Source organism: Pelodiscus sinensis, chromosome 9, assembly GCF_052426305.1.
Source record: "Pelodiscus sinensis isolate ZL-2025 chromosome 9, ASM5242630v1, whole genome shotgun sequence".
Taxonomy (NCBI): domain Eukaryota; kingdom Metazoa; phylum Chordata; order Testudines; family Trionychidae; genus Pelodiscus; species Pelodiscus sinensis.
In genome coordinates, this window is record NC_143060.1 from 3,295,799 (window position 1) to 3,579,628 (window position 283,830).

General features: G+C 54.3%; 4 protein-coding genes across 7 annotated transcripts in view; 1 reads left to right on the top strand and 3 right to left on the bottom strand.

Annotated features, from left to right (window-relative positions):
* Positions 1–902: 902 nt before the first annotated feature.
* On the bottom strand, positions 903–124,580 carry EIF2B3 (eukaryotic translation initiation factor 2B subunit gamma). Of its 3 annotated transcripts, XM_075935853.2 has the most exons (12): positions 124,424–124,580; positions 122,451–122,608; positions 116,420–116,559; positions 99,429–99,588; positions 95,301–95,412; positions 57,770–57,859; positions 33,693–33,820; positions 31,562–31,752; positions 27,226–27,306; positions 24,128–24,276; positions 9,094–9,197; positions 903–1,074 (listed from the first exon to the last, which is right to left on the bottom strand). In XM_075935853.2, the coding sequence occupies exons 2-12, from the start codon at positions 122,596–122,598 to the stop codon at positions 1,022–1,024; spliced, it is 1,356 nt and encodes a 451-aa protein (XP_075791968.2). In that variant the 5' UTR covers positions 122,599–122,608; positions 124,424–124,580; the 3' UTR covers positions 903–1,021. The 3 variants fall into 3 exon arrangements, with proteins under 3 accessions (XP_075791968.2, XP_075791969.2, XP_075791971.1); XM_075935854.2 differs by lacking the exon at positions 57,770–57,859; XM_075935856.2 differs by lacking the exons at positions 122,451–122,608; positions 124,424–124,580 and adding an exon at positions 103,798–104,012 and having other exon boundaries at positions 116,420–116,542.
* A 9,941-nt stretch (positions 124,581–134,521) lies between these two features.
* On the bottom strand, positions 134,522–147,950 carry HECTD3 (HECT domain E3 ubiquitin protein ligase 3). 2 transcript variants are annotated; one of them, XM_075935849.2, is made up of 21 exons: positions 147,636–147,950; positions 145,893–146,053; positions 145,095–145,187; positions 144,457–144,592; positions 143,923–144,038; positions 143,610–143,723; positions 142,231–142,313; positions 141,566–141,731; positions 140,183–140,264; positions 139,597–139,779; positions 138,941–138,993; positions 138,637–138,701; positions 138,238–138,341; positions 137,643–137,762; positions 137,022–137,111; positions 136,248–136,454; positions 135,849–135,978; positions 135,530–135,604; positions 135,122–135,203; positions 134,965–135,036; positions 134,522–134,702 (listed from the first exon to the last, which is right to left on the bottom strand). In XM_075935849.2, the coding sequence occupies exons 1-21, from the start codon at positions 147,948–147,950 to the stop codon at positions 134,618–134,620; spliced, it is 2,532 nt and encodes an 843-aa protein (XP_075791964.2). In that variant the 3' UTR covers positions 134,522–134,617. The 2 variants fall into 2 exon arrangements, with proteins under 2 accessions (XP_075791964.2, XP_075791963.2); XM_075935848.2 differs by having other exon boundaries at positions 141,566–141,734.
* Positions 147,853–159,975, top strand: UROD (uroporphyrinogen decarboxylase). The gene is made up of 10 exons (XM_075935852.2): positions 147,853–148,013; positions 154,545–154,657; positions 154,875–154,954; positions 156,622–156,684; positions 156,771–156,968; positions 157,359–157,520; positions 157,785–157,922; positions 158,761–158,861; positions 159,156–159,222; positions 159,697–159,975. Exons 2-10 carry the CDS (start codon positions 154,630–154,632, stop codon positions 159,859–159,861), a joined length of 1,002 nt encoding a protein of 333 aa, XP_075791967.1. The 5' UTR covers positions 147,853–148,013; positions 154,545–154,629; the 3' UTR covers positions 159,862–159,975.
* Positions 159,976–160,761: 786 nt separating this feature from the next.
* ZSWIM5 (zinc finger SWIM-type containing 5) overlaps positions 160,762–283,830 on the bottom strand; it is a 159,097-nt gene continuing 36,028 nt past the window's right edge. The window contains exons 2-14 of the mRNA XM_075935847.2: positions 205,299–205,655; positions 190,637–190,785; positions 189,273–189,423; positions 184,089–184,268; positions 180,011–180,187; positions 175,528–175,674; positions 174,640–174,777; positions 172,780–173,040; positions 172,030–172,165; positions 170,984–171,141; positions 165,055–165,218; positions 164,372–164,453; positions 160,762–163,053 (exon numbers count right to left, since the gene is read on the bottom strand). Coding sequence (XP_075791962.2) covers positions 162,191–163,053; positions 164,372–164,453; positions 165,055–165,218; positions 170,984–171,141; positions 172,030–172,165; positions 172,780–173,040; positions 174,640–174,777; positions 175,528–175,674; positions 180,011–180,187; positions 184,089–184,268; positions 189,273–189,423; positions 190,637–190,785; positions 205,299–205,655 — 2,963 coding nt within the window. The 3' untranslated portion in view covers positions 160,762–162,190. The remainder of the gene's footprint in view (positions 163,054–164,371; positions 164,454–165,054; positions 165,219–170,983; positions 171,142–172,029; positions 172,166–172,779; positions 173,041–174,639; positions 174,778–175,527; positions 175,675–180,010; positions 180,188–184,088; positions 184,269–189,272; positions 189,424–190,636; positions 190,786–205,298; positions 205,656–283,830) is intronic.

Consider the following 283,830-nt stretch of genomic DNA (forward strand, 5'->3'; position numbering starts at 1 on the left):
TTTGTGCCATGTCTGAAAGGCAGGGCAGGGCTGGATTCCTTCTCCCACCCGGGGTGGCCAGGAAGCTGTGAGGGTGTGTCTGTGCCCACGGGACATGCCTTTGAATTGATCTCGGAGTTAATGAAATATTGTGTCTCCCAGCCCGTAGCTGGAAGTGCCTCCCCACGTCCAAGCGCCCTGCTGACACGGGCCAGACTCCAGCGAGAGCTGTGCGGCAGGGACCCCAGTGCAACTGGCAAAGCTGCAAGAACAGCGTGCAATGCCTCCATCGCATCCAGGTGCTTTCAGCCCCACAAGCCCGGATTTCCCATGCCAGCTTGTTCCTCATGGCCTGGTGAGTCAGCCCCATGCAGCGTAAGCGCGCGGACAGGGAGCTCGCGTCTGGCTCTCCAGCAGCGGGGCTGAGCGCACGGCTCGTGACAGAACGGGTAATTCCGTTCAGGTTCCCTCCTTCCCGCCTCCCCACACGCGGGCTTGGGCTCCGTTTCAAAGCACCAGGCCAAATCCAGAGGGGACGTGTGGGAACGCCTTTGGCACGCCCGCCTCCATCGCAGACTAGACTAAAACCAGCTGCGGCGACTCAGCGTGTCTGCCCCAGTGCAGGAGCGGGGGCGGGAGAGCTGCAGGAACGGCGAGGAGGCAACGCGGCTTTGCTGCCGGGCTCGCCCAGCCCTCCACGCACAAAGCTGCTCCTGGCTTCCCCGGGGCACAGGGAGTGCGGTGCAAGCCCCCAGCGCCGCAGTTTGGGTCTGGCCGAGAGGGGCCCCGCCGGTCTGCGTGTGGCCCCGCCGGCAGCGCTGCTGAAAAGCCTGGTGCATTCGCGCCGCGGGCAGGAGCCGATCTGACCCTGCACAAAGCAGCGGGCAGATCTGCAAGGCGGGGGGCGGAGAGAGACAGACCACTGGGGAAACGCTTCTTTATTAAGACACAAACCCAGGGCTGGCCGGGAAAGGAGGGATGACAGCGCACGCTCTGCCAGGCCTGCTCCAGACGAGCCATCTCGCGACGGTGGGGGCCCTGGCTAGATTTCCATCAGCTGCTCGCTGCCCACGATGACCTCGTTCAGGTGTTTGGCTGGAAGAGGAAGAGAGAAAAGGCAGGGTTGGAGGGCGGCACTTTTCAAAGCGGCAGCTTTGGAGAAAATGGGAAAAGCAGGTTCCAGTAAACGCCAGCTTGTCTGGGTGGTGTCCCCCCCCGGGTGTCTCGGTCCCAGTCCCACCCACCTGGCCACGGCCCACCCACCTGGCCAAACACCAGGGGGGCGATGGAAGGAGATTGCACACACGGCCGTGTCACTGGCTCTACGGGGCACAGCTGCTGCCCACAGGTGTCTGGCGAGGCACCGGCACCGAGGTGTCAAACCCAGGGGGAGACAGTGACAGGAGCTTTCATCCAAGCAGAGCTTTCAGAGGGCCGAGTACCCGCAATTCCACTGAGGTCAGCAGGGGCTGGGCATGCTCAGGACCCTGCCGGACTGACAGCCAGCACCACAGTGACTTGTGAAGAGATCACCAGCCCAGCGATCCCAGATCAAGCCGGCTCTTTCGCAAGTCCCCGGCAGTTTGCCTTTGCTGGTGCTGAACAGAGCCAGGGAGGCAGCGGAGAGCAATGGGCAAAGCCCGGCTCACACTCCCACCCCCTGCCGCTGGGGGTAATGGTACCGGCTGATGGGACTCGCCCGCCCAGCCAGCAGGGGCCAGTCTGACAAGGTCACATCTCCAGTTACCCCCCCCCAGCTTTGCATCAGCTCAGTGAATATTCAGGAGCCAAGGCACCATTATCCCCTCCTCTGCCTCAGGCTTCCTGTGTGACCCTGGGCATGTCACTTAGCCAGCAGGGCCCCGCTGTCCAATGGGATCAGCGCCTGGTGGGCGTGAGGACAAAGGCGTTCAAGGCCAGGAGGCGCTCAGACACTGCGGTGAGGGGGCCAGGCCAGGGCCCCGCCACACAGGGAGTCGAGCCGGACGCTGGCCGCGCAACGAGGGCAAAGTCTCCTGCTGTGTGACTTGCCCATCTCCAGTTGCTCCCGGGTGGGGAGGAGGTTGCAAGGCTGCTGGAAAGCAGACTAAGCAGCCTTCGACTGACCCAGCCCTCAGCAATCCCAGGGCACCCCCGTCCAGGTGCTCTCCCTGCGCGCCAGGTTCGCCGCTGCCCAAGAACCCCCGGGGCCCTGCGATCACAGCGATCCTCGGTTCAGGGAGTCCTGGCCCTGCGACAGGATTCTGTCCAGTTCTCACCTCCCCAGCCACACTCTGGGGACCCTTCGTCCCTCCCGCACGGGGCTGAGGCACCCTCTCTGCATGGGCCCGCCGGCACATGCCAGCCTAGGGAGAACAACTCGAGTCTCCTCTCCTCTGGCTTCGGTGCCAGCCAGTCCCACCCCGCTCCTGGCAGCCGGCAGTGACCTGTGGGAACTGGCCTCCCAGCCCGGATTCCTGGCTTCGAAAGCCAGCCCCTCGCCCCGCCCCGTTGCTTGGTGTCCGTCAGACTCCTTGGTGACACTCAAGGGAAGGCCCGTTGCTCTCGACAACGGAGGCCCAGCTGTCGGTGCCATGACCGAGTGTGACGGAAGCACCACGCAAGCACCAGACATGAGTGCCAGCCGGCAGCCCCCCCTTCCAGTCCAGGACCCCCCAACTTTGCCAACGCCCCTCGAACCAGCCCTGCAGCATGTCTTGCTAACCCACTGCTCACCCCCCAGCACCTCCGACCGGCCCCATGGCTCTGCCATCTCTGAGCCTCTTCCAAGCCGACTTCCAGTCGCGCTGATCTGTGTGATGTGATAAGACCTCGGCTAAATTCCAGAGGGACTTGTCACATTACAGCTTGCGGGTGAAACGGGACTTTGTCGGAGTTTGTAAAGACCCGTGTCCAGTTCGGATTCTGAGGTACGTCTGTGGCACTACTCTAGTCTAAGAAACACCTCTCGTTTCATTTCAGCCAGCGTCCCTCACTCCCTGTTCTAGACTTGTGGAGTTTTGCTGTAGCGCGTTACCCCCTTGCCATTCCTGGGGTACTTTGCACGTCTACAGCTCACAATTATTTGCACTAGCAGACATTTTTAGCATCGCATGACAGCAAAGTGCTTTGTAACCCTGGGCGAATACCGCCAGGACCATTTCACAGACCACAAAACGGAAGTGTGGAGAGTTTAAGTGACTTGCCCAAGGGCACGAAGTCTGTCAGTGGCAGTGCAGAGAAAGCACCCACCTTCCTAGACTGCTAGTCCCTTTGCTGGGTCTGCTCTATGACACTGCCTGTCGGTGTCACCAAGGAGAGCCAGACGGTCCCAGCAGGGGATGCTCAGCCTTAGCATAAGTGGACCAGAGGCTCTGAAAGCTGGAGCCTGTCTCCCCGGGGCCTTGCTGCTGTATCACAGATGAAGCGAAACCACCAGACATGCCTTCAGCTGTCGGGGGGTGAACCATATGTCGGTGTCCTGGTCTTTAAGGCTGAGTGGAATAGTTTGGCTAGGCACTGAAAGCAGAGCCGCTACCTCGCAAGGAAGAACACCACGAGTTTATGCCCACTGCCCGCCTTCTGCCTGGCCTCTGGAAAGCCCGAGGTACTGCTGACTCCCTGGCATGCTCTGAGCAGAGCCGGGTTTCCTTACCAGACCTGGCTGCTGCCCGCCAGTGGCTAAACCTCATCTCCACACACTCTAGAAATGCCAAACGCCTGGGCTGCCCGCTCTGCGCGTTCCCTACCAGGCCGCCTTTCCGGTGCCAGTGGCAGGGCAGTAGCTGCACTCAGCCTGCCCAGAAAGAGGGAGCAGAGAAGGGACTTGCTAAAAGCGCGAGCACTGGACGCTGCAAAGGTGAATCGCATCGGGTGAGACCCGCTCCATGCGGGATCAGCGGGCGAGACCCGCTCCGTGGGGGATCAGCGGGCGAGACCCGCTCCGTGGGGGATCAGCGGGCGAGACCCGCTCCGTGCGGGATCAGCGGGCGAGACCCGCTCCGTGCGGCAGTAAGACTATCCGGCGAGACCCGCTCCGTGGGGGATCAGCGGGCGAGACCCGCTCCGTGGGGGATCAGCGGGCGAGACCCGCTCCGTGGGGGATCAGCGGGCGAGACCCGCTCCGTGGGGGATCAGCGGGCGAGACCCGCTCCGTGGGGGATCAGCGGGCGAGACCCGCTCCGTGGGGGATCAGCGGGCGAGACCCGCTCCGTGCGGCAGTAAGACTATCCGGCGAGACCCGCTCCGTGGGGGATCAGCGGGCGAGACCCGCTCCGTGGGGGATCAGCGGGCGAGACCCGCTCCGTGCGGCAGTAAGACTATCCGGCGAGACCCGCTCCGTGGGGGATCAGCGGGCGAGACCCGCTCCGTGGGGGATCAGCGGGCGAGACCCGCTCCGTGCGGCAGTAAGACTATCCGGCGAGACCCGCTCCGTGGGGGATCAGTGGGCGAGACCCGCTCCGTGCGGGATCAGCGGGCGAGACCCGCTCCGTGCGGGATCAGTGGGCGAGACCCGCTCCTTGTGGCAGTAAGACTATCCGGCGAGACCCGCTCCGTGCGGGATCAGTGGGCGAGACCCGCTCCTTGTGGCAGTAAGACTATCCGGCGAGACCTGCTCTATGAGGGAGGAAGGCGTGCGATGCGACTGCAGAGCGGAGTGACGCACTCGAACGCCTGGCTCGTGCGTTGCTACTGTGGCCCAGGTGCTCCTGCTGAAGCCCTGCAGATTCCGCTGGGGGCAAATCAAAAATCTGCCCCTGGGTCCCGAGGTGATTCTGCTGCGCCCGGTGTTTGTTTACAGGGACTGGGCGCCAAGGGGAGCCTCCGCAGCTGGAGGCAAAACAAACGGCAATGCAAACACACAAGGGGCAGGAATGACTCTGACTCCCAGCACAAAGCCAACCATAATCCCGGGTGCTAATGACCCAGCGCCTTCCTCTCCAGCTCAGACCCTGCTTTCCGGCAGGCTCCCCCAGGGTGGGGGTGGGGGCAGGAGACGGTCCAGCACCCTGGGACGAGCACTGTGAAAGCATCTCCTTGTTGTTCGCTCAGTTAGCCCCCAGACACGCGGCTGCTGCTGGTGGCAGGACTCCCTTGGAGGGGCGGAGGCCCAGGACCACCCCGAAGCCCTCGGGGGCTCCAGAAACGTTCCTTTACTCACTCAGTTACATACGCTGCTTCATAAACCTGTTAAAAGCCAATCGAAACCAGCCCCTGGCACAGAATTACTGCTCCATTATACAGCAGGGAGGAAAGCCACCGCTGAGCGCTGGCTCGCTTTAAAGCAGGCGGGGGAGGGGAGGCCGCAGAACCGCGCGGGAAAGCAGGCTGGGGGGCTCCCAGCAGCGCCGTCGGGAGACGCACACTGAGCGGCTCACTGGGGGTGGCACTGGGAGGCTGGGGGGCAAGTGGTGACAGAGACCCAAGGGGCAGCAGGGACGGGGCAGTGGGGGCTTGCCAAGGCCTGCTGCACCCCCCCACTTGAGACACTCAGCACGTAACCGGGCTGCCCAAACGGGCGGCTCCCAGGGCTCTGCGGAGGGCGGCTTGCTCAGCCGGCTGACCCCAAGGAGGGACTGCAGACGGGCTGTCTGGAGCCAGGCGGCCTGGCCCTGCCGCCCCAGAACGGAGATGCTTGGCCAGGAGATGGGGGCTGTGGCCGCAGGCAGATGGGCGTGGCCCGGCAGGCCAGGAACGAGCACCAGCCAGGCCCGGAGAAAAGCAGAGACCAAGCGGCTAACCGATCCAAAGGAAGCAGCAGCCCCATTGCTCTGCGGCGACCCAGAGGGTCACATGACAGGAAGCCGGGGGTGCCCAGGAGTAAAACGAGACCTCCGGGACGGCGGCCGAGCGGCAGGGTCGCTACGCCGGGCAGGAGCCGCCGTGCACACGGGTGTGCCGCTCTGCGCCGGCCTACCTGCCGGGCTCTGCTCAGTCCGTCACCCTCCCTGGAAGGCTGGGCTGCACGTGTGGGGCAGGCAGATGCCCCGGGGGCTCGGATCAGGGTTTCCGGCGCGGGGAGGGAAGGCGGGCGCGCGGCAGGTCTGCGCCAGGGTTCTCAGTAGGCAGGCGGGCAAAGGTGATAGAAGAGGGAGCCCAAGGGCGGGTGGGTGGGACGGACGATGGGGTAGGCGTGGGGGCCAGCCCTACATGCCTGGCTACCAGGGAAGCCCGGGGCCGTGGCACAGCGGTCAGGCTCCCCCAGCTGCCGGGAGGGGGGAGGGGAGGACTGCAGCACAGCAACCCGCGGAAGGATTGGGCGGAGCTTGACTTCAGGGGCGGAGCCTCAGGAGGAAGGGGCGGAGCTGGGGCTTGCCCATGGGGGTGGGTCTTTCTCCAGTGGCCTAGTGGAGAGAGTACAAGGAGGGGCATTCGCTCAGGGCCGATTCACTCACGTTCTGAGGCTGAGCTCAGGTGCTCTCAGGGCACCCGCGATAAGCGGGAAAGACGTGGAAGCGGATGGTGCAACGTTCGCTGAGTGGCAGGCTCGGAGAGCGCCACCAGCCCCGCGACTGGGAAGGCGGCTCAGAGGTTTGGCAAGCGCGGCAGCAGGCTGACGGTGCCGTGAGCCCAGCGCACGCTGCTCCGCACGCGAGAGAGGCCGCGGCCGACGCGCCGGTTGGAACGGCAGCGGCGGAGGAGACTAAGGTGCCAGGAGACAAACAGAAGCTAAAAGATCATCTGAGCCACGACAAAGCGTCTCAAAATGGCACCACTGCCGCACGGAACGAAAAGCCATGGGGGGCGAGGGGGCGAGACAGATCCCCGCAAGCCGGGCAGGGAGCAGGTCTCGGCACCTTCCCTCACTCGGGAACGACGCTCTTCCGACCGGACACCTGCGCTCGAGTCCTCCCAAAGCCTGTTTGAGTGGCAGGGGTCCTTCCGGAGCGTCACGCCTGGAGCCGAGTGTGCGGGGACAAGACTCCGCCCGCCGGCCAAGGGAGACATGGCGCACGGCTGCCGGCGGGGGACTTCGCATGTCGCTTGTGTGCAAGGTGAGGCCGGCTGGGCTGTGGCTCACAGGGTGAGGTTCCCACACGGCTCCTGTTAACTCCCAGCAAAGATACCCCAGCCAGCCAGGGGCTGTGAAACGTCCCTGGAAGGGCTCTGTCCCTCGCCGCAGCCGGGCACTGGAGGAGCCTGTGCCCACAAGAGCTCGCTGATCCCTGCACGGGCACTCGGGCGTGGGGGTGTGCGTGCGTGCTCCTGGCTCTTACATGCAGCTGCCTCCTAGGAGTGCACAAGGGGCTCTTTGCTCTGGATGGAGCGTGTGAAACTATTTTCACAAGGTTATGAACTGAGGCCTTCCGGGCAGACGCTTCACAATCAACAGGCAGAGCGTGTGGCAGGTCACTTAACCCCTTCACGCTGCGAGCCTGAATCTCCCCAGCTGGGAATGGCGGGTGGCCCCGAGAGGGTGAAGTGCTAGCCAGCGGGTGGCCTGGGAAACGACAGACCAGCCCTCGTACACCAGCGTTACCCAGACTGGGAAAACAGGACCAGTCTTCTGAAGAGCTGCCTGATTCCACTGGCTCTCCCAGGAACACGCCTTCTGACAAGGGCTGTGCGCCAGTCTGACACCCTCTCCAGCGGGCACTGGCGCACAGTGGTGGCTGCACCGGGAACCCGGGGGAACTGAGCCAAGCCTCCCAGCACAGCAGCAGCCAGCTCCCTGGGGAGGCGTGAGCCCCACCTTGCTAACTGCTCTCCACGCCCATTGCTATCCCGAGGGGCGCTCGGCACCACGCAGGGTCAGGCCCTACAAGCCATGGTGCTATTCCACCACCGAGAGGCACTGGTGGCATCCACCAAGTTCCCTGCAGAGCCCTGGTCAGCGCCTGCCCGCCCCAGGGTGCCAGTGGCAGGGAGTGGCTGGCGGGATATTCCTGTCTGGCTGGACACCGGTCCCCCTGCAACGCTGGCCCCGAGCCAGGGCTGTGGGTAGAGCCGTGCACAATCCGCAGAATGAGGACGGGCGATCCGGTGGCTTGTCCTTACAGACGACACGTTCCCAGCTGTTCTGCTGGGGAGCTACAGACCCGACTCTGCAAGAGAGAACGGCCCTGGGGTCAGGGCCCTTTGCCGCCCCGCTGGAGAACCGCCCTCATCTGGCCATGTTGTGAGCTGCCAAACGTCTCAGTTCGGCCGCTACGTTCTCCGAAGAGCCTGGCAGGCGCCCCACCCGGGTGGCAGGTGCTGAACTGGAAGCTCCCGGCCTTTGCTGCTCCCAGGCGCCACGACACCGGCACCGGCACAAGGGCCGAGCAGGGACCCGGGCCTGCCTTGCGCTCGATGCTCCAGCATAGAGGAAGAAGTGGCCTGCCTCAAAGGCGGGAGCACGGGAGCCGGAGTCGGGCGGGGGGTGGCAGAGCGAGCAGACGGGCGAGCGGCTCGGAGCGGGGGCACAGAAGAGCCGCTAGGGTACATGGGGCCCTGCAGAAAGGCTTCCGGGCTGCCTGAAGTGCAGATCTTTCTGCGGGGCCCCCCCAGTCCAGGGCGGGCTGGGGGACGTGGTTCCACTCTGCTGCTCCCCTGCGCTCCCGGGCTGGAGCTGCTAGAGGCAGGACACTCCAGCCAGCTTTCAGGCTCCACCCCCCAGCTCCCATTGGTCGGGAATTGAGGCCAATAGAAGCTGTGGGGGGCGGTGCCTGCAGGCAAATGCAGGGCAGCGCACAGAGCCACCTGCCCCCTCCCTGGGCCTGGCCCACCAAAGGGGAGCTGCACCCCCACCCCTCCTCTCCCTCCCTCCTAACTTCTGCTCAGATGCCTGAACCCTGCCCTGCGCCCCTTCCCACACTCCAAACCCCTTGGCCCCAGCCTGCAGCCCCCTCCTGAACTCCAAATTCAGCATCCCCAGGCCCACCCCAGAGCCTGCATCCCCCACTGGGAGCCCTCACCCCCTCCCACACCCAACCCCCTGCCTCAACCCACGGCCCCTGCCGCCCTCTGAACTCCGCATTTTTGGTCCCACCCCAAAGCCACACACAGTTCAGGAAGGAGGCCACCAGCCTAACGGGACAAGGTCCCCTGCAGCAGCCAGGTGGAACCAAGGATAAAACCGAGGGGCGGCAGCCCAGGGAACGCCCAGCTCCTCAAGGAACTCTACACCCATCACCCAAGCAGCTCCCTGCTCACCTTTGGGTTCCAGACGCTGGCCGCTTCCGATCAAACAGTCCCTGAGGTCGGCTCCTTTCTCTATCACGGCGTTATGGCAGATCAGGCAGTTCTGGAGGCTGCACCTGGAAGAGAAAACCGAGGACGTCGGATACAGAACGTAACTAGAGTCCAACAGCGCAATCTGATGAGCCTAGTGTGGGGGGCATTGCTCCTGCTCTGGGCAGGGGGCTGGACGTGATGACCTCCTGAGGTCTCTTCCAGCTCTATGATTCTATGACTCAGGAGGCAGGCCGGGCTTTGGTGCTGCCCCGTCTCGGCTGGATTTCCCCCACACGCCACGTTCTCTGACCCTTGTGCTCAGAGGCTCTGACAGAAGAACGGGAGCAGCAGAAACTACCGAAAGGCTGTCTCCCTGAGAGGAGTTTTGCATTTAGCTGAGTGGTCCTGGGGAGACACAGAACTCGCCAAGGTCCATCTAGCCTAGAATTCTGTCTCCAACAGAAACCAGAACCAGATGCTGCAAAGAAAAGTGTAAGAGCCCCACAGCAGGCAGACGTGGGGAAAGCTGCCTCCCAAATTAGGTCAATGTCCCCGCCACAAATCTATTCTTAGCATTAATTATGACAACTTTGGATATTCTTCTTATCCACATAAATGTCCAATCCCTTTATGACTCTTAAGTTCTTGCTGCAGTGATTTCCAGTAGCATGGAGTTCCACAGTTTCACACCCCTGCCACTTTGATCTTTGCTCATGAGCCTTGTCCTTTGGTCAGCAGAACACCACATCCGTTAACTTCCCGGTGGTCGATGGACAGGCTCTATGGTGTAACTAGGCCCACGATGGCTTTGAATAGCAGGACAGAGCTCTTGAACTGGGCCTCGTATGTGGCGAGGAACCACACGGCTGCGGCAACCTGACTTGAGACAGGCTTTCCCGCCACCTGCCAGTCCTACGAAGTCTCCTGCTCCTCGGTGACATGGATTCTGCCGTCCAAACGGAGATGGCAGTTCCCTTGCTGCTGGACGAGCCGCAGTGACCCTGCAGGGTCAGAGGAGCGAGACGGCGCAACCCCTTTCAGTCAGCAGATGCTGTAGCTCAGGCCCAGGATCACATAACAGGAGCAGGCCTGCGGTGTAAGAAGGGGTCGCCGCAAAGAGGTGCGCCGGCTCCAATCCTGCGTGAGCCGGTTCCGTCCCCCCAGGAAAGGCTGGAGGGATTCACGCTGGAGCTGTCTGGCTCAGGTTGCCTTGCCAGGGTTCTGATCCTCAACGGGGACATTACGGCACCGCCGGTCTTTGCTTTCTGTTACTGCAGCCTGGCCCAGCTGCTGCCTTCCCCCCGCTCGACGCAGCTCAGAGCCCGAAAATTTTGGGAGGGGTCTAGAAGGAACGTTCATCAGACTAAGGCAGGGCTACTCAACTCTGGAAGCCTGGGGGGCCACAACGATCCTCTCAGCACATGCCGACGGCTGCAAATTAAGTGTGGTTTCATATACATGCAAATCGCTTCTTTCACACTGACGGGCAAGACTACACAACACACAGGCCTGATTTAAGTCAGCTCTGTGGATATTACTACAATGCGATATTTACCCGATCGCCACCCCTACGACAGCACTTGGAACGAGCAAGGACAGTCCAGGAATGTGACGACTAAAACACATCTCAACAGAAGACCGTTCTAGGGACTCCTTTTTTGTTTTGGCTCCCACCCGCGGGCCGTGTGTTGAGCCCCGCGTAAACCCAAACCACACCGCAAACAAACGGGCCGCGGGCTGAGTAGCCCTGGGCTAAGGAACGACTCCGTTTAGCACAGACCGCAGGGTGCTGTTCTGAGTTTGCCCGGCGAGGACGGAGCTACCCCCCGCACTAGCATAACCTACCCAAAGCGCCCCCGCCCCCAATCCGCTACACTCACAGAGTCCTGTTCATGTGTTAGCTCCACCTGGGCCGAGTCTAGAGTCTCTCTCCCCAGCCTCATGTGGGGCCCCATCCTGGGGGGTTCCAGCACCCCAATCTACCCCCCCAAAAGGAATGGCAAGTGCCCAGCGCTCTCCAGGGCCCTGCAGTGGTTTATAAGCCATCCCGCTACCTGCTAGTGTGTGTGTCTGCAGAGAAGGGGCCTGGCTGTGCGTGGGCGGGGAAGGAAGGTGGCTCAGGAGAACACGATCTGAGCATGGAGAATATCTCGGAGGTGGCTCGAGGAGGAGAAACTGCGGCTACAACCAAGAAACTGCTCCCACCGTCATTATCTTTGCACTGGCATCAACACTCAGCAAGTTAACTCCTGCAAACCGCCTGTGTGGTTGGGGGAGGCGCTGCTGACGCCCGGGAACCACAGGCAGCTTGTTGATGTGTGCCAGGTGCTAGCGAACCCAGGGAACCCAGCCGGCGGGAGGGGGGAGACAAATCACCACCTCCACAGCTTATAAAAACCACTCCAGCGCACCGAACTTGAAAATCATTCACAACACCCGCCTCCCACTCACATCAAACAGCAGCGGATCCCCTTTTTATTGTGCGGGTGGAGCAAAACTCCAACAGATATAAACACATTTTGTGGGTGTTCCTCGCAATGGCTGACAGATGGAACGCAGCCATTTTGAAACCACTCGCAAAGGCCTTTGCAGAAAGCCCAGGCTGCCAAGACGTGTACTCGGGGTGTTTATTTTATCTTGATTTATTTTTTTAAATGTAAAGAGCAAGGAAGAAACTTTCATTCTCTTGCAAGAGCCATGTCACATTTCAAGGCAGTCTATTGTGCTTTCTTTAACCACTGCTCTTCCTGGCTGTTTCCAATATTCAATACTATTTTATCCGGGCCGCTTTGATAGCACTGAGTTTGATGAACATTGCTGCGTGTGGTGCACACGGTTGATTTACTGCATTCTAATGGGAACCATATTTGTCTGCCTAAAACATAGTATATTTTTCAACTTTTCAGCACTGTGAAAGCGGATCTCTCCTGACCTTAAACCCGAGGCCGACATTCAAACCCACAAGAACAACTAATTTGGGTCGTTTGATTTACAGCTGAAGTTCCAATCAGAATTAGATTGAAGGGCAATTGCACCGCTCGGAGCCTGGCAGCTGGGAACGCTGCGCTGAAAGTAAATGCAAACACGCCGCGGCTGGCTGCATTCTGGAGCGCGCTTTGCAAGCCGGGGCCTGCAGCGGTAACAGCTGGGGATGTGGGCTGGCTACCATTCGTTAGTCGCGCAGGTACAAGGGGCATGCCTGCCTCCGACAGGCAGAGAGACCCACCTGGTTTTCCGAACCGGGGAGGGGACAAGAGGAAGAAGAGGAATGGCCCAGGAGGGGACTTAGGGGGGGAATGACAAAGATTTAGGGCTCTCTGTTGCAGACCTCCTAACGAGATCACTCTGCAGGGCCCTAATTTCAGTGAGGCCACAGATGACCCCTCCACCTCCTCCCCACATTGTAAACAACTAATCCCAGCAGAAAACAACAGAGCGCAACATGTACACGCACTGGGCCACATTCCAGGCCCTTCTCTATCTTCTATTTATTTTTCTAAAAGGTCAGAGATTGCAAGGGGGGGGAGGGGAGAGAAGAAAGCCAAATACGCGTCCATCTCTTGTGTGGGCCGAGCCAGCGTCCAAACACACACAACACGGAGCTTTTATTGCAGAGCAGTCCTGGGACTTGGCATGCGTCTCTCCCCGCCCCGCCCCCCAATTGTGGCAAAGTCTCCCATAGCTTTAAACCAGAGGCCAGGGTGGTCGACTGCATGTGGGAGAAATGCCGAGAACTGGGAAAGAATTCCATCTCCCGTCCAATTATAAATAAGGAAATATTAGTCCCAGAGAGCGACTGATTTCCTCAGCCCTGGGACTGCTCTCAGGCCGGCTATCGGTCTATCAATCAAACTCTTCAATCGAATCTGTCACTTGCAGTTGCAACATGCTACTTAAGAAAAGCAAAGCCTCTACCACCGAGGCAGAGCGCTCTCCCTGGCACTGTGGTGCTACATTCTTCTAAACCTTTGAAAATGGAAATCTGAGATCAAACAAACTTTTGGGGAGGGGAGGGGATCAAAATATGCACTGCTCAGCACACAAGGAACAATCTGCAGGAATCCAACACACAACCCATAATTACAGGCTACCCACTAATTATTTAGGACTCCGTGATTAAAGCGATGAACGTTCCTGGAAGAAAGGGGCTTAAATAACGCAGGTCAAGACCTCCAGGGGAGCGCTAGCCCTAGACGTCCAATCTTAGGACGGCACAGCTGTCACAGGTTTGCCTTACAGCAAATCGGCCGAAATGGAGATGGAAAACGTCCCTGGCCGCTACCTTGCTGTGCATCCAAAGGACCTCACCTCTGACGGGCAGGAAGGGAAGGCAAGCCAGGTGGGCAGACCTCTTGCTGATGGGCTCGAAAGGGGGAGGGGGACCTCTGGATATGTAGAGGAGGGAAGACACTGCTGAGCCTAAGGGCCGATGCTGGGGGCAGCCTCGTGGAGATGCTCGGTGCCGCCATGAAGGAGGTGCAGCTAATCCAGAAAGATGGCAGCTGCCAGGAGGGGCAGATGAAAAGCAAGGAACACAGAGTAACTCTTGGTGCTCTAGCAGCAACCAACACCTTCCAAAGGAGTCCCGCTTCCTCTCCGAGCCGGAGGTGTGGGGGCTATGACACAGTCAAAGCGGTAAGACACTGCCATCGTGGGAAAAAACGGAGCGCTCTCAAGCCCATTGTCAGGAACCTAGAGAAGCCTGAAATTTCACTTTCATGAAAAAACATTTTCCACATGTCAATAGCAAGCGCCTCCGTTCATGCACTACAGGAGATGGCAGCTGAACATTTCAGAGCCACTTTTCAAAGAAACCAGTTTATTAAAAATATGGGCTTTGAGGTCTCTCCCTGGGGTAACATAAAACTCCTACCAGCCCCCTATGTCCGTAAGCAATTTGCACGATCTCTGAGGGTGTGTTTGCCGAGGAACTTTCTACCCAGGTGTACGTACTGCTCTCATTACCACGGGACAACAGCTCTGCTCCTGCCCCACAGCCTAAATATTGCACTTTGCACCAGATGGACTAGCCAGCAGCCAAGCTTTCCAGTTACAGGTTCGGGCTCCTGCAGACAGCTGGCCCACAACTGCCTCGGAGCTGCCGTCACTGGTCTCCGAAGGTGAGAGGCAGGGTTCAAGGCCAGGCAAATGGGGAGGTGGTTTCTCGCCTCCGACACTTCAGTTTAGCGATCTCTTGCTGGCCTCAGGGCAAGTTCATCCATGACCCTTCATTTAGCGAGAAGTCCAGTTGTAATACGTGGCGGGTCTGCTGTAACCAATGTAGGATCCACAGTGCGTGACAAGCTGTTCCTCGGGATTCATTCGTTTACAGGCCTTATGGCCGGAGGGCTGTGTCTCCTGTGATCATTTAGCGCACTGCAGCATCTATTTGTTCCTCATTTCAAAGGCTAGCCACAGAACAAGTACTCCTCGATTCCCACCCCTGAGCTAAGCCGCAGGGTTCACGCTGACCCACCCCAGGCGGAGGCTGGGATATTCAGAGCACACCCCAGGAGGGCACTTTGGTTGGGTTTTTTCCGAGCGCGGGTCTTCTCCAAAATGGACTTTGCGGCGTGCCCCGTTTAGGGCATCCCAGTAGCCTCCATGCAAAGCGAGCCCATTGGAGAAATTTGCTCTAACCGCCTGCCCTGCCAGCAAAGCCTGGGACATGACAGTCAAGCCAGGTTCTTCATTCTCTCACGCAAGCCACAAAGCAAATTCTACAGCCTGGTTCTGCTTCAGGCTCCATCTGTTCACCCCTCACGGCCTTCAAAGGACTCTCCCCTCCTGTTCCGTCAGCAACCCCGCAGGGACTGTGTTAACAATGGTGTTGACGATACAGAAGTTCACCTGGGGGAGACTGTCAAAGATACCTAGGGGCAGGATTCCCATTGCAAGTCAGGGGGGTCAGGCGCTCAGCTGCCAGTTTCGCCTTTGAAAGCCTCCTCTCTTGGTTCCACACGGCCAGCAGGAGCAGATGGTTACTAGCGTCCCTAAAACCACCCAACTCGGAGCAGAACCGCTGTGATGGAAATGGTCATTTGACACAGCCCCTCCTCCGTGGAGCAATGCTTGACGCTTAACCTCTGATGTAATTTTATCTGAACCAAATGTTTGGAAAACGGGCAAGAGTTCCTTGTGCTATCAGGGAAACATCTGCATCCATGTTAAAAAAAAAGCGGTCATATATGTAATGCAGCTTGATGTCAAACAACGTGAGCCAAAAGTGATCTCTTTTGGGGGATGAGGGAGAAAAGCAGCTCACACATCCACAAGATGTAGGTATATTATGAGGAATGACCTCAATGTACACGAAGTGGACTTCAACAGAGTTGAAAAACAGCCCGCTCAGTGGCTCAAAGTTACTCCTTTCCAGAGGTTTTCCAGAACGACTCATCTCTTCCATTTCGTTGGAGACAATACGCTCTTTGGGGCAAGGACTGTCCTTTGTCCAGGGCACGAAGCCTGTGTCTGCTGGTTAACAAATAACACGCCCAAAACAACCACAAGCGCTCAAACGTGCAGACAACACTGACGTCGGAGGTGCAACAGGCAGAGACAGCGAGGGCAGGACCCAACCGCAGGGCTACCCGGGGAGATGAGAACTTGGAGTGGAGTGTCGGTAATTGGAAAGCCCTACATTCAGGGAGGAGAACGAACCAGCCCAGAACCAGCTGCATAATCCAGCAGCCACGCAACTCCCATTTAAGACATTCAGGCCTCAGTTTGGCAGAGCACTAACAAACCTACTTACCTTTAAGCACGTCTAGAAAGTCCATCGCTATTAAGCAAAGCAGTTGAGCGCACGCTTAAGTGTTTCTCCGTAACTGCCCTAATTTTACTGCTTTCACAGTGGCCCCGGGGAACATGTGTGGACAAGGCCCCGGAGGAGAAAACTGTCATCTTAACAAGTGGTGCAAAATATAAAATACTGAAGGGTCACGGCACGAGCACAACTTGATTTGCAGCTTTGTAAGCTACAGAGTTCGAAACGCCGTCTCCTCATTCCTTCTCAGGAGGGGACGTGCTGCAAAATGTACTTTACAATGCCCCACAAATGGTGCCTTGGCAGTGGGAGCTCTCCTGTATACTGGTATTATCCCATGGGGGAAAAGGCCGCTTCTGGGCTGAACCCCTATTAAAGTCTCCACTCCATCCTGGTTTTAATTAGACCTTTCTTCCAATTGGTCCCAGTTTCATACATCAGGTGCTGATTTAGCACTATCAAGGAAACAACCAATAAACTTCACAATCAATCTGCAGCTAGTAGTCAAACCCGCTTGCCTCGCTTGTTGTTTTCTCCCTTTGTACATGTTCTCCTAGAAAGTAGCATTAAATTGGAGCCACGTGGTAAACTCGACCAGCATTTAACTAGACACATGTGGTCCCTCTTACGCCCGCTTACGGGGTAACAACTACAGCAAGCACTGTGCTCTCTGCTTCAAGACAAGGAGCTGGAACTTGTTTAACAAAATCCAACATGTAGCTTCTACACCTGCCAGCTTCTCTCACATCCGTTCCTGTTGTTACCCTTGGCTCCTTACACATGGGCCAGCTTCCCTGAAGGTAGACATACATCCTCCAGAGCACTCGGGAACAGGCACACACATATTCTGTACATAACAGATTGTATTCCTCTCCCCCTCAATATGTCCCTTGGCTACTTGAGTCAATTGTCAACGGGGCAGGCACTGTGTCTTCAGATGCTTTTGCACAGTTCTTTAGCACAACAGGGTCCCCATTCTAATTGTGTAGTATTGAAGAATCCCCCTAACGCAAGAAGAGGAGGAAGAAATATAACTAAGGATTTTGTAATAAGTCAGCTCTTTAAAACTCTTTCCTATTCTTACCAGTGCTCTTCTGGGTCACAAAAGCAGATATAGCAATAATGGCATTTCCTTTGTGAGAAGTATGAAGACTGAGAATGGGAAGAGACTGCTTTACACCAGCGGTTTTCAACCTGTGTGCCACGGAGGCCTGGGAGTCCATAGACTAGATCTAAGATTTCAAAGGGGTCTGCATCTCCGTTTGAAATGCTTTAGGGGTCTGTAAATGGAAAAACAAAGTTGAAACCCCCTGCTTTACACAGATGGGTATGGTCAGCCGGCAATACAGGCGAGAATGTCTTGTTACAATAATTAGATGTCTGAACCCCAAATTAAAGTGATTTCCAGCCACTGGTAGTGTGTGGTAAGCATCCATTGATTTTAGAGACCTTCCCTTAAAGAGATATTATCAAGGATATAAATACGCCCCATAGCTGGAAATCGTCATCATCCCCGCCCCCTTTACTGCACACGGCATCAGTCTTCGACCCAACGGGACAAATTCCCTGCTGGCATAATGGAGGTTGGTGGAGAGGCATCTGCTTACACCAGTGCAAATTTGACCTAAAGCATATCAGTTTTTTAAGCATTAATCCAGCAGCGGCTGCAAACTACCAGTCTAGGGCCACTTGGCCATGCAGCACTTGGTTGCAAAAGACAAACTTTGATGTACGGACACACCGAGTCTATTCCTTAATTCTGAGTGGATCTACCCAAAGTTTGAAAAGGTTCATTCTATGCTTGCTGGACACTGATACAACTATTGTCCTCAACTAATTTCGCCCCCTCCCCAGGAAATTATCGACTCTGCTTGCATTTTGATTTCATGACACACTGAAGAAAGGAGATCCACCTCCTCCGCTACAGGAGAAATTGGTAAGGAAAAGTTGACCTTAGAGAGCCTGCAAGATCGCCATCTTTGATTCTTGTCAAACGTGACAGTGCTCCTTTAAAGCTATCGCATACACGTATGTACAATATAAAAATAAAGCTGGCGAATAGGCAGAGACCACCCAAAGTCGGAACCTTGCCGTACAATGTCACTCAATGTCACTGCCACCGGGGAGGCTTTCCACTACCAAGGAAATGCTCCTAAAGCCATCAGGCAGGCACCTGGCTCTGACTTGCCCGGTACAGCGAGAGTAAGAATCCCACGGAAATCCTGCATCTCTCGGCCGGTGCACGTGTCCCACTCTGACACGCAAGAACTGAACTACATGTAGGCTATGACCTTGCCACTGAAAAATAAACGTCCTGCCACCATGCCATGAGGCACTGTGGTGAGTCACAATAGACTCCCAAGAGCCAAAGCTTAACCAGCACACGTACGGTCTGAGTCACTTACGCTCCACGCCTCAAACGTCCTCTCCGAGGTTTTCCCTGCCAGTAATGACAATCTGTTTAAAATCTTTACTCTGTTTCGCTCTTTCTTTCAACACCTAGTGACCTCTGGGCTGCTGCACTTAAGCAAGCCAGGCTAGAAAGCAGTCAAGCGCTTTAAACTTGGCCGGAACCACCGTCTGCAGTTCCAGGCCTGCACCGCTCCTGACCCAAGATGGCCCATTGTATCAGCACGGCTGGTGGATGATCCCTATTACTCCTGCCCGAAAGGAGCCTTCTCCTGCCCAGTCCTTGGGGGCTTTGTGCCATTCAGCTTGAGGAATTAGGAGCATTTTTCAGTTAGGGAATCTAGTGACACATCAGGTTCAAATACCTCCAAGCAACAGAGGCTGGGAAAACACTTTTTTACAGCCACGGGCGAAAGCTTACAGAACTGCAAGCAAAGCATTATGGTGGAGCGACCCCATGACAGGGCTAAGCACCCAAGACGTGAAGGGCGATATCGCCCCTCCCTGAGGATCGTCCAGGGTGAGACCTTCCTGGGGCAACTGCAGCCATGCAGGTGAGTCCCTGTGCCCACCGGGAGCAGGCTGACTTCAGGAGGCAAACGCCTCAGGACAGGGGTTGTATCATGGGACCAGAGCCTTCTGGGGCCCATTTTTAACAGACATGGAACAAGCTGCCAGGAGGAGCGGGGTGGATTCTGACTCACCTGAAGTCACTAGATCATGACGGGACGTCTCTTCTGAAGGACACGCTCCAGCTCAAGCAAGAACTATGGCCTGGATGCAACGAGAACAGTGACATTCTCTAGCCTGTGGTTTGTAGGCCAGATGCAAAGATCATAATGGTCCCTTTTGGCCTTCCCAACACAGCATACACGGCTGATGTGGAACCTCTTACTTGCCTGCTGCTTCGCTAAAGGTTTTCGTTATGGGTGCAGCAAAATAAGTATCTCTGGTTCACCAATCTACCCTGCGGTTACTACGGCCCTGGCCTCCACCACTCAGCCGGAGAGTTCGAAAATCGTGTCTACTTATGAAGCTGGGCATGGACCTTGGAGCTGCTTTGAGCTCCGCTGTCTTGTGCCCTCAACTAAGCTTCAAGCTCCACAAGGACCAAGAGCGTCTGTGACGTTCCCATCTCTCAGACTTCTCCCGGTCACACTGTTGGATTCTGTGTCCGAAGAGCAGAGATGCAACATGGTGCACAGGGCACTGCAGTAATTATACCACGGAGAGTGCACTTTACACCCCCCTCAAAGGGCCTCACACAACTCTCCCAGCTCCAGTTCCAGGTGCGCATGAAACCGTTAGACTGAAGCACTCTGGGCTGCAGGGCCACCAAAACGTTGACACCGCTTAACTATCTCTTGTATTTCCAAGGCAACCATCAGTGTAATCTCTAGGGAACATTCTAGAAAACCGTCCAGTCAGATTCCCATGGGGCAGCTCCTCGGCTTTCCCCATTCCTGGCCAAGATGTGAACCAGAGAAAGCAAACTAGCTGAGGTTCAATCCAGACAAGCGAGTAGCGAATACTGGTTGGCAAGGAGAAGCAAGAAAAGGCCTTGCCAAAGGCAGGGACGTGTGTCCCTAAGGTACCACCACGCCCTGACAGATAGGCTCACAATGCCGGGCTACTTTTGAGCACCCATCAGCTCTTGGATTCCCAACGAGCAACAGTGGCTCACTTGCTTTTCACACCTGTGGGTTAGCTACGTGTTTCCCTCCTTTCCTCGATACAAACTGCAACAGCCCACCTGTGTTCTACAAACAGCACCGCCTTCCATCTGCTTCAAAGTGCAATTCAAAGGTGTCACGTCTAACAGCTAAAAACTGACCTAGTGACGCATCTGGCTTGCCTCAGGGCTGCCTCTCTCCCTATGCAACGCCACCAAGGCTCACTAAAAATCATGATCACACCCTTGGAGGACTGGAGGCAGAGCCCTGCCACTGGTTGGGGCCAACTTTCAGAGAAAATCATTCCCCCTGGTGGCATGGAAGAGCCAGAATTGACTGATTTGCCGACCACTGGGCAAGATATCATGTCATCAAGTGCTTTCTGGACTGATTGCTGGTTTACTTATAGATATTGAAGCAGGAGACATAGGGAACTTGTTTGTGGAAGGGAGCTGTCTAGTGGGTGTAGTCTGAAACATTATCAACAAGGTTAATCTGTGCGCTGTTTTTTGGACGCAACAGCCCCATGGACACATCACACACACAAAAATCCACCAGCTGTGATTAAGGATTTGAAAGAAATGAAGGAGAAAATAGCAGCAGTAATTCCCCCTGCCCAGTATGTTAAGAGTAAGGATTCTCAGCTTCCAGACACAGTTCCAAATCTTACTAAATGGTCACCGAGGGTTCCCGTGCCAGCAAACCCAAGAGATGTACATAGCGTGAGACAGGAATAAGGTACCAGCACAATTTATTTACACAAACTTATCACGTGTAATATGAATTCCGCACAGAGAAAAGTCAAGTCACTGAGGGTACGTCCACACTACAGCATTAATTCGTGTTAACTTAATTCGAAATAATAAAGCTAATGTGGCCAGGGTCTACCCCTTTAATGGCTCTGGGGCTGGGGGAGAGAAGAGTAAGTTTTTCTGGTTGTGCCCAGAGTGGCCACCAGGGCTCCCTGGAAGGGCTGGAGGCCCCCTATTTCAAATTAAGAGTCTACACAGCACTTAATTCGAAATAGCTATTTCAAATTTGGCATCACTCCTCGTAGAATGAAGTTTACCAAATTCAAATTAAGCGCTCCGCTATTTCAAATTAATTTCGAAACAGCGGTTTGCAGGTATAGACGCTATTAAAGTTAATTCGAAATAAGGGCTGTTATTTCCAATTAACTTTGCAGTGTAGACATACCCTGACTCTCTTCTGGTTGGACTTTTGCGCTATGAAGGCTGTCGCTATGTTTTGGAGCATGACTGACTGCTAAGAGCTTTGTTACAATAATGCCCGGGAGGTGGTGGTTAGTCAGAAAACAAAACCCATCTGCCCACCCTGGCATTTTCCTGTTCAAACCAATAGTTGAGCAGACTGAAAGGAACACTGAATAAAGGCTATTAAGATAACAATCCCTGGGTCTATTTCGGGGTCCGAACAGAACACTGCTGTACACTCAGTGCAGAAGAACACGCACTGACTTTGCTCGCTGTGAGGAAGGGCCCTGTTTATACATCTGGCCGCCTTGGGGCACGTCTACACTAGGAAACTATTCTGAAATAACTAAAATCGATTTAATAACTCCCCAAAATAACAAAATCGAACAAGTGTGTCCTCACTACAGGGAAGCCTCAAAATTAGTCCGAGGCAGGCTCCATTTATGTAGACGTGCTCCTTGACTTACAGTCCCAGGAAGCGCTGGGGAGTAATTAGTCTGAATGGCTCTGGGGAGGAGTTATTTCAAAATAGCAGCTCCGGAGCATCCACCCCACCGCTATTTCGAAAGAACGATTTCAAAATGAGTGTTATTCCTCGAGGAAAGCAAGAGTGCCGATTTTGAAATAAGCGGCCCCTTATTTTGAAATAACGGGCTTGGTCGTGTGGATGCTGCACCTATAAATTCAACCGAAGGGGGGTTATTTCGAAATAATTCTCTTATGTAGACCAGGGCTTTGTGATTTAATCATAGAGTAGCTTACCTTGTATGCAAAACCCTGCCAGAATGCCTAGGGCACTAAGCCATTAATCACGACAACAGCGTGCTTCAGTGTCAAATCAGACGATTTCCTGGTAGCTTCAGAGGGGTAGCCAAGTTAGTCTGTACAGGATAAATTTAAAAAACAACAACTAGTCTGGTAGTACTTTAAAGACGAACAAAACATGGAGATGGGATCATGAGCTTTCCTGGGCACAGTGGGTCATCTGAAGAAGTGGGCTGTGCCCACGAAAGCTCATGATCCCATCTCCATGTTTCGTTAGTCTTTAAAGTGCTACCAGACTAGTTGTTGTTGTTTAAGTTATTTCCTGGTACTTAGAGGACAGCGAATTCTGTGATATTGCCATACTGGATCCATTTACGAGAACTGGAGACCAACGATTATCTATACACCAAGGAATCCTGATTTATGACGTGCTCGAAATGACTGTGGATTTCTATTAAAGACTAACTCCTTGGCAGTGATGTGCCACACTTACTTACCTGTAATTTAGCTCTGTAACAGTAGTATTCTCCACAGACCCGACCGACCGCCTTTGGTTTCATGTTTTCAAGCATGTGACTGTGAGAGCCAGCTTGGCATTTTTTAAGGGTTTGACCTCTCCCACAAGGACCCTCAGCAAACCTCACGGCATGAAGGAGCAGGGAATGAATGAGAGACCTTTACTGACACTAATGAGCAGTTTCTGTTCCACTGACACCCACAGGAAGCCAGCTTGTTAGAGGAAGTGGGAGCTTTCAGACAGCAACGGGTTGGTCGTTTTCCCCCTCCCTGAGGAATCAAGGGATGTTTCAGTAGCACAACACAAACAAGCGGGAGCGGAGTGAGCTCTTTTGCGAACACATAATGCACATAATCCAGAACAATGGTCACGTGCGCCTAACTCGCTTCTCAAATACACTCACGAGAGAACAGGAGCCACGGAACGTGTGTGCATCGGGGCAAAGGGAATCTATGGAAGATAAATCTGGAAATCATCTGATGACTGAGCCGACTCTTCTTCTAACCTGCAAACCAGATCCCCTCGTGAAGAGGATGCTGAAAGGAAGTAATGACTAACTTTCCAGGCTGGGGAAGCACAGAGGCAGGAGGAAAGATCAACTAGTTTCAAAACTGTTCATTATTATTGGTTTCATCTTTTACAGTTTGCAAGTCCCTCCCGCCTGCCAGGCTAACACATTCATGAGTTGCAAGGGAGGTTTAGGTTGGACATTAGGAAAAAGTTCCTAACTGTCAGGGTGGTCAAACACTGGAATAAATTGTTCAGGGAGGTTGTGGAATCCCCATCTGTGGAGATAGTTAAGAGTAGGTTGGATAAATGTCTATCAGGGCTGCCTAGACAGTATTTGGTCCTGCCATGAGAGCAGGGGACTGGACTTGATGACCTCTCGAGGTCCCTTCCAGTCCTAGTATTCTATGATTCTAGGAGTCCGCAGCTGTCCTGCCATAGGGCCATCTAGAATTTTCACGGCAGCAAGCCAGAAGAGGTCTCATTTTTAAGCATCCAAGTATTTCAACAGCAGTGACTGTGTGGATACCCATTCATTAGCTAGGGTCTCACACAAGGAACAGCTACCGGATGGCAGATTTCCTTTTGGGAAAGCTTATTTCTTTGCTCTGTTTTCTAGCAACTGTAGTGCCGACAAAGATTCAAGATGCCAATAAAAAGCCCTAAGAGAACGCCCTGTCAGTGGAGGCTCTCAAAAAACCACGGCAGTAGGAAGATTTTTACTGGTAAATATGACATTTTAAAAATCAGCAACATTATAGGCATCTGCAGGTGTTTATACCAAAATCTTCATGCCTAAGACATTAAAATGAGCCTTCAGTGATGGAAGGATGCGACCCAACCTCACACAGACCAGTGTATCCGTTCCAGCTGACTGACTGACAGAACAAACTGAAGAGGACAGGCTCTCTAGAATGATGGGCTGGGATGGAATTAAACTTCCGCATCTGGACCCCTCTCGTTAACCCTCTCCCTTGTCATTGGGACCCTAGACAATGCTTATTTCTGATTCAATCTTACATCCCACAGGAGATGAGAAACAAACTTCTTCCTGAGACCAGCTGCCCTGGGCAGGAATCTCTCACAGGACAGCCAGTACCCCCAGCCTTTCTAGTGAGGAAAACAAGCAGCTTAGGGCAGGGGACAAGAAGAGGTAACATACCCGTCCTCAATTGTGACCGAGTTCATGATGATGCAGTTAGTTATTTTAACTCTGTCTTTTATCGTGCACGTGGTGCCAATGACAGAGTGTTTAATGGATGTCTTCTCTCCAACCTGCGTGGACGGACCAATGATGCTGTCAGATCCAACCTAGAGAGGAACAGAGTGGGAACTGTGTCAAACCACTACGGCTGCCTCCCAAAAATTAATGTTCTTCCTAGAGGATCTCTATAAAAAACCAAGATTACCCTCCATACACTTACATATCATGAATCATACAAGCAATGTGTCAACGACAGGCCTTGTCTTCCTGTGCCCACTCAAGACACTTGGGGTATGTCTACATTGCAAAGTTAATTCGAAATAACAGCCGTTAGTTCGAATTAACTTTAAATCGCATCTATACATGCCAACCACTATTTCGAAATTAATTCGAGCGCTTAATTCGAATTTGGTAAACCTCATTTTACGAGGAGTAACGTCATATTTGAAATAGCTATTTCGAATTAAGTGCTGTGTAGACACTTAATTTGAAATAGGGGGCCTCCAGCCCTTCCCCAGGGAGCCCTGGTGGCCACTCTGGGCACAACCAGGAAAACTTACTCTCCTCTCCCCCAGCCCCGGAGCCATTAAAGGGGTAGACCCTGGCCACAGTGCCGTGCCAGCTCCAAGCCTGCCAGCTCAGAGCCAGCAGTGGCCACCGGGGCCCCTGACCCAGTGGCCCCAAAACATGAGCCAGCAAGCCACTGGCGGCCAGCCCTCCACCGCTCCTCAGGAGCAGTCTGCCAGCTCCCAGGAGCCTGACAGGGGCTGGAGAAGGCAGGCACCTTCCTGGTCCAGGGTGGAGATCATGGACCTTATTCAGGTTTGGGGGATAGCTGCCAGCCTGGCCACCAAAGGCCACATGCGAACCCAGGAGCAGGTTTGCATGACAATCAAGTTGGTCTGGCGAGCCTCCCAACCCTGAGCTTCCCCTCCCCGTTTTTCCTCTTGCTTCCCTCTTCTAGCTCCCTTCTCCCAGGTTTGCCCCTCCCCTCTCTCACCCTCTCTCTTTCCCTCTCCCACCTCCTTTTCCCAGTCTCTCCAGAGGTTCATCCCCCCTAGTTTTGTTCAATAAACCCAGTTTCTATTTTTGAACATACGTGTCTTTTATTTGTCATCAGGAAGGGAGGCTAGGGAGGGGTAAGTGGAAGGACGTGAGGAAGGAATGGGGCATGAGCCCCTTGTGGGGAGGACCAGGGTGGCTCTGAGGGCTCCATGGGGTGGACACTCTCCCGCAGGGCCTCCTGGATCCTGACAGCCCATCAATGGATCCTCCGAATGGCACCCTGCAGCAAGTGCAGCCGGGCTGATGACAATGACTCCATAAGACGCACTGGCATGCCCAGGGGCAGTTCTGGCTCCATATGGCTGAGTGCTGTGGTGTCCCCAGTGCGGGCACTCAGGGCACTCCAACACAGGACTTGCTTTGCAGTCTCTCATCGAGGTAGACAAGCAAGCGGGGAACCCTGAGAACTGTCTGTCCCTCGGTTCAGGGTCCACTCAGTGTGGCTGCGCTATTTCGAAATAGCAAAACACTATTTCAAAATAGTTTGTGTGTGTAGATGCGTTAATTCGAATTAGCTTAATTTGAATTAACTATTTCAAATTAAGTTAATTCAAAATTGCGCTGTAGTGTAGACATACCTTCCCATAGTTACTGGCTTCACCACATTTTGCATCTTCGACAGAACTTGGCAAACATCAAATCCATCTACCCAAAGGCCCGGATTGTCTTCTCAGTCGAGAGCACATTGACGGGTTAGAAATTATTTGTTATCATATTAAGTAAAGCAAAGATCTCACCACAGCACATCTGTACAGTGCTTCTCGGACAGACCTCTCGCATAACCAGGAGTGAGGACGAGGATTACTCACAGATGAGAGCAATACTTACAAGCGATCCTTCATAGGTTAACAATCTCACTCCTGATTAAAGAGCTTTGCCCCCAGTTTGGAGTTTTGGAAGCACAGCGTACACCCCAAAAAAGGGAATATGTGTGGGAGAGGCACAGGGGACATGCCTAAAGCATGCTGTACAGCTGGAGGGTGCACATTTAAAAGAATAATCTACGCGCTTGTCATCAGGAACCCTTTGTTTGCTGGAGGCGCTCACACACGAAGTGGCTGCGTGGACCCTGTCCTGCGCTTTGATCTAGCCCCCTTGAAACAGGATGAGATCACAGCATAGCAGGGAACTGTTAGTGCGCGCCAACCGGGTTCACATGGATACTTAGTAAGTGACAGGCCAGCGTGGGGAAATTCACACCCCAGCTTGCTGCAAGCTAAATGTTCATGCTGAAACCGGCAGTCTTGTAGCAATACAGCATCAAAAAAAGAACGGAATTCAGACGTGGCAGAGGGTGAGCTATGACCCAAATGGACCTTGAAGATCTGAAGTCTTGGGGAACACCTAAGACCCCAGTATAGTCAAAGGTTCGGATAAATGGAGGTGGCCAGACTGAGCAGCCCGGAGACCGTTTCCTGAACAGACAGCTTGGCCTCCCAGCTCAGGGAGACTTCGGCACACGGGGCCCAGCTGTGTAACTCTTCCGCATGAAGGCCAGGCCATATGTGACTAGTTCTGCTTAGGTTGTGGGGGGAGAGTTTGTGTGAACTCACCACAGTGGGGCCAATCAGAGGGGCTGAGGGCTGAGACTCAGCTAAAACACTTTTCTTAAGAGCCAGCACTAAAATGCTAAACCCCAGTAAGCTTGCTGGCCTTTGGGAAGCCAACTGATTGTGTATCATCGGCTGCCAAACCTCACATCAGCCAGCTGGGCACCAGGCGCTGCAGCGGTTTGGGGTAACACGTTGAGAGGCTCACGTAGAACATGTTTTCAGTGACTAAAGACTGAAGGGCAGCCCGGCTGGCTCAGGACAGATGGGTGCTTGGGTTGTTTTCCATTCCTCTGTTCCACTCAGTGCAACCAGGACCGTCCGTCGTAGCTCGGCTACGGTTCAGGGACAGACACTGAATGACAAGAGGCAGCTGTGGAAATGAAGGCCAAGCAGAGAGCTCCACTGCCTCTCACGCATTCGGCTGCAACGGTCACTCACCAGGGTTCTGTCAGCGACTTGAGCAGACGCATGGACCAACGGCTCCTCTGGACACAGAAGAGCAGGCAGCAGCTTAGGAACCTGGAGGAGGAGACACCAAGTTACAGGTGAACAAGCCACCTCAGTACGTCATGTGGACAAATCCAAGCAGGCTTTTGTTTCCTGGCACTTCTGGGTCGACCGTAAACACACTCGCTTACAGGCGACCTGGTTTTACCAGCTGTAGCACGAGATGCATGCTAAGTACCCCCTCCCCCCACAACACTGGAGCCACTAGCAGATTCTGCACCATGACAGGCCTTTGGCAGGGCTCCTCTGCGCACAGCTTGCTGCTTAGGTGGCTCTAATCGGAAAGCAGCAGCCGATTTGGGTTTGTACAGAATGTAACGCCGCATGCTTTAACGCAGCACAGCAGCAGGACAGACACCACACACACAGAGCACTTGGCCACTGTAAGGCGACTATACTGAAGCGGTTAGTCAGAAGGGAGCTAGTTGAAGCACAGATAAGGGGGGCTGAGGGGGTCACACAGAGGTAACGAGGCGTCTGTTCCAGAGAGCAGAAGCTGCAGAGGAAAAGGCTCCCAAATGGACAAACCAGAAGTGGGTGCAGACCCACCAACGGGGTGGGGGTGGGGGGCAGCTGCCCCAGGGCTCAGCAATCCAAAGGGGCCCTGAGTTCCTGGCCGTTGCTACTATAGGCGGGGGGAGGGACACATGCCGCAGTCCAAACAGTGCTGAGGGTTGGGTACCCTGGCCCCACCCCTTCCACCTGAAGCCCCGCCCCCTCCAGGGGCACAGAGCTGCCCCCCATCTTGCCCCGGGGCCTGGGCTGGCTGTTGGCCCTGCTAAATGGGTGCCAGATAAGCAGGCATAGCAGAAGGATAAGAGAGAGAGAAAAGGGCCATGAAGTAGCCAGGGACAAATCCCTGAAGAGCAATTTTGAACTGGCTCCCGAAATGAATGGGGAGCTAGTGTTCTAGGCAGGCTGGGTGCAGGAAGCAAAGCAGGGCGGGGTGGGGCGGGCAGCCGCTGGAACAGGGCACAGAGCAAGTCAGAGGAGAGGACAGAGGGGCGGCACAGCACACAGCAAGGCCGACAGACATGCAAGAACCAGGAGGAGAACAGGCCGGGGCAGGAACGAGGCCAGGGTCAGACACCGAAAGGGCCGGGGTGAGGAGAGACAGGATGGGGCCGTGTGTCAGGACCCTAGAGCTGCTACGCCAGCTTTTCTATGCTGGAAGGGTTTGGAACTGAGCCCGCACTGCGACGAGTGGCTAAGTTCACCCTCTCGGAGAGCAACCGTTTCAGGCTCCCAGCAAGCCCCGGCAGACACTGCTGCATCTGTCACCGCACATCTTGCAGGCTGTCTCCGCCCCCACCCGGCGAGAGCTGGAGCTCTCTAAAGAATGAGACGCGAGATCCTGACACGTAGGATGCAGCCACAACAGCTCCCTGAGCCAGCCCAGCGAGGCCAGCGGTATCCCAACGGTTAGTCCTCTGCACAGGGATGCTGTCCTCGCTCGACCCACAGTGGTGCGGCCACGTCAGGAGGGATCCAGAATGAAACCCACAGCTATGACGTAGGGATGTAAGCGACTAGTCGAGTGACTACTCGAGTACTCGCTTCCCCCTGCTCCTGCTGCCTCTGACAGAGCAAGGGGGGAAGGCAGGGAGAGTCGGTGCTGTGGGGAGACGGCTTAAAAACCGGTTCCCCCCAGCACTGTCTCCGTGGTACAAGAGGGGGGAGCAGGGGCGGCAGAGCCGCAGTGGTCCTGGAGCCGGCATGAGCTGGGACTGTTCAGTCCTGGCTCGCACTGGCCCCGGGAGCTAACCCCACGTTAAATGTGATAAGAGCCCAGCATTTAAAACGCAGAGCTGCAGCGGAGGTAGTGAGCGCCCCCCCTACCGACTAAGAGTAGTTGGTGGAAATTCCATCGGCTACTCGATTGGTTAATTAACTGCTATTTAACATCCCTGCTAGGAAGTAGCATGGAATGGCCCAGGGACGTGAAGGACTAGTCGACTAGCCGATAAGCAAATGCTTATTGCATAGTCCGCAGGCTTGTCGACTAGTCGCCCCCCCCTTTGCTGCCTCTATCAGAAAGAGGCAGCGGGGGAGGAGGGGGGAGAGGAGGGGTGCTTCAAAGTGGCAGCGCCGCTCGAAGCCTGAGGCCAGACCCCGGGCTCCACGTGGCGCTGCTGCTTTGAAACAGTGTGTGCAGGCTGGGGTGGCTAGGGTGTCCCCAGGCTGCACACGGTGTTTCAAAGTGGCAGCGCCACATGGAGCTCAGGATCAGCTCCACGCGGTGCTTTCGCCTTTGAAGTGTAACAACAGCCCTTCGCTTCAACAGCCCTAGCAACAGCCCTACCCTTCAACAGCCCTAGCAACAGCCCTACCCTTCAACAGCCCTAGCAACAGCCCTACCCTTCAACAGCCCTAGCAACAGCCCTACCCTTCAACAGCCCTTCGCTTCAAAGGCGGAGGCGCCCTATCGACTAATCGAATAGTCAATGGAAAATGCATCAACTATTTGATTACTCAATTAGTTGATATTTAACACCCTTAGAACGGCCCATAGTGCCAAAGGCTATTCGGAGTCTGGGAGAGGAGGGGAGAGACGCAGCCTCGATCAGCAGCAAGGAGGGGGTACAGCCATGAAGAACGCTTGCTCAGCTGTGGCCAGGGCAAAGCCCCGAGTGACACCGCTCGAGCAGAGCACAGCGCTGGGGCGACCAGTGAGACTAGAGAAGGCTACAAACTCAGCATTTTTGCTGTGAAAGGGAAGGTTAGCGAGGGGGCGGGAGTCAGAGGGAGTGTCTGGGTCAAAGGAAAGTTTCATGTTTTGCTTTTAATTCCTCTTCGAAGAAAACGATTTCCTGCTAGTGAAGCAACTCCCCCTTGGACCCGCTGCCCACACAAGGCTCTGGGCCTCCAGAAACCCAGATGGGCAACAGAGCCTCCTCCCCGAGGGGCCATCCGTTGGAAGGCTGCTCCTCCTCTCCGGCTCTGCACTGCCCTGCTAAGGCCAGGCTGCGTCCAACCTCCCCCTCGCTTGGAGCTGCCCAAAGCAGCCTTCGAGAGACGGGATCGGAACTGTCCGAACTCCTGGAGGAGGGGAACGGAGACTCAAAGGGTCCTCGGTGAAGCTGGGGGGAGACTTACCAGCCCTGGGAAGAGGCACAAAATGCAGCCGGACTGAGAACAAGCGCTCCCTTTGCAGGGCTCCTCAATCAGTTCTGGTCTATGATTCACCCCCTGCAGCTTCCTCAGGAACCCTCCCATGCGGGAAAGTTAAACGCAGGAAAATCTCCCTGCAGGTCCCCCAGTGACTCCGAGGCACTAGCCCTTTACCACCCAGGAGCAAACGCGTTTCCAGCCCTCACCAAAAGGCAGAATATTTAGGTTAAAAAACCCAACGACCCAAGCCCCGTGCAGCCTGACCGGCTCAGCTCAACTTTTCACCCAAGCCGCTGCTGCCAAACGCCCATGCTAATCCGGCTAGCAAGTGGGGCTCCCCTAAACCCTCTGGCCCCCTTGCCCTCCTAGAACTCGCTTGCTGCCCTCGCTCAGCAGCCTTGCCTGCCCTTCTCCCCTCTCCGTGCTCCATCACCGGCCCCAAACAGCTCCTCCCCGCCCAGCACACAGAGCACTTATGCCCACACCTCCGGGGGTTCTGCCCTGCCCCCTGCTCTGATCTGCATCCACTCACCCCATCCGTCCCAAGCAGATCCCACAAACAGACAGGAATCTCAGGCCAGCCCCTTCATCTCCCCTCTGCCTCGCACAGGATCCCTCCAGCCCTTGCCAGGCTCCCCAACCTCCCGAGTCCTGCCGGAACGCCCCGGAGCGAGAAGGGAGAAGCATGTGGCAGCAGCCAGGGTGGTAAAAAGCAGGTGTCCTGAGGTCACAAGCTCTCTCTAGCCCTTCCCTTTGATCCTGGACTTAACAGCCTTTTGTCAGCATCAACGGGGACTGGAATTGTGACTGACCCGTGACTGTCTTTGCTAGCCAGGGTGCCTGCAACACTACTACTGGTTTATAAAGCGCTCTCCCTCTGCAGGTGGCAGGGTGGGCAGTGAGATGCAGAAGGGCCACAGGACTTGCCCAAGTGAGTCAGAGCTACAATGGGGGGTAAGCCCCAAGTCGCACACTCTGCAGCTGACCGTGCTGCTAAACAGGGGTGGGAGTGGAGGGGTGTGCTCAGCCAACCACTGGGTGCCTGCTCCTTGGGCAGCCCTCCCCCCAGGAGGGGGGCAGCTGATGGCGCTCTCCCTGTGCGTACCACCTCAGACGCAGATGCTTGAGTCCCACAGACAATCTGTGTTTTTCTTACCTGTCTGTTGGCTTCAATGTACAACCCAAGAGTGTTCACGCGGTAACAGAGCCCCTCTGTCATGATGTGGACATAGCAACGCACTCTGCCGCCATGGAATGCCTCACTCATATCCCCTCGGAGATTGTTCCAGCAGGATTTATCCGGGGCCAATTCCAGCAAGCTATCCCCCTTCACGAAGCTGTAGATGTCTGCAGAGCACACACGGGCGCAGTGAGTCAGGCTTCAAAGAGGAAGCAACACACTTTGCACAAGGGCTCTAGATACAGAGTTTTTAAAATATCCCTGGAAAGGGGGAGCCGCCCCGGCCCTCACCCCCCACAGCATATGAGCTTTACAAGCACAAAGGGTTTTCTCCCATGTGTAGGGAAGCATGACCATCCCCATGATACAGACGAGGAACTGGGGCCCAAGGCAGGTTAAGTGACTTGCCCGTGGTCACGCAGGCAGTCTGTGGCTGAGCCGGAACAGAACCCAAGCTCAAGTCCCATCCCAGCACCCTACCCGTATTTTCACAAGCACATTGATTTGCACTGCGGCGCAGGAGGAAATCCACAGAGCCACAAGCTGGTTGAGTGACTGATTATAAGACAGTTACTCCTGATTTACAGCATCGGAAGGGAGATCAGTGTAAACCCCCTAATGCATGCTCCTGTCCCGGAGGGAGGAGGGAGGAGAGAGGAAGCCTGCATCTCAGAAACAGCCCTGCGATGCCCAAAGAAGCTTGGCTCTCAGATACCTGAAAAAGGGGGATGTCCAAAAAGCACACGAGGACTCCTGGGGCTAGAGGGCTTTGAAAGAGCAGGCAAACAAAACATGGAATCGTTTTTGCTGGTGCTTAAAATGTCGTTAGCCAGCCATAGCACGTTGGCCTTTGCAATGACGGGTTAGGGGAGCTCCTTAGGCCAGTGTTTCTCAACCAGTGGTACGAGCGCCCTTAGGGGTACCTGTGAGAAGTTTGGAAGGGGGCGGGGGGGGGGGGGGGGTATGTCAGTAACTGAAATTTGGAGAAACCTGAATTTTTGTTTTAAGTTTTACAGCATTTTATGATTTTTGTACTTTTTACACCCAAAAATTTCATCGCCCACATGGCTACGATTAAGTTGTTTAAACAAATGTGTGGCAATGGTAGAAAAAAGTGTGTGTCTGAAAATTACAGGTACTGGGGGTACTTATAATTTTTTTTAAAGGGTTACTTTATTAAACAAAGGTTGAGAAACACTGGTCTAGACCATCCCACTACAAGCTACCCTGACTGATGGCCGGGAGCGTTTGCCTTCGCTTGCTCTCGCCCAGGAAAACCAACTAAGCAGGCAAATCACCTGGCTGTGCCACCACCAAACATTTCTGGTGCCCGCGCAGACAGCCAAGAAGCGCGGGACTTAGGGCCTGACCCCACGAGTGCTGTGCAGGAAAACCCGCTGGCGTCAGTGGGAACTCCTGCCTTTATTCGAAATCCCGGGAGTCCGACTGCCCAACCCGCTGCCTGCGTTGGTGCCTCGGCTCACCTGGGAGGAGCCAGCTAGATGCAGTTCAGAGCCGCTTAGTTCGGGGGGGGGGGGGAGGTGGTAATGAGAAAGCACTGCCTCCCGCCCCATCCCGAGTACAACATTTGGGGAGGGGACTTACAGGGCAGCATTTGGGCCCAGTCCTCTCCGGAAACATACAAAGTAAGACGGCTACTACAATCTTTACTGGCATGTGGGCTTGGGGACAAACCCACAGAGACGAGCCAGCCAGAGCCCCCGGCTCGGAGGGGCGGAAGCAGCCAAACTGGGGCCCTTTGGCCATTCAGAGAATTTTCTATCGCTTTCACTGGACTGTCTTTGCCTGTGCCAATTGGCTACTTTTGCCAACTCTCCCACTCCACCACCTTCTGCTTCAGTCACATCTGCCCCTCAACCTCTTCTCGTGGGCCCCTGGCCTTCCCTTTGCTTTCCATTTAGCTTCTCCCTCTTGTGTAGCCCCCCAATCCCTTGCCCTACGCGAGTGGAACTAAGGGTACGTCTAAACTACATGGCTCCGTTGACGGACCAGAGAAAAGGACCCGCCGATGTAGGCAAACGGGAGTCCCTCGACTAGCTCTAAAGGCTTCAAGATCTTCCTTCAACCTGCTGATTCTCGTACTCACCTAATGACTTTTCATCCTTCTTTTGATCCTGCTCTTTGCTGTCCCGTCCTTGTCGGACGCATGCCGCGGAGGAGAACTGCTTCCTAACTAGATACGGAATCAGCTCGCTTCGGAGAGACGTTAATGACCTACGGGAAAACAGTGCCCACAAATGAAGTCCAGGAACACGAAGGGCTGACATCCACCTCATTTGCTCACAGAAGATCTACCGGGCTCCAGGGTAACTGGCACCGAGCCAGCCTCCAGATTGAGTGGCTCTGGAGGGGACTTCACTCAACCTCCTTTGAAGCAAGGAATCAACCTGAATCAAGGCAATGTTCCAATCTTCCTCCCCAACTCCCTGTTTCTCTAACTTAAACCCCTCAGGCTTGCAAAGGGAGCGTAAAACGACGCTGAGTCACGAGGGTGATGCTTGGAGCCCACTGTGCGTGGCTGCAAATGACAATAGGGCCAGGAAAATGAGAGAATCCAGCGACTGCTGCAACACCCTTCTTGGGAAAAACCAATACAAAACCTGCTTGTTGCACAGGGAAACATTCAAGAGCAGCTGACAAACTCCATCTTTAACTGCAAATGACTCGCAAGCCATAACGATGCCCTGTTCCACTGCGAGTCTGGAAAGCCAACCGACATCGACAGACCCTTAACACGCATCTGAACAAGTGCTGGAATGAAGTGTCTAAAGGCCTCAATCCGACAGCCAGGGAAGTCAATGGATGGAAGGGCTCCCACTGACTTTCCTGTGCACTGGCTCTTTCTGTCTTACGTACTTCTCTGGACCAGTATCGAAGAAATGCAGCATCTCAGTCTCTTTTTGTATTTACCCTCAACACCCAGGAGGCTGTTATTCCCCTTAGATAGGCGGGGACGGAGGCAGAGGGATGAAGCGACTTGCCCAAAGGGGCGCATGCAACAAGTGGCAGAGCAGATCACAGCCAGGTCTCCAAAGTCCTAGGCTAGCGCCCTGCACTGGGCTACTCCTATGTTTTAACACGGCGACAAATAAAGCCGGCTTCTTTCCCACAGCTCAGGAAGGCCAATGCCGGGTCTAGTGCGCGTGAGCTGGGAAGGCAGCACTTTACTGGAGAGTCAACTTATTTCCACAATATAAGAACTAGAGGTCACCAAATGAAATGAATAGGCAGGATGTTTAAAACAAACCAAAGGAAGTTTTTCTTCACTCAGCGCACAGTCAACCTGTGGAACTCCTTGCCAAAGGATACAGTGAAGGCTAGAACTTTTAACAGGGTTCAAAAAAGAGCTAGATGGATTCATGGAGGTTAGGTATGTCAATGACTATTAGCCAGGATGGGTAGGAATGGTGTCCCGTCCCTAGCCTCTGTTTCTCTGGAAGTGGGTGACAGGGGAGGAATCATGTGAGGATTACCTGTTGTGATCCCTTCTTCTTGGGCTCCTGGTATTGGCCACTGTCAGCAGACAGGATGCTGGGCTGGGTGGACCTTTGGTCTGACCCAGTCTGGCCGTTCTTATGTTCTTAACTTTGGAAACCCATTTGAGTTTACAATAAAAAGTGTTTGAAAATCACACACTTGTCATCACTGATGTACGATGTGAGGAGAAGCCGCTTGTGGCCTATAAACTTCCTTACATTGGGTCTGAAACCAGTTTTATTGTTATTGCTTCGTTACTTTAACGATATGCATGTTGCTGCTGGCCTGTTCATTATTTAAAAGCTGGAAAAACCATTCAGCAAACTAATCCAAGTTGGCCTGTACAAAGGGGCGTGCATAACTTCCCGTAACGCACGAGGAAAGGTTAAAAGAAATAAATAGTTATAGGGAAAGAGAGGGCGGTGCACAGGGCAGAACTAACTATGGATTCAATCAAAGGAGGAAATACTTAGGCTGAATATTAGGAAAATGCTTTCGGAGCAGCGAGCTCCATTAGACGTCAGAACAGACTCCTACGTACTGCAAGTCCGGAAAAATATGCAACTCAGAACAATCCTGCACCAGTGCCCTCGGAGATGCATGATGTTGGAATGGACTTAGGAACCAAAAAGGACTTTTCCATCTCTAGTTTCCCTGCGCAGGTTCAAATTCGATCATCAGACCAACCACACAGACCAGCACGGAGCCCTCTCCTGGCATTCTGACAACAGAGGTTTGTGTTCTACAGTCTACTCCGTAATTTCTTGGGCTTTACATAGGGCACCAGCTGAAGCATCCCATCTCGAAGCCTATGATCTTTCTCACTTTTGTCCTGCGAGAGCACCCGTGTGTTCTATCCGGCAAGCTGGCCTTCGTCTCCAAAGCAACGTAATTACATGGCATCTTGAGGTAGCCAGATTTCAAGAACTAATGAAGCAAAACTCTTCATTCTTTAATCACAAAATCCTACACCACTAACCATTTACAGACTCTCTGTGCCCTGGTCTCCTAGCCCTGCATTCTGACATACGTGTGGGTATGCAGATGGGCAGTTTACTAGCTTAAAATGTTTGCCTGCAGCTGTGCCATTCAGCAATGATTTCCTGCTTGGGGTTTTATACTTTGTCCAAAACCGACACTGGTGTTTTTCCCTCAGAGGCTAGCCAGGGCATTTATGGGATCCATTACCTATAAAATATCTGAGCACTTGGCACAGTCTTGAACAGTCTGAAGCAGAGAACACCACAACCGAGTAGGAAATGAAAGAGGTGGAAATGGGGAAAGGCAAAGTTTTGCCGTCCTTTGGATGTTTTACTCTTTCCTGGCCATACGTTTTCGGCCGTCCCAAAATTCTCTGAAATGCTATCCATATTCCTCACTAACAAGGTGGGCCCAACTTCAGTCACCTACAGACTCTCCCCCCCTCCACACACACACACAAAGGAACAAATGTGGATGTTTACCTTTGCTTGTTGTTTATGCAGGATTTCATGGAACTGTTAAAAGGAATTTGCTTTTGGAAGGTCTTTGAATATTAGCAGTGAGGCATTTGGTAATCCAGACTTGGGGCTCTCTCTTGTTCTGTTTTGCAAATGTGGCCACTCGAAGTAGTCATGTAAGAACTTTTTTTTGAGAGTCTGTAAAGTGGCAAACAAACATCTGGCAGGAGCAAGAATGAAGGCAAGAAATGAGAAAGAGAAGAATTAGGTCTGAAAAAACCTTACTCAGAAAAAAAAATTAACAAGAATTTGGGAAGAGGCCAACTAGTCTGCATGTAGATTCAGGAAAATCAAAGAAGGATTTCTGGCCTAGCACTATAAAAATAGTCTTATAGTAATAAAATCCTGAACAGCAGCTACAAGGGCGTAGGTAAAGAGTCAGGGAAGAAAGGATAAGCTTGTTAAATGTGGGAAAAGGAATCTTTCCTGTTCTATCACCATGGTGTCTGAATTAGTACCTCCCTGACTCAAGCATCAAGGAAGGGTGAAACACACAAGAAAATGACCTAAGGAAACCTCTACTATTTCCAGAGAGAAGAAGGGAGGGGTAAAGCCAAGTGAAAGCAAAAAGTCTGTCAAGACCCTGGCCTGAATGGCTAGGTTGACACCCAAACAGAAAAATATGGGGGTAAGGAGATGTATCTGCTTTTAAGAAACATCTGCTAAAACAAACGGACTTTCATCAATTGTAATCAAAGCAACAAGGCGTTGTCATGTGCGATTCCCTATCTTTTTATTTTTAAACATTCATATCTGTCTGCTTTCATCTCAGCAAAGTAGGCTTTCAATACAGCTGCCCAAATGCTAGAACTGCTCCCACGCTATGAACTGTAGAGGAAGAGAGAACAAAATATTTGAATACTTATACATGTGCAGTGCCACTGCGAACAATGGGAGATGGTGGCACATTTGAAAAGGTTCCAGTTCATAATGACTCAATTTCAATTATGAAAAATAACAGGCAAAAAATGACCATGAATCCCAAATACCTTCGAAAGGTATTCCATCGGTAGGCGAGGAGGCAGGAAGAAACCAGGGTATATTCATGTGAATTTGTAGGGTGATGTAGAGAAGAGAGAAAGGAAGTTGGGATGAACAGGAAAAGGGAACTGGTGTGGACAGGGGAACATAAGAAGGTGCAAGAGGCAGGAATTTGGAATGGTTTGTGCACAAAATCTTTTAAAAAATCTCCACTCAAAAACTACATTAAAATGGAATTAAAGTTGAAAGTGATACCAGAAATGTAGGTAAACTATAGTACCAGAATGTTGTAATCATCCCAAACCCAAGGCATTCTAAACCTAAGAAATGAACAAGTAAAGTTAAACTTTAAAAATCCAAACACATTAAGGTACGGAGCAGCGTGACACTACAGGGCAGGGGGAGAGAATCCAATGTGCCTTTACAAATCAGTTGAATGTAATCAAGGTCCCGCACACTAGACTGCCTTCATCATAAACATATGATTTTTGCATGGGATCACTATAGGGCAGAGTTTAGGTTTCTGCAAGAGGAGAAACTTTAATTTATGAACAACAGTAAGGAGAAAAAAATGCCATTAATTCCCCCAAAATATTACTCAAATGCAGCCTTTGAACAACATCTCCATGATTTTTAACTGTATAAAAAGTTGGAGGAGTCCATGACAGAGCAGAGTTAAGGTTGTTTGAGTTCCCAGATTGCGCTTTGCATCTGTATATTCTCTCTCTCTCTCTCACACACACACACACGTACATTTATACACACACAGATACACACAATGAATGCACACAGATTCACAAACTGATCTTTTCAAACCACCAAATGCAGCCACCTCTGAGATGGAATACAGCAGCTATTACAGCTTGTAGAAACATGACATAACAAGAAGTGGAAAACCATGGAGCTACTTGAAACAGAAGGTGAATGTACGGAGGCAGAATATGAGCAGCTAAATTGGAATTTAGTCCTAGTAACCCTATTGCTATAAAACGTGTGATGTGATTTTCATTCATCCAAACTGGTTGGAACCTTGATTTCCTATGTCACAATACCCCTTAGCATAGTTAACAAAAAACCCACAAACCACATTGCCTGTTTAAACGCATCATTTGATGCATCCTTCCCTCCGCCTCCCCCCAAAAAGGCATTACATCTAGATGCCTGGATGGGGCCCTCAGCTTGTTGCACACCATGGATTGAAGCGCAGCAGCCTTTTTTCCCCTGGGCTATTTTTCACTCGCTGGAGAAGTCTGTAACAGAAGTGTCAGGCCCATTTGCTGGCTGTTGTTCATTTTATTTTCTCTGTTTAACATTAAACACCATAACATTGTATGAATGAGAATTTGCATGTTAATACAGCCCCCCCTTTATTAATCTGTTGGAGAAGCGTGAAATCTACTATTGTTGCCAGGATCCACCTGTGAACTCTGCCATCCTTCTCCACCGGTGAGTTACAGGAGGCTCTCCCTTAGAACGAGCTGCTTTCATAGCGGCGAGGAGTCCTGTGGCACCTTATAGACTAACTGAAGTGTAGGAGCATAAGCTTTCGTGGGCAAAGACCCACTTCGTCAGATGCATGTAGTGGAAATTTCCAGAGGCAGGTATAAATATGCAGGCCAGGATCAGGCTGGAGATGACGAGGTGGATCCAATCAAGGAGGATGAGGCCCACTTCTAGCAGCTGATCTGGAGGTGTGAGTTCCAAGAGAGGAGAAGACACTTTGCTTTCATAGTCTCTGACAGTGCTTATGTTTCAAAACCACAAAGCACCAACTTGTCTGCGTTTCCCTTATCTAGCGATGTCCCTTTCTTTTTTGGCAGTATAACTCTAGGCTTTGGAGCGCTGTGTAACACGGTGGGCCAGATTCAGATCTCATTACCAGAGTGATTCCATTGACTTTGCTGGAGATATTACAGGCCAAAAGCCAAAGTGGAATATAGCACAGTATTTCCAGTGAAAACTTTTGGTGCACGTTAGGAATGTACACGCACACACAGACACACACACAGACACACACTACAGAATATAACAGCAACGCTCAAAACGAGCTTTGCATGTTCACAAAAGATAATCAAGATCTAAGAAAAAGGGAAGGAGGGGAAAGAGAGAGGTGGAGGAAGAAAGAGAAAAGTTAATTATGAAGCTTGTAGGTAACGTAGTTCATGGTTCTCATCGTTTAAGGGATAAAGCCAAATAACGTTTAAAAATTCCATGTAAGCTGGGAGCTCTCTTGTTGAAGCTCAATGTTATTTTCTCCTGATCCTTTGATGGAGATTAAAAATTTCCATGTGAATACAAAGAAAGAAACAACAGTTACTCTGAGATTTTCCTCCCAGCTTTGAATTTTCTAAACCAGAGCAGCCGCCACCATTCCCATCTCGTCTTCCCCCCACCACTCTCCCTTAAAGAAAAACGTCAACTCACTTTGAAGACGACGACAAAACCTGGCCAGAGCACGAAGGATTAGGGAAATGATATTTATATCATGGACCAAATTAAAATGTCAATGCAGGAGGCAGGCAAACAGCCCTGGCCATATATACACGCCGGGCATGTTTCCTCGAGGAAATAGGAAAGAGATTTGAAAAGAGTTAATGCAGCCCTGAGTTAATACCACCTGCCTCAGACTCAACACCACTTCAAAGACAGTGTTTGGGTCCATTTCCCACAATGTGGTTTTAACGAGCACAATGGAAGAAGCAATTACAAGCCCCTTCCCCCGTCAGGGCAAAACACGCTGGCATTTCTGAGACACGCTAAGAATGTGAGGCTGGCAGATGTGGCAATGTGCAAAAGAAAAAAGGTAGCACAACAAATTAAACCCAATTGGGGAGGTTTTTTTGGTGCTTCGGTCTGCTGGAAGACATTTTGTTCCACCTCTCTCAACAACCTCTCTCCCGTCTTCATTTTCTTCTAACCCCAGATTAATTTAAACCCACAAAAGAACAACTCCAAAGACACCAGGTGGGCCAATAAACTCTTCGTCAGTTCCTTGTGTCTCACCTAATAACCCACAGCATTAATCAGGGCGCTGAACAAACATGACTGCTGCTTTCGGTTTTGTCTCTGTTTCACTACCAACATTTTTGATGCAAAGGCGGTAAATCTTTTTTTTTTTAATTTCATGTTAATTAGGACATGCGTTAGCATCTTTTGTAGTATGGGAGCTAAAAATCAACAAACAAGGCTTGGAAACTTTGAGAGACTTTATAATGAAAGACAAGTCCACTTGCTTGCCTGCTGCCGTACTTATCCCAGATTTTCAATTACCAAATGGCTATCTATCTTCCCCAACTCGTATATCAGGCGCTGTCGGACCTGCGTCCTCTCTGGTCCTTCTTACCAGCAACTGCAGCTGCGGGGTCAAGGGTGGGTAATGGAGTGGACCCAAGTAACAGCGTGCAGAACAGTTACGAGAGACAGGTAAGTGGTTTTTCTTCTTCAAGTGCTTACTCAGGTTGCTTCCATTTTAGGGGATTTAACAAGCAGTATCCATGGAGGCAGGCTTGGAGTTCATAGCCTCATGGCTCGCAGTATCTCCCTGCCAAACCCAGCAACAGCCCAGGCCTGCTGGGTCAGCACATAGTTGGATGTAAAGGTATGGAGAGACGATCTGGTACCTGCTGGGAAGGCCTGCGCCCTGGTAGAACAGGCGCTGACGATCGCTGGAGGTGGCACCGTCGCTAGATCATAGCAGACGCAAATGCAGGCCGTGATCCAGGAAGAAATTCTTTGAGTGGATACAGGGCAACCTTGCATCCTGCTGGCCACAGCGACGAATAACTGCGTTGACTTGCGGAACAACCCGATCCTATCAATGTTGAAGGCCAGCGCCCTCCGGATTTCCAAGGGACACAGCCCACACTCCTCCTCCGACGTATGTGGTTTTGAGAAGAAGCCAGTAAGTCAATGTCTTTACTCAGATGAAGCTGAAACACAACCTCAGGGAGAAATGCCGAGTGCGGTCTGAGCTGGACTTTGTCCTCACAGAAGACCATGCACGGCACTTCCAAGGTGAGCACCTGAAACTCAGCCACTCGGCAGATCGAGGTCACTGCACACAGGAATGCAACCTTCCAGGAAAGCCGGTGGAGAGAGCACAAGGCCAGAGGCGCAGAAGTGCAACCCAGGACAGCACCAGTTTTCAGTCCCACAGCAGGACAGGGTCCCTGACAGGCGGGTGGAGACACAACATTCTGCAGGAATCTGGCCACGACATCCCGAGCAAACACCGACCTGCTCTTGAACGGGCCCTGGATTGATGAGAGGGATGAGCTCTGGAGCTTGAAATGCAGGAGGTAGCAAGAATTAGCCTGCTCAGGACAGACACCTTTGTCCGCCGTCCAGCAGGTGAACCGTTTTCACTTTGCCAAATAAGTTGCCCTGATGGAGGGCATCCTACTTCCCAGCAGGACATGCTGAACCTCAGCCAAGCCCTGCTGCTCCTGTGCCTCAGCCCTGCAGTCGCCAGGCCATCAGATGTAGCGCCGCCAGGCTGGGGTGCGAGGGATGGCTGTGGTTCTGGGATGACGAGTCTATCCGAGCGGCAGCCACTGAGAGGGACAACAGAGCGCTGGAGCAGCACCGGCCCAGCCACGCCGGCACGAGGAGGAGGATCCTCACCCTGTGATGTTTGATCTTTGTGAGGCCCCTGGGTAGCCACAGAAGCGGAGGGAAGGTGTTTGGCAGGGCCCCCCAACCAGGGGCACAGACAGGGATCCTCTGTCCAGGCCCCCAATTGAGCAGAAGACATGGCCTTTCCTGTGCTGCCCGGACACAGACAGGCCCACCGGGGAGTTTCCTCGCCTGCAGAAGAGGGACCAGCTCCAGGTTGTGTGACAAGAACATCCTGCTACTGGGACAGCCGCATCTCAGCCCCAGATCCAGCTCCGGCACCCGGGGCAGCCACCACCACACAGCCTGCCTCATGAGCAGCTGGGCAGCCAGCCCACAGCCTTGGCCCCCACTCTCCCACCAAGCCCACTGCCAGCTTCCTCTCCATCAGCAGGAAAGTGAGCGCTGCTGCGTGTCTCTGCTAAGGAAGTGGGCGGGATTCTAATTCTTTCCTTGCACCTGTGCAGGTTCGTGTCCTATGGTTGGGGTCTGGGAACGCAGGGGGAGGCGTTTACCTGTCTCCCAGGCACCGCCCCCCCCCCCCCGCTGCTCCCATTGGGCATGATTCCAGCCAATGGGAGCAGTGGGAAAAGTCTCCAGGTGAGCGGCTTCCTGCACGGCCATTCCCCTAGCCAGGGGGAGCAGCAGGATGCTGGGCTGCTTCCTTCCCTCACAAGCCAGATCCGGACCGCCAGGCTCTCCCTCCCCCCACCACAGCGGGCAGCTGGTGCTGGCACTCAAACGTCATGCGGGGGCCTGTGGGGCTGGAGTTCCAGCACAGGCTCCCCACTGCAGGGGGAGAGGATTGAACCCCAAGCCTGCAGCCCGCCTGAGCGACGGTCATGGACCACGTCTTGAAAACCACTGCCATCTGTGCCAGTATTTACAGAAATCAAAGGGGAACAATTTCACTTTCAAGCATTTGTCACAGAAGGGCCTGCATGCTCAGCCAGTGAGGGAACGGAAACAACATCATGTGACTTTGGACCAATCATCACCAACCAGAACAGCTCCAATTTCAAATTCGGTATATTGAACTCTCCCACCAAAAGGCACCTCTGATCAATCCACGGAATTAAACTGACTCCATCGAAGCAAACTCACAGACACCAAGGTCTGGGTATGGACATTCCCCACAAAAACACAAGCTGCATTCATCAGATACATAATTCATTGAGAATTATTTGCTCAGATTTAGTTTGAACATTTAAGTTTCAAGCAAGGAATTCTGCCTCAACAAGTGAATAGATATCAGGGAAAGATGATGCTCTGGCACGTTTGGAGTCTTGCTATGCCTGGTCCAGGACAACGTCTGAGGTGAAAGGAAAACGGAGACGATAGAAGATGAAATGTGAGTTTAATTCTTTAGGTGTGCAAAGCAGGTTGGATAGTTGAGGTTTTTTTCTTATTTGAGGCGCTGTTTGCTCGGTCTCCATACAGTACGCTCCCTGCAGGAGCTGTTTGTTTATTTACCCCTGCTAATCACAAGGAAAGTATTCATTATCAGCCCCCTCCTGAAAGCGAAGAAGAAAACATTCCAGCCCCACGGCTGACAAACGTTAACTTGCAGGTATTCACAGAGCAGGTTCTGTTTTCAAGGCCGCACAAAGACCACCAAGCCAGGAGTTTAGCTCTGCCAGACCTCCCCCAGCCAGCCGCTCATGCCAGGAAACACAGGTGACAGTCTGAATGATAAAAAGGCATTTACAGGGGAAAAGGGAAAAACGCACTGGTTTAGTCTGCAGCATCTCAACGTAAACTTGCAAGGGGCCTCTGAACAGCCCACCACATGGCCATTCAAGCGGGAGCCTTCATACAAATCTCCCCCTTGCGCCAGTTTTAAAAGGTGCATGTCGTCTCTGTGCTGTCCTCTCTTTTTTCCGCGGGGGAAGGGTTCATTCCTATTTATCTTGGCAGTGCAAAAGGCAGCAGTTAGCCCCATTAAAAGCGAGCCAGCAGATTGGGCTGGACTTTCATGACACGGTTTGTGGCAAAGGAGATTAGCCCTCAAGAAGGAACAGCTCACGACTGGTCGCCCTGCCTGTTAGGTCCTCAGTCTTGAGGAAAACTGGAGAAGAACAGAGCCTTTTCCCTGAGCTCCAAATCAGCACCCTCTGCGGGCAAAGGCCTCAACAGGGAGCAAGGGAGACAGTAAGGTGGTGAGTGACAAGTTAACTGCATCGGGGGAATTGAGGCTCTCGGGCCTACTGTTCCCCAGTCAGACCTTCCAAAAGAATCACACTATCGCTCTTCGCTAGATTTGCCCTTCACTTCCTTCTAACTTGTCTTGCTAGGACCTCTCACGAACAAAACTGTCCCGTGTCTGTAAAGCAAAGCGATAGATTACACTGCACTGAGCAATTAAAGCTAGCTAGGGTCAAAGCGCAAATCTGCGCACAGGTACATAAAAGATGATCCCAGGCTTTGAGAAGGAAGGGCATCATGGGACCAGATGTGCTTCAATATCTAAGAAGTGCATTTGGTGGTAACCAGGATTGTTTCTTGTATACTCATGCTTAAGTATCTGGTTTTCAGGAAACTGAAGCCAAAGGTCCACCTGCATTTGCAAATGCGACTACCACAACTGTGCACATACAGGCTGTCTAGACTACACCTCTCTGTTGACAGAGAGATGTAGATTAGGCACATCGAAATTGCTAATGAAGCAGGGATGTAAATATCCCACGCTTCATTAGCATAAACATGGCTGCCGCTATTTTCCGAAACGGAGTTTTTTCGAAAAAAAGGCAGTCTAGACGCAGATCTATCGAAAACAAACCCTTTTTCGACAGATCCTGTAAACCTCATTTTTTGAGGAATACAGGATCTGTTGAAAAAGGGTTTATTTTCGACAGATCCGCCTCTAGACTGCCGTTTTTTTCGAAAAAGCTCAGTTTCAAAAAAAGCGGCAGCCATGTTTATGCTAATGAAGCGTGGGATATTTAAATCCCTGCTTCATTAGCAATTTGATTTGCGTCCCTCTATTGACAGAGGAATGCAGTCTAGTAGCCACACTGTGCAAGAGTCACACGCACAAGTAAGATAAATTGCACATGGCCAAATGTAACTGGGTATCTGCGATCTCAAACCTTAGGCCTTCTATTGTCATAAGCTTTTGTGGGTAAAACCCACTTCCTTCTGATGAGATGATCTTGAGATCATCCTGTCTGAGGAAGTGGGTTTTGCTCACGAAAGCTCATGATCCTATATATGTATTTTTGTTTGTCTTTAAGATGCCACAGGACTACTCGTTTTTTAAAAAGTTGTTTTTAAAGTTACAGACTAACATGGCTATCCCCTCCGAGACTTTCAACTGTCATGTATATTTATTACAGGCACGTGGTACCACCCATAGTTAGGGCCCTATGTGGATACAAAATTTGCAAGCTAGATCCGTGGCTGTGGATACCTGTGGATATAGAGCAGATACCTGCAGATTTGTAGGGCTCTACCCATAGTTAACTTCCCGTTAGAAGACCTTGCTCTCACTTGCTTATAAGCTTGTCCATATTTTCACCATTTCAGCTGAAATTATCCATAGAAGCGGTTTGCTGCAGGCTGTTTTTTTTTTAAATTTAATTTAATTGTTTTGTGTGTGGAAAGTTTCAGTAAAAATAGTCCAGTCATTTCCAAGAATGAGCTGCAGGGGAAATACGTTGTTTTGTCCATGTGAAAAACAAACGATGCTCCCACCACCTTTTTACAAAGGCCCATTTACAGGAGACGCTGGAGCACACCTCCAAGCTCTGGTGTAGAAACTGGAAAAGTGGCACAAACTCACCTCTGTGCCCGGGAGGTGCCATTTGCCTTCCCCATGAAAAAAACACCCATGTTTGGCCACGTTATGAAAGCACAACCAAAAAGGCCCCGTTCACACATGCTCAGAAGAGTCTTTGTTTTGCAGCTAAAATCTACCAAGCAGCTACCTGCACTGGGCATGCTCCATCCACTCACAACGCCCCCATGATGAATAGCCTGTGCTATCCCAGACTGACTGAGCATGCTCCGGCCCAGGGGGAGGCATAACTTTCCCTGCAATTGCTCTTCCAAGCTGACAGAGACCATGGTGGTGCTGGGGACCACAACAGAAAGGAAGGCGACTCCCTCTCATGTTCTCAGTGCTTCTCCTGCAGGAGGACGGAAGGAAGGAAGGACAGGGACACTGGGCACTGCAACAATCAGCAGACAGACTGGAATTTGATGAGCAAGAAGACTGAGACTAGGACTAGGAGCCCGCAGGAAGAGAGGCTGGGAACTTAGTTTTTCACATTACCTTCCCCACCCTTAACAGGACTCTGACGTAATTGAGTGCATTGGCAGGGCCTGGCCTGCAATCAGAGTGGCGTAGCGAGGGAGACTGTTGTCTGTAGGACCCCGGCCCTATGTGTTGCAGACATTGGAAAACGTGTTGAGGGCTGCAAGAAGACAGAGGCCGGTCTCACGGCTAAGGCAGATGAATGGTGCCCTGGAGAACTGTATTTTATTCCCCAGTTTTGCCAGAGAGATCCCTCTGAGACACCAGGCATGTCACTTAAATCACAATTTTCACTGACAGCCACTTTCCTGCACATTCCTCGTTTGAGACCAGTTTGTGGGGGGTTGCAAACGCTTTGGAGGACAGGCTTAGAATTCAATATGCCCCGGACAAATTGGAGAATTAGTCTGAAATCGACAGGATGGAACATAGTAAAGGCAGGTGCAAAGTACAGGCAATCTCTGACTTACGAACGAGTTACGTTCCGAACACCTGGTCGTAACTTGATTTAGTTGTAAGTTGGAAATACCCTTAAATGCGCTGCCTGTGCTGTTCGAAAAACTTGACTTACAACCAACCTCCATTAACCCCATTATAATATTTTCAAGTTGAGAACCATGTAAGTCGGTATATTCATAAGTCAGGGAGCGGCTGTACTTCACTTAGGAAAGAAAACTCAAATGCACAGCCATAAAAGGAGGGACAGTGGGCCGGGGGTAGAGCTGCTGAAAACGACCCGAGGGTTCAAGTGGATCAAACGGAACAGGAGCCAATACTGAAAGGGGGCGATATTCTGGAGTGGATTATCAGCACTGAGAGCTACGGGAGGTCACCGCCCCATTCTACACGGCGTTGGCGAGGCCCCAGCTGGAGTAGTGTCGTTCTGGGCACCGCCCTTTAGGAAAGATATGGACAAATTGGAGTGGGTCCATGGAAGAGCAACAGGAGTACTTGTTAAAAGGTTCAGAAAACATGCCCCATGAGGAAAGGTTAAAAACCTGGCGTGCTTGGTTTTGAGACGCAGACTGAGAGACCTGATAGCAGTTTTCAAGTATGTTCCAGAAGGGTACTGAGAGAGAGAGGATCAACTGTTCTCCATGTCCACTGAAGGTCGGACAAGGAGTCACGGGCTTAATCTGTAGTAAGGGAGATTTAGGTTAGACATCAGGAAAACTTTCCGTCAGGTTCGTTACACTCTGGAGCAGACTTCCCTGGGAGGCTGTGGAATCTCCATCAGCGGAGGTGTTGGACAAACACCTGCTTGGGATGTTCTAGATTACTTGGTCCTGCCGCAGCACTTGACTTCTCAAGGACCCTGCCCGCCTGACGTGTCTATGATTTTATCAGTGCCCAATTGGAGACCCTCCTGTAGCAGAGCACTCACAGCTACAACTGAGGTTGACGGGAGCTGCGCTTTGACCATATAAAGTGCTCTACAGTGCTAAGTCCTCTCAAAAACTGGGCACCCAACGTTAGCGGATCTTTTACACCTTGATCTCCGTGCCTTCAGTTCCCATTCAAGCCAATGCTGGGACCGGACAAGGGATGGATCACTGGGATTACTGCCTTGTGCTGTCCATTCCTTTTGAAGCATCTATCAGAAAACAGGGTGCCGGGCTAGAGAGACCTGGTCTGACTCAGTCTGGCTGTTCTTATGTTCTTCTGTAAAACGGACAGCACTCTCTCTGGGTGCTGTCGAAACACATTCATGGATCGTCAGGTACTCTAACGATGAGCACCATGGAAAAGCCCATGAGAAAATGAATAATTCAGTCCTCTGCGTGGTGTTTGAACATGGTGCAGTTAATAAGGCCTCAGGCCACACATTGCAGACAGGATAAAACTCAGCATTGGAAAGTGGCTTGGTCAGCAAGCACCATCCATCGTGTGCACTGAACGAGGCAGGGTCCCGTGGAAAGAGCACCTGTGATGTCATAACTAAAGACAGAAACAGAAGGTATCACACATGAGGAGCAAATTAAGGAAAATTACATTTCCAAGAGCTTGACTCTGCAACCCTAACAGTCTATAATCGGGTTCGGTGAGGATTTCAGCTGTAAGAGAACCGCTGTTTTCCTTACAGTAACTGTGGCTCTCGGAGATGTTGTAGGCAGCATGGTGTAGATGTGCCCCAGCAGGCAAGCCTCAAATCTTCTGTCTTGTAGTGTCCATCACTAGGGCCATGCAAGTGCTCTGAGCTTCTTTGTGCTCCGAGGAGAGGGCATACGGGCAAAGTAGTACCATCTCCTTGCAATTCAAAACCAGCATTGGCAGTGGGGCTGGCGGGCCGGCCACGAGAGCCACGTTGACTACATCAACTCAGAGAACGAGTTCTCCGGTGGGAGAAACTTTTCTTTCTTCTTTGAGCATGTGTCCGTGGAGAGTCTGCTGCCGGTGCTATGGTGGGCAGGACTGCAAGTATCGGCTGCTTGAGTCAAACACTGATTGGGGCACAGCCGTTCCCAACGTGGCATCCACACTGGCAGCTGTGTCCAGTGGCTGCTCCCCTTGGCTGCATGGCAGCTGTCTGACACGAGGTTATGGAAGCACTGAAGGATGCCCTCTGAGCTTCGAGAGGCAGTGGGAGGCGTGTGTCAGCCATCTGGTAGCGATATGCAGTCTGTTCCTGTTTGGGGTGACCTGGCTGGGCTTTTGGACTGGCTAGCTATAGCCACAGCCAGGCCCTGGAACTGTCAAAGATTTTGGCCTGTCCCCAGGATATCAGAGGGCTCTAGACAGGCCAAAGTCGTGGAGCTTCTCCCCTTGCACACATGTATCTTTGGAGAGAACACAGCTGGGATGCTCGAGTAAAATGGAATTCTGAAATCACCCGGGGGGGAAAAGGCCCTTGGCTTGAGGTCTCAGGGCCCCTTTCTCCCTGTGAAACAAGGTGCGTGGAGGATCTCCAGGGAGCATTCGTAGCTCACTGCCCCTTCCAGCTGCAGAGATAAAACAGGAGTCCTGGTTGCTGAGGTCAAGATGATGGACAGAGCTCCCTGTGAGCAGCTCAAAGTCTAGGCAGGATGGCACTGAAGTCCTATGCTGGAACAGGGTTCTTGATTACGAGGTAAGTATTCGAAAGCCCTGCAGGAAAATGGATCCCATTGCTGAGAGAAAGTCAAGCGTGCTGATTAGAAGATTGCTTGCTGACTGTGTTATCAAATGGCCAAAAGAGAATCCAGAGAGTTTTCATTGCAGCAAGTATAGAGGATTCCCAGAATTGTTGGCAAGGGGACCTGTCTTGGGTTCAGGTCACACATACTGAGAACCTTTTTCCCTTGGTAGAACAGATTTTCCTTGTGAACAATTTCCTGCTCTGAGCTAAGCTGCGTGTGAGAAGAGACTCAGTCTCCACGGTGCTTAGCCAGCCCACACCCGGTGGAAGCAATTTGGGGTTTTGGCAGAGGACTTGGCCTCCAGCTCATGACCACAGAAGGGGGCAGTCTGTGAATCTGCTTGGCAACGCTACAGAAATCTGCACTGAGGTCTGACAGGCAGAACTGTCCCGGCCATCGGGGGCGTGGTCTCGTGTTGCTTGGCGATGGCTTTGGGCATCGGTGGGAACAGCAGGGCGGTGCATAAAACACCTCAATTCCATTGGAGGAGGAGGGCAACTTGCAAAGCTCTGGGGTTCCTGCCTCCCCTGGAGAAATGCTGAGCGGGGGATCGGATGCAGCAGTGACCTCTTGCAGTTGGCAGTGTGAACCCGCTCATGGGAAGGGTCCCTTCGGAGGGGTGGAGTGTGGGGGGGTAGGAAAGTAAACTGACTGGTGGAGCTGTGGTGACAATGTCCAGTTCGATATGTCAGCCCATAACGTCCAACCCGCCCTTGCGGAAAGGGGCAAGGCAGTCCCCAATGCCAGCTCCGCGGCGGTGGGGCGGCTAGGGCTAGCTCAGCAACCCTGCTGCCTCGGGAAGGGAGGCTGGTGCAGGACAGAGGCAAGCGAGCAGCACTGCGGTGGTCGCTAAGCGGCGATCTGGGCGGAGGGAAAGGATGGCATTCTGGACTGCTGTGGCTGGCCCTGGCCGGACAGGCTTGTGGTCCGGAGCGGGGATGCCCGGGGACCAGCGCTCCCCTGGAATCACCGAGGGAAAGCAGTGCCGCCTCTGCTCTTGCACTACATAGGTCCGCTCCCTTGGAGGGCGATTCTCAGGTGTGGCTGGGCTCACTCCGGTATCCCGTGTGCCTGAGGATCACAAGGTGACTGGCACGGCCGTCGAGCGGCCAGCTGTATCGGATTAATCCACTGCCACTCTCCAGCCTTTTGGCTGCAATTTAAGCCTTTTGGAAGCATCCCCCAGCTCCTTCCTGCCGTTCCGGGGGCAGGGCAGTCCACTCCACGCCCTCTGCCGCATCAAAAGGCTGCATTTCACAAGCAGCGCTCGAGAGCTCGTACCGGGTCAGTCCGACGGATGCGGAGGCGTTTGCCTTATCGGGGTCCCTGCTGGTCAGATTTTCTCTGTGACTGGAAAAGTTAACGAGCAACTCTGGCACTGGGTTGGTGGAGAAAGGTGTGTAGCCTCTGAGCGGGACCTGATACCAGTTAACCTGCCTTGAGCCCGGGGGAGCGAGGCCAGAGCATGCCACAGACCTTTCGTCAGGCCTAGACCAAAGACAACTCTTATGGGCACCCAGAGGCTGAGCACATCGAATGACGTGTGGGTGTTTTCTTGGCTCGCCAGCGTTTTGATGTCCAATATCCCCACGTGCCTCAAGAGCAGCTAGTGAAATGCCCTGAAACCGCGGACAGCCTGTTTCGGGACATGGGAGCAACCCTTTGATGGGCAGGGCAGCTGGGGCGTTTCCCCTGTGGCTTGTGTTATTTCCTCGGTGGGCTCCGCTGGTGCTTGGGAAGGCGCTCGCTAGCGACGGAGACCTGGGAAGGGCCCCGCTCGGAGACCTGAAAGGGGGTGCTCCATATGGCCAAGCTGGCCAGCGACATTGGTACTGACCAGCCACAGATGGCCCACACTTTGCCAGCCCTGCATCAAGACAGGATACTGCGTATTGGGCTACCATGCTTGTGGGGATGGTTTCCTTCTAGAGCCAGGAGAGGAGTGTCCCAGCGGTGGGGGAGAGAAGGGCATGGGGGTGGGACCGGTTCTGACGACTATGCCAGGCACATGGCCAATTGCAGGGCTGAGAGAAGCGGCGAGGGAGGCTTGAAAGCCTCTCTCGGCACCATGAAAGGTTCCGGCGGCAGCATGGAGTTGGCACAACTGGTCCAGAGGCTCTTAGCATTCTGGTGCTGCCCTCTGCCAATGCCAAGGCCTTCTCCCTCCACCTGGGGCCCTCCCTGCAGAGTGGACGTGCTGCCCACTTGGAGCTGTTTATGCCTGCTGCCGGAGCGCCCTCCCCGTTCAGAGAGCACAGCAGCAGCACCGCGGGGAGCCGGGGTCCTCTGGGACCGCCCCGCTAGCCCCGGGCTCCACGTAGCGCTGCCGCTTTGAAACGCTGCGGAGAGCCCGACGCCGGCACAAAGCACCCCACCCCAGAGCACCCTCTGTTCGAACTCTCGCTCCTTGGGCAGGGAGGGCACACAAGAAAAATTTAGAAGGGAAAAAAGGAATCAATGAAGGCGTTTCTTTACTGAAAGCAAGAACTGGGTCAGGTACAGTCCACGTCCCATCTCGTTGCTGTGCGTGGTAAGAGGCAACAGCGCGGGGGGGCTGGTGGCTCCACAGAGCTGGTGCTGGGGGGAGCCAACTTTTAAGGCGGCACCCCTCCCCCTCCAGCACCAGCTCCTGCCTGCCCCCCGACTCTCCACACTGCCTCTGTGGGAGGCAGCAAGGTAGAGAGGCAGGTCCACAGAGCCGGCACATGCAGGGAGCTGGATTAGAAGCCAACTTCCTGCGCGTATCAGCTCCCACCTGCCCCCCTTACCCTCCGCTCTGCTGCCTTTCTATTAGAGGCAGCAGCGCGGGCGGGGGGGCGGGGGGGAGAGGCAGATCCAGTGCTCGTGAGGAGTCAGCTCCTGCCTCCCCCCACTTGCTGCCTCCGGGCAACAAGGTGGGGGGAATGCATGTAATCAACAGGATTAACCGATAAAGCCAGGCTTGTCAGTTAATCGTGTAGTCATCTACATGTTGCCATGCCTACTTTAAACCCTCTTCTGGGAGTAGGTGGTGACACAGGGCACATGGGTGGCCCAGAGAGATCCTGGCAGGCAAAAGATGCATGTGCAGCTCCAGAGGGAGCCACCCGGACACATATTCAAAGGAGAACGTGTATTTTATAGGTTCTAACTTTACACCAAATCTGCGGTAGGATGAAGTTCAGCAGACATGATCTTGGCCAGGAATCACATTTTTTCCATATATTCTATCTGCAAGACAAATGATTTTTGGAGGGGGAATTACAAGCAGGGCTGTATTTTTTTAAAGAGGCCTCAACTTGTCCTCTAATTTTCTGCCCACCATCAATTGAGGGTGAAAACGAGAGCCTGATGATGAAGCCTCATTTGTGGGGACAATCGAGTAGTCAGTCATCTACCATAAATGCTATCCTTTGTGCCTATAACGGACTGTGGGCATGATATTATTGGTACATCCTGCGTGCTACACACACACCCACCCAGACGGACTACACAGACACCCATTCACCACTCTTCCAGGACGGAGCTGCAAAAGGAGTTTTGGGGTGTCGGTGATAAGCTCTGTAAAGCATAAATGTTGCTGTATTATTTGTTTAAACAGACATTCTGCCAGGGGAGAGCTCTGGGCAGATTTCTGGCAAAGGAACAAATGAAAACCGACGATGTTATTTCACGTAGATCACAATGTTTCCACTAAAGGTTTCCCAGAGACTGTCAGCAAGCCAACTCCGGGCACGTACTGCATCGCTATTAACACCTGCCTACCCAGCATGCGTAGATCCTCCCCCTGCTACCAACTGTGCTCAGGGAAAAGGGAGTGAGGACCGTTTTCCATTGCCCCAGCAAGTAGCAGCCAGGCAGGGTTCCAAGCTAGCACTCAAGAGAGCCTGCCAGAAAAGGGGACTGGCTACCGTGCTAGCCAGCACCACAGGGCCCCAAGGGTGTGAGGGCTGCCAGCTGGGGGGGGGGGGGGTGACCATGCCCCCAGCCAGCTCCAGTCTCTCCAGCTGCCTGCAGCTTGCTGGCCTGGGCTGCGGGCTGATCCCTGTCTCCACGAGGTGCAGGTGTTCCCCAGAGCCAGCCAGCCCCATGCGGGCAGGATGGCTCCTGCGTGAACTATGGCCACACACAGAGGGTCTCCCAGCACTACCAATTTGCCCCTCATGGTATCCTTCGCCCGATAAAGGAAGCTTTTAAAAAAAAAAAAAAAAAAAAAAAGGAATCCCCTTCTGGCTGGTGCACATCCAGGACCCTGCATAGAGAAGCCAGGGCTGCTCTGGAGTCCCATGGCTACCAGGAGCTAGGGATCCTGCTTGGGATGTAGGGCTAGTCTTTTGGCTCACCTGGCACCAATACCCAGGCAGTCCCGTTAGCTCAGGCCTCTCCGAGGCAGAGGGCCCAGAGGGCCCAGCAAGGAAAATCCCTCGGAACAGCCACGTCCAGGATACATTTTAGACCAAAATGTTTTTTGTTGCTTAGGTTTACAGGTAGCCCCCCCAGGAATTCAGCACGTTTGGCCTCCAAGTGTCGCGTGTGTGCCCTGCATCGGGGCAGGGTCGGACTGTTAAATGCTGACAGACGGACTGGGATAGTGTTTGAGAGATGTGTGGGACGGGGGGAGGGGGCACGGATGGACGTTAACTGCCAAGAATATATGATCTGTGTGGGAGAAAGCAGTTTTCCTTCTGTGAAGAAACAAACCCTGAGAACGCCTGCCCGGGTTTCCCCAGCAAGGGAGCGTGCCCTCCGGAAGGACAAGTATTGCAGCACCAGGAGATTCACCTGCCCCTTGCTCGGCCCTTAACTCAACATTGCTTTTCTTCATTTCAGTCATTGCTGGGGCGGGGCTGGGGAGGAGGGGTCGGCGCGGAGGCTGTCCCGTGGACAGAGGACGGCCCCAGCCCTCTCACCGCAGAAGCGCCTCTCTGCGACCACTGCAACTCCAGCGGGCACAGCCAGGGGAGGGGCGCATGTCCCCCCGCTGGGGCAGGGCCAGGTTCTAACTGATTTACGTGCCCCCCACAGCTGCCCCACAGTTTAAAACTCACACCTTGAACTGAGCGGCTGCGGCTGTGTGCGCGGATCAGGCCTTTTTGCTGTCTGGAGGGGCAGGCGGATCCCTCAACCTGCCAGTCATTCTCTTCCCTTAGCACCATTTTGCCTACACACTGTTCAGCCTGGTGAGCATGGTCTATCACTGGTTAGCTGAAACAGCTGACTAACGTTTGCCCTTTCCAACACATTCCAAATGAAGCCATGGCCTCCTTAAAGTCTATGGAAGCTTTCCGCTGACTTCAATGGCGCCATGATTTCATAGTTCATATTCAAATTCAGAATGTAAACATTTCTGGCCCATCGGCGTTCTGCCACTCCCCACGCACCCTGGCTCCTGCCTGCTGCTTCCCTCCCTGCGCGGCTGCGTCTGCATCAGAGGAAGGGGGCTTCACATAACCGTTAAGATTAATCGCTGAACCCAGACTCGTTGGTTCATGTAAATGGGTACACATTCACTTCCCTAAAAAGGAGGGCATGAACTCTTTGGGAGATCAAATAAGCCATCAAGACAGATTCAGACCCAGAGAGCCTGGGTGATTTTTTTTTTTGAGGGGAGAAGACTGACATGTCAGTTATTCTGATATGACACTGTTGCATAGACATAGCCTTCAAGTCCTGGGCTCACAACATCCTCAGGCAAGGAGGATTTCTTTAGCTCAGGAATAATAAATGTCAGTCTGTGCTCATCATATTTTGTTTAGTGCTTCTGTGACAGGCTGAGCCACAGCGAGCCCCGGGAGCCAAGGGGTTAACTGCCCAGCAAGCTGTTTTCTGCTCTGGCCTGTAAATACACACTGGAAACAAATGCGGGGCCCGCAGCGACGAAAAGGGACAAGTGATTCCTGCCGTCACACCGCCAGGTTCAAACGCGACCCAGCATAAATACGGCCCTCCCAAGGAAGTGACGGTCTCAGCGCTTCCCGGCATGGTACAACAGCCTCCCTGTTCGCTTCGGGCCCGCCTGTTAGTTTTCACCTCGCTCAGACTCAAACGCACTGTCTGAGCTTCTCCAGCCCCAGCACGGAATGACAGACGCAAAATCTTCACACACGTTTTCTCCAGACCGGAAAACAGCGTTTTTTAAAGCCCCATCATCTCGCCATCAACCCTTCCAGGGCGGAAGTACTCCACCGGGTCTTTCAAAAGGCCGGGAGAACCACTCTGTGAGCATGCACTGTCCGTCCCTTCCCCCCGGAAAGACAAACAGGCCGAGAATGCCCACCGGGGCCGGAAGCCTGAAAACCAGCGTTATTCATTATGGCAGGAATCCCATTTTCCAAGCATGGCAATGCTGCGCCGTGACTGGCTCCCTCGCGGTTGGCTTTCGCTTGAATAATAAACATGTAGCTGAATACACAGAAACGAGCAGCCACCTGTGACCGGCCATCGGAGCGGCGCCATCGAGCCCTGAACACGTTCGCTCAGCGGCAAGAGACACGAACCCAAGAGGTCAATTATAACGTACAGGGCTTGGACCTAATTTAAGAGATGTGGGCACTACAGGGCAACAGCCTCCGCGGGCCCCTGGGCAATGTGGGGAGGGGCCAGCTCCACTCCCCCAGAAGGGGCAGGGCCAAAGGCAGGTGACCGTCCATGCTGTCTGCAGCGTGGTGTGCCCTCCGTCCCCCTGCCCGGAGCACGGCGCGCCCTCCGTCCCCCTGCCCGGAGCACGGCGCGCCCTCCGTCCCCCTGCCCGGAGCACGGCGCGCCCTCCGTCCCCCTGCCCGGAGCACGGCGCGCCCTCCGTCCCCCCTGCCCGGAGCACGGCGCGCCCTCCGTCCCCCCTGCCCGGAGCACGGCGCGCCCTCCGTCCCCCCTGCCCGGAGCACGGCGCGCCCTCCGTCCCCCCTGCCCGGAGCACGGCGCGCCCTCCGTCCCCCCTGCCCGGAGCACGGCGCGCCCTCCGTCCCCCCTGCCCGGAGCACGGCGCGCCCTCCGTCCCCCCTGCCCGGAGCACGGCGCGCCCTCCGTCCCCCCTGCCCGGAGCACGGCGCGCCCTCCATCCCCCTGCCCGGAGCACGGCGCGCCCTCCATCCCTCTGCCCGGAGCACGGCGCGCCCTCCATCCCCCTGCCCGGAGCACGGCGCGCCCTCCATCCCCCCTGCCCGGAGCACGGCGCGCCCTCCATCCCTCTGCCCGGAGCACGGCGCGCCCTCCATCCCTCTGCCCGGAGCACGGCGCGCCCTCCATCCCTCCCACAACCACGGTGAGGAAGTCCCCTGGGGATTGGTCACTGATTTCCCATTTTGATACCACCCTGATCCTGCCCACTGCCCACATGCAGAGCCTACAACCAAATGCCCAAGGGGTGTGTGTGTGTGGGTGTGTGTGTGTGTATGTGTGTGTGTGTGCGCGCGCACGCACGCGCATCTTGAGAGCCTGTATTTGTGCCTTCCTTTGCTCTCAAGGCCACTAGAAATTCCTTCCTTCCTTCCCCACTGTTCTCTCTCCTGGCCGTTTCTCTGCTAAGAAATATGGCTGTGAAATCACCTACTAGCCATGACCTTTAGCCTCCATCTCACCTCAAAGGGGGAAAATAGATTGGAGAACTCAGTGAACATTCCCTCTCTGTAGTGGCCCGGCAAGTGCCCCCAATCTAACATCCCCAGGCCGGACTACGCGCCGTGCTTGGCTTAAGGTAAACACGGTGATTTTTTTCCTGTTTCATGAAATGTTCTAGCAGGATCCCACTCCTCTTCCATAAATGGATGTTTTTCTTACCCTTGGTGGGTGGTCTGGGAGTATCCACATGGGAACAACACAAACGAAGCACATAGGATGCTACAGAGACTGCCCGCCTAGAGGGAATGGGTGGGGAGGGGGAGAGAAAGGTGAGTGCTGAGTGTGTGCTGGGGAAAAAGAAATAGGCGTGAAATGTACTCACATCTCTACCCAGTGGGGGAACCCTGGAAGAAACCAATTGCCCAGCAATGTAGGTAGAAGCAAGCGACAAGGTAAGATGATCAGAACTAAGGCAAATGGCTCTGCTTTTCCATTTGGCTGATGCAGGCTTTAAACCAATGGCTGGAGTCAGAAATCAGAGATTTGTGAACACCACTAAGTGGGCAGACGAGTTGCTTGGTTTTAGAAATAGACGCAAGAGGGGGGTCTAAGAAAACCCTGCAGATAGTGAGCTACGGATCACATTCAACATCTGGCCTCACCGCCGCCCTCTCCCCGCTCTTACCGATTTTCTGCAAGGAAGTCCACCACGTATTTCTTCAGGCAGTAGAGATGGGCGTCCACCAGCCCTGTCCTGAGGTGCACTCGAGGGTGTCTGGAAGGGAAGAGAAAACAGGGAACTCTCACCACCGCGTTCGAAAGCCGCTGGAAAGAGCTCGACCTTGCAGTTCAAAGCAATGGATGGCAGACGATTACAAGGGGAAAATGTTACGCCAGCCCACCTACTGCAGGCTTAACAAAGAGGTGAACAGTGGTGGCTGCCCCCACTGGAATGGGTCTATAAACGTACACCTGCTGGCTCTGCCCAGGGAAACACCTCCCCCAGAAGTCATTCTGCCCGCTACATTTCCTCTGGAAGCCCAGATTGCACGTGCCTGGGCAGAGAGCCAAGACAGCAGGCCCTGCGAGCTACACGTTACAGGACCCTGACATTACCCAGTGGAATGTAAGGACTATCTGTGGGTACTGCAGCTCCGGCCCCCGTTAGAGTGCAGCTGCGGAGGCTCCTCTGACGAACACAACTCACTCCACGGTGGCCACACCATTATCACGTGTCTTCCAACACCACGAGGGAGACCCTGAGAGAAGGGAGCTGCTCCCCTTCCCCGCGGAGCGCCGCACGAGGCTACCGCTCAAGTACCGAGCGCGTGGCTGTGTGATGCATTCGCACGGAAAAGCCCATTCGAACACACATCACTGGGCCCCGCTCCCCAGCTGGGAAAGCCGAGGTCCCACCTATAGCCGCTGGCAGCGTAAGTATTCCTGGTAACGCTCAATAGTCTGTCCACTCAAATCTGGGCGAAGGACAAAGGAGGTTCACATCCTAGAGCAGCCAGGCCCATTCATTCTTCCTCTCTGCCCCTCCTCTTCCCTTAAGGGGGGCCCGGAGCCTCGTACGGCAACGTGCACCAAAAACTCCAGGGGGGCCCGGAGCCTCGTACGGCAACGTGCACCAAAAACTCCAGGGGGGCCCGGAGCCTCGTACGGCAACGTGCACCAAAAACTCCAGCAGTTCTCACCGACTGTGCTTTCCCGGCCATACAAGACTGAAGGGTTCTGGCACAAGGAGATGAGAATCATCCGATCACCCTTCCTAGAGCCTGTGCTGAGCTCGTCAGTGGCACTAAAACACTAGCAAGTTGTGGGAGATCTCTGGAGCGGGACTCAAAGCAGGCAGGGTAGTAAGGGGAGGAACTCCCACCCACCCCTGCACCTGGCTTTAATTTTAGCTCTTTCCCCTTTTCTGTCTAAATTCATGCAGGAAGCTTGAACCTACACGTCCTGCCAGTGTGTTCTCCCCCTCGTGTTCTGCTTTCACCCCGACGAAGTAACAGACCGTGGCTCAAGAGCCAGAAGGTTCAGCTGCACCAGGAAAGGGCTCGCTGACAGCTCTGGGCTGCTTTTCATTGGATGAGGTGGGAAGAGACGTTCTCTATACAGAGCATGACAGAAACCCACAAGACCAGCACGCAGGGAACACTTACTTACTCCTGACTTTGATGAAGACCAGAGTGTGTTAGTGAAATATTGTGTGTGTGTGTGTGTGTGTGTGTGTGTACGTGCGCGCGCGCGCTTCTCATTTATTGGATTGGCACATAAGTGGGGGCAAATCTACTTTAATTTAAGTGCACTTCCCAACTGCGTCATGCAGCTCAAGCAAACAGTATGCTAAACTATATCCAATGTCTTGAATCCCACGGGGAAAGGGCAGATCGTCCAGTAACAGAGAAACACTTTCCCATAAAGTATGTCATGCTAACAAGTGCTCGATGAGTGTGGAGGGCATTACCTCGCTAGCCCAAACATGAGCTCTCCCAGCCGTGCTCCGGCACGGACGTTACGAAGGACCAGATGTGGCTATGGAAGGAAGCCCTATTAGCAACGTGCTCTGTACAAAGAAGAGAGGGAACCCCCCTAGTTTGTGAGAGTGCTGAGGTCTTGCATTTGAGGGCTCCCTCCTGCACTGCCTTCTGGGAAAGGTGTCCTCCTTTCTATGTATGGTGGAGGATCCTGATAGGCTCTCTCACTACAACACATTTTTCAAAGGTCAGGACCACCCCCTCCCCCCAAAGCCCCCCTACGGTGACAGAGGAAGGAAAGGGAGCAAGCAGAAAAGTAAGAAAAAAGGAAGGCAGCAAACCAAGCAGGGAAACATGACGCAAGCCTGTTCCTAGCTTTAGGGTTTAACGGCAATGCTGGGTTTCCCCTTCCTGAGGGCACATGCATGACAATCCCCCTTACGCAAAGGTGAAGAGTGCAGGCTGCATGGACTACAAAGGCCTAGCAAATACTAGCAGGGTGGCTTGCCCTGGGGGCTGGAAGGCATGGGGCCAGCCAACCCTAATTACTGTGGCCCCACACCTGGGAGAGATTAGGTGATTGCCCTCCAAAGAGCAGCAGGAAAGCACTGGGAAAGGCAGGAAAGCAAGCGCATGAAACGGCACAGAGAGACCGCTGCCCTCAGGGGCCTCTGGAGGCCCGTGCCAGGCGAGCAGGAGGCTCCTCTCCAGAGGGAACCCAGACGGGGCTTGGGCCGGGTTCCGGTTGTGGAAGACAATGCCAGAGCTAGGTTTGAGCTTTCAGGGGGTGGGGATGGATTTGGGGCCCTGAGGACCGTTTGAACAGTCCCTGGTATTACACCAGCCCCAGCAAGTAGCCAGTGCGCCGTTCACAAGCAACCCGAGAGAGGGAAACAGAGGCAGAGTGCCCTCCGGCCGGGAGGGGGCCGACCAAGATACATGGCTCACAAAGACCAGTGGAAACCAGGAACTCCTCAGTTAACACCGGCTTTGTCACTAGCTTCATGTGTGGCCCAGGGTCAGTCACAGCCTCTGGGCGTGTTCTTCCCCGGGGGGCTGCAAGCCTTTCCACGCGGATCTCTGGGCCACATCTGAGACAGACAGTTAAGGCCGAGGACCATTTTTCCAGCATCCCTGCCCTGCACTCTGCCCAGCCAGGGGCAAAAGGGTCTCCTGCTCACAACGCCCTGAAATAACACCGGCTCCATCAACAAGGCAGCCTGAGGGCGTGTCTCCGGGCTAGCCAACGTTTGGCACAAATGGCCACTAATGGAACTTGAGGCTGGCTCACGCAGGGAGAAGGCTTGACACGGACTTGCTTGCTCCAGGGACCACCTAAGCGATTTGCACCGGCACGGAGCCATCGATTACATTATGGTCACAGCTTCAAACGTGAGCAGCTGACGCTCTGGTGAGCGCCGTGAGCGTGCGGGGAGGACAGCCACGCCACACTGGCCTGATGATACGACTCCTTCATAACAGGCCTGTAAGGAAGAATCGCGTTTTGATGTATTAGCGGTCAAGCCAAGGTTATCTTCCAGTGAAAGTACAAAAAGAGGCAAGTAATCTAATAGATTCCCAGGGCAGCGAACTCCAGCACCAGTTCAAACGAGCATCTGGTCTCGAAGATCAAAAGCAGGACGGCCTCCCGCTACAATCTTTACAAGAGCATGAGAAATGGGTCAGCCACCAGGAGCAGCTGATAAGGAAAGAAACAAATGCCGACTAACCCAGGTCTTGAACCCTGACAGGCCGAGGTTTCTCAGCCTGAAACGACCAGGCGGTGGGCCTTTCATGAGATCAGCAGTCGCAGAGCATTTGCAAGGAGGAGCTGGTTGCAGTTGGGTAAGCGTTAAATAATGAACGCTGGTTTGTTTGTTTGCCAGACATTTTGCTGGGCGGCGCATGCCACGGGCAGTGATGAGAACTCTGTCATGGCACCCAGGAAATCTTCCTATGAATCCTATCAAGCTAGCGAGCAGCAGCCTACAGAGCTTACCCCCGGGCATATGTCGGCGGATGTCAATGGGGGTCCTCCCAGTCGTAAGTGCCTTGCAGGGCAGCTGAAGGATCAAGTCCTAATGCCCAGGTCTGAGGGGCTCACGGGAGGGAAATGGACACTGGTGAAGCTCTGGGAAGTCGGGGAAGAGGGGGGTTGAAAAGAAGCGGCTTGCAAGGAATGAAAAAAGGAATTTCATTTGTCCAAGGAGTGCTCTGTGGCCGGCAGCTCTATCAAATCCCGTGTTGGGATGCGTCTGCACAAGCCCCCAGGAGCCGGCAGAAAAGCCAGAGCATGCAGTTCCTCACACACCGCTCCGAAACGGGGAGCAGTGCTATCAGCATTCATGCAGGCATCTCCCCTCCTCATCTGAAAATGGAGCTCGAAGCTTTGTCTTCCTGATAACTCCTCTCTCTCAGGATTTCTGCCCTCTGGGTAATCAACCACTGATAGCGGAGACGCCCCTTGGTCCAAAAAAAAAAAAAAAAAAAAAAAAAAAAAAAAAAAAAGGACACTTGTTTGAACTGAAAACTAATGAAGAGAGGTGCCCACTAAGTTCAAACCAGCTTTGCCCCCCCGCTGACAGTGAGGTAATGCCAGTCGGGGTCAAAACCATAAATCGACAGGGAGCACAGGGAATGTTTAAAGCCGGAGTCTCTCTGCTGAGCACGGGGCTTCGGCACAGTAACCCCACCGCCTCACAAATAAACCAACTGAGCACGCACAATCCATGGCCTCTCCCCTTCACTTTGTGCAGCTGTGGATGGAGCAGAAATAGCTTTGAGGAAGCCCGAGGACTTGAAGTCGGCCATCTTTTAATCCTCATGTGAGCGCTGTCCTAAGGAAAAAGCACTCCCGCCCGCAATGATTAGTCCGACCGCTGATCTTTGAACTAATTAAAAACATAAGAACAGCCACACTGGGTCAGACCAACAGTCCCTCTAGCTCAGCATCCTGCCTGCCAACAGCGGTCAATGCCAGATGCCCCAGAGGGAGGGAACGCAACAGGTAATCCTCACGTGATCCCTCCCGTCACCCAATCGACATGTGATCTACGGGGATCCTGTGGCCATGGGAGGTCAGGGCGGGGTGTTCCTTTTTAAACAAAACACATACTAAGGGCATGTCATGGGCCACATTGCTCATTCCATCTTCTTCACAACTCGTGGACATACAGCACAGCACTCTACTCCACCCGCTGTAAGAGGTCTTTCATACCTCCTGCACTCTGAGCTGGATTCTTGCACACTCTCCGGGCAGCAGGTGTTCCAAATGTACCCCACCGTGCCCGGGCTGTTTACACAGAGGTGCTGTTCTCACGTAAAGCTGTGGATGTGAAAGCAACATACAGCTCAGTGCTACCAGAAATCTTACAGCCAAAGTCGCAAGCCAACTTTTAAATATCTCAGGCACTCCCCTTTGAAAGAAGAAAAGTCCATCTAAGAAGTACGGCTCGTTTCCAGTGCAGCTTTTGGCTGTGAAAACTACCAGTGGAAAGAAGACCACTGTTACTTCGGCTCTTCAGAACACAGCCACTGTCTGACCTCCATTTGGTACAGTGCCTTTACTCCAAAGAGATCCCAAAGCACTTGATGAAGTGACAGGAGCTTCCTGTAACTAAGGAGTACTTTGCCCACCAGTGAAATGCTGCCACCTCTAGGCCAAAACGCAGCAGCTGTTACTAGTCACAGCTCACGGACAGCCTTGCAAAATTCTACTCACCCACACCCCCGCCCCACACCAGAAATTATTCTGAATGGGTGAGTAAAGCATCAATAGCAGATTTCATGCCAGGACTGAGAACGTCCCATGGCAAGCCTGGAAGGCTGGATTACAACTAGCAGTGAATACGCTCCCCAAAGGAAGCGGTGGCAGGAATACAAACTGGCAGCTGGAATCCTCAAGAATTCCACGTCAGGAATATTCTTTTTGCACACAGCTATTTAATGCTCTACTGCGTCCAAAGAGACACTGCATTTGTCCAGCACTGGCACTGGCAAGGGGGCTTTATTTACCATAACCGGCTGTTTTTGTCAGAGAGAAAGGTCTCGGGGTGTGAGGGTTCGGAATCTTTCTGTCCCAACTCCTAGGCACAAAGCAAGTGATGACACAACAGATAAGGCCATTGTGGTAGCTTTCTTTCCCCTGAAACAATACTTATCACCGGTTGGACCTCAGGACTGGAGCTCTCAGTCCAGGGAGTCTGCTGGACTAGGGGAGGTCAGTGCTCCCTTGCTGGCTCTCCTGCTCTTGGGCTCCCCTCTCTGGGGTTCCCTGGCCCGCCACAGCCCCCCACCTTGCTGCCCCAGGGTCTCCTAGGGACCGCTTGGCTGCTGCCGGTCCCGTTACTACAGGGTGTTCTCTAGGGATCCTGGCTGGGGCCACCCAACCACCGCCAGCCCTACTGCAGCCGGGGGTTCCCTGGTGGAGGCTGCCCTGTCATCCCAGCCCCCCTACCCCACCTGGGGCCAGGACTCCCCAGCCATGTGGCCCGCTAATGCTGGGGGTTCCCCGGCCTGAGCCGGAGTTCCCCAGCCACCACTTGGCCCCTCTGACGCCAGGGGTTCCTGGCCGAAGCTGGGGCTCCCTGGTCAATGCCTGGCCCCATTGATGCTGGGGGTCCCGGGCCAACGCGAGGGCTCCCCAGCCCCTGTGTTGCTCTAGGGCTCTTTGGTCTAGCAGCATGCCTGACCCTACTGGATCATGGGTTTTGCTGGACCAGAGAGTCCTGGATTTGGGGGGTTCAACCTGTATTAAGAATCCCATACAACAATGGTCATTACAGCCATGAAACTGATAACAATGCCTCTCAAAAGAGCACCTCTTACGTCTCACCCAGGAGACCGAACGCTAATGACAAACATTTCTACCCAGGCGGCCGGCAGAGCAAAGGGGCAATCTAGCTTCAGGCCAAAGGAGCTAGTCCGACCTTCTGCAGAATGTGGGTCAGAGAATTTCACCCAGTGGCTCCTGCATCCACCTCTGCGCTGGGAACTGCGGCCGATTCATTGTCGGACTCTGTCCGAGCCGCCGACTCTGCCTCCCTCTGTAAAACGGGACTGGCAGGACTAGCCACGCAGCCAATTCCCAGGGACGCTGCAAGTTCCACTGCCCCCGGTTGCTTGTGTCGCTCAGTGCCCACGATCCCCGCGGGAGCACCCTGCTCCCAGCCACAAGCCTGATGCTGCAGACAGCATTTCCCTCCACTTGGCTCTGCGGTTCCTCCTGGCTACTCCAGGGCTAGCGGCTGCACAGAGGCGGGGTGCTGGCCCGGGGTACTGCTGGCCCATGTATTCATTCCAATTGGCACTGTGAAGCTGTGCATGAAAAACGGCTGTATTGGGCATGCCTCTATGGACCCATTAGCGCTCTGGGGGCTGGAGCAGGAGAGGAAGCTCATGCCAGGAGAGGCAAGGTCACAAAAGCTGGGTAAGTGTAATGAGCATCGGCGTGGCAGGCTGTGCCAGTACACATGACTGACGTGGAAAAAGTGAGTAAGGAAAAGATATTCATTTATTCCCACAATATAAGAACTAGGGGTCACCCAATTAAATGAATAGGCAGCAGGGTTAAAACAAACAAAAGGAAGTTTTTCTTCACTCAGCGCACAATCAACTTGTGGAACTCCTTGCCAGAGGATGTGGTGAAGACCAGGACTTTAACAGGGTTCAAAAAAGAGCTAGATAGATTCATGGAGGTTACGTCCATCAATGGCTATTAGCCAAGATGGGCAGAGATGCTGTCCCTAGCCTCTGTCTGGAGATGGATGACAAGAGAGGGATCAGGTGAGGATTACTGTTGGGTTCCCTCCCATTGGAGCACCTGGCGTTGGCCACTGTGGGCAGACAGGATACTGGGCTGGATGGACCTTTCGTCTGACCCAGTCTGGCCAGTCTTATGTTCTAAGAGACTTGCACAGTAAACGCCAACCTTGGGGAGCAGAGTGTTGAGTGCCTGGGGTGCCTTGCACAGTGCTGACCTGGGGCAGGCGGAGGGGACTAGAGCACACTGGCTGAAGAGCCCCGGTTCCAAGAAGCTGAAGCAGAGTCAGTGCCCTGGAGAGACGTCAAGGAGACACCAGGGCTATAGTCTGTGGAGTCTCTAGAGCATAGCTCAGCCCTGGGGATTCCCCTCCCGGGAGTCACTGGGGTAGGAGTGTGTCCCCCCCCCCCAGGCAGACACAGAGAAAGGGATGGAGAGCTGCCGCGGAAGAGGGAGTGGAAAGATGCGCCTTGCGCCTGCCCTGGGTATTCTGCACCAGGGTAGCTGCACTGATGCAATCTCCGAGAGCGGACCCATTCTGCTCTGAAACTGGGGAAGCGCAAGGGAGAGCGCATGTGCCAGAGAGGCACGAAGCAGGGGTGAGATGAGCACTGAGGAGGGGTCAGCGGGTGGGTGAATGAAGTGGGACTAGAGAAACGGCACCGGAAAAGGGGGAGGGAATGGGCCCGGGACAGACAGCTGTCCCAGATTTTAAACTTGAACTCTGACTCTTTTCCCATTGGGTATGAACTGCCAATCACTCCTCCCGCCTAGCGTTCCTTCTCCCGCGTGCCAGCACCAGGAGCGTGGAAAGCCCCGCCCACAGGCGGCAAACGCTGGCAGTCGCTACATCCCGGAGAGCGTCCGAAACGAACCTCCAATCGGGCCAGAGAAGAGCCCTCTACTGCCTCCTCCAAGGGATTCAATCTAACTGGAATGAACGTGGGTCAGTCGGTCTGAACCAGATCCAGTCTCTGAGCTCATCTGTCTTGTGCTGGGCTAGAAAATGAAGCAAGGGGGCTAGTCAGGTTGGGGGAGGCTGTCGGTTTTATTGCGGCAGGAGGAATGACCGCAGTTCTGCAACGGAACCGCTTACAGCCTTTGGCTCCTTGTATCCCTCCCGCCACACGAGCGGGAATGGAAAGTCACCTGGGCAAAGAATCATCCCATGAAATCAACAGGACTGAAAGCATCACAAGCCATAAGGGGAACAAGCTCTACACAAATCCCAGACGTCAAAGGGTTGCAGGGCCCCCGGAAGAACAGCAGCTCCACTTGCTCCCTCCTAGGCCAGTTCCCAAAGGGCCAAGCAATAGATTCTTAAATCAACTAATGACAGTGAACGCAGGGGAGACGGCGAGCCTGGACCTCCAGCCCGGTCCTCTCCCTGCAGGAACCGCACGGAGCGTGCCAGGCATGTGCTCAGTCGTGCATTCCTTCGTGTCACCATCACGAGGAGGGAGCTTTAACTAGGGACTAGCTCAAAGGAAATCTACAGTCTAGTCTGCAAAATCTGAAGCAGTCGCTGGGCCCCACGCCGTCTCCATCCCCGACCTGCAGCTGGAATAGCCACAATGCAACTAAACACTTCGCTGGGGAGAGAAAAGACAGGGTGAAAATGAATGCACAGCAGCAGGGTAGCACAGTGGGTTACGGCTGCCATTGGGCCCTGATCAAAGCCATCCCCTTCTCCACAGCTAATTCATTACAGGCAGATTTAACCCTCCCTCCCACCACGCAGCGCTGCCACACACAGCCCCCCACGCGGGCACAGGGGCGCTGAGAGCCCCATTCGGAAAGCCCGGGCTCCCCACACAGAACGTGTGGAGCTTAAAAGAGCCTCTTAAAATAGTCTTTGGAGCTACAGGTGACACGTTTGCACGCAGCCAGCTCAGACTGCGTCCCTCCCGTGCTGCTTTCACCACGCTGACAGCCAGCCAAACCCTGCCGATTTAACGGTGCACTCATGGGGGCTGCTCCGTGCCGGGGGCCGCCACACCTGTAGGGTGCCAGGCAGGCACCACGTGTCCCGCGACTCGGGCAAGCACTGCAGCTGCTTCGGCGGCGAGGCCTTCTAGGCCCCCACCTCGGCAGGTCACCGGACCCACTCAGATGCAGAGGGCTAGGGGGAGGGGTATCTCACTGGGGCAGGCAGGAAAGGAAAAGGTGGCACATGCCCTGGGGTCAGAGGCTCAGCAGTTACAATTCAAAGGGGACAGCAGCAGTTGTTCCGGGTCCCTTGGGATGAGCAGGTCAGTCAAAGCTTTGCGAGGATAATGCCCGGGGTGCCCCCTCCCTGCCTGCCAACGCCCCTGCACTGGCTTTCTGCCCAACCACTGCTGCTCCCCAGCAATTCTCCCCCAGGCCTGCCCCCCGCTGCCCCGTCCAGCAGTCCCAGCGGCTGTGGCTCTCCCCGTGCAGGTCTAAGCTTTCTGCTCTGAATTCGGCTGCTCTCCAGATCCCCACTTGCCCCCTGGCTGCTACTTCAGCTTCCCTTGCAGCTCCAGAGAGGCCAGCCAGCCTTGCTCCAGCTCCTTTCCGCTCCCTGGCCAGGGTGGCGCAATGGGAAGCAGGCGGATGGGAGCTGGAGCTCCTTGCCTGGCAAAACCATCACAACAGTCACCTCATCCTGCCAGCCTGCAAAGCCTGGCTGCAGAAGAGAGACGAGGAGGCTTTTTCTTGACTTTTTTTTATACTTTTTTTTTTATGCTCTTGTTCTTTAGCGCTGTGGGCCTGGCGCTGCACCGCACTTGGGGAAGACTGTCTCTGGGCCCACCAAGAGCCAACAGTGCAGGAGGGGCAGAGGGGGACAGGACGCACATAAAAACCCAAGGAAGGTGTGACAAGGGGGACAAGGCCCCCCTGCTGGGGGCCATGTGGCCCTACAACACCGCACCCCAGAAAAGGGCCGAGGTGCCCTTCGAGGGGCCCAGCCGTGTGGGAAGCAGCCCCGCAAGGCAGGATAAGAAGAGCTGTGGAGGAGGAGCCAGAGCAGGTTCTTGCGAGAGCTGGAGGAGGGCAGATGGTGCTCCAGCTGGCTGCGGGGCCGGCACCAGGACAAGGCCCTGGAGGGAGGGGAAGAATGCACTGGGGCCTCGGGGAAGCGGCCCAGGGAATTATAGTAACAACGCAGTGAACAGGACATTGCAGACAGATGCGATCTACAGGATCCCTGGGTGGAGAACCGGGGCAGAGGGTGGTCCGGGTCCCCCTTAGCCACTGGGAGAAGTGGTGTGGAGTGAAGCACCGGGGGGGGGGGAGGAATGATCTATTGTGACCCAGCTGAAGAGCCAGGACCAGAAAGGCCTGGGGAGGGCGGTTCCAGAGTGGGGACGGAGAGACACATTGCAGAGGCCACTGCACGGGCCACTGGCACCCTGGCAGGGGTTCGCTTTGTTTGACTCTCCATGCAGACCGCATGTGCCTCGGCCAGAGGGCTGTCAGCAGAAAGCGAGGGCAGGCACACGCCCTCGGCCAGGGGGCGCTCGTGAGAGGACACCCTGCTACAGCCAGGAAAACAAGTGCTCTTATCTTCTCTCTTTGGAACGGGGTCTCTGCCTGAGCCCATGTGGACTTCTGCTGCGGTAACTCCAGGAGCACTTGCACCTGGCTCCGGGGCAGTTCGCGCTGCCGCTGAATTCGCGTTCTCCACGGCACTTGCCGTCAGCTCCCCCACAGGCCCCGTGCGACTGCCTCACTTTTGATACGCGACAAGAATTTAACACTAAGAGGCCCATTAGAGTTGCACGGCAGAGCCACAGAACTGCTGCCCCCCTTGCTCCTTAACAGACTGCACTCAGCATGGATGAGCAGAAAGAGACAGAGGGCAATCAGCAGAACTGCTCCAGCCTAGCCAGCAAAGAATGAGCATTACTTTGGGGAGATCGTCACTGCTCAGGGAGCCCGGGCGTGCCTACCCAGGGTGGCACATCCCTACAGGAGAGCCCCACCGGGCTAGAGGGCAACACGTCGTGGAGGGCCTTGGACAAAAACCAGCCCCCAGGTTTGATTAGTCTGCATCCTCATTGCAAAACAGGTGGGTTGCCAGCCTTGGTGACAGCCCAGTCCTCGGCCATGCATGTTAACCTGGACTAACAAGCCCCAGTGAGAGGTGCGTGGACAGCAAAGGCCAACAGGAGCAACGCCCGAAGTAGAGCCCTGAAGTGAAGGGCTACCGACGACACACACTAGGGCTTTGTCTATACAGGCAGTCCCCGGGTTACATGGATCCGACTTACATCGGATCCCTACTTACAAACGGGGTGAGGCAACCCCGCACTAGCTGCTTCCCCCCAGCAGATCAGGAAGACGCAAAGCTAGCGCCCTCCCCAGCAGATCAGGGAGACACGGAGCGGCTTTTCTCAGCAGACACCTCAGCTTGAGAATAAAGGACTGAGGGAAGTGAGGTGTGGGAGAATAAAACTGAGCTCTGGAGAAATGTTTGGCTAGAGTTTCCCCTACAATATGTACCAGTTCCGACTTACATACAAATTCAACTTAAGAACAAACCTACAGTCCCTATCTTGTACGTAACCCGGGGACAGCCTGTACTTAAAGCGTGGCCACAGCAGGAGTACTGAGAGCTCTCCCAGCGCTCTGTGTAAACCACCTGATGAGAGGAGTAGCCCCCGGCTCTAGCTCACTTCACACGCGGGCTTTACAGCGCTGTAACTTGCTGCACTCGGAGGGTGTCTTTTCACACCACTCAGCCAGAAAGTTCCAGCGCTGTAAAGTGCCAGTATAGACTTGGCTTAGGATACTTAAATAACCTTTTTCTCAACAGCTGTGAATTACAGAGGGCACATCTGTGTCTTGTCTAATGATATTCCAAAGGTCTAAAACAAGAAGTTAATGAAAACTAAATGAGTAATTAGAAAAGACAGAATTCTAGTACGACTACCATCTCTAACCAGACTGAAAAGCAGAGTTGGAATTTAATTAAAACCAAATAACAGCTCTCTCCAATCATCACTCAATTCAGACAGAACACTTTCCATATAAACATTTTAATAATTAGTTTATTAAAAATGTCCTCAGAAAAACCATGGGACTTTGGATGCAAGTGTGAGAGAGGGGGAAAAAAAAAGCACACTCAGGAAAAATCTATCATTATTGCAAAGAGTAAGATGTTCACCAAGAGTTCAAATTAACATTTTTAAACACACAATTACAGTGGTTGGAACAACACCGGCTTATTTTCTGTTTAGAATAGATTGCTCATGATTTAAAATGTCCAGATCTTTTAATGGCAATAACAGAGTCACTGCATCATATTACTTACCAGGAAGAAATGAGCTTACACCTCAAATACTTTTGGGAGGATGTTAAAGTTGGAACCCTACATCCTTAAAACCCAACTGAATTGAAACATACCATATACACCGCACACAGAGACCAGGGCTGGGTATTTCTACAGTCTCTCTCATCTTTCACACACTTACCAGGCCCTGCATAACTGCTCAAGGCTGAGAGCTGGTAATTTTGTTCCTTTTCCAAAGTGACCAAACTACAGGCAAAATACCACAGTGGATAGAGGAAAACTAGAGCAGGAATCTTGGCTAGCTAATGGATTAAAGCACAAATGAGGAACCTAAGACCCGGGGGCCATATGTGGCCCCTGGCTTGCCTGGATCTGGGCTCTGAGACTGGGGCTCCCCCCAGCACTGGGGACCCCACATTGGTGCTCCAGTGCCCACCCACCTCCCTGTGGGGCTGGAACACACAAAATCTACTAGCGTGGGCCCCCCAGGCTCTGATATGCAAGGGGAATGGTGGGAGTGTCTTTCTCCTTCTCAGTCGGGGTCACATCAGCAAAGGTTTGGGGGTTTTTTTTAAGCTCTCACTGGTGTGTGGCCCCCAACTGATTTTTCTGTGGGTCAGCAACCCCCCGACCCAAAAGAGGTTCCTCACCCCGGGATTAAAGTCTCAGAGGTGTGGCCATGTTAGTCTGAATCTTCAAGAACAATGAGGAGTCCTGCGGCACCTTAGAGACCACCAGGTTTATTAGGGCATCAGCTTTTGTGGGTAAAAGCCACTTCATCAGATGAATTGGAGTGGAAGTTACAGAAGCAGGGCTACATCCAAGGAAGAAGTTGCGTATGTTAACGAAGCTAATCAGGTCAGTGCGGGAGAGGCTCCTTCACAGCCTCTGGTGTGGAGCTGTGACTATCCAGAATAGGGATGTTAAATTAACGAATCGAATACTTGAGGGGATTTCCATCGACTATTCAATTAGTTGATAAGGGAACCTCTGTCTTTGAACTATAGCAAGAGCCTGCTGGCCCCGCTCTCCCTGCAGCACCCGAGTCTCTGAAACGTACAAGAGGCCCAGCAGGCCTCTTGTACATTTTAAAAGCAGCTTTTAAAAGCCAGCTCCCAGCACCAGCTCCTGCGCTCCCCTTTGCTGCTCTCTGAGGCCGTGTCTAGGCTACACCTCTCTGTCGCCAGAGCAATGTAGATTAGGCACGTCGAAATTGCTAATGAAGCAGGGATTTAAATATCCCGCACTTCATTAGCATAAATATGGCCACCACTTTTTTCAAAAGGGAGCTTTTTCGAAAAACGGCAGTCTGGACGTGGATCTGTCGAAAATAAACCCTTTTTCAACAGATTCTGTAAACTTCATTTTCTGTCGAAAAAGAGGGCTTACGGGATCTGTCGAAAAAGGGTTTATTTTCGACAGATCCACGTCTAGACTGCTGGGTTTTTTCCTTCAAAAAAGCTCCATTTAGAAAAAAGCAGCAGCCATGTTTATGCTAATGAAGCACAGGATATTTAAATCCCTGCTTCATTAGCAATTTCGACGTGCCTAATCTACATCTCTCTGTCGACAGAGTTGTAGTCTATACACACTCTGACAGAGGTGGGGGGGGGAAGTGACTAGTCGACTATCTGATAAGCTTGTGTTTATTGGACAGTCGACTAGTCGCTTACATCCCTAACCCAGAGAGGGGAAAGTGCATTAATCATCTGAGATCCTTATTCAATCCTAAATTGATAGTGTAAAATTTGCAAACGAACTCCCAACTCAACTCTCGCTCTCCCTTTGTAATTGGGATTGGAAATTCGTTTGTAGGAGCATGGCTACTTTCAGATCCATTACTGAATGTCCAGGCAGGTTAAAATGTTCCCCTACTGGTTTATGTGCGTTATCATTACTGATGTCTGATTTGTGTCCATTAATCCTTTGGCATCGAGTCTGGCCAATATCCATGGCAGAGGGGCATTGTTGGCCCTTGATGGCATAGATCACCTTAGTGGACATGCAGGTGAATGAGCCACTGATGTTGTAGCTCAGAGGTGGACAATAAAAAAACAGCAGCCCAGCAGGGTTACTCCCTAGGAGGCTGCCGCTGCTATGTTTACCTGCGCCTCTGCAGGTATTGGACAACTGTAGCTCTCGTTGGCCGTGGATTGCCGTTCCCGATGGGAAGGGGCACTGACCGGGACACCGAGAATGGCAATTTGCAGCCGAGAGCTGCAATCATCCGATACTTGCAGAGGCACAGGTACACACAGATGAAAAGACTAGAGGAAAGACTGTTGTGACGCCTAGTTCTTGTGTAACAGGAAGGAGTGACTAACTCTTCTTTATTCACTTTCTCCACACCAGTCATGATTTTCCATCATAGCCTCCCTTAGTCGTCTCTTTTCCTACCTGAAAAGTCCCAGTCCTTTTCATCTCCCCTCAGATGGCATTTCATACTCCTAAGCACTTTTATTGCCCTTTTCTGAGCTTTTCCCGATGCCAGGAATACTCCTGTAGTTAATTAACTTAGTCCGAGTTTATAAGATAATCTAGTTAACGTATTTCTAATTCGGGCCAGTACAATGTACGTTCTTTCCCCCACATTGAGGGAGGAGGCAAATTTCATGGATCTTCAGGTTTGTACTTGTGATGGTACGTTGGGGTTTTCCCGTCTCCTGCACCCCCGTAATGGCACGAACAGACTCCACCGGCCAGTAGAATAGAGGGAGTTTATTGCTTCTCCAGGATACAGCACAGCACAGATGTAATCTGGATACATGGCAGGCCTAGGATGCCTCAGCCCCCCTTGATATGGGGGAGTCTGGGCTCCTAAATCCCAGCCTGTTGCCTAGGCTGCTTCCTCCATGATACCAGACAGAGACTCACTAACTCTCTTCCAGCCCTGCCCCCCAGCCAGGGACAGCATTCCACCTTCCTCTGTTTCTCTCCCTGGGGGATAGCTGGTCAGACAGGTTGAGACACCCTCTTTGCATAATGACTCATCCCCTGCCCTGCTGGGCCGCGCTACAGCCAGGAGGGGTAACTCACAACCCACTGCCCAGCATAGCAACCAGCAAGGTACCCCCCCACTACGTCACAGTACTCCAAGGGGGCTGGACTATCTGGGTGCAGTGGTAAGTCCCTTAAGATGGGCTTTCCCAGAGTGGACCTCAGTGTCCGTATCGTTCTGCAGCTGGATGGGTCCCTGCTTGTATGCTTGGATGGAAGAGGCTGGTGAGCCTAGTTCAGAGAGATCAGACAAAGGGGACCCAGTCTGGCAGAGAAGGCAGGCTCAGTGGTATCTTCAGCACATCGGGTGCCATCCCAGGGGGTCCAACCCATCTCAGGTGGGGGAACTGCTTTCACAACAAATACAAGAGATTTTTGTGGCGGAATCGTAGCCTTATTGGTCCCAGGGTATAAGACAGATAAGGTGGGTACGACAATTTATCTTCTGTTGGACCAATTTTTCTATTGGTGGAAGAGGCAAGCTTTTTGAGCTTCGCAGAACAGAGATTTTCTGTTTAAAGAACTTTTTTTTTTTTTTTTTAAGAAAAGCAGCTATCATGAAACCCATCCAGATGGTGCCCATCCCTGTTTTTAAAGTGTAAAAACTGGTGTCATTTTCTTTGCTTTATGTGCTTGCAATTGCAAAGTCTGGTTTCTGGTCATAGCTAACAAGAGCTTTATGGTTTTCCAGTGGGCGTATTGGCACAGTGATTGTCTGGAGATATGCTATGGCTGTTATGCTTAAATACACAGAAGAGATGTTACTAATCCAGTTCCTGAATATTACTGTGGTGGCACAAAATGGCCTTTCCCACACAGGACACATCATGGGAGTGAGACACAAAAAGAAACATCAACTGATGCTATCACTGTTCAGCTTGCCCATTTGCATCATCAACCTAACGGTTCACGGCGAGCGGAAATGTACTAGCAGGGTCCGGCTGTGAACTCAAATGCCTCTGTAATTTGATCTTGAAAAAAATCTCCGTGCAAGGACCAGAGCGCAAATCACTCAGATCCTTGTACTTTAACGAGGATAAAGCCTTGTAGGACAATTCCCCCATCTGATGCCAGATCGCATTACAACTGGCAAAAAGGAGCCTGGGGGATTGATGACCTGCGGGTTAGCAAGTACAGTTTTTCCTGACAATCTCAAATATTGCTCACAACAAAACAACTCCCATTTCCCTTTGAGCCTAGAAGAGACCGGTCCCATTCCCCAGATATGCCTCCATATTCTCAGACAGCCCCAGCAAGACTAATGTCAGCAACAGGCTTCTAATTGCTTGAGGCGTATAGGAACGAAAGAAGGAAGAATTACATCTGAAACGCTGCTTGTTTACTAGCACTAATTAAATATGCCAGATTTCTGGGAAAGCTTCTTAGCCTCTGGCTACTAAGTTACTGGCTTGTAAACAGTCAACAATTAGACAAGTGCAAAGTGAAAGTACAACAACAGAGTGCTTCAATCCAGTCCTACCCTCAGCTTGTAACAACAGAAACGTACTCAAAACCATGTGACGTGATAAAGGCCTAGGCCCGGACTGTACTACACAAATGAAATAAAGGGCTGACTACTGTGGTCCCTTGTGAGGAGTGAAGAATCAAGCAGAAGGGGCTGAGAACCAGTGGCCAGCACAGCACGTGATCCCTATAAATCCAGTGGCGTGCTTACTCCTAATACAGGGCGCAGCAGGAGTTTTTCCATTTACTTCCCCAGAAGCAGGGCGGATCCGGTATCTGAACTGGGGCATTAGTTTGTTTCCCCCCCCCAGTTGGGATTTTGAAGTTATATCCAACCAAAGGCCACAACCTATTTGCATAACCCACTGTGACTGTAAATTCTTTGGTACGGGCAGGCTGCTTGTGGTCTGTGTTTGTACATCACCTAGCACAGCGGGTTCCTGGCCCATAACGAGGGCTGCGAGGCACTATGTCAGCACAGATCACTAAAAAAGCCGGGGGAGACTGAAGTCAACATCAGTTTTAACGGGGCTGCTGAAGACTGCTCATCTCAATGTACCAGGGAGATGAAATGGAATCATGCATGCTGGGACCAGGAACGTCCACATGCATTAAAAGGTGAAGTACAGCTGAGAGCGGGTAAGAAACAGACAAATTCCATGGGCCACAAGCTGCACTTTTTATACTCCCGGACTATAGGAACAAGCTTCCCAATTACTTTCACAGACCGTAATGGAAGGTTTTGCAAAGAGCGGCAGAAACGCTTAGGAGATTAAGAAACACTTAGAAATGTGATCCTGCAGCTCTAATGTCCTCCAAAATCGCGCAAGATGTTACGGTGAAGGTGAAATTCACACACAACACCACCGTCCAGTAGTTGTGCTCTTTAATGATGCCTTGAGTTATGCTGCAAAAAATATTCTGCTATGAAAACAAGGGCACAAACGCGTAACACTCAAATTCCCAGAGTCATGTTCACAAGGCAGAGAGAAACTATACAAAAATTCAGTCTGTGTTTAAATCTGAGATTTACAAGAGCAATTCCAGAAACTACAAGTTCTTCCATGGAGGCATTTATTTAATTAGCCTGCATAGCGTCCTGGGTTTGTACTAAGGCCTCCAATGTATACTTTAAAAAAAAGGCGGTGGTATTTAGAAGCATGACTGCTTGCTTGCTGAACTACTTTAAAACTGACCACATGCAGATAAGAAATCTCTCAAACATACTTTCAGATGAGCCGCTGACAAGCAAATACTATACATTTTACATGTATTCAGACTAGATGCTTTAAATTAAAGATGTGACTGGATCAGTGAGACAATATAACCTTGCAAACTTGCCAACAATCAAACGCAAATTCAATGAAGGAATTTCTGGAGATACTAACCATGCTGTGCCGCAGTTCCGTTCCTGGCAAAGAGGAGGGCTTTCCTTTTCCAAATGAAGCAGCATGACAGTATAAAAGAATATCACACTTGGGTACTGGGGAGAGCGTGCACCGTCCCACCCTTCACTCCCAGCTTCTTGTAGGCGAGGTTTGGGGAAACTCGAAGCCCAGGGCTGCCTTTCTGACCACCTTGGCCAAGAGCCACTCAAGCACCTTTCTTCCATAATCTTATCTAATTACCTTTGAACCCATTTATACTTTTGGCCTCCCCTGGCAATGAGTTCTACAGGTTGACTGTGCGTGGTGTGAAAGACTACTGTTTATGGTTGTTTTAAACTTGCTGTCTAGTAATTCAATTGGGTGACCCCTGGTTCTTGGGTTACGTGAAGATATAAATACCATATATACTGGAACATAAGCCCATTTGTTCATAAACTGACCCCCCAACTTTCACAAAAAAAAGTTAAGTCAATGACCCGTTTATGAGTCGACTCTGTATCAGCACCGTGCAAACTTCTGGGCTGAGGGACGTGCTGGCCACAGGCACGGAGCCTTTCAGCTCCCATTGGCTGTTCCGTGCCTGCAGCCAGCACGTCCCTCAGCCCGCGCTGCTTCCCGCAGCTCCCTTTGGCTGCTGTTCTCAGCCAATGGGAGCCCTGGGAAGCAGCACGGGCTGAGGGACATGCTGGCGGCAGGCACGGAGCCCCATAACTCCCAGTCGTTGCCATTCACTGCTCCTGATCAATGAGCGCAGCAGGAAGTGGCGTCCGGCACGTCTCTGGGCCTGTGCTGCTTCCCGCAGCTCCCATTGGCTGGAGCCCTTCCAAAAAAAAATCAGCATTACGTTCGCTATCCTCCAGCCATCTGATACAGTGACTGGTCTAAGAGCAAAACTAACTGTGGTGCGTAACCTAGTAATGTGTACCCGAGTTCCTTCAGGACTCTAGGGTGAGCACCTGCTGGTCACGATGACTTGCACTGTTTAATTTATCCATTTGTTACAAAGCCTCCTCTACTGACATCTGTCTTGGGGCAGTTCCTCAGATGTTCCCCTTGTTAAGAATGGGTCAGATTTGGGACTCTCCCTCCCATCCTCTGCAAAGAGCAATGCAAAGTGCTTTTTGCTTCCCCACAACCGCTGTGCCACCCTGAGCAGTGTTCCCTGGTTTTATCTCCATGTGCCGAATGACTTGTGTTATGCACCAATGGGGAGGTTGTGTGTCACTTAATAAAAGTGATTCCACACAGGACAGTGTGCACCGGGGTGGGGCTGGGGGGTTAGGGTGTGTGTGGGGGCTCAGGGTTGGGGCAAAGGATTGGGTACAGGAGCTTGACGGCTCTGGATGAAGGTGAAGGCTCTGGGGTGGGGCTCACAGCAGGGGCAGAGGGTTAGGGTGCAAGACGAAGGCTCTGGCTGAGGGCGAGGCCTCTGGGGTGGGGGATGAAAGGTTTGGGGTGCTAGCTGCCCTGGGGAGGGATGACTCCCCCCCCCCCCCCCCAGCCCTTTCATGGCAGCAGCTCAGGGGCAGGGGAGAGATGCCTCTTAGCTTCTGCATCAGCTCCAGCGGGCACAGCTGGGGGAGGGGAACCCAGCAGGGGCAGGTCCAGGCTGAGTGGGGGGGCCAGGGAAGGGACGCCTCTCCTCCGCCGTGGCAGCTCTGACTTCGGGCTGATGAGGGAGTGGATTTGGTTTTTGAAGAGCTGGCCTCCTACCTTTCAACTCTCAGTCTTTAAATGAAGACTGGATGCTGTTCTAACATGGACACTAGCTGAGCCTCGAGTTCTTGGTCTTGCCCCAGAAGTCCCTGGCTGAAGTTTATGGCCGGTGCTATGCAGAAGATGAGATGAAGACTAAGGGGTCTCTTCTGGCTTTAGAATCTAAGGGGAAAAAAGCCACCCGTGTGGAACCTCCTTCCATCGTGTTACTCTCGATTCTCCCCCAGCTTGGGTGTTTCTTCCATCTGTGGCTTCCTTCCCCTACACGGTTATAGCTTCACTTGTGAAACTGATCTTTTGTGCCTCTAGCCTGGCCCTTCATAATCATCATATTCATTCATAAGACAAGCAAGAAGCCCAAACGACCAGGGAAAAGAGAATACAACACAGGGCCCGGTATGGGGAACTAGTGGCAGGGTTTACCCAACACAGGTTAGAAGAAGCAGCCACGAGCAGGATTGGTGCTGGTGAAACCAGTCTCTGGATAACTCGTTTCATACAGAAAGTGAACGAGTCCAAAAGGGCTCCAGGACCACTTGGGTTTGAAGCTTTATTTTAATTCCAAAGGAGAAACAGAGAAGGGTTATTGTTTCACATCTGTAGCGCAGCAGCGGCCGGAGGCCCAATCTAAGGCTGTATACACCTGTATAACGAAGAGGCAGACCCCACCCCAAGGAGAATGGGACCCCTTAAAAAAAATCACCATTGGCTGAACCTGTCTCGGAGTCAATGGCAGGAAAATAAACACTGGGATTAACACGGGTTGGGCAAAGCCAATGGCTTTGCCAGGAATTGTATTTTGTTTTTCATTCCACACATTTGGAAAATAAAAAACCTCATCTGAGCGGAAATTAAATGCAATGTAGCAACTGTGTCAGCGGCAGAATGGAACACTAGGCCATGTAACGGATGTCAGAGCTCTCATGGCACTTACAAGCCCAGAGCAATCAAGCCAAAGCTGAAAAACCAGGTTTCAATATGACCCTGAATGCGTCACGTATAGAAGTGTGAAACCTCCGCGCAGCACCTGCTGTTGGGTATGCGCGAACACGGATTATATGGATTCTAACAAGCAGCCAGCCCCCCTCACCAGTAATGAAATTTGTCCATCCACCTGCCCCCCTCCCATCACTGCACACTTCCTCAACAGCACAGCTTGGGCTGAGCGCAGAGCTAGGGCTAGAGAGGGAATGAAGCAGGGGTGAGAATTGTGGCTGGCAGCGGAGCAGGAGGCAGAGCGGAGCTGGGGGGGGAGACAAGTGGAGCTGGGGGTGCTTCCTCTCCCTACGAACGTTCCTCTTCACCCCCGCAAGTGGACACACCCCACAGTTTGAGGACCACTGTCTCACAGAATTTTGCATGTAAGAAGTTCATAAATATGAACTAAGCCTTGGCACTCTGACGAGGCAGGCAAATATCTGTATTTTAATGATGGGGAAACCAAGGCAAACAGCTGTTAAGTGACACTCTCCAAGTCTCACAAAGGAAGTCAGAGACCCTAGCGTTCGCTGCTCAGAATGCCACAGTGGGGCCACAAGTCCAACCTTCCTAATAGAGAGGGTGGGGATGCAACATCTTTCCACCTCTGGCACCCTAGCACATGCCCAGAAGGGAATCTCTGGGGAAACCGAAAAGAGAAGCTTCCGTCCCAGTGCTTGTCTATCATAAATCAACAGATTGACTTCCCAGTGGCTCTGAAGTCGATGTTGGGCGGTAACATCAGACAACCCTCCTGCAATATCAGAGGTAAGCAAAAGATTAAGAGATCAGATATGTTCCCCAGCACGGCTAGGCTTCAGGCTGGCTGTATGCTAGCGCTGTTTGCTTTTCTTGGGCCTGCCTTCTACTTCTTCAGCAAGATCAAGTCTAATGCTGCCGGGAGACTTGTCAGAGCCCCAACTTCTCAGGTCTCTGCTGCCACACAGTAAAGCGGGTTTTAAACTGCATTTTGCAGCTACGTTATTAGGACTTATGCATTTATGTCTGAAAAAACCAATGCAAAAAGATACAGTCGTTAGACTTTGGATATATGATTGTTTGAAGTGGAAGGATACCAAAAACATACCAGAAAGAAGTAGTTGGGTTCATGGAGCTATGCCCTCAATAAACAGATGGAGCTGGTATTTGTTGTTACGTGTGTGCTGATCTACAAGGAATCTAAACCCCATAAACCAGTCACTCAAGGAGGTTTTATGTCTGGAAAGGGGAAAGTAGGAAGAAAACAGAACGCAGGCAGGGAAATGCAGTTATGAAACAACAGTGGCCCCACAGCTCTGGCAGAGCGGGTATGAGGAACAGAGCCAACTGTGGGATTATCCATTATTCTTTCAATAGCGTCTGAGTGCTGCTAACTATGGGCTCGCATAGGGTGCATCTACACAGCAGGGCTTAACTTGAAATAAGCGACGCAGATTGAGCTATGTCAACTGTGTATCTTATTTTGAAATTAGGAGTGTCTACACAGCACTGATTTCGAAATCGAGGACTCTTTGTCCGACTTCTTACTCCTCGTACAATGAGGATTACAGAAGCTGGAGTAAGAAGTCCTTCAGCTTGACAGTGGTTCGACATTATTTTGAAATAACTGCCCGCTGTGTAGACGCTAAGTTATTTCAAAATAACGTTGCTGTGTAAACATACCCATAGTGTCCTACTTGAAAAGCTTAAATCTAGAGCAGCTGTTTGCTCTGGAAAAGCAGCTCTCCTTCAGATGCTAAAACAGGCCTCTAGGAAGGAGACCAACCCCCGGAACAATATTTTCCAAGTGCTCTTACAAGCAAAGATGGACAGAGAAAGAGGAGAAGCGTCATTCAGATGGGGGTTTATCCATTCTGCCTGATGCCTGCCCCTCAGGTGCTGGTCTCAGCACATGTCCCTCACACATTCTATTGCAAGAATGGAAATAGGGCCCCTTTGAAAATAATCACACTTGCTGAAAGACCTACCCTGCATCCGCAGCTTTACGAACAGAACAAACAGAAATCAGCAGTTTTCCCTCTAGTCTGGTTGAAATGTACAGCCCTCCTGGCCTGGGTTCTGTTATTCCTGCTCTTCCTGGCTGAGACTCAACATCACAACCCTGGGAAGCTCAGCTATATTTACAGCAACGCTACAGTTCATGCCACAAACGGGAACATCCAGAGCTACAAATGCAGCATTAATGCAGCAGGAAGGACGAAGGCGTAGAACAGAAATCCAATCCTGCATACGCAGGGCTGGCAGGGACATTACGAGGTCGACAGTCCAGGCCAGGACCAAGTAAACCTCAATCATCCTGGCAGGTGTTTGTCTAACCTGGCATTAAAAGCCTCCACCGATGGGGGTTTCACAACGTCCTGCGAAAGCCTATTCCAGAGCTTAATTATCCCATCTCTGACCCTTTTCCCGCTCCACTCTGGTCTTTTGGAGATGAGGCAGCCAGAATTGGTCGCACAGTAGTCCTGGTGTGGGTGCAGAGGGAACTGACATAGTGCCATGATGCTAATTCTGCTTCTACCTATCCTTCTCCTAATAGTTCTTAGGCCACTTTGAGCCTGACCACAGCTGGGCACCGAGCAGACGTTTTCGGTGAACTATCCCCAGCGACTCCATCTCTTTCTTGGACGGTCACAGCTAATTCGGAAGCCAGCACACTCTCTCTTTCATGGGCGTGGTTTTTCCAGTGTGCATTACTTTGTATGCATCAACCCTGAATTCATTGTACGGCCCCGTCATTAGCTCGGTGAGATCTGTTTGTGCAGTCGTCTTTGCACTTACCCAGAATAATCTTCACACTTTGCTATTTCACCATTCAACCCTCTCCCAGACCATGACTGAACAGGTCTAGTTTACTCCATTTATTCCTACCACCACCAGCTATTTAACCCCATAATTTATACCAACTAAGTCATCATTTAGCCTGGGTTTTAACAACTCCAGCACTTCCTGTCTACTCCCCAGGCTCATTGCATTTGGGTACAGACATCTAAGAAGCCAAACATTGTCCTCCGATTTTCCCTCTTTGTTTGCTCCTATTGCGCTATTCCATGCCCCCCGCCCCACAATATTGAGCCCTCTGGTAAAGTTCACCTTTTTTCTAATGCCTTCCACTAAGCTTTTGTCGCCTGACTCCTTTGAACCTTGTTTAACGCTGCCTCACTAGGTTGATGAGTTATCAAAAGATGCTCTTCCTTTTCTTGGTCAGGTGGGCCGAGTCGTTGTCCTTCCCAGGGTCAGGGAACCAAAGCCCTCGCACTGACACCACCTGTGCTGCCATGCATTGATCGCCAGGGTCACCACTTGGGCCCTTGTCCTCAACTGTGCCCCCATTTCCTTCCCCCTTAGGTCCCAGAGCTGCACTGTCACTACTGATGGGGGGGGGGGAGAAAGAGAAATTAAGAACATGTAATGCAAATATCTCATGCTGTGAATTGGAGCAAACAAGTCAAGGAAATTCAAAGAGAAGTCTGAAGGACAGGGTCACGCCTTTGTAAAGTACCAGCTGCTCAGAGTTACATGCAGGAAGCAAGAGGATGAGTTCAACTGGAAGGTGACTCGCTCTTGCTTATTACGGGTTTGGATCCAAATGTTGGAATCCATTAAGGTCTAGCAGCCAAAGCTTTATATGCAAGAGCCTTAAGTTAGGCTCCAAAATGCTTATTTAAGCAACTAAGTGGCCAGATTTTCAGAAGTGCCAACCACCCACACGCTCCCACTCATCTCAATTTAGGGAGCTGGGTTTTTTCCCAGATGAAAGGATTTCAAGAGGACGAGTCAGCAAAGTACCACTCAGAAACCTTAGGCAATAATACTAGGTATGTAAATTAGGTTTCAAATGCAGTTGTGGATGGCACATTGCCCTGCACTGGCGCTTAGGAGATCCAGTTTAGGAGATCTCCTGAATCCCAGGTGGGGAAGGGCACAAATGCAACACAATAAAGTACTTCAGACTCAGCCACTGGGGAAGGAGGGCTTTATTTTATCTAAGAGAGGCCTCTTGGATCATTTGAGAAGGGCCTTTGTTACCTAAAAACGAACCTCTATCTAAGCTTCCTAGAGTCATCACAATGAAATAAAGAGGCGACGTATCTAAAGCCAGGGAACACATGGAGAATTTTCTGGATGAGACAGAACGTAGAGGACATATTGTCTTTAGAAAAAGATCTGTGCTATTCACTCCAGCCACTGGAAGAACTCGTGGGAAGCACATCTTGGTAAGAGAAGGGAAAATCTGTTTTGCTCTTCATTTCCTGTGTATTGCTAGAAATTGACAGCAGAGTTGGTTTTTGGGGAATCACACAATGGCTATTCGACAGGGAACTGAGCATTTTAGCCCGAATGGATGAATTACTTGAAAAGCTATATCACTACTGTAAATGAAAGAGAATGCGCACTTTGTGAGCATCTCAGGCACGTTTATCTATCTTTACACAAGCTAACTGTGAATTCTGGTCCTTGCCATTATGGATGTTTATAATCTAAGTTTAGCACTGCAAAGAACAAGCCATTCACAATCCAGAGCCCCAGTAGACAATGTAATAGGTGTAGCAAACTGACATTTGAAGGATTATGTAACACTGTTCTTTACCCCTGAATTAGTGAATCTGAGGACTGAATGCCTATGTCTCAGAAAAAGTTCTTTAAAAGGTCAACATATCTTAGTGAGAGAAAGATGAATGGTGCTTTTCAGGAATTCCGTAGGTATTTCCCTCCTGCCGGCTGAAAACCTTCTGTTAGGCATGAAATAAGATTTCTTTTTTAAAGTACAGACTAGTAAGACGGCGACAAGCGTGAGCTCTGGCTGAAGCTGGGACTCAGCATCTCAGCTTCAAAAAGAATTGGACATTTTAATTTTGACAGAGTCGTATATGCCTCTTTTCACCTCTGTTTTGCTTGAAACTGGGTGATTTTTTTCTCCCTTGCATTCCTATCTGCTTTGCGTCATGGAGTTCCATAATTTACTGATGAGTAACACATGTCTACCATGTGGTAGAGGAGAATCTGACAGCCTTCAAACAGGCATAGATAACACCTCTTACCTTTGGCTCCTCACTGTGTACCATCCCAACAGCACAACAATACCAGTGTGCTTCTATTACTTACTGGTTATTTCGGGAACGTAGTCCACAAACTGAGATCCCCAGATTTCAGCAGGCTGCTCTGTTCCACAACATCAAATATACTCTGTGCCCAAAGAGAAAACGTTTAATATTTCTGTGTCTTTTCTCAAAGTGTTCATAGAAACAGCTGAGTTGATTAGAGTTTAACTATACCATAAAAACAACCAACAAAGATGAGCATCCTACTTAACCACGAAAGGCCACGGACATGGTGCTAATTATTTTAGTCTCTCAAAAGCTCTCTAAAATAAACAAAATACTGACCGAGTTTCCAAGATCCCGGCCTCTGATAGGCTAATGAAGAGAATCAGTGCAAGTATTTATTGGAATAAGCTCACGCAAAATATTTTATCACTGGGCATGTGCCTTGTAAGATGTCTAAGCCAGCGGTTCCCAACCACTGGGGTCAGCGAACTGCTGCCAGAGCTGAAGCCAGCTGTTCGTGGTGGCTCAGCTCCGGCAGCCATAGTGGTTGATTTTGCCCGCCAGCAGCACTGGGGCTGAGGTGGCGGCAGGAAGAGGTGGAACAGGAGATGCCTTCCTGCCTCCTCCCACCCAGGTAAGATCGTGGCCCAGCTGGGACTTTGCGCTCCCCTGCTTCTACCGATGGGGGCACAAGATGCGCTTCAGGAGACACTAAGGAGGAGGGAGCACACTTGCCATCAACGGCCGCTCCCCCTCTCTGCGCAGCAGTAATGGCCATGCTCCCTAGAGGGGGCAGCCTGGCTCTGGGAAGTTCGAGGGTAGGTGGAGTCAAAAGGAAAAGGATGTTGGGTGAGGACATGGCGGGTTCATGGGGCAAGAGGGTGTTGGCATGGGCTGTAGGAGTCAGAGGTTAAAGGGTCAAAGGGCACAGGGCGTGGCAGTGGGGGTCAAAGGGTGTTGGCACTGGGGAACAAAAGGCTGGGTTGGGGCTAGGCGGACAGGCAACATTTTATTTACATATTTGAATATTCACGGTTTGCATAATGAACATGCAAATATGCAAATAAACATTGCCAGACCACCAAAAGTTTGTGAATGTGTTTGCCAGTCTGCAGTATAAAAAAAGATTGGGAACCACTGGTCTAAGCCACACAATTTCTCTCTTCTAGAAACTCTGAATAATAAACAGACTCAGGACAAGCGCTAGCTGAAGGACAAGCGATAATCTGCATTACCAGCAGCCAGTTCAGCATACACACAGTAACAATTAGAAACCAAGCACCAAATCTCTCCTCTCCTTTTTCAGTCTTGTGCTTTTTATAATACTAGTTAGAATCCTAGAATGACATGGAATTCATCTCCACACTTTTTTCCAGCTACATTCAAGAAATGGTTTTGCATATTTCCAGATTCCTTTCCTGCATCCCAGAACACTATTTTTATCTGGCTCAATTCAACTACCTGGCAGCAGGCACGCTCCTTCGCTCAGAAATAAAGGAAAGGCGTGTTCCATATTCCTCGCCATCTCCCCTCCATGAGCGGCTGGTGAAGGCAGGTCTGGGGGAGACAGGCACCCAGCTCTGCTTCAGCCTCGCCCCTTCTGCTGAGGCCCTCCCCGTTTTCTGCCCCCGCAGGGAGGCGGGGCAGCATGCTGCACACATGCTCCCCCTTCCAGCCAAGGGCTGGAGAATGGGAGAGGGCCACTCGCTCCTGTCCCAGGGGAGGGCATGGCTGCGTGGCCCGGCCCAGCCCAGCCCAGCCTAGCCTCTCCAGCCCCGGAGCACGTGGGAAGCATGCCACACAGCTCAGCCCAACCTGTCCAGCCCTGGCTGCAATTCCCTGGAGCACCAGGCAAGGGAGGAGAATGCACCATGTGGCCCGGCCCAGCCTCTCCAGCACCAAGAGGGCAGGCACGGGGGACAGCAACACTCCACCCCCAGAATGCCATCTGCAGGCACTCTGGGGACGCAGCGTGGGCAGGGCCAGGCTGGCGGTTTGGGAAGGCAGAGCCTTCCCCTGCCTTCCACACCGGACACCTATGCCTCCTCCCTTCTCCCCCGCATGCCTGAATAGCAAAACGCACCAACATCTGTACAAATCCATAACAAAGGTATTCTCCAAAACACAACTCTCAACATTCAGTGAACGGCTTTTGGAATGAGTGTGTACAGGCACAAAATAAAAGAACACAGCACTGAAGAGGAAAAAATGCTCTTTTTCTCCATTATTTTTATTTGGCTCCTGTATCTAAGAATCATTAAAAATTAATTCAAAAATATGTCAGTCTGAAGTGGGAGACTATCTACATCCCCGATATAGTTTCAGCGAAACGCAAACTAAAGTTAATCAAGTTTACAAGCATAATAAAAATGCAGACTTCTTGAAAAAAAAAATGAATGTCTTCTAGCTCATAGCAGTTACATTTAATGAACTGAGAAGCTTCTGAACAGGCAAGCACAGCTACAAAGAGTACCTTGAGAACGTCGATTCCCTACTGGTGTAGGATCAAGCAGCTAACCTGCCAATAATCTGTTGAACTATTCAGCCAGATATTCATTTGTAAAGCAATGTGATTAAAGCCATACCATGGTTTTAAGTGTCGTTTTACTCTGAAATGTTAGCATGTAAAAAATGGCAGCTCTTTCTTCAGTAGCCCTGGTCTCCTGGTTTAATTCAGAGTCAGTTCTGCTTACTTTCCTGGCAAAAATGTCACTACACTAACTGCTGTTAGCACCACAGAGCAAATGTAGCTCTGAGAAATGGAGCAGGATTCTTTTGTCCTCATGTTTCAACAACAGGATCATTAATAACGGAATTCAAATCAGAAAGCGTCCCTTCTCGGTGGTGCATGAGCAGAAAGAACGCAGCTCGACTTTCTGACATAAGTTAGACAATATTCTTACCTACAAACTGCACAAATCTAGCGTTCCTAAAAAGACAAATATCGACTTGCCCATTTTTCTTAAAAGTAACGCTTTAGAGCAGAACCACAACGTTAAACCTCTTTCCGTGGTGGCTTCCAATCCCTCCCACCCCTGCTTGCAAATAGAAAACAGACTTTTTAAAAGAAAATTTCAATGCTGAAGCCTTCCAATTTTACCAACATGTGAGAACAAACAGTGACAAACTAGGGTAACACATTTTAGACAAACGCAGTGACTCCTGTTAGGTATGTCACCTCCCGGTCTCATGGAGTTAACTTTGAGGATAAAATGCAGGTGAGTAACACTAAGGCTACATCTACACTGCACAGTTATTCCGGAATAGCTTATTTCAAAATAGAATGTCTACACTGCAGGGAAGGCTCAAAATCAGGCTGAGGCAGGCTTCCCTAATGTAGACACTCAATCTCAATTTAGAGCCCCAAGAGGAATAACTGAGAATGGTCCTGGTGAGGGGCTATTTTGAAATAGCAGAAGCGGAGCATCTATACACTCCTTATTTTGAAACAGCTATTTTGGAATAGGCGTTATTCTTCGTAGAATTAGGTTTACAGAAGTTGCAATAAGCCATCCATTATTTTGAAATAACAGAATTGCTGTGTAGACGCTCACATAGTTATTTCGGAAGAACGGCAATTATTCCGAAATAACTTTGCTGTATAGACACACCCTAAGCATCAAGGAATGTTTCAGAAAGATAACTTCCTGACAGGAGCACGCTGCACAGACCAGAAACAGTCTGACTAACAGTGAGTCTATAAGCCCCCTTATTTAAAACCAATTAGGAGCAGAAAAAGAATGGGATCTTACGGCAATACAACAGAAATGATATGCACCCGTGCTCTTCCTGAACTCCCATTAGGCATCAGGCACAATGTGGACTTTTTCCTATTAGCAGATCTTTAAAGTGATGCTACTACATCACTCATTTGTATCCTCAGTGTGGGGGGAAGGGAAGATTCCACACACACCGCTGCCTTTTTTGTATTATAAAAAGATCTTAAAAGCAAGCCTGCGCTGTTACGGCAGAGTTCGTCCCATAATGACAACAGACATTTATAAATGAGGTATTTTGTCTGAAGCACATGAGGTACTGAGAGGCTGAGGCTGTCTGGATGATTTATTAGCATATCCTCTAGGAGAAGCACAGCACCTGGGTTTGCACAGATGGAACACCCACGAAGAGGGACGGTTTATTAGGGACGACTCACCCGGAAAGAAAAGGAAATGCTCCAAATTTAGACCTTCTCCAACAGGTGTCTTTTACTATCTTACTTTGTGTGACCATAAAGTCCGCGGTGGAGCAAACAATTCCCTGTCTCACGTAATCACTTGGAAAAGAAATGTTTCAGCCTCCCCGTTTGCAGGGGGGAAAAGCCCATGGAATTCTCATTATTTTCTCAGTCTTGAGGTCTGCCAAGCCCCAAGTCAGAGAGATGTAACTGGTGAATTCAGGCTGCAGGGATGCTGAGCACACTGCCTTCATTTCTCTCTAAAGGACCCAGCTTGGCTCAGAAGTTCCCCTACGGCATTTCCTTCGTTCTTTGGGCCTCATTTCTCAGCTATGTACCACAATTCACCTAATAAAGGGCTCACATAGTTTATGCATAACTTTTCTGTAAGCCCTTATTACCCAAGCAAGAAATCTCTTCCTTGAAAATTCCTTCCATAACTGCATCGCTCCCTTTTCCGTGCTCTCAACAAATGTGCTTACCTGTCCTAGTTGATGTTTTATAAACACATCTACAAATCAGAGATGTTGAAGTGTGACTGTACACAGTCAACCGATGTCCCTGGGCTTTCAGCAGTTACACGCTTACTTGAAAAAACGCATTTTAACATCCCTACCACAAATGGGGCAGAACATGGATATCTGACCCTGCCACGTGTTTGCTGACGAGAAACCTTGATCAAGAGATTAGGTATATCGGAAACAGGCAAACATGATTCTTTGTCAAAATGTGGCTTCTACAATCAAAGAAGCCGCATCCAAAATCGATTCTGATACGTAAGGCGGAGCATCTTAACTTTGATAACCACAATGACTACCCACAGCTAGCAGAAAGCGAACCCTGCTCCAAAGAAATCCTATGCCAAACTGAACATTATGGAGAAAACCAGATTGCTCAGTAAACGTTTGCTTCTCCTCAAAATATTTCATTCTGCAGCAATGTAGTTACTGCTGAGCCCTTCTTGGTTAAGAGCAAATGAACATTTAATAAACAGGGACTCACAAGGGTCTGCATGTTCCCCTTTCCCATTCCCTTTTACAGCAACTAACAGCTTGAAATCGAGTGGTAGGGAAAGTCACAACAAAAGATTTTCCAGGATATTTTGATTTGTTTTGTTTTAAATTCCGCAGCTTTGGCTCTTTTGTCGACTGAGCTTCCCGCCTGTGACAGGTGGAAGCAAAGGTCCTTTGACCAGTTCTTGCATACGATCTACAATTTTGCCATGGGTGGTAAACAAGGAAGTCAAGGAGGTTCTGACAATTTCTCCTGGTGTAAAAGAAAATTCATCCTTTTTTCCCCTCCCAAAGACAAACCAAAATGAAAAGCAAACCAAGTATCTTCTAGAGCATTCTTCTGCAGGGTTTTTTTTCTTCTTTTGGAGTACAACAATCATGTAACAAGGCCACCATGACTTTTCAAAGTACTGATAGAAAGAACTCCATTTCACTTTCTAGAGGAATAAAATGTACGTGGAAATTCCCTCGACATGAAAACGGGCTATAATCCCATGAATCAAGGAAAGCCCAAAAAACAAGGCACGATCAACACAACAGAGACTAGCTGAGGACGGTGATCTACAACAGGATTTAAGATTGGACACACACCCTTTTCTTACTTTGCAATGATGTGGAAGAGAGGTTTCAAAGGTTAGCTAATGTAAATGTTGTGCTTGTTTCTCACCTGAGAAATGCAGGCCTTGAACAAGTTAGTTTCAGAACAGGTCTAGACCACACAGTGATCGGCATGTCATTAGCTGACAGCATTTAGTCTCAAAGAGATCTTCCCATAGTTACCCCTGTGGATTTGCACCATTGGGAAATTTAAAGAAAGGGCTTTTTGTACACCCCACTGTGACTGAAAATGTCCCCAAGCTGGAATCACTGGGGTACACAAAGCACTGGCAGCCACTGTGAGTAACAGCAGCGGTGCTGGTAATTCAATATGCAATGATGTCCCCTCCAAGTCAGTATGGAACCTTAGCTCCAGCATGGTGCTCCAGAACGCCATGTGGCAGGAAGTACCCCCTACAGAGTGGGGCGTGGGACCAAGGTGTTGGCCACTTGTGCCTTCCAAAGAGCACATTTTACATTCGCTCCCAACGACCCTAAGGGAGTGTTGTGAAGTTTAAAACATGGGTTTCTTCAAAATATGTCTAAAAAGTCTTTTCTTAACAGATCGTCTCCCTGCACACGTGCAGAGTCACACAGGCTGACCAGAGTAACAAAAGTAAGTTTTCACTCTTTTTTGCAGCCTGCACAACACAGGCAAGACAGAGAGATAGGCAGAGTCCATCCCAGCTTGCACATCATCAGTATTACTATTAAGTTCCAATCAGCTGCACTTGTGAAAATCTGCTGAAGGCATGGGCTTCAACGGCTGTCCCTGAGGTCTGCAAGATGAATACTGAATAATTCTCATGCTAGAAGTTAAAATTAAGTGAGCTAGCAGGAGTGAAAAATCCACTGGTGAGATACATCTGTAAAATCAATCATAGGTCAACTAAAGTCACATATGTTGCCGCAACTGCTAAGCTGTCATCTCAAAGCCACCTGTAAATGCAATGACAAAAACACCTAGAAAAGCCTTCAATAACAGTTGCAATATTCTTTACTACCCTATTAGTGAACTACTAGTGTTGGATCACAAATAATCGCAGTTCCGGAACACAATTCTAATAGTATGCACGATAATCGAGAGCCAGCTGCAATAATTCTGTGGCCGCCTTGGATATTAGACAATTTTTTCATTTACATCGGTGGATCTCTCACAAACATCAACTATTTAATTTAAGTTGCATCTAAATTTAGCCACATTGGTTTTTCTTAAAGAACACATTTGTCCCTTTCTCATTCCCTGCTCTTATTATTTTACTAAACAAGGACACCAGCCAGCTGTAAGTACAAAACAGCAAAGTGATTGAGAGTCTCTGGGTTAGTTTAAAAATGGTAAATAAATAAATAAAAAGGTGATGTCATGCTAGGGGTCTACTACAGATCACCTACCCAGGCAGCAGAGGTGGATGAGACTTTTTTTTTTTTTTAAACAACTAACAAAATCATCCGAAGTGCATGATTTGGTGGTGATGGGGGACTTCAACTATCCAGACATATGTTGGGAAATTAACACATCAGGATACAGATTATCCAATAATTTCTTGGACTGAATTGGAGAAAATGTTTTATTTCAGAAGGTTGAGAAAGCTACTGGGGGAAGCTGTTCTAGATTTGATTTTAATAAATAGGGAGGAACTGGTTGAAAATTTGAAAGTGGAAGGCAGCTTGGGTGAAAGTGATCATGAAATCACAGAGTTCATGATTCTAAGGAATGGAAGAAGGGAGAACAGAAAAAGAGAGACAATGGATTTCAGGAAGGCAGATTTTAGCAAACTCAGAGAGCTGGTAAGTTAGGTACCATGTGACCAAGATTAAGAAGAAAAACTGAAGAGAGTTGGCAGTTTTTCAAAGGGACGTTGCTTTTGGGCCTTTAACAAACTATTCCATTGCACAGAAAAAGTATGGCAGGAGACCACCTTGGCTTAACCCGGAGATCTTACATGATATAAAAATCAAAAAGCATTTGTATAAAAAGTGAAAACTATGTCAAATTACAAAGGATGGTTATAAGCAAACAATGCAAGAATGCAGGGGCAAGATTAAAAAGGCAAAGGCACAAAATGAGCTCAATCTAGCTAGAGACATGTAAACAGTAACAAGAAATTCTACAAATATATTAGAAGCAAGAGGAAGACCAAGGACAGGGCTGGCCCATTACTCAATGAAGAGGGGGGAACAAAAACAGGAAACTTGGAAATGGCAGAGATGCTTACCTTCTGTGTTTCGGTTTTTGTAAGCCCAGTGGTGATGGGATGCCTAACATAGTAAATGCTAGTGGAATTGGGTAGGCTTAGTAGTTACATTTTTTAAAAAAGAACAAGTTCAAAATTACTTAGAAAAGTTAGATGTCTGCAAGTCACCAAGACCTGATGAAATGCTCCTAGAATACTCAAGGAGCTGATAGAGGAGGTATCTGAGCCTTTAGGTATCATCTTTGAAAAGTCATGGAAGACAGAAGAGATTCCAGAAGACTGGGGAGGGGAAATCTAGTGCCCATCTATAAAAAGGGAAATAACAATCCAGGAAACTACAGACCAGTCAGTTTAGCTTCTGTACCAGGGATGATAAGGTGATTACAAATCCATGCTGGCTGGTTCCTTAAGAACAAATCGTGTCAAACCAATCTGATAGCTTCTTTTGATAGGATAACAAGCCTTGTGGATAAGGGAGAAGCAGTGGATGTGGTATACCTAGACTTTAGTAAGACATTTGATACAGTCTTGCATGATCTTCTCAATAAACTAAGGAAATACAACCTCAACGGGGCTACTATACAGCGGGTGCATAACTGGCTGGATAACTGTTCTCAGAAAGTAGTTATTAACAGTTCACAATCCTGCTGGACGGGCATAACAAGTGAGGTTCCGCAGGGGTCTGTTTTGGGACTGGTTCTGTTCAATACCTTCATCAATGAGTTAGATGATGGCATAGAGAGGACACTTATTACGTTTGCAGATGATACCAACCTGGGAGGGGTTGCAAGTGCTTTGGAGCATAGGATCATAATTCAAAATGATCTGGATAAACTAGAGAAATGCTCTGAGGCAAATAGGATGAAGTTTAATAAGCATGGAACAATCCGTGTCACACATACAGAATGGGACGCAATTGCCTAGGAAGGAGTGCTGCAGAAAGGGATTTAGGAGTCATAGTGGACCACAAGCTAAATAAAAGTAAAAAGTGTGACACAGTTGCATACAAATACACACAAAAAAAGCAAACGTGATTCTGGGATGCATTAACAGGAGTGTTGTGAGCAAGATACAAGAAGTCATTCTTCCAAGAACATAAGATCAGCCATAATGAGTCAGACCAAAGGCCCATCTAGCCCAGGATCCTGTCTGCCGACAGTGGCCAACACCAGTTGCCCCAGGGGAAGGGGACACAACAGGTAATCCCCATGTGATCCCTCTCCTATCATCCATTTCCAGACAAACAGAGGATAGGGACACCATTCCTACCCATCCTGGCTAATAAGCATTGGCAGACCTAACCTTCATGAATCTATCTAGCTCTTTTTTGAACCCTGTTAAAGTCCTAGCCTTCGCCACATCCTCTGGCAAGGAGTTCCACAGGTTGATTGTGCGCTGAGTGAAGAAAAACTTCCTTTAGTTTGTTCTAAACCTGCTGCCTATTACTTTCATTTGGTGACTCCTAGTTCTTATACTGTGGGAATAAGTAAATAACTTTTCCTAATTCACTTTTTCCATACCAGTCATGATTTTATAGACCTCCATCATATCCCCCATTAGTCTCCTCTTTTCTAAGAGGAAAAGTATAAGTCTTTTTAATCTCTTTCCTTGTGGGACCCATTCCAAACCCCTAATCATTTTTGCTGCCCTTTTCTGAACCTTTTCCAATGCCAAGATATCTTTTTTGAGACCACATGTGTACGCGGTATTCCAGATGTGGGTGTACCATAGTTTTATATAGAGGCAATAAGCTAGTCTCGGTCTTATTCTCTATCCCTTTTTTAGTGATTTCTGACACTTGCTTTTTTGACTGCCACTGCCCACTGAGTGGATGTTTTCAGAGAACTATCCACAATAACTCCAAGATTTTTCTCGAGTAGTTGTAGCTAAATTAGCGTCCATAATATTGTATGTTTAGTTGGGATTATTTTTTCCAATGTGCATTACTTTACATTTATCAACATTAAATTTCATTTGACATTTTGTTGCCCAGTCACTTAGTTCCGCTCTGCTCTATGCTGATTAGGCCTCAGTTGGGCTGTGTCTATACTGGGCCACTTATTCCGGAAAATCAGCCGCTTTTCCAGAATAAGCTGCGAGCTGTCTACACTGGCCCTTGAATTTCCGGAAAAGCAACGATGCTCTACTGTACAAAATCAGCCACTTTTCCGGAAAAACTATTCTGCTCCCACTCGGGCATAAGTCCTTATTCCGGAACACTGTTCCGGAAAAGGGCCAGTGTAGACAGCCCAGTAGTCTTTTCCGGAAAAAAGCCCCGATCGCAAAAATGGCGATCGGGGCTCTTTTCCGGAAAAGCACATCTACATTGGCCACAGACGCTTTTCCGGAAAAAGGGCTTTTCCGGAAAAGCAGCCTGCCAAGGTAGACGCTCTTTTTCCGGAAAAACTGAAAACGGAATAGTATTCCGTTTTAAGCATTTCCGGAAATTCATGCCAGTGTAGACACAGCCATGGAGTATTGTGTCCAGCTCTGAGCACCACATTTCAAGAAAGATGTGGAGAAATTGGAGAAGGTCCAGAGAAAAGCAACAAAAATGATAAACAGTCTAGAAAACATGAGCTATGAAGGAAGACTGACAGAACTGGGCTTGTTTAGTTAAGAAAAGACAGAGAGGGGACAAGACAGCAGTTTTCAAGGATCTAAAAGGGTGTTACAAGGAGTGAGAAAAATTGTTCTCCTTGGCCTCTGAGGATAGAACAAGAAGCAACGGGCTAAAGTTGGAGCAAGGAAGGTTTAGGTTGGACATTAGGAAAAACTTCCTAATTGTCAGGGTGGTTAAATCCTACATTAAATTGCCAAGGGAGGTTGTGGAATCTCCATCACTGGAGATATTTAAGAGCAGGTTGGATGGACACCTGTCACCAATGATCTAGATGGTACTTGACCCTGCCACGAGGGCAGGGAACTGGAGCCAATGACCTCTCGAGGTCCCTTCCAGTTCTAGTATTCTATGATTCTTCCTGACCCCTGCTTTCACTGCCATTTGTGGGAGTCAGCTATCACGCATCAAGAAAAGTTCCTTTCCTGCTCCTCTCCTTAACTCAGTTCATCTCTCTCTATCAGTCCAATTCCCAATGCTTTCCCCTCTCCAAGCTAAATGTGCATTAAAAGTACCCAGAGGGCTTACTTCTGAAGCAGGGATCTCTTAATGACAAGTTCTTCATCCAAGTCAGCTTCATTAGCCATGAAGAGTAACCGCTTTCCTGTGTCATCCACTCCAATGAAGTCACGCTGCTCCACTGAAGTAGAAAATCAAACATAGCCATTTTACAATGCCGTCTTAATGGAATCCAGGACAAGAGGGACTGGTTAAATTGCCCCCGCGCTTTGAAATATATAAACATAAGCAGAGATTAAGCCAACAAGCCTAAGAACCTGAATTAATGCACTACAACACACTTACTTCAGCCTTTCAATCTGAGTAGCCAAAATGCAGCTCATGTTCTAAAATGTGGCCCCTGAAACTACCCACATCTCTAACACGAAGATGCCAACTGTGGAGACAGCATGTCCCAGCAGGCAATGCTCCATCTTGATTGAGCTTTTTCTACTTTGTACTTTTCTTCCCTCTTTATTACAACTTCAGTTTGCACTAAAAAGAATCCATTATAATTAATAGCTCATGGGAGTCAGCTCCTCCTTTTTCACCATAAATCACTCTGCTTTTCTCATATCACAATTAGCCGATGAGGAGAGGACTTCAAATAAGACTTTGCAACTAGTATCCTTTTCTGTATACACATTGTTAGTAATAAACCTCTAAGCTACGCATCCCACAGCCCCCAACTTCTAATACTTGGATGCCCCAGGACATGTATTGGCTTAAAAGGACACACACCCAAATGAACACTTAACATTCACGTCTATTATGTCAATTCTTCACTAGCGTAACGCTGTTGAAATCAGTCACAATTCACCAGGGGAGACTTTGGCCTAAGGGGTCTAGAGGACTTTACTTTTAAACAGTCTGTCCCAAACACTACATACACTGACAGCAAAACTTTAGCCTCACAAATCTCTGTGGATGGGGGTCAAACCATCTCTACAGAGTTCAGGATAGCAGTGGTAAAGCCAGTTGGAACGTGATTTCACACTGCAATGAATTTGGAAGGCAACACAACTCTGGCAGTACCCACAAGCTGTTCCCTTAGCCTGAAGCTGAAAGCACAGGAATATCTGCAAGGCGCGATTCTGGCACAAAGTCTTATTTTTCTTCCCATCAATGGTATTTTTGGCCAAATACTGGCAAAACGCTTACCACGTCCAGTTCCTACCACTCAAAATCTTGTGTGAGAAATGAATGCCTGGAGAAAAATAATTTACTTTGTCATTTTTTTTCCAGCCAAATTTACCTTTTAACCCCACTTTTCCCTCCCTTCACTTTCTTCCTATCTGCATCTGAATAGCTGCCATAGTAACAGACGCCACCAAAATAAGGTCAAAACTATGCAGCTGTTGAAAGCGCCCCTCCTGGAAGCCTTTGCTTCAAGGGATCAAATTAGCTCCCCTCAGAAGCTTCCCCTCACAAATTAACTATAAAGCTAAGGCTCCCCAAAATAGCGCTGAACACATAACTGATGTAAAAAATTAAGCACAACTAGAATCAAGCTCACCAGCTCACAACATTCTTGAGAGCAGTGGCTCTGTTCATTCTAGGCAGCAAATTAAGCTGTAAGCCATGGTCCAAATTCTCAGCAGAGATAAGCAAATCCCTGCTGAACCTAACCCTTTGAAGCCCCTTGCCTGTGTGTATATACACAAGAATAATGATAGGTTTCTTAATAAAGGCATCATGTGTCTTAAATTACAGCCAGATCTTAAGCCATCGTCTAGTCCAGTGTATTTTTATGTCTGCACAGCAAGGAGCCTCCTATGTAACCGAGATTAAAGCAGGATTGTGCGACATGGCTGTGACCAAATGGGTTCTGCTCTTCCCTGTGTGGACGGGGAAAAGGCACAATCATGGAAGTGAACTATGTTTTATCCCTAGGAGAAAACTAGATAAAAATGTGGTTTTCCATGCATAGGCAAGAGACATGGCTAGTTCTGTACCACAGACCAGGCAAAATGTATCAAACCTATAGAGAAACATTTTTTTGAATAGGGGTGTAATAGTATAGTCAGTTAATAGATAAGCAAAAGCGTATAGGTTAACACTACAGATTACATTCATTCCCCAATCCTGACCGCCAGTAAAATCATGTAAACTAGATCAGTGTTTCTCAACTTTTTTTTTATATAAAGTACCCCTTTTAAAAAAAATTCTAAGTACCCCCAGTACTTGCAGTTTTCAGACACACAACATTTTTTTCTACCATTGCAACACATTTGTATAAACAACTTAATTGTAGCAGGGCGGGCGATTAAATTTTTGGGTGTAAAAGTACAAAAATAATAAAGCGCTGTAAACCTTAAAACAAAAATTCTGTTTTCTCCAAATTTCAGTTGTGTTGATGTACCCCCCAGACTTCTCACAAGTACCCCTTAGAGTACTCGTACCGCTGGTCGAGAAACACTGAACTACATAAATTCATGGAGGGTAGGTCCATCAACACTTATCAGCCAGGGTGGGTAGGAACGGTGTCCCTAACCTCGGTTTGCCAGAAACTGGGAATGGGTGACGAGAGGGATCACTGGATGATTCCCAGTTCTGTTCACTCCCTCTGGGGCACCTGGCACTGGCCACTGTGGGAAGACAGGACAATGGGCTAGATGGGCCTTTGTTCCGACTCAGAAAGGCCGTTCTTATGTAAAATTAACACAAAAATCAAATTCCCCCAATTGGCATCGTGCTGACACCCACATGGCCCTCAGCAGGTTTATAACCTTCAGATCCACTGAACACACCTGTGGGGGAAGTCTAGGCTGGACCTTAGGAAAAACCATTTCCCTAGGAGGGTGGGGAAGCACTGGGCTGGGTTCCCGAGGGAGGGGGTGGAATCTCCATCCCTAGAGGTGTTTAAGTCTCAACTTGCCAAAGCCCTGGCTGGGACGACTGAGTCGGGGTTAGTCCTGCTTTGGGCAGGGGGCTGGACTCGATGACTCCTGAGGTCTCTTCCGGCCCTGGGATTCTACGACCTTTTCACTTGAGCTAATGGAGTAAAACTGAATGCAACAGTGTCACCTCCCAGCTCTGTGCGCTTGGGGAACGAAGCCAGAGCACTCATGGAAAACACGCATGCACGCACACACAAACGCACACAACCTCTGCTTGAGCCAAAGCCAAAGCAATGGTAGAGGAAGACACAGACAAGGGTGACTGGATTAAGGAAACACTCCCAGCCCCATCTGCATCGAAGATAGAGCAGACATACATCTCCATTAGCATACAGAGTGAGACCAGCACAAGAACGGCGCTGAACTGTGGGATATTAATAGCAGGAAAGCACTGCCTGCTGGGAAATCTCTCGTCCAGATGCTCATGAACCCAGGCCTGCTCACACCCAAATCAGTAATTAGCAGACCAATTCTAGTAATAGATCCTCTATTGGTATCAAAATACTGAAACTGCTCTGGCCAGGAGACTTACCAGCCAGCAGCCCAACCAGCCTGCCTGCCTACAGAGCTAAATGCTTGCAGAGCTTAAAACGTCTCTCACCCAGTCAGCCAGCCTGTCTGCCCTATGCCTGCATAGACTGCAGAGCCAGGAGCTTATGTGAATAACTGAGCTGAAGGGGAGGGGGGCATAGTGCTTCGTGTGCTGCCTGTTAGTCAAACAGGCAGCTCCCATGGGCCAATTTCCGGCCAGAAACTGGCCAATGGGATTGTCCTGGGAGTGGGGGCAGCATCTGAAGCCTTCCCCCCGGCCCCTCTGGGATCACAGTTTTAAAAGAGAAATGGCCCCGCAGTTGCTTTTTTGAGCAGTGTGCAGGGCAAGTAGAGGAGCCTTCCTGGGGGTCCCCACTGCGTCTACGGGCCAGATCCAGTGGCTTGAAGGGCTGAATCCAGCCCACAGGCCATATTTTGCCCAGGCCTGCTCTATCCTCATTGTTCAACGTGTGGCTGCAGGGTTTATTTAGTGCCACTTCTTAACCTCGGAGGCCTTCTACGGTGGTGTTTTGTGGTCACGATACTTCCACTCCACAAATTTTAATGTTCCCAAGTAACAAAACGTGATGCTTGCAAGTTGTACACGAGTGCTAACCTGAGACATAATGGTCACCACACTGGAGACTAGACACAACTAGGTTATTAGCCCGTGATTTCTACATCTTTATCTCCCCCACATCCATCCCCGCATCGTTAGTCTACTTACCAGGCTTTTTTTTCCCTTTCTGCCCAGGTATCATTTCTGTGGGTTCATGAGCTTTCTTCATCAGCATGGAGACTGTGGCATCATGGGCTCGAAACAGATCCACAACCTCATGTAAAGCCACATCTGTGATCAGATCACAGCTCAGCACCAAGACATCAGTCTGCCAAACACAGAAGAAAAAATACACACTTCAGACACAAAATACCACATACTTGTCAACTTGGGATGCCTTAGCAACAAACAGTGCGCAATGTTGTGTGGCCTTCTTGTTTGAGGTTCACACCAAGCCACCCAAGAGTTCTGGGTGCAGGTTTTTACTGGCATGAAGAGGCTATAGAGCTGTAAGGCTGCCGAATTTGTTACCATTCCCAGAACCTATCCAAGCATGGGACGTAAAGCTCTGTCAGGCGTCCAATTGGTCACCCTCTCCTTGCAAGCAAGGGTGGAAGATGGACACCCACACGAGTCTGTCAGTGCTGCCATGAAGTTCTGTGACACTTCCCACGGCTATTTAAGTTAATTAATAATAATGACCTTATTGGTGCAATCTGAGTAGTTGACTTCCCATCTGCCTCAAACAATTTATAAATTTATTTAAATTAAGTAGGGATGTAAACGACTAGTTGACTATCAGATAGGCAAATGCTTTTCGGGTAGTCGACTAGTCGCTTCCCCCCTTGCTGCCTCTATCAGAAAGAGGCAGTTGTGTGTGTGGGGGGGGGGAGGGAGGAATGGAGGGGGTGCTTCAAAGCAGCAGCACCACATGGAGCCCGGGACCAGGCTCCTGGTTCCATGTGGCACTGCTGCTTTGAAATGCCGGGTGCAGCCCTGCGTGCAACTCCCAGCTGGCCCCAGGCTGCACGTGGCATTCCAAAGCGGCAGCACCACGTAGAGCCCAGGGTCACCTGGGGACTCCCCCGCTGACCCCAGGCTCCATGCGGCAATGCCACTTTGAAACACTGCAGGGATCATGGGGCCAGTGGGGGACTGCTGGAGTCCCCCATTGGCCCCACGCTCCCCGCAGCACTTTCACCTTTGAAGCATAGCAACAGCCCTGGGGCCTAACCCTAACCCTGCAGCTGTTGCTACACTCCACAGGCAGAGGCGCCCTTATCGACTAATCAAATAGTCAATGCAAATGGCATCGACTATTCAATTAGCCCATTAATCTAAAATTAACATCCCTAAAATTAAGCCACTTCCTGGAAAATCAAATGCCGGACAAACCTGCCCCTTCCTCACTCACTTAAGACATCACATCTCCATTTGCTCATTTTCTAAACATGCCCTCTAAACGCCAACAGCATCCTGCAGCGAATTTAAAGACGCAATCTCCTATTACATTCAATTGTGCTCTTGAAAGGATCCTAAAGAGCTTTGCAAATTACACAAGGGAACCACTTCGCTCACCACTAACGTGTAGCTACTTCTGCGGTGAAACACGACTGCTTCCCAGCTGCTGTCAAGTACAAATAGGCACGTCAGACCAGACACTCTCTTGTTTAGGATCAGCTTTCAATTTCCTATCAGTGTGGCAGAATATCTACTTTTCCAAACACTACTCTCCTCAGCTATCCTCACCTCATTTAAATTCCAAATGGCCCATTCTTAGAACACTGCCTTCAACATTAGTGAGTATGGACTTTATTTTTTAATTTCAATTAATCATTTTGTTCCTAAATGGCATAAGCGCATTATGCATCAGGGACGCAGTTCTTCATCCTTGGTGTGTGTTATTTTCACTTTTTCCATCAGTCCATCATTTACTATGTAAGCGCTACGGCACAGAGACTCGTTTCTGAAAAGCTCCTACTATGTTTCGGGGCACTCTGGAATACATCACTGTGACAGGAGCTATACTTCTACTTTAACCGTGAACACCTCAGCAATTTCAAAAGAAAACATGCATGTGCACTTTTTACTTTGCAAGGGATTGCAAGGTAGCCCTTGCTCCAATACCAGACCGAAAAGTCATCACTCGAAATAACAACTTTGAGGGCTGATATACTGAAGAGTCTGCAGAGTGTTTCTGAACAGTGCTTGGAGATTATCAGGTGCGTACCCACAGCTTCTGGGAATTCATCATGTCACAGACTGAGACACAGCTACGGAGGCACTATGCTGTACATGGAGATGGCTGGTACCTTGCAGGGCCAGGCCCATCATTTTTAGCTTAGCGCATCTGCACCGATGAGTTACAATTGTGGCGATTACAGCTGCTTTAGTCTGAAGGGCTTACACCCCAGAGGCAAGTCTGACCAGTCCAAACTGTGACCTAGTTCTCTCCAGCTAATACTGCTTTCAAAAATTTCATATTTCATAGGGAGGGTTTGCCTATGGGAAATGCCGTGATCATCTCATCTGAAAAACCAAAAAGTCCAATCATCCCATGCCAGCTGCCCACCACTCAAGAGCAACTCTACATCAGCAACTCTACATGGGTATAAACAATGAAGAAAAAGTCTGGCGAAGAAGATTTCAGCCACCAGCTTTATACTGCAAATAGCGAGATGTGCAACGCATGTTAACAGACTTTGAAAAACAGACAGTCTTTTAAAGCTGTAGAGCTTAAAAACATTTGGTTTTCTACAAGAGCATTAATTTAGTTGCAATCCTTTCAAAGAAGGGCAAAGATTTGCCAAGGGCCTTTTAAAACAGACCAACTTTTCTTCTGCTACATGATTTTGTAGCAGGAAAGGATCACTGTTTAAATCTAAATGCATTTATTCATCACCAGAGTGAAGAGGCAGACCAGACATCTTAAGGAATGACGATCTTGACTTGTAAAACAAATCTCATAATTATTTAACATTTTACTAAGTGCTTTAATCTGTCATTGCAGTAAACTGCCAACAAGCCTTCCCATAATTGTGAACAGGCCTTTGGTTCCCCCCACACACACTTTAGGACGAGCTTTTGCAGAGACTGAAGGCAAGACCCCTGAGGAGCACCGGGGAACAGAACCACTGAATGTCTGGTTGCCATCTGTTCTACCCATTGACTCTCCCAAAATGTAAATAAACGTCAGCGAGCACAGGGACCAGTGAAACACACAGTTGCTCTGTAAAGCCCACAGTTCTGCCTCTCCTCCTGATGAGCATAGCGCTGGCTGCAGAAGCATGCTGAGAATATACCGTGAAAGGCTCCTGGGGGACTCCACAGCCTCCCCTTTGAAACACCTCCCCTCCACCCATAAATAAAGCCCTCGCTGTCTAATGGAGGCACTTTTCTCCAGCACTGAACCCATGAAAGAATAAACCAATGGCTGAATGAAAAATAAACCATCCTAGCACCCGAGCAGAAGTGCGGAGGTTTCTTTACTTTCTTAAGGCTGGCGCTCTAGAAAGAAAACAAATGGTTCAGCTTCTATTTGTTCCAATATGTACTTCATAGGCATATTCTGTAGTCCAGTACCCCACCCTGACAAAGCGCCAATATAAAGAAGACATACTGCATGCACACCTATGCCTTCACAACCCCTCGTTAGCACTTCATTTAATTAACACTGAACACAAAAATTTTAATGAAATTAAATGCAACACTGATTACATCAACCTCAAACTATTATACAAACATGACAAGCAACACCGCAAATGTATTAAAACCCCGTATGTGCCAGACTTGGTAAGTACACACCCGGCACAAGGGAAGGACAAACAAGCAACAGGTTTTAAAAATGGACAACTTATTAGTCATTCTTCAGACAGAGCGGATAGAACATTAGGTGAGAGTAGCCTAGAGAGGGACGATGGTCCAGTGGTTAGAGCGGTAGCCAGGGACTCAGGAGAGCCCAGCACCACCATAAATCTCCTGTGCAACTTTGGGAAAGTCATTCAGGGCTTGTCTACATGGTCCTCAATCTGTGCCAGAGGGGGGGGGGGGTGTGTGTGTGTGTGTGTGTGTGTGTGTGTGTGTGTGTGTGAAATATTAATGCAATGCACACCGGCATGAATACACCAATTGGTTTATGTGGATGCTGCTGTTCCACATTAAAAGTTCCCTGGTGTAGATTAATCCTGTTTCAAAACAGGACAATATTAACGTGCGTGAAGGGACTTTCAGTGCGCACCAGCAGGGTCTACTGGACTAGTTAGTGAGCGAGATTTTGATGCCCATTAGTATTTACATTACTGCAGGGGCGCATTAAGGTACTGAGAAGGCCAGCTCTTATCTGTAACGTGGGGTAACGGTACGTCCCCACAATGAACAGAACTGACACATACCCAGATACTACAAAGGCCAAGCATTCTTCTTCCTCTGTGTGGCTTAATGACAGCCATGGGAAGTGCCCAAGTCTAGCCTGGCGATCCCACGGGCTGCTTCAGGCGACATGGAGTGGATGGCAGAGGTACAATCAGGATATGATCACCTGGGACACTGTTGACAGGGGCTCCATAGTTTTAAGTCTCTTCCACAGCCATTTATGGAGGAGGCAGATGCATCCACTATGTGATTTGTAGATGCTCTTCCAAGAGGACCGTTTTTCATGGGGGAGAAAAGCCACTGGTTTCTTTAGTTGGGTCCTTCATCAGGAATTTGTTCAGGTTGTTGGCATCATTCCAGCTGAGTTGTCAAGCTCTAGCCCTGTAAGCAAAAAGGTTTTCTGAATTGGAGTCAGAATCTTGGTATATTAATAGGGCTTCATGGATTGGAAGACCATGAATTGAATGGAACTCCCAAAGGATTCTCATGGTCAGTAAATCCCATGTAGCCATAGCCATGTTAGCAGCAGAGATTCATTTCTAGGATGATGTTCACAGAAGGTCGCTGGGGTAAGTATTTAACAGGACTGGTGCTAGGTCTGATCCTCTGGTAGGCTATTTTTGAGCCTGTGTGACCTACTGACCTCAACACCAAGAAAAATGCAAAACTGTTTTCCAAACTCCTGGGAAGAGTGTTCTCATTGCATTGCATGGGATCATTCTGACGGCTTTCCAGAGGACATTGCTCCATACAGTGTCATAGGTGGCAGATAAGTATAAGAAAGCTGCCCCAGTCTTCAGTTTTCACTGGAATTCCATCTAGATGCGTGTTGTTAAGGCTAATATTTGGTCAGTGTATCTGCAGCCTACTCAGAAGCCCCATCTGTTCATTTAGCAACGTTGCTTCTACAAACACACAATATTACTTAGCATAATCCTTGCCCGTACAGTAACAACATCCGTTTTAGTTCTTCTATCAAGGGAAGTTATCGAACAAGGGCGGACCTTTGTAGAGTAAACTACAACAGCCACCTAAAAGCCAGTCCAGAAAATAAAAAACAAACATATGCTACAAGGAAAATCTCTAGTTCAGAAAAGATCAGCATCAAGAGGAAAAAAAAAAATGTAGATAGCATTATAAACATACCACTTAAATGAACACATGACTGATGGGGGGAGGAAGGGAGAAACATACCTTGTAAAGGAATTAAGAAAGAAAACATGTAAATGCAAAAAACCCTATGGTAATGCAACATTGCAGCTGAGATGTTCCAGGAACAAAAGGTAGGAAATTGAAAGGGTGTTTTTTTTTTTTTTTTTTTTAAACAACTAGCACGACTCAGCTAAATTGCAAAAATAAAATATTTTGCATTACTTTATAGGGCTCGTCCTGTAACATGATAGAATCAAGATGGGGCCAAGTCACAGGTAGCATGGAATCAGGACTTTGATGTTCCTAACTTTGGTGCCTGCACAGTCTCAACCATATGTTGCATTACCAGATTTCGTAGCACATGTGCCCCTAACTGTGAAAAGGGAGGAAAGAGAACAGTTCTGCTGTGGGCAGCTGCCTTGCACAGGAAGTACGTTACCCACCACTGCTCCAGTTAAGAATCTAACTGCATCCAACAAGATGGTAGAGCCTGCTACCCCCTCAGCCTCTGAAAAGCCCCTCCAATTATCACAGCCAGGACCTTTGTAGGGTATTTGAGGCTCTTTGGATGCTGCTGGATGTGCAGCAGAGAACATGTACACCATCCTCTGCGTTGATTTTTCAGTATTGTACCGAAACACTCCTTTCGTGGGGAATTCCCACTCCTGTGGAATGGCAGCATTTAGTCATAGCTAGTCTAAAATACAATTCAATACAATAAAATACAATAAAGTGTTCACCTGCTGTGCACTTAGCCTCAAGTGCTGGAGTTTACTGATGGTCTAGAGCCTCGACCGCTTCTCCGATTAGAGCCTCAAGCCATTTAGGAGGATAAATTCTGTCCTATGAGAGTCAGTCTCTCTCTGTCTCTCTCCTTAGACTCTAGCCTAACCCTGCACCACAATGTTACAGCACCACAGCCCGGCTCCAGAGAACCCAAGTCAGCTGATCCAGCCTGCCTTGAATGATTAATTGCTGCATAGATAAACCCTGAATCAGAAAACTGTTCTTCCTCAGCAAGCAGGGAACGCAGACTTAAGAATAAACCAAGCCCCTTTTTAAAAAGACACAGATTCTTCTGGAAAAAGAGGAAGAGATCGGAAAAGTATCGGGAGCCAGGGAAGGCTTTAGAGGAAACAAAAAATCATCAGAGATGGTGTGAAAGTCTAAGATTAAAAATAAAGGAACTAGTTGGGAACACCAAGCAGAGAAACGTGGACAAAAACCACTGCTCCGCGGTGGCATCAAAAGAGTCCACGGACACCACACAACAGAAATGCCAGACTCACAGAATGAAGTTCTTTATATTTCTTGTTAGTAGGAAAACATGGACAACTCTCTTGCTCTAGAGATAAGCCTCAAATCTGAGGGCCGAATGAGTTTACCAAACTCGCTTCATACAAGCCTCTGAATGTGCATCAAATTGAAAAGCTTTTGATCACTACAAATACAGATTGAACTAACAACCTAGACGTAAAAGGTTCCCTATTCCATTATCAGACCCCAAAAACCTTTCACCTCAATTCCCTTAAACACTTGGTCTGTATATCTCTATGAAAGCTGAATATAAATATTGTTAGAGGCATTCCAAATGGGATTTGTTCAGATTAACTTGTAATTAAGATGTGTATGTTTAAAATGTTCCAGTTTCAGTCATTAATTCTTCCTAAAACAAACAATGCAATACAACATTTAAAATAAATCCCAACTGTTGTATAAAAGAGGAAAACACGAGAAGATTGCTAAAGCTGACTCTCATAAAATAAAAAGGAAGACTTATTTAATTTCTGCTGTTTATACCATTCAATGAAAACTAAACTGGTAGCGCACATAGGGTTGCCAGGTAGACCACGCTAAAAAATGGATATGCTTGTCTGGGGGGAGGGGGGGAACCAGCTGGGAGGGAGGCGGGAAGCAGAGCTGGCAGGGGGGTCGGGGTCTGTGGGGCTGGAGGGGAGGATGGAGGGACCTTGAGGAAGGGGGGTGGGAAGCAGAGCTGGCGGGGGGCCTCCGGGGGCTGGCTGGCAGGAAAGGGGGGCCCGGAGGAAGGCGGGGCGGGAAGCAGGGCTGGCGAGGGGGTGTCCAGGGGCTGTGGGGCTGGCCGGCAGGAAGAGGGGGCAGGAAGCAGAGCTGGGGGGGGGGGTTAAGGGGCCGTGGGGCTGGAGGGGAGGATGGGGGGGACAGAAGAAAGGGGGCGGGAAGCAGACCTGGCGAAGGGGGGAGGGGTGCAGCCACTGGTCGCAGCCGAAGTCCTTCCGCCCGCGCCCCCAGCAGGCGCTCCCTTTACTTGCCAGTAGAAGCCAGGTGGGGGCAGGGGCGGGGCTGGGAGCCACTCCCCCCACCCGGCTTCTGCTCACAACCAGAGGCTCCTAGCTGGTCCCATGCAAAAGCTGGACGGGGGGGGGTCCACTACTTTTGCAATTCAAATGCTATATTGTTTGTGGAACAAACATGGAAGTGCAGATGAGCATCCAGATGGAAAAAATATATTAACATGGGCACAAAATATACATAAAATCCATAAAGGACTTCCAAGTACAAACAGGCTTCAGAGAAGTAGTCCAGTAGATTGGGCACAGGACAGGGTGCCAGGAACTTTAGGCCCTCAGAAAAAGTGATGAGGCCCAACTAGTGACTCCCTCTACAACCTTGCAGATATGTGTTAAACTCCATGCCTGCTCTCACCTTCCTGCCAGACGATTTCGTGAGGTCTGTGGCATTGTCTACACTGCAGGGTTTTTGCGCAAGAAGCCTTTTGCAGAAGAGTTCTTGCGCAAAAGAGCGTCCAGACCTCAAAGCGCATCACAAAAGCAATGTGCATTTACGCAAGAGAGCGTCCACATTGCATGGACACTTTTGCACAAGAAAGTTCTGATTGCCATTCACAATCTGTGCTTTTTCTGATAGGAGTTTCTTGAGCATCTACACCGGATCGTCCACACCTGCCTTTCTGCACAAGAGCTGTAGTGCAAAAAGGAGTTATTCCTTGTGGGGAGGGGAATAGCTACCGGCAAAAGCCTTCAGTTCTGTCCATTTTCTTGCACAAAAACACACTTGAGGTGTGGATGCTCCCCTGGTTTTTGCACAAAAACCTTGTAGTGTAAACATAGCCTCAGGCTACGTCTACACTGGCATGATCTTGCGCAAATACTTTTAACGCAAGAGTTTTTGCGTTAAAGTATTTGCGCAAGAGAGCGTCTACACTGGCACGTGCCTTTGTGCAAGAGATGTGCTTTTGCGCAAAAGCATCCAAGCCAGTGCAGATGCTCTCTTGCGCAAGAAAGCTCCAATGGCCATTTTAGCCATCGGGCTTTCTTGCGCAAGAAATTCATGTTGTCTGTCTACACTGGCCTCTTGCACAAGAACAGTTGCGCAAGAGGGCTTATTCCTGAGTGGGAGCATCTTAGTTCTTGCACAAGAAGCCCTGATTTCGTACATTAGAATGTCAGTGTTCTTGCGCAAGAACTCGCGGCCAATGTAGACAGGTGGCAAGTTTTTGCATTAAAGCGGCTGCTTTTGCACAAAAACTTGCCAAGGTAGACACAGCTTCAGTGTTTGCCAGGCACTGTAAAAGCCCTAAGAGTCACCACTGTTATTCAAATCTGTTGACTCTGTCGAAGCAAACGCCTCACTCAGTTTACGCGGCTAAACAGACAGTTTTATTGGCCAATAAAAGCAAAGTGAGCCAAACGTGGTCTCAGCAAAGCCGGGCCCAGTAAGGCTGCTTAATACAATCAATCCTAGTATTTTATACCCTTAACCAAACAAGTCTGACGTCAGGGCAAGAAATCAAAGAGAACTTCAAAGAGGAATTATTATCAGCATAGAAAGAAACAGGTTAAAAGAGAGTTCGAGCTTCAGCTCAAAATAGTTCATTAACACATTCCAACAGCGCATCCCTCTGGTCTCTCCCCACCTCGGTGAAGGCTAGTTCACTCCCTCGTGCAGACACAAGAAACTGAAATAGCTTGTGTTATACAGAATGGCTTCTAGCTAAATATGAAATAGCTTCTACAACTCTGACAAGCTTCTAACACTATAAGGAACCATGTAATTTTAAAGTTCTGCCACTCTGGGTTTGTTTTTAACATTTGGAAAGGCCACTGAACTCTGGAAATGTGCCAGACAGATCACGACTAGCGGGAGCCCTGGATACATTCACCAACAGGTACAGCAAGGACAGCAGCCCTGCATACTTCCAACACACACCATCACCAGCCTGTTTCAGAAGCCCATGGAGCAGGCACAGGGAGGTAGAGCTGCTTGTCAGGATCTATACTTCACCACCCAGACTGTCAGCTGCAGTGACTCTGATTTCGGGTATGTCCTCTGTGCACGAAGAACTGGACAATGGCCTACAACCCCCAACTCATTTCACCCAAGCCATCCAACAACCATCAACAGTGGCAACTGAGTCACTCCTGCCTTGGCTGGCTCTGAGGCCAACACTAAGCATGTTAAATTTAGATCAATCAACTAATCGAATAGTCAATGCAATTTGCATTGACTATTCGATTAGTCAATAAGGGAGCCTCCACCTTTGACATATAGCAAGAGCCTTGCCGGCTCGTGCTACTTTTCAAAGGTAGAAGCACTGCAGAGAGCCTGGGGCGAGCTGGGGACTCAAACAGTCCCCCACTGGCCTCACGCTCCCCGTTTTTGAAATGTACAAGAGCCCCAGGAGCACTCTTATACATTTCAAAAGCGAAGCGCTGCCAGGAGTGCAGGGCCAGCGGGGGATTGTTTGAGTCCCCAGCTCGCCCCAGGCTCCCTGCAGTGCTTCTACCTTTGAAAAGTAGCAAGAGCCCCGTTTTTGCTACTTTTCAAAGGCGGAAGTGCTGCCAGTTCCCTGCTGTGCCTCTGCCCCATCTCCCCGCAGAGACAGTGCTGGGGGGAACCAGCTTTTAAGCCGGCTCCCCCCCCCAGCACTGGATCCTGCTCCCCCACCTTGCTGTCTCTCTCTGACAGAGGCAGTGACTAGTTGAGTTGAATATCCAATAACATTTGCTTATCGGATAATTGACTAGTCGACTAGTCATTTCCATCCCTAGCCGACACAGAGGAGAAACGCTGCACATCCACAGCCCTCTCCATTTAGTCATTTAGCTCTTCTGGGCAGCATGTTAACCTCATGTGAAAAGCAGAACAGTCTCTTTGAAGGCATCAAAAGAGAGGGGTGAGATGGGGCTATTTTTATTTGCATTTGGTATTTGCTGTCACCCATGCTGAGGAAACTGGTGAAATGCTTAATTGAGCTAAGCGTTCTCTTGATCTATTTTAAAATTACCTCCTGCTTAGAGAGAGAGAAATCCTCTATGTCTCCTTGTAGATGAATTTCCCTCTTTTTTTTAAATGTTCACTGACAGTACAAAAATATACATCTGTATGTTACAGAGATTTAAGTTTTTCTTTCCATGGTCACCAAATGTTGCTCAACAGTACAGGGAGGATTCAGATTCTACCTTCCAGCCGTTGCAGTGAGTTTACTTACATCATGTGTTTGGACAGGAGATTTTTCAACAGGGGAAGTGAAGCGCTTAGCCAGGCTGTCCAAGACTACACGGATCAGTGACCCTCAGCAGCACACAGCTCACCCCTGTGACATCACAGTTTCCACAACATGGCTCAAAAAGATGCACATACCAGAGAAGCTGGAGTTTCAATCTTTGTTTATTTGTTCGGGGAGGGGGACTTTTTTCTCCTTAATGGGCTTCATTACAATTTTTGGAAACCTTACTTTAGAAACTGAGAATACCAGGTGGACTACCTGAGACGGAACATTTCATATGCAAGCACTTACCGGTGATAGTAAGGGGAGAAGGCATGCTGATTACTTCACAGTGTATTAGTCAGGGCTTCCATTAAATACAACTAAGGGCTCATCAAGGAAGGAAAATGTGAAATCGTTTCATTGGCATTACTTCGCTGGATCGCCACATTTTAATAGCTGGCCCGAGTATAGCAGGATGACACAAGGGAGTGGAAAGCTTAATCCAAGTTGAAAAAAGTGGACTTAATGAAGACACATGTTTAATGTACGTACATCTACCCTCCCTCACCCAGTCCCACATTTCATGATTTAACCGCCTTTCTCAACCTGCCATCTAGAGGGTCCCAGTCTGAGAGGGGCTGATGAAACTAGCATCAAAAGAGGGCAGCCAAAAAGTAGAGAAGCCTAGGTTTAAAGAGAACGCATCTTTAAATTGCACTCTCAAAGAAATAATGAACAGAAAAGTTGAGGCAGTTTTGATAAATGGTGCAAGCAGCTGACAGGATTAACCCAGAGGTTACTATTGCATCAGGTTCCAGTACACTACAGTCAAACACCACGTCGTGAAATTAGTGTTGGAGAGTTACCCAACAGAGGTGAAGATTTTCCCTTTGCTGTACCCCTTGCTTTGGAAGGGCCACAGTTTGGAAGATTCTTCCTTTCCAGTTAAGATAGAAAAAAATAAGTCCTGAAAGTTTGAGTGGAGTGCTTTGCAAACCTAGAACTCATGGGATTACATTTTCAGCATTGTCCATTAACTCCCAAATACAGATGTTTGACGAAAGAGCCTTCCTAAGGAAGGGCTGGGGCAGGAGGAATTTACTGTATTGACAAGACGTACATCATGGAGGCTGGTGATTGAATTATGATGAAACTCGAGATGTTGGCTGAGGCAGATGAGCCGACTGGACAGACCCGTGTTCCAACCCAGCATGAACACGTACATTCGGAGTCAAATCTCAAAGCAGACACACCAAGCTGCCAGACAAAGGCAGAGGGTGTAAAGCAGGTAAAATGGTGACTGAGGAGATTTAAATGGTGACTTTACACGTAGGTCTTAACAAAGACACTAGTTACCTTACCCATTACAAAGGTAGCTTCCCCAATTATCACCTCTAATATCATTAGCTCACAGACATTTACCTCCCCCCCACCCCCCCTCTGTTCTGAAATTTGATTTGTCCTTTTTGTGTGTGTTCACTTTTTTGATTGTATCCCTTTGCTATATATGGTCATGCCTATTTTCTTCCACAATTTGTTCTGAGGAAGTGGGTCTGGCCCACGAAAGCTCATCACCTAATAAACCATCTTGTTAGTCTTTAAAGTGCTACCTAGTCCTGTTTTTTGTTTGAGGAGATTTTGTGCACGTTTGTTTTGTTCTCGTTCATTTCAACCACCAAGAAACAGAGCCCAAAACAAGGGGAGCCAGCTGCTTGCTGCTCCCAACTGTGAGATTTGTCTTGTGTTTAAATAATTAAGGCTAGCCCTGTAACAAGGTGAAGGGAATATATGGTCCAGTGGTTAGGGCTTGGGAGACCCAGGTTCAATGCCTCTGGGCTCATCTAGACTATGCGGAATGGTTGAAAGAAGATATGCAAATTCCATGGGAATTTGAATATCTTCTTCTGATCGCACTTTTGAAAGCAAAGCTTTCGAAAGTTAAAGTAATTAAGACACGGCTTTTTCAGCGAACCGCCCCCTTCGTCGAAAAGCCGCCAAAAAATGAGTTTTACGCGGCTTTTCAACTGGGGGGGGTCACCGAAAAAGCCATGTCTTAATTACTTTCATTTTTGAATGCTCTGCTTTCGAAAGTGCGATTGGAAGAAGATATGCAAATTCCCGTGGAATCTTCTTTCGCCCATTCCCTGTAGTCTAGATGAGCCCTCTGAGACTTTGGACAGGTCTCTCAGCTCCTCCTCAGTGAAGCAGGGATGAGAATGCTTCACAGGGCTGTTGTAAAGACAAGTGCATTCCAGACTGCGGTATGCGAGTGCCACAGTGACAAAGCCAGATACACAGAGCGCTCTGGTCTCCAGCTTTGTCCACACTTAAAACTTTAAAGCGCGGCTTTAAACTGAAAACTGAAAGTGTGGCCATGGCACGAGCACTGGAAGAGACCTCTCCCAGCACGCCATGTAAACCACCTGCACAAGGGGAGCAGCTAATAGCACCGCAGCGTACAAAGTTTCTGGGCAAATATTGAGAGACACATCTAGTCTCTGCAAAACCAAGAAGGTACATGGAATCCTAGCCGCGAATGCAAAGTAGTGGAAGCTCAGCTGTGTGCTGAGCAAGTGGGTCACAGCAGCGTGGCCCCCTGGCCAGGAGAACAAGTCACATGCATTTCGTTATCTCCAGCGGTTGAATACTGATTCCTACTGCATCAAGCTTTGCGTCACACACTGAACTGGCCTGAGGGTTATTTCTAACTGTATCTTAGAATTTTGGTTTCACTCTCCCTCACACTAAACACGGGCAAATTGTCTAGAGCGTTACCTCACTTTTATGAAATAAAATAGATTGGTTCTTCTGTTGGCGGGTGATTAACTCAATTTGTGGCAAATGCAAATGTCAACAGCCAGGACAGACTTTTCATCAGCTTTTGGCAATGGCTGGGATAAGGCTGCCAGAAAATTGAGGCCTCGAGCATCAATTGGATCAGCAAGGAAACTGCAGATCCTCCAACGAACTCAGCAATGTCTGAGCTTCCTCCACTGCGCAGTTCTCACCCCTATGCCAGACAGGAGATGACACATCCCGTAAGAGGTACACTAATGGTATTCATTAACTGGTGGGATTGCTCCAAAATATGCACCATGCAGCAATCTGCTCCAGAATGCACTGCCAAATTATTTGCAATCAGAGGACACTGTTTCCATCTTTGCTGGGCAAACAAAGATGGGGAGCAGACAGAAATGTAAGCGGCTGCCAAAACGTTCACATATTGCAAACATTTACTATAGCAAAGCCTCATCCTGCTTCCAAGTCTCGCCCTCAATTTTTCTCTGGACCTTCTTTTGGCTCTGGAAAACACACTTCCACTAAAGCAAGAGGTCGTTGTCTACTCCTCCCCCCCCCTTAGCTTCTTCACTGCTGTCTCGTCAGTTTCCAAGAGAGCTGTGAGCATGGCCAAAAAACGAGATGCCTAAATGATTAGTGACAGACCCAGCCAGCCAGGACAACCGGTGAGGCAGGACCGCTGCTCTAGTACTGCAGTCACCACCTAACAGCTTGGAACAGTGACGTGCTCCTCAGCCCTCTTTGCACCACAGCTCGGGCTGTTGGAATTACTGTGTTCAGTATGCTCACCTTGTGAATCACCGTTGCCACATGACTCCCTGGCTGTGTCTACACTGGGCCACTTATTCCGTAAAAGCAGCCGCTTTTCCGGAATAAGCTGCGAGCTGTCTACACTGGCCCCTTGAATTTCCAGAAAAGAACTGACGATCTACTGTAAGAAATCAGCTGCTTTTCCGGAAAAACTATGCTGCTCTTGCTCGGGCAAAAGTCCTTTTTCCGGAAAACTGTTCCGGAAAAGGGCCAGTGTAGACAGCACAGTAGTCTTTTCCGGAAAAAAGTCCCGATCGCGAAAATGATGATTGGGGCTCTTTTCCGGAAAAGCACGTCTACATTGGCCACGGACGCTTTTCCGGAAAAAGGGCTTTTCCGGAAAAGCATCCTGCCAATGTAGACGATCTTTTTCCGGAAATACTTATAACGGAAAACTATTCTGTTTTAAGCATTTCCGGAAAAGTGTGCCAGTGTAGACGTAGCCCGTGTATAGAGAACAGGTTTGCCCCGTATGAGTATCTCTACACAGCAAAGAAAAATCAGTGGCCGGCACATGCATGCATTTGTTCATTTCTGTGTAGATTTCCGAGCTCAGCCTGGGACCTTGGGGGTCTACCTAGCAATGAAACAGTCGCACAGTCCCCGTGAGCCAGCGTCAGGGGGCATGAGCCCACTGCAAGTTTTTCTTTGCTGTTTAAATACACCCTTCGGCTACATCTAGACTGCATGCCTTTTTCAAAAGGCTTTGTCAACAGATACTATCGACAAAGCATCTGTTAAAAAAGAGCATCTAGACTACGGTCAGTATTGTCAAAAAAGTAAGCCACTTTTTCAAAAGAGTCTAGACGCTCTCTTTCGAACAAGTACAGTTTCCATGCAATAGCGCCTTTTTTCGAAAGAGTACTTTCAAAAAAAGGCATTATTCCTCATAAAATGAGGTTTACCACTGTCAACAAATCTGCCACATTCTGTCGACTTACTGTGGTAGTGTGGACGCAGGTATAGTTTTGTTGACAAAAGCCAACTTTTGTCAAAAAACCCAACAGTCGAGACACAGACCCTTAGGCTACGTCTAGACTGGCATGATTTTCCGCAAATGCTTTTAACAGAAAAGTTTTTCTGTTAAAAGCATTTGCAGAAAAGAGCGTCTAGATTGGCACGGATGCTTTTGCGCAAAAACACTTTTTGTGGAAAAGCGTCCGTGCCAATCTAGACGCGGTTTTGCACAAGAAAGCCCCGACTGGCGAAAATGGCAATCGGGGCTTTTTTGCACAAAACAATACCACGTTGTCTACATTGGTCCTCTTGCACAAAAGCATTTGTGCGAAAGGGCTTTTGCCCGAACGGGAGCAGCATAGCATTTCCACAACAACACTGACAATCTTACATGAGATTGTCAGTGTTCTTGCGGAAATTCAAGCGGCCAGTGGAGACAGCTGGCAAGTTTCTCCACAAAAGCACCTGCTTTTGCGGAAAATCTTGCCAGTCTAGACGCAGCCCCTAGAGTCTCATCTTGTCTTTGTGGGCGTCTGTACAGAAAAGGGAGACGTCTCTGCTTATATTTGGATTTTTTTTTTTCTTCCAATATTGTATTTGGAGACCAAAAAAAAAAAAAAAAACCCCTGAAATCTCTGAAACAGTCCATAGGCCTTCTATTGGAAGCATAAGAGCGTTTCCCACAGGAGTCAGCAAGGAAATTAATGAAAAAGCAGGGATGCGGCAGTGCAAAACAACCAGATACATTGAGCATCTGACTTCCATCCACAAAAGCAAATTCAGTAATGAAGCTGAAATTCTGTTCCAGCTTATACCACGTGCCGTGTTATTGGAGTGAGCTCCAGATAGATTGTACACCCAGAAATAAGCAGATGTAACAGACAATTTCAACCATCTCTCAGAATTTCCTTACTTCTGTAGTTTGAAATTAAATAATTTGCATGCTATTTGTATTATAATAGCATCTAAAGGCCCCACCCAAGATCATGGCCCATTGTTGAGAGAACTTTATGACACACAAGTACAGACAGTCATAACATTACACAGTAGGGCTGTGTCTAGACTGCATCCCTTTTCCGTAAAAGGGATGCAAATTACACACAACGCAATTGCAAATGAAGCGGGGATTTAAATCCCCCCCGCTTCATTTGCATAAACATGGCTGCCGCTTTTTTCCGGCTCGGAGCTTTGCCGGAAAAAAAGCGCCAGTCTAGACGTGGATCTTTCGGAAAATAAAGCCTTTTCCGAAAGATCCCTTATTCCTCTTAAAATAAGGAATGAGGGATCTTTCGGAAAAGGCTTTATTTTCCAAAAGATCCACGTCTAGACTGGCGCTTTTTTCCGGCAAAGCTCCGAGCCGGAAAAAAGCGGCAGCCATGTTTATGCAAATGAAGTGGGGGGGATTAATATCCCCGCTTCATTTGCAATTGCGATGTGTCTAATTTGCATCCCTTTTACGAAAAAGGGATGTAATCTAGACGTAGCCTAGGAGATCTAAAGAACTGCTAAGATTTTAAATCACACATGAAAGGAAAAATCTTCAAGGAAATGTCTATTAACCAAGGTAAAAGAGCTGTACCTTAATTTTTGAATGAATGTGCCTCAGTGAGTCTGCAGTACCCATGTCTGCATCATCAGGGATGCACACTATATCCAACTTCATCTTTGTGTCTAGATTAAGCATCTTCTGGACTTCTTTGGTTGTAACCACAATGACCTCTTCAGCATAAAACAAGAAAGGGGAGAGGAAAACAAGGCAACAAATATTAATGTATTCATCTATGCAAAGCACAGGATACACCCACACTTCCAAACTTTCTCCTACTTCCATTGTGCTTTAGGAATGGATTTAGTCATTTAACTGAGTTATTCAAATCTCCTCTACTCCCGCAAAAAAATAGTTCCAGAATAATAAATGTCACAACTAGAGGATTAAGTTTTTGACTGACACAAGTAAGTTTTTGAGCGTTTTTCTTCCTCGTGAGGGACTCCAAATGAAATTGAGAGGGGAGCAGGATATATTTCCTGACACTGCTAGCTAGCGATTTATTTAAATTACATGTCAGATAAAGTCTCTTACACCTTAAATACCCGTCATAGTGGACCTAAGTGTCAGTAATTTTAGCAATGAGTGACCCATAGTTAACTTTCTTCCCCTATGTGTCAGCTTGCACAGCTCACTATGGAAAAATACCAACTACACTGTGAAAGGCAATAGTTAAATCAACTCTCTTAGCACCTTCCTGAGAGGGAAATGGAATAGTTTAGCTGAGTACAACACAGATGAGTTCAACCTAGATAGAAAAGACAGAAAGGACATAGGAGGATGAAGCCATAGGTGGTAACATTAACACTGCTACACAGATACCGGGGAAAACAATATTCTCAGTATGCTGAACACTTGGGCAGCCACCAGAGATTCAAATGCCACCCAGCTGATTAGTGGGCGGTCCACAGCCGGCAGCATGTGTTTCAACTAGTGGTTCACATACACACGTTTCGGTGCACATAACGAAGTTTATTCTGCACATGGATGGAAAAAAAAACAGAGGGAACACCGGTGGGAAAGCAGTGAAGATAAAGGAACAAAGACTATAGCAAAACAGCAACTGCAACAGACATTTACTACTGACATCCAAGAATGAAGGACAGAGAGAAGCAAAACTTCTTGAAGTAACTGAAACCCATGAAATACTATATTCCTGAAGACTTTCCCAGGACTTACGGTAGGTAACCACTTCAACCATACAGGCATCAGAAATGTCCCCAGATTACACACACAAAAGAATGATCCAATATGAAAATAATCTAACCAAAGAAACCCTCCTGGATTTACTAATTAAGGATATGGAGGAAATGAAAACAAGGCAGTTTGGTATAAGGATGTTAAATTTAGATTAACTGGCTAATCGAATAGTCAATATAATTTGCATTGACTATTCAATTAGTTGATAAAGGCGCCTCCGCTTTTGAAGTGTAGCAACAGGTGAAAGCTCTGTGGGGAGCATAGGCCAACGGGGTATTCAAGCAGTTCTAGTCTTGCCAGAAAGAGGCAGCAAGGGGGAGGCGGGGAAAGAAAGGGGGAGGGGAGGACTCCCCAGCTGGCCCCAGGCTACACAAGGCGTTTCAAAGCAGCAGCGCTGCATGGAGTCAGGTGTCTGACCCCAGGCTCCACACAGCACTGCCGCTTTGAAGCGCCCCCTTCTCTTCCTCCTCCCTTCCCCCACTGCCTCTTTCTGACAGACAGCAAGGGAGGGAGACTGACTAGCCAACTAGTTGGTCACATCCCTAGTTTGGTAACAGTAACTGGGAGCTGCTTTTCAAAACGGATTTATTTTGTTTACTAGAATTAGAAAGCCAGAGCATGAGAGGAGCATGGAATTGCAACTGGTTTGATGTAAAACACTTGACCCGGTGTCCCCCCCCCCCCACAAAAATTCTCAAAAATCAAAATGAAACTTCCTTGGATTCAAAACTGGCTAAAGGACCTAAAGAAAGGAAAGTGATAAATGGCAAGGTCTTGAGTTGAGGTGAAATGGCCAGTGGAGCAGGGGTTGTTAGTACATTCAGTCTCACTTGACATTTTCATAAATTCTTTGGATGAAAGAAAAAGAGGGTTGAATTTCAAGTTATTGAAATTCATATACTGGGACCTGTGAACACTGGCAAGAGTAGAATGATATCAAGAGATCTAAACTGGCTGGAAATATAAAAGAAAAGTAATACAGAATTAAAGGATGAAAATAATTAATGCCAGACAGCATGGTTTTATGAAACAAAAGGTCTGATCAAACAAACCTGATTTTTTGGATGAGAATTAGCATTCGGTTGATTAGGGTAATTTCCTAGATACAACATAGAGACATCTGTAAAATGTTTGACTTAGCACTAGAGGACAGTTGGATTAAGAAATTAGGACAATACCACACACATAACATAGATTAAGGACTGGCTAACAGAGCTGAAGAAACTTAAACAGTGAACGGTCCTGCAGCACCTTAGAGACTAACAAAAATGTAGGTAGTGTCATGAGCTTTTGTGGGCCACTTCTTCAGATCAATGGAGCGAGGGGTCCAGAGGTACAAATAAATAGCAGAAAGAGAGGAGATGGGGAGGGAAAGAGAAGGAAAAATAAATCTTGTCAATTAAGAGTGTCCATGTTAAATGAGGCTAATGGAGTGGGCTATAAGTGCCCGACAGTGAGCTTTGGATGTCATTAGGGTGTTGAATGTAGCGGCCTAACCAGTTCATGTCTTTGTTCCAACCTTTATTAAAGGTGCCAAATTTGCAAATGAAGGCAAGTTCCGCAGCGTCTCTCTCCAGCTGGTTTTTGGAATTGCTTTGTAAGAGTATAGTCACTTTGAGATCCATTAATGAGTGCCCGGGCAAGATGAAATGCTCCCCAACAGGTCTCTGTGTGTTACCATTTAGAATATCTGATTTGTGTCCATTAATCCTTTCGCCAATGGGGAAATCACGACTAAAGGGGGATGCTTCTAGTGGAGTGCTGCTGCCATCAGCCCTGTCAGGCCTAACTCATCTTAACGTGTCTCAGAGGGGGAGCTGTGTTACTCTGTAGCTTTAAAAACAACAAATAGTCCTGTGGCACCTTAGAGACTAACAAAAATATACACACAGATTGCTGGTTTTGGGAGGTGCAATCTCTGGTCCGGCAACATCCGTGATCCAGCACTACTACAGATGTTCCTGGTTCAGAGAGCCCGGCACACCAGTGGCAGGAAGGCTATCCAAAAGCAGGGCCAGGCTGAAGCAGCAGGAGGGGAAAGGGCTGGGGCTGGCAGCAACTCTAAGCAGCCTGCAGCAGTGGGGCTGGAGCCAGCAGCATCCCCCTGCAGCTCTGAGACCGGGTCGGGGCAGCACCCACAGTGCAGGACTGGGCATGCCACGGCCTATAGTAGTACGGGGCCAGAGCTTGCAGACTGCCACAGGGCAGGAGTTTAAGCCCTCAGCAGCCTATGGCAGGAGGACCGGGACCGGGACTGGCAGCAGCCCCAGCAGTCTGTGGCAGCACAGGGCCTGTTCCAGATCCTCGGGCAGCCTGCAGGAGGAGGAGCCCTCAACAGCCCCGGGAGCCCGTGGCAGCAGGACCAGAACCAATCCCCACCAGCGGGCCAGGGCTAGAGCTGGCAGCGAGGCCGGGGTTGGGCCGGTGGCAGCGCAGTGCAGCGCAGCTTGGAGCTGGGGCCTATGACAGCCCATGACAGTGCGGGCTGCTGGAGCCCTCAGGCAGCCTCAAGCCAGGGCAGTGGCAGCAGGACCGGCTGGTGCTGGGAGTAGTCAGGGGGCCCTCACAGCTGGCAGACTGTGGCAGGGAACCTTCCCTGCTCCGGCAAATTCCCTGATTCGGGGCAGGTCAGGTCCCGAGGGTGCCGTACCAGGGAGGTCCAACCTGTAGTATCATGAGTTTTTGTGGGCAAAATCCACTTTTTCAGATGAGCTGGAGTGGAAATGACAGGAACCCAGAATTTATAACAGAAAAAGAAGGGGAAAGAAAAAAAAAAGCACCTGTCAATTGTAGTACTGGTGCTAATGAGGCTAACTGAGTGGGCTGGACATATCCCATACTTCACTTTTGATGTATATGAGGTGTTAAATGCATGGAAGTCTAACATGTTTATCAATGATCTGAAAGGACATACAAGACTGCGGCGGATAAAAATGTGCTGCTAACACAAAGACTGGCTGAATGGTAAACAGGAAAGACGATAAGGCTGTCACAATCTGGACTGCTTAATGATTTGGGCCCACTCCAATAAAATTCATTTTATTACAGCCAAATGCAAAGTTAGACAACCAAGAACAAAAAACATAAGTCCTACCTACAGAGTGGGGGGACTGTATGCCAGAAAGCAGCGACTCTGGAAAGGATTTAGGAACCATAACAGATAACTCAACGTAAGAGCCAAAGGCAGGGGTGGGCAACATGTGGCCCACAAACTGGACACCGTTCACCAGAGTTAGCCCCTGGCAGGCCACTAGCACTTCATTTACCTGCATGTCCGTTTCCAGCAGAGCACCGTTACCTGCCAATGGGAGCTGCGGGAAGTGATGTTCCTGTCCACACTGCTTCCCACGGCTCTCATTGGTCAAGAATGGTGATCTGCAGCTAACAGGAACTGGAAGCAACCGTATCTGCAGACGCACAAGTAAAATGAAGTGACAGTGGCCCACCAGGAGCTAATCCTGGCTCCGGTTTATTGCTCACCCCTGCCCGAACCCAAAACGGGCCAATGCAACCCTTGATACATAAATAGAGTAACAACAAGCAGAAATAGAGAGGTGTTTTTCTCTCTATACAGAGCACTGGTGAAACAGATGCTGGAATACTGAGTATAGTTCTAGTTTCCACATTTTTAAAAGAATGATGAAAAACTGGAGAAAGTGCAGAGAAGACACACAAAATTATCTGAGGGATGGAGAAAACGATGTACAGTGAGAGACTTAAGGAACTCGATCTCTTTATCTCACCAGAAAGATTCACAAGCAAGTTGATTACAGTGTATAAGTACTTTAATGGGAAGAAAATGCCAGGTACCAAGATGCTCTTTAATCTATTGGAGAAAGATAGAGCAAGAAAACACCGTTGGAAAACACCAGAAAAATCAAATTTGAAATCAGACGCAATTTTTGAATAATGAGGGTACTACTAGAACAAACTACCAAGGGAAGTGGCGTTTCTCCATTGTTGGATGTCCTAAACATCAAGATGGAATGCCTTTTTGGAAGAAATACTTTGGTCAAACACAAGATATTGGGCTCAGTATAGGGGTAACTGAAGTGGGTTGTGCCCACGAAAGCTCATGATACCACTTACACATTTTGTTAGTCTTTAAAGTGCAGCAAAACTAGTTGTTTCTTAATTTTTTAAAATTCTATTCTCAGACAAGATCCAACTGGCCCCTTCTGGCCTTTACATCTATGAATGTATTCAGTAACTATTAGACTTGGAAGGATTCTATTTTACTCGTAAATGCCAGTAAACGTCAATTTCACCGTACACCTACAACTTTAACAAAACACATTTCCATTGACAGTAAAAGAGCAGGTGACAGAAACATCTATCAGGAATGATCTGGATGATGTTTGGTCTTGCCATGAATGCAGGGGACTAGACTTAATGACCTCGAGACCCCTTCCAGTTCTAGTATTCTATGAAATACTTTTATAGCTAGTTAGACAAAATAAGGCCAATGCTGGTTGAGAATTTGTAAGAGTTTTGATGTAACGATATGTACTTTGTATATTTTGACGTGTGATGATGACTGTTTGTTTTAATGCATATAAAGCTTTAAGTCTTTGACTCTCAATGCTTACTGTTATTATTAAGTATTTACTACCTGAGCTCTCCATAATTTCTCAAAACTGTTTACATTTAACTAGATTAACAAAAGTTGCAAACCCATAACATTATACAATTGTGAAAATTAAAATTAACAAATGTCGACCTTATGCTTACAATCATCCTCAATATTCTCCATGACAACTGTACATTAAAAAAAACCTCCTGAACTTTTGCCAGGTCTGTGTGTCCCGTGGGGCTACCCTGCACTGACAGCAGAAGGGATTCATTAAATCCAGGGATCTCTCACCTTCAAATCCGATTCGCTCTAACAAATTTAAGGGGTACCAGATCAAAGGTTTGTTGCCTACTGGCAGGAGGGCCTTGGGGATGCTGGAAGTCAAGTCCATCATGCGGGATCCCCCACCAGCTGCCATCATCACCGCTTGAAACTCCATCTCGACAGCTCTGCAGGGAAGCGGCAGAGGCACCAGGCTCTCATCAGAGGATAAAGCGATCCCGGAGCGCCCCCCCCCCCTCCCCCAGCGCCCTTCTTCCTCGGCGGGGGCATGACCCTCAAACTCCCGCCCCCGACAGCTCGCGGCGGTTCCTCGCGGGGCCATTTACTGAACGTTTGTCCAGGGACACGCGCGCAACGGAACCGCCGGGGGGGGGGCGGGCAACGGGCAAGTTCCACAGCGGGGGGGGGGGGTTGACCAGCATTAGCGCCACTGCCTGGCCTGGGCCCAACGCGCAGCACACGGGATAGCAAGCCCCCGCGCCCGGCCCCGGCCCCCCCCCAGCCAGGGGAGCCCGGCCCTGCCCCCTCTCCCCCCCCCAGCCAGGGGAGCCCGGCCCTGCCCCCTCTCCCCCCCCCAGCCAGGAGAGCCCGGCCCTGCCCCCTCTCCCCCCCCCCCAGCCAGGAGAGCCCGGCCCTGCCCCCTCTCCCCCCCCCAGCCAGGAGAGCCCGGCCCTGCCCCCCTCTCCCCCCCCCCCAGCCAGGAGAGCCCGGCCCTGCCCCCTCTCCCCCCCCAGCCAGGAGAGCCCGGCCCTGCCCCCCAGCCAGGAGAGCCCGGCCCTGCCCCCCAGCCAGGAGAGCCCGGCCCTGCCCCCTCTCCCCCCCCCAGCCAGGAGAGCCCGGCCCTGCCCCCCTCTCCCCCCCCCAGCCAGGAGAGCCCGGCCCTGCCCCCCTCTCCCCCCCCCAGCCAGGAGAGCCCGGCCCTGTCCCCTCTCCCCCCCCCAGCCAGGGGAGCCCGGCCCTGCCCCCCTCCCCCCCCCCCAGCCAGGAGAGCCCGGCCCTGTCCCCTCTCCCCCCCCCAGCCAGGAGAGCCCGGCCCTGCCCCCTCTCCCCCCCCCAGCCAGGGGAGCCCGGCCCTGCCCCCTCTCCCCCCCCCAGCCAGGGGAGCCCGGCCCTGCCCCCTCCCCCCCCCCAGCCAGGAGAGCCCGGCCCTGTCCCCTCTCCCCCCCCCAGCCAGGAGAGCCCGGCCCTGCCCCCTCTCCCCCCCCCAGCCAGGAGAGCCCGGCCCTGTCCCCTCTCCCCCCCCCAGCCAGGGGAGCCCGGCCCTGCCCCCTCTCCCCCCCCCAGCCAGGAGAGCCCGGCCCTGTCCCCTCTCCCCCCCCCCAGCCAGGAGAGCCCGGCCCTGCCCCCTCCCCCCCCCCCAGCCAGGAGAGCCCGGCCCTGCCCCCTCTCCCCCCCCCAGCCAGGGGAGCCCGGCCCTGCCCCCTCTCCCCCCCCCAGCCAGGAGAGCCCGGCCCTGCCCCCCTCTCCCCCCCCCAGCCAGGAGAGCCCGGCCCTGCCCCCCGGCCCCCCCCCAGCCAGGAGAGCCCGGCCCTGCCCCCTCTCCCCCCCCCAGCCAGGAGAGCCCGGCCCTGTCCCCTCTCCCCCCCCCAGCCAGGGGAGCCCGGCCCTGCCCCCTCCCCCCCCCCAGCCAGGAGAGCCCGGCCCTGTCCCCTCTCCCCCCCCCAGCCAGGAGCCCGGCCCCCCCCCCAGCCCCCGGCCCTGCCCCCTCTCCCCCCCCCAGCCAGGGGAGCCCGGCCCTGCCCCCTCTCCCCCCCCCCAGCCAGGAGAGCCCGGCCCTGTCCCCTCTCCCCCCCCCCCAGCCAGGAGAGCCCGGCCCTGCCCCCTCTCCCCCCCCCAGCCAGGAGAGCCCGGCCCTGCCCCCTCTCCCCCCCCCCCAGCCAGGGGAGCCCGGCCCTGCCCCCTCTCCCTCCCAGCCAGGGGAGCCCCGCCCCGCCCGAGCCAGGCCCCGCCAGGGGAGCCCGGCTCTATGGAGCAGCCGCTACCTGAGGTGCCTTCTCCGCCGGCTGACAGGACACCAATGGCGGCCCAGGCAGGTACTGCGCCTGCGCTGGTACCCGGCGAGCCCCGAGAGAATCGATCGGCGGCCGTTCCGGCGGAGAGCGCCGAGCCATCGAGCGATTTATCTTCCCGGGGGGGAGGGGGGACTTCAGCCCGGACTGAGGAGGAGCACGGAGTCATCGATCCCCCTGCAGCAGGCGGCGGGGACGGGGAGGAGCACAGAGCCATCGATCCCAGGAGCCTCCTGCAGGCGCTGGGGAGCAGGCAGGGGGAGCAGAGCCAGGCAGCACCGTGGCTGGGGGCAGATGGGGCTCGCCAGCCCCCTCCAGTGGCCGGGCAGGGATGCGCAGGCTGCCATTAATGGGGGGGGGTCCCCCTTGCAGAGATCCTGGGCAGCACTAGGGTTGCCAGATGGTTGCAACAAAAATACCGAACCCCCCTCCCCCCCAAAAAAGAACCACCGGGAAAAAATTCAGTTGAAGGGGGAAAAAGGGGGGGGGACACCAGGGGAGCTGGGGGTTTGGGAGCCAGGAGAGGGCTGGGGGGAGGCTGAGTGTTTGCAGGGTTGCCAGGTGCCCAGCATTTTCGCCTCCTGGCCAGGGAAAAAAATCAGAAAATACCGGACATTTTAGGTGTCTGGTATTCTCTGAATTTTTTACCGGACAGGAGGCAAACATACCGAACTGTCCGAGTGAATACCGGACACCTGGCAACCCCAGCAGCCGCCGGTGATTGTGAGATCAGCCTAGTCCCAGTGGGATAGCTTAGTGTAAATGATAGAGTTTGGGTTCTCTCTTTGCCTTTTGGGCATGAGCTTTAGGGCCACCGGGGGCTCTTGGTTTTGAGCATTTCTCCCTCAGCAGGAGGACTAGCCGATCACCAAAGAAAAAAGCACAGCGTCAAAACATGCAGGCAGCACCGTTATCTCCACAGCAACTTGCGTGTTTTTCTGGGAGGGGGGCAGAGTCCCCCCAGTGCATGGCACGATGGAGTTTGTCGGGAGACACTGGCCAAGTGTCCTTAGACACCCTCATTCCCTGGACTTTGCTCTTCACTCTGAGCCCCCATTCATCACGCCGAACACTTGTTTTGCAGGGCACCTGTTCTCCGAAATACCCATTTTTAGTGGGACAGGTCTGATATTTGCACTATTAGGACCCATCTCATTTCTAACTTTTCACACTTGTCACCCTACTCTTGAACTGCTCTTATTCCCAAATTCCTATTTGACAAGTTGCATGTGGAATTGGAAATATTTCGTGATCAGACAGAGGTCTGCTTCCAATTTGATCTAAACCACAGAATATGGACCCCAGATTTCTTTCCTGGCTAGGGAACCCCATTTTTTCCCCAAGGCACTCCATTTAAGAAGCATCGGTGCTGCTGTACCAATAGAAACTATTTGCATAGATGAATAATATTTTCAAGTCCAAACCAGTAGGACTCTGGGAAAACGCCAGAGCTTCCCGACAAGAGCTAAAATTATTATAACTGGCTTAACTTCTCCCAGCAGAGGCATTGCTGCTGCCAGTCGGAGACCTCGCTGCTTTGGAAGGATGTCTCCGGGACCACCAACCAAGCTCCCCGGTTGCCTTTTGAACTTAGCAAAGCAGACAGAACCCCCTGCTAACTCCACATTCAAATCCAAGGAACAAATTTACTGCAGCATAGCTACAGAATACCCCACCCCAGAGATCAATGGGATAACAGGCCAATGAGTTACATGGACAAAGGCTATACAGATAAATTATCTGTTGCTTCTTTGCAACACACTCGTTTTACAGCCAGGACACCCCACTTTTATCTACTCCCTGCTTTTACCCGCACCCCCTCCTCTAATTCACAGCCTCCTAACAGTTAGGACTGTATGTAAAATCCCACGCTACCCACTAGATTATATAACGTTTCTCTACTGCTTAATTACAAAGCTATTCATCTCATTTGATGGGGATTCCCCTTACTCTCCCTGCCTGTGCTTTCCTTGTCCTATGGCCAAGTCAAGGGCAGTCAGGACATTCCAAAGACTGAAAGGCTTGGTTTGCACTCCTTGCCAAACGGGGTATTCCAAGGTCTTACTAACCATGCTAGGCCAACAATTATATTGCTGACATGTTAGTATCCAATCTATGCTCCATGAAATACGCTTAGGTCATGTAAGTGCTAAGAGGCTAAGTTCACTTACTCAGTGTTTCACTTCCTTGCACTCGCCCGCTGGAGCCCTCTCGGGTCCCCGAGGGGCAAAAGAGGGATCTCCCATTCCCACTAAGAGCTGCTTCGATCTTGCACTACTGATTCTCGTAGGAGTGCTTTCCATTACCATGCACGCCAGGCAATACGGGACTGTTGCAATTGTGAGCTGCAGCACTATTTGTATGTATCCACTTAGAACAGCAGTTCCCAAACTTATCGGCATCACGCCCCCTTTTTGATTTTTGAGAAACACTCACCCCCCCCCCCCAATAGCAGCAAAACTTGTTGAGCAAAAAAAACAACCAAAAATAGCAGCACAACTTGGGGGCGGGGAATTGATGGGGGGGCTGGGTTGCCTCATGCCCCCCCCAGAAGTTCTTCACGCCCCCCCCAGTTTGGGAACCCATGACTTAGAGGAAACCATGGATGGGGGGTGAGCACGTGTCTCTGATTGGGGGGACAGTCCCAACTGTGCCTTGCAAGTCCCAGTCCTGCGCTGAATGGCTCTGGGACGGCACTTGTCCCGGAGTCCCTCTGCCGCTGTGCCACATCTGCCCGTGGCTTGGGCAGCACCAGCCTCTTCCAGTGGCAAGGCAGAGGTAGCCTTCTGGCCCTGCATCACCCTGGGCATATGCCTCGATTCCTGGGTAAATTTGGTCGCAGTTCAGCCTATATGAGGCCACCCAGGTTCTGGCAGCTACCAGGTGTTTACACAGGCAGGCAGAAGCTGGTGCCTCAGTTTTGCCATCTGTGAAATGGGGGCAGCAGGGCTGCCCCCCCCCCCCCCAGCTCCTAGGGGACATGAGTATTGTCAGTGTCGGCTGATAAAGCAGGATGGCAATGGCTGCAAGTGCTCAAACATCAGCATGTCCCCTAGTTCTGACCCCAAACTCCTCCACTGAGGTGCAGCTGCCCTTCCAGTTGGCATGGCAAGGGACAAGGCCAGGGCCTGCGGGCTGGTGACTGAGGCCACGAAACATCCAGTGCTGGGTTTCAGAGCCAAACTGGCCGCCCCTCGTAACCCTGCTGCCGCCACACTAGCGCGTAAAGGGTGCAAGGTTCGAGGCCGGCAGAGGGGGCTGAGACTCTGCGGTTCTTCCACTTGCTCATCCATGGAACCACAGAGCAAGTCGATCCAGGCCCGTGACGAGGCTCATTTCTCCAGGGTGTTGTCCAGAGGGACATGCCCATTAGCCCCACCCACAATCACTAGCTCCGCCCACACGCCCACAGCAATTGGATGCTTCCGCTAAAAGGACTGCTGGTGAAATAGATAACAACAGTAATTGTTACATTTGCCATCGCTAGGCTTCAGAGTCAACACTCCCTGGGGCTGTGTCTACATTGGCATCCCTTTCCGGAAAAGGGCTGCTAATGAGACACATCGCAATTGCAAATCCGCGGGGGATTTAAATATCCCCCGCGGCATTTGCATTTACATGGCTGCCGCTTTTCTCCGGCTTGGGGATAAGCCGGAGAAAAGCGCCAGTCTAGACGTGATTGCCCGGAAAATTCTCCCTTTTCCGGAGGAGCTCTTATTCCTATTCAGGCAGGTGTTGCTGCGTTGGTTACACTGAGCTCAACATCGGGAGGCCAACCACCCACCTAGCAGGCTGGGCACTCAGCGGGGGTGCTTTTAAACACGCGCATGGGTTCGACGGCCCCATCCCTGGGCGCTGGCTCTGCCCGCTCTGTTCATTCGTGCTCTGAGAGCCTGGCTAGCTGGAGCCAGGTGAGGTACCAGCTGAGCGGCCCCAGGGCCAAGCAAGGCGCAGTGCCCCCGCACAGCCAAGGAGCCGCTGCTGCGCCAGTGTGCTGGTCCTGGCACTCTGGGCGTGGGGAGGGCAGGAGGCAGATGGAGGGAGAAGACCCCTCCAGAGGTTTTGTTCATCCCTGTCTTAGGCCTTGCTCCTCCCTTAAAGCCCCCAGGGTGACACAGCCCAGCTGGGCTGAGTCACCTGGCTGGCTGGGGCCTGTCTTGAGCCTCCCACTGTTATTAGCTCCCATAAGTCATCCCCCAGCGGCGTCCCCCGGCCCTGCCACACACAAAGGTGCCCTTTGAGGTGCGACAGGAGGCGGGTTGTTGCTGTGTGTGTGAAATTGGAAGAACAGCAGCTGTCTCGCTGATGGGGGGGGGGGGGGAGACCTGAAGCCCACACCTGGCGCGTGAAACACACCACCCATCCAGCCGCCATCCCCAAACCAGGTGCGGCCCTGACGTGCCGCAACAGGAACTGGGGCACAGAACCACAATTGTGCCTCTTATACATCGTCCTGGGCCTTGTCTCCAGCGGCCAATTTGTTCAGGAGTCTCCCGCTTGGCCCCCTGGGGAGCAGCCCGGGTTGTTGTAGGATTCATAGGAAAAACGTGATTAACATCAAAAGGGAACTCAGCCGAGCTCGATGCAGCTGGCTCTGGGGCGCGGCGCAGCAGGAACGACGCCGCGCATGGCAACAAGGCTCCAAGACAAGAACGTTGTGGTAGCTGGAACGTTGTGTGTGTGGCAGGGGCCACCTCCGGAGCTGGGAGGAGAGGGGAATTCCCAGGTCACAACCATGGGCATTCACTGACCGTTCCTGCTGGGCTGGGGAAATCCTACACGTAGTGCTGGACACCACGCTACCCACACGCAGCCGACGACATGGCCAGTGGGGCGCTCAGCTCAGTAGCCCCCCGAGCCCCTTCCCGTAAGATGAACAGGGCACAGCGACTTCGCTGTTTCTTTAAAGGAGATTTGAGGAAAGGGAAGAACTGTCACGCGACGGAGCCTGGCATTTGTGCAACGCTGGGGCTGGGCCCCTACTGCACCCATGTACAACCCTCCGCACCCGCGTACACACCACCGCATGCACTGACACTCCTCCGCACCCGCATACGCACCACCGCACGCACTAACACCCCTCCGCACCCGCGTACACACCACCGCACGCACTGACACCCCTCCGCACCCGCGTACGCACCACCGCACGCACTGACACCCCTCCGCACCCGCGTACGCACCACCGCACGCACTAACACCCCTCCGCACCCGCGTACGCACCACCGCACGCACTAACACCCCTCCGCACCCGCGTACACACCACCGCACGCACTGACACCCCTCCGCACCTGCGTACACACCACCGCACACACTAACACTCTCCGCACCCACATACACACCACCGCACGTACTAACACCCCTCCACACCCGCATACGCACGTACTAACACCCCTCCGCACCCGCGTACACACCACCGCACACACTAACACTCTCCGCACCCGCGTACACACCACCGCATGCACTGACACTCCTCCGCACCCGCATACGCACCACCGCACGCACTAACACCCCTCCGCACCCGCGTACACACCACCGCACGCACTGACACCCCTCCGCACCCGCGTACGCACCACCGCACGCACTGACACCCCTCCGCACCCGCGTACGCACCACCGCACGCACTAACACCCCTCCGCACCCGCGTACGCACCACCGCACGCACTAACACCCCTCCGCACCCGCGTACACACCACCGCACGCACTGACACCCCTCCGCACCTGCGTACACACCACCGCACACACTAACACTCTCCGCACCCACATACACACCACCGCACGTACTAACACCCCTCCACACCCGCATACGCACGTACTAACACCCCTCCGCACCCGCGTACACACCACCGCACACACTAACACTCTCCGCACCTGCGTACACACCACCGCACACACTAACACTCTCCGCACCCACATACACACCACCGCACGTACTAACACCCCTCTGCACCCGCACCACCGCACGTACTAACACCCCTTTGCACCCGTATACGCACCACCGCACGTACTAACACTCCTCTGCACCCGCATACGCACCACCGCACGCACTGACACCCCTCTGCACCCGCATACGCACCACCGCATGCACTGACACCCCTCTGCACCCGCATACGCACCACCGCATGCACTAACACCCCTCTGCACCCGCATACGCACCACCGCACGCACTAACACCCCTCTGCACCCGCATACGCACCACTGCATGCACTAACACACCTCTGCACACATGCACACACGCTAACTAGGAGGAACAAGCAAGCGCTTGTGTGCCTACGAAACCCCAGCTGGCATAGGATTTGCCCTACTGCAGCTCCTCTGTGTATCGGCTGCAGAGTTCAACGTAACTGTCCCAAACAAGCCCTTGGGCCAGGGCTTCCCAGCCAGGCAGGCCACCGCACGGCCTTGTCCGAGTGCATGGCCCTTAGTGGTGCTGTGGAAATGCCATGCACTGGGCAGCTGCCCCAGCGGTAGGAGAGCGCCAGCACCCAAGGAGCTGGGCACCTAGGCTAGCCAACAACGCCCTCAGCCGGGTCTCTGCCATGCTGCTGGACAGCTGCAGCTCCTGCCAGGAGAGGCACCAGGTACACCCGGCAGCACCGCGGCGTTCAGTGGCCGAGGGTTGGTCCCTTGTCCAGCCAGGGAGCACAGCAGGGTGGCTCAGACCTGCGCTTCAGCCAGTGCAGGAGAGTGACTGGCTCCAGCTGGGACCGGGAGCCCGCTGGCTTCGCGGAGTCGCATCCAGCCTCCGCGACCCGCTGCTGGTTCTGGAGGCCCCAGCGCTGAGAGTCCTGGATCGGGCCAGGGCAGAGCTGTTGTCAGGCTGTTGGTGAGCACAGAAACGGGGACTGTTGTCAGCCTGTCGGTGGGTCTAGAGTTATTATTCTAGCCACCTAGCCCCACACAACCGGCCAAACAGCCTTGTGTGGCTAGTGTGTTGGACACCACAGGAGCTGCCGGCGAGCCCAAGCGGGGAGCTGTTCTCTGGCTGCAGGGTGCTTAGGGCTCTGCCCCGTCGGGTGTTGCGGGGGGAAGCCCATGGAGCAGAAAAGCCCACAGGCTGTACCCCAGTCTCCAGCCTGCCGTGGAGCTGGCTGTACCCCAGGGAGGGGTTGGGCTGCCAGGGGACCAGCCCCCCGTCCCAGCCCCGCTGTGCCCTGCCACTCGCTCACGCTCTGCCTCCCCCGCTCACCCAGCTGCAGGCCTGACCCGACCTGCCGGACTTTGCTCTGCCTGGGGGAGCGGAGCAGCCGCCTGCCTGTGGGTGGTCTGGGCACACGGGCCCGGGGAGCTCACAGCGCCGGGGCACGCAGACCCCATCCCCCCTGCCAGCCGCTGCCCCCCGCCAGGGCTTGGGGGCCATGCTGGCCACTCCCAGGACACTGGGGAGCCCTTTGCACCCAGACCCATTAACCCTCCCTGTGCTGCAGCAGAACCCGACCAGTCCTCCCTCTCTGGGGCTGGCAGCTCCCCACCCCCCAGCTGTCCCCAGCCAGGGGCCTCACAGGACTCCTGGGTCCCTTTGACAGCGCAGGCCCTGCTGCTGCCCGGCTGCACCCACAGAGCAGCACTGACCCTGGAGACACTGAGGCAAATATCCCCTCCCCCCAGCCACTCCTGCCTCCCCCGGGCCCCGCTGTGCCCACCCCACTGCCCATAGGGGGAGCTGCCCTCGGGATCCCCCCCGGCTCAGGCGGTTCTGGGCCCTGCGGTGTCACAGAGGGAGCCGTGCGCTGGCATCACCTGCCAGGGCGCCCCCTCCAGGCAAGAGCTGGGGCTGCAGCACACCTGCCCCGCTCTGCCGCCCCACACGGCCCGGAGCCTGGGCCCCTGGCTTGGTCACAGCCTAATCCACTCTGCCTGGGGAGCAAGACCCCTCCCCAGCGGTCTCCCACCCAGACAGCACCTCTCCGGCCCAGCAACCCCTCTCCATCCGGCTCAAGAGCCTCCATCTGGCTCAAGAGCCAGCACAGAAATGCAGCCCCCTCTGGGGTGGGACCCAGCAGCTGCTTCCCAGCACGCAGCACTGGGGCGCCATGGGGGCAGGCCGCAGGTGACGGAGAAGCCCGTTTCAGCCGAAAGGGACATGGGGCTGGATTCCAAGGGGGGGCCTGCTCCTTTGAACTGTGCCGGGCCCTGCCCCCAGCCCCTTCCCTCCGTAGCTACAGGGCCCGGACCCGAGCAGCTTCTAGCACAGAGGGGCCGGCGTCTGGATTAGAGCTGGGACGGGGGGAGCCCAGGGGCCGGAGCCACCCCCGCGACAGTGTGCAGCACCCCCTGCTGGCCACAAGGGCTCGGTGCAGAGCAGCAGCAGGACGTGCCACCCAGGGCCAAGTGATGCCCAGGTAGCCCAGCCCTTCTCGGGGCACGGGCAGGCCCCCACGGCAGGCAGCGGTTGGGGGGAAGCCTCGGTCACTGGCTGCCTGGGAGCTGTGTCGGGCTGGGAACGCTCTGTGTGGGACATTACTCACTCGGCACGGGCAGCCCTCCCAGCCCCACCCAGGGCCCTGGTGCCAGCAGCAGCCTTCCTGGCATCTAGCGCCGCCGTGGGTGGCCTGGCGGCTTTGGCAAGAGGACTGCAGTCCCAGGGAGCAGGCCAGACCCCCCTGCAGCTGCAGGAGCCGGGCCGAGGAGAGGCACCGGGGGGTTTTCTGCACCGGGATTCCAGCTAGGAGGGTGTTGCCAGCAGCAGCTGGCTGGGCCCAGCCTGGCAGCAGAGGTAATGGGCTGACGCACGTGCCCTCCCGTGGCCCCGGCTGGTGCTTCAGCAGGAGCAGAGCAGAAAGGAGGCGGGGGCAAGGCACCAGGATCGGGGCAGCCAAAGGGCCAGTGCCCTTCCCCCCCAGCTCAGCACCACTGCCCACGGCAAGAGGGCCGCGTCCTGGGCGCTTCACCCCCCCAGAGGTTCCCTGACCCCCGGGCAGGAGCTCACAGGGCAGCTGCTAACGACCCCGGCACACAGGGCTGGGTGGTGGCTGGGGAGCTGTCAGGGGGTGAGGGGAGCCCTGCAGCTCCCAGGCCAGCAGCCCCAGACACCCTCCAGGCACGGCCGGGGGCTGAGGGGCCCTGTGGGGCTGCTGGCCCCTTGCTGACACACTGACCCGACCAAGGCCCGGCCTTGCCCTGTGCCAGGGGCATGCAGACAGCACCCCGGGGTGGTCTGGCAGTTGGGGGGGCCCCTGTACCAGCCCAGCCTTTGGGAGCTCCCAGCACCTCACGCAGGCCTGGGCCCAACCCCCGGCAGCAGCCCCATGGGACAGAAGAGGGAACCACGGCACAGGCGAGCCGGGACCCCAGGAGCCCTGAGCCCCAGGTGCTGCTCTTGCCCATTCCCGATCCCCAGGGAGCAGCTGAACCCGCCTGCACCAGAGCACAAGGGACGCGCCCCCGCAGGCCTGGCCTGAGGGCTCCAGGACTCCCCCCCCCCCCCGCCGGGAAAGGCAGCCAGCTGCACTGTGACCCCCCCGCAGCCAGGGCAGGGCAGGGCAGGGCAGGGCGGGAGCCTGGCTAGATGGTGCCATGGAGCAGCTCGGCTTTGGCCGCGGGGGGCACTGCCCCAGATCAGGCCTGGGGGACATGGGGCAGGGGCTGCAGCAGGCCTGAAGTGACACCTGCTGGCCACAGTGGTGAACTGCAGGGCCTGGCCCAGGCGGGGTCCCTCTGCAAAGGAAGGGGGGGCTGTGGAGAAGGGGCAGGAACGCTGGGGGCTCCGTGGCCTTGATCCCCACGACACGCCCCGTGGCACCGGGCTGCGGGGGTGGACACGCCCCCAGCCCCTCCGGGAGCAGTGGCAGGACGCGGCCTGGGAAACAAGGGGGCTGCGCGGATCCCTGTGCAGCGGGTCTGATCACACGCCGAGCGGGGCAGGAGGGCGGCCCTTGGAGCCGGCCTGGAACCGGCTGTCCCGTCGCTCCACGGCCTGCCGTGCGGCTGCAGACCCCCTGCCGGGCTGCACCCCAGAGGTGGCTGCATTCCCGGGGCAGGTGGAGCACGCGCGGGTGATAGGAGACGCGGGGCTAAGCTAGCAGCTCAGCGCTGGCCCTGCCCCTCAGGAAGCCGAGGCCCCAGAGAGCTGGGCTGGTTCTGGCCCTGCCCCGGAGCCAAGCCGACACCGGGGGTTTATTCACCACACACACTGAAATCAGTGCAGAACAGTCCCTGGGACCATCAGCGTCACTCCTCCCAGGGGCTCATGTCCGTGTCAATGGCCACGCAGTTGTAGGCCGCGTAGCGCAGCTTCTCCTCGCACACCTTGGCGCTGGAAAAGAAGAGCCGTTGTCACCGCCCCGCGGGTTGCCGGGACCAGCCAGGCGCTGCTAAGCCACGGCTTCAGCCTGCCTGGACGCTGGGGGAAACCGAGGCACAGCCAAGCGCCAGAGCCGGGAACGGAACCCAGCTTTTGTGCTGCTGGGGCCCACCCCTCCGCCCCACACCCAGCTGACGGGACCCTTCCCGGGACCGGCGCTCTGTGGGGCTCAGCCCAGGGGGCAGGCGAAGTGGCTGCTGGTGGCGCGACTCACGTGGCGTAGTTGGGGAGGTAGAGGGAGCTGGAGCAGGTGGAGGATTCGGGCAGCGCGTCCGTCGTCTCCGAGCTGGGGAGAGAGGACAAGCAGCTCAGCCCCGGCCGAGGGAGAGCGCCTCTGGCACAGGGACTCCAGCGCCCGGCGGGGCACTCACCCCAGCTTGTCCGGGTAGATGTAGATCCGAGCCGGGAGGCGGCTCCGGCCGGTGACAAACCTCAGGAAGCGGCTGCGATCCTCTGCAGGGGGGAGAACACAGTCAGCCGGCCCCAGGCTGGGAGGGAGCCCGCCGGAGCCGGCCAACGTGCCCGATCGCTGCGCCCGGCGGGTCTGTCCGCAGCTCTGGGCTCAGCCATCTGGGGGCAGCCTCACGGCCCAGCAGGCAGGGGGTCCCCCAGCTCTCACAGGCTGAGCCTGGGCAGAGGGTCCCAGCTGTGCGTGGGGAGCGGGGGGCTCAGGCCTGGGCAGCAGACACAGGGCCCTGCTTTGGGAAGCCACGCCAATGGGCCGGGCTGGGGAGAGACCCGGCACCCTGGGCCGTGGCGGTAGGGGAGGCCGGGCTCACCGTTGGTGAAGTTGCTGAGCGCCTCCCAGAAGTACTGGACCCTGGTGTCCGACGACTCGAAGTCCTCAAACCGAGCTGGGGGAGGCACAGAGAAGTGGTGAGAGTCCGGCTCCTGTCCGTGCTGGGACCCCGGCACCCTCTCCTTGCCCCCCCCCCCCCCGAGTGCCCAGATCCAGGGCGCATGGTCTGTCCCCTCTCCGAGGCGCCCTTACAAACCGCGCCGGGGCTTGGACAGCAGGGCGGGAGCCAGGGCCCAGCCAGCGCCTGCCAGCAGGCACCTCCTGGTCCCCCCCGGGTTCCCCACAGCCCCTGCACTTACTGAGCTTCTTCAGGGCATCCACCGTCACCTCGGGGTCCCCGCAGACCTTCTTCTCCAGCTCCTGCCAGGTGAGGAGGTCGAGGACGGCTTGGGGCAGCACCCTGAGCAGCCCAGCCTGCATCGCGGCGATCTGGGGGGAGGCAGAGCAGCCGGGGGAGGGGTTAGAGCCCCACGGCCGCGCACTGGATCCCCCCGAGGGCTCCTCAGGCACAGGAGCTCCGCAGGGCTCCACGCAGGGCTGGCCATTAGCACATTAGCGCTCCCTGGCATGCACGTTAACGGACACAACCCCCATGCTTCAGGGCACAAGTCACCTCTTGGCGGCGGGGACAGGAAGGGACGTGCCCTGGGGCGGGGTCCCACAGAGCCCCAGGAAGGCAGCGCCCCAGCTGGCGTTACCTGCTCCTTGCTCTCCTCCAGCCGGGCCTTCTGCACCAGGCGGATGAATTCCTGGCGGTCCTCGTAGCGCACCACGGTGCTGCCGCCGTTGGGGATCAGCTCCACCATGCGCTGGTCGCTGAGCACCGTGGTGTAGGTCAGCTCCTTCCCGAACTTGAACTCAAAGGTCTCCTGGTCCATCACCTCCATCACCTCCAGGAGCTTCACCTGCGCGGCCGGGCGAGAGCACGCGCTGCAGAGCGACACCCCCGGCTGCCGGGCGAGGCCCAGCCCTCACCCTGCCCCGGACAGCGTCAGGGCTAGGCCGGGGGCGGAGCAGGGCCCAGCATCCCGCAGCAACGCGGAGCCTGGCGTGCTGGGACAGGCCTCCTCCGAGGGCTGCACCATCCCCTGGCATGCTGGGACCCGCAGTGCCCTTTGCCCAGGACAGAGCACGGCATGCTGGGACCCCCAGTGCCCTTTGCCCAAGCCAGAGCACGGCATGCTGGGACCCCCAGTGCCCTTTGCCCAAGCCAGAGCACGATATGCTGGGACCCGCAGTGTCCTTGGCCCGCACCGCCCCTTGGGCCAAGCCAGAGCACGGCATGCTGGGACTTGTAGTCTCCCAGGGCTGTCTCAGCACTGACATGAGGGCACCGACGTGGGGCGGCTCAGAGCCGGTTTCTGGGGTCCCGGGGCAGCCCCACACAACTGGCCCAGTCCCTGCGTGCTGCCCACGGAGGGTGGGCGCCATCCTGGCAGGCCCGGCCCACGCGCCCGCCCAGCCCCACTCACCAGGACGGAGTCCACGGCGGGGAAGTCCTTGCCCCAGCTGACCTCCTCGCCCGTCAGCTGTTTCCACACGAAGCCCGGCAGCGCCAGGACCTGCAGGGGGAGGAGACGCGGGGCTGGGAGCGCGGGCGCGGGGACCCCTCCCCCACTGCATGCCAGCACCCCGGCCAGGCCAAACCTCAGCGACGCCTCCCAGACAGTCCGGCCCCACACGCCCGCCCAGGGAGGGAGATTTCATGGCCTCTCGGACAGGGGCATCGGCGCTACCGAGGGCGCGGGGCTGCCACGTCAGTGCTCCGACCACTAGGCCCCGCGCCTGTCCTGCCCCCAGCACAGTGGAGCGGGGGAGGAGCCTGCCGACCCCGCCCTGGTTTCTATTCACTGCCCAATGATCACGGATTGCCCCGGTTCTCCCCAGCCGGGTCCCTGGGCCGTGTCTGCAGGGGACACGCCACAGGGGGGTGACCAGGGACTTGTCATGGCCCCCCCACGGTGCTGGGCTCCCCCTGGCTCTGCCCAGGTCAGTGACTGGCTCAGCCAGGGGGAGCAGGGCTGGGGCCCGTTGGGGGAGCCCAGGTCCCGGCTTCAGGGTGCCCGAGCGAGGGCCCCCCCGGCAGGACTCACCAGGAACTCCTTGCCCCGCAGCGCCGCTCCCATGAGCTGCCCGATCCACTCGTACTTGGCAAACTCCTTGCAGGACGGATTCGGGACGTACATGTCCCTGGCCTCGCCCGTGCTGTTCCCCTGGAACAGAGACCTGCTCAGACCCGCTCGCTCCCCTGCGCCCCCCACTGGCTGCCGCGAGGACCGGGGCTCACAGGTCCTCTGAGACCCCATCACTCTCCCTCCTGCCCCTCCCCTGCAGCGTGACCCTGCCCCGCGCCCGCCCTCCCAGGGCACTACGGACCCCAGGGACTCCCGCGCAGGCCGGGAAGCCAGGAGGTGGCACCAGCGTCCCATGAGAAAGGAGGGGAGGGCAGGGTGGGGCCTCAGCCGTGGCCACTCGGGAACCCAGAAAGAGGGCACGGTGCCCGGGCCGGGGGGTCGTACCCTGCAGGACAGCGGTAAGACCCCCGCAATACTCCCAGTGAGGGGCGAGCGGCCCGGCCCCACACCCAGAGCGAGGGTGCGCCTCCTATCGGCAGGGCCTGCCCCATGGGGATGAGCTGCCGCTCCCCAGCCCAGACAGCAGTCACCCCCGCTGACCCGCCCCCGGTACCTGGTTGGAAGTGCGGACGAAGAAGGGCAGCGGCACGGGGCTCTCTGCCGAGCTGGGACACAGCTCCTCCGACATGTCCGCCAGGCTGTCCCGGAACCCGCCTCCTGCAGCCCCGAGACCCCCCAGCGCCATGAGCCGAGCCCGGGCCCCCCGCCATCCAGTGCCTCCGCCTTGGACGGAGGGGGAGCCTCCTCCCGAGCACCCCAGGGCCGTGCCCCAAGAAAAGCGACCCTCAGCCTCTTGTCCAGGGCCAGGGCAGCACCAAGCCTGTCTCCCACCCCCCCGTGCTAAGCCCCCCCCGACAGCACTGTGGCTGGATCCCGCCGCCCTGCCCAGCTCCCCTGCCCCGGAGCGCCCGGCGGGGAGGGGCCCGGGCCCGGCTCGGCCCTGGGGACGCACCTTGGTCGATGATGCCCTCGGCAATGAACTTGCACTCCCACCACTGGTCGTATCGCAGCGGCCACCTGCGGGGAGCCAAGGCGGCAGCTCAGAGAGCAGAACTCAGAGCCCACGGGAGGGGCCAGGCAGCACCCCCTGGACAGGGACAAGGGTCTCTGGACCCACCCTGGAGGGATCGGCTCTTTGGCCTCTCTCCGACAGTGAGCTGGGACGCTGGCCCTTCCCCCGGGGGTGAGGCTCATGGCCCCTCTCTCCTGGCATCGGCCCCACACGTCTGCCCCGCCTCGGCAGCAGGGCCCCTTACCTGTAATCCAGGGGCTTCTCGTACTTGTCAGAAGGTTTGAGGCCCTCGTGCACCTAGAGCAGGCAGACACAAACGAGACTCAGCCCTCAGCGCCGGTACCCTGGGAGGCAGGGCAGCGCTACTCTCCCCGGACAGATGGGAATGGAGGTGCGAGAGGCTAAGTGACTTTCCCAAGGTCAAACAGGGAGTTAGTGGCAGAGCAGGGAACTGACACCCCCCCGATCTCCCACATCCCAGGTAGTACCGTAACCACTGGGCCTCCCTTCCCTCCGTCTTGCCCCGCAGCAGGGTGGGCCGGGGGTAAGCAGGAGGCTCCGAGCAGCGTGTCATGTCCCCACTGGGAGCGGAGCAGCCATCGGCGTGAAAGGCTACAGCACGGAGAAAGCCAGGCCCGCAAGGGAACCGCAGACCGACCGATCCGGCTCGCCCCAGCCCAGACAGACGCACCCCAGAGCGACACACAGACGGCAGCACCTCCCCCCATGGGCTGCCCACCCCTTAGCACTCCCAGGCAAACCCGCACACACATCCTCACGTCCCTTTAGCTCCTCCCACCCCCATGGCTCCTCCCACTCCCGCCGTTTCCGTGTCTTCCCGCCCTCCCGTGCCGGGCACCTCTCCCCAGTGGAGCCCCGCCCTGGCCGGCTGGCGGGTACCTGGGTGAAGACGGCGTTCTTGCAGCTGGGCTCCAGGGCGGGGTTGTCACGATGCTCCATCGCCAGGCGCCGGTTGATGTAAAGACGCGGCATGAAGTTGGGCTTGCTGGTCTCGGAGTCCTTGAGGCACTGGGCGATGAGCGCCGTGCGCCGCTCCGACAGCAGCAGGAACTGCTTGATTTGCTGGCGGGGCGAGGCGGGGTTCGAGACATGCCCGCCCGTGCAGGCGGGGGGGTCTCTGCCACGGCCCCCCACGCCCCACCCCCGACGGCCCAGGGCATCTCCCCCACGGCGTTCTATGGGCTCACCCCACTCGGCACTCCCTGCACTGACCCCCTGAACGCACACCTGGCCCTGCCGGCTCCCCCTGGACTCCCCCCGGGCCCTGCTCCCCACAGCGCCCCAGACACCTCCACTTTCGAGGGGACACCCAGGTGGCAGCTCCCCGCCTTGGGCACCGGGAGGGGGGCACTCGCTCCCCGCTGCCCAGGAGTCCAAAGTGCAGCCAGCGGGGGGGGGGGGGGGGGGGGGGGGGGGGCGCCACAGCCCCCAGGCTAGGGAGGGAGGGAGCCCGGCTGCTGCTCACCTTGAGCCAGCTGAACGTGCCAACCGTGTGGTCCCAGGCCGGCACGATGTGGTGCAGGACGCTGTCCAGGAGCTTGACAAACCTAGGAGAGCAACGGGGGCCGCTCAAGACACAGGGCAAGGCCCGGGCACCCGGGCGCAGCGTCCCCGGGCACGGCACCAAGAGGGGGCGGCAGTGTTCAGGGTCAGTCCCATCGGTTGCTGGGCTGACCCCAAAGCCCCCGTGCGGCACTGGGGGGGCTGTGCTGTGGACAGGGGGCGCTCTCTCCCCTCCCACTCAGTGCTGGTCGCACAGTGCGGCACTAGGGGGCGCTGTACTATGGGCAGTGCTGGGCAGGGCTCAGCAGGGGGCGCTCTCTCGCCTCCCACTCAGTGCTGGGCCCACAGTGCGGCACTAGGGGGCGCTGTACTGTGGGCAGGGCTCAGCAGGGGGCGCTCTCTCGCCTCCCACTCAGTGCTGGGCCCACAGTGCAGCACTAGGGGGTGCTGTACTGTGGGCAGGGCTCAGCAGGGGGCGCTCTCTCGCCTCCCACTCAGTGCTGGGCCCACAGTGCGGCACTAGGGGGCGCTGTACTGTGGGCAGGGCTCAGCAGGGGTCGCTCTCTCCCCTCCCACTCAGTGCTGGGCCCACAGTGTGGCACTAGGGGGCGCTGTACTATGGGCAGTGCTGGGCAGGGCTCAGCAGGGGGCGCTCTCTCGCCTCACACTCAATGATGGGCCCACGGTGTGGCACTAGGGGGCGCTGTACTGTGGGCAGGGCTCAGCAGGGGGCGCTCTCTCCCCTCCCACTCAGTGCTGGGCCCACGGTGCGGCACTAGGGGGCGCTGTACTATGGGCAGTGCTGGGCAGGGCTCAGCAGGGGTCGCTCTCTCCCCTCCCACTCAGTGCTGGGCCCACAGTGTGGCACTAGGGGGCGCTGTACTGTGGGCAGTGCTGGGCAGGGCTCAGCAGGGGGCGCTCTCTCGCCTCACACTCAATGGTGGGCCCACGGTGTGGCACTAGGGGGCGCTGTACTGTGGGCAGGGCTCAGCAGGGGGCGCTCTCGCGCCTCCCACTCAGTGCTGACCCCAATACCCCGGTGTGCCCGGCCCCAGGGGGCGCCTCTTTGGAACGAAGAGCGGCAGCTACAGGCCCGGCCCACAAGTGATGGGAAAGGGCCTGTGAGATCCCCCGACAGCGATGGGGGGTGACCCTGGTGCCCAGGCCAGCCCCCACTGTGCCTCCCCAAGCCCCGTGGCAGCTCCCGGGTCCCTGCTCAATCTTCCGGGAGTGTCGCTGGGGCAGATCGACCTGCCGCCCTATGCTCCATGACGGGGCGGGGGGATTCTCACTGGGCCCAGAGACGGCCCGCTCAGCGCCCCCTGCTGGCGTCCCCAGGCGGTACCTCTGAATGACCATGGCCCGGCGGTACAGCAGGTCGGGGTCCGTCCCTTCCAGGCGGGGGTAGCGCACCAGGCTGGCCTGCTGGAACGTGTCCGCGCTGAGCCCCAGCTCCCGCTGCCGGGACGACTTGATCTTGATCCCTCGTAGACGGACGTCGATCCCGTCCTCTGCTGAGAAAGGGACGGCTGATCCAGCAGGCCAGGAGCGCCCGGGCCGCAGACACACCCGGGGGCGCCCGTCCCATCCTGGGGCAGCCTATTCCCTATCGGAGGGCCCAGGACATTGCACCTGGCGCGGGGCGAGTTTGAACTAGAGACGGAACCGAGCCTCCAAGCCCCAGGGGTGCTGGGACCCAGGCTCGTCTCTATGAAGAGGCACCCCCAGTGAGAGAGAGATGGGGGGGCCTGAGGCTCCTCACCCTCCAGGTGCCCCCCCGGGAAGGGCTGTGGCCTCATCCCTCTTCCCAGCAGCCAGCTGGTCACCAGCCCAGCTCCCTTAGCGGCCAGGCCAAGTAGCGCGAGCGTTCTCTGGGGCCGCTCTCCGGAGTGCCCCGCGGGAGAGGGCAGGTGCCCAGTGGGGGAGCGGGACGATCTCGGGGAGGGGGGGGTCCTCAGAAGCGGCCCCCCCCCAATCGTGCAGGGCAGCACAGCTCTTATCCCCACCCACCTCTGCACTCCACGATGCGGATCTCGATGACGGGCAGGTGCGTTGTCATGTCCTCCAGCACACACACGTCGCCGATGTAGCTCCTGGAACAACAGCGCGGGGGGGTGTGTGTGTGAGTGTGAGTGTGTGTGTCAGAGCTACCCACTCATGACCCCCCCTTCCCCCGCCAGCCTCCGTTCTCCCCAGGCCAGAGAAGTGGTGCTGCCTAGTGAGCAGAAGTGAACGGCTGGAGCTAGACCCTGGGGATTCAGCTCCCTGCCCGGCAACCGACTTGTCACCCGACCTGGGATGGCGACGTAGGGACCCCACGCAACCGAGTTCAGCCCACAGGGTCCCTTTCAGTCCATGCGTTCTGCTTTTCCAGGACGGTGGGGAGGGGAGCCTGGAACAGGAGGCTGCACAGCAGAGGCCTGGTGCCAGGCCTGAGCCAAAGTAGTAGCCAAAACTTGCTCAGCGAAGGCAAAGTAACGTTGTGCACAACAGGCGGGCCCTGCTCACAGCCGGGCAAGAACAGGGCCGGTGTCGCAGAAACACACCTACGAGTGCTAGGCACAAGCCACGCAAGCACATTCCACAGCAGCAAGGGAACAATTGGACACCGGCTCACCCCCCCCGACAGCAGGGACCCAGCCATCCTAAGGATACAGCCAGGGTGACAGTGCGACAGTAGAGGGGCTTTGATTGACCCGACGTGTGTAAGGGAAGGGGTGGCACCCAGGTGCACCAGGAGCAGCACCTACGTTGTTGGTATCTGTGGATAACGGTGCCTCGCAGCGGGGCTGGCCTTGTCCGGCCTAGGGGGCAGGGGAAAGTCCTGCCGCTGGCTGCGCAGAGTCCAGTCAGGGGACACACGCTCTTAGCACCCTCGGAGAGTCAGCCGGGCGCTAGTACTGCTCTTCGATTGGCAATAACCCTGGCTGGGGACGGTCGCCCCTTCTCTGACTCTGTGCTCACTGGGCAGGTCGTCCGAGGGCGGCTTCGCCGGCTGACTGCGCAGAGCCGAGGAGGCACACGCAGGGAACACACCCGCAGCCAGCAGCAGACAGACCATCACGTGGGTAACGACTGTCAACACACACCCTTCTCTGCCAGGGCTGCACACACCTTCCCCCCTCGGCTGTGAGCTCTCTGGGGCAGGGCCTGCCCCGTGGCCCCGTTTGTACCGGGCTGGGCCCTCAGCTGGGGCTGGCGGGCGTTCCCACACCGCTCAGGGCTGCCGGCGGCGTGACCACATGGCAGGGCCCGGCGCCTCTCGCTCTCCCTCTGACCGTCCAGAGGGAGGAACAGGCCCGGCGCTGGGAGGGCCTCTCAAGCAGCCAGAGGGAATCCCCGGCAGCGGAAGTCCAGGCCACTGGAGCGACCCCCCGAGCTCCACTCACTCGTCAATGCCCACGTCACTCAGCTTCTTGAGACTGTCGCCTTCCCCGCCGTACACGGCGACCCTCTTGGGCATGTAATTCTCGTCCGTGGTGTCCACCGTCAGCAGCAGCTTCCTGCGGGGGAGGGGACAGACAAGATGCAGCCTGCGGTGGCCACGAGCTCTCCCTGTCCCTGCAGGAGGGGAGGGGCGCGAGGACGGCCCCTGGGCACCCGCGGGGGGGACGCCGGTGAGCCGCCCGCCTGCCCGTGGCCACCCCGGGGCGCACGCCCCCAGGCCCAGCCACGGCGCAGCGCGAAGGGGCCGGCGCTCACTTGACGACGGTGCCTTTCTTCATGGTGAGCCGCACCCAGTGCTGGCCCTGGGAGCCGTCGCTCTCCCAGTAGGTGTCCGGGTTGCCGTCCGTCAGGCACGACACGTTGAAGTCCTCCTGGAAGGAGGGGGAGGGAGAAAAGGAGTCAGCTGGAGGGAGCCCAGGCCCTGTTCCGTGCACACACGCCAGGCACCACCCGATGCCAGGGAGTCCCAGTGGGGGGGAGGGTGTGTGCCCGGCTGCTTCTGCTCCAAGGCTGGCGGGGGGGGCAAGGGGACTGGGCGGGAGCAGGCACCGTGCCCCAGCTGATGCCGAACTCAGAGCCCTGCTCCCACCTCCGGGTCTCCTCTGCGCCCTCTGACCTCCCCCAGCAGGGGTGAGGCCCTAACGATTCCCCGCCCCCCTCAGGACACTGCTCCCCTCCCGCGCCACGACAGGTCGCCCGCCCGGAAGCCAGAGCAGCCCCAGGCAAGCCAGGCCGGGCGGCCACAGCGTCACAGCGCAGAGCAGATCGGCTGGCCCCGGCCCCCCGTACCGTGTAGGAGGAGACGTCGATGCTCTCCACGTACTGCTTCACGCTGCCCAGGTTCTCGTCCTCCTTCCCCAGGTGATCGTACAAGAAACGCACCAGGTCCTCGTCGCACTCGTAGCTCCACGTCGGGGGCACGCACCTGCCGGCACACGCGGGGTTAAACCCCAGGAGGCCCAGTGCCGGCCCGACTGACCTTACGGAAGCCCCCTCCCCCGCCCGGGAGCTGGATGGAACACCCCAGAGCCCAGCGCGCTGTCCCGCGCCCACCAGCAGGGGGCGCTGCGGAGGAGAGACGCGCCCGACTCCGCCACGCACTCACCGCGAGGGACCCAGCGCAGAGCCCGATCCCAGGCCTGCCCAGCCTCCCCGCGCCGACCCACGAGCTCACAGCAAAGAGTGAGGCCGCGGCAGAACCAGCGCCTGAGACAGCCACGTGCACCCAACAACCCCCCCCGGGGCATCCTGTGTCTGCCCCGACTCCCCCACGCCCATGGGCCCTCTCCAGCCCACCCCACAGGGTGTCACCCAGCCCGGCCTGGCCCCGCAGGGGGGTCCCAGCCGGATGACCAGGGCCGGCCGGGAACGCCCAGGGGCTCCCTGGCCTAACCCAGCTGAACCCGCGCCACGGGCCGTGCTGCTACCGGAGCTTCTGCACCGCCGCCTCGTCCGGCTCCATGGCCTTGGGCTTGGCGCCGAGCCGCAGGGAGTACGTCAGATCCACCACCTGCTCCCACCTGCAACAGCGCAAGGGCGGAGGGTTGGGGGAGGGGAGACGGGCCTGGGACAGGGAGAGATGGGAGGAGGGGAGGGCAAGTCCCTGCTTTGCGGCAGAGCCGCTGTGGGACCCACCCTGGGCTGGTCTCTGGGCGTGTCCCGTCTGCCTCCCCGGGGGCGGGGAGGGGCTCAGACACTGCAGACCTGGGGGTTGGTGAGTCCTGGAGACGCCAGCCGGCTCCCTCCCCCCCACGCCCGGCTCTCGCCAGACCCCGGCCGCCTCTGCTCTGGATGCCTGGAGACGGGGGCTCTGGCAGGGTCAGCGGCTCCGTTCGAGTCCAGGCAGGATCCGCCTCTGGGCAGGGGCAGGCCCGTGGCTGCGGCCCCAGGGCGGGCGTCACGAGGGCTGGCCGGCCTGGGGAGGTGGGCGAAGGAGAGTCCTGCCCCGGGCCCACGCGCAGCCACGCTCTGCAGAAACGGCTCCGGGGCAGCGGCGGGCTGGGGGGCACCACACGGTCCGGAGGTCAGACCCACGCGACCCTGGGGAGCCGGGATCAGGTCCCCAAGCTCACAGCTCTGGCCTCCAGGGAGTCAGCACTACAGGGGGAGGTCCCACGCAGGCCAGGCCCTGCCCAGCCCCCCTCAGGCCGGCCACACAGACACAAGCTGGGGCGCCCGGTCCAAGCCCGACCCCCCCCCCCACCCCCAGAGCCTCAGCCGCCTACCGGATCACGGGTTTATAATCCACCCCGAACAGCTGCTGCTGCCTCTGGATTCGGTCGGTGGACTCCACCGGGACCAGCCGGTCCCCCCCCTCGGCATGCTTGCACACCAGGATCCAGCCTTCCTCCAGCTCACAGCTGCCCCGGTACTCCTCCAGCTGCTCCTGCAGAGCAAAGCGGAGCCCGTCATGGGCCCTGCGCCCGGCTCCGCGCAGCGCCTGCGGCCAGGGGAGCTGCCGTCGGGTTCACACTGCCGGCCCACCACCACCACCACCACCCGGCCAGAGCCACAGAGCTCCAGGCCAACAGGGACGTGCGATCCCCTCACTGCCCGCCCCCCCCACAGAGCCTGCCCCCCGCTTCCCGCCCCCACCCAGCCAGCGCCAGGCTGCTCCCCAACGGGACACCAAAATGCTGAAGGGGGCAAATCAGCTTCCCCCCTTGCTCCTTCGCCCCCCTGCCCCGTTCACCACCCGGTAAAACAAGCCCAACTCATCGGGCATCAGCTTCCAGCGCCCAGCTCCCGCATCCAGTTCTGCCGCTGCCTGGAGCCCACAGCTGTGGACAGACCCGTGTCCACCTGTCTGTCCCATTTGCCCACCTCTCTGTGTCCACCCGTCTCTCCCAAAAGCATGTGTGTCCATCGGTCGCTCTCATCTCCGCGTCTGTCTGGCTCTCTGTGTGCCCACCCATCTCTCCCATCTGCATGTCCCTCCCATCTTGGTGACCGTCTCCCGCCTTATCCATCTGTGTCTGCGCATCTCTCCTCCATGTGTCCGCCTGCCTGTTGCTCCAATCTCTGCGCGTGTCTGTCTGCCTGTCTTTCCCCATGTGCATCACTGTGCAGCAGTCTGTCTCACCTGTGTGTCCGCCTACGTGTCCGCCTGTCTCTCCCTATGTCTGCTTGTCTCTCCCTTCTGCCTCTGTGTCTGCTCATCTTTCCCCCCATATATCCACCCGCCTGTCGCTCCCATCTGTGTGTCTGTCTGCCTGTCTTTCCCATATCCATTAGTTTGCATTAGTCTCTCTCACCTGTGTCCCTGCCCACCTGTCTATCCCCTCCACATCTGTCAGCCTATGTCTCCCACGTGTCTGCCAGTCTCTCCCTATGTCCGCCCGTCTCTCCCTTCTGTGTCTGCTCATCTTCCCCCCATGTCCACCTGCCTGTTGCTCCCACTTGTGTGTGTGTCTGCCTGTCTTTCCCATTTCCATCTGTTTGCATCTCTCTCTCCCAGTGTCCATCTGTGTCCTCCTATCTCTCCCAGTGTCCGTCTCTCTGCGCATCCACTGGCCACCTCCTGTGTTGATCTGTGTCCATCTGTCTCTCCCACCTGCGTGTCCGTCTGTCACTCCCATCTAGTGTGTGTCTGTCTTTCCCATGTCCATCAGTTTGTGTTTCTCTCTCCCGGTGTCTGTTTGTATCCCCCCTTACGTGTCTGCATCTGCCGGTCACTCCCACCTACATGAGTGTCTGTCCGCCTGTCTCTCCCCATGTCCATCTGTGTCTCCCTGTGTCCCCCACCCGCGGGTCTGTGTCCATCTGTCACTCCCATCTACCTGTCCCATCCGCCTGTCCCTCTCCCCCCCCCCCCGCGGGCCTGTCCCCGCCTGTCTCCCCCCCCCCGGGCCCCCCGCCCTCCCCCCCCCCCCCCCCTGCCTGCCTCCCCCCCCCCCTGGCCTCCCCCCCCCCCGGGCCTGTCCCCGCCTGTCCCCCCCCCCCCCCGGGCCTGGCCCCCCCCGCGGCACCTGGCACAGCTTGACCCACAGCCCCTGGCTGTTGCAATACTCCTCGCCGCTGGCCCGCACGCACGTGCCCTTGCGCAGCTCCACGGCGCAGCGGGCGGGCGGGCGGCGGGCGCGGGCCGGGCTCTCGCTGACGCTGAGCAGGGCGCGGCCCGAGCCGGCGGCGGCGGGGTCCCGGCAGAGCTTGTAGCGCACGCGGCGGGGCACGTAGCAGAGCGCGGCGGGCAGGGGCCGGGCGCGGCCGAAGCAGCCCACGCACTCGGCCAGGCAGCGCACCCGGCCCAGCAGCTGCTGCGGGGAGTCGGCGGCCGCGCTCATCCCGCCCGGCCCGGCCCGCGCCTGGAGCCCCTTTCCGGGTGCGCCTCTACGCCTGGCTTTACGGTAGGCGGCTGCGCGCGCAGGCAGCGCCCGGGGCAGCCCTGGTCCCGCTCAGCCCGCGGCGGGGTCTTTCAGGCACCCAGGGGGGCAGCTGCGAGGCCACCCGGAAGCGGAGGGGCAGGATCCGGCGCGCGGGGGCGTGGCCTGGGCAAGATGGCGGCGGGGCAGGAGCAGGGAGGGGAGCAGCCCCGGTGAGGGGCGGGGCCGGGGTCAGAGGTCGCGGGGCCAGGCCACTAGCCCCGCCCCCCCGGGAGGTCCCGTCACAGCCCAGCGGGGGGGGGGACGACTGATCCTCTCCCCCCCCCCCCCGCCCCTGGGGAGTGGCCGGCGCGCGCCCTGCTGCTGTGATTGAAAGCCCAGCCTCGCTCCCGTGCGCATCTCTGAGTCACGTGGTGGAAGCTGACGTCACAGGGGAGCTGTGTGCTGCTGAGGGTCCCTGCAGGGTTGGGCAGCCCGGCCCAGGCTTCCCCTCCTGCTGGAAGGTCTCCGGCCGCACGGACTCGCCGGCTCTTTGCCGGGTTTTTGCGGAGCAGCGTCCGTGCCAATCTAGACGCGGTTTTGCGCAAGAAAACCCCCAGCGCCATGTTCGCCATCGGGGGTTTTTGTGCAAAACAGTTTTCAGCGTCTGCACTGGCCCCTCCTGCGCAGAAACGTTTCCGGAAAAGGGCCTTGGCCCGAACGGGAACGGCAGAGCGTTTGCGCAAGGAGCACGGATTTCGGACAGTAGAACGTCAGGGCTTTTGCGCAAAATCAAGCGGCCAGTGGAGACAGCTGGCAAGTTTTTGCACAAAAGCAGCCGCTTTTGCGGAAAAACTTGCCAGTCTAGATGCAGCCATGATGTAAGTAAACTCACTGTAACGTGGAATCTGACTCCTCCTTGTACAGTTGAGCAACATTTGGTGACCCTGGAAAGAAAAACTTGACTCCCTGGAACGTACAGATGTATATCTTTGTACTGTCAGTGAACATTTTAAAAAGAGGGGAAATTAAATGGCAATTACGTACACAGTTACGTAGTTACCTACCTCTTGACATCCTTAGTCCAATCCTGTGCCCGGTTCCCTAGACTGTACCTCTCTGAAGTCTGCTTGCACTTGGAAGTCCTTTTATGGATTTTAATTGTCTATATTTTTTTCATCTAGACACTTGTGCACTTCCATGTGAGTTCCAGAAACAACATGGGAAAGATCCTGGCTGGGGAGATTGGAGGGGCTCTTTGGAGGCAAGGGGGTAGCAGCCTCTACTGTCTCCTTGGCTGTAGTTAGATGCTTAACTGGAGCAGTGGTGGGTAACATCCTTCCTCTGCCAGGCAGGCTCTGTCCAGAACTGTCTCTTTCCTCCCACGCTTGACAAAAACTCTGCTAATGCAACGCAGGGCTGAGACTGCGCAGGCACAAAAGTCAGTAACGCTAACTAAACGTGGGCCTGGCGCTGCAGGGTACCAGCCATCTCCATGTACAGCACAGTGCTCTGTAGCTGGGTCCCAGTCTGTGACGTGATGAATTCCCAGAAGCTGTGGGTACGCACCTGTAGGGGAGCCTGGACAACCCCGTCTTGACTAGAATGATAATGGCTTGACCAAAGTGCAGCTTCTAACAAAGGAAACCCAGGCCTGACTCAAGCCTAGTGCACATAGGCCAGGCTGAGGGGGGAGGGGGTGAACTTTGAGCATCAGGAGTGCCTTAAACAGTGGTGCGGAGGGAGAATTGGTCTAGTGAAACCACACCAAGAACATTGGGAGAAAACTGGTACAGGTACATACCATTTCTAATAAGTGAAAATCACCGATGCAGCCATAGAACTATCAATCAAGGATAGTATAGTTTGAATAGCAGGGTGTATCCCAAATATGGGCATATACAATATGTAATCAATGGGTAGATTTCACTAGAATGCCCAAGTCTCGCTTTGCTATAAAAGTAGGTGTAGAAAAGATAATCAGTAGAAGGGATTGGGTAAGGGCTCCCCATCTCCTTACTCGCAACTAGAAGCGGTGCCTGTTCCTACCGACTGATGCATTGTGGACACCTCTGCGCGTGGGAAAATAAGGCCACGAGCGCCCGTCTGACAATCATAAGGTCTTAGCAGTGGAAGTGTGTGCGATTTATAGAGATAACTATATGTTTAGCCATTCCCTTAAAAATTAAGGTTTCTGTGTCTTCTCCTAGGTAAAGGTGTTATATTATTGTCTGTGCTACTATCCTGTGTGTTGAAATAGATCTGTGTAACCTTGCATTGCTTTCCTTTACTACTCTGTGCATAATAAAGTTAACAAGAGTCTGTGTTGTTGTTACTGGCTTCTCTCGTATCCAAAAGCCAAACCACATGACAGCACCTGATAATCTCCAACCCCTGTTGGAGGGTGTCAGTGCGAGGGCTTTGGCTCCCTAGACCCTGGGATGCTGTTCAGGGAACGCTGGGAAAAGATGGGGCCCTGCAGGGGTCAAGCCAGGGCCTGGCACTGGCCAATATTTTCATGAATGACTCCAGTAATGGAGCGCAGAGAGTGCTGGTGCAGCTTGTGGGTAAAACCAAGCTGCAAGTCCCTTGGAGGACTGGATCAGAATTCAAAATGACTTTGATAAATTAGTCTGAAATCAACCAGATGAAAATCAATAAAGATGAGTGCAAAACCTGACCCTCGGGAAGGAAAACTGCAATGCCCCACTGCAGCAGGACTGCCGGAAAGGACCAGGGCATTACAGGGGCTGTTGACTTCGGACCGTCCCTGCCAGCCCTGCGTATGCAGGATTGGATTTCTGTTCTACGCCTTCGTCCGTCCTGCTGCATTAATGCTGCATTCGTAGCTCTGGATGTTCCTGTTTGTGGCGTGAACTGTAGCATTGCTGTAAATATAGCTGAGCTTCCCAGGGTTGTGATGTGGAGTCTAAGCCAGGAAGAGCAGGAATAACAGAACCCAGGCCAGCAGGGCTGCACATTTCAACTCGACTAGAGGAAAAACTGCTGATTTGTATGAGCTGTGCCTGGCTCAGCACAATGTCCGCAAGAGGCGGGTCCAGGGCCCTGTTCCCCTGCCTCCCCCACCTGCCCAGCAGTCGCTGGCCCAGACAAGGGGCTGTTCAGGGAACAGCACAAAGAGACGGGCCGATATGTTATCAGGCTGGAGCAGCTGCTCTGGGGAGATTGTGGGACGGCAGAGAAAGCTCCGATGGCCATTTTAGCCATAGGGGGATCTTGCGCAAGAAATTCATGTTGCCTGTCCACACTGGCCTCGGGTGGACGAGCTCTTGCGCAAGAGGGCTTCTTCCGTGGGGAGAGGAATAACTTCCGGAAGAAGCCCTGTTTTCTAGACTTCTCTAGAAAAAACCTTTTCCGTTTAAAGCATTTGTGGAAAATCACGCCAGTCTAGACGCAGCCGCACTGTCCTGCAAATTCACGTGGGCAGGAACCGTGCAGGGCAGACGCAGCCTGAGGGGCACAGTCTGCCCCCCCCCCGTATCTTACAGCTGGGGGGGGGGATGTATCTGAGCCCAGACTTGGGGCTTTTATCCCCCGCAGCACGGAACAAGCGTCACTTGCTTTGGGAGGCGCGCGCCCCTTCGCCCCCTCCCGCGCTTGCTTCCCTTTTCGGGGTGCGCCTCTACGCCTGGCTTTACGGTAGGGCGCCGCGCGCGCAGGCAGGGCCCGGGGCAGCCCTGGTCCCGGAGGCGGGGTCCTTCAGGCATCCGGGGAGGCAGCTACAGCGCAACCCGGAAGCGGCGGGATCCCGCCCCTTGGGGGGCGTGGCCCGAGCAAGATGGCGGCGCCCGCGGGGGGCGTGACCGCGCGCAGGGGGGAGGGGGCAGCGGAGCCGCCGGCGGCAGCGCAGGAGCATGGAGGGGAGCAGCCCGCCCCGGTGAGTGGGGGGGCCGGGGTCAGGGGTCAGGCAGTAGCAGGTGGGGGGGGCTCCCCCCCCGCTCCCCCCCCCCCCCCGCAGAGCCGCACAACGGGGGGGGTCCTGGCTGAGCCCCCCCCCCCGGTCCCTGCGCTCAGGCCCGGCCCGGGGGGGGCGGGGGGGCTGTTTACTCCATTAACCAGCAACCCAATTAAGCCGTTAATGCTAATGAGCCCCCCCCGGATCAGAGGCGGCGGGGGGGCGGGGGGGGCAGCTGTGGCCCAGGGGGACCCGCCCCCCCCGCGAGGTTGCGTCTGTTTCGGGGGGGGGCCCTGCCTCTGTCAGAGTCAGCAACGTGCAGAGGGAAATGGGGGGGGGGCTGGTTTGAAAGCCAACGGCCCCCCCCCCCCCCCCCTGCTGCTGCCTCGGATACAGAGGCGGGGGGGGGGCAGGTGCTTGTGGCGGCTAAGGGCTGAGCCAGGCTCGCCGGTGTCATTGGGCCCATTATGGCCCCCCCCGCACTGCCCCTTGGACGGCAGGAGACGGCCCCCCCCCCCCCCGCCGGGCCCTGCCGGGAATCTCTCGGTTTGGGGTCTGCCCCCTGTCCGCACGGTGCTGGGGGCTGCGTGTCCCCTGCTTGCGGGAACCTCCCTCCGCAGCAGAGCGCGGGAAGAGCCAGGTAGCGCGACGGTGACTAGTGGCAGCAGGCGCTGGGGCCGGGCGCGCTGGCGGGGCGGACAGAGCCCTGGGCCCCAGGCTGGAACTGGCCAGTCACGCTTGCAGGGTTACTGAGGTGGGGCTGCAGACAGGATCAGGACCCCGCTGCGCTGGGCGGCCCAACCCCGGAGCAGACCCTGCCGGAGGAGCTGGGGTTCCCCTGGCAGTCGAGACGGCGGGAGCCCCGTTTCCCTGGGTGGCTGGTGCCCACCCGGCTCGCTGGGCGCGGGATGGATTTTTCCAACCGTTCTTTCTGAAGCTGTAGCCAACTCAACCCGCACTCCCCAGCAGCACAGCCAGGGCATTAGCTACAAGGCTGCGGCCACAGGTCTGCCCCAGCTGCTGCTGCAGGGGATGGGCTTGTGAGAGCCTGTCTTGGCTCCACAGGCCACCTACCCAGGGCCCGTTTTCACATGGCCAGCCTCCGCCCGGCTTCCAGCACAGCTCCTAGGGAGCGTGGTGGGGTCCAGCAGCCGGGGCACAAAGGGCCTCTCAGCCCGTCTCATGGGACCCAAGCCAGGGTCTGTCCCTTCTGCCCGGCTCTGGCAGCGGGCAAGAGAAAAGGCTGCCCTCCCGTTCCCCAACGTGGGGCATTACAGCCCAGTGTCCTGGGCCTAGCGCCCCCAGGCCTGCGCAGCAGAGATACCGCCGCAGTGCCCGACTGGGAGTTACGGGCACATCAGAGACACCTCCCAGCAGAGTCTGAGCCCTGGGGCTGGGGGGCGGGGAGGCTCTGCTGTCCCACAATCTCCCCAGAGCAGCTGCTCCAGCCTGATAACAAATCAGCCCGTCTCTTTGTGCTGCTCCCGGAACAGCCCCTTGTCTAGGCCAGTGTCTGCTGGGCAGGCGAGAGAACAGGGAGGCAGGGGAGGGGGCCCCATGCCTGCCTCGGCCTTAGCCATGCACAGCACCGGGCCGCGCTCGCAGGCGGAGAAAACGTTTCACCCAGGGCGCCCTGTGCCCACCTCCAGAGAAGGCAGCGTATTTCCACCGCAGCGCCCCGCCCTCGGGGCTCCGTAGCAGCTCAAGGGACCCCCACACAGCTCCCCGGCCTGGGAGGAAAGGCAGCTGCAGCGGCCTGGGAGCCAGCACCTTAAACCCGAGTCTTCCCCACGGGCACCTCCCGGCCACGTGGGGGCAGTGACTGGGGTTGGGGGCCCCTTTCCCCAGTCAGGGAGCTGGGGGCGTCCCTGCCTGCTCCTGCAGTCACCCAGCGAGCGGGGGGTCAGGCGCGTGAGGCTCGGGTTGTCGCCATCGCTCCACCCCCACTTCCTGCCCCCGGGGTTACAGCCTGGGACACTCCAGCGGGGTTGGGGCTCGGGGCCTGGCGGGGAGCTGGGAACAGATGGGAAACGTGCCTGTGTGCAGAGGGGTCTGCGTCGGCTTCCTGCTGGCTGGGGGGCGCAGGCCAGGGGCTGCCCCCTGGAACAGAAGAGCTGCCCGGGGAAATCTCCACTACCCCAGGGTGAGCCCCGAACAGCCAGGCCCAGGGTGGGCTGGGACCCTGGCCTCAGCCTCCCTTTGCCCCTTCCCCCAAGAGAAACTGAGGGCCAGGGCCTAAGTAAACAGGCCTGTTCCTCACCTAGCCTGTGGCTATGCGCAGCGCAGCCGCAGGCTCTGGGACATGGGCAGGGCTCACCCTCTCCCACCCTTGTGCTGCAGCTGCAGGGAAGCTGGTGGCCAGGCTGCCTGCTGGGGCTGGATCCCTCCTTTATGGGCCCCAGCTGGGACTCAGCCCCTTGCTGCTGCCCTTCAGCTGGGGCTGCTGATTCCCAGCACCTGCCTGTGCCCCCCCCCCCCATGGCACTGGTGGGGAAACTGATGCACTGGCATTCAGTCCCAGGCTGCTTGTGCCTCCCACTCCAGCCTATCGGCCCCCCAGCCCGGGGGTAGGGGGCTCTGCAGCTGTCCTGCCCCACACTGCTCGGGGTGGGGGGCTGCTCCCTGCTGACTGCCCGCCCCCACCTCCTCCCTCGCCTCAGGCCCCATGGCTTCCCTGCGCTGAAGAACGACACGTTCCTGCGAGCGGCGAGAGGGGAGGAGACGGAGTACACCCCGGTGTGGTGCATGAGGCAGGCTGGCCGTTATCTCCCGGGTGAGTGGCTGGAGCCCAGCACCCCTGGCAGGGAAGCAGGAGTGGGGGGCTGCCAGGCAGGCTGGGGATCGCTCCCGGGGCAGCACAGCAGCTGGAGCAATGGGCAGAGGCCAGGGCAGCGGAGGGTGCTGCAGGCACCCTAGTGCCTTTGCCCCCCTGCCGTGGGGGGCCCAGCGAGGGGCATCCCCCCACACTCACCCCGCTCACCTGCTTGCAGAGTTCCGGGAGACCCGGGCTGCCCAGGACTTCTTCGCCACCTGCCGGAGCCCCGAGACGTGCTGTGAACTGACCCTGCAGGTGAGCGGCTGCCCGGCGCCTGGCTGGAGGTTCTCCCCAGGACGGGCTCCCCCGGAGGCTGTGGCGGCACCGTCTGGGGGCCCCCCTCCGCCCAGAGGAAGGCGCTGTCAGCCTGCCCAGGGCCCAGCACACGTGTGACAGCCTGGGGGAGCTAAGCACCGCCCCTCCGCTCGCCAGCTGCGGACCCTGGGTGACAGCGCACGTGCCCCGTGCCTTAGCCTGGGAGCTCATCCGGGCCAGCCCCTGCTCATGGCCACGCCGGGCCCCGGGGCCTGGGCAGGAGAAGCTGGGTGACCTGACAGCAGGGAGCGATGTAACCGTGCCGAGAGCCAGGTCGGGCCCGCAGGGGGTTTTGCTGAGCAGGGGGCCTGGGCGGGAGCCGCCGGCGGGCCGTGAACGCTGACGAGGATGCAGCAGGCGCCGTGTTTCCAGGGGCGACAGGGAAGGGTTAGTGCCTGGGGACGCACCTGGCAAGCTGTGTGCAGGGCTGCTGGGGGGGAGCCAGACTCAGACGAGCCGGCGCAGAGAAGGGCGACATCACAAGGAGCCTGGCTCATGTGGCCCAGCTGCGGGGCGACTGCTCTGTGTGAACACGCCAGAGGGGTCAGTCCCCGGGGGCCGGGGGGAGTTAAAGTTAAGCAACAACGTGGACACAAGAACAGCCGGCTCTACGTGGACCATGCACAAGGTGTGGGGCAGGTTTCTAACCAGCCGAGTCGGCGTGTTCCGGCATCGCTTCCCAAGGGGGGCGGGAGGGGGAAGGGGGACGGGAAAAACCTACCTGGCTCCACGCCTGAGCAGGATCTGTTTGTGTGGGGGATGGCCTGAGGGGCTGCCTGCATCGGTGCCTTGCTGGTCTGGGACTGCAGGCAGCCAGGAGCGCCAGAGGCCAGCGCCAGGCGCTATGCGTGGAGGGCTCCAAGTTAAATTAAATGAAGTTAATGGAGATTGCCTATCTCCTAGAACTGGAAGGGACCTTGAAAGGTCATTGAGTCCAGGCCCCTGCCCTCACAGCAGGACCAAGTACCATCCCTGACAAATTTTTGCCCCAAATTCCTAAATGGCCTCTGCAAGGATTGAACTCACAACCCTGGGGTTAGCAGGCCAATGCTCCAACCACTGAGCTATCCCTCCCCCCGGTATTACAGAGAATTCTTTCCCCAGGGGTCTGGCTGCTGGGTCTCACCCACTCGCCCTGGGTCTGGCTGACGGCTGCGTCTGGGGGCGGGAATTCCCCCCACTCGGATTGGCAGTGGGGATGTGAAAGGTTCATGGGTTATGGTGAATCGGTAGGGCCTGGAGCAGCTCCCTGCCTGCTGTGGCCAGGGGCTGCTTCAGCCGTGCGGGGTCCTCCGTGGACAGGGGTTCTCCAGCCTGGAGCCCCTGTCCGTGGTGGGCCCCGGCCTGGCTCAGGCAGCCCAGCCCCACCTCTCCGTGAATGGGTTGACCAGTCACACGTCCCGCCGCGGCAGCATGTGCACGGGGGCTGCTCTGTGCCTGGAAGTCTCTGAGCCGCGATTTGAGGACGTCGGTAGCTCGGGCAGGTTCGGGGGCTGCAGCAGCAGGCGAGCGAGGGGCCGTGAGCTGCGAGGCGCAGGTCGGCCTGGGGGGGCAGCGCCCGGGAGCTCGGGGTGCCTCTGGCCTGACGCTGGCTCTGTTCCCTGCAGCCACTGAGGCGATTTCCCCTGGACGCCGCCATCATCTTCTCTGACATCTTGGTGGTGCCCCAGGTAAGCGTGCCGAAGGCTGGGGGCGGATCCCCACGGAGACGGGGCTGGTGGGCACCGGCTCCCTCTCGCGTCTGGTCTCCCCCCAGGCTCTGGGCATGGAGGTGGTGATGGTGCCCGGCAAAGGGCCCACTTTCCCGGAGCCCCTCAAGGAGGTGGAGGACCTGCTGAAGCTGCGGCGGAAGGTGGACGTGGCGGCGGAGCTGGGCTACGTTTTCCAGGCCATCACGCTGACCCGGCACAACCTGGAGGGCAAAGTGCCCCTGATCGGCTTCTCGGGGGCGCCGGTAAGGACCCCTGCCCTGCCCAGCCCCTCTGGCTGTGGGGAGCCAGGCGCGCAGCCCCCCGGGGCTCTAGGGGAGCCCTGCCCTCAGGGCAGGCTGCCTCGCTCACCCCCGCCAGGCTCTGCGCATTCTCCTGCCTGGGCGGGCGGGGAGCGCCAGGGGCTTCCTGGCCCTGGTGTGCGGCGCTCGAGCCGTGGGGATGCTGGAGGCGGATCTGGCCGGTAACTCCCCTGCCGCGCTGTAGGCAGTGTCTGTCCCGGCTCTGCCGTCCAGACTTGCCCTGGGCCGCCCCCATCTCGCACCAGCTCCCGTGCGAGGGGCGTGCAGCACGAGGCCTGGGGGGCGGGGCTGTGCCCGCTGGCCGGGCCCTGCTGACTCCTCTTCCTCGCCCAGTGGACTCTCATGTCCTACATGATCGAAGGCGGCGGCTCCAACACGCTGGCCAAGGCCAAGCGCTGGCTGTACCAGCACCCCGAGGCCAGCCACCGCCTGCTGCAGCAGCTGCAGGACGTCGTCGTGGATTACCTGGTGGGCCAGGTGGCAGCCGGTGCTCAGGTGCGCCCCGTCGGGGAGGGGGGGTCGCAGCGGCCGTGCAGGGCGGGGGCCCTTGGGGAGCCTCGCGAGAGAGACCGGCCTGGGGGTATCGCTGTGGGCAGCTGGCAGCAGGCTCCTCAGCACCGCGGGGGCAGAGCCCTGTGGCAGGTCGCAGCTGGCAACGGGCAGCCGGGAGGGGCTCACTGTTGTGTGTCCAGTCGGCCGGGCTGGGCTGGGGGAGCCGGGCGCCTGGGGCTGTAACGGTCGTGCCCTTGGCTCGGGCAGGCGCTGCAGCTGTTCGAGTCCCACGCTGGGCACCTGGGCCCGGAGCAGTTCCAGGAGTTCGCCCTGCCCTACATCCGGGCCATCGCCGCGCGCGTGAAGAGCAAGCTGCAGGCGGAGGCGCTGCCCCCGGTGCCCATGGTAAGGGGGGCGCTGGGCCGGCCCGGCCACCTGGGGGGGCGTGTGGCGCTGCTGCCGTGGGGCGTGGCACCGAATGTGCCTGAGGCGGGGGAGGGGTTTCCCTTTGGCCCAGCTGGGTCCCTGGCGACCTCCGGGCCGGGCATGGGGGCAGCCAGCCCGAGCTCCCAGCTGCCCCCCTTTAGCTCACTGGTGGGACTGGTTGAGGCCATGGCTGCTTCCCCCCCGGGGAGGTGGCGTTTGGGTGGAGGAGGCGGGGGCTGCCTGGCCGTGCTGGCCCCTCAGCGGAGCGCTGGGTGGTGGCAGGGCGGGGGCCGGGCCCTGGCTCAGATCCAGCAGCCCGCATGCCAGAGCACCTTGAACAGCCCAGGCCTGGCGCAGACACTGCTCGGGGGGCAGCGTGCGGGGGAGCAGGGGCCTGCGAGGAGACAGGCCTGGTACTCCCAGGGGGTGGGGAGAGGGAGGCAGTGGGTTGCATGCCCCCTGCCCCCCAGCTCACGCCAGGGGCAGCAGCCTTGGTGGCCAAAGGCAGAGCACGGACGTAGCGTGGGCCAGGCCGGCGCGAGGGGCAGCTAGGAGATGCTGCCGGCTCTGCGAGGGGCCCCCACAGGCCAGGCTGGCATGGCTGCGCGCCTCAGTTTCCCCAGGAGACTGACGGCAGCGCTCGTGCTGGGGGCGGCCGTGCGGACCAAGACTCCGGCTCACAGGCCTCGCCGCAGCCGCTCGTGGGACCCGGGGCTGAGGCCGGGCAGTGGCTGGCTCCGTGTCCCACTCTGCACGGCTCAGGGTGGAGCCAGGCCACGCCCCGCGGCTGAGCCCCTCCCGCGTCTCTCCCCGGCAGATCGTCTTTGCCAAGGACGCGCACTACGCCCTGGAAGAGCTCGCGCAGGCCGGCTACGAGGTGATCGGCCTGGACTGGACCATCCCACCGCAGGCCGCGCGGTAAGGGGCCCGGCTGGCAAACCAAGGCTCAGCTCCAGGGGGAGGGCTCAGCGCTGCGGGGGCACCAGGCTCAGCCGTAAGCCACCCACCCCTGCCGGTGGCTGCGTTGGGCTTGCAACTCAGCTCCCCCTGCACCCTGGGGTGGGCGGCTCCCCTGGGCTGGCAGCACAATGGTGCCTGGAGCCCTGGGGAGCAGCAGTGCTGGGCCTGCCCAGCGAGAGGAGAGGGATCCCCCCGGGCTCCACAGCTGCCACCCTGAGCCCCTGGAACTTACCAGCTTCCTTTGGGTTCCAGTGAGCGGACGGGGCCCCGCGTTACCCTCCAAGGCAACCTGGATCCCTGCGCCCTCTACGCCCCCAAGGTAAGGGGCTGGCCGCCCTGGCTCTAATCCCAGCACCCCCACCCCTGCTGTGGGGCAAAGCACGGCCCTGGCCTCAGTTTCCCCACCTGCACTGTGGAGCCAGGCACGTGGGGCTGGGGGGTGGAGCCAAGAGCTTGTGGGGGCGTTTGGGGCTGAGCCCAAGCCCGGGGGAAGCCCCTGTCTGGCACCTTCCCCCAGGGCCGGATCCGAGCTCTGCTGGCCCGGGGCCGTGTGCCGGGGCGAGGGGCCTGGGGCCGTGTGCCGCCGGGGCGAGGGGCCTGGGGCCGTGTGCCGGGGCGAGGGGCCCGGGGCCGTGTGCCGGGGCGAGGGGCCTGGGGCCGTGTGCCGCCGGGGCGAGGGGCCCGGGGCCGTGTGCCGCCGGGGCGAGGGGCCCGGGGCCGTGTGCCGCCGGGGCGAGGGGCCCGGGGCCGTGTGCCGCCGGGGCTCGGGCTCACGCCGGGTGTCGGTTGGCAGGAGCAGATCGGGGAGCTGGTGAAGAGGATGCTGGAGGGGTTCGGCACCCAGCGCTACATCGCCAACCTGGGCCACGGCCTGTACCCCGACATGAGCCCCGAGCACGTGGGCGCCTTCGTGGAAGCCGTGCACACGCACTCCCGCCACCTCGGCAAGCCCCTCTGAGCTGCCCCCCGCCGGAGACCTGCAGAGTCCCAGCCCAGGGGGCGGCAGTGCTGCTGCCCGGGGGCGGATCTCAGCCACACTGGCCTGGGTGCCAAATAAAGCTCCTTGCCGGCCGCAGTGTGTGATGTGGGGCAGGGTGGGGACTGGAGAAGCTGGAGGGGGAGCCCGGACCCCCCCCAGCCACAGGCGGGGCCTCTCCGGCTCAGCGGCCCTGCCCGGCTTTCCCAGCTCAGGGCAAAGGGCCGAGGGACTCGCATAGCCCAAGGCAGCCGGAGAAATGGGGCTGGGGCCAGGAGGGGGGCTGGCCCCTAAACTCCAGTCTCAGGCCTGGGGGTGGTGCTAGGCCCGCCCCCCCCAGCGTAGCAGACTGAGTTCCAGGGCCCAGCTCCCCTCAGCAGGCGGGGCGGGGCGGGGAGCTGGCCCTGGGCCCACTCGTGCTCGTGGATGCTGAAGCCGGCTGGGGGGGGAGGGGCCTGGCCTGTGGGACGCTCTGATGAAGGGGGGTCTGCCCAGAGCCAGCTGCCCCTCAACACTGACAGACAATCCGGCCTTGGGCTGCTGTGCCCCGGGCCGGGCCCAGAGCCTCTCCAGAGCCCGTTGCAGGCTCAGGTCCTGGGGGCGGGGGTGTCCCCAGCACCCACGTTGGCTGAACTCTGCTCCCATTGACGTCGACGGGCAAACGGGGCCCAGGCCTGGCGCACGGCCCGGGGAGCTCGCTACGCTGCCGCCTGCTTCGAGCTGTACTCGCGGGTCGACCGCGTACGGGCCGCACAGCAACTCCGCTCCCTTTCCCGGCGCCAGCGCCGCCGCCCCCCGCTAGCCCAACTACCAACGGGCCTCGATTTCCCCCTCCCCATGGATTCGCACCGAGTTCATATAAAACAGCCGTGGGGATCCGTGCACAGTGAGCTTTTCCTTTTATTATTAAACAGTAGGTCAAGAGGTTGCACACACAGACACAGACGGACAGGCTGAAGAATGATACTTTTGTGGCAACAAAGACCGCGGCCAGCGGGTGGGCTGGTCCGTAGCGCAGACACAAATCTCTTCCGAAAATAAAACCAGACAGGAGATCAGCCCACACGTCCTAGCTACTGGTCCCCTTCCCCACTGGCCCCAGCCCTTGTACAACGAAGACGCATTGGCCCGGGGCACCTGGATAGGGAGGGCCGGCCCTGCCCCCCAAGTTGGAATCTAGCCCACTTGGCCAAGCAGCGGACGGAGTGACACCCATCGGGAAACGGGACCCGAGGCCTTCGCCCGGCAGGTGCCCATGTTAACCCAAGTGACTTGGAAACGGAGAGGAACTTAAAGGACAGAATAACGAAAAGGCAGCCCCCCCCCCCGGCCCACCTGCATGTCCACCCCTCGCATGCTCCCATACAAGGCCGAAAATAGAGCTATATACACAATGGGCCCAGCGCTCTGTTCTGCATTCAAAGCCCCGCCCACCATGGGCCGAGCTTACGAGGGGCGGGGCTCCTGTCACGTCCGTTCGCGTTGGAGCAAGTCCATCCTGTGAGTCTCCCGCTGCAGCGAGCGGCCGTCTGCCCGGCCGTGAATCCAGCCTGCCCAGGTGCCGTCTTCCCCCGGGGCCGTGGTGGTTCCGCAGCAATTCTGGATTCATTGCGAGTGGCCCGTTGCCCCACCCCCCCCTTTTCATGTGACGACAACGATGCCGCGGACACGTGAGAAACGGTCACGTTTCCTCTTTTTAATTAAAAAACAAGTCCCAGCCCATGACAATTTCAAGTATCCCCCAAATAAAAGACAGAATAATTATAAATAATTATAACTTTACAATTTAATAATTGACACATATACTATAGTATTTACAGTATCATAAATGCTTTTTTTGTTACTTTTAGTAAGCAATCCCTGAGAACAGTTACTCTCGTTTTTCGTGACGTATCTTCATGACGGGAGGAGTTCCACGTCTCCGCAGGGTGTGCGCGGCGCTGCGAAGCCCTCGCGCTTGGCGCCGCGTGAGGTTGAGTGTTGCGCTTCTCTTTTGCTTTCTGTTTTATTCTTTCCTTTTTGCTTGGCACCCTTAGGACCAGCCGGCGAACGCTTCCTTTAGGAAAGAGGTATTCGATTTCCAGGTTAGCTTTTGGTATGACACGGTCACACACACGCAGGAGAGCAGGGTGCTGAGGAAATTGGTCTTCCCGTGCTTGTCTTTTGGTTTGATGTGCCCGAGGAATGCCGGAACCCTCGCAGGACGAGAAACGTCCGAATCCAACAAAAGACCAAAACCCCTTTGTTTTGCCAGTTGCGGTTCCATTCTCCTTCCTTCTACGGTTAGTGCCCCCGCCGGTGCCGGGGGAACTCACCCAAACCGCTCCCGGACCAGCATCATCAGTTTTTTCTTGCCTTTGTAAATCTGTTTGAGATTGTCTATGAACTGAGCGAACTGGAGGTGGCCGTCCTGGGCCAGGAGGAAGGTCTCCCGGGCTTTGCTGAGGAACTCGATGAACTCGCCGTAGTGCCGGGGGCTGATGTGGGTGAGCCGGGAGTGGGTGGTGTTGATGTAAGCGCTGATGGTGGCATCCAGCAGCTGGCGCAGCGGGGCCTTGTCGGTGGACATGAGCTTGCCCGAGTTCCTGCGGCCGGGAATGCCGGCCAGGCCCGGCGCCGTCATGGTGCAGCGCCGCAGGATGTCCGACAGCACCGTGGCGCAGTGCACGCTCTTCACCACCAGCGGGATGATGGCCGCCAGCTCGTTCTTGCCCAAGGAGTGGCTCAGCGCGCAGGCCCAGAGGACGTCGTTGATGGCCGGGTGGGTGTCCTGGTTGTAGGCCAGGTTGAGGTGCGTCATGGCCAGGGAGGCTAGTTTGAAGGCCCGCAGGGGGTAGCCCCGGTGCTCCATGTAGCGCGCGATGGTGAAGAGCTGCGAGTAGGTCATGCCGGTGGCGGCGGCATCGATGACGATCTGGTAGGCCGTCTCGAAGGCGATGTGGTCCTTCTCGCAGAGCGTGAGGGCCGAGAGGGCGCAGTTCTGGGGGTCCTTCATGGCGCACTGCAGCGCCAGCGTGCGGGCGCAGCCGGCCAGCTCCTCCCGCTGCGGGTACTCCAGGCTCAGCCGCAGGATGGTGGTGTGGGACATCACCGTGGCCGCCACGATGCTGGTGGCTTCCGTGGGGGTGAAGAGCGTGTACCAGTTCTGCAGGATGCTGAGCAGCGCCCGGACCCCTGCCGGACAGGAACGCACAGTCAGCTCGGGCTGGGGCGCGGCCCGCTCCTAAGTCCTCTGGGGGCTCCGACCAATCCCAGCTCTCCCCACTCGCCCTGGGCCACTCCCCATCCAGAGCCGGGCTGACAGCACTGGCCTGGATCTAGCGCAGCAGTGGGCAATGACCCGCCTGCAGGCTGGACTGGGCTCACCAGGGTTACCCCGGCGGGTGCCGCTGTCTTTACCTGCGTCTCCGCAGATCGCCCTTCCCAGCCAATGGGAGGTGCAAAAAGTGGTATCTCTGCTCTGCTCCCATTGGCTGGGAATGCTGTTCCGTGGCCAATGGGAGCTGTAAGAAGCGGTGTCCTGCTCTGCTCCCGTTGGCTGGGAATGCTGATCCGTGGCCAATGGGAGCTGTAAGAAGCGGTGTCCCGCTCTGCTCCCATTGGCTGGGAATGCTGATCCGTGGCCAATGGGAGCTGTAAGAAGCGGTGTCCTGCTCTGCTCCCATTGGCTGGGAATGCTGATCCGTGGCCAATGGGAGCTGTAAGAAGCGGTGTCCCGCTCTGCTCCCGTTGGCTGGGCACGGTGATCCGCAGCTAACGGAAGGTGCTGGCGCCTGTCCCTTCGGAGAGGCAGGTAAACACGGGGGTGCCCCGCCAGGGCTATCCTGGCCATTGCCTGCCCCGCTCTAGGGGGACGACCCACCCGATGCCAGCGCGCTGCAGACAGGCCCACGTAAAGCGACGCTACGTGGTGCAGTAGCACAGCCGTGTTCCCGTGCGCGGGAACCAGCGCCTGCATCCGCCAGGCCCCCCAGGAGTCCTACGGCTTCCGCCCTCGACCCAGGGGCTGCGCACTGCCAGCTCCGCCCCCTGCTCACTAGCTTTGGGGTCAGGAAAGAATTTCCCCCCAGAGCAGCCTGGCCGGGAGCTTGGGGGGAGGGGCGGTTCCATTCCTAGGCTGAACGAGTCACCTGGGCACGTCTCACCTACTCAGGCCCCTGCCACTGCCAGCGGCCTCAGGCACTGGTGCCCCTGGGCTCTACCTGCGGTGCCGTTTGATCACCCCCCGGCAAGGGGGCAGGTTCTCCAGCCCATGCCAGGTGAGAGGATCCAAGGGCCCCGTCTGGCCCGAAACGCCAGGAAACCTACAGACGTCCCCAGCCAGGTCCCCGTCTTCCACCCGCGAGCTGGAGCAACAAGCCAGGCCGGGGGCGCTCTGCTAATCAGCTGGGCCGCATGGGAATCTCCCCTGGCTTTCAGGGGCCACTGCAACTTGCCCCAGGCCAGGGCAGGACAGTGATGGGCAGACCCAGCCCTTCCTGGTGGTACCCACCCACTTCCGTCGCACAGGTGACCAGCCACCGCACCATCTCCCTCCGCCTCCAGTTCAGCGTGGACAGCGTCATCCGCATGACCTAGGAGAGGGACATAGTCAGTCCTCGTGGCCCCGCGGGGCCCTGCATCTGCGCCCCCCCGCCCAGCCCTGCCAGAGGGCGGCAGCCGCGCCGGAACGGCTCAGAGCCCTGCCACGGCAAGGCAGCGCTGGCGTGGCGCCGAACCCAAGAGCTGCTACGTGAGCCGTTGGCCAAGCTCGCCCCACTGGGATACTGGATCGTAGCCGTCACCCGGCGGGGACGTGAGGCCAGGCTCCGTGAGCCGTTCCCCACCCAAGGCAGGCGGGGACGTGGGGCCAGGCCTCACCCAAGGGCTCAGGGAGCTCAGGCTGGGATGGGAGCAGCAGAGGGAGCCCGGCCCAGGGGAAAGGTAGCCCAGGAAGGGGCGGGGCAAGCGGAGAAGCCTCCAAAGGGCTGTAGAACTGGGCTCATCGGGAGGCCTCAGCCGGGCTCCGTGTGCAACGTGGCCGGAGGGCTCAGCCCGGCCTCCCGCACTGCCCAGCAGGCGGAAAGCTGAGACCACCCACCCCCAGGAGGGAAACTGAGGCAAGGAGCCTGCAAAGCCACACTCGGCCAGCAGGGGACACTGCCTGTCCAGGCAAGCCCCCTGCCCGGCCCCTACCTGCAGCCCCAGCTCCAGCGCCACGTTGAGGAGGGTGGTGTCGGGGTTGCTGTCGGCGGGCGTGGCGATCTTAAAGGCGTCCTGGGCCAGCTTGAAGATCAGGGACGAGGAGTGGATGTTCTTCTGGATGGCCTCCAGGACGGTGCGCAGCCGCAGCATGTCCCCTGCACGCACAGGGGGACGCAGAGGTGAGCCCCACACGCCCCAATGCCCAGGGTGGGGACCCGGGCCTGGCCGGGCCCTGCTGAGCTCAGCCAGCTCCCGGGCTCGGCAGGGGCCCCTGGAGAGCGAATGTAAAGCCAGCGCTTCCCCCGGCCCCGCACTCTCCCTGAGGGGCACCGAGAGGAGTGCTGGGGGTGCGGTGGGCTGGCCGGGAGCGCTGCCCAGCCCGGCTCGGACTGCGGCCCTGTCCTTGAGTGTGCAGGCCCCACCAGTGCTGGCCTCAGCTGCCCCCCAGCTCCCAGCCCCTCCAGCGGCCCCGGGGGGGATGCACAGACTGACTGTTACTGCTAAGGGCTTGGCGGTAGAAGTCTCAGGCCCAGCAGGTAGAGGCTGGAGCCTGTCCCAGCGCCTGCCTCCCGGGGGAATCGCTCGCTCCACTCCGGCTACTTGCCTGGGGCCCAGGAGCAGGGTTCTAACTGGGCGGATCCGGCGTCCGCACTGCAGCCTGCCCTCCGCGAGCTACCGACACCGGCTACCCCGCCAGGCCCAGACCCGCACAGCCCGGCCCGCCAGCTACGCCGTCTCTCCCCTCCCAGCCCTCGGCACGGCACGGCCAGCCGGGAGGCATTGGCACGGCACGGCCAGCCGGGAGGCGTTGGCACGGCACGGCGGCGTTGGCACAGCACGGCACGGCAGAGTTGACACGGCCTCCTCGGTTTGCCCCGGAGAGCACGGCGGCCTCCCCTCACCAAGACCGCCACTCAAGGGGCATGACCCACAACACGCCACGGGGGGCCTCGGGGCCCGCTCCCCTCACACGCGCCTCCGGGCCCCCGCCCAGGACGTTCAGCCAACACCCTGCGCGCTGACATGCGGAGAGTTTTCCTTTTGCTGCTCTTGCAGCTCCTGCCGCGTTCCCGGCCCCGGTTCCATCCCCACCATGCCTGAGGCTCCTTCCACGGCTCTGGATCAGAGAGGGCCCGAGGCCGCCAAGCCGGACTTCTACCTACGGAGTAAGGCCCCTGCGGCCGCTTCTCCCGGCCAGTCCCACTCAGCCTGACCCAGCGTACGCTCCGCGCAGCGTTGGCCTTTGCAAGCAGGGCCGGTTGCTCCTGAGGGGACCACATCTTAGCTGCTCTAGGAGGGAACAAGCCAACACCTGCCTCAGCGCGTCGCCCTCTGGCTCTGGCTACCTCGCGGCTCTGTCCGCGCTCTGACCAGCGGCCATGAAACCAGAACGTTTCCACCGCAGGGTCTGCCCTGGCCAACGGCCTCCCGCTTGTCCCCAAGCCCGGACGTGCCGCACAACGGACACTGAGCGTTCCACGCGAGTCGCTCTAGATGCGCTGAAACCTCCCGGCTCCTGGTGGGAGCTGCCTGGGTCGCGCCTGGTTCAACGTGATACGGGAGGCGCGCCAGAGGGAAGGGGCCGCACCTCAGCTAGCACAGTGGGGAGGGTCTGGCGTGGCCGGGTGTGAGGAGACCAGCCCGATGCAGACTCAGGCAAAGAGCCAGAGAGCCAAGCAGCAGCTGTGAGCACCACGGGGCTGTGGGAAAAGCTGGAGCGAAGGTTTTCGGGCTCTGGCGTGGGCCAAGCGAGGGCTGGAAGGCGATTCACAAAACGAAGCGCGATTTAAAAATTAATTGCGCTGTTAAACAAGAAGAATACAGCCCCCCCCACTCCAACTCAGCCCTCACCACTCCTGCACAGCTAGCCCCCTGCTTGAACCCAGCTCCCCTGCCCTCCCCCAGAACCAGGCACCCCCAACCCAATGCCCCACCCCTCTCCCAGAGCCAGGCCCCCCCAGCCCTCCTGCCCCAACCCAATGTCCCACCCCTCCACAGAACTGGGCACATAACCTAGCACAGTGGTCCCCAATCTTTTGGGGCTGCCGGGCACCCGGGGCGCAGGAATGACTCAGGCCAGCCCTGGTCACTAGGGGGCGCACAGAAATGCCCCAGCGGGCACCACGGCACCACGTTGGGGACCTCTAGCCTAGCAGGTCAGAGGGTAACATGGTGACTCCATGGGAGGAGCCAACCCCACCCCCCCGCACACACTGGACCTGCCCTGGGTCTCGCCGGAGCTGCTGCGGCCGTGAACGGTCCGGGTGTGCGGCTCCGAACGCTCCACTTGACAGGCCCGTGTCATAGAATCCTAGGACTGGAAGGGACCTCGAGAGGTCATCGAGTCCAGCCCCCCGCCCTCAAGGCAGGACCAAGCTCCGTCTACACCATCCCTGACAGATGTCTATCTAACCTGTTCTTAAATATCTCCAGAGAGGGAGATTCCACCACCTCCCTGGGCAATTTATTCCAATTTTTGACCACCCTGACAGGTAGGAATTTTTTCCTAATGTCCAATCTAAACCTCCCCTGCTGCACTTTAAGCCCATTACTCCTTGTCCTGTCCTCAGAAACCAAGAGGAACAAATTTTCTCCTTCCTCCTGGTGACACCCTTTTAGATATTTGAAAACCGCTATCATGTCCCCCCTTAATCTTCTTTTTTCCAAACTAAACAAGCCCAGTTCATGAAGCCTGGCTTCATAGGTCATGTTCTCTAGACCTTTAATCATTCTTGTCGCTCTTCTCTGTACCCTTTCCAATTTCTCCACATCTTTCTTGAAATGTGGCGCCCAGAACTGGACACAGTACTCCAGCTGAGGCCTAACTAGTGCAGAGTAGAGCGGCAGAATGACTTCACGAGTTTTGCTTACAACACACCTGTTGATACAACCTAGAATCATATTTGCTTTTTTTTTGCAACAGCATCACACTGTTGACTCATATTCAACTTGTGGTCCACTATGACCCCTAGATCCCTTTCCGCCATGCTCCTTCCTAGACAGTCGCTTCCCATCTTGTATGTATGGAACTGATTGTTCCTTCCTAAGTGGAGCACTTTGCATTTCTCTTTATTAAACCTCATCCTGTTTACCTCTGACCATTTCTCTAACTTGCTAAGGTCATTTTGAATTATGTCCCTATCCTCCAAAGAAGTTGCAACCCCACCCAGTTTGGTATCATCTGCAAACTTAATAAGCGTACTCTCTATCCCAATATCTACATCATTGATGAAGATATTGAATAGTACGGGTCCCAAAACAGACCCTTGAGGAACTCCACTTGTTATCCCTTTCCAGCAGGATTTAGCACCGTTAACAACAACTCTCTGACTACGGTTATCCAGCCAATTATGCACCCACCTTATCGTGGCCCTATCTAAGTTATATTTGCCTAGTTTATCAATAAGAATATCATGCGAGACCGTACCAAATGCCTTACTAAAGTCTAGGTATATGACATCCACCGCTTCTCCCTTATCCACAAGGCTCGTTATCCTATCAAAGAAAGCTATCAGATTAGTTTGGCATGACTTGTTCTTCACAAACCCGCCCCTCGCTGCCCCCCTCCGCAGGGCAACATCCTGGACAGTTTTTGCCATTTCAAAACGCTGGCTGGCCGGAGATGTAACGAGTGAAAACGAGGACACGTCTGGGAAAACCAGCCGTATGTAACCCTAGATTAATGCGTGTCCGTGTTTTTAACGGGTGAATTCTGCCCTGTGTTAATCGCAGGCGTTAACGCACGTTAATTGACAGCCCTCGCTAAAACGGCCGGGGGCAGCAAGCGAAGAGACTGGTCTGCTTGTTCCCGGGGCCTCGCGTTCGCAGAAGCAGGACCGTGCGCTCCTTGTTGCAGCAAAGAAAGTACCAGCCGCCCACATCGCGTTCTACCCCTCTGCTGAAACGGGCCCCGTTGCTCAGCTCAAAAAGCTGCCCCCTTCTTTTGTGCCCTGAGCCCCCTCCAAGTGCGCGGGCTACGGACAGCCTCAGAATTTGACAAGGGGATTACACAAGGGACGACGTTTCACTGCCAAACTGGCCATCGCTTGCGGCAATGACACGCCAGGAGGAACCTGCGAGGCCTGCAGATACCTTAGCCACGGGCGAGTTTCTAGGGCTGGCAGTTAAAGAAACGTCTCGTCAGCCGCGGCGTCTCGGAGATACAATAAAGAAGCGCCGAGGAAAAGGGACTAAAAGGTGCAGAGCAGAACTGGATTTGAAAACGAAAAGGAACGTCAGTGACTACAAATATCTCCTGCCGCCGCCGCAGGCACCGGTCACGGGGACTCAGCCACGTCTCCTCGTACCGCCAGACGGAAAAACGGAAGGACGCGTGTCGGAAGGACCCCAGCGGGACCTGATCTCACGCAGACCCGCTCCGGAGTATGAGCATTTGGAGGGAAAAGGGGAGAGCTGGAATAAAAAGCAAAAATCCAACTCACTCTGCCTTTCCATCCTCGGGGAGGGTTTATTACCCGGCCCAGCTGAAGGAGAACAGGACAATATATACATAAAATTGCTGGTTTACGGAGACCAGCTTCCTACGAGCGCACAGCGAGGGGGAGAAACGCGGAGCCCTTGGAATGGAAAACTGGGAACACGCACAAAGGGGGTGGGAAAACCAACAGCTGCAGAGACAAGACCTCGGCCACGCTTTCGGCAGGCCGGGGAAGGAAGGAGAGAGCGCGTGTTCCCCACGACGGCGCAAGGGGCTGGAATTTTACGGCATCGCAAGTGACACTGTCACTGATACACACGCTGGGCGCCTGTCGATTGTCTTTGGTTTCAAGCCCTCTAAGCACATCACTGCCCTTCACCCGTCTCCCTGTCCAGCCTCGCCTGGGGGTTGCTCTGGTTTCCGGTCAAACGAAAACCAAATCGATACAAAGTAAAAACGCCATTTGCCTTCCAGCCTCCATCAGCGTCCGACGGCAGGAAGGGCCGGGGCTCCGCCGCCGCGTTACCAGCCTGCGGTCGCCGCGCCAGGGCAGCTGCACACTCCACCCGGCAGTGGCTTAGGTACAGAGCCGACCTTCCGGAAAACCACACGCTGCCGGTGGAACAGAAACCTTCCACCTTCCCCAGACTCACTGAGCAAACCCGCCCCGGTGCTCCCAGTCTGCCTGCCAGGAAGCAACGCAAAGAGAAGAACCGAGGCCAGAGATACGGACGCTCCGCCCTCACCCCCTCGCCCCGCCCCCTTCGCTCCCAGGGTGGGCACCGGAGAGTCCTGAGGGGCTTGCTTCATATCTACTGCCCCCTGGGCTTCACACCGCAGGCCCCGACCCCCAATGGACAGGACACGCGGGCCGCGGCCATCAGAGCCCTTCCACCAGTGGGGGGAGACACCCGCCCTCGTGCGCTCACCGGGCCAAGGGACTCGATTCCAGGGCCACCAGATCAACACGGATCTTTGGATCCATGTCAGGGGACACCGGGCTGGGCCCCGGGAGACACTGACCTCGTCTGCCCCGCACTGAGCACCACCGACCCCCAGCCGCCACCGGCCGGGCACTGCGAGGCTGGCGGCAAATCCAGCCCACGCTCCCGCCGGCTGCTGGAATGGAAACGGCCTGACGGGAGAAGCATTTGGGCACGTGGCCCCAGGCAGTGCAGGGTTCCTTAGAGCTCCTTTTCCGGCAGCCCATCTCCCTCCCCGGCCTGCGGGCCTGGGCCTGGTGGGAGCCATGGGTGGCGCGAGGGGTCATCCCCCTTGTACCTCCCTCCCGCACCGAGAGCTAACCTGGGGTTCTCGCCCAGCACTGCCTCCGCGGGCCCCAAGCAGCTCCCAGCCCCGCGAGAGCCGGCTCCGGAACCGCGGGGAGCCCCCTGCACCAACCCCCACCCGCCCCCCAGCGGCTTCCTCTACAAGGTCGCAGCCGAGGGGCCCGGCTCCGCTACCCCCGGGCCCCGCACCAACCTTTGGCGGCGGTCAGCATGGTGGAGGCCAGTTCGCACTGCTGCGACTCCAGGTGGCCCAGCGTGAACCAGCGCGGGTACCTGCTGGGCACGACCGAGACGAGGTGGGGCGGGTGCGTCACGTCCCCCGCGGGCGCCGTCGTCTCCAGCACGGGCAGCCTAGGAGAGACGGGCGGTGTCGGTGGCAGGGCTCCCAGCTCCCCAGGCAAAGAGGGCTGGTCGCTGGGGCCGGGCGAGCGCTCTGAACGCGCCCAGCTGCAGCCCCTGCGTGTGCCCAGCTGCCGGCGGCCCCCCCTGGGCACAGGGCCCCGGCTCAAAAGGACGGGAAAGGGCGCTGCCGCGGGGCTGATGCAAACGCTCGCTCGGGCGCAGCCGGGCGTTCGGGCAACGCGCCTGGTGCCTCTGGCACCCCTGGCTGGGCCGGACGCGGCAGCACGTTTCTCAAAGGCCCCGCAGTGGGCTTGGGCCACCCGCTCCCGGGCTAACGGTCCAAAGTCCCATCCGTCCCAGGGGACGGGAGCCGACGGACCCCCAGTCCCCGGAGCTCCCCCCATTGGGCGTTACTGCTGGGCAGGCCGAGCAGGGGAAGCGGCTGCCGGGGTTGGGCACAGCGCTGCGGCCGCTGGAGCTTGCAGGGCACCGGCCCGTGGCCAAGCGTCAGTGACTCTGTCTCCAGCCGGTCCCTCGGAAGGGGAGGCGACCGAGCCGGCTGCAGCCCAGCCCCTGCTCCCAGACAAGGCTCTTCCCGTTCCTGCCCCTCCCCTCGATCACCCTTGGCTCTCTGGGGGAGCAGCCCGCCCAGGGGAGGCGGCAAGGCAGGGCTGGGGTGGGGCCTGCCCGGCTCTGTCCTGGGCCTTTCGCTCTGCTCCGGCTCCTGGTCTGCAGGACGGAGACGGGGGCGCCCGGTCCCCTCCCAGCGCCCTGCCCAGCTCCACGGAAGGGCCGGTTAACCCCGGAGGGACGCGCCTGCTGCAGCCGAGGGGCAGGACCTCACCGCTGCCCCTGGCGCCCGCTCCACGCGCCGCCGAGGGCACAAACGCCACCCACCTCATGGCCCGGAGCGCCAGCTTGTAGGCCAGGTCGGCGTCGTGGGGCAGCAGGGCGGAGAACAGGTACTTGGCGAAGGTGTGCATGGGCACGCTCTCCCGGTGGATCACCTCTCCCAGGCCGCTGAAGGGGCCGCCTGCAGGACAGCAAACCGCCCGCCTCAGCCGACGCCGGGCAGCCAGCAGCCACGCCGGGACCGGAGCCGGTTACGGAGCCCACGGCTGGGCCCCGATCCCGGCCGCCCCTCCGAGGCGCCCTGGCCGGGGCTACCAACACCCCAAGCCCTGGCTGCTGTGCTAGCCCGGGGGCACGGCGACGCCCTCGGCCCGGGAGCAGGGAGGGGACACGGGCACCCGGAGTGGTGCAGCTCCAGGCTTCAGGACCCTGCTACCGCTGCCTTCACACTGGTGCCCTTTCCCAGCCCCGGCCCCGGCCCCGCACGCGTCTGCTGGGGAGCGTGACCCCACGCCGGGGTGGGGACCTAAGGCCCGGGGCTGCACCTGGCCCTGGCCTGCACCCAGCCCCCGAAGCCCAGGGGTCCCCCCCATCCCTCCACGGGGCTGGGCCCCAGGCTCCGGCGTGCGAGGGAACGAGGGGGCGTCCGTCTGCTCCTCCCACGTCAAGGGGGGTTTGGTTTCACTCTGTGCTTTGCCCCCGTCCTACGCTGCCACCCAGGACGTGCCACGGGTCCCCGGGGCTCCCTGGTGAGGGGAACGTGTCTTCTGCCCGCCCCCTGCCGCCCGGCCTCACCTTCCAGCAGCAGCAGGCACTGCTTGCGGAGGGTCTGCACCAGCACCGCGTCCAGCTCCAGCTCCTGCAGCCGGGCCAGGATCTGCTCTTCGTTGCGGCAGACTTTGTCCTGCGCGTACAGTCCCTCGGGCATCACCCGCTGCTGGCCCATCCCCAGCAGCGCCACCTCCAGGGCCAGCGCCAGGTAGGACTCGCCGCTCTCCTGGCAGCCGGGCGCCACGGGCACGTGCTGGTACGCCGGGGCTTTGGCCTCGCCGGCGTCTGCAGGGGGAGGCCGCCGGGGCGAGAGGTTAGAACGACCGGGAAGGGAGGGGGTGGAGATGCCAACCCAGCGTGGAGCCCCGTCGCCCTTCCCCGCCCCCCACAGAGGCAGCCGGAACCGCGGTGACCCCCTCGCCAGCGCCGGGCCACGCACGGAGCGAGCCTGACCAAGAGCCAGCGCCGGGCCGGGCCAGGGGCCTCCTCCCTGCTTTCCCCAGCCATGGGGAAACACGCCGTGTCTGACCAGCCAACGTGCCGCGCGGCGGGCGAGAACGACTGGGTGTCCTGGGACGACTCAGAACTCTGGCAGGGGCCGTTCCGCAGCTCTCTGGGGGGCCAGCTAACCCCACGACACTGCAAGGGCCATATCCCCCCCCTTGGGGTGTGACAGGGTCCCAGGTGTGCTCATCGGGCCTGGCCTCCTGTATGGCCCAGGCCCCAAATCACGCCCAGGCAGAGCTCTGAGAGAACCAGCCAGTCTTGCCTGACAAATGGTCAGGGATGGAGAATCGACCACGGCCCCCGGGGCACCGGTCCAGGGGTTAACCACTCTCTCTGCTAAATGCGGACGCCTTATTCCTGGGGGGATTTGCCTCCTTTCAGCTCCCAGCCACCGGCTCCTGCTTGCCTGGCAGGATCCCCACGCGGCCCCTGGCGGGCTGCGATCAGAGGGCCCCCGATCCTGCAGAGAGGCGCTCTTGGCCAACCAAGTTTGCAGCCAAGCAAAAGGCGTCACAGACCGTGACATCTGGGGTCCTCCCAGGAATCTGGCCTCCTGTGCACGTCTACCCTGTCCTCCCCCGATTTCGTGGGGCGGGGGGAGGGGAGGAGAGAGGGAGGGGCGGCCTTTCTCCAAGTGGGGTCCTGACCCCAAAGGAAGCTGCAGAGGGATCACAAGCTCATTTCAGGAGGGTCAGGGCCCTGCCACCTTCCGCGCTGCCTTCAGAGCCGGGCAGCTGGAGAGCAGCGGGCGGGATGTGGGCGGGTGCCCAGCGGTGACGGCCGCGCCCTGCCCGCAGCCGTGCAGAGGAAAGGGAGTCGCCCTCACTGCTGCGCTGCTGCCTTCAGCGCTGGGTGGCTGCTGCGTGAGGGCCCAGCTCTGCAGGCAGCAGCGCACAAGTGAGGGTGTCAGTACCCCCCAGGCCACCTGCCCTTCCGTGCTGCTGCCGGCCGTGGCTCTGCTTTCAGAGCCGGCTCCCGCCAGCAGCGCTGCTCTCCAGCTGCCCAGCTCTGACGGCAGAAGTAAAGGTAACAGTATACCCCCCCCCCCACAATAACCGTGCGACTCCTTGGGGCAGGACCCCCACAGCGACGCCACCGTGACAATTCCCATTGACATCACTGACCTCGGGACATTTACTCTTTTTCTAATCCTAGGGCCCTGAATTGACCAGAATGGGCCATGACTCGGGCAGGGCGCTAAGGAGACACCCTGGGCTCTTCCTCTGCAAGCGGCGCGAGAGCAGAGCAGGGAGCGAGCAAGGCTGAGCGGCGGGGGGGGGCACAGGGGAGCCGCGGCCTCTGCCTTGGATTCGGCGGCTGACAGGCCAGAGCCCTTGACGTTTAACTCGCTGCTCTGGACGGGAGAGACTCGGATACCTGAAATTTCAAGGCAATTCTCCTCTTCTAATCGACAAGCCTCCGTCAAGGTGAGGAACAAGCAGCCAACGGGGTTGAGCGGGTGCCCGACCCAGCCCTCCAGGTTCGTGATGGTGGTGGCTCCTCTCTGCAGTAACTCTGGGGAGGGGGCGGGAGAGAAGCAGAGTTCGGACACGGCACACGGAGGGGTTTCAAGGCAAGCCGAGCGCCCGATGCTTTCCACCTGTGACAGGTGCTGCCAAGGCAGCCGATCGCCGACCTCGGTCCGTGTTCTCCGAGTGGCCCGCTCAGGGTGGACGGGCACGTGAGAAACGGTGCGGCTTAGGGAGGCAGCAAGCGGGTCCCTGGTATCAGGCTGGGCGACACTCCAGCGGAGGCCCCCAAACGGGGCAGTTCAAAGAGCTGGGGCTCGCTTGCTTTTACACAAACCCCGGGGGCTGGTGTGAGCAGCGACCTGCAGTTACTAGTGGTGCCGAAGCCTCACGCCGGCACCCGGGAAAGCAGAATCGCTGTTCTCCCATTGGGGCAGCCTGCGACACCAGCAGGAATGTCGCTGGGAGGCACCGGGCTGGCCCCAAACGCTTTCAGCTCCGGCTTTCACACCCTCGCAGACCAGCCATTGTGGGTTCAAGGCCCGGCCACAGCAAGCCAAACTATCCAGCATCGAAAGCTTCTGAGCATTTTTCAGCACCAGTGTCAAATGCTGCTCGGCTCAGACAGACGCACCGGGCTAGCGCGCGCTCGGGCGCCGGGGCAGGCATCCATCGCCCCGCAGCGCCCACCAGAACACAGACCGGCTCCGCAGCATCCAAGTGCGGCTGAGCCGCAGCAGTTTGCTCCCCGTACCCTGGCCAAGCCAAGGGGCCTCTGCCTGGGAGCAGCCCCTACCTTTCTTCTGGTGTTTGTAAATTTCCAGCTGCCTCTGCTGCTGCAGTCTCAGCGTGTTGATGATGGCCACGGTGAGGCGGAGTGCTTCTTTGGGGTACCCGTGGGAGCGCAGGGCATCGACCCGCGCACACGCAGTGGGGACGTGTTCTGCAAAACAAGGTTGCGCGCGGCGTCAGCTTTCTCCCTTCAAGAGCACTGGCCTGCTAACCCCAGGGGTGTGAGTTCAGTCCTTGCAGGGGCCATGTAGGGATCTGGGGCAAATCTGTCAGGGGTGGAACTGGGTCCTGCCCGGAGGGCGGGGGCCTGGACTCGATGACTCTCGAGGTCCCTGCCAGTGCTAGGAGATAGGTAAGTCCAGCCCGTTCTCTGCCGTGTTAAGTGTCCTCGGCCGATCGACCAGGGTTGCTTGCCAAGAGTATTCACAGAGTTCCTGCCACATTCTAGGAACAGCGGCTATAAAGAACCATGCCCTGCCCTGGACGGTACCCCAGGAAACGAGGCTTTGCTTTGTCTAACCCGGGAGGCGTTTCTAACATCTCCGGGCCGAGCCTCTGTGAAGAGTTAGCACCATGTTTACCCACCCAGGGCTGCACTTTTCACCCTTCCTGGGTGCAGCCCGCTCAGCTGAGAGCTCTTCTCTCCTACACTTGCTCAACTTTCCTCGCGTCTGCCCCCGAACAGGGTTCAACCCGGGGTTCTGACCGGCCTCGCTGGAGCCGGAGGCTGTGACTGTGCCTCCCCTCTTCCCCGGGGGTTCAGCATTAGGATCAGTTGCATGAAGAACAGAGTCACGGCTGCTTAGAAATTCCTCTGTTCCCGCTGCTTATTCCCCCCTCATGCGCCTGCGGAGAGGGCTAGGACTCTGGGCGAGAAAGCAGCAGCAGCAGCAGCAGCGGCTGACAGGACAGACTATGGAAAGCAGCCGCCAGCTCGTCCTCCTGCAAATGTCCCCAGCAAGCAAATAAATGGGGAGTAAAGAAAAATCTAAAATTGCGGCAGCAGCAGGATCGTCTCTTTCTGTGCAGCACGGGAGGGTCTTTGCTCAAGAGTTCTGCTCTAAGTCCCAATCGGGTACGTTACACGGAACGCCCTCCCCCCGCCTCCTCGTGCAGAAAAGGCGTGAAACACAGACGGGTTTGCAGAAGAATCTCTCACTGGCTCCCTCTAGTGTTGATTTGCTAAATGGGGGAACTCGGTAGCACTTTCTAGACGAACAAAACATGGAGATGGGATCATGAGCTTTCGTGGGCACAGCCCACTTCTTCAGACGCCGGGAATCCAGACCAAGAATAAACAAATTCATTTCTTCTTCTTATTTATTTATCTTATGTATCGTATTCATTCTTGGATCTGGACTTTTAACACTCCGGTCACGGAGAAGTGGGCTGTACCCACGAAAGCTCATGATCCCATCGACATGGTTTGGTAGTTTTTAAGGTGCTACCAGACAGGGGCGGTTGAGTTTTGCGGGGCCCAGGGCAGCACAATTTTGCGGGGCCCCCCTTTGGAGAGAAAATAGAAAAAAGACGTCAAATGCGCAAATTGAAGGTTATTTTTCATATTAAATGTGAATTGGGTAAATTTGATAGAGACTGAATTTAGTTGGACCATTTTTATTGTAATTCATTCTTAAACACAATTCTGCATTAATAATTAAACATTGTAATTTGTATTAGCTCTACTAGAGCTGTCTAGCTGCTCTGGCAGCACATTCTGCAATGATGCCAGCAAAGTCCATTTCTTCACACAGGTCGTTTTCAATGGATAGAATCGAAAGCCCTACGAAATGCTCCTGGCTCACAGTCCATTCTCTTCGGCTGCCCATGGCTGGTATTTGCCAGGCAGCGTTGGGTGTTCGGCAGCCAGGCAGCATTGGGACTTGTGGGGGCCAGGTGGAGTGTGGGTGTTGAGGCTGTGGGGGGGGGGAGCACGGGGCGTGTGGGTGTTGAGGCTTGGGGGGACAGACAGCGTTGGGTGTTGGGGGGAGGCAGCATGTGGCTGTTGGACTTGGGGGCCAGGCAGTATTAGGTGTTGGGATTTGGGGGGGCAGGCAGCGTGTGGGTGCTGGGATTTGGAGGGCAGGCAGTGTGTGGTTACTCGGGTTGGGGGGCAGGCAGGGTGTGGCTATGTGGAGGATGGTGCACAGATGGGCCATACGGAGGATCAGCAGGCAGGGGTGTCTGACTCAGACAGGCCAAAATGACCATTTCTGCCTCTCGAACAGCTCCTGGCTGGACAGGGGCAGCTGGCAACTCCCCCTGCTCCCAGGGACGTGTGTGTGTGTGGGGGGGGGGGAGCGCTGTCTGTGGAGCTGGATCGTGCTGCGCCCATGAGTGGGGGGAGATGGGGACTGGCGGGAGGAGACGGGGTCTCCCTGGCGGGCGGGTCGTTCTACCCCCGGGCGCGGCGGGAAAGGGGTCTGGGCTCCCCCGGGGGGGAGACTGCGCCACCCCCAGCCTCTCTCTGGGCGGGGCAGGAGGGGGGAGCAGCGGGAAACCCCGGCGCCACGGCCAGGCATCGCCCTTCGCCTCCATGGCAACAAGTCGCTGCCGCGCACGTGCCACTGGCTAATGGAGACGCTTGTGGGCTCGCAGCGAAAGGCGGTGGCGGCTCCAGCAGGTCAGGGCAGCAGCGGCAGATACACGGCAGGGCGAGCGGGGCTGGCGGGGGCCTATAGAAGTGCGGGGCCCGGGGCAGCCGCCCCGCTCGCCCTGCCCTATATCCGCCGCTGCTGCCGCCAGACTATTTGTCATTTAAGTTTTTCTAGTTCCAGACTAACTCGGCTCCCCTCTGAAGCTCACTGAACTCTGCCATTCAATGCTGCTGCCACGTCAGCTGTTTGCCGTGGCCTCGTGAAACCCTCCAGGAAGAGGCTGCGAGGGAATAAAACGGAAAATCAAAGCAACGACATGAAAAAGAATCGGGACAAGTATGGGCTTCGTGAAGTCCTGTTACAAGACTGGAGTGAAGCAGGAGGCACCTATTTTCAAAGCTTTGACAGATGCGATCGAGAAACTGGCCTCCTTCATGCAGCAGGGCCACCTAGCTCAGAGCAGACCCTGCAGCGAGCTGGTTATGGAGAAAACACCCCACAGTGACGCGTCCTCGAACTCTGGCCGGTTGCGCCTAGTTTATGCTCCAAAGTCTAACAGTCTATAGAGCCTTGTTACCTAACTGGGGATGTTCTAATTATCTTTATCAATACCGATGTACGTATTGATTCGTTATGGAGCGCTTGGTGACCTTGTGGCAGCGAGTTCCACAGGTTAACGGTGTGGCTTGTCTTGAAATGTTTTCACTTTTGTCTTGGGCCTGTTTCACTAAATGATTTCACTTCCTTGCTCTTGTGCTATGGGGCAGGGCAAACAGGAAGCCCGACTGACCTCCTCTATCCCAGCCACTGCCTTCCCCTCCCTTACTTATTTCTGCACTACCCAGTCCTGGGTTTTGCAGTTTCTCGGCTCACAAAAGTCTTTCTGGGGTTCTGATCATTTCTGTCACCCAGCCCCCATGTCTGTGCTCAGTTTTGAGATCGACAGACCAGAACGGGGCGTAATAGTCCCGGTGACGACCTGCTGTAGGTCACAAGCGAGGCCGGGTCACCAGGAACGGGCTGTACACGCTCCATCGCCTGTGGGCTAGCCCTGCTGGGGGTGCCCGCTGGTGTCTTGGCGCGGAAGGGAGCGGGCTGAGGAACCGGCTCTCCCTAGCCGAGCCACAGCTGGACTCTCGTTGCTGTGGATCACAGAGCCCCGCGGGCCTGCGAGGGAGAACAGCAACTGGAACCTGAAGCAGCGGGGACAGGGCTGGGGATGGGGCAGGCTTTGTACAGGGGGCCGGCTCACCCCATGCAGCTCTGCCCTGGAGGCCAGGCTGGGCCCGGGCCCTCCCCCTGCTCCTGAGGCCAAGGGGCGGCTGGACACAAAGGGGCTGGGCTGCAGGTGGAAGGTGGGAGGAATGTCGGGAAACTCAACGGGGGGAGGGACTCAGGTCAGGCAGGCACAGGGAGCTCCTCACGCTTATCCCACATGGGCCGCCAGAGCCATGGGAGTGCCAGGCCCCCCGGCGTGGGCAGGGTTTCGCCCGGGGCCTTGGCCGTCCAAGCGGAGGCGGGAGCCGGCTGGCAGCCAGTCCTGCGCTGCGCTGGGATGCTGAGGCAAACGGCGCTCGGGCCGGGACGGGGGCGGCTCCTCGTCCCCCACGCCGGGGCAGGAAGGGCCTGGCCTCTCTCCGGGAGCCCGGCACGGGGCAGTGACCCTCCCAGACCGGCTTCCCCTGCAGCCGCCTTCGGGGAGTGGCGGGAGCTTTGTCCCCTCCCCGGGGGCGTCGAGGCGCCTCAGAAGGCAGGTCCAGGGGCCCAGCGGCCAGGGGACGGGCACAGCTGAGAGCACGGCAGGAACTCCAGCTAGACCCAGCGCGCGGAGCAGGGCCCAGGCGGCGCCCCGCACCCCGACCCCCGCGCCCGAGGGAGGAAGGGGGTTACCTAGCCACAGCGGCTGTCCTTGGGCGTTGAAGAGGAGGCTCTCGCCCTCCCGCTGGTAGGCCGGGGACACGTAGAAGTCGCTGCTGATGATGCGCTGCAGGTGGCTGTCCTGCCAGTGCAGGTCGCAGCCCTCGATGGCGCGAGTGAACACCGTCCGCCGCGGCCGCGCCAGGGGATCTGCAAAGGAACCACCGTTGGGTGTCAGGCGGCCGGTTCTGTGGTCCGGCCGCAGAACGGCGCACGGCCCGGCGGGGCCGGCAAACGAGGGGCCCTGCTCCACCCGGTGTGGCAAACAGGGCCCGTCCCCCGGCCACAGCTCGGGGGCTCCGGGAGCAGGCCAGGTTCCTGACCCACGTGCTGCGTCGCTGGAGACGAGCCCGGAGACCCAACGCCCCGTCTCAAGGTCTGTGGTCTCAGAGAGGGAGGCTGCGGGGCCTCTCACGGGGGCTGCGCTGCAGGTAAACGGCACGTCCAGCTGGGGCACCTGTCGGAGGACGCGGCCCGCAAACGGCCTGGGAGCCAAGAGTGGCCGAGTGCAAATCCCGACCCTGACACCGGAAACAGAACGGCCCCCCCGGGCCAGGCCTGCACTCCCGCTAGCCCAGGGCCCTGGCTGCTGAGAGTGACGGATGCCAGGCGCCCCAGAGGGAATGAATCGAGCGACCCCCCCCCCCCCCCCCCCCCCGTCGCCCATCCCCAGCGTCTGACAAACGGGCTAGGGCCGCCCGCCCTGCCCAGCCTGGCTAACGGCCACCTCTCCTCCAGGAACGCAGCTGGAACCTTGTATGGCCTCGTATCTCAGTTACAGGCACTGACTCTCTGCGGACACGGGCCGGTCCTTCCCAGCCTCACCCTGCGCCCCTGTGAAAGGGAGCGAGCGCCCGACCCCCCAACCCTCCCCAAGGAAGGAAACCCCCCTGCCAACGCCTACTGTGCAGATCCAGGGAGCCCTGCGGCTCTGCAGAATTCCAGCACCACCTTCTCGGCTGCTTGTTTTGAGCGCGCCCGCACGAGGCCCTAACGTGACCGGGAAATGCCCCTCGGCACCCTACCCAAGGGCCACGCCCCGCACTCCAGCGTCACGTCGAAAGACCCACCCAATCAGCCTCTTTCTGTTAGCACTGCAGCCTGCAACGTAGATCAGAGCAGCGCCGGGGGCCCAGGCAGGCGCTTGGAGCCGGCTGTTGCCGGAGGAAGAGGCTACTTTGGCCGGCCTGGCTGTTTCGGGCTGAGATTGCTGTCGTGCTACTGGGCAGGGCTGCGGGGGCAGAGGAGGAATGCCTGGGGACCACAGGGGAGGGGGAGAAATGGCAGCGCTGGCAGGCGGGATAAACAGACCGAAACACACGCCACCAGCACCCTGCTGGACTTCTGCCGTCCCAGGGGCAGAGCTGGAAAAACCACCCAGTTCCTCCCGAGACCCACGCGAGGCGAGGCTGCAGAACGGGCCACGAGGACGGATTTCAGGAATCCGTGGTGGTACAAACGCGTTATCTGACGGGAACAGAAATCATAAAAGCCACTGGGGTTGGCGGAATTTCCCTCTTCGAAGCGTGGTGCACACGGGAACCATCTAACGCTGCCGGGAGGTCAGGCAAGATGACCACAAGGGTCCCTTCTGGCCTTGGCGTCTACTCAGCAGAACCTCGATGTTCTGAACACCCTGGGAACAGCCCCCCAGCCTCGCAACAGCCCCCCGGCCTCCGAACAGCCCCCCGGCCTCGCAACAGCCCCCCGGCCTCGCAACAGCCCCCCGGCCTCGCAACAGCCCCCCGGCCTCGGAACACTGCCCATTTCTGGCTCTGGATCCAGCTACTGACACTCCCGACCACTGGGCTCCCTCCTCGGCCCAGCATGATGTCCTCCCGGGCCGGTGCGTGTGTAAGGGGCAGTGTGTGGGGGGGTGCAGACAAGCAGTCCTATGGGCCTCCCTTTACGCTGAAATACAGGCAAAGCACGGTACTTGCGGGGCAGGGGGAGATGCTTCGCTGCTGCCTGATTGGTTACTTCCAGTTTACACGGTGTCCGGTCGCACGGTCAGTGCCGAGCGGTGGGGATCCTACCACGGAGGTCGGGCTGTAGCCCTTAGTTTAAAAGTGGGGAATCCGAGGGCTACATGGGTAAGGAGCTGGCTGCCGAAAGAGGCAGACAGACGCCTCGCTGCTCTCGACACCCCACCGGGCACCCATCCGCCTTTCCACATCTGTGACTAGCCCGGGTCGCACACGGAAACAGCAGCACAACCGGGCAGGTGTTCGTGCTGGTGTCGGGAAGCCAGGCTGCGTCCCAGCAACGCGCAAGCTTCGCCCTGCCCGACTGCCCTGACACCAAGGTCTAGCAAGCACATATGGTTCCACGTTTAGCTGAAATGGGCCGGTGGGGCGCCAGCCAACAGCTCTCCCGCCCCGCAGTGTCTCTCTGCCGGGGGAGCGCCCGATTCGCGGGGAAGGCTTAAAACACTAATTACACCCAGAAGAGCGACGCTTCCTTCGCAACATCGCTGCTCCCCGCCTTCCATATTGGCTGCATCAAATACACACAAGACCAATTAGAGCGCAGCAGATGGAGCCGCCGCCAGAGCAGTATGTTTCAATTAATGTCTATTTTCAGCAAAAGGAAGGGGGGGGGGGGAAGGGTGCTTAAAATTAAAGGGATCAAGTGCTTTGTCAGGGCTTGAGAAAATATTTCCATGCTAACGAGCATTCCCACAAATTGATTTGCGCTGGCCCCCGTTAATAACGGCTCCCCTGAAATGCACACGCTGGAGTCGCACTGTAAGAGCATCAAGGGAGATTAAATAACCAGGCACAAAATCGTGAGGGGCAAGGTCCCGCCGCCACCAGCGAGGTCCTCCCACTTGTGGAAACGTGACGGCAAGGATTCCAGAGCGCCCCTCGCTTCGAGCGGCACAGGGCCGGACGCGAGTCTCGCTTTCCCCGGCCCCCGGGATCCCAACCCAAACGCACAGGGAGCTGCCTCCGCGGGTAGGGTCGACCCTGACACCGTTTCACAAAGAGGGAGAACCCAGCAGAGCCCTTTCGTGGCCATTTCAAATGAACGCCCGTGGAAACGATATTTGTGACTGAGAATCCCACCGCAGCTTCCTACTTGGGCCTGGGAACCAGCCGGGCCATGGCTTGGAAACACAGGAAACCGACCAGCCTCATTTCAGAGCAGGGCGCAAAAGGAGCCTTGTCGATGCGGAATGCCGAGTTCAGGCTGCAGTCTGCCTCCAACGGCCAGTGTTTCCAGCGTGTGTCCTGGACAGCGTCACAGGCCAGACCTCGGGCCCGGGTGCCCTCTGCATCCCCGGCATAGCTCACCCCTCTGATAGCTGATCTGTGAGGAGAATTTCTAAAGCACTTGCCACTGGGTAACTCCGCTCCCAGTTCAGTGAATCGTAAGACACCCAGGCCAGCGCTGCACTCGAGTGGAAAGTCGGTTTAAGGTCCGCAACTCCAGCTGCATGAATATGTAGCTGGAGCTGAGTTTGGTGCCGTCTTCAGAGAGGGAAGCTGACAGGAGCAAACACTCCAGTCAGCTTCCCTTCCTCCTCGCGACCGCCAGGAGCACCGGCACTCACCGGAGCCACCCTCAGCATTTGATTTAGCAGGTCTGAACTAGACCCGCTAAATGGATCGCCAGAAGAATCGACCTTCGGCATGGCAAGTGCGGATAGCATCTTCACCAGAAGCAGAGCTGAGCTAAGGATACGCGTTCTCAAAAATCCCACCACCGCTACTTCAAAGCACGTTTGATTTTCTCCCTCCCCGTCCTAGTGCGGCGATCGCTCCGCACTCAGGCAGCGGGGCGATGGGTTGGACAGACCATTGGGACTAGCGGAAACCGATCCATCAATAAGAAACAGCATCGCTGCTGAAGAATCTGATGTTTTTCCAAGTGATCAGAATGACATTAACCCCATGAGCTACCAACGCAGGGCAAGGAATTTGCTGCAGGGTGATGTTCACCGTGCCAGCACTTCACTTAGGCTGCTATCCGGCTGATGCCAACCACAGGCTCGCCCAGGGACAGGACTCTGCTGAGGCCCCGTGGGAGCCGCCCCGTTCCCACTCACCTTGGCCGTGATTGGAGCTCTGCGTCAGCGCGTTGGTGATGTTGGGCAGCTCGTTGCCGTAATTCCCGTCCTCCAGCGGGCACACGTCCATGTCGCCCCACTTCCGGAGCTGCCGGAGCCAGCAGGACTTCTCCTCCAGCTTGCAGTGCGGGTTCAGCACCACGCACACCCACAGGGCCCCTGCGCAGAGAGAAAGCGACACAAACCCACACACGCATGGCAAAAGGCTTCAGCGTGATCGGACCGCGGCCAGCTGGCTTCGCGCGCACCCCCAGCCCTCTGCCTGCCGTGAAAGCTGGGAAGGTTTCTAAAGCCCCCACCGCCCCCGAAGGGCCCCTAGGAAGCGTAAAGCAAGTTAAGCACAACTCCGTAATGAAGCTAACCTACAATCTCAAGAGGTTGAGGACCTGTCTGTTGGTTTGACAGGACTGCTCCCTGCCAGGACCTCCCCCCCGTCCCCGGCTTGAACTACGCATGGACGCAAGCTCAGAAACGCCCCGGCAAGCAGGCAAGTCAGCCTCTCCCCAGACTAACCCGATGCTGATCCTGCGCCTCCCCCCCGGGTTCCCATTCAAAGCAGAATTTCTGTTGCCACCGTTCTTTGGGCTGTTGGCATCCGGCTGCTTGCAGAGATTTGATTTCCTTTGGGTCCAGTCCCCCCGAGTCCCCAGGCTGCAGCAGAGACGTTGGGAGTTTGTGTCCTGGGGGAAGCTGGACCCAGAGTGCAGGCTGACAGGCACCCCCCCTTGCCTAGCCCAGGGGAGGAGCATGACCCAGGACGGTGACGGCTGGCAGCAGCGCTCTGGATCGGCTGAGGGGCTCACTGCGAGAGAGCCGTCTGCTCTCCTTCCTCCGTGCCCAGCCCGCCTGTTCCCACGCACGAAGGCGAATTTCACACCCTCTCCTTTCCAACCACCTCTGGTCAGCGGCGCACAGCGGCCTGCGTCGGGTCCTGGAGGCACCCACCAACTCAGCTAGGGATGTAAAATCCCATCGAATCGGTTAACTAGCTACATGTTACGGTTAACCGGTTAGCCACTTAAATGGGAGCCCGGGGGCTAGGGAGCTGCTGGGCCGGGCTGCCGGATAATGGGATCTCCGCGTTCTCCGGTCCTGGGCCAGGTAACAGGTTAACCATTCACATCCCGTGTCCACCCGGCTTTCGTAAATTACAGCGTTCACCATTCTCGCTCACTCTGGTTCCGTCTCGGCAGAGAATCAGCTCTAGCATCCCACGGCACATGGTGGGTTCAAAAGAACCGTCAGGAAAGGGAGCAGAGAAATCTCTACGAACGGCTGATACTGGAAGCTGGAATTGTTCTAAATATAATCACCGCTTTCATGGAGAAACGACACCCCGGAAATCTGCCACGTGCGTTCTCCCGCCACTTGTCGGCTTATCCTGGCAAAACGCTAGGGGGACCGAGGGGACACGCTCTGGGTTTTAACGTGAAAAGTTGCCTGCCGGAGGCGTCAGGAAGAGAGGAGGCAGAAGCGGGGTTGGTATTTCCCGATGCCTCTCGCTGACAGAGGCAGCATCTTAGAAAGGATCATTTGAAACGCTCCCTCTAACAAGTCATGGAAAAGATTCCAAAGAATATTTTGCGTGTTTCCTGATCAGACTGATCCAGCGACAGAGGCGAAATCCATCGCTAAAACAAAGAGATTCGAGTCCTTTAATGGAAAATCGCAGGGCAACCGTCGCTACGAAGTCACGTCTGACCCCTCCGGGATACAGTCCTGTCGTTACCAGCGCTGCTACCGTCTCGGTGACAACAGGCTTGGAAAGACACGGGCACCTGGGCTCGAACGAAACGCTCTGTACGCGCTACGCGGCTCAGCAGCATTTCTGGCGCAGGGATGAGCATGGGAGCTAAGTGCCCGGACTGGGCCGCCGGCTGCCGAAGCACTGACGTGCCCGGCCGTGAAAGGAAAGCGAAAGGCCGGAGTGCTGCCCGCCCCTTAGAGCGGCCTGCTAGCGGGGGCGCGGTGTCGGCTTTCGGAGGCGCTGAAGAGCGTCAACCAACCTGGAAAGCCAATACGAGCGGCGACCGCAGCGGCTGCAAAAGTCAGAACCAGGGGCCTTGAACAGCCTTTGTCAGGCCTCTGGCCCGTGTCGTGTGAGGCTGCGAGGCCAGAAGCAAAGCGGGGCTCAGAAAGGGGCTGGATACGTTCCCGGAGGGCGGATCCATCAGTGGCCATTGGCCTCGCCGGCCAGTGCCCCACGCCCAGGCCCTGAGCCCTCTGCCTAACACAGGCTGGGACTGGACACCAGGGAGGGATCACTCGAAACCGCCCTGTCCTGTTCCTCCCCCGAAACACCTGGCACTGGCAGGGAGAGGACGCTGGGCTGGATGGGCGGGACCGTTCAGTCAAACCAACCCAGGCGCTGGGGCGCCGAAGTCCTCACTGCGTTGCCGTGGAGACCGATTCTCCCCCATCCCCCAAAATCTTCACTCCCCGGGGGCTCTCTGCCGGCAGCGGTTAGAGGGCCCGGCCTGTGCTAAGCCGCCTCTTGGCCGGGACACGCGCGAGAGTGGAACGAATCCAGCGGGATGTGATCTGGGAAGTGGGATCGTCCCCTCCGGTCAAACGAGGGGCGATTTCACGGAGCTGGGGTTTAAACGCCTGGGCTCCCGTCTACCTAGCCCGGCCTCCTACGGAGCTAGTGGTTTGTCTGCTGCGCTGCCCCATAACCCTCCACGTGGCCATGGCTGGAAACAGAATCTGCCCGTCACGAGTACACTGCGGCCCGAGACAGCGATTTCGGCAATAGGAGGAAGGGGGTTAAGGCTTCCTCCAGCCCAGAGCTCTGGAGCGGAGACGCACTCACGTTCCATAGATAAGGTCACCCTCCTCCCCCAAAAAATCAAAGAACGGCTCCTATTTCCTACAACGGCCTCCCCTGCCGGACCCGGGGAACGCCCCGCTGTAAACAAACCGGGGCGGGGTAAATACACCCACCCCCGCGGATTAAGGTCAGACTGCCGTTCAGCTGGTTGCTATTTCTCATGATGGGGATTAATCCCAAATCCTGACCCACTGGTGCAAACCCGGCAAGCACCACAACTCGCAGACTAACCCCACAGCGGAGCTTTTGTTTGGCTCGGCGCCCGGCCCTTTCAATTACGCTCAGTTTGCAGGCTAGATCCAAGCAAATTAGGCCTTTGAGGGGGTTTTTCAACTAGGAAATCCAGCCAAGCCCCTCGCTTTTCACCCAGCATAATCCACAATCTATTTTAAGGCTGGTCTTTTTCCAGGCATGAACAAGGCTTTCAGTGTTTGTACTAATAAGAATTTGCTATTAAATGTGATTTTTAGAGGGCCCGTCTTCTCTTCCATACCACAAAGCCAGGTGATCGGCAGCTCATCTTAAACAGACAAGTGCAGGGCTGCTATCTTACAATGTCTTAGGTCTTTATGGTGAAGAATTGCAGTGCTTTGAACACTGGGGTAAGTGCAAGTGGAGACAGGGCCCACTGTCTCACAGGTGGCAAACCCTACCCTGAACCTCACTGGATCACAATCAGACCTTGCAGCCATGAGTTCCACAGGTTAACCTCGCTGCATTAAAACCACATTTCCTTTTATCCACTTACCACTTATTATCTTTCAAATGTCACTGGCTAGTCCCCTGGCTCCTGTTTTAAGAGAATGAGTAAAGAGCAGCCTCTAATGTACAAACCCTCCGCTTCTGGCTTCCCTCCAGCCCGTCTCCTTTCCCGCCCCCTCACTGCGCCATATGGCAGTCTCGCCACATCTTGGACAATTTTCATCCCTAATCTCCGACGCCCACTGCTCCCACCGTCTCCCTTTCGGAAGGTGCCTGGGTGGGGACACGGCCGTGCCCTGGAGCGACAGGGTACCACTGCAAGATCTGCTGCCTTCAGGGCGAGCCTGGTGTTTCTCTGTCCCGTCCCAGCGCCTGCTTTTCAGACCACGGGTGCTGGTGTACACCAAGCCGTTCCCTGCGTGCGAATCCAGCCATGCCGCGGGGGCGTGCCGATGTCTTTCCCACGTGCATTGCTTTGCATTTCAGTGGCCACCGCGCCGACCTTGCCTTGGTAGCACCTTCCATCTTTCGCCAGTCCCGACAGATACACCAGCGCCAGGCCCCCCTCGCCACGCTGGGGCACCCCACCACGAGCCCCCTGCCGCGCTGCACACGGCCCGTTCGTCCTGCTCTGCTTCCTGCCGCTGCAATCCAGTGGCTGGACTAGGACCAGGGAGACAAATTCCTGGCCAGAGGACCTGGCTCGGAGACTCTCGGCAAGTCCCTTCCCTTCCATGTGGCTGCCCACAGGGGCTCAACTGACCCCAGCTACGCAAGAACGACGAGGGCAGATGTGTCCCCCTGGGCTCCGAGACCCCCTCTCGGCCTGGGGGATCCCCCTGGGCTGCAGCACAGCGCTGCATTTGCTCCCGCCGGACGCTCTCCAAGGTGCCTGGGAGGAAACACGAGCGCCTGCTCTGCAGCCCCCTGGGCCGGGTGTCGCCTCTGGACTGAGCAGCGCTGGGGGGGCAACAGGTGAGCCGCTTGCCCAGGCCCTGGGCCGCGGGGCAGGTTTTTCCTTCACTTGTAACCGGCAGCTTCTACTCGCTTCTACTGCACGCGGCCCTCGAGCGCGGGAGCCGCACGGCGGCCTGGTGTCCGCGGGGGGGCTCAGGGAGGCTGGTGGGGGGCTGCCCTGCTGTCACGCAAGGCAGCAGACCGGGGGGCACAGCAGCTGGCCAGGGAGGGGCTGGCACGTAACCCGCTCGCCTGCCATGAGAACGGGTGGGGGCTTGCGACAGCCCCCGGAGCAGAGCATCGGCGTTGCCCCCAGCCTGGGGACAATCCCCAGCCCGCCCCCGCAATGAACGCAGACGAGGCTGGGGGGGAGCGAGTCCCCCTGGTTAAACCCCAAAGCGTCACCCCTGGACAAAGGGTTAACGTTTTGCTCCCCTGGACACAGCTGCAGACGCGCCTCTCCCCCTGCACTTCGGGTCAGCGGGGGACCCTGTTTCCAGCCCACGGCGCAGACCCCCCCAAGCCCACTGAGCCCAGCCGCTCCCTGGACCTCTGAACCGGTGTCTCTGCGGAAGGGCAAGCAGGGGGATCGAACCCTCCTCCCCCGCCACCAGGCCCGCGACGCCCGCAGGCCACTCCGCCCGCCGAGCTCCCTGCCACCCCGGGGACCTTACCCAGCTCGTCCCACAGCTGCCGGCACTTGTCCGTCATGCCCGTCCCCTGCTGCCTCCAGAGCGCGAGCCGGGGGTCCGCCATGAACTGCTCCGTGATGAGCGTCAGCATCCGGGCGCCGTTGGAATCGCGCATCCGCAGCATCTCGCGCACCTGCGGCGGGGGGGAGAGACGGGAGGGGCCAGCTGGAGAGGAGGGGGTTGGAGACCCTGTGGCTCTTTGGAGACCCGCCCCTGCCCCAGCGGGATCCCAGTCGTGTGCTGGGTAGGAAGCTGCTGCTGGGCTGCCTTGAGCCAGGCCGTCCCCCACCTGCGGGTCGCAATCCCCACGTGGGTCGTTCCGTGTTCCCGCTAATCTCCCCCAGCCCGAGCGGAGTGAATATTGTGTGCACCGACGTGGAGGGGCCGTGCGACGCCGAGGGGCCGTGCGACGCGCCGTGCGACGCCGGGGGGCCGTGCGACGCCGGGGGGCCGTGCGACGCGTCACCTTCGTATTGGGGCACGTAACAACACTCAGGCAGCGGGGGTAGGGCCAAGGGGTTCTGAGCGTGGGAGGGGGCTCAGGGCTCCAGCGGGGGACACAGACTCGGGGGTGAGGCCGGGTTTGAGGTTTAGGAGGCTGCTCCAGGGTTACTGCGAGGAGAGAAAACCCGCCCCCCAGCAATCTGTCCATGCAGCAGCACCTGGGCTGGGGGGATGGCACCTTTCCCAGCCCTGGCCGCTCTATGCCTGGGCCAGGATGGGCCCCACAGCAGGGGCCAAGGCCGTGCCACGGCAGGGTTGGCGTCACAGCACGGTGTCACTGGAGCCCTGGCTGCAGCTGGACCCGGGCCGGGTCAGGGACAGGCCGCCTCAGCCACAAGCACCACGGGAGCTGGGTCCGCACGGCCACGGCAGCATTAGGGCCGGGGCTGAGCTGCAGGACCAGGGACGGGGCTGGGCCTGGCCACCCACCGCAGGTTGGAGGGCAGGCTAGGCTGGGCCGCCTCCCCCGGCTGTCACGGTCTCTGCCCTGCGTGGGGCAAACAGGCGGTGACCGGTGCTGCCAGGGATGGCGCTGGACGTGCCGGGGCCCGGGGCCAAAGCCCAGCGCCCCCAGCCGCAGCCCGAGCTCCAGTGCCCGAGGTGAATGTGGCCCCCACTTCCGGGGGGGCTCAGGCAGGGGCCACGTCGTCGTGAGAGAGGCCCTGTGCTCGGCGCCGTCAGCCCCTCAGGACTTGCCCACGCGTCACCCCGCGGGCGGAGAGCCGACGGGAGCGGCGCCGCGGAAAGCTCAGACCCCCGACTGGGCCGGGGGGCCCGGCGCCGAGCCGGCTGCCTGAGGAGGAGGAGCCGTGTGGGGAAGGGCCGAGGAGCCGGCCACTCACCTTGGCGAACATGGAGTTGAGCTGCTTGCCGGAGCCGTAGTACCCTCCCTGCGACAGGAACAGCTTCACCTGCTCGCGCACTTGCTCCTCGTCCAAATGCCAGCAGTTCTCGTCGTCGATGCTGGCGCCGGCGGTGGGGTCCGGCGCACCTGGCGGGAGGGAGGCGATCGCGTTTACAGCGGCAGACCCGGGCGCTCTCCCCTCCCGCGCGTCCTGAGGGGAGAAGGCCGAGAGGCTGCCCGCCGGTCTGAGGCCTAAGCCCTCTGCAGGCCCGGCTGGCGTCGAGAGCGTCTCAGCCAACGCCTGGTGCTCCCCGTCGGTCGGCAAGCTAGGCCGGGGGCGCAGGCAAGGAGGGGAAGCGAACGTCCCAGGGCCTCGCGCTGCTGTTCCAAGGGACTGAACGGTGAGAACCGACCCAGGGAGAAGCCAAAGGATCTGGCGCGGGTCAGGTGAGTTACGGCAGCTCCCCACGAGGAGGAGTTCATGCTGCAGCGCCCTGGTTGTGCAAGGAGAGCCGGGGGAGCCCGACAGGATCAGGGCCTGAGGTGACAAACCAAACCGGCTCAGGAGAGGGCTAAAACCACCCCCGTGCCCCTCAGCCAAGCCAGATAAGATCAGACGCACGTCTGGTTTCTTTTAAACACGACGGGGATACGGACGCGCTCACTAAGCTGCGATTCTCACTCTTGTCAGTCGGGGGAGATTCCACCCCCCCCCCCGTTCCTCCAAGCCATGGGTTCCCAAACTGGGGGGGGGGTTAAGAAATTCCGGGGGGGGGGGGGCCTGAGGCGACCCAGCCCCCCTCCTGCCAACCCTCCCCCCCCCTTAGTTTTGCTGCTATTTTTGTTTTTTGGCCCTGGTCAGTTCCTTTTTTTTTTCGCTCAAAAGTTTTGCTGCTGGGGGAGGGGGAAGGGGGCGTCATCGTGAGGGTTTCTCAAAAATCAAAAAGGATGCTGAGAAGTTTGGGAATTGCTGCTCCAAGCCTTCCTCGGAGAAGCGGCCCCCATGCTCATGACTGGCCCTGCTGGGCTGAATCGGGATATTTCCAAGGGAAACGTTCTGAGTGTCTTGGACAAGAAGCGGGGGGTCGGGTTTTCCCTTCACACCCCGCTTGTTCCTACTCAGCTCCCCCTGGTTTGCTGTGTTAAGAGCCAGCACCAATGAACACCCCTTGCTTTGCAGGCTGGCGCTACCGCGGCGCCCGGCCTGGGGCGGGGGTAGAACAGCGGCGTAGCGGGAATGCCTGGCGCCGCGGCGGGCCGTTTGCAGGGAAGCTGCCGGAATAGCCCTTCCGCGCCAAGCCCAGCGGAGCGCCGCATGGAGATGAAAGACCCAGCGGGCGCGGCAGCGGCTAGATAAAATGCAGCTTGTGCCTGTCGAGCAGCCGGCGAGACGCATTCAGAAGCCTCGGCGGCGCGGACCGCCTGGGAAATTAAAAACCATTTTGCATGGCGGAGCCGCTGTCAGCGTGTGCGCACCACAAACACGGAGCCGTGTTAGCCCTTCCCCCTTCTCCCCAGGCGGCTCTGTGAGCCCCGCCCGACGCCGCGCCGCGGGAGAAAGGGTCAGCTGGATGCGCGACTTGAAACAAAGCCCTTCGCCCCCTGGGCCAGACGGGGTTTGGTTCCAGGGGGACAACAGGCCCCACAGAAATTCGACAGGGAAAAACAATGATGGTGAAAAATCACAATGCCCGGAGCCGGCTCCGCTGAACTTGCGCCCACTTCTCTCGCGCTTATCACCGCCCGCGAGCGAGCACGGGGGCAGTGCCGGCCAGGCAGGATGCCGCACGCGCCGCCGAGGGAAAGTGGCGACCATGGCGTTGGGAACGCGGCCCGGCGGGCACCTCTCGACCAGCGCCACGGGCTGGCTAGGAAAGGCTGCTGTCACCTTCCCGGCCCTCGCTGAGGTAGGGAGAATTTCCGGAAGGTTCCCCCCGCCCGGCACGCCATACGGACAGCTCCCCCGCTGCGCCACGGACCCCACCCTGACTGGCGCTGAGCGCAGGCAACTCCGAGAAACCGCTGCTAAGCCAACGCATCGAAATCCGCCCCCTAACGAAAACCAAAGCGAACGCTTCCGCCGGAGCCAGGGAACTGCTTCTGAAGGGAAGGGAGCGTACCCAAGCCCCTCTGCCCTCGACCCGATAAGCTGCCATGACTTGTCTTTTTACACGTCCTTCGACTTGCTAATTCCCTGGGTGCGGGACTTTCGGGCCGAGCCCTCAGCATACCCGTGCCCTGCCAGAGGGGGCGCCGACTGCCATTTCCTCAGCCGCACCATCGACAAGCGACGGAGCAGTATGCCCGGGGCCGCGTCTAAGCCGGCGGAAAGGAAAAGAACCAGAACCGGCGCCAGCGAAGCCCAAAAGCGCCCGTGTGGCGAAAACGGAGACAGCAGGCAAGTCCCACGTCCACTGACACAAAGGGCCAAATTCACCTGCAGCTTTGGAATAGGCCCAAGGGATTGAGCCCCCTTCGGGTCAACAGCAGGCTGGAGTTTAAAGATCCTTTGTCTCTATTCCTGGCGAGCGCCGTTACCCCACTAACGAAGGGGAGAGAGGCTGCTGTATTATCCAGAGGCAGGGAGCCAGGACCTGCCTGTCTTAGGCCTGGGCGGTAGAGAAATGCTGCTCCCCCGTTTCACAGAGGGACTAAGTGACATGCTCAAGGTCATACAGGGAGTCTGAGGCAGGGCATGAACCCGAAGCTGCCCCCCACCCATCTAACCACTGGGCTATACTGTCCTCTCATGGCCTGGCTTGTAATGTTCTGAGCACCCATTGCTCTTAATGGGTATATCTATACGGGGATAAAATCCGGCTTCGGATCAGCTAACTTAGAACTCATATGATTCAGGGGGCTGAAAAACTGCTGAGAAGACATTTAGGCTTTGCTGGACCCCAAGCTATAGGACAGACTCCAGCCCAAGTCTGACTGACTACATGGCAGTTTTTAGCCCCACCGGCCCAAGTCAGCTGACCCGGGGCAGCTGCAGCCATGTCAAGGGGCTTTTATTCCCAAGCAGAGATACCCAGTGTCTCCTAGCACGAGAACAAGTCAGTGAAAGTGAAAGATGACAGATTTAAAACTCTTAAAAGGAAATACTGTTTCATATGATATACAAGTGGAACTCATTGCTGCAGGAAGTCAGTGAGGCCAAGTATTTAACAAGATCAAAGACAGACAAGAATATGCAGACACACCAATGCAGGGGGCTAAGTTCCTACACTGGCTTACTGTGGGGTTTCTGTGCCTTGGAGCATTTGGTGTCAGCCACTGGTGGAGACGGTATCCTGGATAGATGGAGTTTGGTCTCGTAGTCTGGCAATTCCCCGGTTCCTAGGGAAGCAGTGCGGAGGAATGGGCAGGACACTGGGTTGGACTCCAAATATTGGGTTAAATTCCTAGCTCTGCTACCATCCTTCTGGTTGACCTTGGGCAAGTCACTTCCTTTCTGTGCCTCAGTTTCCCCACCTGCAAAATGGGGACGAGACTGACCTCCTGCGACGGCTCTTTCCATCGAAGGGCTATACGGATAAGCCAGGTGTGGTAAGGAGTGGGAAGTGACAACGGTGGGAGCTGTGGACACTCAGCGCCTCCGAAAAATGAGGCCGGCCGATTTTTACATTGAAACCCAAGAGCAACGACCAAGGGGAGTGTTTAACAACAGGGAAAACTGGAATGAGCCAGCTGGCAGGAGTAGCATGGCGGGATTCCCCCCCCACCCCCCGCGGTGTACTTTGTGACGCTGTCCCCCTTCACCAGAACGCCCCTCCCAGTTTTCACATCCAATGTTTCAAGTTGGGCTGAATAGCCACACGGTTCCTGCGCTTCAAAACGGCAATCTAGTCATTACCTGGGGATTTATGTTGCACTGATATAAAAGATTCATGGAGGGTGTTTGTAATAGCAGACTCCTACACATGCGACCGGAAAGAGCAGATAACAGGTTCCCAATTCTACTGGGGAAATAGATAAACATTTATGAGTAAATAATGGTATCTGTGAGCGTTTAAATATTAATGATGGGAACCATCAATTGTATGTTGCCAATTTTAACGCTGCATTAACCTAGCCAGTAGAATGCCGTCACCTAAATAAAACCAAAGGGTCGTTCTGTGTCCAGACTCCAAATTAGCAGGCATGGCAGGTAAAGCAGGCCCCGAAACTGCTTCAAAAGTTGCTTATATGATAACCTTCCGAGTCTAATCCCGTTTTCAGCTAAGCTTGATCCATTTCCCACATGATCAGGCTGTAAGGAACTCGTCACCCACCACACGCATCTCACGCGGAACGGGGGCAACCCAACCTGCACACTTTGGAAGGACAGCAGCAAATGGAACTGGTCCAACTAGCACCAGTCAAACAGCCCCAACATTCCCCCAGCCTCAGGGCTTCAGAATTTCCCCTCCACTTCCAGACGTCCCCTTACGGGAACCAGCGTTGGCCTAGCGCATCGAGGACACCGAACCTCCGGTTGAAAGATGAGCAGAACTCAGTGGCCGGGGCTGGAGAAACCCCAATTCCGGGACGGAATGCGGAGCACAGCTGGACGCTCGCTCTGGTCACATGACCGCAAGGCAGCGAGTCGCTCGCGTGGCAGGTGGAGGGGAGAAGAGGAGAACGCCAGGGAATAGTCAGATACTTCCTGGCTCGTCTCCAGAGGCCGCAGGGCCCCCAGGTGCTTAACCCTGGCCAAGTTCTCCCAAGCTGGTGCTCCCCAACGGGCTCAGGGGGCAGGCAGCCCTTCACCCCAAAGGGTCAGAGGTGGGAAAGGCAGAAAGGCCTCAGCAGCAGCACCCTCCCTCCTGGGGGTAACGTGGGATGGGGAAGGGCCGGAACTAGACATGTGGGATGGACACACACCCTTCCCTTTAGCTTCTGCCCCCCATACGGGGAGGCAGCCAGCCTGAGTGCAGAGCAGAAGAGGCCAGAGCCTCTTCCAGCCACTGGGACGCTGCCCCTGTAGCGCAGCAGCTGCCTAGGAGAGCCTGGCTAGGTGGGGCAAAAAGGGTCAGGGAGAGCATAGGGGCCCTAGAGTGGGCGGGGCGGGGCAGGGCAGGGAGGAGCACATAGGGTGGTGACGTGTCCTGCCCTTTGCTAAAGCAGGAGGCTGGGATGGGAGTGCGATGCGTCACAGATCGGACGGGCGTGGGGCTCCCTGGTATTGCTTTTGGGACCCCTAAGATCCACTGCACTTCTTGCTGGTTTCCCCTCCCCCACTCGCAAAGGTACAGGCTGAACCTCTCTAGTCTGGCACTCTGATCCGGCAACCTCCGTGGTCCAGCGTGATGTTAGTTCGCCGGGTGTCCACGTATCACGGCGTGGCCAAGCTCCCCGTGGTCCCAGAAAGTCTGTTTACAGCCCCCAGGCCTGGCGCACAGTGTTCTGTGCTGTTACTTAGCTCTAATTCCCCCCAAATGTCTCTAAGAGCCCAGCAAGCCGTGGCAGTGTTGGTAATGTGGCTAGGCAACACCGGCCTGCTGAGGCTTGGCAAATGCTCTGGGCCGGCACCGGTCCGATCCTGAGGATGCCGGACTCGAGAAGTTCAGCCTGTGTTCGTCTAGCGATTTAAACAGCCCTTATCTCTGTAGAGTCGGAGGGTCTCAGAGCCACATGCTGCAGCCCCGGTTCCCCAGATCTCAGCCCCTGCCTCCTTCCTTCCTGCTCTTTGCACAAGTCACAAGCTCGCAACTCAAAAGTTACAGCCCATCACAACTCGAGGGAGCCGTCTGAAGGGGCCCGGCCACATCGGGACCTGGGGGGGGAGAGATTGAATAGGCAAGTGCTTGGAAACAGAGAGGGGGGCAAATGCGGAGGAGAAGAGGTGGATTTTTTTTAACCCTGGAAGGCGGCACCTTCGCCAGCCCAACAGACCCACAAGGCGGCTGCTGCGAGAGCGGCACTAAAAGGCAGTGAAGAGTCTCCGCTCCCGTCTCGGGTGCTCGGCTTCGGGGCTTCTCCGCCAACCCGGGAAGCTTTGAGGGAGGTCGAAGCGTCCTGGAGCCCTTGCCCTAGGATGACAGCTCTGGGAGAAATCCTGAAGCAGTGCTCAAAGCTGGCTGAGTCACGGCCTGCCCCGAGGCCCGGCAGACATCCGTGAGGAATGTCTCATGACTGCACACGGGGCGCTACGGAAAGCCGCTGGCCGCGTGTCTGACGCTGGGGGAGAACCAGACGTGAAGGAAAGCCACCCAGGGAAGAAGCGGGCACCAGGAAGGCAGATGACCTATAACACAAGCTAAAAAGAGCAGAGAGGTGGAGACGGGGAAGGTCATGCCCTCTGATCGGCCTCTCAACCCTCCTCTCTCTTTTTTTAAACTAACGGAGATCAGAAGAGGTTTTCCGCAGGAAGTCTGGTGATTCGGGGGAGGGACACGGCACACACACAGGAAACAGTAACAAGTCATTGCACAGGCCTGGGCAAACGGATCCGGCCAGTCAAGTCACTGGATCCAGCCCCCTGATGCTGCAGGGAGTCCCAGGCAGGCTCCCCTCTTGCCTCACCCCACCCATACGCCGCTCAGAAACACGGCTGCGGGGCGGTTTTTCTTTAAAAACGGTGAATCCGGAGGGGAGGGAGGAAGGTTAGGAGCTGCTCTCACCCCCAGCACAATCCCATTGGCCAGTTTCTGGCCAGAAGCTGGCCAATGGGAGCTGCCTGCTTCAATAACAGGCAGCCACGAAGCACAAGGGGCTCCAGAGCAGAGGGCTGTGGGGGCGGGGGGGAGCAGGCAGGCTTGCCGGCTGACTGACTGACTCAGGAATGGCTGTTGGCTGGTAAGTCTCCTGGCAGAGCCTGCCTCTGGCACCTCAGCCCCTCCCTTCCCCAACCTTCTGCCCCCCACTCTACATACCGGCACCCCAAACCCATGCTCCAGATCACAGTCCCCTCCTGGCCTAGCTCACAACCCACCCCCTCTCCACCCCAGACCAGTGCCCCAGGTCCCAGCTGCCTCCTTCACCCCAACTCCCTTCCGCACCCAACCTCCCTCCCAGACCCTGCCCCTCCTCCAACAACGTCATGGAAGAGCGCGGCCCCCGACCACTTTCCAAATTCTTGGAGTGGCCCCCCCCCCATAAAAAATGATTGCCCATAGCAAGTGTCCCTCTGACCCACAATGGCCTGACAGGGCAGCTGCTGGCGCGGTGTCAGCTGGAACCAGGTTTAAACAGGGCGGGTAACAAGCCCCGAAAGCAGGGGTTGTTTGAGGGACCAGCTGGCAGACGCCTCGAGGGGCGGCTGGGAAGAACTGCCGCGTTCCAGGCCCAGACGCGTCCCGCTGCCCCCTCCTAGCGCCCGGCTCCGTACCGCCAGCGAGACGGACACAGAGAGGCTGGAAACGTTCACCCTCTGCCTCCCAGCCCCCAGACGAGGCTCGCGGGCCTGGGTGAGAGGCTTACACGTGGCGCAGACGCCCCAGGAGGGAGGGCTCTGAGCAAGGGCCGCTGCGAGCAGGGGAGCCGTGCTGGGAAAGACCTGCACAAGCCACCTAGCGCCGCCGCCGGCCCGGCCACGCCCACCAGCACGTGCTGATCTGAATCCCGACCTGCCGGCAGGCCGGAAGAGTCCCCTTGCTCACGGTGAGGAAGGCGCTGTCCTGCAGGGCTGCCGACAACGCATGCTGGGCACGGAGGGGCTTAGCGATAGGCATGGAAAGGGTTAACTGGTTACTCAGTAAGCATTTGCCTTACCGGCATGCTTACGGGGTAACCGGTTAACCGGCACCTGGCTGGAGCACCCCCTGCCCACAGCTGCGGGATGCTCCAGCCTGGCCGGTTCCACTGCACCGTGGGAGGGGGGCTACTCCTGCAGCCGCTGAGCCGGTCAAACATGCCTGAGGCCGGCAGACTGAGCGTGTTGTGCCTGTCTTTACGAGGCGGGTTTGCTCACCCTTGGATCATTCTCGCGGTTCTTCTCTGACCCCTCTTCATTTACCAACTTCTCGTTTGAGACACGGCCACCAGCTCAGGGCCCAGGAGCCCGGCAGTGCCCTAGAGAGGGGTAAATTAAACACTCCGCTCGGACTCAAGGTTCCTGTGTCCGCGTTCCAGGCTCACGTTAGCGCTTCTGGTCACAGCCTCACACCGGGTGCTCGGGTTCAGAGGATAAGCAACAACGACCCTCCAAAGCTTTTTCAGAACTCGCTTCTCTATGGGAGCCAAGCAGAAACCCACCTGGAGCTGCCTTCCTGAGTCTGCAGCCTGACTTGCAGCCGGTGCGTCTGCGGCTGCTCAGACCTGTTATGCTGCAATAGGTGAAAATTGACCAGTATTTCCAGTATTCCACTGCCACTATCCAGAGCTTTCCAGGCACTGTCTCCTACACAGCGTCCGAGCCCCTTCACTGTCAGAAGGAATCCTGACACATCACTTTCACAGCCTTCTCCCGCAACACCCTTGTACCTGGAACAAACTTTATTCCTGGCAGAATGCTGAGCCACCGAGCAGGCGCAGAATTTATGTCCCCCCCAGACTTCTTTGCTTCCCTGCAGAAAAATGACTTTCTGATGGGGAGGCAAAGGGAAGCCACAACAGCGATCGTGCGACCTTCCCCAACCGTTTGTTTTGGGTGCTCAGGGCAGAGGGCAGCGAAGAAAGTCACTATGGGGCACAGGGTGGGACTAAGGAAGAGCCAGCTGGTGGCTCCCACCCTATGCCGAGCTCAGCTGCCAGTCGTAGCTGGGAAGGGCGGGACTTCCGCTTCCCCTCAGGGCGTATGGTGCTAGATCAGACCCTCCCCCAGGTTTCTCACTCAGCTGCAGGAAGCTTTGCGAACTCCCTCCCCCCACTTCCTGAACCCATCACTCCAGAGCTGCAGGGGGGGGGGGTTGGCTGTCCAGGGGGCTGCTTCCCCATCCACTCAATGTCTATGCCGCCAGACCCCCCTACCCAGCCTCCCCCGCCCAGATGCAGAACCCTTCCCCCGCCACCTGCACCTCTAGCCCCTCCCCACCGAGCCCCAGCCAGCTGTACCTGGGTCTGCACCCCACGGAGCCCCACTCCCTTAGCATCTGGACCCCACCGCTGAGCCTCCCACACCCAGACCCTCTGCCAAGCTCTCACCCCCCAGAACCCAACCACCTTGACATGGACCCCCCCACCATCCCATCACTGTTGCGCTCTGAACCCCCAACAAGCCCTCATGCAATCAGATCCCCCCCCACCCGGATCCCCCCACTGAGCTGCCTGCATCCACACTGCCCCACACAGAACCCTCTCAACCCACACCTAGAGTCCCCCCACTGGGTCCCCCACCAGGCTGCAACTCGCCCGGAGGGGAGGGCCCAGGGGTGTCTGGGAGCTTGCGCCGTGACAGGGTTGGGTGCAGAGCCATCTCCTACCTCTGGGCAGCCAGGGGCCTGCGCTCCTCGCGTTTCTTTGACAAAGCCGGCAGAATCTGCCACGTGAAAATACTGAACGCAAAGAGACTGCAGGGGGCAGCCCGCCGGCGGGAGTGATCGGTGGGCAAGACAAACGACCTGCAGTTTGACTAGGGATGTTAAGTAGCAATTCATTAACTAACCAACCAACCAACCACTCGGTTAGTCGATAAGGGGGCGCCTGCTGCAGCTCTGCACTTTGTAGTAAGCGCCCGACGGGTTGCAGCGATCCCGGGGGCGGCGTGTTCAGTCCCAGCTCGCACCACTCCCGGGAGCTAACCCCCCCCAGTGTGAACGGTCCCAGCTCACGCCGGCACCGGGACCGCTGCGGGTCTGCCCCCCTGCCCGCCCAGCCCTACGGAGACAGTGCGGGGGGGACCGGCTTTCAAGCCAGCTCCCTCCAGCTCCAACTCCTGCTCCCACACTCTGCTACTTCCGCTTGTCGGGTAGCTGACTACTCGACTGGTCGCTTACATCCTTAGTTTGTACTGCAGCAAAAATGGCCGCCGCCCGCCCCTTCCAACGGCTCTCCCGCCGCCGCCCGCCCCTTCCAACGGCTCTCCCGCCACCGCCCGCCCCTTCCAACGGCTCTCCCGCCGCCACCCGCCCCTTCCAACGGCTCTCCCGCCGCCACCCGCCCCTTCCAACAGCTCTCCCGCCGCCGCCCGCCCCTTTCAACGGTTGTCCCGCCGCCGCCCGCCCCTTCCAACGGCTCTCCCGCCGCCGCCGCCCGCCCCTTCCAACAGCTCTCCCGCCACCGCCCGCCCCTTCCAACGGCTCTCCCGCCGCCGCCCGCCCCTTCCAACGGCTCTCCCGCCGCCGCCGCCCGCCCCTTCCAACGGCTCTCCCGCCGCCGCCGCCCACCCCTTCCTACGGCTCTCCCGCCGCCGCCCGCCCCTTCCAACGGCTCTCCTGCCACCACCGCCCGCCCCTTCCAACGGCTCTCCTGCCACCACCGCCCCTTCCAACGGCTCTCCCGCCGCCGCCGCCCGCCCCTTCCAACGGCTCTCCCGCCACCACCGCCCGCCCCTTCCAACGGCTCTCCTGCCACCACCGCCCGCCCCTTCCAACGGCTCTCCTGCCACCGCCCACGGCTGACTGCCAAGGAGAACGGACAAGAGGCCGAGGCTGATCGGCGCGTTAACAGCAGCCACCCATGTCGTGCCACGTCCGGGGGTGGCACTGACCTTTAGTGCGAGCCTCGCAGACTCCGCCTACGGGCACAGCTCATAACGAAAGTCTCCGCGGTCGCCTTGTCAAAACTGCCAGCGAGGACTCAGAACAGGGCTGGGTTCCCGGGCGAGACACTCTCCTGAGGGCCCCCGCCTGGCCCAGGAAACCAGACAGGCGGGGCGGAAGGGGTGAGGAGCGGCCCCCTCGGCTGCTCTGGTTCTCATGCTGCCGTCCCGCTCGCTGCCACGCCGCATCCCCACCCTGTTTGCCAGAAGCCGGGGGAGGGATCTTTTGACGACTCCCGGTTCTGTGTAGGTCAATACAGAGGGGGCGGCCCGCCAGGGGCTAACCCCAGAGCACCGGATCCGGCCCGCGGGCTGGTATTTGCCCTCCCCTGCCATAAGGCTGAAAGCCTCCCCGACTCGAAGGCCACGAAAAGGGCTACAGCTCAGCACCTGGGGGATTTCAGCTGGATGAGACCAGGAAGAAATGGGGATGGGGGAGGGGGAGATTAGGAAATACGTCCTGAAAGTACCATGCAAAGCAGGGGTGGGCAATACTTTTTGATGGGGGCCACTCCCAGATTTGGTAAGTGGTCGAGGGCCGCACTCTTCCATGATATGAACGGAGGGGCGCAGTGACCGGGAGGGGGGGGTGAGGGGACGTAGGGTTTGGGGCGCAGTGACCGGGAGGGGGGGTGGGGTGCCAGTGACCGGGAGGGGGTGTGAGGCGGCGTAGGGTTTGGGGTGCAGTGACCGGGAGGGGGTGTGAGGCGGCGTAGGGTTTGGGGCGCAGTGACCGGGAGGGGGTGTGAGGCGGCGTAGGGTTTGGGGTGCAGTGACCGGGAGGGGGGGTGAGGCGGCGTAGGGTTTGGGGTGCAGTGACCGGGAGGGGGGGTGAGGGGACGTAGGGTTTGGGGCGCAGTGACCGGGAGGGGGGGTGAGGGGACGTAGGGTTTGGGGCGCAGTGACCGGGAGGGGGGGTGAGGGGACGTAGGGTTTGGGGTGCAGTGACCGGGAGGGGGTATGAGGCGGGGTAGGGTTTGGGGTGCAGTGACCGGGAGGAGGGGGTGAGGCGGCGTAGGGTTAGGGGTGCAGTGACCGGGAGGGGGTATGAGGCGGGGTAGGGTTTGGGGTGCAGTGACCGGGAGGAGGGTGTGAGGGGACGTAGGGTTTGGGGTGCAGTGACCGGGAGGAGGGGGTGAGGCGGCGTAGGGTTTGGGGTGCAGTGACCGGGAGGGGGGGTGAGGGGACGTAGGGTTTGGGGTGCAGTGACCGGGAGGGGGTATGAGGCGGCGTAGGGTTTGGGGTGCAGTGACCGGGAGGGGGTATGAGGCGGCGTAGGGTTTGGGGTGCAGTGACCGGGAGGGGGTGTGAGGGGACGTAGGGTTTGGGGCGCAGTGACCGGGAGGGGGGGTGAGGCGGCGTAGGGTTTGGGGTGCAGTGACCGGGAGGGGGTATGAGGCGGCGTAGGGTTTGGGGTGCAGTGACCGGGAGGGGGGGTGAGGGGACGTAGGGTTTGGGGTGCAGTGACCGGGAGGGGGTATGAGGCGGCGTAGGGTTTGGGGTGCAGTGACCGGGAGGGGGTATGAGGCGGCGTAGGGTTTGGGGTGCAGTGACCGGGAGGGGGTATGAGGCGGCGTAGGGTTAGGGGTGCAGTGACCGGGAGGAGGTATGAGGCGGCGTAGGGTTAGGGGTGCAGTGACCGGGAGGGGGTGTGAGGGGGCGTAGGGTTTGGGGTGCAGTGACCGGGAGGGGGTGTGAGGGGGCGTAGGGTTTGGGGTGCAGTGACCGGGAGGGGGTGAGGCGGCGTAGGGTTTGGGGTGCAGTGACCGGGAGGGAGTGTGAGGGGGCGTAGGGTTTGGGGTGCAGTGACCGGGAGGGGGTGAGGCGGCGTAGGGTTTGGGGTGCAGTGACCGGGAGGGGGTGTGAGGGGGCGTAGGGTTTGGGGTGCAGTGACCGGGAGGGGGTGTGAGGGGGCGTAGGGTTTGGGGTGCAGTGACCGGGAGGGGGTATGAGGGGGCATAGGGTTTGGGGCGCAGTGACCGGGAGGGAGTGTGAGGGGGCGTAGGGTTTGGGGTGCAGTGACCGGGAGGGGGTGTGAGGGGGCGTAGGGTTTGGGGTGCAGTGACCGGGAGGAGGTATGAGGCGGCGTAGGGTTTGGGGTGCAGTGACCGGGAGGAGGGGGTGAGGCGGCGTAGGGTTTGGGGTGCAGTGACCGGGAGGGAGTGTGAGGGGGCGTAGGGTTTGGGGTGCAGTGACCGGGAGGGAGTGTGAGGGGGCGTAGGGTTTGGGGTGCAGTGACCAGGAGGGGGTATGAGGCGGCGTAGGGTTTGGGGTGCAGTGACCGGGAGGGGGTATGAGGCGGCGTAGGGTTAGGGGTGCAGTGACCGGGAGGGGGTATGAGGCGGCGTAGGGTTTGGGGTGCAGTGACCGGGAGGAGGTATGAGGCGGCGTAGGGTTTGGGGTGCAGTGACCGGGAGGGGTGTGAGGGGGCGTAGGGTTTGGGGTGCAGTGACCGGGAGGGGGTGTGAGGGGGCGTAGGGTTTGGGGTGCAGTGACCGGGAGGGGGTGTGAGGGGGCGTAGGGTTTGGGGTGCAGTGACCGGGAGGGGGTGTGAGGGGGCGTAGGGTTTGGGGTGCAGTGACCGGGAGGGGGTGTGAGGGGGCGTAGGGTTTGGGGTGCAGTGACCGGGAGGAGGGGGTGAGGCGGCGTAGGGTTTGGGGTGCAGTGACCGGGAGGAGGGGGTGAGGCGGCGTAGGGTTTGGGGTGCAGTGACCGGGAGGAGGGGGTGAGGCGGCGTAGGGTTTGGGGTGCAGTGACCGGGAGGGGGTGAGGCGGCGTAGGGTTTGGGGTGCAGTGACCGGGAGGGGGTGAGGCGGCGTAGGGTTTGGGGTGCAGTGACCGGGAGGGAGTGTGAGGGGGCGTAGGGTTTGGGGTGCAGGGTCTGGGTCTGGGCATAGAAGCAGAGGTGCAGGGGGTCTGGGTTGTGACCGGGGGCAGAGGTGCAGGGTCTGGGTTGTGACCGGGGGCAGAGGTGCAGGAAGGGGCAGTTGGGAAGCCAGAGGCAGGCTCCGGCCGGGAGTCGCTCACTTCGGCGGTTTTGGGCCAGCAGTCCAGATGGACCCTCTGCGTGTCGTGAGCCGGGGCAGGGGAGGGACTTAGCCCAGGCAGCTCCTATTGGCCGGTTTCTGGCCAATGGGATCTGCGAGATTGTGCTGTGCAATGTGCAGAACTCCTCCGTCCTCCCCCAGCATGCAGAGAACACACGGCCCCCGTACCCGGGGCTCCCAGATTTTGCCCATCCTGGATGAAGTGTAGCCATAGGCTGGAACTTTCAGGGGAACAGAATCAACTTCCCAAAGAGGCGGGTGAGTTTTACAAAAATGGGGACATTTGTAAACCACCCAGCTTCAAGAACAGGCGGCGAGATTGCCTTAAGCTAGCCTGGGTTCTAGCAAGGACGGGCAGGGTGTGGGGAAAACAGACTCAGCCCACTTCAGATTTCTTCCAGCGTCAGCCATGGGCGGCCTCTCTGGCGTCAGGCCCTTGGACACAGATCCCCTTGCGGTGCAGGCCGCAGACTGTCCTAGGTTCCTTGGCTTAGGCCTTGCTGTTCAGATGCATTTTCCATCAAGCTCCATTGACGGCTGTGCGTGGCTGGTGGCCTCCGGCGTGCCGTGCGTGCTAATAACGCTGCAGATCTGGTCTGGTTCAGCAGCCACAACTGGACAGCAGGCAGCTCAGAACACCACAGGCCTCCTTACAGGAGACGCCCACGCAGCCCTCTCCCGCCTTGAGTGCTCTCCGCCCCCTTGGATCTGCGCTATTTACCGCACATCGTCTGCGGCCCTGAGTTGCACCTTGGCTGCGCGACCCGCTGGTCAACGAATAAAAACCCGCAGCCAGCCACAGAGAGCAAAGCAGATCCAAAGTGCCCCACGCCCACGTGTTCCTAACTCACGTGCCTGCTCGTCAATTTCATGCGTGCCCCTTTGTCTCGCTCTGGGCAGCACTGACAGGCCAGGCACTAACGAAGGCCGCCCCCGCCCTCGTGAGAGCTGCAGGTGGCGCCGCAAGTCACCCGACACGCCGCGGGCGTTACCGTGTGTTTGGTTGATCTCCGAGTTGGAGGAGAGGATGTCGTCGGCCAGCTTCTGGGCCGTCGGCAGGACCTCGGTGTGGTGCTCCGTGATTAAATACTGAACAAACTTCTGCAGCTGGTCCCTGTTCATCTGGAAAAGGGTCTCTGAGATGGGAAGACGGAGTTTGACCTGCTCTGGCTTGCGGATCCGGTACAGCGACAGGGCCACCACGTGCGCGCAGTAGAAAATGTCCTTGTTCCCGCAGCCGCACGTCACGGAAGTGATCTTGCAGCGGTCGAAGCTGATGGCGACTTTGTAGGTCATCTCTGGTTCGGTGGCCGTGGCCGGCTCCGTGACTGTCCCGCTCAGGTGGAATCCTGGGGGGAGAGGAAGAAACCAGAGAGGCAAGGTTAGCCGGGCAAAGAGGCAGCGACACAGACACACTCTGGAATGCTGATGGCATTGAAATGCAGCGACGCTGGCAAACGTCAAGAGCATCCCATGTGGAACGGTTTTGGGAGGCCTGCATTGCTGGACTGCATCACTATTTGTGTTCTGGCCGCTCCCAGCAGCCACGGCCCTGCGGCGCTAGGCGCTGCACAAACCGAACAGACAACGCCTTCCCAAGGGGCTTATCATCTAAGGCGAGAGGCGGCAGCGGGAGACACCCACCTGGACAGGGGAGCACAGGAACAAATGAGACATCGGTCAGCATGCCAGGCACCCACCCCTGCACACAGCAGCTTCCCGGTGGCCACGGTTTGGAAGGAGGCGGGGCGAAGACGTGTTAAGGCGGCATTTGAAGGTGGCTCCTGAGGGGACACCTGCCACGGATGCCACAAAGGTGAGTGGGAACGGAACGAGTCGGCAGCGCAGGCAGGACAGAGGCGAGAGCTCGGAGCAGGGATGGGAGACGTTAACCAGGTCACTGGGAGGGGCTGGAGCAGCTCCCCACCTGCCCCGAGCAGACGGTTGTTTCAGCCCCACAGGTCCCACCACAGGCAGGAGTTACTGTGACGGCCGGTCTGAGCAGCCCCGGCTCCGCCCTGCCCCCCCCCCCCCCGATTACACATGGTTCCCTGGGAGTGGAGGCGTCGCCCTGCCCCCCCTAATTACACATGGTTCCCTCCCTACTGCGGAGGCGTCGCTGCGGGCTCTGCCATATACAGCCCGCAGTGTGTAACCACTAGGATGCTTAGCGGTTACACAGTTCGCTTTTTTTTACAGCCCCAGCTCGTAGATAGGATAAGCACGTCCAGACTGGGTCAGACGAAAGGTCCATCCAGCCCAGTGTCCTGTCTGCCCCAGTGGCCAGTATCAGGTGCCCCAGAGGGAGGGAACAGAATCAGGTAATCAAGTGATTCCTCCACTGTCACCCATTTCCAGCCCCTGACACCCAGAGGATAGGGACAACATTCCTACCCATCCTGGCTAGTAAGTACTGCTGGTAACCTTCATGAATCTATCTAGCTCTTTCTTGAACCCTGTGTAAGTCCTGGTCTTCACAACATCCTCTGGCAAGGAGTTCCACAGGTTGACTGTGTGAAGAGAAGCTTCCTTTGGTTTGTTTTAAACCTGCTGCCTATTCATTTCATCTGGTGAGCCCTAGTTCGAGGCAGGATGCTGCCTCGTCCTGCATCATTCCAGGACGACACGCCAGCCAAGAACCAGCCAGCTCCACAGGCTGGTGCCGCTCTCTGCCCCTGCTCACAGTCACTGTGCCCTGTCTTCTCAGTGCTCAACCTCAAGCATCCAGACTGGAGGGCACAGACACGGCATTAGAGCATCTCTGTTGGTACAGGCCCTGCCTGCCGGCGAGGCTGTAACATGCCCTTCCCCCTTGGAAAGCTACAGACCAAGCCCGGCCCAGGGCACATGCCACCCGGGCGGCTCTACTTGGAATGACACACTTTAAACCACCCAGACCCACAACCAGCCCTAACCGTGGTGGCCTGCCCGCGGCCCATCAGGGTTCTGCATGGGGCTGGCGGGACCTTTTGTTTGCTGCTGCCCACACGCAGGGTTGCCGGATTCTGCTGGTTTCTCTCCGTGTGATTTTTTCCTTCCCATGTTATTGAAGTGACATGCGCCTAAAGCCAGGCCACGAGCAGCGAGGTGCAAGCTGATTGCTCGGCGCACTAACGGGGAGAGCCAGGCCCTCCCTCTGCAGCCAATCACAGCGCGGCTAAGGCTCCATCGGCACCTCCCACAAATTCTAGGGACGCACGCGCAGTGAGCAACGCTGCCCCAGCCCGGGAGGCCGGCTTGGTTCCAACAATCTTGCGGCCCCCTGGGATGAGGCAGGGCCCCTCCCGCGGCCCCCTCACTCGCCTGGGCTGCCCATCGCTGATTTAACAGCTGAGTCTAAGGGAAAACCACAGAGCTGTTCTGTGCAGGGTCCAGTCTTCCGCCTCGCGATGTAAGAGTTTAACCGGTTAACCAGTAAACGGGTGTGGATCGGGTCCTGTTAATGGTTCAACTCCCACAGGGCTGGCAGCCCGCGGAGCCTGTTTAACCGTGTAACCGACGAAATCCCACTTGGTTACACAGTCGGTGCTTTTCAACTCTTTTTACATGCCTTCTTCCAGGGACCGCCTCTGACTTTCCTTAAGGACATAGGGCCCTGTCTTGCAAACACTTATTCCCCAAGTCTCAGAGGGGTCGCCGGGTCAGTCTGTCACTTTAAAAACAACAAGGAGTGTCGCATCGCACTTCAAACACACTCACTCAGGAACCTGCAACTCTGTCCACACAGCTACACAAACGACACCTTCACTGGACCTGATCACAGCAAGGGCTCAGACACCTGCACATCCACTAACAGAATTTATGCCTGCAAATGCCTGCGATGCCCCTCTGCTACTGGCCAAACTGGACGGTCTTTGCGAGAAAGGATCAATGGACACAAAGCGGGTATTAGAAATAGTAACACACAGAAATCAGGTGGGGAATATTTTCACCTGCCTGGGCAGTCGATCATGGAGTTAAAAGCAACCGTTCTTCTACAAAGGCATTTCACAAGCCAGCAGAATTGACCTCCATATACAAATCTGACACTGTTTCCCTAGGCCTGAACAAAGACATCAATTAGCCTCATTAGCACCGGCACTACAATTCACAGGTTCCCTTTTCCCCTCTCCTTTCTTCTTCTGTTATAAATTCTCAGAGTCCTCCCTTTTTTCTCTGCTCAAGTTCATCTCCGGAAGTGGGATTGCCCACAAACAACTCAGGATACCACAGATATTTTTATTCGTCTCTAAGGTGCTCCGGGATGCCCCGTTGTTTTTAAGTAAGCCCTGCATGCCTGGTGACATGTTATTTCCATGGCTTTTACCACCCACACCCACTGGCGTCAAGCGGAACCAGCCACCTGTTCCATGCACCCAAGGCCACTGTTAACACCACGTAGGTTCCCGTTCATTCTCCCCACCAGCTAGGTTGCTTCTGGATACCACGGGGCACACACGCTTTTCAGATGGGCTGGGGCAAAAGGCACCGGCCCAAAGCATGCTGGGAACTGACCCTCCACCAAGAAAAGGTGGCTCGCGCATTATGCTGAGCAGCTTTTTCTGCTTCTCCGTGAACTTTAAACCTCTGTCGGTTTGTTCAATGAATGACATGCCTCTCGGAGCCGGGGAGCCAAGCATCAATGGAATTTCTGGCCTGCGGCTACGCAGCATCCCTGCCTGGCACACAAGCCTGCAGCGAGCCCTGCATGTCCACAGACACAGGCAGGATGTAATATTACCCTGCCTAGCCAAAATGCTCATTTGCTACTGAGAAAACACACTCGTCTCTCCTCGGGTCAACCGGGAAAGGCCTAACACCAAGAGCATCGCCAATTCTAAGGGGTCAGAAACAGAGGAATCAAATATTCCTTGCTATTTGGGATCTATGTGCGCAGGTCTGCATGGCACTCGGCAAACGCATCTGACAGCAGGGCCCCTTGAGCCACGAACATTCACCCCCCCCCCCCCCCCCCCCGCAATTCAGCAAAAAGAGGACAAAGAATTACGTCTCAGGCCAAAAGAGTGAAAGACAAGAACAGTCTCAGGAGACCACAGGTCAGAAACGGGGATTTGAGGAAGGCCTTCTGGGGCCCAGTAAAGGGGTGTGACGTTATGGAGGAAAGACTGTACAGGTTGAACCTCTCTAATCCAGAACTCTCTGGTCCAGAAACATCCATGGTCCGGCACGATCGGAGTTAGCCGGATGTCCACTTTTCATGGGTGTGGCCAAGTTTCCCGTGGTCCCAGAAAGTTTTTTTTACGGCCACCAGTCCTGGCGCTCAGTGGTTCCCAAACGTTTCGGCATCACGCCCCCCTATTTGATTTTTGAAACACCCTCACGGCCCCCCCCCCCGCCAAAAAAATAGCAGCAAAACTTGTTGAGAAGAAAAAAAAAAGGAACTAACCAGGGCAGCAAACCTTGATGGGGTGGGAGGGGCTGAGTCGCCTCATATCCCCTGTGGAATTTCTTCACATACCCACGGGGGGGCACGCCCCCCCCATTTGGGAACCCATGCTATAGTGTCATCTCCTTTGGAAATGAAGGTGGGAGCTAAGATACACAGGGTCTGTCAGGCTACGTCTACACTGCACCGTAGCTCGAAATAAGCGACGCAATTTGAGCTGCGCCAATTGTGTAGCTTATCTCAAGTGTACTTCGAAATGGCTTCTCTGGGCGCTCGCTACACAGCACCCAATTTCAAAATAACCTGCTATTCTGAAACGTCTCTTACGCTTCGTGGAATGCGGTTGATAGGGATGTCGGAATAGAGAGCCCTGTGGAAGAAAGAACGGGCTTACCGTGAAGACGCGGGATAGCTATTTCGGGTGATCCTGGGGGCACAACCGGAGGCCACTGTTAGGGCCCTCGCTGTAAGAAAGCCCTGAGCAGCTGAGTCTTCCAAAAATTAGGCCCATTTAAGGGGTCTCATGGCGGGCCCCCAGGAATCAAAGCACCCAAACTCACCAGCCGCCTTTGGAAGTCCTGGCCCACAATGCCTACATAGGGCAGCAGGGAGGCAAAATGTACGTGCATTTATCCCCTCTCCTCTCTGCCTCCCGTGTGAGAAAACCAAGGCCCAGGGAGGTTAACAGACTTGCCCGGCGTGGGACCCAAGAATCCGACTCGCAGTCCGCGTGCCTCAGTCACAGCTTTACCTCCCTTCCCTGGGAGGCTGCTCACGTTGCCTGCATCACCAGAGCCCTCATCATCCCAGGAACCTATTTGAACGGAAGCCTTCCCGGAGCCCGCCATCCCCTCGGAGCAGGCAGCTGAAAGGGTTACAATTAACGAGGAAAGAGCACAAGAGGGAGGGAGAAGATTAAAATACATTAACTGCAGAAAACCCTTGTGCGTTTGCCAGCCCTCACTTTGGCTTTCCGAGACCAAGCCTACCAGAGGGTTTTAATAAAGGGCATCAAACCCGGCTATTCACTGCCAGTCTCTTTAAAGCAATGCCAGAACCACATTTGAATCTGATTAAGTGTCAAGGAGGCCTGCTTTCGCTTTAGAACCAGGGAGAGGGAAAACCTGCAGCAGGCCTCCGCTCGCCTCCAGCCCAGCCCATGTGGTCGATAAAAGCAACTAATTCGGGAACAGCCAACTTCAAAACTAAGAGGAGAGCAGGCTCCTTCTGGCTCCCATTTCCAGTCCAGGCTGGAGCGCGGGATTGGGCCAGGGGTTTCTGTATGCCGAAGAAACGGGGGCCTATGCATTCACCAACCACCTCGGCCCAACGCCGCACGGATCCTTCCTGGCACAGCCTTGCCATGTACATCCCAAGGATCAGCTCCCAAGGGTTTGCGTTTTACCACAGCTTTGGGCTGGGGGCCTGGGCCAGTGCCTCGGTTTCACTGCCCGCTTCCTTTCTGAAGGGGTCGCAAGGACATGACACAATGTTCTTTATCATTACAAAAACCAACAAACTTTAAGCCTAATTATTAGTCATGCCTGTTGCCTTGGAATGCCTGCTTGACAGGGGACCATCAGTTACCGGGTGTAAACCTAGAAGAACGCCACTAACGTACGAGAGCTACTTGCTTTACACTGGAAAACCGTGGTTTGAACCCGTGGTTTGAACCCGTGGTCTTTCGAAAGAACGGCCTTCTTGTGAAGACGCGGGATGGCTATTTCGGGTTACTCCAGGATCCCGAAATAGCGCCGCAGTGTAGACGTAGCCTCAGAGAGCTCGTTTCCCAAAGGAAATAAACCACCCTTCTTAGCCACAACAGTACCGCCGAGCAGAGCCTTCACCAACGCAGGGCCGACGCACGCCAGCGTGGCACGGCAGGGAAGGGACACAGGCCACATGTGCAGAACACTGGGGATGCTAGTGAGCAGCCAACTAGCTGATCAGGCAGCTGCCTGGCCTATCAACTACCCTTTTCCCCCACCGCTTTGCTGCTTCTAGAAGAGGCAGCAAAGGGGGAGGGGGGAGCCAGGGGTGCCACCTGCCCTCCCCCCGCTGCATCTACCAGAGGCAGCAGGGGGGAGGGGGAGATAGGGGAGGCTGGTGCAAAGCAGCCTCTGCCCGTGGCAGACCAAAGCTCATCGTGGCCAGGGGCTACTCCGGCAGCAACCCCTGTTCACAGGGGGTCCCGGTGGGGAGCTGAGCCGCCCGCCCACCGACAGAGGCTGCTGGACTCAGTGCGAGCCAGGAGCCCGGCTCGTGCTGGTCTGGGACGCTGAGTCTGCATTTTAAATGTAGGAAGCTCCCGGTGGCTCTTACCGCATTTAAAATGCAGAGCCGCAGCGCGGGTGGCTCCCGGAGCCCGCACAAGCCGGGACTGCTCAGTCCTGGCTCAAGCCGGCTCCTGGAGCTACCCCCGCGGAGGCTCTGCAGAGCGGCCCTATCGACGAATCGCGTAGCCGGTACAAACTGTAACAACTGCGCCATTAGTCAGGTAACCGCAATTTAACACCCCTAAGCCCGGGCCCAGGAATGGGGAACTCAAGAGGGAGTTTGATACGTGGGAGGGCAAGGATGTGACTGCACAGATGCACGGTCCTCGCTCTGTCAAAGCTGCCTCCGTTGTGAGCGGCGCCATTTCTAGTCCTGGGCAGCCGCTACTGAACTGCATTGGCGGCTTTGTGAGGGGCAAGAATAAAGTGACTCTCATTCGCTTGGGAACCGGGTTGGAACGTGATCCCCAGTTGGGTCTGGGACGGCTCCAGCTGCTGTCTGACCTCTCTCAGCTCGGCTTGGTCACAGCCAGGCCACGACTGGGCAGAGAACCAGTACGTTCCACACTTGGGGGGGGGGGGGGGGCTAAGGGCGTGCTCTCCAGCCTCTGCAAAGAGACGTAAACGGGCAATCTAAGCTGAGAATCTTTGGCGCCGTTCCACACACACGAGGTGCCAATCCAAACCAGACCCCTTCATGAGCGCCGTCTCCTGCGTGCATGCCAGTAGCTTTTAAGTAGCTAAAAGGGGGTTACAAGGAGGAGGGAGAAAAATTGTTCTCCTTGGCCTCTGGTGACAGGACAAGAAGCAATGGGCTGAAACTGCAGCAAGGGAGGTTTAGGTTGGACATGAGGAAAATCTTCCGTCATGATGGTTAACCACTGGACTAAGTTGCCCAGGGAGGTTGTGGAATCTCCACCACTGGAGATATTCAAGAGCTGGTTGGACAGACACCTGTCGGGAATGATCGAGATCAGCGGTTCCCAAACTTGTCAGTATCATGCCCCCTTTTAGATTTGAGACATCCTCATGTGTCCATGCCCCAATAGCAGCAAAACTTGTGGAGGGGAAAAAAAAAAAGGCACTCACAAAACCAGCAGCAAAACTTGGGGGGGGGGGGTTGACGGTGGGGAACGGGGGGGAGGGCTGGGTCGCCTGGCTGCCCCCCCTGGAATTTCTTCACGCCCCCCACTTTGGGAACCCATGATCTAGATGCTGCCTGATCCTGCCGTGAGGGCAGGGGACTGGCCCATCCCCCACGCCTCTCCGCAAACGCCACCGGTTCAAAGTATGCCGTCATCTCAGCTTCTAGCTGGAGAAGGACTTTTTAATGGCGTAGGCGGCAGACGTGAGATGCATCCCACCCCGACCACAGCATCACCGCATTCTCTCGCTCGCCGCCCCCAAGGAGGATGGAAAATGGCCATGCTCCAAAGCGGTCACTTGCTGTTCGACGCTGGCTCGAGTAACGCAGAAGCGGCCGATATTTGGCTCCGCAATTCAGTGTAAGACCCATCTCATAGTGGAATGCTTATCTAGGACTGCTGCTCCAAACATGCATTTAACACAAACTAACCTAGTGTTTGATTTGCTGCCAGCCCAGCGACAGTGCCAGGGTTTGAAAATCACGGACAAATTAATTCTCCTTGTCGGAATTAAGGTCTTGTCAGATTTCATCCACGCCTAACCTGCCTAAGCAACAGCTGCAGTTTGGCTCATAACCTGCTTCCTCCCTGCCCCCGTTGAGTATTTGGGGAATTGTATGCTAAGGCTTGAAATATGATGGCAACTTCCCAATCCGTAACACACAACAGGCGCTCCGTGCATACACAAATTCATCAATTTCGGGTCACTGCGAGGTCACAGAATGGCGCAGGGTGTTTCAATGAGGCTGGTATAAAGTTTGCGCTAAGCAGGGGGACAAATGCTTAAATCACACCGGGCAGGATCGGTAGATCAGTAACCGCTGTTTACCTACCAAATGAACTGGGGGTAGTAAGACAACCTCAACCAAGGGCCACGCGGAGCTCCATCTCTGTGTGTTTCTAGCAGGCTCTTGTCTATGCACAGTCCCTGCCACAGTGAGAGCCAGCAGATCGTGCTTATTCATGCTTATTCGTTTGGGGTTGGATTTCCTGGCCCAGCTCGCTACGATCTGGACACCAGCCTAGGATAAGGCATTGTTTCCGTCTGCAAACAGCCACCCTTCCGTTCAGTTACGGAGCAGCCTTGACAGATTTCAAACTGAAACCCAGCCACTTCTACACAGAGCGGCAATTACTACAAGCAGCCATGAAGGTAGGAGGCTGGGGGCGGGGGACCTTTCCTCCATTCACCGTTGCTAGAAGAGGCGGAGAAGGAGACACTGCTGGTAGACAGAATGGCAGGATAGAATCCATGGGCCAAAAAATAACACTTGAAGAATTCTGCATCTCAGCGTTTGGCATTTCCCGATTCCGAGCTCGTGACTTCCCCTTTGGCACAGGTGGGACCTCCCTGGTCCGGAACTCTTAGGACCTGAATGGTCCTGAACCCGGAGTTTGCCGGACCAGCTGAGGTCAAAGCTCCCCTCTCAGCTGTTGCCTCTGCTCTGGGTGCCAGCCCCCCACCAAGCTCTGCTCCCGGCCCCGGCTGGGGCTGCGTACCCCACCCCCAGCCCAGCCCCTGAACCTGGCCAGCTTGGGCTCTCTGGTCTTGCTGGGCCACAGATACGGTTGGACCAGAGCATCCCGGATTTTAGAGGTTCGTTTGTGATTTCAAAACAACCCTAGAAGTCTCTCCAGAGCTATCTGACGTTGGGCGTTCCTCCCAAACTCTACCAGCAGCACTTAAATATTCCGTAATCCAGGGCTTTTGAAAAAGGCTTAGTGGGCTCGCAACCTTCTCCTTATGGGGCTTATAAGCTGTCGGCTCAGCCCTGGCATGGCTGCTCTACACAACAAACGAGGTTGTCTTCTAGCAGGGTTGTGGCCAGTCGGCCAGTCAACACAACCGCTCTTAAAGGCCATGCTGCATTCCTTGATCTGGCCCTTCAAACTCCTCTGGTTTCACCAGCAGAGCTGGAGACCTTAACCCAGAGTGATGATGCACACCCAGCTGTCGACAACCGAACGCATGCGCGCGACACACTCGGCAGCAACTGCCGTCGCAAACTGCCCAATTGGGTCCATCTCAGAAACAAAGCCTGAAGAAAATCTGAAAGTTACATTTGGCAAAATCTTTACAAACGTGTGTCTCGTGGTGGGACCCTTTAAAAGCCGGGAATACCAAGCTGCCACAGGTAGCACACAGTTACCAGACTGAGAACGCGCGTAACGTTAAAACCACCGCGTTGATTTTCTTCAAGCTGGCTCTGAATTTCAACCCCCCCCCCCAAGAGCTCTACGTGAGCCGACAAAAATCTGATGTTTCTCGCTGCAGAGGGGCGCGAAGTGACCGAGTGCAAAGCTTCGGAGCAGGACGTGAGGAGAACGCACGGGGTTTGAGGGCTGTACAATTCCAAAATACAGCTCCGCTGATTTCGCTCCAACCTTCCAACCCACGTTCCTCGAGACGAAGCAGAGGAAGTTGCACTCCAAGGAGCAAGGAAAACCCTCTGCCTGCTCTCCAGCGTGTGCGCTGCTCACAGAGGCCTGAAAAACTCGAGGAGGAGTCATCAAAGCGCCACATGTGGACTCCGTTCTCAGCTCTACCAGGGACTCTGCGTCACTCCCGGACTACAGAGATTCACATGGAAGCTTTGGTGAGCGTTGCCATGACCCCTGAGGAATGTTTGTTCTTTGATTTCCCGGCCTGCAAGGCGGCACTCAGTCCAGCATAGCCCCTTCGCCAACATTTATCAAGGCCCAACCATTCCCAGCTTGGGGCACTGGACCGCCATGCCCAGCCGGACAGAGACCAAGCTCCGGAAAATGGCCCAGTCGCTATAGCGCCGTTCTAGCCACTTGGGGGTTCAGATTCATGACACGGGCAGCAAAGGGAGAGCCCCTCTAACCCAGCACTTCCAGGGCGCTTCTCAGAAGGCAGCTTCTCTCCAGCCTCCAGAATGTAACCGCCTTTGGTTTCCTGAAGGAGACGGCCATGTTGGACACTCGCTTGAAATGAGGAGATGAGCCTGACTGACACCACACACACACTCTGTGTGTACACACACACACACACCCCTACACACCTATGTGTAGGCACCCCCCATGCGTGTACACCCCCCATGTGTCCACACACACACACACACACACACACACACTCTACATAGAAGAACATAAGAACGGCCAGACTGGGTCAGACCAAAGGCCCATCTAGCCCAGTATCCGGTCCACTGACAGTGGCCAATGCCACATGCCCCAGAGGGAGCAAAGAGAACAGGGAATCATCCAGTGATCCCTCCCCGTCACCCATTCCCAGCTTCTGACCAACAGCAACTAGGGAAAACATTCCTACCCAGCCTGGCTAATAGCTGTTGATGGGCCTATTAGGGATGGAAGGGAATAGTCGACTATCCGATAAGCATAAGCGATACTGTGTAGTCAACTAGTGATGCCACTAGCTGCTTCTCCCTCTTGCTGCCTCAAGGCTCTTGCTACACTTCAAAGGTGGAGGCACCCTTACAGACTAATCGACTAGTCCATGGAAATCGCATCGACTATTTGATTAGTTAATTAATCTAAATTTAAATCCCTAGGACCTATCCTTCATGTATTTATCTAGTTCTTTTTTTAACCCTGTAAAAGTCCTGGTCTTCACAACATCCTCTGGCAAGGAGTTCCACAGGTTGACTGTGCGCTGTGTAAAAAATAATTCTTTTTGTTTTAAACCTGCTCCACACACACACACACACACACACACACAGCAAGTGGCCTCTATGTTAAAATGTCAAGAAACTTCATAGCTACCAGGTGAATTTTCTGGGCGAGCACCTATAAGTTCAATAGCCAATATATGCTACTTCCAGAAACCCTTGGTAATTTCTCTTTGCATGACGGCCAACAAGGAGCGGCTATTGAGTGGGGCGGCTTCACATCGCTCTTACAAAGCAGATCACCTTCCTCCATGCCCCCAGCCCCCAACAACCCCCAGCTAATCACTCTAACCCAATTTCAGCTCTGTGTTTACAGCATGACGGCTGCTGTCCAATTACCCCGCTGCCTGGAAAGCAGGCGTGTACTAGTGATAAATGGAGAAGGTGGCACGCATCATCAGATGGCTTTTCCCGGATGAGGCTGATTTACCCAGGCCTTTGTCATCGACCTTGAGGAAGAAGGATGCATACACCATCTTCCCTGTCCTGCCCACCCTTCTCCCAGACATACTGCCCTTCCAACCTGGAGTTGAGGTCGATTCCAGGGCCGTGTGCACTTTTTGTAGAGTGGCTGGCCTACAAATAAGCAGATGTTTTGCAGCATCCCAGACTGTCAAAGGCTCCCAAACCTTTAGACAGACAAATACCTGGAAAAACAAATGGGAAGGAAAACGTGGCTATTTATGGGAATCAGCAGATGTGTCCAGACTCAGCTGCAATCCTCAATCCACGCCATATAAACAGGGTTAACGTGACCCAAAATATTTCAGAATTTCCAAGCTGTCGCAGGAAAGTATTTTAAACTAAACTGAATCCAGGCTCCTTCGAGATGGTAATAAACACACAATGACTGCAGCTCCTCGTGGAAAAACCATTTGTTTTTCCATGGGGTGAAACCAGCAACTAGCACTGAATAATTCTTGCAGCGTTGAGTGTTATTTATAACCCACTCTTGGTCACATTTCCAAGACAGAAAACACAACAGCAACGTTCCCAGGGTTAACCTAAACCAGTCAATATTTGTAATGGATACACATGCTTTGTAGAAAGCGTTCTCTGTGTGTGCGTGCACAGTGAGAAACCGAGGTTAGCGGGCTCTCAGAAAGCTTTCTAGCTAATAGATCAATTGCTCCAGCCGGCTGAAATTGACAATTGCTCGGTCCCTGACCTTGCAGTTGGAAAGGAGATGGGCTCATGAACTCATTTGCACATGACAATGCTCTGGCAAAGTGGATCATCTGAGTACTTCTCCGGGCAGCCTCCCCCCGGCTCCTTTCAAACTGCACAGGGATGGCCTTTTGTTCGTCAAGACTCCGCTGAAGATGTGTGCAATTAAACCCACTTTTCTTGCTGCTCTTTTGATTCCCCGGGATTCACAGAGGCGCCCTCGGCAGGTGTTGCTACACAGAGAAAATGTGTCTTTTCAGCGCAAAAAAAAAAAAAAAAAAAAAGGGGGAGAGAAAAAGCTGAATCAATTGTAATTTCTCTCTCGCAAACACACAAAACTCAGTGGTGAGTGATCCAATTAGAGAAGCGACCGCTCATACGAATTTCAACCTCAGAAAGCAATTTCGTCCCGTGGCAAATGGACGGCATACGCCAAGGGGCTGGGATCTGGGGACACCTTCTGGGGCAGGTTCTTGGCACGGGGCATTAGGCTGGAATAAGGCTGACACAGCCGCACCTTTATTTATCCGGCATTTCTCTCTTTCCCCCCTTCCTGCCTTAACACCCAACCAAGCAAGCTTCAGATTCCAGGAGCCAATAAGCCAGGAAGACAATCCTGGGAGGAACTGGGTTTGTTTGCAAAACCTCCCCGAATAACCAGGAGCAGAACAAAGGGATGGGGCTGAATTAGAAGGGTTCGGTTATAGAATGTTAACCAGCGGGCATGGGACCGTTCAGCCCTTCCCCCTTTTACAGCTGTGTATACACACACACACACACACACACACACACACACACACACACACGCCCGAAACACAGGAAGCACCGACGACTGCCAACTTAAGAGAGCGGCTGCAATCCGGGAAGGACGGAGGTAAGAAATTTACACTGCAGCTTTAAACCGAGACGATGTAGGTAGATTTGTTTGTGCTAGAGGTCATGGTAAGCTCCTCTGAGCAGCTGAGTAAGCTGGAGGGACGCTCTCCTGGCCATCTGCTCCTATCCCAGAACACCTCCTGCAAATCAAGAGTCAATCCGCTGGTTTCTATTCCTGTTAACCTCTAATCAGCCACAAGGGCCCTTCTCGGCTTTGCTCTTTATCTGCGCCAGCTAATGCGTGAAGTGGCCTTCACTCCCCATCTGTTCCAGCATTAGTAGAGTTAAAGAACAATGCAGCTTCCCCGTCCCCAGCATTCACATACACAGATGCCCTTGTCTTAACTCAATTTTCCAGGGTTTCCCACTGTTATCCATCCTTGGGGTTTGCTGTTTGTTTATTTAGAAGCCTGAAACCGAGCCTCTCTTTTCACTCCAGCCCTTGGAAACTTTTCAAAGACGTCGCCACGCCAGGGACAACGTTACATGTCCGGGACATTTTTCCCAGAAAATTCAAATCAATGGGGGGGGGGGGGATTAGACTCAGGTTGCTCCTTGTTTTGCCCAGCACCCCCGTTCTGTGTTGTCTGTTAAAAATCTGGGATGTCTCTCTGTCCCCTACCCCCAAAATCTCCTGCGTCCCCCACAGTGTCCATCAGTCGTCCCACAGACAAAATGAATTTTTAATCTGCGCAAACATGCAAATCAGATGGTCTTTTGCTAAGATGACATAGATTTGTGAGAGTGTACAGGAGGGGGAAAAACAACCCTAACAAAACCCTGGCTGCACAATGGCTTTCCTAATTTCAAGCCTGATGAACTCCATTAGTGCATCAGCAAAGCAAGTGGCGTCAGATTATCCGCTTTGTAACAGTAGAGACAACACACAGAATTTGGACAAAGGAAGATACGGTCAGTCTTCACTAAGGCGTGTTATGCGCCTGTGTCATACCTTGTTCTGCACTAAGGATGTTAGGTGTTGGGTAACTGACTAATCGAATAGTCAAAGCATTTGACATTGACTATTCGATTGGTCGGTAGGGCACCTCCGCCTTTGAAGTGGGAAAGGTGAAAGCGCCACACAGAGCCCAGGGTCAGCTGATCACGACGCTGCCACTTCGAAATGCCGCATGCAGCTTGTGGACAACCTAGCTGGCCGGCAGCACCTTGTGGAGCCTGGGGTCTGGCCCCAGGCTTCAAGTTTCAACGTAGCCCCACTTCTTCCCCCCTTGCTGCCCATCTGACAGAGGTAGCAAGAAGGGAGCAACTAGTCAACTAGCCCTTCACATCCCTATTCCGTACTGAGTTCTACACATTTCTAACTTATGACGATGTCTAATCCGAAGAACAGCTCCCCTTAATACCTAGAGAAATAAAAACTAACGCTGCATTATGTAAAACTTAAAAAACAAATAGCGAATGGGGTGGGGGGAAGAGAAGAGGGGGGGAATAATATTCAATTAGCATGCAGTTAGTTTCTACAAAGAGCAGGGGACCAGAGCTGCTTTGAATCAAGGCATTAGAGAGGAATGCTTGGGGATCATCACAGGTAAGATTTCTCTTGGCTTTCATTAATGGATACATTGGAAGGCCAAATGCCTAATCCAGGCTCATAAATTAACACAAACACCTTATTCTGGTGTTATTCTCAAAAGATGCATTGGGCAATCCCAGGGTTGCGATAAGCACTGAGAAGTCATCAGTGAGAAAAATGTTCATCTCTGGAACGAGTGCCAAGGAACCAGGTTCGGTTTTACACTAGCAATCTGGACCAGAGCCCTGCGCGGATCCAACATTTGTATCCGCAGCCACAACAAGAATCCGTGGATCTCGGGATCCACATCTGCAGATACCCGTGGATAACCACAAATTTGTAGGGTACTAGATACAAAATTTGTATCTGTGTTCACACCCACGGATGCAGCTACCCACGGATTTGTAAGTCTCTACCGATTCCTAAATGGAGCAGGCACCAAGCTCCACATTTTTACTATATATGAGATTCCAACCCAAGAGTCACACAAAATGCCCACACACGTGAAGAGTTTACAGCAGAGGTGCTGTAAACTGGGAGAGCTCTACTGTGGAACTATCCACGTTTCTACCAATCGAGGGTCTGGCTCACAATACATAAGAGGTTTTCCATTAGAAACTGCTCTTTATCAAGCTGTAAAATCATAACCCTTCAGCATAGCTGCTCTTCAGCGTGTTTGAAACCTAATGACGTTCTCAGTGTGGCCTTTTTAATATGGTGATTCATGCAACCCCCACCAGACACTTCAGTACCACCAAAAAAAGAATCCTAAAGCTGAGTGCCTGATTCCTTTTCAAAACCTAGGATGTTGTTTTTACAGATGATCTACCACCTCAAGCACTAACGAGACCCTTTTGTTCTACCCAGCAAACCTGAACTGTCTGGGGTGGCAGGAATTTCAAGCCCCAATCCAATTAGCACAGCGCTTGCAATTCAATTGTAAAACAATTGAATCAACCCTCCCCCAACACACATACATACACACACCCCCCCCGCGCTGTATCAGAGTCACACCTGCGGTATGCAAATACGGCTCCTTCGCCAAGGGCTCCACTTTGCTTAGGGAATCACAGAGGGAGGGCTAACAGCATTCAGATCACAGACAGCAGCCCAGAGGAGCTGTTCTGCCGGGGGAAAACCCCCAGTGTCAGCAACTCCGTCTGAATAAAAATTGAGTTATGGCTGCATAATCCTGTTAATCGGCCGTGCTCTCCTTGTGTCCATTGTCCCAGCCTCTGGGTTTCTGGGAGGGAAAGCAGTTACTGCGGAGCACGGTCATGTCCTTTTCGTTCCAGGCGTTTGTGCTCATGGGCGGCCTCCCTACTGCGTCTGCAACTTTACCAGGCCTTTTGTTCTCGTTACAGGCTTCCATCCAGGGGCGGCCCGTGAGCCTAGGAGAGCTAGGCAGCTGCCTACGGTGCTGCTGGTCTGGGTGCCTGATGATGACGTCACGAGGCGCTGGGGCGCCCCATGATGATATCATGGTCACTGACGGCCATTCAGGCAGGGACGCCAACTGCCGCAGCTGGCCTCGGGCTGCTCCTGCTTCCATCTTGCCTCTCACCACAGCCGTGCCTGGGTTAGGGATGTGAAATATCGGTTACTTGAAAAGTCAAGTAACCTCAAGAATTATCGGTTAGTCAACTAATCTACAGTCCCTAGGGGTGGGGCCAGCAGCCAGTGGAGCCCCCTATCACTCCGCGCTGCTGCCTCTGTATCAGAGGCAGCAGCTGGTCCGCAAGGCAGCAGTGCGAGGTTGCAGCAACCCCTGTCTATAGGGGATCTGAGCTCCCGGACCCGGCATGAGCTGGAATTGAACAAGGCTGCCTGCCCACCCGGCTCCTAATAAGCTTTAAATGCAGAGCCACAGTGGTGGTAGGTCCCGGCCCTGTTGCAAAGCAGGACAGAGCTGGGCTGCTGGCCAGCCTGCTAAACAATCTACTGGCAAGGGGAGGGGAGAAATGCATGTAATTTATAGCATTAACCTATAAGCTTTTGCTTATCAGTTAATCGACTACACTATTATATCCCTAGCCTGGGCGACCGCTTGTACGCACAGCTAAAAACGAGGGGGGTGGAACGGGGTTGCACACGGGGGCCGTGCACACGGGGATCAGTTAAAAACAGAAAACGTTATTAAATCAGATGCTGCCCTCTTCAAATTACAGCGACGGGTTGCAAGACGGAGCAGGACACATGCCAAATGGTGACAGTCTGCGAGACCCCAACCCAAGAGTCACACAAAACGCCAACACACTGCCAAGCGCCCCAGACTTGCGGATCTGATCCTTTCTGCTGCAAGGGAGGGGAGATCACAGTAACCATTGCTACACTTCAGAATGAACTGGAAAACGCCAGCTCCAAAGAACAGGCCAATGGAAAGCCCTGAGGGGTCTGATATACAGCCACTCCCCGAGTTATGACCACCTCCGCTTAGGCCCATCCGCACTTACAACCAAAGCAGTCGTAAATGCGGATCCAAGTTATGAACGGCGATCCACGCTTACGAACAGCACGGTCGCCATGTAACTCTATGGGATCCGAGTTACGGACACTTCGAGTTACAGACCAAGTGTTGGTCCGGAACTTTTTCGTAACTCGGGGAGCGGTTGTACTGCTACTGGGCAAAACGCACACACGCAAACACTCAAAGGAAGCAGCGTATGACAACGATGAGAGGCAGAATTGCATGATAAACTGCACTTCTAACACATTTTGCCTGTTAACTGTATTCTGCCCACCTTACAGTAAATTCTGCTACTCCAAATATTGGTGCAGCTTCCAAAGAGCTATCTTATAAACAAAAAACAAAACCACAATAACCTCATACCAACCACCAAGAATAAATTAAAGGGCCCGGAGGAGTACAGCCAGTAGCAGAGGAAAGGTCAGTTCCATCCTTAGCCCGATGCAGAATATGTAGCTGCATAGGGCACCTGAAAATTTGGGGCCCATTTAATTAATTGAAAACATTTAAAAATGCTGATATGGGGCGTTTTTAATTGAATTTGAATTTCCATCTAAACAGAGCTTGAAACCAACCACAAGTAAAAAATCAATCAAGTAAAGAAGACAGGTTTCGTTCACCGTTTTCTAACAATTAAAAATGCAAAAACCCAGGAATCTAAATAAATGTCAGTTACATTCTATAGCTGCTTAAACAAATATGTATAGATACAGTGCATCACCCTGGCCCTCAAAAACAGACAACAAATGTTGTGTAATGGCTGTATTTCATTGCAAACCAGCATGTATGAATGGTTACCAACCAATGAGAATTAATCTTTCTTTAGAAAGTAACTAAAAAGTATAAATGCAAAGCACAATTAAAATCAATTATTCAAATCCAGCGGCATGCTTGAGGATTTAAATGAATGATTAATATCAGCGATTTAAATAATTTTGATCTCAAATCAATTCACGCCACCCCACCCAGCCCATTTTTCAATGCGTACAGATGCTTTTCCCAGCTGGTAGTTGGATTTCAGCACCTTCAGCTCTCCAAAATCAGAGAGGAAAGCGGCTCAGATGCCGGAAGGGCAATGATATTTTGCGTACAGTGAATCGACTGGGTCTTGTGCATGCTCGTACCGGGCTGTATCTGGAGAAGGGGAAAGTAAAGGTGTGTTAAGAGAGAGCAATTTCAAATCTACTTCGGTCAAGTGGCTAGTGAAGTCTCTGCACAACAGAAGCCTAAAAGGGAAGTCTGCAGTATGAGCACTGAGCAAGGTCTCCAGCGGAATCTGGAAACTGCGTTTGGGCAACAGCAAACAAAATATCTAGCGGGTCACACGTAGAGTCCCGACGGGCTGCACATGGTCTGCGGGCTGACCACCCCTGCGCTACACTCAAGATGAAGAAATACAAGGACAGAGACAAAGAACAATGATTCTGAGCTAGCCAACGGAAATGGTCAAATACAATTTTCCGTATCCACCCGTTGGTTATCGGTGCCTATCTGTACCTAAATCATTTACAATTCTACTTTCCTCACAAGCATGCGGCACTGGCCTGTACTGCAGTCGGGACGTCAGGTTAGACGGACCCTTGTCTGACCCAGACCAACTAATCCAACCATCCTCTGTTCCAATGAGACTGGTAAGTTCTCAGATTTGTATCTGTGGAGATCTGACCTGTCCCTTGCAACGTGAGAGCGCTGGGTTGCAGGCCCATTGAAGTGAAGGCTTATGAACATAGCTTTTATAAAGACATTGATTGTGCATGGGAAGAACTTGGAGATAGTGCACTTCGACAAGATCACCCAGACAACAGAAGGACCAAGGACAGAAGACGCTGCTGCTAGAAAAAGGGTTTAGGCGCTAGTCAACCTGCTCTGCCCCTTAGATCCTTGGCAGGGAACCCGAAAAGACGCACTACACACAGGTGAGTCAACAGACATGGCTTGGAAACACTCATGCACTCCGGTGCGTGGACACCGGGACCATCACCCAAAGAAGGTCTAGATGCACTACAGATTTTCAGTGAAACGTGTAGTGCTTTGAGGGCACGGCAGAAGATCAAATGTGGATATTAGGATCATTGATGCTACTGAACGTGTGCAGGGAAAAAGTGATGAACTGCACCAGCCCAAATGAAAACATGAGTCAGAGTGGGGAGGAGCCAGCTATTTACCAACCAACGGATGGGTTTTCAAGCAGAAACGAACACACACACACACACACACACACACACACACACACACACACGAGTGAGATGCTCTGATACCGCAATTATAAATGAGAACTATTTCCAAAGAAGAAAACTTCTTTCACAAATGGCAGGCCCCCTCCAGCAGCTTGCCGGGGCCCTCGAGTCCCACTCAAGTTAAAAGCCGTTGAGGATGCTCAGCCGAGCGTGGGATCAAGTGCAACAGGCAGGATTCTACGGACAACGCGGGGGGGAGGGGGCGGGGGACCCCATGCAATATCAAAGAGGCAAAAATTTCCCGCGTCGGCCAACCCCATTATAACAAAGAATTTCGGAATTGTCTCCGGCAGGATCAATGACATTCATCCCAGCACTCAGGGCTAACGTTCCTCCGCAGGGTAAGCTCCCAAACTTCAGGAGCACACAACTCACACGGGTGCTACAGAAACATCTAAAAGAAATGAGAGCGTGCTAACAAGATGGGAATGTCTCGATTCTTCACTGGCTGAACAGTTCATCCGGCAGAGTTTGGATCACGTTTGATTAGCAGGAAATCATCTACTTCTGCCCCCCTCCGCAACCACAGTGTCACGGCTGGACTTGTAAATGAAAAGCAAACTTGCCCCAGTGTGAACCTTCCGGCTACTCAGAGGTAGGACTGAGGAAGTCCAAAACTTGGAAGTCTTGGCCACCTGTCCCCATGGAAAAGATGGCGATTGTGAAAAAGCCTCGAGGAAGAAACCAGGTTCTTTTACAGAGGAAACTTGAATTGGAGCAGCATGTCGTGGGGGATGCAACATACTGGAATGTGTCAGCTCTATTTTATATTGAAAGGTCAAACTTACTCCATTGCTCAGAAATCTTCAGAATAATAAAAGGCTATAAACTGATAACCAGTGAAGTCTGATCCATCCAGTCTTTGTATTGGAGGTGAGCTGCCTCCCTAAAACGCATGTTTCTGATTAAAAACATCTGATTAGCAGATTTTTTGCAGGGAAACATTGTTATTCAATCCACAGACTACACTGCAGTCACCTTCCTTTGCGTCTGGTGCAGTGCAAACCTCGAAAATGACACGGCAGAATGACAAACTCGATCACCGGGCCAATACGGCTAAAACCCCAAAACAAAAACGCCACATTTAAAAAACTAAAAAACCTGCCGACAGACAGCGACGGAAAAAGCTGTTTGTCCTCCCCTGGAACCAACACAAAAATACCAAGGAAAAGAAGAAGTGAAGCTAACACAGATACCATACAACTGAAGGGAAAGGGAAAAACTTGTGAAATTAGACATTTTGCAATGTTCTCCCTCTCCCCTCCTTAAAATATCCACAGTACGGCATGAAACGCTTTTGGCAACAAAACTAGCTTCTCAGACGTCCAAACCCACAGATGCCTCTTCGTAATTAGGTCTTTTTATAAACAAATAAACAACATAAACAAAAGTAAAAGAAAACACCCTACAAAAAAACCTCAGCCAAATAGCCACTGCTTGACTGAAATATAATTTTGAAAATCCCACAAATTCACTTCATCTTCCTCCACCACCCCCAACCCTTCAGAGCTTTAATCTCTTGCCGTTCTGGCCCTTTCTTTAATAATTCAAATTAGTCACGGCTTCACTGCAGAAGATGCTACACACACACACGCATGACATTTATTTTGACTTGGTATTTGAGACACCCAGCTCAGTCACACACTGCATAATAAAACAGAAACAAAGCAAAGAGTAAAACCAGATGGGCAACCATGTCTACTTTTGCCGAGGGTAGTCCATGCTGGATCACAGGGAAGGGGGTTTAGAAACGAAGGCTAATCATCAACATTTTATCCCAATATGAAAAGGAAGTTTCCATTTGGAGAGAGATGATTTTAAACGAAGAGATATTTTCCAGGCTTTGAGAAGAGAATCTTACGGTTGAATTTTACATTGCAGAATTGTACCAAAACGTAAGATACGTTTACACTAGGAAGCGTACACTCTACTGGTATAGGAAAACCAATCTATCACACTGGCAAAGCACCCCTAGTGTGAACACAGCTGTGTCGTTCAGGGATCACATCTCTGACCCACATGGCTGTGGTTGGCAGAATTCTAGAGTGAACATGGCCCACGGCTTCAAACATCCTCTCTCCCAACAGTGGAGGAGCCAACGTGCGTTCCAAACTGGCCGCGTCGAGTGCATTGGATGGTAAGTGTTGGGCCTGCCACGTGGTACCAAAGCAAGGGACACATCAGACGTACTGAAATCGGGAGATGTTTGTTCCGAACCATTTGCCCACCATTATAATAAACAGTCATTGGACATTTACACGTTTTCCCATTCAAATGTTGGAAAGAGAAAACCCGGCTTTTATGCACGGTGGCCCATCAAGCAATCAATCATATTGTTTGAACTCTGCTCCTAAGATAAACTCTACATCCCAGGCCTTAAACAGAGAATCCCCTTTTGCCATGTCATGTTTGCGGACAAGTCTACACTAAAGGGGAAGGTCGAAGCAAGATACGTAACTCCAGCTACGTTAATTATGTAGCTGGAATCAATGTACCTTGATTTGAGTTTCCCTGCCACCTCCACAGTGGGAGGTCAACGGAAGCAAACACTCTTGCTGGCTTTCCTCACTCCTTGCAGGAGCAGAAGTACCGGCCGCCAATGGGGTGCTCTCTGAGTTCGATTTAGCAGGTCTTAACTAGACCTGCTAAATCAAACTCCAGAAGATCGATCGTGGCAGTGTGTAGGCATGGCTTGAGTCTGCATACCTCAGCACAAACAATGCAAGGAAAAAGGAGCAAGTCTGGTTTACAATTCCAAAAATAAATATCCAGAAAACTCGGCTTCTTGGAGGAGGGGAAGGAAGAACTGAAAACTGACTTCTAAATAAAGCCTGGAGCCCGCGCACAGCACTGAGACGGAACAAAGCAACACTTCAGAGCTCAGCTCACCCTAGAATGTGCCACATCAACCCAGCCTACAGCAACAAGGAGCCAGACACTGAACGTGGACTGACCCCAATGAATTCAGCAAGGTTATTCCGGATTATGCTGGTGTACAAGAGCAAAATTTGGCCCAGTGTCTTGCAAAAGCCAGAGCGCAACCTTCTTGCAAACTAAACACATTTTCAAGGATAAAAAAGAGCTACATGTTTAACACACTTCACCGCTAGCTCGCCAAAGACAGTCACATGGACATAATGTTTAAGATGTTGCCAGAGCTTTATAAATAACCTCTGCTTTTCTAGTGGCCTTTTCAAGCCAGCAAACACAAGAACGAAACAGACAAGGGAGATACTTTTGTAGAAACCTCTCCGATGGAACAAACTGCAGGTAGCGGTTGAAAGTCAGAGGAACTGAGGGCAAAAGACCATTGCAGGAGGTATGTTTGCATTCACAAACGTGGGGATAGTGTCAGAGAACACCCCCCACACACACACGGTAGGAGTTCAACCATCTCATTACCTGTTCAAGGAAATATGTTCACAATTGTTGTCAACAACAGGCTGATTCCTCCAATAGACCAGGCTGATTTCCAGAGCACCTCTGAGCTGGTCAGTTTCTGAGGCACAGAGAAATGGATCTTATTACACCACAGAGCCCTCGCTGATTTCATGTGAGCAGTTTTCCTCTGTAAAGATTTGCTGGTGACATGCACCCTGGGGGTACGTCTAGACTACAGGCTTTTGTCGATAGAGGCTTTGTCAACAGATACTGTCGACAAAGCTTCTGTCCACAAAGAGTGTCTAGACTACATCCAATTCTGTCGACAAAGCAAGGCACTTTGTCGACATGAGCGTGTAGACGCAAAGGACAGTGTAGATGCAATAACGCCATCTGTCGACAGAATTCTGTCGACAAAAGGTGTTATTCCTCGTAGAATGAGGTTTACCGCCATCGACAAAACTGCCGAGTTCTGTCGACGTTATGTCGACAGAACTCAGAGGTAGTGTAGACGCAGGTATAGTTTTGTCAACAAAAGTCCACTTTTGTTGACAAAACCCTGTAGTTTAGACACACTCTGGGATAGACTGGCACCCAACACCCTCCTTATGCCATTAGCACTGGGTTTGCCCTGGGATGCATTTTATCCTAATGCAACAACAAAGCTCATTGCATAAAGAATTCCTATTAGAGCCATGCACGCCACCAACACAGAGCCACACAGAAATGCAAAGACTGGCTGACAAGGGCAGGTTTGTGCTGCTTTCGATGTGAGGCCCGTATGATCCTACCAAAACTTTGGGGGGAGGGGTTAGGCCCATCTGTGTATAATATCTGTCAAGTCCATCATTTATTACTGTGGAGGTCTACTAGAGCCTGCAACGACATGCCAAATCTGCAAAGAACGTTTATTATTCTCGGAATGATTTCAAGTGTTTCCATATTATTAACGATGCTCAGTACTACTGGGTCTCAACCACTTCAGCAGTTTGCCAAATCACAGTCTTTTACAAACCTTGTGTAACTAACCCTCGGAAATGGCCGAACACACTGAACAAATATTAGCCCATTTTACAGATGGGAAAACCAAGTGACAATGGAGTCAGTATCAGAGAGGAGGATTGGAACTCATCAACTGACCACACTTCTCATCAATTTGACACAGTTGTTTGCAGTGTTGTAGCTAAGCTGGTCCCAAGATAGGGGAGAGAGAATGCAGGTGAGGGGATATCTTTTATTGGACCAACTTCTGTGGGTGGAAGGGAAAAGTTTTTGGGCTGCGCAGAGCTTGAAGATGCAAAGACATGATTTGTGAAGCTCAAAAGCTTGCCCTGTTCAGGACAGGCATTGGTCCAGTCAAAGGTATTTCTTCACCTACCTTGTGTGTGTCAATTTTCCATGGAGTCAGACAAGACCAAAAGAGAGAAAGAAACCTTATTGCCGCATCTCTAGAAAGAAAACCCCCATCTAGAAGAGCAAGACGTCCCATACAAGCAACATCCTTGGTTTCAACCTTGAATATTTGCAAATTCAGTAAACGCAGAGGTCCGTTTCCCCAGGAAGTGTCTCATTTCAATGGAAACCAAACAGGCTACGGTGCATAAATTACAGACTAAATTGTTCTAATCAAGGGGGTCGAGGGAAAGGCTGGGAAAGTCGCCTTTGTAGAGAACGCACCTGAAAATTGATCCATCGTCTGAGTCAATTGCCCCAATGCCGTTAACTCGCTTTCCAGCTGTTGCCGAGCAACCGAAATGTTTGCTGCACTGATGCACATTAGGCATTAAATACCCTCACACACTGTTTTTTCCCCGCACAAAGCACGGCCAGGAGGGGAAAGAGAGAGGCCACTACGTCCCACCCTACCCCCCAAGACGTGCTTTCTGAGCACTGGTCTGACGGCACAGTGCACCTGTCAGGAGAAAAACGACATACAACCGACACTGGAGAGGAACCCCTGGTCGAGCCGTTTTGGGGTTCGGACATTGCCCCAAGAAAGGGTCAGCTCTCCACGCAAGCTGGGTGGATCGAGATGCTCTAATCCAAGGGGGGAGGGATTGCTCAGTGGTTTGAGCATTGGCCTGCTAAACCCAGGGTTGTGAGTTCAATCCTCAAGGGGACCAGTTAGGGATCTGAGGGCAAATCTGTCAGGGATGGTGCTTGGCCCTTCCCTGAGGGCAAGGGACTGGACTCAACAACTTCACAAGGTCCTTTCCAGCTCTATGAGATAGGTATATCACCATTAAAAAAAAATTCAGGGCAGCCAGGGACTAGGAGGTGGAGCTCTCAGTAGGTTTAATGATTCCCAACTAACCAGTTCACCAGATGAATTCTTCCAGACCATGACTGCATGATGCAAACAGGGGATTTAAAAGGCACAGGGCTGGAAAGAGGCATGTGTGCCTCTCCTCTCTGACTCAGAGACAAAACCATCTTTACAATAAAGTTAAGGCTGTAAACATTTATACACTAAGGGCACCCAATCCTGGCATCCATCTTTATGTCTGAGCAGGACACTCAAGAGTCAGTATCATTCCACATGAGTAAGGGACAGACTAAGTCAGGCCCTAACTTAGTTCAGTACTGGTCAGAGTCAGATTAATCTTTTGTGGGCTCCAGTGTCAAGATCATGGCCCCTCCCTCTGCTCTCTGCTGTACCCCAAGTTGGCCTCTTCCCCGTACCCACCGTTGCCTTGTATGTCCATTGCACCATCTCAGGCTGGTATGATAAGCATGTACACAGATCTGGAGTGTGTCCGGCCCGAGCAGTGCGTAGACTCAGGGGTGGTCAGGAAGACAAGTTATATATAGGGACTGGCAGAATTCGTATTTCTGATTTAATAACATCAATAGTTAAAACTGGTGTTTATTTTTAAGCATCCCTCACTTCTCAACCAATGTAAATGGCTATAGTTGCCCAAAAACTCAGGTGTTATACCTCCTCCTCCCCTCCACACCCCCGTTTTTATTATTTTAAATAGTCTGTGGAGGAAACTTGGGGGTGAGGTGTCAGGCTGACAGCACCTGTGAAGATTCAATGTCCTTCAAGCAAACTCTAGGAAGCTCTTAAGCAGCATGTCTCGTTTTCCCTCTCTGTGCATGCGGATGGTTATTGACGGAACTATTTTTGCATTGGTTTGTATGTGTTTGACGAGACCGATGTTTACTGACCTCTACTAATAAAAATTGAACTCTTCCAAGCATAGTTGCACACTAGTTACCCTGGAAAGAGAGGGCAGGAGTCCAACCAATAGCGCAAGGGCCACCTCCAATGTAAAACATTTGGATGCTTGCCGACGCCATCTCTGGCACAGAATTCCTGTGCGACCTTGGGCAAGTCACTTTGCCTCCGGGCTGCAGCTCCCCCTCTGTACAAGAGAGATCCCAGCCCTGTCCTGGCTCCCGGGTTTTGTGCAGATGAAGGCACTAGAGATTGTGAGCTGCTCAGATGCTCCAGTAACAGGCATTCTGGAAATGCCAGGGAGAGGAGATGCAGATTTGTGGGCAGGGGGGATTTTAATGAGCAATATTCAGTGAGGATTGCTACAAAGGTAAACTTCATCAGTCCACAGAACCACGTGCAGAGCAGATGCTCCTGCTCCAGCCATGCCAATCTCTTGTACTTCTTGATGGAACTATATTTTGGCAGCAAGGCGACAGAGGAGCTAGCTGCCAAGGGGTGGGAGGAGAGCGGCTTGAGCCCTTGACCTGTGGCTCTGGAGGTGGGTACTTTATCCACTGTGCCACTGTAAGAACCCCCAACTTCCCTACCTTCAGGGCCCCCTTTATCCTTCCTTTGTTCCCAGGGTGCGAGCTCTGTCCCTTGAGGATCTGGGGGTGGCTGTCCGAGGAGGGGCTTGGGCCCTCGACCTCAGGCTCCGCAGGCAGGTACCTTGTCCACTGCGCCACTGGAGAAGCCCCCCAACCTCCCTAAATTCTGGGCCCCCCTTATCAGTCCGATGTCCCAAGGGTGCCAGGTCCATCCATCACCAAGCTGGTGGTGGCTGTCCTGAGGGGAGGGGGGCCCCAAAAATCAGTCAGGAAGCTTAATGCCCAGATAGCAGGAAGCTTAAGGCCCAGCATTGGAAGAACCCACGTAGGGATGTGAATGGTTAACTGGTTAATGGGTAAGCATCAACTTTAATGGGCGATGCTTACTGCCTGCAGTTAACCAGCCACCATCCACCCCTGTTCAAGCGTTTCACGGGTTAACAGATTACACGGGATGATTGTACATCCCTAAACCCAGGGTAATTCTCGTGGCTCGCAGACAGTGCGGGACACCCTTCCTTGAACCCTCCCCCTTCCAGATTTTAAAATGATTTTCATTTTGTGCAAGGGACCACTGCTCTTTAAAAGCTTTTATCCCCACCGACTTCTCTCACGTGGCAGCCGATGCCCGTGCAAGCGCGGGGAGGGAAAGTGAGACACGCTGGTGCTACCTTAAAGAGCACGTTGCTCACACGCCTTTAAGCGACCTGCCTCAACCCCACAGGAACAAACCAACAAAGCCCCCTCATATAACGGTCCGTCTCTACGGGCCCCCCGATCGACATAGGGTCCCGGAGCCAGCCCTGAACGCCCCAGAGCTCCTGGGTGGACGCAGGGTTCCCCCCAGCACGGAACACTGCTGCGCAGCTGGGAGAACTCCTCGGTGTTGGGGGTGGCTCGCTGTAGTTTGATCGTTTTCCATGCTCCCCCCACACCACCTCTCAGCAAACCAGCTGAACAAAATCTCAGAACTGCCTTGGGCAACGCCACACGCTCTTGGGGCCCCGCCCTTCCTGCCGGAGCTGTCCCATGAGCCCGCTTTATACAAGGCCCAAGGATGCAGACTTTTGATAGCAAAATATTACGACCCAGCCAGGACTCAGGTGCTGCTCTCTTCCTGCATGGTTCACGACCTCAAAAGCTTATCGGATAGTCGTCTCGACCCTTGACTAGTCACTCCCCGGCCCGTCTGTCAGGAGGGAGCAGGAGCTGGTGCTGGGGGAGCCGGCTTAAAAGCCAGTTTCCCCAGCACCATCTCGGCGGAGTGCAGGGGGGATTGGGCGTGAGCCAGGAATCAGCTGGGATTGGCCGGGAATCAGCCTGCCGGCTCTTAATTCAAAAATCAGAAGTGCAGCAGGGGGAGCTAGTGCAAGCCAGGAATCAGCTGGTCCAGCTTCTGCTGGGTCCCCCCTCTGCGTGTCAGCCTTTTAAATTTATTAAAAGCCTGCTGGCTCTTAATACATTTCAAAGGCAGAGCTGCAGCAGGGTTAGCTCCTGGGGCTGGGAGCGAACCCCGCTGGGGCTCTCCCACCTATCGACTAGTCAATGTAAAATCCATCGACTAGCCGATTAGCTGATTAAATTAAATGTAACATCTCTAGGCAGAATCTGAGAGGTCAGCAAAGGAGCTGGCTGCTGGGGATGTGATAGGTTAACGGGTCAACGTCCACCGTAATGTGGTGCTTTCCAGTTCCAGTTAACTGGTGGGGCTGGAGCAGCTCCCCACCTACCACAGGAAGGGGCCTGTGGACAGCTCAGCCACAGCAGCCCCTCTCCGTGGCTGGCCTGGGTGCGTCCCAGACAGAGGCTGCTCTGGCCTGGCTGGAGCAGTCCCTGCGTATGGCAGAGGAGGGAGGAGTAGGAGGGACGTCTCCCCTCTAGGCGGGTGGGCTGGAGTGCCACCCCCACTCCCACTTTGATTGATTAACCGGCTAACCAATTAAACAGGATTTGACATCCCTTTACTGAAACCATACAGCTCAGAACTCGTCAGGCCCCATTTAGCTTTGTGCCTGGCATTACGCCCCAGAACGGGATGTGAAATGGCAGTGCAGTTATACCCCTGTACGGTGCCCACCGTCAGCTATATCCAGCTCACATGCCCACACTGGGGGGGTTAAGAGGTGGGTATTTAAGTAATCGAGTAGTCAATGGAATCTTTATCGACTACTCGACAGGCTGCCTGGCTCGGGACCAAACCCTGCGGCTCTGCAATTTAAAACGCAGTCGGAGCTGTGGGGCAAAGGGGAGCTGGAGAAAGGGGCTGCTGCCTCGAATACGGCCTATCATTAAGCAATACTGTCTATCAATAAAACACCAAAAAACCCCAAACAATTAGGGTTGCCAGGTATCCGGTTTTGAACAGAGGCCCTGGAGGTTTTTCGCCTTCCTCTGTAGCATGGGGCACGGAACACTTGCTGGAGGATTCTCTGCATCTTGGGGGTCCTTAAACCATGTGAGGACTTCACTATCTGAGATATAGGTGAGAGGATTATTCTAAGAGGGGTGGGCGAGATTCTGTGGCCTGCACTGTGCAGGGGGTCAGACTAGATGATCATAATGGTCCCTTCTGACCTTAAAGTCTATGAGTCCAGTATTTGAGCTTTTTGTTCGGGGAAACAAATTGAGAAAATAGAAATGTCCAATATTTTCTAAATAAGATGGAATGTAGATTGTGATGTCATGTCAGGTGTTCCCAGTATTTCTGTTGAAACCATCTGGCAACCCTACAAACAACTGAAATCTTAATATACACCGGGGAGAGACTAGCTATACATAAGCGGAAAGAAAAACACCTTTATAGACACAAGCGTGGGAAGCAGACTCCACTTTTGTTGCCCTGCCAGGACTCGCCGCATTCCACGTGTGTTGAAAACATCACTGATACCTGAAGCAGCGAGGCAGGTTAGTTTAGCTATTTGCAAGGGCAGCTACTCTGCAGATGGGGCCGGGGGGAGGGGGCCCTTCAAACTCAGAACCTCACCGACCCATTTAAAATGAGAACGTCATTATAAAACATGCTCGCCTCTATTAACGGCTGCAAGAGCTGACGGCAGGCGTGCGTTTTGGTTTTCAAGGCAATTCAGTTCGCTGTCAAGGGGAACAAAGCAGCGCCCAGTTGACACACACGGACTGGACGGCGAGTTTTCCACCGGCCGCATAATACAGCCTGAGTCGGGCGATAGACAAGAACCTCTGGGGAACTGAACATTGGCCTGATCCAGCTCTGAGATTTTACCACGAAGAAGAAAAATGCGGCTAGCCCTTCGTTTTGTTTAGTACTTTGCCTTTAATACAGCGCGGGATTGTATTTGCTCTCACTCCTTCCTCCCCCAAATGGCTGCTGTTGCCTGATTGGGTGTTCTCCTTGTAACCCTACAGTACAGGGAAACAGAATCTCTGTCCCCCTAAAAAGTCCAAGCTGTTTGCTCCCCACTCGCTGGGGGCAGCTGCCGCACTCCTCAAAGCAGCTGTCTCCATTTGGCCGTGCCGCCAACAGCAAAGGAGAGACTGTGCGCTAGCTGATTTCTTCCCTGCGCCAATTTAACACGGCCCCACGCGCCCGCTCCCAGAGCCGTGATGGGCTCTCGCTGCTGCCACAGCGCAGAAGACGCCCGATCTCTGCAGGCACAAGATGCCGCAGGGCAGAGGGCAGACCCCAGACCAGAAAAGCCCTCTGGGTTATCCAAACTCCTAATTGCCTGAATAAAATCCATGTCCCGTCCCCTACTCTTTGGCGAATTGGGAGCAGAAGAGGAGACGACAGATGGATACAGAGACAGGGAATACAAGAAATGAGGAGACAGGCTGTGGTCCCAACACACCAGCGAAGCAGCCGTAACGCCCACTCAGGAGACATGGCCCAGTCACGACGAGTGTAACATACAAAGGACCGTGTAAGCGTTTTACATAGTGCCACAGGGAAGCCCGAAGAGAGGCAAGTTAAAGCAACAGCCCAGAAGGAATTCACACAGCCACGAGCGGCTGGCAGAAAGCTCGGTCGTTATTTTACATGCAAGTACGTGTGTGAGGCAGAGAGAACATAAGAGCAGCCAGACTGGGTCAGACCAAAGGTCCATCTAGCCCAGTGTCCTGTCTGCCTACAGTGGCCAATGCCAGGTGCCCCAGAGGGAGTGAACAGAAGAGGGAATCATCAAGTGATCCTTCGCCTGTCACCCATTCCCAGCCCCCGACAAACACCAATCCTCCATATCCTGGTAGCTATAGATAGACCTCCATGCATTTATCTAGCTCTTTTTTGAACCTTGTTAAAGTCCTGGTCTTCCCAACATCCTCTGGCAAGGAGTTCCACAGGTTGACTGTGCACTGCGTGAAGAAAAACTTCCTTTTTGTTTTAAACCTGCTAGCTATTAGTTTCATCTGGTGACCTCTAGTTCTTAAGTTATGGGAACAAGTAAATAACTTTTCTTCATTCACTTTCTCCACACCAGTCATGATTTTATAGACCTCTGTCATATCCCCCCCCCCCCTTAGTCTCCTCAGAGTGGGACAGAGAGGGAGCGTAGGTGTAAACAAAACAACTAGCTACACCTACAAACAAGACCAAGGTTAATAACACAGGGCACTTTCCATTCTTTCAGTGCATGACAAGCCATTTTCTTTTCACAAAATAGAAGCTCAGATGCGTCCATAAAGTCCAGCACAACACAAATTTGTCAATCTGCGCCCCCTCCCCACCACATTCACCACATTCAGCTGCTGGGCTGGCAGTACAGATGCCACCCACGCGATTCTGCTAGCAAATGGGGAAGGGGATCTGGGATGCAGAGTAGGGGGTGTAAAATTTCGATTAATTGGCTAATTGAATAGTCGATGCAATTTGCATCAACTATTCGATTAGTCGATAGAGCGCCTCCGCCTGTGAAGTGTCACAACAGCCCCAGGGTTCGGGTTAGGCCCCAGGGCTGTTGCTACCCTTCAAAGGCCAGCGGGAGACTCAAGCCGTCCCCCACTGGCCCATGCTCCATGCAGCGCTGCTGTTTTGAAACGCTGCAGGGAGCCCAGAGTCAGCTGACCCTGGGCTACACGTGACACTGCTGCTTTGAAACACCCCTCTTGCCCCCCCGCCCATGCTGTCTCTGATAGCAAGGGGGGGAGACGACTAATCGACTAGTGTCGACTATCCAATAAGCATTTGCTTATAGCTGTTCACATCCCTAATGCAGAGCACGCAACTGCTCACGCCAAGCCACGCTTTCAGGCGCACGACTGAGAAGTTGCAAGGTTTGCAGTTTTCCCGTCTTTTCTCCCGGCGTTCTCTAGCCAGGTGTACGGCTGCAGGCTGCGGTCTCTAAGCGGCTAAGCACTGCGGCTGGGTAGCATGCGCCTTACTGCCCCGGCCTAACACAGACGTCAAGTTCAAATTCACGAGGCTTTTTTTTTGTTTGCATTCGAACTAAGCCGTGACACACCTCTCCCCACCCCCCACCCCCAATCTCTGCCACGTGCCAAACACAGTGACCCCGTGGCCTGCCCCCCTCCAGGAGCGGCAGCCTTGCATTCCAGAGGCTCTCTCCCGCCATCCCCATGGCTGCAGCGGGGAAAAGCATTTCCAAAAGCAAAGTGCCAGGCAACCAGCCAAACCCTGGGATTACCACGCGATATTTGGGAGGAGCGGGGTGTTTGGCTTCGCAGCCTCTGCCAAGAGTCAGACACACGTCTTTACGGTTCAAGGGCAGCCGGGGGTATTTCTCTTTCAAGAGGACACGATCGCCTTGCAGTTTGCAGCCACGGTTTCTGGCTTCTATTTTACGAGATGTGGCGCAGTGGGGGGGCTGTCTGCTCTGTCCCCCTGCGCTGTGATGGGAGATTCTCACTGACTCTCCCAACGTGTATTAACCCAGACACCCAGGCTCAGCCTCCCAGGGAAAGAGACAAAGGGAGGAAGGCGGAGACCAGCACCTGGCTGGGGGGCAGTGGCTGTCTGGGAAGCATGGACAGAGGAGGCTAAGTTGAAGCGTAGGGGTGATGAACCCCTAACCCTAGGGTCGGAGGCATCCTGGCCCCTGGAGCCACATCTCATCTGTGTTGTGCTGTACCCTGAAGGAACAATAAACCCCTCTCCATTCTACGACTGGCAGAGTCTGTTCTTGCTGCTACGGGGCTGCAGGATTTGGGGGAACCCCGACTCGCCGTCACACATATAAAAGTCAGATGATAGTCCAACCAGTTCTCGTTAGCACTAACGACACCGGGGCAGCGAACTCTAAGCAACCCGAAGAATTCCTGCCCACGCTCCACCTTCCAGACGGCAAGGCAAGCAGACCCACTCCTCTGCTCGGGTTTGCGTTTTCAACAGCGCCCACACGTGGAACGTTCAAAGGGTGTTCAGTTCAATGGGCCTTTTGGAGCCGGCTGTTTCAGATGGCAATGAAACCGTCCCTATTCCTTGCCAATGGTACGCAGCCCTGCGGATCGGCTACTGAACCCAGCTGCCAACGCACCCGCTTCATCTGAAACGGGCGAATCAAACCACCTCGGGCAGTCGTGAGTCCAAAGCGAATGAATCCCACGGAGGCGCAGGCACCGCCAGATCGGTAGAGTTGGATTAGTCCTAAAGCACGCACACTTGGAAGCTCTTTGGTTGTTTAATTCTCATACTTTTGCCTCTGTGAAACATTAACTGTGTAAATAATCAAACCCTTCACGTGAACAATCTGGGGCCAATAACTTCGAGGGTAATGAAGGGAGTCGTCTCTGGGCTCCAGGATTTTCATCGCTCTGAAGCCCTGCAAACATCAGAACAAAGGCATTCGCTCCCCCTCCAAGGGCTTCAAAGGAAAAGCTTTGACTCTCTCGGGGTAGACCACATCAAGACGGCTCGCAGACATTCTCATGCCACGTATCTCGCAGTGCAATCTGCTGGAGAGACATCTGAAGGCACCGGATACAGAACGGTGGGCTCTACGGCAAAGCAGCTGGGTTACCAGGGCAGACGACAGTCCAGAAAAAGCCACAACACAGCAATCGGACCCTGACTCTGTCCCTGTGCTGGCCGGCTCTGGGGCGGAGGCCTGAGAGATCCGTGGCAGCTGAACTTCTCTCCTCTGCATCCATCAATATGTTGGTGACGAATGTTAGATAGGAGAGTGAAGCGACGGAATCTTCCCCAGCCCCACTTCTCGGACGGTGCAGGCCCATGGGGAAGATGTTCCACCGTAGGGGCTCCCAGCCTGGTACTTTCAACCAGCGCGCGCGCACGCACGCACAATCCTGAAACTGCGGCTATTCTGGCGTGTCATGCCGAACACACAGGGCATGGCCCCACTCTGGTAACATCACAGTGCACTGCGCAGACGTCAGTCGGCAGACAGACAGGTCAGATCTCCCTGCCTGCAACAGGCAGCCTCATCTAGCACAGCGGAAACCAAAAATGCCTGCGTTCCAATCTCTGCCGCTCCCCGACTCCTTCTACAGCCACACGCCGAGGACCCTGATTTCCAGAGGTGCTGAGCGTGGCAGCAGCTGGCGATGTCTGATGAAACGGTGACTACTCGGCACTGCTGAAATCAGGCCCACCCTGTGCCTCAGTTTCCCAGGCTGCAAAGTGGGGATAGCACCATTTGCTTAACTCCCGTGGGAGCTTTAAGGATCAAGTCAAGGAAGTACCGTGAAGATTCCCAGATTCCCAGACCAGAAGGAGTCGCAGTGAAGTTCCAGTCTGACCACGGAACTGCCCCACAGCAATTCCCAGAGCAGATCTTTCAGAAAAAACAGACCATCTTGATGTAAAAATCAGCAGAGATGGAGAAACCCCCCCGAGTCTGAGTAAACTGTTCCAGTGGCCTGTCAAAAACGGATACTTTATGTCAGCTCCTGGCCACTGGCTCCTTACAGACCTTCCCCCACCACACTGAAGAGCCGGTTATGAGAGGGCTGCTCCCCACAGAGGCACTGACCGACGGGGACTAAGCCACCCCTTACGCCTTCTCTTTGTTAAGCTGCACAGATGGAGCACTGAATCTCCCGCTAGACGGGAGGCTTGCGAACCCTTCGATCACTCTGGCTGCTCTTCTCCGACCCCTCCATCGTATCAAGACCCTTCTTGAGCCGTGAGCCCCAGAACCGGACGCGCTATTCCAGCTGGGGGTCACACCGGTGCCAAACCCGGAGGTAAAATAACCCCTCAGCGCTGACTCGCAATTGCCCTGTTTATGCCTCCCAGGCTGGCACTGGCTCTTTGGCACCCCACGTCAAGTGGGCAGCTGTTGCTCAGCTGATTATCCAGAGCCTCCAAATCTTTTTCAGAGTTATGGCTCCCCAGGAGAGTGTCCCCCGTTCCAGCAGCAGGGCCTGATTCTTTGTTCCCGACCCTTACATTTAGCTGTATCAAAACACACGTTGTTTGCTGGGACAGAGGGAAGCTCTCTAGACCGGCACACTCTGGTCCAGCAGCATGCATGGCCCGGCAGGATTTAAATAGCCGGATGTCCATGTATCATGGGCGTGGCCAAGTTTCCCGCGGTCCCACAAAGTTTGTTTACAGCCCCGGTCCTGGCTCGCAGCGTTCTGTGCTCTTCTTTAGCTCTACTTAACCCCTTTAAGAGCCCAGTGAGCAGGAGCGTTGGTAATTCTGCTAGACCGGGGTGGGCAATAATTAATAGGGGGCCACATCAAGATTTTGGCAAGTGGTCATGGGCCATACTTCTGTGGAGAGGGTGCAGGATCTGGGACAGAGGTTGGATGCAGAAGGCAGCTTGGAGTAGGGGACTGGGATGTGGGGAGGGGGGCTGAAAGTGTGTTTGGGTGACGGAGGCGGTTGTGGTCTGGGGCAGGGGACTGGGGTGCAGGGCCGGGAGGGGGGTGTGGATGCAGGAAAGGATTCTAGCCTGGAGATGGGTGTCTGAGGGGGTGCAGAGACTGGGAGGGAGTTGTGACCTGGGAGAAGGGGGAATGGGTGGTGGCCTGAGGCAGGTACTTGGGGGGAGAGAAGGGGTGGGGTGTCAGAGGCAGGCTCTTGCTGCGAGGCGCGTACCTAGGCAGCACCCAGCCAGCAGCCCTGCAGGAACCTGAGCTGCAGTCCCAGGCTGGCAGCTCCACATGGCTCTGTTCCGGGCATGGGGGGAGAGGGAGAGAGGCTTTACACATTGTCCCTGGCCCAACAACATTTCTCAGCCCCTAGTGCCTGGAAACTGGCCAATGAGAGCAGAGAGATTTTTGCTGGGGGCAGGGCAATGTGTGAAGCTTTCCCCCTCCCTCCTCAGCACAGAGCAGCCAGTTGTTTAAAGCAGCTGCAGCTGCTCTGTGCCTAAGGATCCCAGTGAGGCAGCCGTGGGCTGGATCCGGGGACTTGGCGGGCCAGATCCAGCTTGCTGGCCACCTCTTGCCCACCCCTGTGCTAGACAATACTGACCTCACAGGGTTCGACATCTGTACCGACTTTACCAAGCAAAGATACTGATCTGTTTTGCCAAGCACCTTGAGAGCCACTGATGAGAACAGCTAGGTTTAATTATTAAAACACTTTCATCTACAAGAACCTTGACAAAAATGACTTTCTGTTGCAAACAAAATCTTTTGCATTTTTAATTCCCCCCCCCGGTTTTGGACAACAAACTAGCTACTAAAAATTGGAAAATAAAATATTTTTTTAAAAAAAATATATCCAGTATTGGTTTTTAAAAAGTCAGGTTTTTGGAAACTGCCAATTTGTCCTCAAAACAGCTTTGAAAATCACCACTGTTTTGTCTTTTGGTTGAAAAAAAACCAATGTTTTCAATGGAAAATTTCTGGGAAAATTGCAGTTTGGGAACCTGAGGCACGGAGTGGAGAAGGAGCTAGTTTCAGAGATGCTGAGAATTCACAATTCCAGTTCAAGTCATTGAAAAATTTTCACCAAGGGCTTTCTCCTTTCTCCAATGCCTTTGTGACAACTCCCTGAACCCTGGCCAAGAGCGTGAGACAGAGCAGAGCCGCGAGAGAGAGAAATGCGTGGCTGTCTCCAAAACACATTGGCCAGGTACCCAGTGCTGTGTTTGGACAGGGATTTATACCAATTTTACAGAACAGGCACAAATCAATAAGGACAGAAACACACTCCACGCTAAGAATAGAGGCAGAAAAAGACATGCCGTTTTGCAGAGCTGTTTGTCGGGTTGCCCGAGCTATGTAATTAAAGAATAGATTTTCCCTTGCTAAGACCTTCCGATTTGGGTTATTTCTTCATAAACGCAACGGGGCCAATCAACCCCAACCTTAGTCAAACAAGTCCCAAAACTCAATGGTGCAGGATTAAAGCAGACAGCACTCCCGGGGGGTGTCTGTACACAGCTGTATTCCGGCGGATTCTCATCTCTCCCAAATGCCGATCCACGATAGTGAAAAAACCACCATCACCACCGAAAGCAAATCAAGTCCTGCGCTCGATGCCCGTTCGTTGGCATGTGTCTATTTAAAAACACAAGGGGCGCAGGTCTTCTATTCATGATGTACAGCACCAAGCACCTTGTGCAGGTTTCACCGATAATAAACCTAAGAAAGTCCATTTCCTCCAGAAAGGCCTTTTAAAGCAAAACCAAGGGGCCACGGGCACAGCGTGCAAAGAGAACATTTTAAGAAACCTCAGCAGATGGCGCGATTGTAGCCCTGCATTTTATTTTTCTTACTGGATCCTTGCAAGTTCACTGACAACCTCCTTTTCTCCAGCCTCCCTGAGTGACAGCTTCAAAGGGCCCGCTTGACAGCAAACTCTTCTGACAAAGAGGCCACCCCTTACACACAAAAGCCCAGAACCACCAGGAACGTTTCAGAGGGAGAGGGGCGGTCAGTCCTTGGTGAAGCCAAGCGTCCAGCAAATAGCTTACAAGCAAAGTAAAATCTAAGTTTGACTAGTTAAGAATCGCTCCCCGTCAGGAAGGACATGGCTCCCTTCCACTGCCTCAGCATCCAGCGAGAGATTTCTCACATGGTAAAAACAAAATAAATAATTTTCTGATCGCCCCCTATGGAGATATTTCTCCCTCAGTAGCATGTCTGGGAGAAGAGAATGAGTAACAAGTCATTTTGTTTTATTTCTCTGTTGCTTGCTAACGTTCATTTCCAGTGGTAAAACACACCCATCACTAGGAGGAGCGCGGGCGAGTATGTCTCCAAACAAAGTCCACGCGTCCGGTGGAGCCAGGAGGACCCAGAAGTCTGCCTCTCACTTGAACGAACATAAAGGAAGTTCAGCTCAGGCATTCTCCCTGGGGGAGGCCACCCGTGGGGTTCCCACCTCAGTCCAGCCACCCCCAGATGCTCTGTCCGAAGATCCACACCCGGGTTTCTTGCCCCAGCCAGATAGAATTTCAGTTCCCAAAGGCAGCTAAACGCAGCCTAGCCCTTGGGGATTGATGTGTACAGCTAAAAACTCCTGTAATGGCCAGGCAGCTATTTGGCTATAAAGGACAAGTGCTGTTCCCATTTCCACTGCGTATAAAAAGGAAGCGCACACTTATTCCCTCTTCCCCCGTCTGGTCCCATTCTCTGACTCTCTCACAGAAAACTCAACGCTGATTTCATTCCTCGTTTGTGCACTCCAGCGAGAAGCAGCCCAGACCATCTGCTGTAGATCCTTCCCAATGAAGGCGAAAGATTGTACACGGAAACTCCCAGGCAGACTCTAAAGAGGATAACATGTGAGACTCATCTTGGCTCGGCTGCTCCGTCTTTTTAATACCATTTTGGAACCAGCTGTTTGAAATACAGTAACCCAGCTTGTATTTGTTGAAAAACTTACTCTGGTTTAAAGATCCCTTGGAGCACATCGCTCTCACTAAACACACTCCGCAGAGCCGTTGCTTGCCACCATAAATGTCATCTCTGCCGAGTGGAGAACTTGCCCGTACAAAATAAACATTGCTTGTAGGCAGGCGGAATGCAGAGATTACTCCCGGTTGAATCTATTCTTGGTGGCAACATTTTGTACGCTGGTAAAAAGGGTTCCAGCAAGTCCCAAAACACTGGCAACAAACCCGCTCTCCAAATTCGTCCAAAATGCTCGGCGTGGGGGACAGAGAGGAGTGTGCCCGGGATGGAGCCCTCTCTTACGAAGGACTAAGTAGAAGAGAACCACCAAAGAACCAGCATCCAACAGTGGCACACCTCTGAGCTCCCTTCCACACCGGCCTCTCGGTAAGGCTCACTTTTGTCACGTTAAGAGATGGTTTGTGCCCCAAACCCAAAGCCTACAAGCTCATCTGTCATAAGCACATCAAAAGGAGGCTCTGTACCATTGCACACAGACCAACTGGCAGAGGGACCGATGTGTGCTCGACTAGGGATGTAAACTCCCATTTAATGTGTTAACCAGTTAAGCATTATATTTAACCGGTTTAACCAATTAAAGGGGACATGGGCGGGGTGGCCACTCGAGTGCCCTGACGGAGTAGCCCCCCCCAACATAGTGTATCCGGGCCCATCATGGAGAGGGGTTGCTCCGGACAACCAGAGCAGCCCCTGTACACGGCAGCCAGGGGAACTGCTCCAGTGCCCACCAATTAATGGTTAATCTTTCACATCCCTATGCTCAGTGCAGTATTTTATAAGGATTTCCCTCTACCAAAGGGAACATCAATCGTGTTCATAATATTTAAATTAAATCTTTTGCCACATCATTATTTGGAAATCAGTCTTTCCTATGCACTCTCTGCTCTTCCATACTAGGGAAGCATCATTTACAAAAACAAAAAGCAATTTTCGGCTTGATTTTTCAGAGCTGCAACAATTAGGTCTTAGCATCCACTGTGCTCCTGGAGCATCTTTGGCGGCCGAAGTCTGAGCTGCAGTTTCCCCCAGTCCTAAGCCACAGGAATGTTTCCTAATGCACCAAGAGACAAGATAGGAGAGCGAATATCTTTGTTATTGGATCAACTTCTGTTGGTGAGAGAAAGAGAGGACAGTCCTAATGCAGTCACAACATCTCTACACTTACCCAGACAATTGATCTCTTGGAGATTGATTTAGCGAGTCTAGTAAAGACCTGCTAAATTGCCCAGTGATAGCACTCCGTTGACTCCAGTACTCAACCAGAACATGACGTAAAAGGGAAGTCAATTGAGAGTTTCTCCTCTCTCCCCCCACAGTGGAGACCCCACTGCAACTCGACTTAAGGTACGTCAACTCCAGCTATGCTAGTCACGTAGCTGGAGATGTGTACATTAAGTTAACATTGCAACATAGTGTAGACCTGCCCTCAGAGTAAGATATCACACAGCAAAGACTTAATACCAAGAACAGTCTGGGTTCAGTGGGGCAGCTAATGGGAGTAAGCACTACACTCATAGTAAATATTACTAGAATTGGGCTAAGCAAGCGCATTTCCTTACCCATGTTACCAACCTCTTATTTTACTAAAACTGGGAAAGACTTCAAAGCTGAGTTCACATTTCATCTTTTTACCTGTACGTTTACAGTTTCTTTCAGCTTGGACAAAGACATTCAACGGTCTCGGTTTCCCATTTGCTCGTTACAGTCAGTTTCACTTTCAAATTCTGAAAGTGCTGAAGAATTGTAGAAACGCGGGACTGGAAGGGACCTCAAGGAGTCATCAAATCCAGCCTCTGCTGAGGCAGAACCATGCAAACCTAGGAGTTGGTCCAGCCTGTTCCAGAGAGTAACTCTCCTGAGAGTTAGAAAGTTTTCCTGGTGTTGAACCTAACTCTCCCTCGCTGCACATTAAGCCCTTGACTTATCCTACCTTCTGTGGGCATGGAGAACAACTGATCATTGTCCTTGTTATAACAATCCTTAACATATTAGAAGACTATCATCAGGTCTCCCTCAGTCTGCTTTTCTCCAGGCTACATACGCTTAAGGATTTGTTTAACCTTTCCTCATAGGGCAGCTTTTCTAAACGTTCGATCATTTTTGTTGCTCTCCTCTGGATCCTCGCCAGTTTGGCCACATCTTTCCTCAAGTGCGGTGCCCAGACCCAGACACTACTCCAGCTGGGCCTCACCAGCGCTAAGCAGAGCAAGATAATGGTCTCTTGTGTCTTACATGCCACACTCTCATCGTGCCCCCTAGTATCTTAGTCGGTTTTGCAACACCATCACATTGCTGATTCGTATTCACTTTGGTACCCACTACAAGATCCAGTCGATCTCAGCTATGCCAGTTATTTCCTGTGTTGTAGCTGTGTACTTGATTATTTATTTCCCAAGTGAAGTGCTGGGCACTAGCCTTCATTTAATGTTACCTTGTTGAAGTCAGACCAATTCTCCAATTTAACAAGGTCCTACTGAATTCTACTCTAGTCCTCCCAAGTGCTTGCAGCCCCACCCAGATAGAAGTCATCGGCAGATTTTGTGTGTGTACTCTCCACTCCAGTATACAAGTCATTAATGAAAATACAGACTAAAACCAAACTCAGGGCTGACCCGTGCGGGGCCCCATCAGATATGCCCTCCTAGTCTGACAAGGAGCAATTGATAACCCACCTGAAACTACATTCCTTTACACCTCAGCTATCTAGTTTGCTTATGAGACTGTCATTGGGGGTTGTGTCAAAAGCCCTTCTAAAAATCAAGATGTATCATATCCACGGAAGCCTCGTCATCCACTAGGCGGGTGACCATGTCAAATAAGGAAACTGGGTTGGCTTGGTATGATGTGATCTTGACAAATCCATACTGGCTATTCCTGGTAAACCCATTATCCTCTTGCTTGCAAACGGATTGTTTAATCGTTTGTTCGAGTATTTTTTTCGGCTATTGAAATTAGACTGACTAGTCAATAATTCTTTGGGTCCTTTTTGTTCCCATTTTTAAAGAGAGGTGCTGTATCTGCCCGACTCCAGCCCTCAGGGACCTCACCTGTCTTCCATGAGCTCTCTACAGTAATTGCTAATGGTGCCCAGACTGCTTCAGTTACTTCCTTAAGTACCATTGAATGAAATGCGTCAGGCACTGGCGACTTGGAAACGTGGAATGTATGTAAATGCTCTTTTAACCCATTCGTTCCCTGTTTTGGCTTGCATTTGTCCCGTGCTCATATTCATTCTGCTGAATCTCTCTTCATCGGCAACTGCTTCTAACGAGGTGCCGTGGTGAGTGGTTAAGGTCCTCCACTATACTCCTAAAGGTCGTGGGAACAAGTCTTGCTGGATCTCACACCTCCAGTTCACCCAGCTGCAAAATGATGCCTTTTCCAGCCATTTCAGGCAGTCAAATGAGATGCTGGCCACATCACTTTCATTGCCCAGGGCACCCAAGGGAGCGATGTACCAGAACTGTGTCAGTCCAATGAGCAGTTGGCTTGGGAAAACTTCAATTTTGACCTTTTTAGTGACAACTGACACAAACTAGGCATTAACAGCCTTTCACTTTCTTGATGTCATCAGTTATTAGCTCTCCTTTCCCATTAGGTAGAAGACCTACACTTTCCTTTGCCTTTCTCTGGCTCATGTCGTTAAAGAAACTCCTCTTATTCCTTTCTACAGCCCTTGCTAATAGGGATGTAAGAGATTAACTGGTTAGCCAGTGAACCAGTAAGCATCACCGTTAACCAATTAAATAGAATTTTACATCCCTACTTGCTAGGTGTAACTCATTTTGTGACGTGGCTTTTCTGATCTTGCTTGCGTTATTCTTCTGTATTCATCCAGAGCAATTCAACCATGTTTCAAGTTTTGGAATGACTCCTTTTTGATTTTCAGGTCATTGAAGAGTGTCTGATGGACCAATATTGACTTTTTATTATTCTTCCTCTATTTCCTTTCAATGGGTGGGGGGAGAGACACTGTAGTTGGGCCTTCGATACGGACTCCTTGAGAAACCACCAGCTCACCTCTCTCCTTTTTGCCTTAGATTTTCTTCTTATGAGAACTCTCCCAGAATTCTGAAGTTTGGTAAAGTCTACTTTTTTGGTGTCCATTGGCCATAGTCTGCTGCTCTCACTCCTTCCTTTCCATAGACTCATGAAATCTCTCATTTCATGGTCACGTTCACCCATGTTGCCTTCCACTTTCAGATTGGCTACCAATTCTTCCCCATCGGTCAGAATCAAATCTAAAATGACTGTGCCTTCCTCAGCCTCTGAAACATAAAGATGGTTCCCAACACATTCCGAGATCGTATTAGAAGATTTGGCTTTTGCCATATTACTTTTGCAAACAGACGTCTGGCTAGCGAAAGTCCCCCAGTACTACCATACTGGGTGGTTCTGATATTTCTGGTATTTGTCAGAGGAAAGCCTCACACAGCTCTTCTTCATGACTTGGTGGTCGGTAATAGACCCTAACTACGGCCTTGCCTCTTTTTAATGAGCCCTTTTGTCTTTACCCACAGACTTTCAACTGCTCTGGCTCTCAGTCCCTCCTGGGCCCCAGAACAAGGATATAGATTCTCAATGCATCCCCTCCTCCCTTTTCACCCTGCCTTTGTTTCCAGAGCGAAAGCCCATTATACCAATATTTCCGTCATGAGACTGACCCCACAAGTCATCTGTGACGCCAATAAAGTAAAAATGTAGCATCTGGCTAAGACTTGCCGTTCTTCCTGGTTACTCCACGTACTCCCTGTATTTGTATATAGAATGTCTACGATAGCCAACAGGATCCTTCACGGACTCCCCTCTCATTTCTCCTAGGCCCCTGTTGTAATTTTCCATGTCCCCCATCAACATCTAACATCTCCGTTAAAGTCACCTCTTTTTATGCTTTCCAGTAGGTTCTCTCTCCCGCCCCCACTGAGCCGAGTTTAAAGCCTCCTCACTAGGGGTATGTCTACACTAGCCCCCTACTTCGATCTAGGGAGGCTAATGAGGGCGACCGAAATTGCAAATGAAGCACGAGATTTAAATATCCCGTGCTTCATTAGCATGTTCCCGGCCAGTCGCCATTTTTAGGAATTGACTAGCCCAAAGTAACTGCCCGTGTCTACACATGGCAGTGAAACGGGATTCCGAATTAAAGCCCTAAATGGAATTAGCTGGTAAACCTCAATACCCTAGGTTAGCAAGTCAATTCACAAAGAAGCTCTTCTCCTTCTTGGTCAGGTGGATCTCCTCTCTTGTCAGCAGCCGTTCTTCCCAGAGCATCCTCCCACTCTCAAGGAAGCTGACACCCTCCCGTCGACACCACGTGTGCAGTTACGTGTTCACCCCCAGAATGCATATGTCCCCGCCTGGGCTCCTTAGCTGAGAGGATGGACGGACAAGAAAATGCTGCACCCCGACCCCGTCGCCCTTACTCCCAGAGGTGCTCGGTCACGCATGACAGTCAGGTCACGCATGACAGTATCATGTGGATGAGCTTGGCAATCTTTCTGTGTCTCAGACACGGGCTACAAGCCGGCAACACACCAGCTGGAATTCCACAACAGGCCAGCAAACGGACAGCCCCATCCCCCTCAGACGGAAGTCCTCACTCCTAGAACCCTACACCTCCTCCTCTCGGTGGCAGTAGCTACAAGTCTCTTTGCACTGGGGTCTGCTCCTCCCCACCTGCTGCCAGGACAACATACCGGTTCTTCCCCTTGATGGATGGGGGACCCAAAGAGGCCAGCAGCCAGTCTCCTTCCCGCAGAACAGCCGGTTCTCCTTCCTTCTGTGGGGCCGCCACGGTCCTTTGCATCCATGTGCCGGTTGCGAGCCAGGCAGGGGAATGTTTGTTTTAAAAACCAACTGTTTGCACTGGAACTTTTAAGGAAATTCTCCAGCAATTTTTCAAAGTGGCTGTGGTCTTTCGAAATGCCTGTTTGCACATTTGCGGCTACATCTGCCTGCTCCATACACTTACGGCCAAGCTATAAAACGCCGGGCGCGCCTGCCGTGTTAAAATAATCAGACACATACACAATGTTAAGAGAGTGTTAAAGGCTGCGCCGTCAAGTATGCAAAAGTTCGGAAAGGCCAGGATTAACTTCACCTAGCTTAGCCCCCTTGGGCAAATTCCTCTGATAGGAGAAGTGTGAACGTTAAACCGGTTAGCACCATCCTTATTGGGTGATGCTTACTGGTTACAGTTAACCAGCAGCCCAGCCTAGCTGGAGCAGCCCCCACCTGCCCCTATTTAAGTGGCTGACTGATTATAAACATAACGTTTAACTGGTTAACTGATGAAACTGGATTTTGCATCTCTATCGGACAGTGTCTTTAATGACATGATCAGGGCCCGACAAACTATACAATCTACTCGCCCAAGGTGAGCAGATTTCAGCTATGCGCCCCATTCATTCGCGGCGCGCACATGCACAATGTGGCTCTTGCGCATGCGCAGTACGGGGCTGGTGAGCGGTTTTCGCCGCTGTTTGTCAAGCAAGCCCTGGACATGATTATAGACTATTTTTCCACAGGACACCTGCCTTCGGCCAGACCCAGTTCTTCTTCTACCTCCCTCCCCATTCCAGTCTTCTCCCTTCCCTCCCTATGGTCCAGCCCTTGTCCCCTACCGATCAAATCAGACACGTCCTCTTCCATGCTGCCTGGTGCCAACAGAACGCAGGAGTTGGAGGGGAAGGGAAGGTCCCTGTAAGCCCGGGTGATGCAAATGTTCTTGTTCTGAGGGTCAGTACCAGACCTCATCCTGGTTGTTCCTGGCTGCCCCTGATTTTTCCCAGGTTTAGCCTCTGGCTGCCTGCGAGCACCAGTGCTGTTCAAAATAAAAAGATGTCCGGGTTTCTTTCTTTGGTTTGCTTTTAAATTTTTCGAAATAGAACGGTTTTATGTGAAATTAAAAAAAACCGATATCGGCAAGCAGCAGACACCCGCCCACCTCAGACAATTTCAGCCCCCATGGTTAAAGTCTTAACAATGACAAACAAGGGATTTATTATAAGGGTCGTGGCAGGGAGCCTTACTGAGAGGTGGTGCTATCCGTCCCGCCTGTAATATTTTCAAAGCCTTAAGCAAACTGCTTCCAGACATCAGTCCCCCTCCCACGGGCAATAACAGATTCTTCATCTCAAATCAACCTTCCCCAGTACAGACCCCAGAATTGGAAGAGAATGACAGATGACAATTTAGGGGGGAAATCACGTTTCCCAGATCACTATCTTTAGCAAAGAGTAACAAAATATCAGCACATATTCCGCAAATAGGTTCGTGCCTACATAGTCTCAAAGACGACACTTTTAAGATGTTCTTCCCATATGGACTGTTAAAAAAAGATATACCTTACCCAGCTGGTACTTGATCATGGTATTAATTGGCATCTCAAATAAGGAAAGAGAATACAACTTCACAATACTGAAACGTCTAAACCGGGGTTCCCAAAATATGGTCGGCAGGTCAGTAGTGCTCCTCGATGGTCTTGCAGGTGGGCCGCAGGCTCGGAGCTCAGTCCCTGCCTCCCCTCCATAGCAGGAAGCCTGGACTGGCACATACACACGCCCCCGTCCCCATGGTTGGAGCGCCAGCACTGGCTTCCTGCTGGGGTGGGAACCCCAAGCCTGGTGGGCCGGATCCAGCTTGTGGGGGCAGGAAGTGGTTCTGTGTGCTGCCGCTTCCCCTCCCCCTGGCTGGGGGAATGGCTGCACAAGAAGCTGCTCACCTGGAAGCTTTCCCTGCTGCTCCCATTGGCCGGAATTCCGGCCAATGGGAGCAGCATGGGGTGGTACCTGGGAGCGGTGGGGAGCGCAGAGCTAGCTAAGCACCCCTCATTGCCCCTCATGCACAGGCCATGCACCACATCTCCCTCACACACACCCCTCCTACCAAGACCCTCTCCACCCCCAGCCTGCTCCTGCACCCTCCCTTCCAGTCAGACCCCCTACCCCTAGCCCACTCCTGCACCTATTTTGTGGCTGGCTGGCGAGCCGCGGAAAGGTTTGCACCGAGGGGGGTAGGCCATGGGCCAGAAAGTTTGAGAACCACTGGTCTAAGCTACAGTCTGCCCATAGATACTCTAGGCGTCCTCTGAGCTCCACACCGTATGTTGCTTCACAGGAAAACTGGTTTCTTACGTCAGCTGCAGCATGTCAGCATCCTTTCACCTGCATGCTTCATTGAGTGCACAATGTCAGCACACATCTATTTTTTGGCCTACCTAATCTACTGGATCAATGCCTGAAACCAATTCCTCTCCTACAAAACTGCCAGCCTTGCAGGAAGACTGAAGCCAGCGCCTGTCCACCTTTCACATCCGAGAAGCATTAATCACAACTGCATCACTCCACCGACTGGAATTTCTGATCTAATCCGATGAATGTTCTCCATTTCAGGTATTGGGAGAGGCCAGGATCTAAGGCCTGTATCTGGGGAAGAGATACTGTAATACTTTCCCTGCCTCCAATATGGGCCAACGCCAAGAAACAGTGCAACTTTTTCATTCGCATTTCCTCAGATTTCTACCCAAGAGAGCTCGGGAGGTTTAAAATCAGCACCTGGCACTCGATCCATCAGATATGCTAATAAGGTATCTTACCTTAACAAACACCCTCAAGAGCAGACTCATCTATCTTAATTGGTAAACGCTTCATTAATAATGCAGCTAAGGAGTCTCAAGTTAGAAGTATAAATAGCAAGTTCTGATGCAAGGGCCTTTTTTTTTTTTTTTTGTTCTATCAACATGGATTCAGAAGAAAGGTTTCCACATCTCTGACTCACTGCTCAGCCCTGCAGAATGAAGACAGAAGATCTTTCTTCAGCAACCAGAGGGTCTATAAAAAGCCTCACTCTGTTTCGGCCAAGAGGAATTTTCAGATCAATTACGGCGTCCACTCAAGGGGGGGAAATAAAAAGGCACACTGAATAATATTCCTGGATTTCAAAGAACTGAGGATCAGGGAAAGCGGTCAAGTGACGTAGACGAGGTCAATAAAACACCACCGCTGAGGCCATGTCTTGTGTGCCATTGATCTATTACAGGAAAAGCATTCAAATGTCTGCTCTGTTAAGTCAGAAATTCCAGTCTCATAATAACACTGCTTTTAGCCAGAGGACAAAGCAGGATGTGACAAAACCCCACCAGAAGGAACGCCATGAAGAACAACGTCTCACATATATGTATGTCTCGATATTCTGCGATGAAATGACCCAACAGCTACCACATTAGTCTCTAGTTTTCCACTTTTAAAAGTTAGCCAAAACAAGAGGAAAGTTTTTGCACGGTTCACACATTCCACGAGTGTTGAAATAACAGGCTTGGATTCTCTTTTTCCTGTAAATTCATCCTGTATATAAAATCAGGCAATTAGGTATTTAAACATACGGTATCATGACTCCATCCAGCTGGAGAGTACATTCTGCTAATCTAATCAAGTTTTACTGGCGTTGTTGCCATTTTTGTACATGGATTTTTAACTAAATGAGCAACTGTTGTAAAATAGGTGCAGTGGTCACTAGGGATGTTAAGGATTAGTCGGCTATCTGATAAGCAAATGCTTACCAGATAGTCAGTTAACTAGTAAATTCCCCCCACCTTTCTGCCTCTATCAGATAGGGGCAGCAAAGGGAGGTGGGGGGGGGGGGGGAGAGGAGTGGGATACTTCAAAGCGGCAGCACCACACAGCTAAGCCTGGGATCAACTGGGCAGTGCTGCTGTGCGTGGAGCCCAGGATCAGCTGGGGACTCCTCAGCTGATCCCGGGCTCCAGCGCGGCATTTCCGCAGAACCCAGGATCAGCTGACTCTTGTGCATTTCAAAGCTGGCACCTGCATTCTGACCAGAGTCAGTGGGACTTCCCGCTGGCCCCAGGCTGCATGCGGAGTTCTGCATTCCTCCTTTGAAATGTAACTCTGGGGGCTCTTGTACATTTCAAAGGAGGAATGCGAAGTCCCTATCGACTAGTCGAGTAGTCGATGGAAATTCCATTGACTAGTCAATTAACCATTACTTAACATCCTTAGTGGCCACCATGACTATATTATTTGCCAAACATTACAACAGCTTTTCCCTAGACTCAGAAAAAGACATAGCAGTGCTCTCTCAGTACCTCAGTAGGATGTGGCGACTGTTGGCAAACGCTGACTTTAACGATGATTATGAGAGGCCTAAATCAATTCCCATTAATGTAAATGGAAGATTCCCACTGAGTTAAGTCGTACGCAGATAGATCCTGATGATAGTTTTAAATATTGAAAAATAATTGGTTTTCAACCATTTTCCTTCACGCAAGTTTCCAGACCACTCTTTCCTGATACTCAGGCATGTTCCTCTTCTGAATTTTAATCAAGAATCCCTACTTACCCGCTTACAAAATCCCTCTCTAACCCTGATGTTTATATCTACATCCTTTCTTGGGTTTCCTTTTTTAACTATTTAAAATTGCTTTCTGTCTTTCTCCAACAAATCATATTAAAGTTGTTAAACCGTAGGCCTAAAACCTTCACGAACTGGAGGTAGGCACTTTTGACAGTTGTATGCCTAGTCACTGTCGCTAGCTGCCAGCCGAGGGGTTATTTTCATTCGACAGTCCATCCTGGTAAGTCTGCATTTTCCAAAACTTTTCCCAGCATGGACACAGAGTCACAGAACACTGGAACTGGACGGGACCTCGAGGGGGTCATCCAGTCCAGTCCCCTGCCCTCACGGCAGGGCCCACGCCACATCCTGCGGCTCCTCTTGGCTGCAAACAGCAAACCAGAGCCAATGGAAGTCATGAGGTTCCGTGGCTGCAGACCCAGTAAATAAACAAGCCACAGCAGCCCGTTAGCAGCTCTCTCAGAGGGATCCGCAGACCACTTTGAGAAACTGATCTCGATCAGCGGTTCCCAACTGCCGATCCTCGGCCCGTCGCCAGGCCGCAGACCTCTGGCTGCCAGGCAGCAGCAACTCTGGGGGCCAGGATACACCAACCAGCACCTCCCCTCCTGCCATGGCTGTTGGGAAAGGCACGTCCTGCCCTGCCTCACAGCCAACCAGCACCAGGCGGGTGTGGGGTCTTTTCCCAGACACAGAAGAGCGCTTCACTGCACAGCAAAAGGGCCACGTGGAGCCCGGCACTGCAGCCTTAGAGCAGCTGTGACCCGGGCAGCAGCACTCAGCTACAAGGCAGCACAGGCCTAGGTGAGAGGGATGGGGCATGCACTGTAGGCTCTGAGGGCAGGGCTACTGTTGGGGGGCTCCAAGAGGTGGGGGACAGCCTCTGGGAGGCACTGGGGCGTCCTCGGTGGGGAGCTGGCACTGGGAGACTCTGTGCATGAGGCGAATATTGGAGACTGGGGGAAACAGGAAGCTGGTACTGGGGGGTCTGGTCTGGTGGTGGTGGGGCTCTAAGAGGTGGGGCGTTGTCACTGAGGTGTTTGGGATGGAGGACTGGCACAAGGGGCTCTGTGGGTGGGAGGCTAGCATTGGGGGCGGCTGGGAGCAGGGGATTCTGGGGTCAGTGGTGACACTGGGGGGTAGTGGAGGGGTGGGGGGCTCTAGGGGTTAGGGGTAGCACTGGGGGGGACTGGGGCTCTTAGACTGGTAACATTTTATTTGCATATTTGCACGATGAATATGCAAATATGCAAACATCAATGTTACCATAATGAATATGCAAATATGCAAATAAAATGTTACCTGTCCACCAAAAGTTTGTGAATGGGTTTGCCGGTTCCTGATTTAAAAAAGGTTGGGACAAGTGATCTAGATCATCCCTGACAAGTGTCTGTCCAACCTGCTCTTATATATCTCCAGTGGTGGAGATTCCACAACCTCCCTGGGCAATTTATTCCAGTGTTTAACCACCCTGACAGGTAGGAAGTTTTTCCTAATGTCCAACCTAACCCTCCCTTGCTGCAGTTTAAGCCCATTGCTGTTTGTCCTGTCCTCAGAGGCCAAGGAGAACAATTTCCCCCCCTCCTTCCTGTGACACCCTTTTAGATACTTGAAAACGGCTATCAGGTCCCCTCTCAGTCTTCTCTTTTCTAAACTAAACAAACCCAATTCTTTCAGACGTCCCTCACAGAGCATGTTTTCTAGGCCTTTAATCATTTTTGTTGCACTTCTCTGGACCTTTTCCAGTTTCTCCAAATCTTTCTTGAAATGTGGTGTCCGGAACTGGCCTCAGTTGGGGTACTGTGTCTTAATCAGCACAGAGTAGAGCGGAAGAATGACTTCTCATGTCTTACTCACAACACTCCTGTGAATGTATCTCAGAAACATGTTTGCTTTTTTTGCAACAGCGTCGCACTGTTGACTCATATTTAATTTGTGGTCCACTATGCCCCCTAGATTCTTTTCTGCAGTGCTCCTTCCTAGACAGTCACTTCCCCTTCTACATGTGTGACACAGATTGTTCCTTCCTAAGTGGAGCACTTTGCATTTGTCCTTATTAAACTTCATCCTGTTTACCTCACAGCATTTCTCCAGTTTGTCCAGATTATTTTGAATTTTGACTCTATCCTCCAAATCCCCTCCCAGGTTGGTGGTATCTGCAAACTTAATAAGCATCGTCTCTATGCCATCATCTAAATTGTTGATGAAGATATTGAACAGAACCGGTCCCAAAACAGACCCCTGCGGAGCCCCACTTGTTATGCCCTCCCAGCATGAATGTGAACCATTAATAACTACTCTCTGAAAATGGTTATCCAGCCAGTTATGCACCCACCTTATAGTAGCCCCACCGAGGGCTACATACAGGCCAAAGGCTTATTTCAGAAGAAGCTTTTTTCCAGAAGAAATCTTCTGAAAAAACTTCTTCCGAAAGAGAGCGTCCACCCTGCCAAATGGCATCGGAAAGCGATCTGCTTTTTCGAAAGAGAATGTCCACACTGAATGGACACTATCTTGCATGGAAGCTGTGATTGCTATGGATGGAATGGCCACCAGGGCACCTGTGCTTTTTCCTCTTTCCTCTTCTTCCAAAAGAACGCCCTCTTCCCTGTCCACACGTGCCTTTTTCTGAAAGAGCTCTTTCGCAAAAAGGCTTCTCTCTCGTAGAATAAGGATTACCAATGCCGGAAAAAAAAACCCTGTTCTTTCGATTTTCTTGTGGAAGAACGCAATTCCTCAAGTTTTGTTGGAAAAACGGCCGTTCTTCCAACAAAACTCTGTAGTGTAGACATACTCTAGGTTGCATTTCCCTAGTTTATTGATAAGGTCATGCGTAATCACGTCAAATGCCTTACTAAAGTCTTGGTATACCATGTCCACAGCTTTTTCCTTATCCACAAGGCTTGTTATCCTATTAAGGAAAGCTATCAGATTGGTTTGACATGATTTGTTCTTTACAAATCCATGCTGGCTATTACCTCCTCTTCCAGATGGCTGCAGATGAATTCTTTAGTTACTTGCTCCATTATCTTCCCTGGCACAGAAGTTAAACTGACTGGTCTGTAGTTTCCTGGGTTGTTCTTATTTCCCTTTTTATAGATGAGCACTAGATTTGCTCTTTTCCAGTCTTCTGGAAACCCGACTTCCATGATTTTTCAAAGATGGTAGGTAATGACGCAGATACCTCCTCTATCAGCTCCTTGATGCATTTCATCAGGCCCTGGTTACTTGAAGACATCTAACTTTTCTAAGTGATTTTTAACTTCTTCTCTTCCTATTTTAACTTCTAAATCTACCCCAATTCCACTAGCATTCACTATGTTAGGCATCCCATCACCATCCATCTTCTTGGTGAAAACCAAAACAAACAAGTCATTAAGCATCTCTGCCATTTCCACATTTTCTGTTATTGTTTCTCGCTCTTCGCTGAGCGATAGGCCTACCCTGTCCCTGGTCTTCCTCTTGCTTCTAATGTATTTGTAGAACATTTTCAAGCTACCCTTTATGTCTCTAGCTAGATTGAGCTCATTTCGTGCCTTCATTTTTCCAATCTTGCCTCTGCATACTTGCGTTATTTGCTTATATTCATCCTTTGTAAATTTGACCTAGTTCACACTCATTATAGAATTCCTTTTTGATTTTTAGATCACGTAAGATCTCCTGGTTAAGCCAAGGTGGTCTCCTGCCATACTTTTTATCTTTCCTACGCAGCGGAATAGCTTGCTTTTGGGCCCTTAATATGTCCCTTTGAAAAACTGCCAGCTCTCTTCAGTTGTTTTTCCTCTTAATCTTGCTTCTCATGGAACCTTACTTACCAGCTCGCTGAGTTTACTGAAATCTGCCTTCCTGAAATCCATTGTGTCTCTTTTGCAGTTCTCCCTTCTACCATTCCTTAGAATCATGAACTTTGATTTCATGATCACTTTCACCCAAGCTGCCTTCCACTTTCAAATTCTCCACCAGTTCCTCCCTATTTGTTAAAATCAAATCTAGAACAGCTTCCCCCAGTAGCTCTTTCAGCCTTCTGAAATAAAATTTGTCTCCAATGCAGTCCAAGAACTTGTTGGATAATCTGTGCCCTGCTGTGTTAATGTCCCAACCTACGACTGCATAGTTGAAGTCCCCCATCACCACCAAATCCTGAGCACTGGATAATTTTGTGATTTTTTTAAAAAAGCCTCACCCACCTCTCCTGCCTGGGTAGGTGGTCTGTAGTAGAACCCCAGCATGACATCACCCTTGGTTTTCACCCCTTTTAACCTAACCCAGAGACTCCTACATCCATCTCCACCTCAGTCCAAGTGTATTCATTTTTAATATACAAGGCAACACCTCTTCCCTGTTTTCCCTGCCTATCCTTTCTGAGCAAGCTGTACCCTTCTACACCAATATTCCAGTCGTGTGTATTATCCCACCAAGTCTCTCTGATTAACACAACTACGATAAGGTTGTGTGTATGTACGAGCACTTCAGGTTCACAAAAATAAACTTTTTGCAGGATGATTTTAAGAGTTAGCTATAAAACGGAACAGAACATTTTTGTACATGCTGCAAACAGCTGACCCATTAATGGTATTAACATGTGTTTTTACAAACCATCCGGGTTAGAGGCCCTGGAGTTTTTCGCCTTCCTCTGTAGCATGGGGCACGGATCACTTGCTGGAGGATTCTCTGCATCTTGGGGTCCTTAAACCATTTGAGGACTTCAATATCTGAGATGTAGGTGAGAAGACTATTCTAGGAGAGGGTGGGTGAGATTCTGTGGCCTGCATTGTGCAGGGCGTCAGACTAGATGATCCTAATGGTCCCTTCTGACCTTAAAGTCTATGAGTATCTAATGGGGATGTAAAATCTTGCTTAACCAGTTAAATGTGATGTTTAACTGATTAACCAATTAAAGGGGAGGTAGCTGGGGAGACTGCTCCAGCCTCCACCAGTTAACTTAATTCCCCATTAAGAGGAATGCTTACTGGTTAACCAGTTAACCATTCACATCCCTAGTATCTACGGTCTTTCGATAGCACGGATCACCTCCATAGCTAAACACTGATTAAAAGAGCAGTTTCCAATACAGGCATCATGACCGGAATCAATCCATAACAAATCCCTACTGGACAAATGCACTACAACGCTGGAGGTTTCAGAGCCAGCCCGCCCTGCAGAATGTCAAGGCAACTGGAAGCGAGCTTCTTTGGCTGCCCTGAATTCCCAAGATGCATTGATGATAGGATCCCCTCCTGGCATTAGAGACCCCCTTCGGATCTGACTGCTCTCTGTACGAAGTCCCCACTTACAATTCACTTGGTGGCGTGCAGCATCTTCTGTACAAAAACTGTACCCCAGGGTTGCGGGGGTTTTTTAATCTCTGAGCAGCTATTCTCCCAGCTGCGCTAAAGCCTTCAGAGTGGTAGCTGCGTTAGTCTGTTTCAGCAAAAACAAGGAGAGTCTGGTGGCACCTTCACGATTATTTTATTATGCCATCCGCTTTCCTGAGCTTCGCAGGACGTGCAAAAGACACTGACAGGAAGGAGACAGAGATGGGCGTGTTACGTCAGAGCTCACTCAAAGCTCCTAAAGAGCCAACTTCTTTCTAGGGCTGCCCCACTGATTCCTGCAAGCACCAGGGCGCAGACAATACAAATGTTCTCTTCACCCTCCCACCGCTGCAGACCATCTGGATCAGGCTCAACAGGAAGGGTTCAGACAAGCAGCCCTGACTTGACACCCTCCGGCAGGAAACCAGACTCATGCATTGAACTTCCCTGACTCAGGGACTGGGAGTTTGCATGAAACGTTTTCGTGGGAGTGGGACCAACAGTGTGGAGTGGCCCACAGATGGCTTCCAGCTGCCACCAAGCAGAGCAAACACACAGCTCTCCACCACTCCTGAACATTGCTCCGAAAGGCCCTTTGGTAAAAGACTTGACACCAAGGCAGCCAGCTCTGCCCCCACAAATCTCTTCTGGCTGATTTTTTTTAAATTCGTAACTACCAGCTTCATGTGAATTAAGGATGTTCAGGGTTAACTGGTTAGCACTGCCGTACCAGCATGCTTAACAGGGTAACCAGTCAACCAGCGCACAGACCAGCTGGATCACCCTCTGCCCCTGGCACGGCACGGGTTGGAGACAGTCCATCTAAGCCCATCGAGCTGTATTCAGAGAGGAACGATTCACACTGGGAGCTAGGCTAAGCCAGCAGGTCCATGGATTTAGCCGGCCACATTACTATGCTAAAAAATACGCTGCCCCCGCCCCCGAGGCTGTGGGTTTTCACAGAGGTACATGCTAACGAGACTTGCTCTGTAAGCAGAACTCAGCCACTTGGTCTGCGCTAATTCTCACCCCCCCTTGCCCCCCCCCCACAAATGGAACAGACTAACAATCAGCATGGGGGGGGATTCACTTGGCCAAGGCCACCCCATAGAGATTCTAGCAGAGGGTAGCTGAAAGCTCCAGGGTCGGGCAGTGTTGCCAACCCCCGTATTCTGAGCCTCCCCCTTCCCCCCGTTCCCTGGCTTATACTGGAATGGTAGGTGCTCTGAGAAGAGGGCCCTCAAATGCATCCCCTTGCACCACACAGGCACCTGAAAATTTTATTCCACCCCATTTGCAGGATCGCTGTCTTTGATCAGACCTCCACTGCACAAGCCAGTGGTCCAAGGTAACTCCTTTGGGATCGAGGATTGGACCTCCCGGGCAAAAAGACAAGCATGCGTGTGAAAATCTTAAAACAGAGACGCATTTCAAATGCGCGTTTGCGCTCAAATAAGCAGCTTTAGCTCGAACAATAGGGTGCTGAAAACAAAAATACCCCAAATGCGAGAGAAAAATCAAACCTGTTTAAGCATCCCAAAGTGACATTTCTAACACCCCCTGAAAAGTGTATTTTCCTTTCTGCTTCAAAGCCCTATTTTCCAATCAGATTACATGCAGGATAAATACCATTATACGCTGACAGCAGGCATTGCAAAAGAAAATTGGGGATAATGGTAAATGCAAAGATTTACAGATACTTATCGCAGCATCTGGGAGAAGTATTAGCTTTGAATTTGGTGTTCAAACACCGTGTCAATCACTCCAACCCAGAGAAACGGCAAATTGCCTTCGCTGGGTTGAGCCAGAGTGGGCCCAAAACGAGCCACATTTGTAGGGAATGGGAAAGAGCAGCTGGCTGTAACTAGAGGGTGATGGCTAGCAGACCACAAGTACAGTCACACGATTGTCAACCTGCGTCTCCCAGAGGATACTGCACCACAGATCTGATCCCAGCCACAGCCGGCCACTACCATGGGCACGGACCGCATCCTCACGGCGAGGCTACCCTACTCAAAGGTGCCCGAAGGCAGTGCCAGAGACAACGTACACCAGATAGGTGTGCAGGTGTCTCAAAGAGTCACAAGGAATTCCCCTGGGGCAGCGGTTCCCAACCGCTGAGCCGTGGCGGCTCTGGGGTACACCGCTCTGGCGTAGGCTGTTGGCAGACGCGTGCCCTGCCCCGCCTCTCCGACAACCAGCCAACTGCTCTTCCGCGGCCGGAGGAGACCCCGCCCCTGCCTGGTGCTGGTTGACTGAGAGGTGGGGCAGGACACGCCTCTCCCAACAGCCACCGAGGGAGGGGAGGCCCTGGGCGGCACGCCCCAGCCCTGGCCCCCAGAGCCGCCACAACATGGGCAGTAGCACAGGCTAGGTGAGGGAGGTGGGGCAGGGCTAGTGCTGGGGGGCTTTGGAGGCTGAGCTAGTAGTGGGGGCTATTGGGGCAGGGCTGGCACTGGGGGGCTCTGGGGATGGGGCTAATATTGAGGGAAGCTCTGGGGAGTTGGGTGCAGTGGGGCTCTGGAAACAGGAGGCTGGTACTGGGGGGTCTGATGGAGGGTTTAAGGGGTGGGGGCTGGCACTGGGGGGCTCTGAGGGTGGGAGGCTGGCACTGGGGGGGTTGGGTGCAGGGGATTCTGGGGTCAGTGGCTGGTGCTGGGGGTAGTGTGGGGGGGGGGGCTCTAGGAGTTAGGGCTAGCTCTGGGGGCTGGGCTTTTGGTGGACCGGTAATATTTTATTTGTATATTTACATACGCATCATTTGCATAATTTGAATATGCAAATTAAATGTCACCGGTCCCCCAAAAGTTTATGAACGGGTTTATATCAAAAACGTTGGGAACCCCTACCTTAGGGGGTCTGACCGTTCCCCTACTCACACAAGTAACTCCTCCCCAGTCCTAACTGGCCCTTCCCGTGGGCACCCGCATACCGGGCTCGGGCCACAGGACCAGGTCCGTGGTGAATGACCTCCCTTTGACAGAAAAGGCGCGGCTGTGAACGTCAGGGCTCGGAGCCCAACCCAGGCTTTCGTTAAAATCCGAGTGGCGAGCGAAGCAAATGCAAGGTCGCTCTTTGTGAGCGGCAGGCGGGAGCCTTTTTGTCCTCACAATCGCCTCATCGCAACACCAGGCCGACCTGCTTGTTTGTTTTCCCGCTGTAGCGCCGAGGTAAACCTCCACTCGACTGACTCCATCTTCCTGCCTCTTAGCAGCAGGAGCCACAGCCTCACACCCAGCACCCGCTCACAACACCCCAACCGACGGCAGTAACAGTTCATCCGACTGACGCTGCTCCATAAAACACTGAAAACGTACATCTTGGAGACACCCCTCTAGATGTGCCCTTAGCAGCAGGACGTTCTCATGCTCCCTACATGGACATCTTCGGCCAATGCTGGTACCCAGCTCTGAGACCCAAAGGTGACGCTACTGACAAGCCATGCGATATAATCACTAACTGCAAACCTCCAACGGTAACCAGAGATCACCCAAAGAAAAAGGCAAAGCCATGACTTGGAATCTCATCAGCTCCCTGCAGAAACCCAGGGAAGAAGCTCAAGTTTCCATTGTTCCGGCAAAGGAAGAAATGCTCCAGGATCACTAGCAAGTTAAAACAACTTTGGCTGCAAAGCAGAAATCCAAACATCGCTTCACAACCCTTAAGCAGATTTTTTAACTTTAGAAGTTCCATGGATCTGAAGTTTGTTACGTCGACGACTCGGTGCATGCTCTTTTCTGGATTTAGGTCCTTTGGTAGAGTTGCTTCATCTCTAAATAAAACCAGTTACAAAGTCGGTGACTACAGCATGGCACAGGACTGGTACGTTTGTGTAATTTGGCTGCAACAGGCGAAAGTCTAATGCCAGAAACACTAAACCCTGTTACAGCCGGTCTCTGAGTTACGAACGCGTTACGGACTGAATGCGTTACGGACCAAACGCTTGGCCGTAACTCGGAACCCATTGAGTTACATTGCGACCGCACTGTTCGTAAGCACAGGTTGCATTCGTAACTCAGAGCCCACATTTACGATCGCTTTGGTCATAAGTGCGGATGTTCGTAAGTTGAGGTGGCCGTAAATTAGGGACCAGCTGTATTTAAAATCCATTTAAAAAAAACACCTAAGAAGCTTGTGGTGATCATGTGATACACAAAACACGCCAACCTCAAGTCACGCTGCTGCTCAGTGTTACAGAAATATGGGGGTGGAGGGGGCCTTTATAGAGAGAGAGAAAATGTGAGATCCGGCAGGGTGGGACATAGTCCCTTGGAGGAAGTTGCCTTCCTTGGGACGCACTAGAAGAGAAAAGCAACAGAGGGGGTAAGTTGTAGGCAGCTATCTTGTCCTGACAATGGAATTGGGCAGACAGGATCCAGATCTTCTCCATCTCGTACTTCTACTTGTGGGCTTCTCAATGCGGAGTGTCCGACAGTGTCCAGTCTGACCGCCAGCCGGGTTTCTACCTTCGTCGTTACCCTTTCGGCCATTGAAAAAGAGATGCGGCCGTGGGAACTGCTCTGCGGAATCAGAGGTGGCAGAGAAGAGAGTTTTCTCCTACCTGAAACCTGGAGTCCTGCTAAGAGCTCCACCCAACATGAAGCTAAGAGGTTCAGCAACGGCCTCTCTACTGCCCCCCACCCCAACGGAGAACATAGGCACTTTGCCAGCAGGCAGCAGGGTGGGGTGTGTCTGCCACATGGGGCCTGGTGTAGCCAGGTCACCTCCACAGGGCCACTTGTTACAGCAGCCGCCACTGCCAGAGGGGGAGCGGCCGGGTCCGAGGCAAAACCTGGCAGAGCCACTCCCCAACATCAGTGCGGGGCCCAGCGGGGGTGCGCTCAGGCTTGGCAGGTGCGCTTCATGCACTGCCACTCCCTCCCCACTCTGCTGGGGGAGTGGCAGTGCACGGGGCCGCTAGCTCTGCCGTTCTCTGCTGCGAGCCACGTCTGGCAGGGAAGGACGGGGCTTCCTTCACCCCCCCACCTCGGATGCACTCTGAGCGGGAAGCCAAAGCTGGTGCTGCAGCCAGGGGTGCCTGAGCTACAAATGGCCGGTAGTCAAGACATTGCATGTTTTCAGACACCCACAGCTCAGAACCCATTGGTGCTATACCCCCCCCTCCACCAAAACAATGCTATACCCCTCCCCCCCACTAAAACAATGCTATACCCCTTCCCCCACCAAAACAATAAGTACAAAGCTCAGCCCCAGCTGCCAGATTGAAGCTACCCACAGCTACTGTGCAAGATAGATAGATAGATAGATAGATAGATAGATAGATAGATAGATAGATAGATAGATAGATAGATGATAGATAGATGATAGATAGATAGATAGATAGATGTGGTGTATGGGGACAGACAGATAAGAACATAAGAACAGCCAGACTGGGTCAGACCAAAGGTCCATCCAGCCCAGCAACCTGTCTGCCCACACTGACCAATGCCAGGTGCCCCAGAGGGAGGGAATCGAACAGGTAATGATCAAGCGATCTCTCTCCTGCCATCCATCTCCACCCTCTGACACACAGAGGCTAGGAACACCATTCCTGACCCATCCTGGCTAAGAGCCATTAATGGACTTAACCTCCATGAATTTACCTAGTTCTCTTTTAAACCCTGTTCTAGTCCTAGCCTTCACAGCCTCCTCCGGCAAGGAGTTCCACAGATTGACTACGCGCTGTGTGAAGAACTTCCTTTTGTTTGTTTTAAAATAAACAAAAATGTACCTGGTCCAAGTACCAGAGTAGGAGCAGCCTCCTATTTGACCCTGGGGAAAATGGAGCAGGAACTGGTAACAAAAGCAAATTATGCTCCCACTTATTGGCTAATTTGCTTCCTGCAGCTTGGCCTGCGCCAGCACAGACCCGGGGGTCTCCTCATTCACCCTGACAGGCAGAACGACAAGGGACAGCCAGGCAGGATTCCCCTCTCATGCCACATCTTTGCTCCGAAGCCTTCGGACCAGGACAAACTCCTTTGCCCCCCTCCAGTCCCCTCGTCCGGCAGAGGTTCCACCCTGGACACTCAGCTTGGAGCATAGCTAAGCAGAGCAGGAGTCTGGTCGGTCTCCGCTGACCTACAGAAAGCGCATGCTGGGCGCCCAGGGAGAAAGGACCAGCACACCTGGCCTCTAAGGGAAGGCCTCCTTCGGCTCATGCAAGAGGGGGCTCTGCTTCGAAGCCAAAGAACCAGAGTTCCAGTCCCACCTCCCCAAGCGAAGAGTAACTGAGTCTCATCTCCAGTGCGTGGACTGATTACAGCTGAATACACCTGCTCACAAGAGAACGTGATACGGGGTCATACTGATTTCAGACCGGCTGTTAAACAAAGCCGGGGCGTTGGGTTCGAGTCGTGTGCTGTGAGTACAATACGATCAAATATTTAAAACCTACATTTCCTCTCGAGTCTCGCCCTGCCCTTCCAGCCGCTACCGAGCAGAAAAGCAAACGCGCCGCCTCGCCGAGACGATCCACGTGTAATGTAAACAGCGCCATGCTGCTGAATGGCAGAGTTCCGCTGCTTGACATGTGACAATAGGACCCACCGTCTGCTTTGCGTGGAAATGAGAGGACGAGACCGAGGGGCGGTTAAAGGCTCGACATCCAGAAGAGGCTAGCGCGTACGTCGTCTGAAAAGCCGGCCTTTGTCTGCCGTGCACACAGAAACTTGGTAATGGGCTAGGGAGAGCAACAGGGAAAGGCTTGGATCTCTGTAGTTACAATCATTCATGGTCTCATCACAAAGGGCTTGAATACATCTTTGATTGGTTATGTATTAGAGGCACCATCCCGCAGCATGGGGCCAGCCCTGTGCAGGAAAAGGAATTCTATTCAGCAGCCTGGGCTGCAATGGAAAACGCAGTCATTATCTCATCCCAACCGGTTTCAAGCGATTTCTGTTCAATACGATTTTCCCTCAAAGGAGCGGCTGGAGGTTGAGTGGGGCAGTGACAGCCCCAGCGCCCATTCCGATGCGCCCGACCCCTGCTGCCCCCCACCACCCTCCGGCCTTCAAAGAGCTCAGCGCCGCGGCCGCAATCGGCGGGCGCCTCCCTCCTCGTTCCAAAGCTGGCTGGAGCCTCCGAGCGCCTCGGCCCGCCTGGTTTGTGTGTGAGCCGCCGCGGGGTGGGCATCCGCGGCGCCGCTCTCGTTCGCACGCAAGCGGCCGTCTTGTCGCGCTAACGAAACAAAGGGCTGATGGCACAGGGGACCTTGCCGGGCCTCCCTCGAACGAAGGCGATTGAAATGCAAGGGAATATTCATAAACGGCCCCGCTCTCATTTGCATACAGCAACAGCCTCAAAACTAATGATGAGTGAAGAGGCCCCAAATAATTTTGTTTGATTACATTCCCCCCCCCCTTCATTATCTTTTATGTCTATTTCAGCTCTGGACACTGCATATTCATTCTCCCTCGGCCTCCCCTTCTGTGTGTGCCTTCTCCTCCCCATACACAATGTCATTTCCCTCTTGCTTCTGTTGAGCATTCACGGATTGGGGGTTTTTTGGAGTTCATTTTTTAAAAAGGAGTGTGTTGTCTGGATAGAAAATTACATTTGCATGCTTGAGAGGGGCCTGAGGGGCTCGCCGTGGGTTTTGGCAAAGATCCTAGCGTTTGGGGAGGGCGGAGGGACGTTGATTTGATTTCCTCCTCTTCCCACCCCTTCTCCCTTTTCTTTCCATATAATAAATGTCTGGCTGATTTTTCTTTTCTTTTTCTGCATGTGCAAACCACTTGAAGAACAATGGCACAGATTAGAGGCCTTCCTTAGGGCTGTTTATGAATGCAGTTGTAGAGTTCAGCAAAGCAGAAACATTACATACACTAATTGGACATTTAATTACTAATGAAGCTGGCAACGGGAGAATTTTTTTTCCGAGTGTCTTAAGTAATTTGACAGTCCCTCCGAAAAGCTCTCTTAACTGCCCGTTTAATTACAGCAGGGCGTAGGTTTTCCTGCTCACACTGCAGCCTGCTGCCCGCTTACAAACACTTCCACCTTTTATTCATTAAAAAAAAAAGTTCGGATCAGTTTTAAACACCTAAAAAATTGCGATTTTGGCCCAAGAGGAAACTGCCCGGCCCTTCTGCTCTAAGTCGCTGGCGGGGAAGCAGTGTCAAAAAGCAAGCAGGTTTTGACCACAAAAGCTAGTGATACTACAATATATATTTTTGTGAGTCTCTAAGGTGCCCCAGGACTACAGGTTGTTTTTAAAGCTCAGGACAACAGAAGGTTTCAGGAAAAGCTTGTAGAGGTTTGAGCAGGAAGAAACCTGGCAGATCATTCAGTCCATTGGCAAAGAACCAGAAAGGCAGCGTTCCTCTCGGGACTGTTTTCCACTCAGTTTAATTTCGTTTTTAATGACCCAGACATCAGGGATTACATCATTTCCCATAGGAACCTGTTTCACAGACCAATGCACCTCTCAGTGGGGGAGGACTCCCCACACTTCAGCAGTAAGCCTCCCTTTCATGCCCCCATCCTCCCGGTCCGCCGCGGCTTGCTGCTCAGCCTGTCCACGCAAGGCCCTATGCCCCATGCCCCAGGTAAGCAAAACTCTTCCAAGCCCGGTGCTCACAGCCGTGTTCCTCAGTCTACGTCTAGGAACAGGGCCCGACTTCCGGGGAGCTGAGCTCCAGCAGTTTCCCTGGACTCCAGTGGGTTTTGGGTGCTCAGCGCCTCTACGAATTTAGCTGCCTGAGCTCCCCAACCTTTGACTGACAGCACGAGAAAAGCTCCATGTGAGATCCAGGCTCCCTGAAGAGACAGCACACCGAACGGCCAAGGCGGGGCCCACGCAAGGATCTGGAAAGCTCACCTAAGGCCATCTTGCTCAGCCCCCCTGCACGGGGGGGGATCTCATCCCCCATGACTTGGGCTGCTCGCTTTGGGTCTAAAGCAAGCGATCCCCGCGGGCTGTATGCCTAGCATTAGCCTCCAGAGAGCAGATCAAGGCTGGGAAAGATGCGGCCTAGGAGCCGGATCCAACCTAACACTTGGATCCCGCCCACGGGCTGCATCTGGCCCCTTTCTATTTATAGCCTGCTGCCTGTGCCATCAAACTTCCAGGCGAAGGCTCAGGCAGCAGGATCCTATTTAAATGGTTCCCGGTGGTGGCGCTATCATGGCTGCCAGGCAGCGCGACAGCAGCGAGAACGGGAGTCGCGAGCCCTTTGCTGTGTTTTTAATGCAAAACCTCTGGCCCCAGACCACTCCCCAGCCCCGCCCCTTCCTCCCTAGGCCACGCCCCTTCTACCAGCCCAGGGCTACCTACTAAAATTCATTAAGTGGCCCCACCCTTCGAAAATTATTGCCCTTGCCTGGAGTAGATCCTAGAGCTTCTGTTGATCAGAAATCTTGTAACGGTAAATGAACGTGGTGTAGCAAAATGACAGGGTTTAACGGTGACAAAAATGCTATGTGAGAGTAGGTTAGATAAATGTCTCTCAGGGATGGTCTAGACAGTATTTGGTCCTGCCACGGGGGCAGGGGACTGGACTCGATGACCTCTCAAGGTCCCTTCCAGTCCTAGTATTCTATGATTCTATGATAGCGTGTGGGGTGGGGTTTTTCCTAGCTTTAATTATGGGAGCTGGTCCAGAACAGGAATTCTAAGGATGTTAACAAATAACCGTTTTTTATCCGCTCCTCCGGATCTGCTATCACATCTTGCAGGCTCAGTCTACCAGACTGTAGGCTTTCCAGGAGCTGTCTGGTTTAGAGTATTGCTAAGCACACAGTCAGCACTTACATAAAAGAGGAAATGCATTTTTTTACTGTCTGCTTCTGTGCTATTGGTTTAGTTAAGCTGCTTCCAAACCTATCACACAAAGGTAGGTTTCTCCACTGATCCCAGTGCCCTCCACTACCGTACATTTCATATGAGAAGTGGTGCCAATTTTAACTCAATCAGTTCAGAAACAGATCTAATTAATCCGGAGCTAGACCCTCACGTAGATACTCATTCAGTTTTGCGTGATTGGGGAAATGGATTCCTTACCATTAAGCTACACCGATCCCTGGCGATCTTAGATGGAAATAAAAGAATGACTGGACAACGATAGTTATAATGAACTACATCGGTCTCCAAAATTTGTTCCTCTTGGTTACTGAGGACAGGACAAGGAGTAATGGGCTTGAAGTGCAGCAGGGGAGGTTTAGATTGGACATTAGGAAAAAATTCCTACCTGTCAGGGTGGTCAAATATTGGAATAAATTGCCAAGGGAGGTGGTGGAATCTCCCTCTCTGGAGATATTTAAGAACAGGTTAGATAGACATCTGTCAGGGATGGTGTAGACGGAGCTTGGTCCTGCCTTGAGGGCGGGGGGCTGGACTCGATGACCTCTCGAGGTCCCTTCCAGTCCTATTATTCTATGATTCTATGATTCTAAGCCAACTGGTAAGGCCTCACAAGAACAAGGCCTAAAAGCAGAATGGAGATTTAGCTGGGGGATGCAGCGTGCGTAAGTTGCATGAAGGCCACAGTGGGAATACCGGTGCTGTCACAAAAACCCTGTGGACGGCTGAGCCTCCCGGTCCAGGCAGTCTTGCTGATGGCTGCCCCTCAGCCCTTCCGCGGGCCAATTGCATTTCAGCTTCCGGGCCTCTCTTGCTGGTGTGCCGAAACACGGCCCATCCAACTGACTGACGTTGTCTCAGCGTTTCCTTGTACCTGCCTGCCTGTCCCCATCTGTTGTGTCTCGTTTGTACTTAGACTGTCTTTTTGTTCTGTGCCTGTACAGCAGCTAGCACACCGGGGCCCTGGGCCAGGGCACATACAAACACAGAGAGATCAGGCAATTCTAGCCACACCCTGTCATTTTCTCCATTGTGCAGAGGGTTCAAAGAAGAACTATTTATCGCCGAGCACGATTTTTTTCCAGGCTTTTATTCACCCAGCACAGGCAGCTGCTGGTTTCCTCCATTATCCTGATAACCGGGTAAATCTTTGAGGGTTTTTTTTTTAAAACCACGCACACAGAACATATCAGTGTTGCTATGCAAGGAGCTGTGGACCAGGCAAGAACCATTTCTTGAAACCTCTCCCTCTAATCTTCTCCATCCGCGTGCAGATTTTTTCCATCCATGTGCGGAATAATTTTTTATGTGCACATGGGTATGTGTAAATGTGCACCACCATGAAACACACAATCAGCTGGGCAGCATCCGACTCTCTCGCGAGGGGCCGCACAAGCGCTCAGCATACAAAGAACACTGAACACCACCAAATCCCGGGCAGCAAATCCTTTTCCCTTCCAAAGAACACAGCAGGTTTTTAAGCGCTAAGCCTGGTGAGAACAAATCAAATGGTGTTAACAGGCCAGAGGTTTTTCTGTGGGGGTGGTCCAGACTTGGCCATTGGCAGTACAAAGCTATAGGAATAAATGAGAATGTTACCTTATAAACCAGACACTCCGCTGTCTTTCCCTGTACCGAGAAAGCCCATTGGCTCCCCTCAGTGGTTCCAGTTTCCTGGTATTCCTGGACATCCCCGATGGAGTCTGACGCACACAGGAGCACAAATCACACCCTTCAAATTCTAATAAGGATGAACACATTTCAAGCTGGCCCAAGGCTATCTTGGTGAGCATGGAAACCGGGATCAAAGGGGACAGCTTCCAGCGCTCTTTACAGCTTTCTAGATCCGCCCCAGCCTAGGGATGTTAAATTCAGATTAATCAACTCATCCAACAGTCGATGGAATTTGTATCAACTATTCGGTTAGTCGATAAGGGCGCCTCCTCCTTCGAAACACAGCAGGAACCCCGCCGGCTCTGTCCTCTCCCACCATCTTGCCTGGTGGTTCTCTTCTCTAGGGGACAGCTGGGGCAGTGGCAGGAGAGCCTCGAAAGATCAGACATTGTGCTTAAACCGCAAGGCCATTTCGCGAACCAAACCTCCATCAGCAGGCGTCCTCCGAAAAGGTCTAGGCTCAGGTCACATTTATCCTCTTACATGCCGACGTTAGGTGCCCACTCATGAAACTGACTTCTCCGCAAAGAAATGGACAGGAAAGGAAAATTCCCTTATTTAACGTGTGACCGTCAGTCCTTCGGAAAGGAGCCAGCAGAAGTGCCGAAGCCGGTGCACCACAGGGATGCAAATCCTATAGACTGATGGTTCCTTTTTCTCTGGTCCCAACGCCTGTCCTGTCCGTGGTTATTGACGGCTCGGGGCCTGTTCGTATGCATGAGGGAGGGACTGGTCACAGGGTACAGCTGGACTACAAGTGAAGGCATGATTGCAGTCCAATGCTAGCTTTAATCCGGGTAACAACAGCAGCGCAGATGCGGGGGCCCAGGAGGAGGAGAGGCTGGGTACCTACCCTCCTTGCTAGCCCACATTCTAGCCCATACGGCTACGTCTACATTATGACTGTTCCCGCAAGCTAGCTAGAATAAAGCCGGCACGACTCTGCCTTCCTGCGCTGGAGTCTCCGCATGCAGAGCACACACAACCTCTCTGGTGCAGCGTGGGAATCAGAGCTCACCTGGGTGCCCCCTACCCACTGCAAGGGGAACTGGGGAGACGACGAGAACTGGAACATCCCTGCACGGGTCTGGCTGTTTGCCCATTTTTAAACCCCCAACAAACAGGCTGCAGTCTCTTCTTCCATTACAGAACTGCGTAGGGAGAAGGCAGAACTTTCCTTGTGGGGGGGGGGGGGAGAGCCACCACCTAATGTCCCCCCCAAACGCTACCTCCCCCCCCCAAACAGCCAAGATCAAGTGGCCTCCGTTGGCTGAAGCCATGATCTACCAAGCGCCTACCACTCAAGAGTTTCTGTCCTAGACAGGAGAGTGAACGATCGTCGTCCCTCAAACATTCTGCCTAGTGGCTCGGGCAGACGGCACAAGGCGCCCAGCCCATGAACCACGACGCACGCCAGCCTGGCTTTCCAAACCGGCATCTCAGCCTTGGCTCTGACTGGACACGTTCCACAATGTCTCTTTGTTTTGCTCCTTCGGAATGACATCCTTTTACCAGCACACCAACCTCGGAATCTTCTCCAAATCCCGGCACATACCCACCTCTCCTCCTGACCCTAATAATCAGAGGCCACCTGACTACAACTTGTATTAATCGTTCCCTCCACGGCTCTAGAAAGGCCAGGCTTTTCTGGATGCCAGTCGTAAGTAACCCCCGAAACCACAAGCCCCGCGTGGAAGGTAGAGGGAGACACAGAAAATGGGTGAGCCATCCATCATCGCGCTCTCATGTAAATGCCGCGAGTAAGGATTGGGTTGTTTCTCTTTTTTCCAGAGAAGACAATTCTATTCACTGCCCGACCCCGCTGCCTCCGATCCTGCCATGCAGCTGCTAGGGGTTCACCTTCGGATTCGGGAGAGTCCCTTTGAGATTTGGGAAGGATCACAGCCAAGGCACAGATTCCGCCCCCCCACACACACACACATATATACCGGAGAGACAGTTTCCTGTGGCGCTGCGCACCAGTTAGCTCAACCCCAAGAGCCGACGTAGCATTTTCCATCCACTGTGCTCTAGAAAAGAGGGAAAACATCACTGTCCCCCATTTTAAGGATGGGAACCTCAGTCGCAGGGAGCTGAATCACATGCCTCAAGTCACCCAGCAACTGGTGGCAGCGCTGGGATTAGAGCCCACGTCTCACGTGTCCCACGCCAAAACTCTATCCTCCAGGCATGCTCCTTCCCTTCCTTGTGCTGTGCGCTGAGACCAGCAGACGACACCCTGACCCCCGCATGGAGATTACTGCCCCGCAATAAAAGGAAAGGCAGAGGCACGCTGAGGAACATTTCCCAGAAGTATCAAAGCTCTCTGGAGGAGGTAGGAGGACTAACAGAAATGCCCCGCTGTCTCTCGGGAGGAGAACGTCCTGATTGGCCCAGCAATCAGCAGGTACTTCCCGTGACCTACTGCCCTTGATGTGGGCCTTGTATGAGGAGAGGGGTCTAATCCAGAAAGCAGCGAAGGACACGTACGGAGAGGGTCCTGCAGATGGGAGCGCTGGTTTCTTCAAACTCCTTATGTTACGCTGAGCGCCATGATCCACGTCTGTCTCCAGCCCACGTGGAAAGCGCCCACGAGACAGGCGGATGCACGTCAAACTGCAGCTCAAACCTGGCTGGAAAGAGCTGCTACTCACACTGGTTTTGTTGGCAGGGCGGAAGAACGGGGGCTCCAGGCAGAGCCTTTTCAGCCTCTGTCACTTACTACTGCCGCTTCTTTCCACGCTCCAGAGTCGGAGTTAGGTTGGCTTCCAAAGCACTGCCTACTGGAACTGCAACGTTAACCCTGACGCGCCCCATGGTGCCTCAGCAGCATCCTGGCTCGGCATTTCAACAAGCTGGCGTTTGCTTGGCCAGCATCAGTTCATAGGAACTGATGACAAATGGAACGAGTCATTCTACCCAGCCCAGCAGTGTGGAAAGGGTCCCAAATGAAGACGGCTCTCAGCCATGTAACTAGCGAGCTTCTCCCCAGCAAACAGGCCCCTTCCAGCCCACACCCACACCGAGTCCCACACGCCCCTTAACCTGAGCACATGGCCGCACCCAGCAGTGCAGCCTCCAGAGCAGTGTTTCTTAAACTTTTTAAGAGTGAGGAACACCAAACAATTTTTGTTTTAAATGAGGAACACGAAGGATTGTTTGTTAAGTGAAAAAAAGGGGAGGGGGAGGAGTAATGGGGGGGGGCGGCGGGAGGTCGCCTGCCCCTTTAAGGGCAGCCATTTTGAACTGTTGTTCTCCGCGACACACCAGTGTGCACAACTGCCAATAAGAGAACCAGCTTTAAGTTCTGACTGTAAAACGCTTCGGCCCCCAATACTGCCATACAACAAGAGTGGAATCACACCCAAAATTTCCAGACAATAGGTCTGACCAGGCCCTATTGCCACAGCAACAGGGCCATTTGATTCCTATTTACAATTGGTTCTCACAAAGTATTTTAATTCTATACCGGAATAATGTAACCCTCCCAAGAGCCGGGGCAATCAAAACCAGAAAACCGTTTTTTGTCACCAATTAGGAGACGGTTGATCTCGCTATTAAGGGATTTCATAAGGTGCCCCTTCGTGGCTTGAATCGCTGGGGTTTACACATTGTCCATGGAGACCATCATCTGAGACAACACATCGGGCATGACATGAAAGATCGGCCGGCACTAAGGGTGGGGTCACTCAGAAAAACCCCCTAATTGCATGTACTGCTGTACACCGCAACTATTTCAGTCAACACAGTTTGGGTACGTTGCTCGCTGCACAGCTAAAAACGCCGCTTGCCTTTGTCTCCTGTGCCAAAAGTAGTTTGCGAGCTGGCTAGGTTTTCAAAGCTCTCGCTTCCTTATTGCAGATAGAAATAAAAGCACAAGGATGCAGGAAATTTGAAAGGAACTTACACAGTTTAATAGAAAACATTCCTCCCCCATGTATCTGCAAGAAGCCAGGAGGGGTGGTGGTAAATCCATTTACCATTTTTGTAAATCCATACAAAACCTGCGTTTTTACGCCTGCCATTTCTGTGCCAGGCCTGGTGAGGCACAGCAGTGATTCGACTCACTTCCTGGGGTTCTGGGTTCAAATCCTGGGTTCAAAAAAATGATGAATTTGGTCTTTTTTCCTACCATCATTACATAAGATCATAAGAACAGCCATTACTGGTCAGAACAACAGTCCATCTAGCCCTGCTATCTCCGGAGACAAGCCAATGCCAGGTGGTTCAAAGGCAATTAACAGAACAACAGGACAATCAGGGAGTGAACCATCCCCTGTCATCCAGTCCCAGCATCTAGCAGTCAAAGGCAAGGCACACCCAGAACATGGGGCTGTGTCCCCGCCATGGCTAGCAGCCACTGATGCACTTAGCCTCTAGGAACTTATCTAATTCTATTTTGTACCCAGTTATACTTCTGCCTTCACATCATCCCCTGGCAGCGAGTTCCACAGGTTGTGCGCTGTGCAAAGAAGTTCTTTTGTAGGTTTTAAACTTGCTGGCTAATAATTCCATCAGGTACCTCCTGGGTGATGTCTACATGAAGGCATAAATAACGTTTCCGTATTCATTTTCTCCACACCATTCAAGGGGTTTCATAGACCTCTATCAAATCCCTTTTTAGTCATCTCTTTTCTAAGCTTAACCGTCCCAGTCCTTTTAATCTGGCCTCCTATGGAAGCCATGATTCACTTGTGTTGCCCTTCTCTGTACCTTTTCCAAGTCTAATAGATATCTGTTGCAATGAGGCGACCAGTATTCGGGCATAGTTTCTGCTCCGAGACCCAAGTCTGGATTCTGGCACATTGGCAGAAGTGTGCCAGGAGACTTCTCTCATTGTTTACAATCACCCTCCTCTGCAAAAAAATTGTGCCCACTTCTGGGGCCAGTGTTTTAAGAGTATAAAAAAAAACGGGGAGAGGAGAAACAGGACTCTATTCAAACGAAAAGACAGCATACAACAGCCATCGTCACAACGGAACACTCTTCCTTCAAAAGTCATTGCAAAAGCCCCATTCATAAGGCGGAAATCACAGCCAGTTTTTTTTTTAAATCAATAGCTGTATCTGCTCAGTGACCAGTAGGGAAGAGAAATGGGGGGAGGGTTTGTTTTACCCAGTTAAGCTGTCTGCTGAAATATGCCGGGAGGTGATGAGTCCCTCAGTGGAGCATCTATTTTCAGAGTTAATAAAAAGAGACCGATAGGAAACGCCAATTATGACAATAAAGACAAATGGGCAATGCGGGTACCCTAAACTGAGTTGGTTGTGTTTCTCCCTGACTGTTTGGTTTTGTTTTCGGGAGGGATGTAAGAACCGCCTTAGCTGGTTAACCTGTTATACAATTTGTTTAATCAGTTAAGCACCAGGCACAAGTGGCAGCCTGCTCCAGCCCCGCAGGCTACTCCAGCCCCACTAACCTGCCACGGCCGGGGAACCGCTGGGCAGGCCACTGGGGGAGGCAGCTGCTGCCCCTGGCCTGGCCCTCTGGTTAACTGGTTACCTGCTAAGACTAATGCTTACCGGGTAACTGGTTACCCAATGAACCAGTTTTTACTCCGCATTCCTGAGAGTTTTGAAACAATACTCCCTCGTACGAGACTCTCTCCCCTAATTAAATGCTCTAATTAAAAAGTGGCATGCTCCATAAAATTACCATGCCTTTGAAAGCTGATTTTCAATCTGGAGGGCAAATAACGCCAATAAGAAGCTGAAAGATGATGGTTCTGCCTATTCAATGTTTAAAAAAAAAAAAAAAAAATCAAACTTGCCGCTTGGCTCTGGATGGAAAAGCTTTGAACTGCGACTGGGGGCATTTGGGCGGATAAAACAAAACGCAGTATTGAGATTTCATGCTCGGGGTTGGGGTGGGGGTTAAGGAAGCAACCTGAAAGGTAAAAAGGAAAAAAAGTTTGTTTATGCAGCACCCACGACGCTGCTTTGAGGCAGGTGAGAGCTCCCCAACTGCAGCTTTTTACATCCAGTGGAACAACATGAAAGGCAAATTGATGTTTATGGGCATTTTAAGAGATGGGTTTAAAGCGGGGGTAGTGATTCCTGGCGGTCGTGGTGGCTGTGTTTTGTTTTGTAAGCACAACATCCCCTAGTGTGTTTATTGGAGGATCAAGTGGAGGAGGAGACCTGTCTAGTTCCCCTGCAGCAAACAGGCCAACAACCTGTCTGTACAGAGAGCTCTTTGCCCTCAGAGGAAATGCTCCGATTCCGGGAACGGGACGGGTCTCTGAAGCAGCTACGCCTGTGGTGTCCTGCCAGTTCTACTGCAATACGAACCGGCCGCATTATCCTGAAACCATAAATAGTTGTGTGAGCCGACTAGCCACGCCCGGCCAGCCAAACAGCCACACGTGGCTGGCGGCTAGTGTTTGGACACCGCGGCTCTCGGCACTGCCGTGTTATCGGTCAGTCTCTTTCCCAGACGGGTGCAGTGCTAGCACATCACCCAACAAGCCCTCAAACACAAAGGCTGCCTAAGTCCAGAGCGGGGAAGCGACACGCACAGCGATGGCCGATTGCTTTATCCATTTTCAACACCCCAAGCGCCAGGGACGTGAATCGCGACGGTCACGCCCATCTCGGAGGCAGCGCGGCCTCCATTACATCTGCACAGCTCCCATTAGGGTCTGGTAGATCAGTGCAGGCACAACAGGGAGGACATCTGGGCTGATCCAAATTTTAGGTCACCTGTAACAGAGTAACAAGCAAGCCCGGATTCTCCACAGCTGGATGAGGGACAGGCCGAGATTGCCGTCACGTGGTGCCCGGTCAAAGGGCCAGAGCCGGGGGAGGGACCCCGAAAGCCACAGTTCCACCAGGGAGAAGGGTCCCCTAGGAGCAGATGCCGTAGGACACAGCTGATGGGCCCCTCGCCAACATCCACGCCAAAGGCCGGGGAGCTCGCCTGAGTAACTAGCAGGGTAGCCACAGCAGCTCGTGAAGGCGCAACTGAGCCACTCCGAGTACAAATCTGCCCCCATTCGGGATGTAAAATCCCGTGTAATTGGTTCACTGGTTAACAGAGTATTTAACCAGTTAAACAATTACATGGGGGGGCTGCTCCATCCTGGCTGGGCTGGAGCACCCCCCACCCGCAGGGCTGGCAGCTGCTCCAGCTGGTAACCGGAACTGGTAAGCCTGACCCGCTAAAGGGAAGGCTCACCTGTTAACCGGTCGCACCCCTACAACTCATGGTGACGTACCTGGCATCAGGCCTCTGCTGCCTCGACCCGCTATCCCGGCTACGCTGCTATTTACACCCGAGAGCAATCCGGAGTGCGCGCCCACAAGCAGGAAGCCCCATCCCTACTCGTCAGGCAAACGCGCTTAGCCCCGCCCCCAGGCCGGTCTAAGATGCACCACGGCCCATGGAGCTGACCAGAATTAGGCCCCGGAAGATGACTTCAGGACAACTCAGTGCTCCATCCCTCTGGGAGGCCGCTCAGGGTGCAGACCAGGATCTCCCCCACAGTTACTAGGACAACTTGAACCTTTTCCTTTCCAGCTTTCGGCATGTTTCAGCTCGGTCTTTAACACCCCGGGAGTGCAAAAGATCCAGTTTCGTTCCCCTAGATCAGAAAAACAACTCGTCTGCGCAGATTTTACCATGAACACAGGCAGTGGCTTTGACTCTACACCTAACCTGCAAAATACCAATCCAAAACTATGCCTTACCCAGCCGGGTGCAATTGTATGCTATTATTTCATACACCTCTAAACGGTACTGACTTTGAGGGCAAAATTCATACTACTCAGGTGCAAAGATTCTTTAACTGCTTTCAACTCCATTTTTAATTGGCCCACAGATCAGTCTTCACAGGAAAGTTGGGGGGGGTTTACTCTAGCGACGGACCAAAAGATTTGCACCGTTTTGTGGGGAAATGTACATTTTGATTTTGATTCAAATGGATGGAACAACAATTCATCACTGATCTGAGACCAAGCACAGAACCTTTCAGTAAGTTATGATCCTGTTCGTGTACAACCACAGAGGGCGGTAACAGAAATCTCTCACAACCCTCAGCGAGGACACTTGCTACCAAGCAAACGTTCGTCACTGCTCCTTCCTAATAAATTAGTTGCTATGGCTATCACACCGATTCGACCCTCTGCGGCAGTCTCGAGCGGGAGAGGGTGGGTTTTTATGGTAAAGGAATGCTGATTTAATCACAGCTCTCTGACCGGTGGCAGCAGCGCTAGAAAAATGAAAAATATTCATGAAACCCCACAGAAAAAAAAAATCAATGGGTTCAGGTTCAAATGTGATTACACTGTAGTTTTTTTTTTTTTTTTTAAATAGGCTCTTCAAGATTCCACTGCAAACACGGGTTAGCAAAAGAGTAACTTATAGCTCTTGCTCTTTCAAGGTTTGTAAGTCACCAACTATTTTGGAGGAACTGCTCCAGAGCAACTCCCAAACCACCAGAAATGGGAACTTGACAGCAGATTTCACCGTTGCAAACCGAAAGAACATAAGAACGTCCAGACCGGGTCAGACCAAACGCCCCATCTGGCCCACTGTCCTGTCTGCTGATTCGCCAATGCCAGATGCCCCAGAGGGAGCGAACAGAAACAAGGACTCATCAAGTGATCCCTCGCCTGATACTCATTTCCAGACTCTGACAAACAGAGGCTAGGGACGCCATTTCTACTCACTCAGGCTAGTAAGTATTGACAGACCTATCCTCCATGAATTTATCTAGCTCTTTCCTGAACCCTGTTAAAAGTCCTGGTCTTCACGACAGCCTCTGGCAAGGAGTTCCACAAGTTGACTGTGCCAAGAAGAAGACATGCTTCCAATTCCAAGGAGAGCTGAAAACATGCACAGTGATTGCTCGGTGTCATCTGTTCCCAATGTGTGCTGCTGGGAAGCTCATCTAGTCAGTTCTCATTACTGCCTTGGTCGCTACGCCCAAGGTCTAAGGCAACAATGGAGCTGGAGCACCCCAAACTGTCCAAGGGAGATCCTAGTGTTCAACTTTTGGCAGGATGCAGTCTTTGGGGTCTCCTCCAACTTTGGGCAAGACCACACTGATAGCTATAGGGGGTTCTTCTTGCTCAAGGCCTCTCTGACGTCTAAGGGAAAACTCCAGTTGACTGCAATGGGTTCAGAATTTCATCCTACATCTGATACCTGGCAGCTGAATGGTTTTTGGCTGATCCCTAACGATGGCCAGTCCTGTCCAAAGGGGCCTATCAAATCATGACTCACTGAAAACAAAAAAGATTATGGAAGAAGAGACATCCAGGCACTTGCTGACGTCCATACAAATCGGGGGCATCAAGGCCCTTTGACCATCCTCCGGGCCCATCCAGGGAGTGACCGGGCCTCCAACAGAAAATAAGGGATGTCCTGAAGGTAAAGAGCAGGGGTGGGCTCTGGCCTGGCTTAGGGGATAGGGTCATGGGCTCAAGTCCCACCCACACTGCAAGTGACCAAACTGCCAACACAGAATAAGGACATTGATGCCCCCTGCTAAGCAAATTTTTGGTTCTGGCAATTCTAGGAGAGTTCCCAAATTAGCAGGAGAAACTAAATAGTATTTCATTTAGCAATTGCGGGTGCTCTTTTCCCTCGTCGGACTGTGAAGAGCATAATACTATCATTAAGAAAAAAAAATCAATGAGATTCTGGGGAATGTTTTTCTTCCCTGTCAACCTCCATGCCTCTCTTGTAAAATACCTACAAATCTGTCAACTCGCAGCCCTCCTTCAAACGCCCTCCTACTGCTCACATCTTCTCTTAAAACTGAAAACACTCCAAGACAGAAACCTCTTCTGGGTCTCTCCCTCTGCTTTCACACCACCAATCGCACAGATAGCAAGAAAAGCACAGAGGGTAAAGGAGGGAAAAACAAGGAAAGAGGAGACATAGCCTAGGAAAGGAAAAACAACGGAAGGGAAAGAACAAAGAGAAGAGAGACATCCTTGCAATCTAGGAAGAGAATTCAGAGATTCTTTCCAACCTGCTCAACTGTAGCAGGAAGACAGGCAGAAGGGAGAAAAGACCAAAAAAGGCAGAAAAATCTAAGTGAATTGGAAACAGGAGAGAAGTAGAAATGCAAAGGGAAGACAGACAAACAAAGCTCCACGCGTTTGTGTCAGCAAATCAAGTGGTTTCTTCAGTTTTACAGTAGCTCCCTCCCTAATGCATCTCTTACAGTCGTGAGACTGGGCCGGGGAAAGACACTGGAGAAGGTCACTGCTGCAGGAAACAGAGTCTTATAGCTCCGTAATACTCCTGCTGCTAAGCACATTTTTTGTTCACGTTGACACAGCACAGCAGGTATGGGCAATTCTAGGAGAGTTCCCAAAATAGCAGGAGAAATTAAATAGTATTTCATTTAGCAATTGCGGGTGCTCTTTTCTCTCGTCCAATTGTGCAGAATGTAATACTGTCATTAAGAAAAAGATCAAGGAGATTCTGGGAAATGTTTTTCTTCCCTGTCTGCACAGCTGATATGGAGAAAAGCCCTTCAGAACGCCAGCTGTCAGACCCCAGTTTCAGAGAGTAAAATCCACCGTCACTCCAGCAATAAATAGCGTTTGTCTGAAGGGTAAACCAGAATTAAACAGAGGAAGGAATCAACTTGGCAAAAAGATTCCTATCTCCTGATATCATCGGCATTTTTGCATTACAGCAAGATGGCCACTTTCAGCCGGAGTCGGAAAGAGGTGGACTGAATTATCATTCGCATTGTAGAACTCAGACGTGATCGTATCAGATTGCTGAAAACCAGGAAAACCAAGAGACAGGAAGCGGTTTTTTTTTCCATTACACAGAATTCACCCATTCCTTTTTTTCCTATCAGTTGGGATGTTTCCAGCAAGACTCATTTCTTTTGAAGTCAACCTGTTACCACAGAACCTCAGAATTACAAACAACGGAGTCATATACCACCGTTCATTTGGAACCAGAACTATGCAACCAGGCAGCCACAGACACACACAGAAATACAGAAAAGTGCTGTAAACTACATAACCTCCTAAAAAGTAAAAGGGATTTTTTTTAAATGGACAAAGTAAGAAAACGGTGTGCTTCATTTAAATTACGATTGCTAAAAGCAACATTTTTCTTCAGCTCAAAAAAGGTATCTTGGCACTGGAAAAAGTTCAGAAAAGGGCAACAAAAATGATGAGGGGTTTGGAACGGCAGCCATGTGAAGAGAGAGTAAAAAAACTAGGACTTTTCAGCTTAGAAAAGAGGAAACTAAGGGGGGATAGGGTGGAGGTCTATAAAATCATGACTAGTTGGAGAAAGTGAATAAGGAAAAATTATTTACTTGTTCCCATAACGCAAGAACTAGAGGTCACCAAATGAAGTGAATAGGTTTAAAACAAACCAAAAGAAGGTTTTGGTTTTCTTCACGCAGCACACAGCTAACCTGTGGAACTCTTTGCCAGAGGATGTTGTGAAGGCCAGGACTTTAACAGGGGTTCAAAAAACAGACACACAAATTCATGGACGATAGGTCCATCAATGGCTATTAGTCAGGGGTGGGCAATAATTTTTGAAAGGGGGCCACTTTGTGAATTTCAGAAGCAGTAGCAGGCTGCCCCGAAAGGGGCGGGCCAGGAGACTTTGAGTGTTCCCCTGCCCACAGACCCTGATTGGCCTGAGGGTGGGGGAGCATGTGAAGTTTTTACCCCTGACCCCCACACTGCAGGGGCGTGTGGCGCCGCGAGAGAACCACCAGCTGTTTTGAAAAGCTGGAGGTTCCATCTAGGTGCTGCACGCTCGTGACAGCGGCGTGAGGGACTTCACACGCTTCCCCGCCTGCAAGCCCTGAATGGCCTGGGGGGCAGGGGAAGGCATGAAGTCTTTGCCCTGCCCTGACGAAGAAAGGAAGGAAGGGAAACTGATTGGTGGGGAGGGGGAAGGACTTTAGGGAAATATGCTCTCTCTCTCTCTCTGTCGCTCTCTCTCTCTCTGTCTCTCCTCCCAGAAAGACTCTCTCCAGGGACCCTACATGAGCATCCTACCACACAGCAGCTGCATCAGGAGGGTGCTAGACAGGGGCTTTCCCCTTTGATCAGGTGCCGCTGCACAACTGGGAACGGTCTGGGGGTGGTAGAGCAGGCAAAGTCTCTCGCTCCACACCCCGCCCTGCCAGGGGCGTGCGGTTCCCTCTGGTACAGCGCGCCCCTGGAGAGGAAGGAGACTTCACATGCTCCCTCGTCCCCAGGTCTCGATTGGCCTGGGGGCAGGGGAGTGGCAGGGTGGTTGTGGGTCAGATCAACCGGCTTGGCGGGCCAGATCCAGCCCACGGTCGCAGTCTTGCCCTCCCCTGCCCTGGCCTCTGTTTGTCAGAAGCCGGAAATGGACAACAGAGGAGGGATCACTTGATCACTGGCTAAGCAGCAGTGCTGTAGAAAAGGACCTGAGGGTTACAGTGGATGAGACGCTGGACATGAGCCAACAGGGCGCCCTTGTAGCCAAGGCGGCGAATGGCATATTAGGGAGCATTAGGAGGAGCATTCCCAGCAGATCCAGAGATGTCGTTATTCCTCTTTACTCGGTCTGGTGAGGCCACATCTGGAGTACTGTGTCCAGTTCTGGGCCCCAAATACAGACAAACCCTGAAGGAACAAAAGGGCCTGATTCTTCACTCCCCTGCGGCTCCTGCAGACTTTCGCCAGCACGCAGGGGTGCAAAACACAAGCATTTTACACCAGTGAAGTGGCTA

Coding starts and splice junctions, on each gene's coding strand:
- EIF2B3 (XM_075935853.2), bottom strand. CDS start 122,598: ATGGAGTTTCAAGCGGTGATGATGGCAGCTGGTGGGGGATCCCGCATG. Junction 116,560..122,450: donor AGAGCGAATCGGATTTGAAG/GTGAGAGATCCC, acceptor TTTATGCTGAAG/AGGTCATTGTGGTTACAACC. Junction 33,821..57,769: donor GACTTCCTTGCAGAAAATCG/GTAAGAGCGGGG, acceptor GTTTTCCCGTAG/GTCATTAACGTCTCTCCGAA.
- HECTD3 (XM_075935848.2), bottom strand. CDS start 147,950: ATGAGCGCGGCCGCCGACTCCCCGCAGCAGCTGCTGGGCCGGGTGCGC. Junction 141,735..142,230: donor CCGCATCGTGGAGTGCAGAG/GTGGGTGGGGAT, acceptor TCCCTTTCTCAG/CAGAGGACGGGATCGACGTC. Junction 138,342..138,636: donor CGAGGGCATCATCGACCAAG/GTGCGTCCCCAG, acceptor TCGGGGCTGCAG/GAGGCGGGTTCCGGGACAGC.
- UROD (XM_075935852.2), top strand. CDS start 154,630: ATGAGGCAGGCTGGCCGTTATCTCCCGG. Junction 154,955..156,621: donor GCTGTGAACTGACCCTGCAG/GTGAGCGGCTGC, acceptor TGTTCCCTGCAG/CCACTGAGGCGATTTCCCCT. Junction 157,923..158,760: donor CGCTGCCCCCGGTGCCCATG/GTAAGGGGGGCG, acceptor TCTCCCCGGCAG/ATCGTCTTTGCCAAGGACGC.